This window comes from Dipodomys spectabilis, unplaced genomic scaffold (assembly GCF_019054845.1).
Source record: "Dipodomys spectabilis isolate Male_0828 unplaced genomic scaffold, ASM1905484v1 ptg000112l, whole genome shotgun sequence".
Taxonomy (NCBI): Eukaryota; Metazoa; Chordata; class Mammalia; order Rodentia; family Heteromyidae; genus Dipodomys; species Dipodomys spectabilis.
In genome coordinates, this window is record NW_024870789.1 from 2161486 (window position 1) to 2444648 (window position 283163).

The 283163-nt window shown below is 46.8% G+C and overlaps 6 protein-coding genes and 1 pseudogene across 10 annotated transcripts; 5 read left to right on the top strand and 2 right to left on the bottom strand.

The window, feature by feature from the left end:
* Positions 1 to 4381: 4381 nt before the first annotated feature.
* Positions 4382 to 47833, top strand: Tpst1 (tyrosylprotein sulfotransferase 1). The gene is made up of 6 exons (XM_042688070.1): positions 4382 to 4565; positions 21511 to 22456; positions 29448 to 29646; positions 42881 to 42931; positions 45994 to 46039; positions 47282 to 47833. The coding sequence occupies exons 2-5, from the start codon at positions 21612 to 21614 to the stop codon at positions 46009 to 46011; spliced, it is 1113 nt and encodes a 370-aa protein (XP_042544004.1). The 5' UTR covers positions 4382 to 4565; positions 21511 to 21611; the 3' UTR covers positions 46012 to 46039; positions 47282 to 47833.
* Positions 47834 to 54972: 7139 nt separating this feature from the next.
* On the top strand, positions 54973 to 63244 carry Kctd7 (potassium channel tetramerization domain containing 7). The gene is made up of 4 exons (XM_042688076.1): positions 54973 to 55257; positions 57692 to 57861; positions 60970 to 61148; positions 61555 to 63244. Exons 1-4 carry the CDS (start codon positions 55114 to 55116, stop codon positions 61929 to 61931), a joined length of 870 nt encoding a protein of 289 aa, XP_042544010.1. The 5' UTR covers positions 54973 to 55113; the 3' UTR covers positions 61932 to 63244.
* Positions 63245 to 70528: 7284 nt separating this feature from the next.
* On the top strand, positions 70529 to 110015 carry Rabgef1 (RAB guanine nucleotide exchange factor 1). Of its 5 annotated transcripts, none has more exons than XM_042688072.1 (9): positions 70529 to 70602; positions 94829 to 95014; positions 95613 to 95779; positions 100204 to 100373; positions 102527 to 102608; positions 103545 to 103677; positions 104770 to 104861; positions 107187 to 107443; positions 108734 to 110015. In XM_042688072.1, exons 2-9 carry the CDS (start codon positions 94836 to 94838, stop codon positions 109130 to 109132), a joined length of 1479 nt encoding a protein of 492 aa, XP_042544006.1. In that variant the 5' UTR covers positions 70529 to 70602; positions 94829 to 94835; the 3' UTR covers positions 109133 to 110015. The 5 variants fall into 5 exon arrangements, with proteins under 5 accessions (XP_042544006.1, XP_042544009.1, XP_042544007.1 ...); XM_042688075.1 differs by having other exon boundaries at positions 100207 to 100373; XM_042688073.1 differs by having other exon boundaries at positions 70540 to 70602; positions 94832 to 95014.
* Positions 110016 to 119044: 9029 nt separating this feature from the next.
* On the top strand, positions 119045 to 141007 carry Tmem248 (transmembrane protein 248). The gene is made up of 7 exons (XM_042688069.1): positions 119045 to 119291; positions 131033 to 131209; positions 133559 to 133844; positions 136831 to 136981; positions 138476 to 138659; positions 140207 to 140350; positions 140814 to 141007. The coding sequence occupies exons 2-7, from the start codon at positions 131051 to 131053 to the stop codon at positions 140832 to 140834; spliced, it is 945 nt and encodes a 314-aa protein (XP_042544003.1). The 5' UTR covers positions 119045 to 119291; positions 131033 to 131050; the 3' UTR covers positions 140835 to 141007.
* Positions 141008 to 147334: 6327 nt separating this feature from the next.
* Positions 147335 to 152554, bottom strand: Sbds (SBDS ribosome maturation factor). Its single transcript, XM_042688147.1, has 5 exons — positions 152321 to 152554; positions 151574 to 151703; positions 150793 to 150993; positions 148665 to 148829; positions 147335 to 148009 (listed from the first exon to the last, which is right to left on the bottom strand). The coding sequence occupies exons 1-5, from the start codon at positions 152446 to 152448 to the stop codon at positions 147881 to 147883; spliced, it is 753 nt and encodes a 250-aa protein (XP_042544081.1). The 5' UTR covers positions 152449 to 152554; the 3' UTR covers positions 147335 to 147880.
* Positions 152555 to 153636: 1082 nt separating this feature from the next.
* LOC122114884 (S-adenosyl-L-methionine-dependent tRNA 4-demethylwyosine synthase TYW1-like) lies at positions 153637 to 235338 on the top strand. Its single transcript, XM_042688146.1, has 16 exons — positions 153637 to 153772; positions 155229 to 155359; positions 156775 to 156912; positions 160259 to 160360; positions 163199 to 163393; positions 165567 to 165854; positions 169817 to 169939; positions 172407 to 172521; positions 177676 to 177728; positions 179506 to 179624; positions 180616 to 180725; positions 190868 to 191045; positions 196095 to 196230; positions 219948 to 220058; positions 228900 to 229067; positions 234833 to 235338. Exons 1-16 carry the CDS (start codon positions 153769 to 153771, stop codon positions 235052 to 235054), a joined length of 2193 nt encoding a protein of 730 aa, XP_042544080.1. The 5' UTR covers positions 153637 to 153768; the 3' UTR covers positions 235055 to 235338.
* Positions 208246 to 209000, bottom strand: LOC122114885 (annotated as a pseudogene).
* Positions 235339 to 283163: the final 47825 nt, after the last annotated feature.

The window sequence follows — 283163 nt, forward strand, 5'->3', positions numbered from 1 at the left end:
TCCCTCTCCTTGTCCATCCATTTTCTCCCTCCTTTTCCATCCATTTCCTCTCTCTCCTTGTCCATTTATTTCCTACCTGTCCTTGTTCATTCATTTCCTCCCTCTCCTTGTCCATTCATTCATTTCCTCCTTGTCCTTGTCCATCATTTCCTCCCTCTTCTTGTAATTGTGGGCAGCCTAGGCTTTTTGGAGGAAATTAGCGCTAAGCCCCTTGAGGAGACAAGCTGTCCGCCCCCTTAGGGGAGATTTCCCTGCTCCCTCCAACCCCTGTCTCTCTTTCCTTCCTTTCTTCCCTCCAGCCCTCCTTCCTTCCCTCCCTCCTTCCTTTCTTCTTTCTTTCTTTCTTTCTTTCTTCCTTCCTTCCTTCCTTCCTTCTTTCTTTCTTTCTTCCTTTCCTTTCCTTTCTTCCACCTTGAGCATAGTGGACAAACACTCTACCACTGAGCTGCATCCTTACTCCTTGATTTTTTGAGTCAGGGTCACACATAGAAGCTCAAATTGGCTTCAGACCTGTAATTCTAACCCTCCTGAGTGGTGGGATTACAGGAGTAATGCCTGGTGCAGGTGAAGCCTGGGCTGAACTTCAGGAAGAGGTAAGGTATGGAAAGGAAAATATATACACAAGAATGGTTAGAATGTATATTCAAGAGGACATTTATTAAATTACACGAATAGAAATGTCACGGAAGTTTCTATAGGTTTGAACAGTAAATTTTCTAAGACAAATTATGAGTACGCAGAATAGATCATGCCTATGGTCACACTACAGGAGGTGTAGCTGTCAGGATATCTGTCTGGGGCTGGCTCTGGCAAAAGTGTGAAACATCTGAAAAGTAAACAAAGCAAAAGTGTGTGAATCAAGTGATAGAGTGCTTCCCTAACAAGTGTGAAGCCTAGGACACAACATTTCTAAAGATACTAAAGAGGAGATGGTGAAAAATAAGTCTGCACTCAAGTCCTTCAGCTATCTTCTCAGTTTGCTGTGCATCCTTCCATACACTGTCTGAAGTTTACAAGCTTGTGAGTGCATTTACCTCTGTGCACTTTTTGATGATACAAATGATTATATTATATATGCTGTCATTGTTCTTTTCATTTGAGTATATTTTGGAGTCTTTCTTTCTTTCTTTTTTTTTTGGTCGGTTGTTGTTTTCAGGATAAAAACAAGAGTTTCACAGGTGAGGTCAAACATTGTGAAGACTTTTGTTTTTGGTCGGTCATGGGGCTTGAACTCTGGGTCTGGGCACTGTCCTTCAGCTCTTCAGCTCAAGACGAGCACTCTACTACTTGAGGCACAGCACCACTTCTGGTTTTCTGGTGGTTAATTGTAGATAAGACTCTGAGGGACTTTTCTGCCTGGGCTGGCTTTAAACCACAATCCTCAGATCTCAGCCTCCTCAGTAGCTAGGATTACAAGGCATGAGCCACCGGCGCCCTGCTGTTAAGTTTTATTGAATGCTGGTCTCTGTAGAAAAACACAGAAGCAGTTTATCTGTTACTTATGTAAAGGACATGTTTGAATAAGCTGCACTATGGTTAAAGAAACCTGAGAAACAACAGGAGACTTTATTACCCGAATATTAGTAATTATTCTATTTAATGTTTGGATAAAGTTTTTTTTCAGTCGTGGGGCTTGAACTCTGGGTTTGGGTGCTGTTCCTTCAGCTCTGCAGCTCAAGGCTAGCTCTCTACCACTTGAGCCACAGTGCCACTTCTTTTGCTTATGTAGTGTTGAGGAATTTTTCTGCTTATGTGGTGTTGAGGAATCAAACCCAGAGCCTCATTCACGCAAGGCAAGTACTGTACCACTGAGCCACCTTCCCAGCCCTGGAGTCTTCTTTTCTTACTGGTACATATACTATAATGGGGGAAGGTTGGAGAGCAAGAAGCATTTGGCTTGTTTCCAGGTGACTTTAATCTTTGCTTCAGATCAGGCTAGCCAGGGCCAGCTGCAGGTACTGTGTGCCACTTGGATCACCTGAAATTTTCTTGTTTAATGAGACATCTTGCCACATGACTGATTTCACTGCAGTGAGCATATCTTATGTCCTTATGGAAGTCCCACATGTGAAATTTGTTCTTACAATTTAACAAGTGTCAGTGGTCTCTCCAGCTCAATTCGTCCTTCTTGTGCTATTGGTAGATGAAGGAAATTCTGGGCAGCAGAATTCTCTCTGCTTGGTAGAAGGAGGTTGTTAGGGGCTGTGTGCTGGTCCTGGGATTGCGGATTGTCCCATTCAGGTCATGGTGAGCTCTTTCCTGAAGGAATCAGAAATGTGGCACTTGGAATGGGATGTGACTCTTGATTGTTAAATGACCCTGGGGATGGTCCTCCATTTATAATCACCTCCTAGTCTGCTCTCTCTTTGTTCTGCCCTTCTCTGCTTGCTGACCTCGCTGATTTTCTCGGCTGCTCATTTTCTTTGGATGATCTTGGTAATTTCAGTGGTCCACTTCTGTTGCCTCAATGCGGCTTGGGTTAAATAAGATCATTTTGTTCATTTGATTTACCTTTTCCAAAGGAAAATATTTTGGCTTCAAATGTCCTTAGGTCAAATTACTTAAAAGTTTATGCTAACTAAATTAAGTTAAGAAAGATGTTATCACCGGCGCTGGTGGCTCACGCCTGTAATCCTAGCTACTCAGGAGGCTGAGATCTGAGGATCGTGGTTCAAAGTCAGCCTGGGCAGGAGAGACCGTGAGACTCCTATCTCCAATAAACCACCAGAAAACCGGAAGTGGCGCTGTAGCTCAAGTGGTAGAGCGCTCGCCTTGAGCTCTGAAGAGCTGAGGGACAGCGCCCAGGCCCAGAGTTCTAGCTCCATGACCCACCAAAAAATAAATAAATAAAGTTTCTTATCTCTATCAATTTTTTAAATTACAGCTTTATGAAGACATAATTTACATACCAGCCAGGCACTGGTGGCTCATAACTAAAACTCCAGCTACTTGGGAGGCTGAAATCAGGTGGATTTTGGATTGAGGCCAGTTTGAGTAGAAAAGTTTCCAAGACCCCTCAATCCAGAGTTTGGTGCAGTGACACACATCTGTTTTCCTACTTATAACAGGAAGCATAAAATAGGAGGATTGAGGTCCAGGCACAGGTCTGGGCAGGAAGCAAGACCTTATCTCAAAGACAACCAGTGTATTGGGCCCTAGTAGCTCACATCTATAATTCTAATAATAAGGTTTAGGGGTCTTTTGGGTCCTTTTCTCTGCTCTTCAAAGATTAAAAATGCAGCCAGTCACTGATGGCTTACGCCTGTAATCCTCGCTACTCAGGAGGCTGAGATCTGAGGATCAAGGTTCAAAGCTAGTCCAGGCAGGAAAGTCCGTGAGACTTATGTCTAATTAACCACCAGAAAACTGAAAGTGGAGCTGTGGTTCATGTGGTAGAGTGCTTGCCTTGAGATAAAGAGCTCAGGGACAGCGCCCAGACCCTGAGTTCAAGCCTCAGGACTAGCACACAGGCACAAGCGCACACACATACAAAAGAAAGGAAAGAAGGAATATATCTGGTTGTTTTTATCTTTTGGCTTTTATGAATGCTATGAACATCTGTGTAGTTTGTGTGTGTGTGTGTGTGTGTGTGAGTGAAACTCTTTCGTTGGCACTTATTAGCCCCAAGACAGGTGGCAAGATGGCAGGGCAGGGAGTTTGGATGTAGCTGTCGCATCCTTGCCCCCATGCTTTCTCCAATCATACTAGCAGAGTTGAGGTAAGTGCTTGATAGGATTACAGCATTTCTTGGTCCTATGGAACTTGAGATTTCAGCCATCTCCTCTCTTGCTCTGCCCTTTTCTTCACGTCTTTCAGTCCAGGGTCAGTCCCTTACGTTGGGTCTCTGCTGTCACTGATTTACACTTAGGGAGGGAGGGGTTTTGATTAGCACAGGTGAATTGTTCGGGGGGGAGGGGTGTCACTGTGCTACTTGCACGCATACGACGCACGACTATGCCTTGGTGCGTGAGGCAGTGCGCCGGCAGAGGGAGGTCTCCTGGTCCCGACCCGGGTCCCGGAATGTCGGCCTTCCGGACGGTCCTCAGCGACTGCCCCCTCCGAGAGTCTTCGGTAGTCTTGGGACACGCACACTGTTGCCCCGGCAACAACCCGCCCCTGCAGGTGACGGTCGGGAGCCCCTCCGGGAGCGCGCGTACGCAGCTGCGGCGGGGGCGCGACGTCAGATCCCCGCCCTCTGCGCGCGCCTCAGCGGGCAGCCCCAAGCTCCTCCTCCCGCGTGTGGGAGCCAGCCGGAATCCACCAATCAGGGAGACAGACTCATCCCTCAGGCTCACCGTAACCAATGGCGTTACGTGTGAAGTCCCGCCCGACCGCGGAGGCGGGGCCTGGCGGCCGGCGCTGAAGCGACGACCGCGGGAGTCGCTGCTGAGGCGGCCGCGGTGCTGGTGGCGGCGGCGCATCTCCGCATCTCGGCGGGGTCGAGCCGGGCTAGGCGGCGAGGGCAGGCCCCGGAGCGGCTGCCATGGTCCTCTCCTAGGGCGGCGGGGAAGCGGCCGAGCCCAGGATGCGGGCGCGGCGGCCCGGCTGGCCCTCACTTATCCCAGGTAAGGGAGTAGCGGTGCTCGCCGCGGCTCCGTCCGGGCTGGGCCACCCCATCCTGGCGCTCGCCGTCCTCTGGGTCCCGGCTGGGCTGCCCCCTCCCGGCGCTCGCCGCCCCACGGGTCCGGGCTGGGCCGCCCCATCCCGGCGCTCGCCGTCCTTTGGGTCCCGGCTTGGCTGCTCCCTCCCGGCGCTCGCCGCCCCACGGGTCCGGTCTGGGCCGCTCCATCCCGGCTCTCGCCGCCCTATCCCGTCGCTCGCCGCCCCCCGGGTTCCGGCTGGGCTGCCCCATCTCGGCGCTCGCCGCCCTATCCCGTCGCTCGTCTTCCCCCCAGATCCCGGCTGGGCTGCCCCATCCACCGGTGCGTCCGGCCCTCAGCGCCTGCCGTCCCGCGTCCCCTAGCAGGCTATGGTCCCTTCATCCTGGGCGGGGAGCCCAGGGCTGTGGCCCGACGGGCCGGGTCCATCTCCCTCCCGCCCCCCTTATACTTTGAGGTGCTGGATCCAAGCCCGCCCCGCAGTCCTCGGGGATGAGACCCAGTCCCCGAAGCCCCACAGCCCTCGGGGATGAGACCCAGTCCTCACAGCCCGCAGCCCTCGGGGATGAGACCCAATCCTCGAAGCCCCACAGCCCTTCTGGGGGTGAGCCCCAGCCCCGCCGACACCTAGCTTCAGCCTCACCTTCCGTACTCGGCCCGGCTTGCGCACGCCCACGGGGGCCTGTGCTTGTTCTGTGTCCAGTTACATCTCCCTCATGTCCCCTGGGGTGTCGTCGCTGCCTTCCCACTTTTGCCTCCCCCTGGTTTTTCTCACTTTCGTCCGCCAAACTCGCAGGCAGACTTGTCCCATTCTGCCCAATTGCCACAGCCAGTCTGCCTGAATCACTTGCAGCGTCCAGCCCCAGGATCTGGTGCACAGTGGGCCTGGCAGGGGGTGGAGGGTGCTGATACAGGTAGCCTCCTCCTTTCTAGGTGTCTGTGGTATGGGGTAGAGCTGTAGTCGTGTATCTAAAGGCACTTTGGATCCTGCATGGGAGATGGAGGCGCTCAAAGCCTAATAGGGATTAAAATCACAATTAGGCATTTGTTGAGAAATTCAGTTCTGCTTTCGTTTTGTATCATGTTAATTGCTTTTGTAAAAAATTTTTAGGCTGCTAGTCAGAAAGCCAGCGTGATAAAATTACATCTCTCCCCACCCCCCCTTGCATCTTTGTTTTAGAAAAGAAAGAAATCTCCCACATCTCGAATCTACAGCAGCGTTGTGTGTAAGGAGTGTTGCACTGTTCGTCTAGTAGCTGTTTATTATCTAGGAGCCCCTACATGACTTAGGTTTGGATTTCTGGAATCTGCTGCTGGAAGGAAAGCACACATCTGCTTGTCCCTGAAAGTTCTGAGTTTTCTAGGAGTTAAAGAATTACCCACCTGTCCCTCCCTCTTCTGGCTCTCAGGTTTTTTTTTTTTAAGAGTAGAAAAAATTTGAATCTTAAAAGCATTAATGCATTGTTCTTTGTCTTGTACTTTCTTCCCACATTTGCTTTGCTGGTCTCAGGTCTGAATTGATCAGCTGTTTTTCTGCAGGACTCCTGGGGCAGACTTGAGAAAACGGAACTGAGCTGGATCCCAGCATTGCTTGCTTTACTTGGAGGTTCTTTGACCTACCCCCCAACTTCCTCTCTTGTACTAAAGCCTATGGTGTTATTTCTATTGCTCTAGCCTGACTCCTCCCTTCTCTTTACTGCCCATTTTACCTCCTGCTTCAGAAGAAATTAGTGGGTGTCAGCCCTGAACTCTTGACGAACTGTTATTTTTGTCTGGGCCTGTGCTTGTTTGATTTTTGACCACCTGTCTTTATCTCAATGAAAAGGGCTTCTCCTGGTGTTTTCAGAATGCATACATACTCAGGCTTCCACCATCCTACACAAAAACTATCCGTATGTTTCCTTCATGATTTTCTTCTCAGACTAACTTGCATTTCATTTTGCTCTCTCTCTAATTTCATAGTTTTAGATAGTACCTGTGTGTGTGGTTTCAAAGATGTAAACAGTCCCCATTTCCTTTTAGCTCCAGGTCCTCATTTTCATCTCTCCATTGGAGAACCCATTGGTACTCTACACTTGGGTATTCTGTTCCCTCCCTTCGGCCTACCCCTTGCCCTCAAGCACATATGCAAGCATTCCTCTTTAGGAATCTGGGATTATCTTTTTGGCTCCTCACTTTGTGTCTGCCATATATCCTATTTTGTCACAGATCTTTATTCTTGACCTCAGTGACAAAAGGTTGGCTCAGTCCTTGGTTATATTTTTCCCGAAGACTCAGCAGATGCTTGATAGGCCACCTTGCACTCCACCAATTCAGCCTTCACACTGCTGCTCAGATCATTCCATTTATAAAATGCAGTCTGATCATGCCACTTGTTTTCTTTAAAATTCCCATCAGCTTCCAAATGCTTAGCATAATGAACTAGACCCATGAGATCTTCTGCAGCAGGGACTTATCCTTATCTGAGCCCTTTATTAACCAGACTAGATTACTCGATATAGTGTAATCCAGGTGGTAGGAGGAAGGGCTCTAGCCGAAATGATTACAGAGGGCTAGGAGAACCAGCTGGAGAGGGTGGGGACGAATCCCTGACCATTGATTGTCACCTAGTACTTTTTCTGACTACCCTACATCTTCAGCTTGGGTAACATGACTTTTGTCTGGGTTCCCACATCACTTTGTGCATACTGCTATCACCCCTTTTTTTTTTTCCACCCATTTTTACACTGTTATATGGTCTGTTTTCTTATTTTTCTCCCTGACTAGTTGGTGGTGAGAAATCTAGTTTTCAAAGGGGTTTTGGCCCTTTACCCAAAGACTAGTGTGGGAGATAGTGTAACAAATCAGTGCAGTCTTAGTGCAGTCAAGGGGAAGGGAAGGGGCTGCGTCTTAGCTTATTGTGTGCCTGTTGAATAGAAACTGCCAGACACAGAGGCTCCGAAGAGCTGAATCTAGATGGAGAAAGGTAGAGGATTATGGTACTGGGAGTAGAGAGAATAATAAAGGTAACGTGGTAACTTGGTGCATTTGGGGAAAAATGTCATTTGGGAAGGCTGGGGAAAGGGCTTGATGAGACAGGAGGCTAAGAATGAGCCTTAGTGGTATAGTGATTGCCTTGCATGCATGAAGCCCTGAGTTTGAGTCCTCTACCATAAACAGAAAAAGCCATAAGTAGCGCTGTGGCTCAAATGGTACAGTGCTAGCCTTGAGCAAAAGAAGCTCAGGGACAGCGCCCAGGCCCCAAGTTCAAGCCCCAGGACTAGCATGAGGGGAGTAGGAGTGGAAAGAGAGAGAAAAAGAGGGGGGAGACTGGAAAGGCACACAGATCCAGCTGTGTGGCCTGCTTCATCATTTTAGCCTGGTGTAGTGAGGAACCTTTGAAAGATTTCAACCTCAGAAGAGCTTGACAAATCTAGCTTGTTTCTGTCTCAGGATTTGTATCTTGCTATCTGTCTTGACTTTGGCTTTAGCCATTTGTACTCACTCTCATTGCCAGCACATGCTTAGATGCCTTTGTATTTCTCCCATGGAATGTGCTCACCTATCTTAGCTACGTGTAAATAATATTTACTTATGACAGCGAATGAGCCAAGTGAAGGAGTTCCGAATTAAGTCAGGAGGCTGTGAAGTTGTTCTTGTGAAAAAGAAGGCGGGAACCTGTAAAGCCAGGCCAGCAGGGAAATGGATGGGGAAGGAGGAGAACACAGCCAACACCAGGACTTTGCAGGTATCCCATGGAGAGGGTAAGGGTGAAGCTGCATGAAGTCTCCTAGGTTTTAATGGGACTATGAGAGAAAGAGGCTTGCTGGTAGAAGAGGAAATAGAAGAGTAGGAGGGATTTACTGGGGCAATTTAGTGTTGGTTGAATTTGACATACCTGTGGGACATCCAGTTAGAGTTATCCCTTGGCTTTTGAGTGGTCAGTTCTGAGATTTAGAATAAATATGCTGGCTGAAGTTATATATAAGACTCATCCACATAGAGAAAGGGCAGACTGTGGTTGATGCAGGCTGAGTGTAGGAATATGCATAAGGGAATGAAGCACAAGAAGTTTAAATGATTCTTATTGTTTTGTAATGTTTGCTTTTGAGACATACTAATTTTCTGTACATAGCTGAAAAAAAATTATTTTGGTATTACTCCTGGATCTTGAACTCAGGGCCTTGTGCTTTTGCTTAGCATTTTTACTCAAGGCTGGTGCTCTACCACTTGAGTTACAGTTCTACTTCCATTTTTTTTTGGTGGTTAATTGGATATGAGTCTTACAGACTTTTCTGTCTGGCTGCTTTGAACTGCAATACCCAGAGTTCAGCCTCTTGAATAGCTACTATTACAGGCTTGAGTCACTGGTGCTCAGCTTACTATTAGTGTTACCAAATGCACTGTGTCTGGGCACTGTGGTAGAATGCCTGCCATAAGTGAAAAAGCCAAGTAAGTGCATGAGGCCCTGAGTTCAAGTCTTAGTACTTACCAAACAAAACAAAAAAAACCCCCAAAACCCACACAACCCCAAACCAAAATAAAACAAAAACTTTGTTAATATTTGTTGCCTTTTTTTGGTCAGTGGTGGGGCTTGAACTCTGGGCACTGTCCCTCAGCACTTCATCTCAAGGCTAGCACTCTACCACTTGAGCCACAGCACCGCTTCTAGTTTTCTGAGTGGTTTATTGGAGATAAGGGCCTCACAGACTTTCCTGCCTGGGCTAGCTTTGAACTGTGATCCTCAGATCTCAGCCTCCTGAGTAGTTTAGGATTACAGGCGTGAGCCACTGGCACCCGGCTCCGGCTAATATTTATTGTCTTTAGGATTCTTCTTTTCCCCCCAGTCTTGGGGGAAAAAAGTCTTTCTTTCTGCTATAGATTTTTTTTTCCTGGTTGTAGGGCCTGAACTCTGGGCCTGGGCACTGTCCCTCAACTCTTCTGTTCAAGGCTAGTGCTCTACCACTTGAGCCACAGCATTACTTCTGGCTTTTTCTGCTTATGTGGTGCTGAGGAATTCAACCCAGGGCCTCATGCATGTAAGGCAAACACTCTACCACTGAGTCACCTTCCTGCTATAAATTTTGTAATCATTTTAATTTTGATTCAAAAACAATATTCTGTTGGGAGAAATTGCAAAATATTTCATTATTTCCAGATTACTTTGTTTCTATTTACTTGTAGTTCCTTGATTTGGTTTTGGTGCTTGTTTCAGATGATTTTGTAGGTATTTTAAGGAAATTCAGGAAATTTGAAGTTACACTTGTTGCCAGAGTTCAAGCCCTACGACCGACCAATAAATAAATAAATAAGTAATGAGTTTGCCAGATGCTGGTGGCTCACACCTGTTGTAAACCTAGTTACTCAGGAGGCTGAGATCTGAGGATCATGGTTCAAAGCCAGCCTGGGCAAGAAAGCCCCTGAGACTCTTAGCTGCAGTTAACCACAAGATACTGAAGTGGTGCTGTGGCTCAAAGTGTTAGAGGGATAGCCTCGAGCAGAAGTGCTCAGGGAAAACACCTAAGTCAGACCAAAGATAATGCCACCAACAAAAAATAAAACCAGTGAGTTTGTAGACTCTAGAGGAGGAATAGATTAGCCAACATTGACCTTACTTATAGGTCTGAGAATGTTAGAACTTGGTAACTTAGATTTTAATTTCATCTTTACTTTTTGTTTTTTTGTATTGGTTTTGATGCTTGAACTCAGGGCTGGGCTGACACTGAGCTTCTTTTTGTTTAAGGCACTATATGCTCTACCACTTGAGCCACAGCTCCACTTCAGCTTTTGGGTAATTAATGGGAGATAAGAGTCTCACTCGGATTTTCCTGCTTAGGCTAGCTTCGAACTAGTATCCTCAGATCTCAGCCTCCTGAGTAGCGAGGATTACAGGCATGATCCATTGGTGCCCAGCTCATCTTTCTTTTTATTATGAAAAACTTCAAACATCCCCAAAGTGGTGATTGAGCCTGTAGCTCCAGTGGTTACCTCAGCTCTCACTTCATCTGTAATTCTCTCCACAGACATCCTCCAGCACTTTTAAAGTAATTCCCGGACATCATTTCAGTTAACTTGAACTTTATTTATTTATTTATTTTTGAGTCCGGTCGTGGGGCCTGAACTCTGGGCCTGGGCGCTGTCCCTCAGCTCTTCAACTCAAGGCTAGCACGCTACCACTTGAGCCATAGCACTACTTCCAGCTTTTTTTTTTTTCTGCTTATGTGGTGCTGAGGAATTGAACCCAGGGCCTCATGCATGTAAGTCAAGTGCTCTGCCACTCAGCCACCTTCTCAGCCCTTAACTTGAACTTTAAAAAGTGCTGTGCTTCCATTTAACTTTGCTCTCATCTCTGATTGTATCTTGGACATTAGGTCTGGTTCTTCCTAATTGACCAGCTCTTCCTTCCTGGCCATGGGGTTTATTGAAAGGTGCTGTTCCTGTTAGGAAGATAAACCCAGATGACACTTAAGAGTTTGTCAGCATTGTGTGGCAGATTCTTGCCATTTGTTCCTTGTTGTTAGAGGGTCTGCTGCCAGTCCTTGTATTGGTACTCTAATGATAGGTAGAAAACAGGATGGGTCATATAATAAAGAGTTCATTTGGGCCAGATTTTAAGTTTCTCTTGAATGGCTAAGATGAACACTTACTGGCAAGTTCAGACAGGATACATTGTTTTCTTTCTTCTTGTAAATAGAGAAACCTTTCACAGACTGGACTTCAGATGACCACAGAGGTTCACTGGCTGCTGCTATTGGCCACATTTTGTTGTTTTATCAGTGGGAATGAAAAGCTCACGCTTAACATGGGAAGGAGCTAATGATTAACAAGAAGAGCTTTAGAGGATTATTACTTTATGGGGATCAGTATTGAGGTTTGAATACAGGACCTAATGTTTGCTTAGCTTGCTTGTTCAGGTAATGCTCTATCACTTATGAATGCCTCTATTGGGATTGGGAATGTGGCTTAGTGGTAGAGTGTTTGCATGAAGCCCTGAGTTTGATTCCTCAGTCCCACATATACAGGTAAGGCCAGAAGTGGCCCTGTGGCTCAAGTGGTAGAGTGCTAGCCTTGAGCAAAAGAAGCTAAGAGACAGTGCCCAGGCTCTGAGGAATTCTAGCGCTAGGAGTGGGGAGGTGGGGGAAAAATACCTCTATCTCTGCTTTTTCACTGGTTATTTTAGAGATGGAGTTCCATGGATTTTTCTGCCTGGGCTGGCTTAAAACCACAGTTCTCTGGATCTGAGCCTCCTTAGTAGCTAGGATTGCAGACATGAGCCACCAGCACCCAGAAGTGGGTACATTCTTGTAATTTTATCTTTTACTGGGACATTCCTCTAGCAGATTGTCTCTGTGGCCCTGATGGTAACAACAAGGTGTGGCGATTGTGTTTGCAAGTATGTGGGTCTGTGCAGGTACAAGGAGTATTTGGTTGGCTTGCATACCACCAGTTAATTTTTTTTTTTTTTTTTTGTCAGTTGTGGGGCCTGAACTCTGGACCTGGGAGCTGTCCCTCAGTTCTTCAGCTCAAGGCAAGCACTCTACCCTTTGAGCCACAGGGCCACTTCCAGTTTTCTGGTGTTAATTGGACTTTCCTGCCTGGGCTGGCTTTAAACCACGATCCTCAGATCTCAGCCTCCTGAGTAGCTAGGATTATAGGCGTGAGCCACTGGCACCTGGATCAGAGCTAATTTTGATGAACAATATTACTTTATAAAATTTGCAAAGATTAGGGCATTAAGGATAGGGACAAAGGTTGGGATTCACTGGTAGAGTGCTTGCCTAACATGTTGTAAAGGCCTGTGTTCAATTCTCAGCACTACAGGGGAAAAATATTGAAAGATCTAAGTATAGAAGTATAATGTCAGCATGCTTCTCTGTAAGGCATCATTTCTGAGTCTCTTTTACTTGGCCTGCTGGGACAGTATGCTCCTATTAATAGCAATTTCTCTGATATGTTTAGTGTAATCCTTCAATGCCTTTTCTGTCTCCTGAAGATAAAAATGAGACTCGACAATCTACTGCAGTTTCTAGCTTAGCCTCGTTCTCTAAATGCCCCAGTTGAGAAAATATTGATACTGTTTATCTGAAAACACAAATGTGGTATTTAAGGTAGTAGAGGCGGGGCTGGGAAGTTGGCTCAGTGGTAGAATGCTTGCCTCACATGCATGAGGTCCTGGGTTTGATTCCTCAGCACCACATAAGCAGAAAAAGCTGGAAGTTGCACTATGGTGCAAGTGGTAGAGCTCTCACCTTGAGCTGAAGAGCTGAGGTACAGTGCTTAGGCCTAGAGTTCAAGCCTACAACTGACCCCCCCCAAAAAAAGGCTGTGTGTGTGTGTGTGTGTGTGTGTGTGTGTGTGTGTGTGTGTGTGTGTGTGTGTGTGTGTGTGTGTGTGTGTGTGGCCACTTCCGGTTTTCTGTGGTTAATTGGAGATAAGAGTCTTATGGACTTTCCTTTCTGGGCTGGCTTGGAACAATGATCCTCAGATCTGAGCCTCCTGAGTAGCTAGGACTACAGCCACTGGCGACAAAAGAAAAAAGCCGGAAGTGGCACTGTGGCTCAAGTGGTAGAGCGCTAGCCTTGAGCTGAAGAGCTGAGGGACAGCGCCCAGGCCCAGAGTTCAGGCCCCACAACCAGACCCAAAAAAAAAAAAAAAGAATTTGGGAAGAGTTAGTATCAAAGTATGAGTAAAGACTATAACTGCACAGTGTCTCTTCTCTAGAGGAAGGTTCTTCCCAGTTTGATTAGGAACCAGTATTACTAGTAGTCAGTGCTTTCTGGAGGCTCAGGGTATCCTGAGTTGGTATTCTGCTAAGCATGCTGTGATGAAGGGTGAGGTATAGAGCACAGAGACTCTTCTGGGCTCCAGGGACTTACCACTTTTTCTGAGTAAGTAAACTATAAAAGATAAAAGGAAAAGTGGCCTTTGACAAATAGACTTAGAAGTGGTGAATTAAAGAAGTGGTGAGGAGAAATGCTACTTGTGCTTGAGTACTCGGGCCACAGGTCTGTGAAATGAGAGCACTGACCATTGAACACTCAGGAGTGGTGACTGTTAAGCACTTACTCTCTAGGTCAAGAAACATCGAGAGAGAGAAAAGAATTGAGTATAGAGAAGCCAGAGTCCTTCTTTTTCTTTTTTGTTGGTCATGGGGCTTGAACTCTGGGCTTGGACACTATCCCTCAACTCTTCAGCTCAAGGTGAGTGTCACCTTGAGCCACAGTGCCACTTCTGGTTTTCTAGTGGTTTATTGGAGATAAGAGTCTCATGGACTTTCCTGCCCGGGCTGGCTTTGAACCCTGATCCTCAGATCTCAGCCTCCTGAGTAGCTAGGATTATGGGAGTGAGCCACCAGAGCCTGGCTCCCTCTTTTGCTTTTTGTGTCCCTTGCCACACCTGTGATTTTTACAGATCTTTTTGTTTGTTTTTGTCAGTTGTGAGGCTTGAACTCTGGGCCTGGACCCTGTCCCTCAGCTCTTTAGTTCAAGGCTAGCACTCTACCCCTTGAGCCACAGTGCTGGTTTTCTGAGTGGTTTATTGGAGATAAGAGTCATGGACTTTGCCAGGGCTGGCTTTTAACTACAATCCTCAGATGTCAGCTTCCTGAGTAGCTAGAATTACAGGTATGAGCCACTGGCTCCCGGCAAGAAGGAAAAATTTAACAGCTTTAGCATTGGGTGTAAATATCTTAAATCTTTTAAAGACTTCTTTTTTTGGTCAGTTCTGGGACTTGAACTCAGTATCTCACACTTACTTAACATGCTTACTACTGACACTTAGTACTGCTTTATCATACCTCCAGTCTAGGCCTTTTTCTAGTTAATTAGAGATGGAATCTCATGGACTTTTCTGCCTCAGTTAACTTTGATCTGTGATCCTCGAGATCTCAGTCTTCTGAAAGAGCAAGGGTTACAAGCATGTGGCACTGGCATTCAGCTAGAAACAGTTTTGAAAGACCACAAACAGACTGAGTTGCAGAATGACATGATCATTATGTTTTACAAGAAACCTCTGGACGCACAATTGAGAATAGACTGTAGGGTGCTGGAATATGTCAGGATTCCTATTAGTAATCCTGGTCATGTGACCAGCATCAGATTCTATTTTGGAGGTAGAGGCTATACACACACACACACATACACAAATTTTGGAGGTAGGATATGAATTAGAGATAAATCAAATATGTGTTAAGTACTTTACAATCTATATACTGTGCCTTTCTTGACCTAACAACTTTTCTTCTAAAAATTGAAAGTAATTGTGTGCAAAGATGAATCAAATACAAGAGCATTTGTATATTGTTTAGAATAATAAAAATTTAAAGGCCATCATAATAGAGGATTGCCAACTAAGTGTTGATAGATCCTTTCAGTGAAGTGCTCTATAGTCATTAAAATGATTTTCAAGTGTATTTATGGAAAAGGGAATGTATTAAAAAATTTATTTGCATCAGGCATGACTGCATGCCTATAATCCCAGTATTCAGGCGATGCAAACAAAAAGATCAAAAGTTCCAAGCTAGCCTGCACTATATAGCAAGACTGTGTCTCAAAAACCAAAGTAGGACTGGGAATGTGGCTCAGTGGTAGAGTGCTTGCCTAGCATGCATGAAGCCCTGGGTTCAATTCCTCAGTTATACATACACAGAAACAGCTGGAAGTGGTGTTGTGGCTCAAGTGGTAGAGTGCTAGCCTTGCACAAAAGAAGCTCAGGGACAGTGTCTAGGCCCTGAGTTCAAGCACCAGGACTGACAAAGAAAAGAAAAAAACAAACCAAAGTAGATTATATGTTCATATGTATGTGTATATGTATGTATGTATGTTTCCAGTTCAAGTCTTCTTGTCATTATATATACATTTTTTTCTTTTTTCTTTTGTGCCAATTGTGGGCTTGAACTCAGGGCCTGGGCACTGTTCCTGAGCTGTTTTTGTGCAAGGCTAGCACTTGTGCCACAGTACCACTTCTGGTCTTTTTTCTTTATGTTGCACTAAGGAATCAAACCCAGGGCTTCATGCATGCAAGGCATGCACTCTACCACTGAGCCACCTTCCCAGATCCCATATTTGGTTTTTGTTCATGGTTTCTGGCTCATAGCTCCCATATTCTTTGTCATTTCCTCAGTGCCCATACAAAAAAAGTATTTGGCCTTTTGGTTCCTAAAGCTGCCACAGAAGGGTTTCAGACTGATGGAACTATAATGATATATGCTAAAATGTTGTAATGTTGGGGTGCTATAGGCATCACAGCACAGTTTTTCTAGCTTACCAGTTCCCTTCATCTGCTCTATTATCTTCCCCAGATGGGAGTGGGACTTCTCACAGCTGTCTATAAGACCAACTCCAGCCTGAGAATGGATAAGACCAGCTATTTCAGGAGGTCTACCTCATGCCTGGCAGTGTAACACATTGCATGGGGAGGCTGAGAAGAATCTAAACGGGCCTTTCTGCATTTCAGACTCTTAATCTCACAGCAGCTATTCATGCTGTTTTGTTTTCTTTTTTGTTGGTCGTGGGGCTTGAACTCTGGGCCTGGGCACTGTCCCTTAGCTCTTCAGCTCAAGGCTGAGCACTCTACCACTTGAGATACCGTGCCACTTCTGGTTTTCTAATGGCTAATTGGAGATAAGAGTCTCAAGGACTTTCCTTGAACCACAATCCTCAGATCTCAGATTACAGGCGTGAGTTACTGTGCTCAGCTCATGCTGTTTTTGACTAATGGCACCTGGACACTGCTGTTCACACTTTAGTATCTGTGCAATGCAATCGCCATAAAAACCCAAAGGATAGACTTTAGAGTTCCTGATCATTGAACTCCTTATGTATCTGGAGAAAGCCTGAAAGCTCCCCTCCCTTCCTTTGTGCCTTGTTTGTGTGTCTCATATGTAGTCTTTGTAATCTCTTTTGGAATAGGCTAGTTTGCATGTCTCACTGAGCTCTGAGTCTTTATGTGAGAGCAAACTCAAAATTGGGTGAGGTGATGGGAACGTGTTTATCGTTGTTTATCGTTGGAAGCACAGGTGAGCAACCTATCGCTTGAGATTGGCATCTGGAGTGTGTTTGTGGGGCCTCAAGGATTCCATGTAGATAATGTCAGAACTGAATTGAATCAGGGACATGCCGTTGGTGGCTGCAGCAGATTTGATGGCTTCTTGATTATACTGTATTGTTGTGAAAGCACATTAGGAGCCGGTGCTGGTGGCTCAAGCCTGTAATCCTAGCTACTCAGGAGGCTGAGATCTGAGGATTGTGGTTCAAAGCCAGCCCAGGCAGCAAAGAACATTAGACTCTTATCTCCAATTAACCACCAGAAAACCCGAAGTGGCGCTGTAGCTCAAGGGGTGGAGTGCTGGCCTTGAGCTGAAGAGCTGAGGGACAGTATCCAGGCCCAGAGTTCAAGCTCCATGACTGACCAAAAAAAAAAAGTACATTAGGAGAAACTGAGTTTGGAGTAGGATTTGCTTCCAGTAACTTTTTTTTTTTCGGGTCCGGTCGTGGGGCCTGAACTCTGGGCTTGGACGCTGTCCCTCAGCTCTTCAATTCAAGGCTAGCGCTCTACCACTGAGCCACCTTCCCAGCCCTTCCAGTAACTTTGAATTTGGGGTACAATTGTGTTACACGAGTAGCCACCACAATCATAGGAATTCGAGAACTTTGAATTTGGGATATTACAGCAGATAGCTGATAGAGAACATCAGAAACTATTGATAGCTTTGTTGATAGTGTAGACATCAGTCTTAACTTTTTAAATAATTTTAATTAGCATACATTAGTTTATTAGTATACAGTTATGGGGAGGGAGCTTTTGTTGTACATTTCCACATCACTTTAACTTTTTTTTTTTTTGGTCTTGGGGCGTGAACTCTGGGCCTGGGTGCTGTCCCTCAGCTCTTCAGCTCAAGGCGAGTGCTCTGCCACTTGAGCTACAGTGCCACTTCCAGTTTTCTAGTGGTTTATTGGAGATAAGAGTCTCACGGATGGGCTGGGAAGGTGGCTCAGTGGTAGAGCACTTGCCTTGCATGCCTGAAGCCCTGGGTTCGATTCCTCAGCACCACATAAGCAAAAAGACTTTCCTGCCTGGGCTGGCTTTGAACCGTGAACCTCAGATCTCAGCCTCCTGAGTAGCTAGGATTACAGGCTTGAGCCACCAGAGCCTGGCTCACCTTAACTTTTGACTGGTGACTATTTTGTATCTCTGATTTCAGAGAGGTTTTTGCAAAAGGTAGGCACTCTGCCACTTAATCTACACCTTTTAAATTATTAAGGTAATTTTTGAAGTTGAATCAGTTTTCATCTATTGAATTTTGATAGGAATCAGAAGTTCTCAAGTTAATGTAATTTTACTGTGGATAATGCAAAACATTACTGGGTGCCCAGTGGCTCATGCCTGTAATTCTATCTGGAGGCTAAGATTTGAGGATTATGGTTTAAAGCAGCCCTGGCAGGAAAGTCCTTGAGACTCTTATCTCCAATAAAGGACCAGAAAACTGAAAGTGGCACTGTGACTCAAGTGGTTGAGTGCTCATCTTGAGCTTAAGAGCTCAGGGACAGCTCCCAGGCCCAGAGTTCAAGACCTATGACTGACAAAACAAAACATTGCCCAAACTGTGTGCATTGCAGAATGATTTCTTTCCTATATAATGAATGTGGTTATGCAACTCCATGAAACAAAGGAAGTATACTAGGCTTCATCCCTCTATAACTAACATGAAATTAGACTTCACTATAAATACTTCTCTTTGTTTCACTGAGTTTAGTTTGCTTTGTTCAGATTTAAATGGCTTTTTCCATTTCACTTAAGTGTTCATAAGAGAAAATGAGACCATTTTTCTGTAATAGTTTGTCTTCCAATCTCAGCAAAACTTATTACTCACTTTATGTCTTCTGCCACCACTGAAACTGTCATGACTAAATAATGTTCAATCAGAACATTATTAATCAGAGATTTAAGATCACAGCTTCCTGGCCTTGGTCTTCTCTCTACATGATTTTCATGAGAACCTTCTATGTTTTCCCTCAAATTTCTCCATTGAAATTTTTTTGAAAATTACAGTAAGATACTATCTTATACATAGTTCTGTGACATTCGTTGCTGTTGGTGGTTTTGGGGCTTGAACTCAGGGCCTGCATGCTGTCCCTGAGCTTTTTGTTGTTGTTGTTGGTCATGGGGCCTGAACTCTGGGCCTGGGCACTGTTCCTCAGCTCTTCAGCTCAAAGCTAGTGCTCTACCACTTGAGCCACAGCACCACTTCCAGCCTTTTCTGCTTATGTGGTTGAGGATTCGATCCTAGGGCCTCATGCTTGCAAGGCATGCACTCTATTACTGAGTCACCTTCCCAGCCCCTCCCTGAGCTTTTTTTTTTTTTTTTAAATTTTTTATTGTAAAGATACTATACAGAGGGTTACAGTTACATGAGTAATGTAAGTTACATGAGTAATGTACACTTCTTATTGAGCATTGTTACCCCCTCCATTGTTTTCCTCCTACCATCCCTTCCCTCCCTACCTTCCCCAGGTTCTTTTTTTTTTTTTTAAATTGTGATTAAGTGATTACATAATTTCACAAATTTCACAGTATTGTGGAATAATGATGCTCATTTAAAGTCACAAGTTCATTCTAACTTTCCTGGAGCAAATTGTCTATCACAGTCTATAACATATAACGATGTACACATATACACCATACATGTGATCAGCAGCATGGGGATATTTAGTAGTGGTTTGACCAGATGAGTGGGAGTTCTTTGTTTCTTAAGTCCTGTTAGTTTTGTCATATCACCTAACATTTTGGATTTAGCATCCACTTATCAGGGAGACCATGTACCGTTTGTCTCTTTGCTCTTGGCTTACCTCGCTCAACATGATTCCTTCTAGTTCCATCCATTTCCCTGCAAATGCCATTATTTTGTCATTTCTAATGGCTGAATAATATTCCATTGTGTATAGACACCACAATTTTTGGATCCATTCATCTGTGGTGGGGCATCTGGGTTGTTTCCATATCCTAGCTATTGTGAACAGTGCTGCAATAAATATGGAGGTGCACGTGTCCTTGTATATTGGTTCCTGTTGTTCAGGGTAGATGCCTAGAAGTGGTATGACTGGGTTGTAAGGGAGGTCAATCTTTAGCTTTCTAAGGACCCTCCAGACTGCTTTGCAAAGTGGTTGTATAAGTGTACATTCCCACCAGCAGTGTAATAGGGTTCCTCTTTTTCCACATCCCCTCCAGCATTTGTCGTTGGCTAATTTGTGGATGTAGGACATTCTGACTGGGGTAAGGTGGTATCTCAGGGTTGTCTTTATTTGCATTTCTTGAAGGGATTGTTTCATTGATTGTTAGCAGGTTGAAACCCATAGGGTATAGGACAGTAGTAGATATCACAGTGATGAGTAACTTCTGCCAGTCAGCAGGCTGGAAGCTTAGGCGGGTTTCCTTGTCATAGTCTTAAAGAGAATTCCTTCTTTTTCAGGAAACCTTAATTTTTCTTTTGAAGTTTTGACCTGTTCTTTGAGACCCTTCTATATTAGGGAGAGTAACTGCTTCACTACAAATCTGTTGATTTAAATATTAATCACACCTAAACAATGCTTTCACAGCAGTATTTAGAGTGGCCCCATAGCTTAGCAAGTTATGCTTATCTTCTGAGGGTTCAGATGAATGTGGTTAGTATCAGTGTAGCCTGTCTGCTTCCTAATGTGTACCCCTGCTCCCAGACAAGTTTCTGTTGTATCCCATACACATGCCTATGTCTATAGCTTGGACTTCACTGTGTGTCCAGGTCTTCTGTTTTCAAGGTCCAAGTCATAGACACATATGCACGAGCACTTGGATTTCAGCCCCTCAGAATTGTATTCTGTCTCTTAGTTATGCTGCATCTTGTCATGACACTGTGTCCTGCTCAGAAGTTCCTATGGCTTAGATTAAACACGCCTTCCTTCCATTTTCTCTGAGGATTTTACAACTCCATTTCATTATGTCCTTTGTCCCTTCTGAGGCCCTGAGCATATTTATTGTCATTGTATATCTGTCCAGAAGACTTTGTTTTCTTTCTTCCTTTCTTTTCTTTTTCTTTTTCCTTTTCATCGGTCGTGGGGCCTGAACTCTGGGCCTGGGTGCTGTCTCTCAACTCTTCAGCTCTAGGCTAGCACTCTACCACTTGAGCCACAGCACCACTTCCAGCTTTTTCTGCTTATGTGGTGCTGAAGACTCAAACCCAGGGCTTCATGCATGCAAAGGCAAGCGCTCTACCACTGAGCCACCTTCCCAGCCCAGACTTTGTTTTCTGAGAGCAGCAGTCACTGTAATGCTGTCCTTTTTGTTTTGTTTTGTTTTTATTTTTACTTTTTTGGTAGTACTGAGGTTTTAAACTCCAGGCTTCACATTTACTAGACAGGTGCTTTATAGCTTGAACCATGCTTCCAACATTTTCTGCTCTAATTATTTTTGAGATAGGGTCATACTTCATGCCCAGGCTGGTCTAGCTGGATCTTCCTCCTATTTATTCTTCTGTAGCTGGGATGACAGGTATGTGTCACTGTACCTACCCTTTTATTGGTTGAGATCTTTCTTCTCCATGCATTGATCAGTTTTGAAGTACCTCCAGTAATAGTGCACACACAGGAGAATTAAACTGTCTATATAGTTAAAAAAAATTTGTTTGTGGGCCTGATATGGTAGTGCACTCCTTTAATCCCATCCTGGGGAGGTTAAGGCAGGATTATGACAAGTTCAAGACTAGCGTTGGTTACAGAGCAAGAACCTGTACTAAAACCGCAAAAAAAAAAAAAAAAAAATGTTTTTCTGATTATATATGACATACTGTGTTCTAGGACTATCAGGGATTCAGCTTCTTCTGTCTAGGTAAAATACAAATGTGTTAACTGAAGGCTAATTTACAAACAATCATGTAATCAAATGGCTTTCTTTTTCCTACTAGATGTTGACCATCTTTCTGAAGTAGAAGCTCCATGGCCTGAACATCTCTTGAAAATTACTTTGAGCAAAATATCTGTTTGTTAACAAGATAACCACATCAAGATGGTTGGAAAACTGAAGCAGAACTTACTACTGGCATGTCTGGTAATTAGTTCTGTGACAGTGTTCTACTTGGGCCAGCATGCCATGGAATGCCATCATCGCATAGAAGAACGTAGCCAGCCAGTCAAATTGGAGAGTGCAAAGACTTCTATGCAAACTGGCCTGGACATCAAAGCCAACAAAACCTTTGCCTATCACAAGGATATGCCTTTAATATTTATTGGAGGTGTGCCTCGGAGTGGAACCACACTCATGAGGGCCATGTTAGATGCACACCCTGACATTCGCTGTGGAGAGGAAACCAGGGTCATTCCTCGAATCCTGGCCCTGAAGCAGATGTGGTCACGGTCCAGCAAAGAGAAGATCCGCTTGGATGAGGCTGGTGTCACCGATGATGTGTTGGATTCTGCCATGCAAGCCTTTTTATTAGAAATCATTGTTAAGCATGGAGAGCCAGCCCCTTATTTATGTAATAAAGATCCCTTTGCCCTGAAATCCCTAACTTACCTTGCTAGGTTATTCCCCAATGCCAAGTTTCTCTTGATGGTCCGAGATGGTCGGGCATCAGTACACTCAATGATTTCTCGGAAAGTGACCATAGCTGGATTTGACCTGAACAGCTACAGGGACTGTTTGACCAAGTGGAACCGTGCCATAGAGACCATGTATAACCAGTGTGTGGAGGTCGGTTACCAGAAATGCATGATGGTTCACTACGAACAACTTGTCCTACATCCTGAGCGGTGGATGAGAACGCTCTTAAAGTTCCTCCACATCCCATGGAACCACTCAGTGTTGCACCATGAAGAGATGATTGGGAAAGCCGGGGGAGTGTCTCTGTCAAAGTGAGTTAAGGCTACACTTTTACTTATACCTTGTATTCACCTACTATCATGTATATGTGTGCATGCATATGGATTTTCTGGCCCACATAACTTCATTGGTGTGGGGTTTTTGTTAGTTCTCTACCAGTTTATTATATCCTTACCAGTTGAGCCACACCTCTACTTTTGATATTTTGCTGGTTAATTGGAGATGAGTCTCTGAATTTTGCTGGCTTTGTACCTTGATCGAATAGCTAGAATAATGGATGTGAACCACTGGGGTGCAGGCTTAGACTGGCATTTTAACTATTACTCTCCATCAGAGCGAGAACTGACACATGAGATGCACTTATCCATTGTAAGAGGACTCTAGGCACTTCTAGGCACCTCCCACCAGGCCCTACCCTTCCAACACTGATAGATTGGGAAACAAATTTCAGCATGAAAACCACATCCTAACCATAACAGCCTCCTTTACTAAACATACAGTGGGAAACAAGCATAAGAAGACAGACATTCTTGAGCAAAGGGGAGGTATTACTGCCTCATGCATTTTTTTTTTTTTTTTTTTTGCCAATCTTGGGGCTTGAACTCAGGGCCTACATGCTATCTCCGAGCTTCTTTGTGCTCAAGGCTAGCACTCTACCACTTGAGCCACAGCTCCACTTCTGGCTTTTTCTGTGTAGTTTATTGGAGGTAAGAGTGTCATGGACATTTCTGCCTTCAAACTGTGATCCTCAGATCTTAGCCTCCTGAGTAGCTAGGATTACAGCCCTAAGCCACTGGTGCCTGGCTTCCCACGCAATTCTTTTTTTTTTTTTTTGTCAGTCGTGGGGCTTGAACTCTGGGCCTGGGCGCTGTCCCTCAGCTCTTCAGCTCAAGGCAAGCGCTCTACCACTTGAGCTACAGCGCCACTTCTGGTTTTCTGGTGGTTTATTGGAGATAGGAGTCTCACGGTCTCTCCTGCCCGGGCTGGCTTTGAACCGCGATCCTCAGATCTCAGCCTCCTGAGTAGCTAGGATTACAGGCGTGAGCCACCAGCGCCGGCCCCCCACGCAATTCTTAAGCCAGCCAAGAGATAGAAGCAACTTGATGAGGGTTCAAGGCCTTGGGATTACACTGTGGTCTCAACCCTTCTAGCTCTGTTCTGCTTGAGTCATTCTTTTTTCATGAAAAGCATTTGCAGCTGTGTGTTTTTATCAGCCTGCTTCCTGCCAATAGAAATTTTGGAATCCAGTTGTCTCTTTTCATTTGGTACTATTTCTTTTTCAGTCCAACCTGACAGTATGGTTACCCATGTGATCTTTTCAGAGTTGCTCCCATTATGTAATAATAGTCACACCTGCAAATCTCAGATAAAGCCCTTTTTACTTGGTTGAGGGACAGTGTCTTAAGCTCCCTCTAGAGGCTCTTTTTAATTAAGAGGCTGTGGGAGGCAGACCTTTACCTTAAAGGACCCTTGTATGACTGGATTACCACAGAACTTGAATTTTGTCAAATTGTCATGATTTTTAAAAAATGATTTGTTACTAATGTAACACATTAATTAATTTCCTAATGTTGATTTACTTCTGAAGTTTTAGGGAAAAAAATTGATCATAATTTACTAATGGGTTTTGGATTTGATATACTTTTTCTTTTTTCATTGCCATACTATGGCTTGAACCAGGCCCTGGGTTTGTTTTTTTTTTTTTTAATTGTGAAAATACTGTACAGAGGGGTTACAATTACTTGGACAAGATAAAGAGTACATTTTTTATCAAGCATTGTAGCCTCCTCCTTTGTTTCCCCTTCCCATCCTCCCCCCTCTCCCCCCTCTACCCCCCCACCCCCCCCCAGGGCCTGGGTTTTATCCCTTAGCTTTTTCCTCTTAGAGAAAGCCATAGCTCCACTTCTGGCTTTTTATTGGTTAAGTGGAGATAAAAGTCTCTTGGATTTGTCTGCCTAGGCTGGTTTTGAACCACAATTTTCAAGTTTCAGACTTGTGGTAGCTAGGATTACAGGTATGAGCCACAAGTGCACAGCTGATAGGGGTTTTGGGGGTAGGCAGAGGCGAAGAAGTCCTAGAACTTGTACTCAGAGCTTGGGTGCTATCTCTGAGCTTCTTTTGCTTAAGGCTAATGCTCTAGGACTTGAGCCACAGCTCTACTTGCAGCTTTTTTGGTAGTTTAATAGAGATAGGAGACTCAAAGACTTTTTTGCCCAGGCTGGCTTCAAACTGATTCTCAAATCTCAGCCTCTTGAGTAGCTAGGATTACAGGTGTACCTAGGATTACAGGTGTGTGTGAGCCATTAGCTCTAGGCTTGCTATACTTGATTTAGGATTCGACTGTTTCACTTATCTGTAATCATTTTTTCCTACAATGATCAGTTTCTTTTTTATGTATTGTACACACACTCCTACACATTACTCAGAGTTTTTTACTCCTATTTGGTGGATTTTTTTTATTGTTTCTCCTCCTCACTTTTGGATCACATTTTCCTAGTTCTCTGGGTTGGAGTATTATTTTCTTTTTGGTCAGTCATGGGGCTTGAACTCTGGGCCCTGGCACTGTCCCTTAGCTCTTCAGCTGAAGGCTAGCACTCTATCACTTGAGCCTCTTCCGGTTTCTGGTGGTTTACTGGAGATAAGAGTTTCGTGGGGGACTGGGAAGGTGGCTCAGTACTAGAGTGCTTGCCTTGCATGCATGAGGCCCTGGGTTCAATTCCTCAGCACCACATAAGCAGAAAAAGCCGGAAATGGCGCTGTGGCTCAAGTGGTAGAGTGCTAGCCTTGAGCTGAATTGCTGAGAGACAGTGCCCAGGCCCAGAGTTCAGGCCCGACAACAGACCAAAAAAAAACGTTTCATGGACTTTCCTGCCCAGGCTGGCTTTGAACCGCGATCTTCAGATCTCAGCCTCCTGAGTAGCTAGGGTTACAGACGTGAGCCACCAGCGCCCGGCCAGTTGGAACATTTTTATGAAGAAATACATCCCTGCCTCTTGTATTTCATTTCTCAGGATTGCCATTAATATAGGAAAGGCATGATAATTCTTGACTCTGTCTTCATTTGCCACCTGTCAACATAATTGATTGCTTCCTTACTCCTTTCCTAAGAGATGAACTCAAGAAGTTTGTATCCATTACAATTAGCTTTTATTCTTTTTCCTCAGATTGGAGATGAACTCCAGGCCTCATGCCTGCCAGAAAGATCATACCACTAGGCGTAGGATCAGCAGGATCTTAATTTTCTTCTTTTACAGAATTATAGCAGCATGTTACCACACCCAGCAGTAATATTATTGAGTTCAGATTTTCCCATTCTATCTACTAGAAACTTCTGCAGAACTTTTGCTGTGACCCTAGTAGTGTCTACTCAAATTCTTGTTATCTGGTGTGACAAGGTATTAATAGCTTGGATCAGCAGTTATTTCTTTAAGATGCATGAGTTTCTTTTAGCAGGAGGTAGAATTTTAAGACCTCTTCTAGCTCATATGTGTTCAATAGTTATGAGCCTTTCTCATAGCTATTGGACATAGCTATATGTGGATATATATGTGTGTGTGTATGTGAGCTTGTGTCTGTATGCGATTCTTCAGTTTATACTGATACATTCAATTCAATTTTTGCAAAATTTATCTTTTTTTTTTTTTTTTTTTGCCAGTCATGGTGCCTGAAATCTGGGCCTGGGCATTGTCCCTCAGCTCTTCAGCTCAAGGCTAGTGCTCTACCACTTGAGCCACAGAGCCACTTCCAGTTTTCTAGTGGTTTATTGGAGATGAGATAGTCTCACAGAGTTTCCTGCCTGGGCTGGCTTTGAACCACAATCCTCAGATCTCAGCCTCCTGAGTAGCTAGGCTTACAGGCGCCTGGCTTCCAAGTCTATTTTTAATTGAAAAACATGTGGGCTGCCTAATTAAGGTTGAATGGCTTCTTGTCCTGCTCACTCAGGGCTGGGAGATGATGAAATCCCAGTTTAATAAGTCCTTGGCCATCATTGGTCCTTGGAGAGTGTTTTCCTCAAAACTGTGAACTTCAGCCAAGAATTTGTTAATTCTACCTTTTGTGTTTCTTTCCCTCTGCTATCCTTATAATCATATGCCCAGAATGTTAATATTATTTGGGGAATTCATTGAAATTATTTCTTAAACATCTACCCTAAGATCTTTTTAATTTAAATTTACTCCATTTTTATTATAAAGGTGCTGAACATTGTGTTGCACATTTTCAGTATGCAATACAGTGCTGTTAATTCCAGTCCTCAAAGATCTCCAAATTAATCATCCTGGGTAAGGTCAAGCTTATGCCCTTTGACCTGTCCCTCCCGATTTCCTCCCTAAACTCCTGGAAATCACAGTCTGCATCTTGTTTCTGTGTGTGTGGCTTCTTCTGGGTAACTCACAAACTAGAGCTGTGGAGTATTTTCCTGTAGATTGTGGCTTTATTTATTTAAAAGTGCCTACCAGGATCAGGCCATGTTCAAGTTTCATCTCTGTGGTCAATGACTTCCTAAAAGTGATGTCTAAAAGCCCTATGGGTCGTCCCCCCCCCCCCCCCCCCAGATCCAGTACAACTAATGCCACAGTTTTATTACCCATTGATACTTAGGTTTTTACAAGTATTTAATAAGTTGTAGACATCTTAAAACACATGCTGTGGATTGCAGAGCCTAAACACTTGCTGTCTAGTCTTTTGCAGAAACAGTTGGCACTCTCTCCAGCAGTTTCTTTAGAAAGTGCCCATGGGAACAATCTTCCTTGAGTTGTAATTTTGACTTTAAAAAAAAAAAAAAAAAAACAGCTGATCTGTATCCTTTATCCTTGAAAGGTGTTTTGCTAGATATAAAATTATTTTCGAGCCGGGTGCTGGTGGCTCACGCCTGTAATCCTAGCTACTCAGGAGGCTGAGATCTGAGGATCGCAGTTCTAAGCCAGCCTGGGCAGGAAAGTCCGTGAGACTCTTATCTCCAATAAACCATTAGAAAACTGGAAATGGCGCTGTGGCTCAAGTGGTAGAGCACTCGCCTTGAGCTGAAGAGCTGAGGAACAGCGCCCAAGCCCAGAGTTCAAGCCCCACGACCTAAAAAAAAAAAAAAAGAATTATTTTCTATATGGTTACTTTTGGTTGTTGTTGATTGTGGGGCTTGACTCAGGGCCTAGACACTGCCCCTGAGCCTCTTTGTGCTCAAGGCTAGCACCCTAACACTTGAGCCACAGCACTACTTCCTGTTTCTGAGTGGTTTATTGGAGATGAGAGTCTCATGGACTTTTCTGCCCCAGCTGGCTTTGAACAGGAATCCTCAGATCTCAGTCTCCTGAGTAGCTAGGATTACAGATGTGAGCCATGGGCATCCAGCTTGCTTACTTTTCTATGTGATAAATAGATCTTTGTGTGTTTGCTGGTCCAGAGGCTTGAACTCAAGGTCTGGGCACTGAGCTTTTGTGCATAAGGCTAGTGCCCAACCACTTGAACCACAGCTCCACTTACGGTTTTTTGGTAGTTAATTGGGGCTAAGAGTCTCATGGACTTTCCTGCCCAAGCTGGCTTTGAATCATGGTCCTTATGGCTCAGCCTCCTATGTAGGTAGGATCACAGGTAGGAGCCACCAACACCAAGCTGGATTGTGAATGTTTCCTTTCTCTCATTCCTTTATTGCAGGTCCATTGTAGCCCTGATGCCTTAATCCAGATGATTTGATTTCCTGTAGTTGGTTCTGTGTATACTTCAGATTTGTGGTTTGGCACATAGCCTGGCTAATACTGAACCTGAAGTGTCTTGGGTGGTTCATTCAGGACTCTGGCACTGACGTTGTTTCTTGAGGTGAAGTGCTATCTCTGTGAGTGCTGCAGAGGAAAGGAACTGGGCCCTTATGACTGAGGAGAGCTTGCAAATGCACAGGTGCCTGCCTTGCTGCATGTAGGCTGTGGGTTTGAAATGCTCCAGTCTGTCTGGCACTTTGTTTTGAGGTTCCTGGGAGCTAGTGGGCGCCAGAATGGTAACTATGGCTAGTTCATATTCATTCCTTAGTGTACATAAAATGATTTGTTGAATAATTTCTGCCTACATTTTTTTTTTACCCGTCCTGGGCCTTGAACTCAGGGTCTGGGCACTATCTCTGAGCTTTTTTTTTGCTCAAGGTTATCACTCTAACACTTGAGCCACGGTTTCACTTCTAGCTTTTTCTGTCTATGTGGTAATGAGGAATCAAACCAGGGCTTCATGCATGCTAGGCAAGCACTCTGCCACTAAGCCACATTCCCAGCCCTGTTGCATAATTTCTGGAAAGACTGGAGGATGTGGGGAGATTTAGTGTGCTTCATTTGCAGGTCATTGTGGAGAGAATAAGAATATGTTATCTGAAACAGGCCTATTTCCCTCTAATAACTATTCTTTTGAAGAAGGGTTGAAAACTGTCCGTAAAGGATCAGATCAGACTTTTTGGCTTTGCAGGCCATATTATTTCTGCAGAGATTGTTGTCGTAGAGCAAAAGCAGTCTCAGTCTGCACAGAAACAAACATCATGACTGTTGTAGTAACACTTTATTTACAATTGATATGGTGGCACCCAACAGTAATCCCTGCACTTGGAAGACCAAGACAGAAGGATCATGAGTAAATTGTGGTTTATAGGTGGCTTGTTTCCCCCCAGTATGTAATTATGAAGATTTCAAACATACACCAGAATTGAAAAACTCTTCCTCAACAGCTCAGTCCTACAATTAACATGATGTTACATTTGCTTTCTCACATACCTTTCTTTCTGTCCCTCCCTCTACTCATCCATCATCCATCAGATCATATTCTTTTTTTTTGGGGGGTGGGGTCAGGTCCTGGGCTTGGTTTTGTCCCTGAGTTTTTGTACTCAAGGCTTGTGCTCTATGTGGAACTATAGCTCCACTTTGGCTTTTATTTTGGAGGGGGGCAGTTAACAATCTGACAATTATATTTTTTAAAGTTATCAAAAAGAATTTTTAATGGTTTTAATGCTCTTTAAAAAAATTAGTAACAATTTCTTGGCATTGTTCTTCTCAGAGTGGAGCGGTCCACAGACCAGGTCATCAAGCCCGTCAACGTGGGAGCGCTTTCCAAGTGGGTGGGGAAGATCCCCGGGGATGTGCTACAAGACATGGCAGTGATCGCCCCCATGCTCGCCAAGCTCGGCTATGACCCGTATGCCAACCCACCCAACTATGGGAAGCCCGACCCCAAGATCCTAGAGAACACCAGACGGGTGAGTGAGGTTCCCAGAGTACCTGCTTAGCTCAGCCTTAGTCTATCTCCTCTTCTAGGACCAGAAGATTATTTAAAATTAGAATAGCTATGCTTGTAGAATGCTCTCTTTTTCAAAGTCTGCGTTGGAAGAATAACTCAGCTCCTGCTAAGAGTTATGGGGTCGCACTGATAGGAACTTGGTGCCCACAGCTGCACCTGTACAAAAACACTAGAGTTGTTAGTGACCTTCTCGTTTCCTCTTTCTTTAAAACTAATGACTGCTTTGGTTAGATGTATCATGTCTTGATCTCTGAAGGCTAGACATTAACTACCTGAGAAGAATGAACAGTTACAATACTGCCCGTCATGGGGGAGAGTTGCTAGTACAGTGAAATTACAGATTTGTTTCTAGTGCATTAAGCTGACAACTTTATAAAATACTACTTCAGAAAGTGCTATAAGCTGAGTGCTGGTGGCTTATGCCTGTAATACTAGCCACTCAGGAGGCTGAGATCTGAGGATCATGCTTCAAAGCCAGCCTTGACAGAAAAATCTTTGAGACTCTTATCTCCAGTTAATCACCAGAAAACCATAAGTAGCACTGTGGATGTAGGTAGTAGAGCACTACCCTTGAGCAAAAGAGCCCAGGACAGTACCACAGCCAACCAAAAAAAAAATGCTGCAAGCTCAAAGAACTAATACAATAAATACCTTATCATCTAGGTTTCCTTCAAGTCAGACTTTTTTTTTCCAGTCCTGGGGCTCGAACTCAGGGCCTGGGCACTAGCCCTTAGCTTCTTTTTGCTCAAGGCTAGTTTTCTACCACTCGAGCCACAATACCACTTCCAGCTTTTTCTGTGTATGTGATGCTGAGGAATTGAATGCTCGGCAAGCACTTTACCATGAAGCCACATTCCTAGACCTTCAAGTCATATCTTATACAGTCAAGTCTTTGTTTTGTTTTTGTTTATTTTTTTTTTTGGGGGGGGGGGTCTGGTCGTGGGGCCTGAACTCTGGGCCTGGGCGCTGTCCCTCAGCACTTCAGCTCAAGGCTAGCGCTCTACCACTTGAGCCACAGTGCCACTTCCGGCTTTTTTTTTTTTTTTGCTTATGTGGTGCTGAGGAATCGAACCCAGGGCCTCATACATGCAAGGCAAGCACTCTTCCACTGAGCCTCCTCCCAGCCCCACTTTTTTTTTTTTTTAAAGCAGGGTCTTCTTGCTTTATAACCTGAGCTGGCCTCATACTTTCGATCCTCTTGCCTCTCTCCCAAGTGCAGGATTACAGGCATGTGCACCATACTTAGTTTATTTTTATTGTGGTAAGACAATGTAAATTGTTTGTAATGTAATGTAATTGGCCATTTTAACATTTTTTAATTTGTTAATTGTTATTATAAAGGTGATGTACAGAGGGGTACCATAACCTAAGTCAGGTAAAGAGTACATTTCTTATACGTTCAATCTCACCCCTTCCCTTGCCAGTTTTAACAGTTTTTAAGTGTATAGTTTAGTAGAGTTAAGTACACAGTGTTTTGTACTTTTACTCCCATTTATCATTGGATTCTCTTCATGATCCCAAACAGAGACACTAGACCCATTAAACCATCATCCCCTGCCCCGGCAGCTATCGTTCTTTCTGCTTTCTGTTAATAGGGGTTTGTTTTGGTCCTAGAGCTTGAGCTCCTCCTGGACACTGCCCTTCAGCTTTTTTTTTTGTAGGTCGTGGGGCTTGAACTCAGGGCCTGAGCACTCCCTGAGCTCTTCTGCTCAAGGCTAGTACTCTGCCACTTTGAGCCATAGTACCACTTCTGGTTTTCTGGTGGCCAATTAGAGATAAGAGTTTCATGAACTTTCCTGCCCAGGCTTACTTTGAATCATGATCCTCAGATCTCAGCCTCCTGAATAGCTAGGATTCCAGGCATGCAGCTTGCCCCTTAATTTTTCACTCCATGTTGGTGCTCTACCATTGAGCCTCAGTTCCACTTCTGGCTTCTTAAAGGTTAATTGTAGATAAGGGTCTTTCCTGCCCCATAACCCTCAGATCTCAACCTTCTGAGTAGCTAGGATTATAGGTATGAGCTACCAGTGCTCAACTTTTTTTTTTCTTCCTGAAATTATAGTTCAGACAGGACAGGGAGTTATTTGATTTCCAAGAATAAAATAGTGTCTCAGCTTTCTCTGGTTCTCCCTTATTTGAGTAGCTGTCCCTCATTCCCACAACCTTATAGTATATAATCTCTTTATCTTTTTTTTTTAATGCTTTCAATTGACAAAAACGTTTATTTCATGATACTTATTCACACTGCTGTTTCTAGAGTGGATAAGTGTACAGAATAAGTGAATGAAGCTCATCACTGTGGGTGCTTCTGATTGTACATTACATACACACAGTTTTGTACCTAACTGATCAAAGGATCTGAGAAATTTTATTTTATATGTATTGGGTCATAGGACTTGAACTTGCAGTCTGGGCACTGTCTCTGAGCTTTTTTTTCACATTAAGGGAAAAACAAACTAGAAAAAAAAAATTGAGCCATACTTCCACTTTGGTTTTCTGGTAGTTATTTGGAGATAAGTCTCATGGACTTTCCTCCCTCAGGCTAGCTTTGAACTATGATTCTCAGATCTCAGCCTCCTGAGCAGCTAGAATTACAGGCATAAACCACCTGCCTGGTTAGGATCTGAGTTATTTTTAAGGTTTCAGATAACTGTTGATAAATTAAAAAAATACTTTTGAACCCTCAGCATAATGGATGTGATGTACTTTAGATTTCTGCTAACTTTAAAAGGTTCCCTTCCATGTAGATTCTTTGGGAATCACGTTCTCTCTTTTTCAGTTCATCATTAGTGCCACTATAAGAAGAGCTGTCTAGTGTAAACCATCATAGATGAAAGCAAATGTTTTATTTTTAAATCATCTATATTTTTATGCTTTTCATATAGTCATGTTTGTTACAAAAATATGAGTTCAAGCCAGTTATTGGTGGCTTATGCCTATAACTGTAGCTACTCAGGAGGCTAAGATCTGAGGATCATGGTTTGAAGCCAGCTTGGGCAGAAAAGTCTCCCTGAGACTTTTATCTCCAATTAACTACTCTGAAGTGGGGCTGTGGCTCAAGTAGTAGAGTGCTAGTGTTGAGCACAAAGAGGCTCAAGGACAGTACCCAGGCCCTGAGTTCAAACTCCACAATTGACCAAAAAAAAAACAAAAAACCAAAAATATGTGTGTGTATGTGTGTGTGTGTGTGTACACACACACACACACACACATACACACACATAAGTTCATCATTGAAAGTTGTTGAGATTGTTTTTGTAAGGGGACAGGGAGAGTGATAAGAAATGAGAGTGATAGACATTGTATGTATGTGTGGAAATGGAACAATGAAATCCCTCTGCATAACCAACATAAGCTAATATATAAGTTCACTATGAAACACTTCCAGCCTTTTGGTAGATTATGAGAGATAAGTCTCATGGACTTCTCTCCCCTGGCTGGCTTCAAAATATTATCCTCAGATCTCAGCCTCCTGAGAAGCTGGAATTACAGGTATGAGCCACCAGCACCTGGCTTTTTAACATTTTTTTTAAGATCACATCTTGAGAATGTCTAAAGCAGATTGCTTCATAGACTGTAGCTTCTAGAAAAGGTGAGTAGCTTTCAGAATAGCCACTGGCTATTCTTGGTCACTAAGCTTTAAAAGGATTACAAAAGGGATTTTTGGGAGTTATGTTCCAGCATCTCTAAATTAAAGTTATAATTTTTTGGGGGGGCGGGGGTCGGGTCGTGGGGCCTGAACTCTGGGCCTGGGTGCTGTCCCTCAGCTCTTCAGCTCAAGGCTAGCACTCTACCACTTGAGCCACAGCGCCACTTCCGGCTTTTTTCTTTTTGCTTATGTGGTGCTGAGGAATCGAACCCAGGGCCTCAGGCATGCAAGGCAAGCGCTCTACCATTGAGCCACCTTCCCAGCCCAATTTTTTAAATGTTAGTACAGGACTTTAAGTCAGGGCCTTATGATGGTGCTCTACCATTTGAATCATGAATCACATCTCTAGTCTGATATCTTGCTGGTTAATTGGAGATGGACTCTCACAGGCTTTTCTGCCCAAACTGAATTTGAACCATGAAAACCAAATGTAAGCTACTAGCATCTGGCTAAGGCTAAACTTTTTTTTTGTACATGTGTGCTGGTCTTGGGGCTTGAACTCAGGGCCTGAGCACTGTCCCTGTATGCTCAAGGTTAGTGTTCTACCACTTGAATGACAAATTCATTTCTGGCTTTTTTGTGTGTATGTGATTCATGAATTCTTCTGCCCTGGCTGGCTTCCAACTGCAATCCACAGATCTCAGCCTTCTGAGTAGCTAGGAGTACAGCTGTGAGGTTATAGTTCTTTTTTTTTTTTTTGGTTGGTCATATGGCTTGAACTCTGGGCCTGGGCGCTGTCCCTCAGCTCTTCAGCTCAAGGCTAGCACTCTACCACTTTAGCCACAGCACCACTTTGTTTTCTGAGTGATTTATTGGAGATAAGAGTCTCACAGGGCTGGGAATGTGGCTCAGTGGTAGAGCGCTTGCCTTGCATGCATGAGGCCCTGGGTTCAATTCCTCAGCACCACATAAGCAAAAAGAAAAAGGCCAGAAGTGGTGCTGTGGCTCAAGTGGTAGAGTGTTAGCCTTAAGGTGAAGAGCTGAGGGACAGCGCCCAGGCCCAAAGTTCAGGCCCCATGACCGGAACCAAAAAAAAAAAAAAAGTCTCACAGACTTTCCTGCCCAGCTGCCAAGCTGGCTTTGAACCGTGATCCTCAGATCTCAGCTCCTGAGTAGCTAGCATTACAGGCGTGAGCCACCACCGCCCAGCTAAAATCAACATATTCTTTTATTTTTTTTTGTCAGTCATGGGGCTTGAACTCTGGGCTTGGGCGCTATCCCTCAGCTCTTCAGCTCTAGGCGAGCACTCTATCACTTAAGCCACAGTGCCACTTCCAGTTTTCTGGAGTTTTATTGGAGATAAGAGTCCCACGGACTTTACTGCTCTTGGCTTTGCACCTCGATATTCAGATCTCAGCTTCCTGAGTAGCTAGGATTACAGGCATGAGCCACCAGCGCCCAGCATGTAATATAAATACTTCTATAACTAGCTGTGTCTTGATGATGATAATGGTGATAGGTCATAGGTAGATAGTGGATGATTAATAAATAGTTATTTTATGACACCTTCTAGACAATAATGTCTGGATTGTATTCTCTGAGAGAAAAAAGGATCCAGATCTCAAGAACTAAAGATAAGGGCTGGGAATGTGATTTAGTGGTAGAGTGCTTGCCTGGCATGGATGAAGCCTTGGATTTGATTCCTCAGTACCAGAATAACAGAAAAGGCCAAAGTGGTAGAGTGCTAGCCTTTAGCAAAAGAAGCTTAGGGACAGTGCCCAGGGTCTGAGTTCAAGTCCCAGGCTGGCAAAGAGAGACAGACAGAGAGAAAGAAAGAGAGAGAGAGAGAGAGAACTGAGGGTAGGGTGAGGCATGGTAACACATGCCTGAACCCCAGCTATTTGGGGAGCTGAGGTTGGAAAGATCAGTTTAAGACCAGCCTGGACAAAGTAAGACCTCATCTCAACAAATAAGCTAGGTCTGGTGGTTCACTTCTGAAATCACAGCTATGTGGAAGGCATAGGTAGGAAGATTGTGGCTGGAGGCCTGCTCTAGACAAAAATAACTGAAGCAAAAAATAACTGAGGACATGACTCAAATGGATGAGCTCAAGGCTCTGAGTTCAAATCCCAGAATTTTTTTTTGTTTTTTGTTTTGTTGGTTTGTTTTTTTGTCAGTCGTGGGGCTTGAATGCTGTCCCTGCACTCTTCATCTCACGGAGAGCGCTCTACTGCTTAAGCCACAGCGCCACTTCCAGTTTCCGAGTGGTTTATAGGAGATAAGAGTCTCACGGACTTTCCTGCCTGGGCTGGCTTTGAATTGTGATCCTCAGATCTCAGCCTCCTGAGTAGCTAGGATTATAGGCATGAACCACCAGTGCCTGGCTGTGAAGTACTTTTAAAACTAAAAGCCACCTGTTAATGCTATCTCCAGATAATACCATTCTTAGTGTTTTAATGCACTCTTCTTCTCTGCCTTTAGTTAAACAAAAGTAAGGCTGCATAAGTTACCATTCCACCTTTATACACACAATTTTGTATCCAACCTTTAAGCAGTTTCCTGTTGTGGACATGCTTTTTAAACAGGTTTTTTTTTTGTTTTGTTTTTTTGGTCCGGTCGTGGGGGCTGAACTCTGGGCCTGGGCGCTGTCCCTCAGCTCTTCAGCTCAAGGCTAGCGCTCTACCACTTGAGCCACAGCACCACTTCTGGCTTTTTCTGCTTATGTGGTGCTGAGGAATCGAACCCAGGGCCTCAGGCATGCAAGGCAAGCTCTCTACCACTGAGCCACCTTCCTAGCTCTTTAAACAGGTTTTTAAACATTATTTATAGTTGTGTAATATGTCATCATAGGAGTCATTTTAAATCCTCCCTGAAACACAATAGTGAATGAACCGAAGATACTACCCCTACAGGCTATTATGTAATTTTCTACTGTTTTTCTCGTTACAATTTCTCTGACAAACTGCATTTTACACATCTATATTAAATTTTCATTGAGGTTACACTAACCTAAGAGTGGCTAAATCAAGGCAAAATAGCTGAGATTATTTTTTATTTTTGTTGGCCATGGGGCTTGAACTCTAGGCTTGGGTGCTGTCTCTGTGCTCTTCAGCTGTAGCTCTACCGCTTTAGCCACAGTGCCACTTCCATAGCTGAGATTTTTTAAAACTTTATATTATTTTATTGTTATTAAGGAGTTGTACAGAGGAGTTACAATTTCATAACTCAGGTAATGAATATAGTTCTTCTTGGATGGTGTCAGGCCTTCCTTAGCTTTCTCCCAGTAGCTAAGATTTTTTTAAAGGTACTTGATATATGTTGTTAATTTGAAAAGGAGAAAAGAGTTTAAACTTCTAGCATAATGGAAGTATTTCTTTATAATTTTAATTGATTTTATTGATTAATATAATAGAATATTTTCAGGGTTGGAGGTATGGGTCAATTGGTACAGCACTAGTCACTGAGCAAAAGTATCAGTTATTGAGTTCAAGTTCCAGTCTCAGACCAAAAAATATTTTCTACCTATTAGTTACATGTGCATATATATTCATTTATGAGGTGCCTCTTATATTTCTAAAGTGGTTCATATTAGCCAGGCACAGGTGGCTCATGCCTGGAATCCTTACTACTCAGGAGGCCAAGATCTGAAGATTGCAGTTCAAAGCCAGCCTGGGTAAGAAAGTTTGTGAGACTGTTATCTACAATTACCTTATCTTCAAAAAGCTGGAAATGGCGGTGTGCCTCCAGTAGTAGAGTGCTTAGCCTTGAACAAAAAGCCTCAGTGTCAGCACTCACAAGCCCCATGACAAAACCAAACCAAAAAGTTTCATAGGTATTAAGGTTTTATGAGGCACAGTTTGTTGAGGAACAGACTTCTGTCTAGCACCCTGCTTCCACAGTCCTTGTGATCTCTGGAATTGGTAATTCGTGGCTTTCTTCTTTGCCCAATACTGAAAGGGTTTTTGTAGAAACCAAGATACATGTATAAGTAATGTTTTGGGGTTTCCCAGAACAGTAGAAGTTATAGTTTTCTTACATGCAAGTTGGCTTGGCTGGATTGTTCTTGGCTTGCCTTAGTGCTAGGTTGGGAAGAATGCTGTGGTTGAATCCATGTGACTGAAGAATTTGTTTCATACACATTTGTGGCTTTTGAAAGGGTTTCAGAGTACACACTGGGAAGAAATACTTCTCTTTTTGTCTCTATCTCTAAAGTGACCATTTTGAGGAAGACAAGATAAAATGTGAACCACAAATCTGTTTTCTGAGCCCTTGTAGTAATACAGAAAAGCTGGTAGTGTTCCTAGATCTCTTTCACTGTGGGTCTGTTTAACTCCAAACTTTTACATCTTGCAAGCTGTCACCTGTAATCTCTTAGGTGCTAATATACCCAGCATGGTAAAGCTACAAGGAGGTTTTTTTTTTGTTTTCTTTTTTATCAGAGCAGGGCGCAGTGTGGCTGGGGAAGCTGTTCCCTTATTTGTAAGGTAGAAATAGGGGGAAAAAAATCAGATTTTTGACTGGGACTACTGCATTTGAGTTTCTTGGCCTAAAAATGCTATTTTTTAATACAATTCTGGGCAGTGATGTCTGAGTCAGCAGATTTGAGGGACTTGTTGCCCAATTCTAATTAGAACACCATGTGCTTCACATGGAAGTGGAATTCTAACATGCTCCATACCCTTCTCCACCATAGACTCGAATCCCCAGAGCTTGGGGTTTTATTGCAGGCTCCTCCCTCCTCCTGGAGACCTTAACCTATTCCCACTTAGGAATGTTGTTGATGAATGGTCTCATGAAACTTGTGGCTCTACTTCAGACTCAGACAGGTATGCAGAGCAGGATTCACAGTCTCAGTAGATCACGGACAGGACCCACTGATGAAGGCTGATCCCGTTCCTCCACTCATTGGGCTTCTATTGCAGCCTGTTTGCTGATAAAATGGCTGTGATTTCCCAGTGGTCTCGTTCCTGAGTCCCCGTTCATTATTTCCAACTCCTTCTGTGTTTCTCCACGTGGCGCTACAAGTAACCTTAAATTCAATTTCCAAAACAAAATTCCTTATCCAAGCTTGTTCCAAGAGGCAAATGCTAAAATTGTTCAATGAACTGAGCAGGAATCTAGAATGGGGTGGGAATGAGGTTGTGGTTACATGTGCTTGTAGGCAGGATCTGTGAACAAGAGAAGAGTCAGAGCACAAAAGCCAAGCCCAGAAACACTTCAAAGACCGGTTTGGTAAAAGTGGTCTTTTACCACTGTCCATGCCCAGAGTTCAAGCTCCACAACTGACAAAAAAAAAAAAAAAGTGAAGTGTGAGGACTGGGGCTGTAGCTCGGCAGTGGAGCTCTAGCATGTTTGAGCTCCTGGGTTCCATCTCTGTCGCCTCAAAAATATAAATCCACAGGGCTGGGAATGTGGCTCAGTAGTGGAGTGCTTGTCTAGCATGCATGAAGCCCTGGGTTTGATTCCTCAGTATCACATAAGCAGAAAAAGCCAGAGTGGCACTGTGGCTCCTGTGGTACAGTGCTAGGCTTGAGCAAAAGAAGCTGAGGGACAGTGCCCAGGCCCTAAGTTCAAACCCCAGGACTGGATATATATATCCACAAACCTGAAAGAGAAAGCTGAAGCCAGGTGCTGGTGGCTCACACCTTAATCCTAGATACTCCAGAGGCTAAGATCTGAGGATCTCAGTTCAAAGCCAGCTCAGGCAGGAAAGTCTGTGAGACTCTTATCTCCAATAAACCATTAGAAAACCGGAAGTAGCACTGTGGCTCAAGTGGTAGAGAGCTCACCTTGAGCTGAAGAGCTCAGGGAAAGTGCCCAAGCCCAGAGTTCAAGCCCCACACCGACCAAAAAAATAAGTAAATAAATAAATAAAAATAAATTATTGGGGCTGGAAGTGGTAGAGTGCTTGCCTTGCATGCATGAGGCCCTGGGTTCAATTCCTCAGCACTACATAAGCAGAAAAAGCCGGAAGTGGCACTGTGGCTCAGGTGGTAGAGTACTAGTCTTGAGCTGAACTGCTGAGAGACAGTGCCCAGGCCCAGAGTTCAGGCCTCACAAACAACCAAAAAATTTTTTTTTGTTTGAGTTACTGAGGAATCAAACCTGGGCCTCATGCATGGTTGGCATGTACTCTACCACACTAAGCCACATTCCCTGCCAGAGGAGTTCCCAGATTGGCATTTACTTTTCAATATTTGGAGTCTTTAGAGACTAGTTACCTTCCTTTTTTTTTTTTTTTTTTTTTTGGTCGGTTTTGGGCTTGAACTCAGAATCTGGGTTGTGTCCCTGAGCTTCTTATGCTCAAGGCTAGCACTCTACCACTTGAAGCCACAGGGTGACTTCTGGCTTTTTCTGTTTATGTGGTACTGAGGAATCAAACCCAGGGCTTCATGTGTGCTGTGCAAGCACTCTACCAGCCTACGATGAGTCTAAAGGAAGGGCTGGGAAGGTGGCTCAGTGGTAGAGTGCTTGCCTTGCATGCATGAGGCCCTGGGTTTGATTCCTCAGCACCACATAAGCAGAAAAGACCAGAAGTGGAGCTGTGGCTCAAAGTGGTAGAGCGCTAGCCTTGAGCTGAAGAGCTGAGGGACAGTGCCCAGGCCCAGAGTTCAGGCCCCACGACTGGCCAAAAAAAAAAAAAAAGCTGTGTATATATGACCATATAAGCTGATACTAAATGAAATGAACCCCAAGATAGGGACACAAGAGATTTTATCTTTTTTTGCTGTTCTTTTTAATGTACTATGTGATTTTATTTTTGTTTCTTTGTATGTTCTTCCCTCATGGTATAACCCCTGTTGTCACTGTATTTGATTCTAGTGTCCTACATCTTGTATATACATTTTTCTAAGTTGGGGAGGGAAAGGGAAATAACAAAATGCTGAAATAAGCATACAGGATGACCCATTGAACAATGAGATGTACAAGACACTATGTTGAAAATGAACTTTACAACTTTGAGGGAGGGAGGACTTGGGGAGGTAGGGAGGAAAGGGATGGTAGGGGAAAAACAAAGGAGGGGGTAATAATGTTCGATAGGAAATGGACTTATCTTGTTAATGTAACTGTAACCCCTCTGTACAGTATCTTTAAATAAAAAATATATATTAATTTTTTTTAAAAAAAGACTTTCCTGCCTGGGTTGGCTTTGAACCATAATCCTCAGATCTCAGCCTCCTGAGTTGCTAGGATTACAGGCATGAGCCACCAGCACCCGGCTAGCCATGTTTTGATAGTATTCATTCTTTCTGAAGTGAGGTGATCACTCACAGTGGATTTGATTAGCTTTTACTGATGTTGAACCTTTTTTTCATGTCCGTTTTGAGCATTTGCATGTCTTGAGTGATGTTTATTTAGATCTAATGCCCAGGCAACTTTTTTTCTCAGGAAAGTAAAGTTCTGCTGCTACTTTCTTATATTTACACTGCTTTCTGAAGCAGGAAGAACTTTGTAGTTTATACTTGCTCTACAGTCCCAACTTAATTCACCTTCTGCCCAACTGTACCCAATAGTCTTTCCACTGGAACATTTCTTTTTATTAAGAACATTTTTGGCATAGAATATCATGCTTCTGAGCTGATTAATCTGTTTTTCTTCTTCATACAAGAAGTATGGACATTTGGCACATTGTTTCTGCATTGTACAAGACTGTTGAACTTTCCAAGAACCCTGTCTAAGATTTTCACAGCTGCCAAAATATTTAAAGTCAAATGAGACTATGTAAACATGCATGTTATCAGCTGTTCTGCAACATTTGTGTTGTAGAGATAATGAGTCTCTACTAAACCACAAAAGCCCAGAAGGATTAAAGGATGTGATAATGTGGGATTCCTTTCTCTATTACCATTTCTGGCAGAGGTTGTGTTCTCTCTGGTTAAGTGTGAGACTATCATAACTCCTCAAGGGGCAATGCTCATGACCTTATTAAAAGTAAGGAATTGTATTACTAAATAAACAAGAGCAGACCAAGTGTGGACTAATGATGAAAGTCTGTCAGGAATTAGGAGTTATAATGAATTGAATTCTATTCAGAATTATGATTAGCCCAATTCTGTACACATGACTGTAATTGAGAGGAAGGAATCAAGAATCATATTGGACCTTTTAGTGTTTTTGCAGAAAGAAGGGGAAGGATTTGAGTTTACAGTGCATTTTGAACTCCTGACCTTTGGTTGAACCTTTAGAGTTAAAAAATATGTGCCAGGTGCTGATGGCTCATGCCTGTAATCCTAGCTACTCAGGAGGCTGAGATCTGAGGATTGAGGTTCAAAGGCAGCCTGGACAGGAAAGTCCCATTAACTACCAGAAAACCAGAAGTGGCACTGTGGCTCAAGTGGTAGAGTGCAAGCCTTGAGCTGAAGAGCTCAGGGACAGCACCCAGGCCCAGAGTTCAAGACCCATAACCACCACCACCAACAATAAAAGTACAGGTCTGGGGCTGTAGCTTAGTGGTAGAGTACTTCCTTAACCTGCATACCACCCTGGGTTTAGTGTCTGGCACCACACAAACATGCACAAATTTCAATACATATGTAAGCTGGGTGCCGGTAGCTCATGTCTGTAATCCTAGCTATTCAAGAGGCTGAGATCTGAGGATTGCAGTTCAAAGCCAGCCCAGGCAGGAAAGTCTGTGAGACTCTTATGTCCAATTAACCACCAGAAAACCAGAAGTGGTGCTGTGGCTCAAGTGGTAGAGCACTTGCCTTGAGCTGAAGAGCTGAGGGACATCACCCAGGCCCAGAGTACAAGCCCCCACGACGGACCAAATCAAACAAAAAAAATTGTATCTTGAAAATAACCAACCAGGCCCTAGTGGCTCACACCTGTCATCCTAGCTATTCAGGAGGCTGAGATCTGAAGATAATTGGTTCAAAGCCAGTCAGGGCAAGAAGTCTGTGAAACTCCAATAACTACTCAGTAAATGCTGAAAGGTAGAGCTAGTTCCCTAGGCACAACTTGGATCCAAAATATATCTGTTTGGGGCAGCTTAGTCTTTTCCTGCAGTTCTTTTGAAGTCCTAGCTCCCAACTTGCTCCATTAGAAGACTCTGCCCATATTTTAGGTATTTGTTACATCATTCTGTTCAGGACAGAACTCCAATTAACCACCAAAAATCCAGAAGTGGAAATGTGGCTCAAGTGGTAGAGCACCAGCCTTGAGTGAAAAAGCTAAGGGAGAGTTCCCAGGTCCAGTATTATGTGTGCCTATGCACATGCACGCACACATGCACGCGCGCAAACACACACACACACAGAAGACAAGAATCAGCTAATATTCAAATCATCTTGGGAATCAGACATAAGCAGAGGAAATGAAGTTCAGTTATATCAAGGGTTCTAATGTTAGAGAATTCAAAATGTAACCAGGAGCTTGTTCCCAAACAGCATGGGTTCTGTAAGATTGTGTGAGAGATGCTGTCCCAGGTTGGCTTTCTCTCAGGAGAATGTCTGGGTTAGCCTGGCCCAGAGGCTCACTCAGCTGCAGGGCACAGGCACAGACTTCCCTCCATCCATCCAGACTCCAAATACCCAGCCCCACACTGTCCTGAACTGCTGACCATGTACCTACTTCCTTCCTCTCATACTTGCTTTGCTTTTTCCAGGTCTACAAAGGAGAGTTTCAGCTACCTGATTTTCTTAAGGAAAAACCCCAGGTACTATATATGAAATCTGCTGCTTCCTCTTGTTTTGTAAGAGATGGGCTTCCAGAAAGGCAACTTTTTTTTTTTAAAGAGATAGGACATTCAAAAGATAAAACAGAGGGTTGGGAATGTGGCTTAGGGTAGAGTGCTTGCTTAGCATGCATGAAGCCCTGGGTTCGATTCCTCAGTACCACAATAACAGCCAGAAGTGTCGCTGTGATTCAAGTGGTAGAGTGCTAGCCTTGATCAAAAGAAGCTCAGGAATAGTGCCCAGGCCCTGAGTTCAGCCCCAGGACTGACAAAAAAATGATGACAATAGGTGTTGTGGGGCAGAGGTTGGCATGTGGTATCACTGCCATGATAATTTAACAGTCCTCATCTCAGAGAGCTCAGTGTCTTCCCAAGTTAGGCAGGTGGCCTGCTGTTAACTGAGTGCCCATTGCTATGCGTCACTCATGAACCACACAGGAGTTCATATGGGTCAGTGTGCCTTGGTGTCTCCTCCCAGCCTCCTGATAATCTACTTTGTAATAAAGTATGGGCACCCTCTGTGCTCTTCTACATTCTTTTTACTTTTATTTTTTGGTTGTAGGGCTTGAACTTGGGGTTTGAACACTGTCCCTGCACTCCTTTTGCTCAAGGCTAGTGCTCTACTACTTGAGCCCCAGTGCCATTTCCAATCTCATGGGCAGAAAAGCCCAATTAGCCACCAAACAGCTGGAAAACACACACACACCCATACTAATGCAGAGGTATATCTGAAAGTCACCTGTTGCACCAATATCAATGAGCTGCCTTCTCTAGGAGAAGCTGTGGCTCATCCAGAGATGAAGGTTCTTCCAAGCTGACCATTGTGTAATGACTACCATCAGTAGCTGATAAATATTACTCAGAGAATTTATAAGGCATATTCTTACTTGCATAGACTTAGGAGTCATTCATCAGTTTCACTCATTAAAAATGTTTTCAGCCAGATGCCGGTGGCTCATGCCTGTAATCCTAGCTACTCAGGAGGCTGAGATCTAAGGATCGCAGTTCAAAGCCAGCCTGGGCAGGAAAAGTCTGTGAGACTATCTCTAATTAACCACCAGAAAAACTGGAAGTGGCACTGTGGCTCAAGTGGTAGAGTACTAGCCTTGAGCTGAAGAGCTGAGTTCATGCTCTGGGACTGGAAAAAAAAAATTTGCAGATGAGAAATCAGAATAGATCTTCAGGATTAAGAATAGAAGGGCAGCTGGGCGCCAGTGGCTCATGCCTGTAATCCTAGCTATTCAGGAGGCTGAGATCTGAGGATCATGGTTGAAAGCCAGCCCGGGCAAGAAAGTCCATGAGACTCTTACCTCCAGTAAACTTCTAGAAAACCAGAAGTGGCGCTGTAGCTCAAGTGGTAGAGCGCTATCCTTGAGCTGAAGAGCTGAGGGACAGCGCCTAGGCCAGAGTTCAAGCCTCAGGACTGCCAAAAAAAAAAAGAATAGCAGGGCACAGGTCCCCTGTCTGTTACTCACACAGGCTTGGAAGCCAGAGCCAGAGAATAAACCCAGATAGTGTACTAAGGAACACCAAACCCTAAGGCTGGTATGCATAGGTCTGAAGGAGTCAAAGATGGAATTTGAGACTAAAACAAAAAGGTTCAGGGCTTATCAGAGATTCCAGTGATTTCCAGGAGGAATGTAGACTGTGAAAGACAAGACAGTGATGTTCCCACAGGTGAGGAGTGCCTTCATAACCTAACAAGGAAAAGTTTCCACAGTAGAATTGAGACTATTTTCCTGTTAAAAATCATAAAAAGAGCCAGCTGCCAGTAGCTCATGCCTGTAATCATATCTACTCAGGAGGTTGAGATCTGAGGATTATTGTTGGAAGCCAGCCAGGGCAGAAAAGTCCATGAGACTCTAATTTCCAGTTAACTACCAAAAAGCCAGAAGTGGACCTGTGGCTTCAGTAGTAGAGTATTAGCCTTGTGCACAAAAGCTCAGGGACAATGCCCAGGCCCTGAGTATAGGCCCAAGGACTGGCACAAAAAAATTTTTTTTAAGTCATAAGTAACTAGAAAGGGGCTGGGAAGGTGGCTTATGGTAGAGTGCTTGCCTAGCATGCATGAAGTTTGATTCCTCGGTTGATTCCTCAGTACCACATAAACAGAAAAAGCCAGAAGTGGTGCTATGGCTCAAGTGGTAGAGTGCTAGCCTTGAACAAAAAAAGAAGCTCAGGGACAGTGCCCAGCCCTGAATTCAGGCCCTAAGACTGGCAAAAAATAAATAAAGACTAGAAAAGTGAACCTTATATTGGAGAAAACATTTGAACAAAGGATCTAGCTGTAGAATATAGAGTTTCAACAAATCAATAAGAAAAGGATGACCTGAAATTAGAAGTCTTGGCAGGCTGTTTGCAACCCTTACTGTGTTTAGCTTTTAGCATCTCCACTGCTCCTCCATGCACACATACATAGATTTAGAAAAGGTTCTGTAAAGGAAGGTGGTGGAACTTAGAACTGTAAACACCTAGACTGTCATAGACTTGTGGTTAGCCAGTGCCAGACCTGCACATACAGCTTTATTATAATAGGCGCAGATCAGGACTGGCCAAAGAAGGGTCACCAAGGCCTGGGGAGAGGGGTCTCTGGGCACAGAGCCACTGTGCCCCTCTCCCTATGGAATCACCCTTCCAGACATCTGTGGGTTCATTGGCTGGGAAGTACCCCTGAGCCTCAGTACCCAGATTTCTCCTGGAGGCTTATCCATGTAGCCTGGTGGTCAGGCTGAGTCAAAGCCCCAACTGTGATCTTCCAGGTGACCTGTCCTCATTCCAAGTCACCTCAACTGTTTGCGTACTCAGTATGACCCAGGGGCTCCTGCATGACCAGAACCATTATCAGGAAATGTCAGAGGGTTTAGTGTCCCTCCTTGGAACCAAGGGAGAAACCTGCTGTCCTTCATTTTTATGACAGTTTCAGGCTGCGGTCCCTTGCAAGTCTGAGTCGAGCCTGCCAGCTGGCCTGATGTGTCAGTGGGAACTGTCAGTTCTCATGCTGACAGCTTCAAGGACTTTACAATATCTTTTGTTTCCTCCAACAGACAGAGCAAGTGGAGTAGCTTGGCCAAGGCCTCTTTCACTCCTGAGGTAAGGCTTGGCAGATGCCAGGATATCAGCTCATTTGTGGGGGCAAAGCTGCCTGCTGAACCCACAGTTATGGTCTGAGTGAGATGTTGTGGATGCCTTTCATTGTTTGGGGCTTGAAAAGCTTTCCTAAAAATCTCGTAGTTTAAGCCAGGCGCTAGTGGCTCATGCCTGTAATCCTAGCTACTCAGGAGGCTGAGATCTGAGGATCATGGTTCAAATCCAGCCTGGGCAGGAAAGTCTGTGAGACTCTTATCTCCAATAAACCACCAGAAAACCCAAAGTGGTGCTGTGGCTCAAAGTGGTATAACACTAGCCTTGAGCTGAAGAGCTGAGGGACAGCACCCAGGCCCAGAGTTCAAGCCCCATGACCCACCCAACCCACCCTACCTCCCTCCCCCCCAAAAAAAAGAAAGAAAATCTCCTAGTTTTTCTCATAGTTTTGTTTGCTGAGTTTTATGTAATAACCATGCACAAGGTGCACACTCCATGCCAGGCATAAATACAAAGCAATATGTTGTGATGTATAAAATGTACAATAAGACACCTTAATTGATTCAGTTCTCAGAGCACTTGGCACACAGGTCTTAATATTCCCATCGTACTGGATGAGAAAACTGAAGCTGAGTAGCTCGAGTGAGATTTTTACACTTTGCTGTCTTCATGGGGTCTAAACATAAGCAGCAACACACTGCTGTGTCATGTCAAAGTCATGATATCACTAATAGAATTAATAGTACTGTGGGCCTTGGGGCCGAAGAGAATGTGGAGTGTTCAGCTGCCCTCTGCTGAGTGCATGCATGTGTGCGTGATGGCTGTCATTAGGCCTTGGGAAATTTGCTTTTAACATAGGGAGGTGTGGCCCTACTGCACCAGCATGCACGGTGATCAGCTTCCTTGGGCACTCTGTATGTCCACTGCTCCCAGCTGCCCGCTGCTCCACACGGTGCTAGGTCTTCCTCTGGGCCAAGCTGGGGGGAACCTGGGGACGTGTGACCCTGTCTGTCCTTCCAGGAGACTCAGCACCCTCCTTTTAGTGCCACGAGTTTGACACTCCACACTGCAGCTGCCGCAGGTATAGCCTGAAGCACCCAGTGCATCCCAGACTACTCTCAGCTCAGTGGCTCCCAGGGCTCCCAGCCTCCTCCTGCCTGGCTGCCTGGCACCTGCCTGAGGAGGTGGCTGAGGTGCAGGCTGAGCGGGCCATGACTCATGTGGTAACCACGTTCTGTCTGTTTGTCCTAGGAGACCCCTGCTGCCTGTGAGTGGAAGGGACTTTGCAGCGCCAGCCGTCCTCTCAGGAGCACCCCGTGGGTGCGCATGCCTGCGTGCCTGCCTGCGTGCGAGTGTGCTAGCAGCCTGGTTCTCATACCTGGCCCCTGGTGACCTGATTCATGCTCCCAGTGATCTCACAGTCCTGTGCTGGGAGCATCATCACGGCGGTCCTTCCTCCTCCTCCTCCTCCTTTTCCTCCTGCTCCTGCTCTTGCTCCTCCTCTTCGTCCTCCTCCTCGTCTTCCTCTTCCTCCTCCGGCCCCGGACCTGCCTCTGGAGCTCAAACGTGGCGCTCCGCGGGCAGAGCCAGCCACCTCACTCGGAATAGGTTGTCTGTGCGTGTCCCAGTGTTTTGTAGAACACGTGTGCCTGTTTTAAGTGTACCGATGTGGATACTATTAAGTACCTTAATTATTTAAATAATTCATTGTATTGTTTCTGAGAAGGTGGGAAATGACAGTATACATTTACAACTCAATGACTTTTGTATTTTATTTTTCAAAATAAAAGCTTTAAATGTGAAGCACTCCAGTAGCTCATGTTTGCTCAGGTTGTGGTTTCAGGGCCACACAAGACCCACGACACTGCGCTCCTGCCCATGGCTCCTGCAGACCCCCGCATCTTTCTGCAGTGTGTCTGTGAGAACCTGCTGCCTCCAGGCTCCAGGGTGCCTATGCCCAGCTCTTTGCAGGCCACCTGCACACCGACCTCTCCCCACGATGTCTTTCCACCTTTCCTTGCCTGGTAGCTGCCCTCTTGTTCTCTGGCCTTGTAGTTCTTCCAGAGTCCTCTTCCTGGCCTCCTGCCCTGCCTCTACATACCATACCCTAGCTCTGACTCTTGTTGTTGACTCCTACCTGCAGGACAGGCGCTGTGTCCTTTGCTGTCTTTGTTCTTCTGGCTTCCAGCAAAGTGGCTCTTGGTAAGTGATGAATGCTTCCAGCAGCCTCCCAGCCTTCCTTCAGTTCAACCCCCTCTGATGGGGGCTTCTGCCCTCCACCCCCCAGTAGTGCTAGAGATGTAAGCCAGAGCCAAACATCCTGTGCCCTGCAGCTGCATCAGCACTAGGCTCTGCTCTGTCTCTCCTTCGCTCCAGAACTTTCTGCAGCTGCCTAATGCTGAGTCGGTGTGAACATCTAAGCAGTTCTATTACCCCGTCCCCTCGCTGCTCCTGCCGCAGACCCCTTGCTCTTGGCTCCTTTCATTCTTCTGCTTCTCAGATATCCTCACCCAGATTTCTACCCCACCCCGGCCCTGGGAGGTTCAGCCTCAGTAAGGGCTTAGCCACTTAAACCCTATTTCCTCATGAGGCCTTGGTCATCTACTGTGGTCTCAAATGCAGGACAGTCTTCCACAGAGCACTTGACAGGCATCATTTCTTATGTAAGTTCTGAGCCCCCAGCTTTGGGGGACAAAGGTCATAGACCTCTCCAGAGCCTATCAGAATGGGAGGGGTGGGCACCATTAGGTATAACCTGCCCACATCCCTTAAGGAGTTCAGGATTCTTGGTGGTGGTGGTACTAGGATTTGAACTCCGGCCCTAGAGTTTGTCCTACCACTTGAGCCACTCCCCCAAGCCCTTTTTGCTTTAGTTATTTTCTGAAAGGGTCTCCTATATATTTTTTTTTCTCCCAAGGACACAATCGTCTTACCTACTCCCTCCTGCATAGCCACGATTATAGGCAGACATCACCATGCCAAGCTTGTTTTTGAGATAAGGGTCTCATTGCCAAGTCTGGCCTTGAATCTCTGTCCTTCTGATCTCCATGTCCTGAGTAGCTAGGATTACAAATTGAGCCTTCCATTGTCAGCCCCCAACAGAAATGCATGATTCTTATTTCTTATACCTGCCCACCATTGTTCTTGGGAGAGGGCAGAGTAGAAAAAGACCAGGAGGTGTGGCCCAGGATGACCAGTTCAGGGGTCTTCCCTTTACTGAGGGCCTGAGGAATCCAATCTGGGACATACTACCTTCACAAGGTCTTTTTTTTTCTGGTATAAGCACCTTTTTCTTGAGGTTTATGAGGAGTGACATTTCTTCTCCAAATGGTATATGACTTTTAGTATTGTATAAAGATGAAGTATATTCAGTTGAATCAAGGGCAAGTTCTGTTGGCCAAATTCAAGAAGTGCCAACTGAGTAAAGCTGAGTGCTATGGTGCACACCTGTAATCCCATTGCCCAAGAAGCAGGAGAATCATGAGTTCCAAGCCAGCCTGGACCATATAAGGAGACCCTGTCTTTTAAGGTACCAAGGACTGGGGTATAGCTCAGTGGTACAGTACTTGCCTGGCATTTATAAGGCTATGAGTTCAAACCCAAGCTTTGGGAGGGGCAGGGACGAGCTGACTGGTGTAAGGGAGAAGGTAGACATGTGGTGTGAAGCTGGGGGGCAGGGACAGGCTGGCTCCAGTGTGTCTGTGCTGTAACTACTACCTTCCTTGCAACCGCCACCTTTACACAAGTGTGGAAGTCACCATGATGGTGGAGTAACAATTTTGTTAAGTACCACCTTTGAATGTCGTAATTGGTGGGTAAAATAGTGTGTGCAAAAAAAGTAGGTACACCAGCTGCTCTTTGCTAGACTTTGTGAACTCAGTGTCAAACAAGAACAATAGACATTAAACTCCTATTTCAAGCACTGCCTAGGAACACACACACACAGCTTTACTGACTCAAAGCTGGCTGGTTGATGATGAAGAAGGCTGGGCAAGACTCCTTCCACTTCTTCATTCTTGTCCTGGGGTTTGAACTCAGGGTTTTGTACTTGCTTGACTTGCTTGCTCAACTTACATTCTACCGCTTGACCACACCTTCAGATTGGCTTTGTGCTGGAGGTGTGGTTATTTTGGAGCTGGAGTCTTTTTGTTGTTGGTGGTTGTGAGGCTTGAACGCAGGATCTGGGTGCTCTCCTTGAACAGCTCCATTTCCAGTTTTCTGGGAGTTAATCAGAGATAAGAATTTCATGGGGACTTTTCTGCTCAGGCTGAATTTGAACCGCGATCCTTAGATCTCATCCTCCTAAGTAGCTAGGATTATAGGCATGGGCCACTAGTGCCCAGCTGAGGTGGAGTTTTATGCCAATCTAGAATAGAGATTTTCAGATTTCAGCCTCTTGAGTAGTTTAGGATTAGACATGAACCACCAGCACCCAGCAATCTTTTTTTTTTTTTTTTTTTTTTTAAATATTTTTGTGCCAGGCCTAGGACTTGAGTTCTAGAATTCGTTGTTGTTTCTGGCTTCTTTGCTCAAAGCTAGTGCTTTATCACTTGAGCCACAGCTCCACTTGACTTTTTATGGTTAATTACTAAGAGTCTCAGACTTTCTTATCTGGGCTGGCTTTGAACTATTGGTTTAGATCTCAGCTTCCTGAGTAGCTAGGAATATGTGTGAGCCCATCTGTTTAAATGTACAATTTCTTCCTTTGCATAAAGCTATGGACATAGCCAGGTATCATAGTATATGCCCATAATCCTAGAAGCAGATTCAGGAGGATTGTGAGTTCCAGGCCAGCCCAGGCTACACAGTGAGACCCTGTTTCAAAACAAAGCTAGGCGCTGGTGGCTCATGCCTGTAATCCTAGCTACTCAGGAGGCCGAGATCTGAGGATTACCAAAACCAGCCTGGGCAGGAAAAGTCTGTGAGAATCTTATCTCCAATAAACTGCCAGAAAACCAGAAGTGGTGCTGTGGCTCAAGTGGTAGAGTGCTTGCCTTGAGCTGAAGAGCTCAGGGACGTGCCCAGGCCCCATGACTGACAAAAGAAAACAAAACTGGAAACAAATCTGAATTTCTAGGAGGTATCTGGGCATTTGTCAGGCCAAGTTAGTGCTTTCAGGATTGAATTGCTTCCCTGCATGTTCAGTAGTGTTCAGCAGAGGCGTAGTGTCTAACATGGCGTATCTAGCGCTATCTTACTCTGCACTGGACATGAGAGATCCTTTCTGTTCCCTTGGGGCTTGAGTCCTAACAAAAAAGCTCAGTATTTTGACTGTTGGAAATGTGTGGGTGGGCATTTAATCTTGCTAAAACAATAAGTAACTTTTATTCTTTCAAGAGTTTGCTGGTTGTTACAGAAGATCCAGAATTCAGTGATTTTTTACAGTGAAACCACTTTTGTGTTGGTTATGGGCTGCAGAAATGGCAGCCAGCCTTGCTCTGAGATGGAAGCCATCACATGCCCCCTGTTGGCCAAACAGATAATTCCTATGAGTGTGTCAAAGCTTTCTCTACATTTGCAATGTATTTATAAGGACAAAAAAAAAAGGAAGCAGCTCATTGAGAAGAGAGGATTTAATGACATGGGGCACACCCACATCATTTAGTACCACCTGCTAATGAAGTGCAATGTGGGAAATTATTTAACACAGAAAAGGCTTGTTTAATAATAGATATAACTTTGAGTTGTTTAGTATGAACCCCCCCCTTTTTTGGGGGGGTCGTGGGACTTGAACTCTGGGCCTGAGTGCTGTTCCCTCAGCTCTTCAGCTCTAGGCTAGCACTCTATCACTTGAGCAACAGCACCACTTCCAGTTTTTTTGTGATTCATTGGAGATAAGAATCTCATGGACTTTCCTGCCTAGGCTGGCTTTAAACCGAGATCCTCACATCTCAGCCTCCTGAGTAGTTAGGATTACAGGCATGAACCACTGGTGCTCAGCTGAACCCATGTTTTGAGGAGTAGATGAAGTTGCCCAGGCTAGCCTCAAACTTGTATAAATGCTTGACAACCTCTAATAACCTTATAGATTATTTTAACTCTGTACTGCTCTCGGTCTAGTGTTACCCTGTATCTTAAGGTACCTAAAAAATAAAAAAGGGCTAACAAGGCTCAAGTGGTAGAGTACTTGCCTAGTGAACACAAGGCCTGGAGTTGAATCCCTAGTCCTAGAAGGATTGAAGGAAGGACATGGAGGAGGGAAGAAGAAAGGTAAAGAGTCCGTGGGGCCCACGTCATTTTGAGTGTGACACTGAGCTCACAGCAGCAGTTTGTCATGCACAACATGGTAGAATAATTAAAATTTATCAATAGTGATGTGCCATCCACTTGGAGGCAACAGCTCAAATCAGGCTGTGTTGTCTAGAGATGGTTATATCGGAGGATGAAGGAGGAAAGCTGTGGGTGTCAGTCAGGCCAGTGATCTCAGAAGATGGAGGCAGACTTCATGGGGAGCTGCCACCGGTCTAGCTCTTGATTAGTGGGTGGTTATATAGGGTCTATTTTTCTGGTCCTGGGGCTTGAACTCAGGGCCTGGGCAGTGTCCCTGAGCTGCTTTTGCTCAAGGCTAGTGTGCTACCATTTGAACCAAAGTGCCACTTCCAGCTTTTTCTGAGTAGTTTATTGGAGCTAAGAGTCTCATGGACTTTTCTACCCTGCTGGCTTTGAACTGTAATCCTTAGATCTCAGCTTCCTGAGTAGCTAGGATTACAGGTGTGAGCCACTGGGGCCCAGCTATGGAGTCTGCTTTCCAATGACTCTTCACACTGCACGTGGTTTTCCTTTTTCTGTACTGTATATCCCTACCGGACAGAAACCCTGCCCATAATGATGCACACAGTATTTGGGAGGGAGAGGCATGAGATGCATGTGCTGGTTGTGTTAGGAACATTGTGTTTCATTTGTTATCTATAATTTTTTAAAAATATTTAAATCAAGATTAAAACCCAAAGAGGGTTATATGGAAAACATGCTTTCTCCCTCCACCCCCTTCTTTCTTTTTTGGAGACAGTCTTATGATATAGCTCATCCTGGCCTCCAAATGGTGATTCTCTTGCCTCTTAAATGCTGGGATTATAGTGTGCCACCATGCTTGGCTCCCTCCTTCCTTCCTTCCTTTCCTTCCTTCCTTCCTTCCTTCCCTCCCTCCCTTCCTTTCTGTCGTGGGGCTCGAACTCTGGGCCTGGGCACTTTCCCTCAGCTCTTCAGCTCAAGCTAGCACTCTACCACTTGAGCCACAGCCCCACTTCTGGCTTTTTCTGCTTATGTGGTGCTGAGGAATTGAACCCAGGGGCTCATGCATGCAAGGCAAGCACTCTACCACTGAGCCAACCTGCCAGCCCCTCCCCCTTTCATTTTATTGTTCATTTAAGTATAAAATATTTATTCAACAAAATTAGAGATCAGGATCTGAATCAGCACTTTTAAGGTTTTTTTTCACACTCAAAAGTTTTTGTGTGTGTGTGTGTGTATTTTCCCTAAAAAGGAAAAGAAGGGGCTGGGAAGGTGGCTCAGTGGTAGAGCGCTTGCCTTGCATGCATGAGGCCCTGGGTTCGATTCCTCAGCACCACATAAGCAAAAAGAAAAAAGCCAGAAGTGGTGCTGTGGCTCAAGTGGTAGAACGCTAGACTTGAGCTGAAGAGCTGAGGGACAGCGCCCAGGCCCAGAGTTCAGGCCCCATGACCGGACCCCCCCCCCCAAAAAAAAAAAAAAAAAGGAAAAGAAAATGTCTAGTGGAACACCACATCTGTCATCCCGGCTACTCAGGAGGCTGAATCTGAGGATCTAGGTTCATAACCAGCCCAGGCAGGAGAGTCCTTGAGACTCTTGTCTCCAGTTAACTGCGGAACAAGCCGAAGTAGAGCTGTGGCTCAAGTGTTAGGGCACTAGCCTGGCACAGAAAAGCTCAGGGCCCTGAAAACGCGATGGACACGGGCCGTCTCATCCCACCCTGGGACTCCTGGATGCTGTGGGGGCTCGCAGGGGTGAGGCCCACCTGCTGAGGGGAGAACAAGGCGCTGGTCCCCGCCACCCCTCGTCCAGTTAAAGATCCGAACCCGCTTTCGCCTCCAGGCCTAACAGATAACAGATGCTCTAGTGCGCGGCCTCGCCCTGGAGTCCCGGGGATCCCCAGTGAGGACCGGAGGTGCGGGCGCGTGCACACGGTCCCCAGTGAGGTCAGGAGATGAGGGGAACGCCCGGGCCCGCCCTCGCGAGGGCCACCATTCGGGGCCCTCGCACCCGCAGCGCCAGGATTACGGGGGCGGGCGGGGGTGACCCGCGGTGTCCCGGGCTGCGGGGCCTCTGAGGGACTGCGACGGCCCAGCCTAGGTCTCGCTTGGGCTCCGGTCAGCGCGGCGGCGATCAACTGGGGGACGGATGTGGAAACGTCTCGGGTCGGCACCCGCCCCGGGGCTCGCTGCGTCCGCGCACGGGAACGGCCGGCCGGTCTCCTCCTGGGCCGCGGGTCTCTGTTCCCTGAACGAGGAGAGCAAAGGGGAACGCGGCCAGCTCCACCCGCGGCCGCAGTGACTTCGGCTCCTTCAGGAACCCCGCACCACGGCCCGGAGGGACGCGCTCTTTCCCGCGGCGCCCACCCCGCACCGCGGCCCCACGAGACTTCTTCCTCCCCAGGCGCCCACCCCGCACCACGGCCCCACGGGACGGGACGCGGCCCACCCCGCAGCGCGCCCCCGCCCACCCACCCACCCACCCGCAGGAGCGGGATGGATGGAGAGCGCGCGCCCGCTGGCCAGACAGCCAATCAGAACGGGGCAGGCCAGCGGGCGACCTCCCATTGGCTTCCCGGGCGCAGGCGGAGCGCGCAGCGGCGCTAACTGGGCGAGCCGCCTGCCAATCTGGGCGGGGCTGAGGCGAGCCCTGCCAGTGGCCGCAGGCGGCCGGGTCAGGCCCGCGGCCCGCAGTCGGCGCGGAGGTCCGCACTGAGCAGCCGCCGCCCTCTTCTGCGCGCGTGCTCAGGCTCCCGGCGTCCCCCGCCGCGTCATGCCTGGCGCCGCTCGGCTCTAGAGCCCGGGGCCACCATCCTCGCCTGCCTGAAGCCGCGCCCACCGCCCAGAGCCAGAGGGATGGTGGTAGTCACGGGGCGGGAGCCAGACAGCCGTGCGCCCGACGGCGCCATGTCCAGCTCCGACGCCGAGGACGACTTTCTGGAGCCGGCCACACCGACGGCCACGCAGGCCGGGCCCGCGCTGCCCCTGCTGCCCCAGGAGGTACCGGCCGGTCGGGTGGGGCGGGAGCAGGTGCGGGGAGCCGACCTGGTGGACGAGCCCGGGCTGTGCGCCCCGCCCCGTGGGACCCTGTGGCATCCTGCCCGCTCACCGGGCTGCTGGCTCCAGCCCGGTCCCCCCACGCTTCCCGCCCGTGTGGTCCGAGGCCGTGGGAGGGGTCCTCGGACCTCAAGAGGACAATAACTGCTGGCAGAGTCCAAGAGCTGGGGCTCCATCTGGGCTGCGCCAAGGGGGTCCACGCCCACCCTGACCCGGTGCCCCAAGTCCTCCCCAAGCCCTCAAGGAGGTGTGCGGAGGGGTCCACGCCCACCTAGGGGCTCAGGGCCTGGGGTCCCAGGTGCGAGGAGGCATCCACGCCCACCTGGGACCCTGAGCTCCCTTGCCCACATGCTGAGAGGTGCATCCTTCCCTGTGACACTGCGACCCTAACTCCTGAATGACCCTCAGGCGGGAAAGAGGCGCCCCAAGTCTGGGAGGCCAGAAAAGAGGTAGACACTGACCCAGGAGACCCAAGGCAATGGTGAGTCAGGAGGGTGTGAGGCATGGAGATGGACAGAGCCCCAGGGGGCTGGGCCAGGCGAGGCTCCCGGCAGGGATGGGGCTATGTTGGGAACCCAGAACTCCCCACTTCCTGGGAAAGTTGTGAAAATAAGCAAAATTCTGGACATGCCTTTGGGGAAAGAAGCCAATAGAGACACAGTGATGCTATTTTTTGTGCTGTCATTGGGGACCAGTGTGGTTTGAGGGAAAATACCCAGAGCCTCAGGCTGAAGGCCGGCCCTCAGTGCCAGCTGCCCCGCGGGCCAGTCAGATTGCTGCCTATGAGCTCCTAGACTGCTTGCCATTTCTTATTTTCTTCCTGGATTCTCTAATAGAGCAGACCCAAGGTTGTATGGAATATCTCTGGAAAAGGTTCTTAAGAGGCTCAGAGTGTATGTAGCTCTTGAGTCCTTGGCAGTGCTGGAATTGGTTAAGGGTCCTGGTATAGAAGTAGGGACAAGAGAGGCAGGACTGAAAAGTCTGTTTGTTCCCTTCCTTCCTCATGCAAGCCAGATCTGGGGTAGGTTCTGGTTAAGCATTCTGTAAGCCAGGTTTGGAATAGGCACTGTTAAGCATTCTGTAAGCCTGGCATGGGGTAGGTTCTGTTTAATATGTTTGGCTCCTACAAAGGACTGCTGTACAAAGGATGTGGAAGCTGGGAAAGGAGCTGCAGATAATAGAAGAGTTAGACTAGAGCCAGAGAGAGGCAGTGACCTTGAAGAGAATGCACCGGGTTAAAGTTTTAGTTGACTTGAAGGAAGTTTGTGGGAAAGTTACAACTAGCCACATTTCTTTCAGTTATAAACCATAGAAACCACAAGCAATAGAAGACATTAAAAGGAAGAAGAAGGGAAGGCAAAAAACCAGCTGAGCTTTCAAGGAGGTGCCTTGAGCTTCCCAGGACAAATCTTTTTTGCTGGTACTAGGCCTTGAACTCAGAGCTCTTGGCTGGAGCTCGGCCACTTCCAGCTTTTTGCTGGTTACTTGGGGGAAAGTTTCTTACAGATTTGTCTGTGGTATCTGGCTCTGAACCTCAATTCTCAGATCTCAGTCTCCTGAGTTGCTACTATTACAGAAATGAGCCACCAGTGCCTGGCTTCCAGGGAAAATCTTTTCTTTTTCTTGACTACATCCAGTTTTGGCGTCTCCAACCTTATCTGAGTTGGAGATGAATCACTGCAGACTAAGCAGGAGAGAAACGGTGTGAATTTAGAGAATACAGAATATAGGGGATGAGGATTGACTGCCTGGATGCAGTCAGCCAACATCTGCTGAGTTCACAGGCCCCTGACTGGCAGAAAGTCTTTCCCTGCCCATGGGAAGTATGGCACCCAGCAGAAAGAGTTGACAGAAGACAGTAATTACTCATATGGGGATTGGTGTGTAGTAGAGGCACTCTGGAGGAGCTGGGATGTGACTCTGGGCAGTGAACCTTCCAAGAGGACCTGGGGAGAGGCCTTTGGAGTGAGTGGATGTGGCTGTCTACTGTGGATTCTGCAGGGCCTGGGTATGAACTGGGAAAAGACACTCACCTGCCCAGAGCCTTTGTGCAGTGACCACCTGCCTCACTGGGTGGTGATTTTGCTTGCTGGATAGAGGGATGGGGACATTTGGGGCATAGGAGACAGGAGAGGCAGGACTGTAGATGCTGAATTCAGGATGCCAGAGGAGGTGGTGACTGCTGCGAGGATGAGACGGATGGAGGGCCTGAGCTCACAGTGGTCTGGAGAGCGGGCAGGACTGGCAATGCGCATGTGTAGGGAAAAGGAGAGGAGAGGGGTTCAGACGGATGCTAGGGCTTGGGGTAACTGTGTAGGGTGGCACTGCTCAAGCCGGGGGATGGAGCAGGCTGAGACCTGTTGTGCTTCCGTTCCAGTTTCCTGAGGTCGTTCCCCTGAACATTGGAGGGGCCCACTTCACCACGCGCCTGTCCACGCTGCGGCGCTATGAGGACACCATGTTGGCGGCCATGTTCAGTGGGCGGCACTACATCCCCACAGATTCAGAGGGTCGCTACTTCATTGACCGTGACGGCACACACTTTGGGTATGTATCCTTCACTCGGCAGCCATGCAGGCGAGTGGCTGCCCTTGAGCCTGGAGCTCTAGCATCGTCCCTAGTACCAGAGGAGGTTATGTATTGACGGTATTTAACCAGTGCACTTATAACCTGCTTTGCTGAAGGAAACAAGGACAGTTGGGGAACTCCAGGGCACACGCCACCAAGCCCAACGGGATGCGCTGGGCCTTCTGAGGTCTCAGATTCAGCAGCGCATGGAGAGAACTTGCAGGCAGGGAAGGGCCACTCCTGGAGGGGAGCCCCCCCCCACCAGGTACAAAGCAGGCCTCCAGCTTCTTGCTAGGCATGAAGCTTCTTCAAGCCAGGCATTGTGGCACACACCTTTAATCTCAGTAAATCAGGAGATGGGACAGGAGGATTTCAAGTTCAAGGCCAGTCCTGGGTTACATAGTTAGACCCTGTCTCAAGGGAAAAAACAAAAAACAAACAAAAAAGATGAAGGAGGGCTGGGAAGGTGGCTCAGTGGTAGAGCGCTTGCCTTGCATGCATGAGGCCCTGGGTTCTATTCCTCAGCACCACATAAGCAGAAAAAGCCAGAAGTGGCGCTGTGGCTCAAGTGGTAGAGCGCTAGCCTTGAGCTGAAGAGCTGAGGGACAGCGCCCAGGCCCAGAGTTCAGGCTCCACAACCGGGCCCCCCCTCCCAAAAAAAAAAAAAAAGATGAAGGAAAGGCTAACAAAGGGTTGCCTTAATTTTGCCAAATAAATTTGTCATCACTGTAATTTTAACACTAAAACATGTAAAAAAAAAACACAATCTAGAAAAAGGCTGTATCCATGAACACTGTAACTAAGTCTCAGGTTCCTGAGAAATGGTTACAGCCCCCTGTGTGCTGTCTATGAGACTTGAGGGCTGCAGCGGGACCCTAGTCAGGTCACCCTTCCGAGAGGCTGGAATTCTCTGAATTTCAGTTTAACTCTGGAGACGACTTAAGAATCGACATGGTCGGACTGGGAAGGTAGCTCAGTGGTAGAGTGCTTGCCTTGCATGCATGAGGCCCTGGGTTCGATTCCTCAGCACCACATAAGCAGAAAAAGCCAGAAGTGGCACTGTGACTCAAGTGGTAGAGCGCTAGCCTTGAGCTGAAGAGCTGAGGGACAGCGCCCAGGCCCAGAGTTCAGGCCCCACGACTGGCAAAAAAAAAAAAAAGAATTGACATAGTCCTTGAGCTTGAACCGCAGGTACAGGGAGGCAGAGCTCCCACTGGCGTGTCTCAGTTGCCCCTGCGAGGAGGGTGGTCTTTGTCCTTAGGAAGGAGCCTCTGGCCAGTGAACTGACTTTGCAGCTGTAATAATCCTTCATGACCATCCCAGGGGACCACGTGGAGGCAAGCAGGCACAGGAGAAAGATTATTATAAGGTTTATTATTAGAGGGGCCATATCTCCTGGGAGAGGGAACACATGGTGTCTGCCCCTATCCAAGTGGCAAGAAGGTCTGGGGGAGGTAGTGAGGTAGGTGTGTGTGCAGGTAGGTCTGGGCAGAGGGAGGGAGTGGCCAGCTGTATGGTGGGAACTTTAGGGCAGGGAGGAACTCAGGTCTGGGTAGAGCTGAGGACTAGAGGTGGGGAGAATACTAACAGCAGCATGTGGGGTTTTTGGAGGTGAGGGCATCTGCTGCCTCTGGGAGTGAGAAAGCAAGTGTCACATTGTTGTGGAACTATAAAAAGTTCTTGTTTCCAGGCTGCTTGGGAGGAAGAGGCTGACCCCCATTGGCAGCACCCATAGTGCTCTTCCTGGTCCTTGCACTGTCTTGCAGAGCTCATGGGTGCTTGCTGAAGAGGCCCCAGAGGACACACAGAATGGGTGACTTGGATTCATTCCGGACTAGTGGTGCCTGTGTCTGGGGGCGGAGCTGCAGAACTACAGAGCAGAGGGCTGGACAGGGCGTAGCAGAAAGCAGGCTACCGTGTACTCATGCCTGGCCTGCAGTTCACCCGTGCAAGTTCTTAAATAAAATAGGTGCACCAATCCCTTCCCAGTGTCCACCGTGCAGGCAATGCCAGCGGTACGGGCTTCCCACCTGGGCAGGCTGCATGGTGGGCTGAAGGTTCTGCTGAGGCCTGGCCTGTGTGGCTGTGGGCTGGGTCAGCAGGTCATACTAATGGCAAGGATGGGACGTGTACAATTCCGTGCTGCTGGTGGGGCAGAAAGTACCACAGCTCATCTTGTGAACCCTCTACCACCTGTGACCAGCAAGCACAGCTGAAGAGCCAGACGGGAGTGGCCAGGGCAGCTCTCCTCAGAATAGCCCTGAACCGGACACAGCCCAGATGCCCACCGTCAAGGGCAGCTAAGCCACAGCAGAGGCAAACACTGTCATGTCCAGCGGGGGCAACCCAGAGATCCTTCACTGAGAGGAGGAAGTCGGGTACAGAGAGGACATTCTGTGATCCCACTTGTAGGAAAAGGAGGAGCTGCAGTGGCTGCCCATCAGTAGGGATGGGGAGACACGGGAGGCAAGACACCCAGAGCCCAATCCATGTGGTGCTGTGTGCATATATTCCTGCTGTAAAATAACCAACCTATACACTTAGGAGTACTAACCTGCATCCCAGTGCCGGTAGCTCACTCCTGTCATATTAGCTACTCAGAAACTGAGATCTGAGAATCATGGTTCGAAGCTAGCCTGGGCAGAAAAGTCTGTAAGACTCTTATCTCCAATAAACTACCAGAAAAGCCAGAAGTGGTGCTGTGGCTCCAGTGATAGAGCGCTAACCTTAAGCAAAAGAAGCTCAGGGACAGTGCCCAGGCCTTGAGTTCAAGCCCCAGGACTGGCCAAAAAAAAAAAAAAAAAAGTACGCATTGGGGCTGGAGATGCTGGAGGTGTGCTCTGAGGTGGCATGCTTGCCTGCAGCTGGTGCACCAGAGATCTTCTAAGCACTGCTGAGCCTGTTGGCTGGTCTGATTCCCTCACAGGGAGGTAGTTCATTGTTCTTGTGCTGTCCTGCAGTGGGAGGGACATGGGGACCAAGGGGATGTGTCCTCTTGGTGCTGGTGGGGATGCTGGTACTGTGCTGAGTCCTCTTAGTGCTGGCTGCAGGACTGTCCAATCCTCATGTCTCTTTCCTCTTGCTCAGAGATGTGCTGAACTTCCTGCGCTCGGGGGATCTGCCTCCACGGGAGCGCGTGCGGGCAGTGCACAAGGAGGCCCAGTTTTATGCCATTGGGCCACTCCTGGAGCAGCTGGAGGACATGCAGCCGCTGAAGGGCGAGAAGGTGCGCCAGGCCTTTCTGGGGCTCATGCCCTACTACAAAGGTGAGGGTTGTGGCTGGGGCCTGGCCTCCCAAGGTGGCTCCAAGCATTCTGGGGGACAGTGCCTGCAGGCTGCTTTCAAACGGCCAGCCTGGTCCTGGGGTGTGGAATGTGGGATGGGGTGGGCCTAGTCCTGAGGTTGTGGAGCCAAGGGCCTCATCCTGGGTATGGGGTGGGGAGGCCTTGTTCTGGGGAGTGGGGTGTGGAGTCTCCTGGGGTGTGTGGGGTCTTTGTCTTGGGGTGGAGGGTGGGAGGGGCTTCACTCTGGGGGGTCGGGGGAGCTGGGCCTTGTCCTGTGGCTGTGGGGTGGGAGGCCAGGCCCCTGCTAGAGCCCCTGCTCGTGCAATTGGACTCTCCCTCCTGCCCGTGCCGCCCCTGCCCGATGATGGGTGCTGTGCTCACCCCACAGAGCACCTGGAGCGGATTGTGGAGATCGCCCGGCTGCGTGCCGTGCAGCGCAAGGCCCGCTTTGCCAAGCTCAAGGTCTGTGTCTTCAAGGAGGAGATGCCGGTCACCCCGTACGAATGCCCACTCCTCAGCTCCCTGCGCTTTGAGCGTGGCGACAGCGACCGGCAGCTACTGGAGCACCACTGTGAGGTGGACGTGTCCTTTGGGCCCTGGGAGGCTGTGGCTGATGTCTACGACCTGCTGCACTGCCTGGTCACCGACCTGTCGGCACAGGGTCTCACGGTGCACCACCAGTGCATCGGTGTGTGTGACAAGCATCTGGTCAACCACTACTACTGCAAGCGCCCCATCTACGAGTTCAAGATCACCTGGTGGTGAGTAGCTGGGGCCTGCACCCTCCTGGGTGATGACACGGCCGGAGGCTCTGCTCCAAGGGACAGATGCAGCTGCGGTCGGCCCTCGGCCCTCGGTGTGTGCTGAGGCTCAGCAGCCCTCATGGGCACAGGGGACCAGTGAGTGTTTGTTACCTGCTCCACCTTTCAAGAATGTCTTCCCATGTTAGAGCCTCGTTGCTGACAGTGCCCTGTTTAGGCATCCCTTTGTGCTTTGTGGAGCACAAGGTGTTTGCCCTGCTGAAGAAGAGCACATTTTCCTCCCAGTGTACTCCTCCTCCCAAAGAGCAGTCCCTCAGTTGTCTAAGGATGCAGAAAGGCCCTCTCCCCAGCCCGGGTCCCTCACCACTCTCTGGAGACTCAACCTGGGTTGCAGAGCCCCGTACCAGTCTGGCCTTAGAAAACTACCATGTTTACAGCCCTGCCTCAGGGCCTGGGCTCCTGCCTTCCACCAGCCACCCCACCTTCTCCCAGCTGCTATGATCCCTGAAGATGAGCGACAAGACACCTGGGGCTCCTGCCACCTGAAGTGTGACACTGAGCGATCCCTGCTCTGCAAGGAGTGTTCCCATTTGGGGAAGGAGAGGCAGGGCTGGTGGGAGCCCCGGCTGCAGAAAGAAAGTGGCAGAGCCCCTGCCTGTGAGTCCCAGGCTGCAGTGGGGATGACTGTGGCGGCCATGTGCTCCTGCTGGCCACATTCTGGACTGCTCAGCCTGTGGAGGGGAGTGGCATGCTTCAGCACAGTGCAACACCCCAGCTGTTGAAGAGAGATTTTCTATCTGTAAAACAGGTGACTTGGTCTAAGGGACAGTCAGGCAATGTGGAGGAAGGAAGGGTGGAAGACAGCACCTCTTGAAGAAGAGAATGTTCCCCCAGGGCTGGAGATGGGCCTGGACATTTGTTATGTGAGGGGCTGTAACTCTGCGCCCCTGTTTCACTCTTATGTAGGAGAACATGGGTGGGGATGGTCTCAGCGAAGGCCTGCCCTCCGTGTTCTCTCCTCTCAGTGTGGTTCTCATAAACAAATGCTGCTCTCTCTTCTGGGGCCCATGACTCTACTTGGCATGTAACACCGTGACTTTCTTTTTCTTTCTTTTTTTTTTATAATGGTGCTGGGGATTGAACCCAGGGTCCCATACATGCAGACAAGTGTTATGCCAACTGAGCCAAGCTCCTTCCCCTTTGCTTTAGTTGTTCATAAGGTAGAATCTCATTAATGTCACCCAGATTGGCCTTGAACTATTGATCCTTCTGCCTCTGCCTCCTGAGTAGCTCTGATTTCAGGGGTATGCCACCACACCCAGCCCTATCCCATGACTCTTGGCTTGTTCTTTTCTTTTCTTTTTCTTTTTGTCAGTCATGGGGCTTGAACTCTGGGCCTGGGTGCTGTCCTTCAGCTCTTCAGCTCAAGGCTAGTGCTCTACCACTTGAGCCACAGTGCCACTTCTGGTTTTCTGAGTTTTATTAAAGAGTCTCACGGACTTTCCTGCTTGGGCTGGCTTTGAACTGTGATCCTAAGATCTCAGCCTCCTGAGTAGCGAGGCGTGAGTTTCACTTGCTGTGGTTGACGCTACTTGCAGCTTAATGTATGTACGGACAGCAGGTGACTAGGTGTTTCTATAATCTAGCCTTGGCCTTCTTGCCACTCTTGTCACCAAACCATTCAGCACCTGGCAAGTCAGAGCTCACCCAGGAAACACAGGGAGAAACTGGAGTCCTGCTTGGAGTTACAAAGATGCTAGGTTGGCTGCTATTCCTGTGTCTCTTTCTCTTACTGAAGATGCTCCTGCTTTGCTGGTCCTCTGAGTTGCCCTCATGATTTGTGAGGAGAGGAGGCCCTGGGTCACTAGGGCAGGCAGAGGGGACACTGGCAGCTGGCTTAGAGTGCTTTCTTTCCCTCACCTCCTTTTTCCTTGTCTCTTCTTCCTTTTTTTCTCCCCTCTCCCCTTCCTTTTTCATCCCTTCTATTCTTTTTTTTTTCTTTATGTTTTACTCAAGTTTAAGGGTGGATCAGACCTTGTACTGAATTCTCTTGTAGAAAGTCTGTACATTTCTAAGGCTGAACATAGTAGCCCATATCTACAATCCCAACTACTAGGAAGGTAGAAATAGGAGGATTGTTGTTTGAGGCAGTCCAGGCAAAGTGTTAGGGCCTATCTAAAAGAGAAAGCCAGGTGTAGTGGCTCACATCTATAATCGTAGTCACATGAGCAGAGTAAGTAGACAGATTGTGCTTACAGGCCAGCCATGGCAAAAAACGCAAGACCCTGTCTGGAAAATAAAGCAAAAGGGGTGTGGTGTGGTTAAGTTGGTAGAGTGCTTTTCTGGCAAGCACGAGGCCCAGAGTTCAATATTGTATACTACCCCAATAAATAAATACATAAATATATTCATGGGTTTTCTTTTTTAAAAAGCTTTTAACCCAGCAACTTTCCTCCTTCTTCATGGCAATGGGAACTTCACTTTGTACTGAATATGTGTGTGTTTGGTGAAGTCCTGATTCCTGGGTGGAGTGGGTCCCAGTGGTAAAGTACTTGTAGGAGGCCCTGGGCTCTGTCTGCAGTACTACATGCATCATGTGATATTCACCACCAGCCTCTTAGTCTTCAACCCTCTCCACTATCTAAAACTTGCACAAAGGGCTGGGAATGTGGCTTAGTGGTAGAGTGCTTGCTTAGTATGCATGAAGTCCTGGGTTCAATTCCTCAGTACCACATAAACAGAAAAAGCCAGAGGTAGTGTTATGACTCAAGTGGTAGAGTGCTAGCCTTGAGCAAAAGAATCCCAGGGGCAGTGCCCAGGCCCTAAGTTCAAGCCCCATGCACATGGTCGTAAGTTTGTGGCCTGTTGGCCCTTCTGTGGCAAAAACTCCAGGAAGCGGCTAAAATGTGCTATCCGATGTGGATGTGGTGGTCCTCTACAGGACCATCTTTTTCTTTGGTCAGTGTGGATCCTGAATTCTGAGCCTAGGTGTTGTCCCTGAGCTCTTCAGCTTTAGGCGAGCATTCTACCACTTGAGCCACTGCACCACTTCCAGTTTTCTGGTGGTTTATTGGAGATCAGAGTCTCACAGACTTTCCTGCCCCGGCTGGCTCTGAACTACGATCTTCGGATCTCAGCCTTTGGAGTAGCTAGGATTACAGATGTGAACCGACATCGCCTGGCTACAGAATCATCTTTGTGGAGGTCCCCTGTGGAGGTCATCTCTGTGGAGGTCCCTCTGTCTGGGCTCTGCCCAGCAGTGAGTGGCCAGGCTTATGTGTTGGAGAGGGATGGATGGCAGTGGTGGAGAGGGTGTATGTTCAAAGAATTGAGGGCACAGGGCTGTAAATATGTCATCTGAACAGGCACTGTAGACTCTGGAAAGGCAAGGGGCTGTGGCTGCCCTGCTGTATCTTCTTGGGACCGAGCTTGCTGCTGCAGGGACATGGACCCTAATCCAACTCAGTGCAAAACCCAGCAGTAACGGAAAAGATGGAGACACAATCCTGCCCAGTGGCCGTTTCACCCACCTCTGTCCACAGGGCCTGGAGCAGCCAGCCATGGAAAGCTGGCTGTGCTCTGGAACTTTCTATCCCTTCCCTGGGCTCATGCGTGGTGGGGTCTTTCTCTTCTGAGCCACTACTGGAAGACCAGGAAACCATGTTTGCAAAGCGTGCTGATTGGGTGACACTAGGAGGAAGAGCCTGGGCCAGGCGCCCCGTGCTGGCAGGAGGCCCCCGCGGGGAAGAGGACCCGCGGTGCAGCACGGTCAGCTGTTGCCTAGTGTGCAGCGTCTCAGCCTGATGCCCCTCCGCATCAGGGGGCTGGTCTGGATGGGAGGCCCGTGCGCTCTGAAAGAAGTCCCTGGCACGCGGTGGGCGCAGAGGTGGCGCCCGAAGCCTCCGGTGGCTTCCAAGACAAAGGCTGGGGCCGCCCCTTCCTAAGACCTGTGCTGCGTCTGCCGTCAAGTGCAGCCCGCGCTGGAGGCTGTGTGCCTGGACCTCCGGGGGCCCCTGGCCTCGCCCCTTCTCCCACACAGCTGAGAGCCTTCCTTGTTAGAGAAGCCGGGCCACGGGGCGCGGGGCTGCGGCGCAGTTACCGATGCGAGTGTGAGGGTGCAGCCCAGGGCTGTGTGGGAAGGCGGGAGCTGAGGCCGACTGCTGTGCCCACCACCTCAAAGGAGAGTACCGGCCTGCCTCCCGCCGCTCTCCAGCGCCCCTGCTGACCAAGCGGAGTGTCCGCTGGCAAGGACAACAAAGTCTATTTCGGAGTAAGTGACTGGCGATTTGGGGCCGATACCTGGTGAGTGCGCATGTGCACGCACACCCACACATAGACTAATTCCATGTTTACACTTTCTAGCCCCTTAGCTTAGACTATATATCCTAGCACCTGTAAGACATTGCCACCTACATGTCTGCTGGCCATCTCAAACACTGTGGTATTCCAGGCACTTCCTTCCATAGCTCTGTTGTATGTAGCAGGTACCCCAGCCAATCTAGTAACTTCCTGTATTGCTAAGAGGGTACTCATCCCTCTTAAGTTTCCATTTCAGTGGAGTCATTATGTCCTCTGGCAGAAGTGGAACAATACCATTAAGCTAGTAGAGCATAGTGTCATGGCCCAAGCAACCAAACCATCCCTTTCATTCTGCACCCATGAGTCTGGGCCTTAGTAGAAACAGCACCATGTATGTAAGCTGCCATCTACAGGGGATCAAGGGTAGGCCTCGGTCGCTTCTGAGCTGGCTGCTGTGTACATTCGGAGAAAACTGCAGGAACAACAAACAACATGGCAGCTTTGATTACAGATGTGGCCTGCTCTGTGCCAGGAGACAGGAGGAGTAGCCCCACTTTCTTTTTTTTTTTTTTGGGTCCAGTCGTGGGGCCTGAACTCTGGGCCTGGGCGCTGTCTCTCAGCTCTTCAGCTCAAGGCTAGCGCTCTACCACTTGAGCCACAGCGCCACTTCCGGCGTTTTTTCTTTTTGCTTATGTGGTGCTGGGGAATCGAACCCAGGGCCTCATGCATGGAAGGCAAGCACTCTACCACTGAGCCACCTTCCCAGCTCAGTAGGCCCACTTTGTAAACAAAGAAGTTGGCAGGAGAAATCCTGGAAACCACGTGCACTGGAAGTGTGAATGAAAGGGCTTTCTGCCTGGTGTGAGACAGGAGACTCCAGCCCCCTGCCTAGGACCTAAAGTGGCCGCTGACCTGGCTGCCACAGAGAAAGGAATGGACAGCAGGCATCATTGGGCCTGTCTCTGGGATGTGACTGATTCTCCTCTCCCCAGGCATATGGGTGTGGTTTTGGTGGCCAGTTCAGACTCTCTTCCCTCCAGCCTAATGTTCTTTCCTGATCTGTGTCCTTACCTAACCTGAATCATTCCCACCTTTCACTTCTGCATCCCAGCCAAGTTTTTTTTTTTATTAGTATAAATTATACAAAGGGGGGGTTTTGATATTTCTGTGCACATAATGAGCTTTGATCCAGTTCACCCCCAATATAGGACTTTTTAATCTGGTTTGTTGGGATCTGATACAGAAACTGTCCAACCATAACTGCCTGTAACTTTTTTTTTGGGTCCAGTCGTGGGGCCTGAACTCTGGGCCTGGGCACTGTCCCTCAGCTCTTCAGCTTAAGGCTAGCGCTCTACCACTTGAGCCACAGCGCCACTTCCGGCTTTTTTCTTTTTGCTTATGTGGTGCTGAGGAATCGAACCCAGGGCCTCAGGCATGCAAGGCAAGCGCTCTACCACTGAGCCACCTTCCCAGCCCAACTGCCTGTAACTTTTTTTTGTTTGAGACAATCTTGTTATAATAGTCCCAGCTGGCCTTGAAATCCCAGGCTTGTCTTGAACTCATGACTTCTTCTGCCTCAACTTCCAAGTGCTGGGATTGTAACATGTGTCACCATGTCAGGCAACAGCTTATTTTCTGCAGTCTCTTAACAGGAAACCATGCGACAGCGAGCCTTTTGAGTTAACAGCCTTTCTGAAGAGTGACTGGGTAACCACTTCAACACCGCACCAATGTGATCACGCTTTCCTCTGTGGGGGAAGTCTACAAAGGAAAATCTCTTTGAAGCTAACACTATTTGCAAAGTTTACTCCTGAAAAACACAGTATAGATTACATTTTCCTAATATCTAGTGGATCATAGGAAAAAGGTCTGGCTCATGGATTCTCCATTTACTCCTAAATTACCTTCTCTAATGGGATTTTCTCTTACCTTTCTTCCCTATTCCCTAGCCCACTAGTGTTCAGCCAAAGAAAAGGAACAGGGAGAAAGGAAAGGAAGCCAATGGACAGGGAAGAGGGATGGAGACAAGGCATGTGGAGATTCAGACATGAAAAACACAAGAGGGACAGCAGCTGACAGTCCAGTCACTACAGTACTGAGGTGGCCAGTGTCTTACATGAATTACAGATGAATTAGGAACATGTTTCTGCTTTTGAGTGGATCAAAAAAGTATTTGGGGAGGGCGTCGGGAGCTCATGCCTGTAATCCTAGCTACTCAGGAGGCTGAGATGTTGAGTATTGTGGTTCAAAGCCAGACTGGGTGGGAAAATCCATCAGACTCTTATCTCCAATAAACCACCAGAAAACTGATAGTGTTGTTGTGACTCAAGTAGTAGAGCGCTTGCCTTGAGCTGAAGAGCTCAGGGACAGTGTCTAGGCCCAGAGGTCTCAAGCCCCAGGAGTGGAGGGGGGAAAAAAGTACAACAGAATATGTGCATCTGTCTTCATTGTATTCCTTACCTGGTGTGTGTAAAATCTGAGGATGCCTAGCCTATCTCACCCCCTTTAAGGCTGTAGACACAGAAAAGAACAACTAAGACACTGGGTGGTCAGCTCTTACATTGTCTTGTTTCAGATGACCCCCAAAAGCCTGAATGTCTCCATTCATTGTCCTAAACCTGCAGTCACCTTCAATTAGAAACAGAAAGAAAGATCACCCCAGGATGTGAGCACTTGCCACAGGATGGATGGATCATCATGGGAATGGATGATCCCCTCAAGCAATACGGTCTTCCCCAAACCGCTTTCCCCGACCAGTATTAGTCAATCTCCTTTCTCTGCTCTTCATCACTGTTCATCTTTTTTTTTTTGTCAGTCATGGGGCTTGAACTCTGGGCCTGAGCGCTGTCCCTCAAATCTTCAGCTCAAGGTAGTGCTCTACCACTTGAGTTACAGTGCCACTTCCGGTTTTCTGGTGGTTTAATGGAGATAAGAGTTTCACAGACTTTCCTCATGCTGGCTTTGAACCTCGATCCTCAGATCTCAGCCTCCTGAATAGCTAGGATTACCGACGCCCAGCACTACTCATCTCTTTAACTGCATCTTGCTGGGCTGGACCTGTCTTGTTGTAACTCCTAGAGTTGGGCCTCTGGCCGACACCTCTTGTTACATGGAGTCAGACCGCACAGTGTTTGCATGTTGACTAGTTTCTTTCCATGTTGACTTTGGGCTGGGCCCCTCACTTGCTTTGTTACTGACAGGGTTTCCCTGTTTAGCCTTGAGCTTTCAATCCTCCTACCTCAGCCTCTGTGAGCCCTCACACCTTTCCTTCTTGATGTTTTATTTGTCGGTTTTGGGGCCTGAATTCTGGGCCTGGGCACAGTCCCTCAGCTCTTCAACTCAAGGCTGCCCCTCTACCACTTGAGCCATAGAGCCCCATCTGGCTTTTTCTGCTTATGTGGTACTGAGGAATCGAACCCAGGGCCTCATGCATGCAAGGCAAGCACTCTACCACTGAGCCACCTTCCCAGCTCCCTTTTTGATGTCTTATAGTTGCCCTTCCCAACTCACTCTGGTCCACATGCCTACAAAACTCTTGCCCAGTTATTCACCAGGCAGCCTAACGGGCTCCATCATGTGTGTGTGTACGCACCTGTCTTGGGGTTCGAGCCCAGAGCTTGAGTGCTGGTCCTGAACTGCTTTTGCAGTAAGGCTACCTCTCTAGCATTTGAGCCACATCTCCACTTCCGGTTTTCTGGTGGTTAATCGGACAAGAATCCCACGGACTTTCCAGTCCTGGTTGGCTTCGAACCGCGATCCTCACTTCCAGCCTCCTGAGTAGTTCGGATTACAGGGCGTAAGGCCTCCGGCGCAGGGCTGAGTGGTCTCTTATCTTTCTTTATTCTACAATCTTTATTATGCCAGAGACGGCCTCATTCTCTAATTTATCCAGCCCCACTCGCGCGTGCGCTTTCGGGGGTCTCAACACCATTAAGTTCCTCTGCCTCCAGCGCGGGGCCTCCTGAGGCCGGGCAAGGCCGGGCCGAGCCTCCCCGCGGCTAACTGCGCCGCGCACGCCCCGTGAGCCCCGCGGAGGGTCGCGTCGAGCTCCCGCGCGCCGGAACCGGAAGCGGGGAAGACCGGGAAGCGCGTGTTACCGGCGCGTCGCCCGGCATCCTCGAGGGAGGTCCTCGTTCCCGGCCCCGCGGGCGTCTGGGCTTCCTTCACTCCACCTCACCCCACCTCGGCGTCCGTCCTCAAGCTGTCCAGTGCCGGAAGTGACGCAATGCGTGCGCGACGCGATGCGTGACGTATCTGCGCGCGCCGGGGGTGGGGCGGAGGCGGGGCGCGAGGGGGGGGCGGGGACTGGAGACACCACAGCTACTCGAGCGACGCCGTGAGAGCGGCGGTCCGGACCCCGGTGAAGCGGCGGCCAGGTTCGGGGCGAGAGGGGCCGGGGGCCGGGGGCCGGGGGCCGAGGGCAGGCTCTTACCCCGGGAGCGGGGCAGGAACGTCTCGGGTGCGGAGTGCTGGGTGTGGGTCCGCCCGTTCCCCCGAACGGCCCGGTACGCGGCGGCGCCTCCTGCCGCCCGGGCGGCCGTTGTCCGAGCGTCTCCTCTGGGCCGGCGTCTTTCCGGGGCCGGGGTCTCCCCGGGGCCCGCGTCTCCCTGGGACCTTCGTCTCATCGGGGCCGCGGTCTCCTCGGGACCCTTGTTTCCTCGGGGCCTTGGTACTTGTAGACGAGTTGTGCTGGGTCCGTACGTCCCGGCGGGCGCGCAAGTTTCCCGGCGCCGTCGAGTCGCTCCGCCGAGGCCCGCGGAGGCCGAGGGCGCTGTTGGCGGCGGGAGGCGGCCGGGCGGGCCCCGGGCCCCTGCGGAGGCGGGCGACTCGGGGCCGTCGTGGCTGAGTCGGCAGAAGTCCGCTGGCGAGCTGAGCCGTCTGGAGGACACTCGGCAGTGCCCCTCGCAGAAGTGCGGCAGAGACGGAGTCGTGGTTCTCTGGGGGTGGCTCAGAGCTGGTCACCGGTGTCACCAGTGGCCGTGGTTTGAAAATGTGCCCGTGGATGTATATTGGTCGGCCCGTATTGCCTTTGACACGGGACATGAAGTTTTACCAGGGCAAGTTCAAATGGGGAGTAGATTTTGGTTTTTCCCCATTTTTTTTTTTGTAGTAAACCCTGTAAATCCAAATTGCCTTTTAAAAAAAAGCCCTAAGGGGCGACATTGATCAAGATGCATTGACTTGTTGAATTGAAGCCTCGTTGTACAACTGCTTAAAATAATACATTTTTTTAAAGTCCTGATTAAGATTGATAGGCTAAGAACATTTGCTGGAGGTGTGGGAAGATTTGGTTATACCAGCAGTGAATTTGTTGAGAAGTGGCATTAAGCCAGGCACCGGTGGCTCACACCTGTAATCCTTAGCTACTCAGGAAGTTGAGATCAGATAGCTGAATATCGCGGTTCGAAGCCAGCCAGGGTAAGAAAGTCTGTGAGACTCTTACATGTAATTACATACACACACGCACGCGCGCGCTCGGGCTACCAAAAGTAGTGCTGTAGCTCCATTGGTAGGTAGGGTGCTAACCTTGAGCAAAATGAGCTCAGGGAAAGTGCCCGGAGAAGCAAGTGCTGCACTACTAGAGCGCCTGCAGCTGCCATTCGGGTGGTTTTGTGTAAGTGTGTAGATGCTTGTGTAATCTAGCACCGGTGACACATGCTATTAAATGGCTTCTTAGTCCATTTATAAAGTTTTCAGGATAAGAACAAGAGTTTCACAGGTGAGGTCAAACACTATGAAGTCTTATTGAATGCTGGCCTCTGTAGAAAAACACAGAAGCAGTTTATCTGTTATTTATGTAAAGGTCGTGCTTTGAATAAGCTGCACTATTGTTAAATAAACCTGAGAAACAACAGGAGACTTTATATTATTTAGTAATTATTGTATTTAATGTTTGGATAAAGTTCTTTTTTGTTTTTTGTTGGTTGTGGGGTTCGAACTCTGGGCCTGGGTGCTGTCCCTCAGCTCTTCAGCTCAAGGTTAGCCTTCTACCACTTGAGCCACAGCACCAATTCCAGTTTTCTGGTGGCTTATTGGAGATCAAAGCCTTACAGACTTTCCTGCCCCGGCTGACTTTGAACCACGATCCTCAAATCTCAACTTCCTGAGTACCTAGGATTACAGGTGCGAGCCACCAGCACCTGGCTTGGATAAAGTTCTAAAATGCTGCAAATTAGTGAGACTTAAGTTAGCGAGAATTTAAAAAAATGTGAAGTGTTAAGCCTATAGTTCAGTGGTAGAGAACTTGGCTAGCATGCATTTAAAAAAAAAAATAAAAAAAACTGTACCCAATTGTGGGCTTTAACTTAAGGACTGAGCACTGTCCCAGAGCTTTTTCACTTGACTAGCAATACCACTTGAGCCACAGCTCTGCTTCCAACTATTTTTGTAGTTAATTGGAGGACATAAAGAGTCTTGAGGGCTTTCCTGCCCAGTCTGGCTTTGAACTGAGATCCTCAGACCTCAGTCTCCTGAGTAGCTAGGATTATAGGCATGAGCCACCTGCACCTGTCTGAAATTCCTGTTTTTGATGATATTTTTGCTGTTGATACAGTGAAATTTTTTTTTTTTTTTTGTCGGCCGTGGGGCTTGAACTCTGGGCCTAGGCGCTGTCCCTCAGCTCTTCAGCTCAAGGCGAGCACTCTACCACTAGAGCTACAGCGCCACTTCCGGTTTTCTGGTGGTTTATTGGAGATAGGAGTCTCATGGTCTCTCCTGCCCGGGCTGGCTTTGAACCACGATCCTCAGATCTCAGCCTCCTGAGTAGCTAGGATTACAGGCGTGAGCCACCAGCGCCCGGCGATACAGTGAAATTTTTGTGTAGTAGAACTTTTTTGCTTGTCACTAAGAAGAGTAATAGCTGATCATGATCAACTAATTCAGTACAATTAAAAGTCAGAAGCTATCAGGAGGCTGAGATTTGAGGATCGCGGTTCAAAGCCAGTCGAGGAAGAAAAGTCCATGAGACTCTTAAATTAACCACCAGAAAACTCAAGTAGTAGAGTGCTAGCCTTGAGCTGAAGGGCCGAGGGACAGTACCCAGGCCCAGAGTTCAAGCCCCATGACCGGCTTCCTGCCCACCCCCACCAAAAAAAAAAAAAAGGTTAGCAGTTGTTTCCACAGTAATAACTATGTGTTCAAGAAAAGCTAAAGCCAGTCGCTGGTGGCTCATGCCTGTAATCCTGGCTACTCAGGAAGCTGAGATCTGAGGATTGAAGTTCAAAGCCTTGAGAAAAAGAGCTCAGGGACAGGGGCTAGGAAGGTGGCTCAGTGATAGAGCGCTTGCCTTACATGAATGAGGCCCTGGGTTGGATTCCTCAGCACCACATAAGCAGAAAAAAAATCCGGAAGTGGCGCTGTGGCTCAAGTGGTAGAGCACTAGCCTTGAGCTGAAGAGCTGAGGGACAGCGCCCAGGCCCAGAGTTCAGGCCCACGACCGGACCCTCCCCCCCCAAAAAAAAACAAAAACAAAAACAAACCAGCCTGGGCAGAAAAGCTCTCAAGACTCTTATCTCCAGTTAACTGCTAAGAAAGCCAGAGTGGAGCTGTGGGTCAAGTGGAGAGCCTTGAGCAAAAGAGCTCAGGGACTTAGGTAAGCCCTGAGTTTAAGCCCCAAGACTGGCACTAAATAAAAAAATATATAAACAAATGGCATACTGAAGGAATCGTAAATTTACACACAAAAATTTACTTCTGACTTTTCAGGCCCAATTCTGAATCAGTCTTTCTGTCAATTTTTGGCAGGTTTAGGAGGATCTGGGGTTTGAACTCAACACCTTACACTTGAGCTATACCACTGGCCTTATCCTTGAATCTTAAGCATTTTATTTTCCTAGAATTACATACAGCAAGAAGATTGCTGAACCTTTAAGCAGGAAGGTAGCAAGAGTTTTTGAGGTTCTGACTTCTACCCTGTCTAAGTTAACAAATGGTATTGGTGTCTTCTGTGCCAGCCAGGTACCGGACTGCTCAGGAGCTGCTCAGAAATCTTGTGAACGACTTCTGTTCCTCTGTCTTCTTCTTCTTTTTTTTTTTAAACAATCCACTTTCTAACTAACCCAATTCCCACTCAAAATGAATACTCAAAATTGCGTTTATGGTAATTCGATCTGTATTTAAAAGGGCTTTGGGAGAATTTTTACATAGAGGAGATACACACACACATACACACACACAAAATAATTCCCCCATCCCTTTTGTGCTCAAGGCTAGCGCCCTACTACTTGAGCCACAGTGACACTTCCAGCTTTTTCTGAGTTTATTGGAGATAAGAGTCTCGTGGACTTTTCTGCCCCAGCTGGCTTCAAACTGCTATCCTCATATCTCAGTCTCCTGAGTAGCTGGTATTACAGGCATGAGGCAGCACATGAGGATAGATAATTTTGAATGTTTTATTTGTGTAGTCCCTCCCTAATAAATAATTGTTAGAAACATGTAATTTTAGGCATATCTGCTAAGGAAGTGTTTTCCTTTATGTGGCATTTGGAGTACATTAAAAATGCTTTTAGAAATTGAACTCATGAGATGTTTAATAATGGATGAATGTTTAATAATGTCTTCTTGTTATGCTGTAATTTTTAAAAATGAGGCATGCCACTTGTAGCACATCTTGTTCCAGAAAGTTTTCCTAATGACTTGCAGGAATGTATGCAACATACTGTTGCTAACCTGCAGAGATGAGCAGATGAGTTCAGAACTGAGGGAAGATTGAGATGGAAGCACCTCTTCTACACAAAATACCAGACTGAAGTATTTGCCGTTTGTTAAGGGGCCTGGCTTTTCAGCAGCAGTTCAGAGAGTTAATCGTTTACATGGTTCAGTAACCATAAGAGAAAAAACAATCTCATTTTCCCTTGGATTCTCAAAGATTCCATGTAGGAGAGGTTCCTCAGCTACACCCTTCGGTAAAGATAATGGATGTTGTGTTATGATCAGTGTTTTAGTGGGATTCCTGGCCTTACTGTGTAGGCTGGTGATACAACATCAGCATTTAACTCAGTAAAGTGAGTTCTTTGCTGCACAATAATATAATCTGAGCTTCTAGGTCTTAAAAATGAGTAAGGATCTGCTATAGATTATCTGGATGAATAGGTGGATTACACTCTTTGAAGCTACCTTCAGGAAACATTTTGTTCCTCTGTAGAGCCTCTGCAATGAATTTGTCAGGAGTGGGCTTAGCTTGTACTTTCTGACAAGTTCTTCCAGTACCTCTAAACACAGAGCCCTATGTTTTAACTGGCATACTTTATCCTGGGGGCATTTGAAGGAAAATCAGCTTCCCTCCATAAATAGGCGCAGGAGTACCACACTTTCGGCCTAAAGCTAGATTCCAGAAGTAGGTCTTGGTATTTAGTTCCAACATAGAGGGCATTAGTTTGAAAATTCCAGGCATACAACCAACCTTCCTTCCTTCCTTCCTTCCTTCCTTCCTTCCTTCCTTCCTTCCTTCCTTCCTTCCTTCCTTCCTTCCTTCCTTCCCTTTTGTGTGTGTGTGCGCCCATGTGTGCGTTTGTGTGCATGTGCATGTGCCAGTACTAGGACTGAGCTAAGGACCTGAGCACCATCCCTGAGCTTTTTCACTCAAGGCTAGGGCTCTACCACTTGAGCCACAGCTCTATTTCTGGCCTTTTGGTGGTTATTTAAAAAGACAAGAGTCTCATGGACTTTTCTGTCCCTGCTAGCTTTGAACCATGATCCTCAGCTTTCAGCCCCCTGTGTAGGTAGGATTACAGCATGAGCCACCAATGTCTAGCAGGAAATTTACTTTTAAGATGAGAATGGGGGGCTGGGAATGTGGCTTAGTGCTAGAGTGCTTGCCTAGCATGGATGAATCCCGGGTATGATTCCTCAGTAACAGGAAAAGCTAGAAGTAGTGCTGTGGATTAAGTGGCAGAATGCTAGCCTTGAGCAAAAGAACCTCATGGACAGTGCCCAGGCCCTGAGTTCAAGCCCCAGGACTGGCAAAAAGAGAGGGGAGAGAGAGAGAGAGGGAGAGAGGCAGGGAGAGGGAGAGAGAGAGAGAAGGAGGAGAGAACGGGTCCATTTATCTTACAACTGTCCAGTACTAGTTTTTAGTTCTGGTTTCTGGCCAAACTGATGAGCTGTCCTTTCAAGTAAGAATAGTTCATATTTACCTACCACTAATACAGGCTAGGCCTAGAGTTAATAGAGTCCATTATTATTCACCTGACTTAATAAACAATGGGTGGAGCAGTTCTTTCCTAAATATAGTTATGTAATAATATCTGGTTTCTTAATTACATTTCCATAGAGCTTTTGGCATTGTTTTTAAATGCATTCCTGAAAAATGAGTGGAACTTGTGACTAAAGTTTGGAACAGGCTATTATAAGGGGAAAGTAAATAAAAATTATAAAAACCAACTTGTAGCAAATGAAATAGATTGATTTATATACAGCACAGTCTTTGTACACTTCTTTCTCTCCCTCTCTCCTCTCCCCCTTACTCCTCTCCTCTTCTCTCCCCTCCCCTCCCCCTTAACAAGTCCTAGGGCTTGAGCTCAGAGCCTGGGCTCTGTCCCTGAGCCTCTTTGTGCACAAGGCAAATACTCTACCATTTGAACCAGAGCACCACTTACCGCTTTTTCTGTTTATGTGATCCTGAAGAATTGAACCCAGGGATTCATGCATGCTAGGCAAGCCCTTTACTGCAAAGTCACATTCCCAGCCCTGAATAACTTCTTAAAGAAAGAGGTATGGAAAAATTTAGCACAGGGACTAGGGATGTTGCTCAGTGGTAAAGAATGTGCTTTGCATGTGCCAAGCCCTATGCTCTATGCCTAGCACCACACTAATAAGAAAGAAAAGCTGGGTACCAATGGCTTATACCTGTAGTCCTAGTTATTCAGCAGGCTGAGATTGAAGAATTGCTGTAAGTGGAGCTGTGGCTCAAGTGGTAGAGCACTAGCCTTGAGCAAAAAAGCTTGGAGAAGGCACCCAGGCTTAGTTTAAGCCCCATACCCAGCACAAAGAAAAAAAAATAATCAAAGTCAAGTTTTTAGATAATATACTTGGCTCCCGCTATAACACTTCGGATTTTTTTTTTTTTTTTTTGTGCCAGTCCTTGGGCTTGAAATCAGGGCCTGGACACTACACTGTCTTTGAGCTTCTGTGTTCAAGTCTCTACGACTTGAGCCATGTCTGGCATTTTGGTAGTTAATTGGAGATAAGAGTGGCACTGACTTGCCTGGGCTGGCTTTGAACCATGATCCTCAGATCTCAGCCTCCTGGGTGGCTGGGATTACAGGCAAGAGACACTGTTGCCTGGCCTGGACTGTTTTTTGTTTGTTTTTAGTCAGTCGAGGGACTTGAACTCTGGGCTTGGGCACTATCCCTGCACTCTTCAGCTCAAGGCGAGTGCTCTACTGCTTGAGCCACAGCACCACTTCCAGTTTTCTAGTGGTTAATTGGAGATAAGAGTTTCACAGACTTTTCTGCCCCGGCTGGCTTTGAATTGCGATCCTCAGATCTCAGCCTCCTAAGTAGCTTGGATTACAGGCGTGATCCACCAGTGCCCAGCTGTTTGTTTGTCTTTTGCTGGTCCTGGAGCTTGAACTCAGAGCTGGTGCTCCATCCCTGAGCCTCTCTGTTCTCAAGGCTGGCACTCTACTACTTGAGCCATAGCACCACTTCCAGACTTTTCTGTTTATGGGATGCTGAGGAATTGAACCCAGGGCATCGTGCATGCTAGGCAAACACTCAACCACTAAGCCACATTCCTAGTCCATAAATTCAGAGTTTTGAAGTGAAGATTCTCAGATTCTAACCAAAAGCTACCTAATCAGATGGGATTTCAGGCCTAACCAGTCTAGGTCCAAACACAGCCAATAAATGGTGGCTGTGTGTTTTATGTCAGTGGAATGTAGTACCTTAATTGTCCAGTAAGGCTTCACCTTTCTTGGGGTGGAGGTGCTTCTGGGGACTGAATCTAGGGCATCATACTTACTGGGTGGTGCCCTGCTACTGATCTATACCACTGGGCAAGTCTGTACACTTATTTCTTCTGTTGGGTTAATGATGATTAAAGTATTCAAAATCTCCAATAACGTCTTTTTTTTTTTGGTCTGGTGGTGGGGCCTGAGCTCTGGGCCTGGGCGCTGTCCCTCAGCTCTTCAGCTCAAGGCTAGCGCTCTACCAGTTGAGCCACAGCGCCACTTCTGGCTTTTTTCTTTTTGCTTATGTGGTGCTGAGGAATCGAACCCAGGGCCTCATGCACGCAAGGCAAGCACTGTACCACTGAGCCACCTTCCCAGCCTCTCCAATAACTTCTTATATATCCAATTATACTCATTTTTAAGTACAGTTGCTAGTGCAGCCAAGTAGAACATTTTACTTATGTATTTTATGTTTTAGAAAACTGTTCTCAAAATCCTCATAGTATCAAGCTGTGCATGGTGGTTCATACCTGTAATCCTAGCACTGATGAGGTAAGGCAGCAAGATTGTGAATTATAGGCAAGAAGGGGTTACACAGTAAATTCAAGGACAGCCTAGATTACACTGTAAGACCCTGTCTCAAATAACCAAGGAAGAGGGCTGGGTATGGTGGCACATGTCTGTAATCCAAGCTATTTAAAATGGAGCTCTAGAAAGTAGTGGTTCAAGGTCAGCCTGGGCATGGCAGTGCTTGTGATCCCAGTGAGCTGGGTATATAGGTAGGTAAATGATGTATCAATAACAGCCAGGGATAGAGATGTGGTTCAGTGGTAGGGCATTTACCTAATGTGAGGAAAGTCTTATATTCTATCCTAGTTCTGCAACAATAGCTGTACCAGCAAAAATAAAACATAACATATTCAGTCAATTGTCACTTCTTAACAAATCTTAACTCAAGGTTTGTTTACTCTTTTGTATTGCTCATAAGTCTCTTGTGTCTGTGTACGTCAATCTACTAAGGGAAGACTACAGCAAAGTTAAAACTAACAAACACCTGGGGGAAAAAAGACAAAACAACCAACCTTTATAGGTAGAGACTGCTTTATGGATTGATATTTGCAGTTTGCTCTGTGTGTGTGTGGACTTGAACCCTGGGTCTGGGACTGACCCTTAGCTCTTCAGCTCAAGGCTAGCACTCTACCTACCACTTGAGCCACAGGGCTCAGAAAACTTCCAGTTTTCTGGTGGTTAATTGGAGATAAGAGTCTCACAGACTTTCCTTCTTAGGTTGGCTTTGAACCACGATCCTCATATCTCAGCCTCCTGAGTAGCTAGGATTACAGGCATGAGCCACTAGCACCCAGCAGTTTGCTGTTATTTTAGGTAGAGTTTAAGAGAAATAACCTTTTTTGTTGGGTGGTTGTGGGCTTGAACTCTGTGGCCAGGCTGTCCCTCAACTCTTCAGTACAATTCTACCATTTTAGCCACAGCACCACTTCCGGTTTTTTGGTGGTTAATTGGAGATAAGAGTCTCATGGACTTTCCTGCTCAGATTGGCTTTGAACTGTGATCCTTAGATCTCAGTCTCCTGAGTAGCTAGGACTTGCCCAGTGAGAAATAACTTTTTTTTTTTTTTTTTGTCGGTCATGGGGCTTGAACTCTGGGCCTGAGTGCTGTCCCTTAGCTCTTCAGCCCAAGGCAAGCGCTCTACCACTTGAGCTACAGCACCACTTCTGGTTTTCTAGTGGTTTATTGGAGATAGGAGTCTCACGGTCTTTCCTGCCCCGGCTGGCTTTGAACCATGATCCTCAGATCTCAGCCTCCTGAGTAGCTAGGATTACAGGCGTGAGCCACCAGCGCCCGGCTGAGAAATAACTTTTTGCTGGGTACTTACGGTATAAACTAGAAGGGAAGGTAGAGAATGCTGGAAAGTAGCCTGGAGCAAACAGGTTATTTAACACGTGATGCTGAGCTGTTAGCCTGGGCAGTGACATGCTAGATGAGAGTCATAATTTGCTCAGCTACAGGGGGTGTGATTCAGTACAATGGAAGATTGTCTGAACTCATTTCTTAAGAATGCTGCTCTGCAACATTAAATCCTACCTCATGTTGGGTGTTGGTGGTGATCATTTGGAATTATTTGGGATACTTGGTTTTGTTACATTTAACAACAGGCACATTGATTCTTTGTGTGATGTTAAAAATTGGTAAAACTTGGATACAAATTTGAAACAATAAATCTGATTAAAGTTGTGGTGCCTGGGCTGAGAAGGTGGTTCAGTGGTAGCTTGCCTTGCATTCATGAGGCCCTGGGTTCGATTCCTCAGTACCACATAAACAGAAAAAACTGGAAGTGTCGCTGTGGCTCAAGTGGTAAGAACGCTAGCCTTGAGCTAAAGAGCTGAGGGACAGCGCCCAGGCCCCAAGTTCAGGCCCCACGACCTACCAAAAAAAAAAAAAAGTTGTGGTGTCTTCACTGTGTGCCTATGTGTGTCTGTGTGTTTGTGTCTGTCCTGGGACTTGAATTCAGGGCCTTACACTCAGCTTTTTTCCTAAGACTCTACTACTCATTTCCTCTCTAAGCTTTTTGCTAGTTAATTGGAAGTAAGTTTCATGGACTTTTCTACTCTGACTAGCTTTCAACCATCAACCTCAGCTCAGCTTCCTGAGTAGCTCGTATTACAGGGGTGAGCCACCTGCCCCTGGCTGATGCCAGAATATGCATAGTTAACTTCTGCCAATAAATACTAATAAAAATGGTTCATCTTCTTAGGGAAATACATAATAAAACAAGAAACAAGGGCTGTAGATGTAACTCAGGAGTAGTGTGCTAGCTTCCTATGCTAGTGGCCCTGGGTTCAGTCCCCACACCACCACAAAACAAAGAAAAGAAAGAAGCCAGTATGCTAGCAGCCCCTTACTCATCAGACTGGCATGGGAAGGATTACAGGAGTCCAGAAGTTTGAGGCCAGCCTGGGCAAGATAAGATAGCAAGACTCTATTTTAAAATTAATAATAATAATAAAAATAGGGGGCTGGGAATGTGGCTTAGTGGTAGATTGTTTGCCTAGCATGCATGAAGCCCTGGGTTCAATTCCTCAATACCATATAAACAGAAAAAGCCAGAAGTGGTACTGTGACTCAAGTGGTAGAGAGCTAGCCTTGAGCAAAAGAAGCTAAGGGACAGCACGTAGGCCCTGAGTTTAAGCCCCAGAACTGGCAAACAACAACAACAATGGAAGCCCAGTGCTGGTAGCTCACACCTGTAATTCTAGCTACTCAAGAGGCTGAGATCTGAGGATCATGGTTCAAAGCCAGCCCGGGCAGGAAAGTCCATGAGACTCTTATCTCCAGTTAACTACCAGAAAACTGGAAGTGGCCCTGTGGCTCAAGAGATAGAGCGCTAGCCTTGAGCTGAAGTGCTGATGGACAGTGCCCAGGCCGCAGAGTTCAAGCCTCATGACTGACCAAAAAAAAAAAAAATCATCTACTCTTTGACATCCCATTTCTGAACCATTCACTGTGTGTGTGCGCGCATGCATGTGCATGTGCCAGTCCTGGGGGTTGAACTCAGGGCCTGAGCATCGTCTCTGAGCTTTTTTGTTCAAGGTTAGTGCTCTTCCACTTGATCTGCAGCTTCATTCTGGTTTATTTTTTTTATTTGTTTGTTTGGTGGGTAAGAGGAAATGAGAGTCTCCTGGACTTTCTTGCCTGAGCTGGCTTTGTACCATGGTCCTCAGTTCTCAGACTTCTGAGTAGCTAGGATTACAGGCATGAGACACCAGTTTTCGCTTTTTTATTGTTTTGTTGGTCATAGGGCTTGAACTCAGAGCTTGGGTTCTTGAGCTCTTTGCTCAAGGTAAGTGCTCTGCCTCTTTGGGCCATAGCACCACTTTCTGTTTTCTGGTGGTTAATTGGAAATGAATCTCCCAGATTCTCCTGCCCTGGCTGCCTTTGAAATGTGCTCCTCAGATCTCAGCCTACTGAGTAGCTAGGATTACAGGCGTGAGCCACTAGTGCCTGGCTTCGTTGACAGTTTTGAATAGACTATGTCCTTGTCCTACAGAGCTGTCATATATTTAGTCTTTTTTTATTAGTACTATTTCTAAAGTATAATAAAATGTCTCATAGTTAGCTCTAAATATTTTTTCCATTCTCTTTTTGCCTTTCTATTTTGGTTACAGGTAAGGCCTTTTTTAAACTAGATGGGCTTTTTTTTATTTACATACTCAAGTTTCATTTCCTTCTTCATTTTCCTGAATCTTGTAAGCTTTAGGTAATTCTTACCTCCGTGGAAGTCTCATCTCTGTGGGACTTTTTTAACTATAATTTTAGTTCTTTAAGTTTTTAAAAACATTTAACTCTTCAAGATGCCTATAAAACTAATCTTGTATGGTAAGTTGCTAATTATTCTAAAATTGACTTTAGAAAACTTTGGCTTTTTGTTTGTTTTTGTTGATCAGGGCTTGAACTCCAGGCCTGGGTGCTGTCCCTAAACTCTTTTGCTCAAGTCTAACACTCTACACTTTAAGCCTACTTCCGGTTTTGAGTAGCTAATTGGAAATGAGAATCTCTCGGGGACTTTTCTGCCCAGGCTGGCTTCGAACCTTAATCCTCAGATCTCAGCCTCTTGAGTAGCTAGGATTACAGGAGTGAGCCACTGTCACCCATCTCTTAACTTCTTTATTTTATTTTTTTTATTGTGAAAATACTGTACAGTGGGGTTACAATTACATGAGCAAGGTAATGAGCACATTTCTTATCAAGCATTGTTGCCTCCTCCTTTGTTTTCCCTTCCCATTTCTCCCCCCCTTAACTTCTTTTATATTAAATTACCTTATGTGCTTCAGTTTGTTTGCAGAATACATTTCAGAAAAATTAAGTTAATTTAGAGAAAAAAATCTTGCCCAGTGCTGCTGGCTCATATCTGTAATCCTAGCTACTAAGGAGGTTGAGATCTGAGGATTGCCATTCACAGCCAGACTGGGCCGGAAAAGCCATAAGTGGCGCTGTGCCTCCAGTGGTAGAGCAGTATCCTTGAGCAAAAGAAGCTCAGAGACTGGGTGCAGGCCATGAATTCAAGCCTAGTACAAGCAACAGCAACAGAATTCTTGCTTATTCTTCCTGATGACACATGCAATCATTTTGCTAGTTTTAAAAAGTCTTTTGTAAAAAAAAAAAAAAAAAAAAAAAAAAAAAAAGTCTTTTGTATTTTATTATGTATTTTATTTATGTATTTATGTATTTTATTTGTAGTAAACCTTTTGGAACGCTTGCCGTTTTGATAATACATAATGCTGATTTAATATTGTGTCTTGGTATGTTTTTACATTATTTATATCCTTATATATCTTTATATCTCAAGTGTTTTTTGTTTTTTGACAGTACTGGAGTTTGAGCTCAGGTCCTCACAGTTGCTAGGCAGGTACTCCACCCCTTGAGCCATACCCCCGACCCGTTTTACTTTAGTTACTCTTCAGATAGACTCTTGGTTGCCCTGACTTGACTCAGACTTCAGTCCTCCTCTTCAAGCTTCCTGCATAGCTGTGATAACAGGCGTTCATACCATACCAGCTCTTGTTTCTGTTGGGATGGCACTTGCTATTTTTTTTTTTTTGCCTGCCCTGACCTCAATCTGTAATCCTCCCAGTCTCTGCCCCTTCCCAGTCTAATCCCTGTAACTGGGCTTCCAGAGGTGAGCCACAGGGCTGGTGCCTGCCTCTCAATATTTTTATGTAGGTCACATAATTTTCTCACTAAAACATTTTCTTGATTTTTTTTTTAATATCTTGGACAGGATCTCTTTTTATAGTTTCTAACTTGTTGCTTGTCTAAGGGTTCCATAGATTTTTACAGCCATATATTTTGCTTATAGACATGACTTCAGTAGCTTTTAGATTAATTCCTTAGTGTTAATAGTGTAGATGTATTGTTTATTTATTTTGCTGGTGCTGGGGTTTAAACTCAGGGCCTGGGTGCTGTCCCTGACCTTTTTTTTTTTTTTTTTTGTCCAAGTTTAGCACTCTACCACTTGAGCTCCTATTTAGCTTCCTCCCTTTTTTTTGGGGGGGGGGGGGCGGGGGGATCCAGTCATGAGGCCTGAACTCTGGGCCTGGGCGCTGTCCCTCAGCTCTTCAGCTCAAGGCTAGCGCTCTACCACTTGAGCCACAGCACCACTTCTGGCTTTTTTCTTTTTGCTTATGTGGTGCTGAGGAATCGAACCCAGGGCCTCATGCATGTAAGGCAAGCACTGTACCACTGAGCCACCTTCCCAGCCCCCCCTGCTTTTTTTTTTTTTTTTTCCATTGACCTTCTTGCCTGGGCTGGCTTTGAATTGATCCTTTGATATCAGCCCTCCTAAATAGCAGGGACTTACAGGTGAGAGCCACTAACATTGGCTGATTGAAACTCGAATGTTCAAGGCTTTTGCTCATTTAAAAATTCTGTAGGTATGAAACTAAGGGGTTACTTAGAGGAGAGAAGAGAAAGATGGAAGGGAAAAAGAAGATAAATAATTTTGCCATACAGGTATAGGTGGCTGGGCACTGGTGGCACACACCTGTAATCCTAGCTACTCAGGAGACTGAGATCTGAGGATCACATTCCAAAGCCAGCCAGGGCAGGAAAGTCTGTCAAATTCTTACCTCCAGTTAACCACCAGAAAACCAGAAGTAGCACTGTGGTTCAATGTGGTTGAGTGCTAGCCTTGAGCCAGAGAGCTCAAGGACAGCACCCAGGCTGTGAGTTCATGCTCCATGATGGACCAACCCCCCCAAACAACAACAACAACACAAAACAACCAAAAGCTGGCCACTGGTGGCTCATGCCTGTAATCCTAGCTACTCAGGAAGCTGAGATAGGAGGATCATAGTTAGAAGCCAGCCCAGGCAGGAAAAACGCTAGAAGAAGTGTGTGCCTTAAGTGGTAGAACACTAGCCTTGAGCACAAAGACACTCAGGGACAGTACCCAGGCAGAGTTCAAGCACCAGGGGGCAAAAACAACAACAAAAACAAGTTTAATGAAAACATAAGGAAAGTCAAGGCAAGCTATTGGTCAACAGGGGAAAGAGAAATAGACTGTCCAAGTGGGTAGGGTGAAAGAGATTAGATTAACCAGGGGAATGGAAAGTTTATACTGTTGAAGTAGATTATTTGCAACTATGAAAATGGAACAATGAATCCTGCTGCAATTTCTTTTGGAAGGGGGAAGTAGACCAGGGATGAGGTTGAATACATTGTAACAGTGTGGTAATAAGGCCAGGACATTCCTCCCCTATAACTAAGGTAAGCTAATGAATAGTTTGGTAGATTTTGATTGGCTGTTTATCACATTCTATGGTTGAGCCCAGGTGAGATGTGCTTTCTTGATTTTTCTCTCCCCAATTTCTCTTGTGCTTTTTGTTCCTTGGGGGTTTATCTTTTATTTCATCTATTGAGACAACTTGAACTTCAGTTACTCCTCTTGATCATGTATTTCCACAACTATCTGCACAATTGGGGCCAAGAAGTGGAAAGACGACAAGTGTAGTTCTCTTCTCTAGTGGTGGGTTTCTGTGGGCTCTCTGTCAAATCATTGCTGTAGTCACCACATGGTTGGCTGATGGTGAGAAAGTGTGGTAGTTGATAGAAAGGTGTCATGTACTCTGAATGTTTAGACCCTGAGCCGTTAGTGGAGCTGTCCTTGTGCCCTAGTCCTCATTTCTGGATTGACCCAGTTATACTGGAGCAGGAAAGTAATCTCTCCACAAGCTCAGTGATATTTTCTGCTCATCCTGGGGCTTGAACTCTGGCCTAGGCATTGCCCCTGAGCTTCCTTTGCTAAAGGCTAGCTAATGCTCTACCACTTGAGTCACAGCACCATTTCCAGTGATACTTTATTTAAAAACATTTTTTAGGTTTTTTTCCTATTTGGTTGTTGTTATAAAGGTGATGTACAGAGGGGTTACAATTACATAAATATGATAAAGAGTACCTTTCTTTTTGGACAATATCACGTCTTTTCTCTCTGGTTTTTTCCTTCCATTCCACCCACAAGTTGTATAGCTCATTTTCTCAGTGATACTTTAAATCTCAGTCTTCCTTCCCTACTCCTTTTTTGCTTTTGAACGTCCTTAAAAATAGTGCTCAGGGGCTGGGAAGATGGCTTAGTGGTAGAGCACTTGCCTTGCATGCCTGAGGCCCTGGGTTCGATTCCTCAGCACCACATAAGCAAAAAGAAAAAAGCCGGAAGTGGTGCTGTGGCTCAAGTGGTAGAGCGCTAGCCTTGAGCTGAAGAGCTGAGGGACAGCGCCCAGGCCCAGAGTTCAGGTCCCACGACTGGACCAAAAAAAAAAAATAGTGCTCAAAGCGTATCTTTCAGATGTAACTGGACAGTCTATGAAGCCTTTCTCTGTATCTGCTGATACCTGTGCGTACCCTCTCACCTTGTTTTTGTTTTATGCATAACTTCCTTCTTGGGGGTTACTCTGTGTCTATATACCTTAATACTCCGGCAAAGATTATTTGTGCCAACACAGCTGGAATTGTCCTCCGGGTAAAACTTCTGCTTGGACCAGCAGGACTATGTGAATATGGGGAGGAAGGCCACCTCGGGAATGTGAGGGGGAGGGCCTGAAGTCGGAGTACATCCTGTGTCTCCCACACATGCACCCACCAGCAGAGGGGAATCGCTTCTGAGGAGGGCGATTCATTGTCTTCCTTACTTTGTCATGCTAGAAGACAGACGATTATTAGTCAGCTTTCCATCACTTTGACAAAGATGGCATATAAAGTGGAAGGTTTATTTAAGCTTTCAATTATGAAGCTGTCAGTTGATGGTCAGGTGACCTGTGGTGAGACTACACATCATGGCTGGAATGTGTGGTGGAGAAAGAGCAGGGGACAAGCTGGGTGGCAGTGGCCCACACCTGCAATCCTAGTTACTCTGGAGGCTGTGATCTGACGATCACGATTGAAGCCAGCAGGGGCAGAAAAGTCCCCGTGAGACTGACTGATCTCCAGGTAACTACTCTACTCAAAAACTGCAAGTGGCGCTATGGCTTAAAGTGGTAGAGCAATACCTTTAGTAAAAGTCCCACCAGGGACTACCGCCACCACCACCACCAACAATAACAGAGCCAGCGCAGGCTCTCCATGACCTCGCTCTGACTGGCCACCCCACCTCCTCCCAGTTAGTGCCACAGGCATAGGCCTGTGAGGAATTGTCAGGGTCCAAACTACAGAATTTCTCAAGTCTTGAGTTTTACAATGGAGATCTTACCATGCCATTCCCATTCCATTTCAGGGGCTTTAGTACGTACTCTATGGGCTGTAGTTTTAAAGTCATCGTCATATGACTTGTTACACCTAACATCTTCCATTTACGTCTAACTTCTTCCATATCCCTTATGTTCCATTTACTTTCCTGGCTTGCAGCTTTTGTGACTGGAGAAATGTCCTCTCTTTTACATAGTCTTTTTTTTTGTACATTTTTTATTGTAAAAATACTGTACAGAGGAGTTACAGTTACATGAGCAAGGTAATGAGTAATTTCCTATGGAGCGTTGTTGCTTCCTCCTTTGTTTTTCCCCTACCATCCCTTCCCTCCCACCTCTACAACTTACCCGCCCCTCCAAAGTTGTAAAGTTCATTTTCCACATAGTATCTTGTGCATCTCATTGTTACAACCTGTATCCCTATTTAAGCATTTTGTTTTCTCCCTTTCCCTCTTCAAATTAGAGAAGTGTATATACAAGATGCAGGGCACTGACATCAAATACAGTGAAAACAGGGGTTATACCATGAGGGAGGAACATACAAAGAAACCAAAAAATCACATGGTACATTATAAATATGTTAGAAACAATAGCAAGAAAGAAAAAAAGTGTGTCCCTATCTTGGGGTTCATTTCGCTTAACCTCATCTTATATGATCATATATACCTTTTGACCTTTTCTGCTTGTCCTTCAGATGTATTAGTTATTGCAAATAAGGGAAACCATGGGACCTATGTTTCTTTGGGCTGGCTTACTTTATATAATTTTTTCCAAGTCTTTCCATTTCCTAACAAATGAGGCAATGTCATTCTTTCTGATGGAGGCATAGAATTCCTGTGTGTGTGTGTGTGTGTGTGTGTGTGTGTGTGTGTGTGTGTGTGAGAGAGAGAGAGAGAGAGAGAGAGAGAGAGAGAGAGAGAGAGAGAGAGACCACATTTTCTTGATCCATTCATCTACTGAGGGGCATCTGGGTTGGTTCCATATCTTAGCTATTGTAAATAATGCTGCGATAAACATAGTTATGCGCCTTGTGGGATTGCTGGGTCATAGGGGAGCTCTATGTGGAATCTTTTTTTTTTTGTCGGTCGTGGGGCTTGAACTCTGGGCCTGGGCGCTGTCCCTCAGCTCTTCAGCTCAAGGCGAGCGCTCTACCACTTGAGCTATAGCGCCACTTCCGGTTTTCTGGTGGTTTATTGGAGATAGGAGTCTCACGGTCTTTCCTGCCCGGGCTGGCTTTGAACCGCGATCCTCAGATCTCAGCCTCCTGAGTAGCTAGGATTACAGGCGTGAGCCACCAGCGCCCGGCATGTGGAATCTTTTGAGGTACCTCCATACTGCTTTCCAAAGTGATTGAACAAGTTTACACTCCCACCAACAATGCAGTAGGGTTCCCTTCTGGCCACATCCCCTCTGGCGTCTATTATTAGAGTTCTTGATTATAGCTGTCCTAACTGGAGTGAGGTGGAATCTCATTGTTGTTTTGATTTGCATTTTCTTTTATGGCTAGAGAGGTTGAGCATGTCTTCATGTGTCTATTGGCCATTCTTATTTCCTCTTCAGAGAAGTTTCTCTTTAAGTCTTTAGCCCACTTATTTATTGGGCAGTTGTTTCTTTGAGGATTTGTTGTTGGGGGATTTAATTTTTTTAGATATTATATAATCTTTTTTAAGACCCTTGAAAGTTCAATTCCAGGCCCCTTAAGATCTGGTGTCTGTCCCCTGCCTCCCTCCCACCCCCCATTCTCTCCAAGTCACAGTAACCACAACTCCACACATGCCTAGTACTTTCTGTGTTTCAGTACTCTTCCGTCTGCTGTGCTTCTGGTTTTAAGCTTCATAAGCTTCTGTCCACTCCATCACCAGTGGCACTTCATAAAAAGTTGTAAGTTGCATGAGTGGTAAAGTCCTCTTGATGTGGGGCTTAATTTTGTAGTTTCTTAAATGCATGTGAGAGTGCCACCTTTTTCTGTGTTGTTCTGCAGTTTACTTTTTGTGAAGAAGAATGAGGACTATTTGAATAGAAATTGTTGGGTAGCAAATTACATACATTTTAAATGATGTAGAAGAAAAGAAAACTGACTTTGGAGCTTGTTAAGGTGTTATTTCAGACATTAGCTCTTTATCTTTAGATAAGTGTCTCACTCCTTTAAGCTTTTGTTTCTTCAGCTGTGAAGTAGGGACAGTAATTCCTTAGCTTTGACCAGAGTAGACCTCATAGTTTGCATAGTAGTTTCTCCTTTTTCTTTTTCTTTTTTTGGTCGGTTGTAGGGCCTGAACTCTGGGTCTGGACACTGTCCCTCAGCTCTTCAGCTCAAGGCTAGTGCTCTACTACTTGAGCCACAGCACCACTTCTGGCTTTTTTATGTGGTGCTGAGGAATCAAACCCGGGGCCTCATGTATGCGAGGCAAGCACACTACCATTGAGCCACCTTCCCAGCCCAGTTTCTCCTTTTTCTAAATCAGTTTTTTCTCTTCTGTATGTCAACAGAACCTCTGCCTCTGTTTTCATGTAGGGTCAGTAGAGGTGGGGAACAGAGCCTCTCTCTGTTCTCTAGTTCTTCAGTGATTCTTGTTTACTCAGTCTAACTTCAGCATCTATTTTATGGTAGCAGCAAGAAAAAAATAGGCTTTGATAAAAATGAATCTCTACAACATTGCTAAGATCCAGTTGACTATCAAAGGTAATGGAGACCTTGTTATATTCAACCTATCAATCAGATTAGGAAAGAGCTTTGCAGAAAACCCAAATTATTTTCCTAATGGTCTAATAAGGAAACCCGAAGTTTTTTGTTTTAATTATCAACTCAAGATGCACTTTCCCCCCCTTTTGATTGAAACAGCTTTCTAGCTTCTAGAAGCCCTGAAACTTGTGTCAAATCTTCGAGACCCATTCACATGAAGGCTGAGTACAAAACCTCTCTGTCTTCAGTGCCAATCCAAAACACACCTTGGGCTCCCTTGTACATTTTGGGGGAAGGCAGAGCCACTCCTCAGGATGCTTCTATAAACAGCACACACGGAAACAGTCTCTTCTAACAGTGGAATGTATCTTTTTTTTTATTTGATTTTTTCATTGTTATTATAAAGGTGATGTACAAAGGGCTTATAGATACATAAGTCAGGTAAAATGTAGTTCCCTCCCATCTCTACCCATAATTTGTATAGCTCATTTTCTACATAGAGTCTACTGAGTACCACTGCTGCATTTGTTCACCCTTTGTCCCTCCATTTCTGTGTGGAATGTATCTTTGAAAAAGCAAAGAAGTGTGGGGGAAATTTTCTAGGTTGAGCTATGCACATGGATGATTTCCTTGGGAAAAGATATAGTGATTGAAATTTGTACTTCACGATGTGAGTTTGCAAGTGATGTATATAAGCATTGTAGTGTTCTTAGCTGAGTTTCAGTGGCTCATGTTTATAATCCTACCTACCCAAGACATTAAGATCTGAGGACTGTAGATTGAAGCTAGCCCAGGCAGAAGGATCCATGAGACTCTTACCTATGATTAACCACCAAAAGAAAAAAAGGCAGAAGTGGAGCTGTGGCTCAAGTGATACTGCACCACCCTTGAACAAAAAAGCTAAGGGATAATACTGAAGTCTTGAGTTTAAGCCCCAGTATAGGCACAGAAAAAAATATATATGTATAATTTTGGAATTTTTGTTTTGTTTTGTTTTTTTGGTGGTTGTGGGGCTTGAACTCTGGGCCTGGGCACTTGTCCCTCAGCTCTTCAGCTCAAGGTGAGCGCTCTACCACTTGAGCTACAGCGCCACTTTTCTAGTGGTTTATTGGAGATAGGAGTCTCATGGTCTCTCCTGCCTGGGCTGGCTTTGAACCGCGATCCTCAGATCTCAGCCTCCTGAGTAGCTAGGATTACAGGCGTGAGCCACCGACGCCCGGCTGGAATTTTATTAATCTTACCTGGGGTTCATTATTTTCCGCTTGCCTGTTTTTTGTTTTTTTTCCTAGCACCTACATACTTTTGGAAATTGCTCTAAATTTCACTTTTCTCAGCTGATAAAATGAGGATGGCATCTGCTTTGGCTTTTGAATGATTAGATGAAATACCCATCCCAATTTGGAGCACCCAATTTGGTGGGTGGTGACAAATAATAGTTTTTGTTAGTCTCTGAGTTACTGAGGGCCTTGAATGCCATATTAATGATCAAACTATTCTGATACCTTAATTACACTCACTTCTGTGGTAAATGTACTATGTGAAGATGAAGTGTTCACTTTCATGAAACTGAAATGAAGTTGTCTTTTTGAGCCAAAAACATTTTGTACTGGAATATTTAAGAAAGGAAATTGTCCCTCTGGTAGCAACCATGAGGATCCATTCCTTTATTTTTTTATTTTTGTCCGTAATGGGGCTTGAACTCATGGCCTGGTGCTATCCCTGAGTTCTTTTTTTTTTTTTTTTTTTTTGGTGTCAGGTCATGGGGCCTGAACTCTGGGCCTGGGCGCTGTCCCTCAGCTCTTCAGCTCAAGGCTAGCACTCTACCAGTTGAGCCACAGCGCAACTTCCAGCTTTTTTCTTTTTGCTTATGTGGTGCTGAGGAATCGAACCCAGGGCTTCATGCATGCAAGGCAAGTGCTCTACCACTGAGCCACCTTCCCAGCCCGTCCCTGAGTTCTTATGATCAAGGCTAATGCATTACACTTAACCCACAGCTCTACTTCCCCTACCCCCACTTTGGTAGTTAATCAGATAAGAGTCTTACAGACTTTCCTTCCTAGGCTGGCTTAGAACCATGATCCTCAGATCTCAGCCTCTTGAGTAGTTAGGATTACAGGAGTGAGTCACCAGTGCCCAGCCAAATGTAATATATATATATATATATATATATATATATATATATATATATATATATATTTTAAGTAAGGATAAATGGGCCAGGCGCTAGGATTAGCTACTCAGGGGACAAAGCTGAGGACAGAAAGTTGGTGAGTCTCTCATCTCCAGTTAACCAGCAAAAAACCAGAAGTGGAGTTGTCACTCAAGTGGTAGAGCACCAATCTTGAGCAAAAAAACTGAGAGCATAAGACTCTTGAGTTGAAGGTCCAGAATCAGCATATATATGCACACAAAATTTTATTCATTTATTAAACCGTGTTGTTAATGTACATTTGCCATCTTGGCTGTTTTTTGGTATATGGAAAGTAGTCTTAGCCGCTGCAATGCCATCCTGCTTTCTATTGCTAAGAGTTTGCTTTAGACCTCATGTAAGAGGAATCCTGCAGTGAGTGTCTTTTTGTGAGTGGCTTATTTTATTCAGTAGCGTGTCCTCAAGGTTCACCTTATAACATGAGTTTGGATTTGCCAAGGTTCTGCAGGCTTACCAGGTAATATGCTGCCTCACTGCATTTCTTCTTTCCTGAGGCCAGTAAGTGCCATAGAGAGAGAGAAACAGGTTGCTGAGTTACATAATCATTCTGTTTAAAACTTTTTTGGCATTACTGGAATTTGAACTGGGAGGTCTCTGACTTGTGAGGCAGGCACTCTACCTCCAACCCATGTCCCAGCCCCTGTATTTTTCAGATTGTGTCTCACTTTTTTCCCAGAGACTGGTGTCAGACTGAGATCCTCTTTTGAATGTCTCCTGTATAGCTGGATTATAGCTATATGTCACCACTCCCAGTGTATTTGTGGAGATGAGTCCCCCAAACTTTTTGCTCAGGTTGGCCTTGAACTGCTCTCAAGTATCTAGGATTACAAGTTTAAGCCATTGTGCCTAGCTAGCTAGCTAGCTAGCTTGCCTGCCTGCCTGCCTGCCTCCCTTCCTTCCTTCCTTCCTTCCTTCCTTCCTTCCTTCCTTCCTCTCTCTTTCTCTTTCTCTCTCTCTCTCTCTCTTTTTTTTTTTTTGGTCGGTTGTGGGGCTTGAACTCTGGGCTTGGACACTGCCCCTGCACTCTTCAGCTCAAGGCAAGTGCTCTACCACTTGAACCACAGTGCCACTTCCGGGTTTCTAGTGGTTTATTGGAGATGAGCGTCTCATGGACTTTCCTGCCCGGATTGGCTTTAAACTGTGATCCTCAGATCTCAGCCTCTTGAGTAGCTAGGATTACAGGCGTGAGCCACTGGCACCAGACTCTCTCTCTCTCTCTCTCTCTCTCTCCCCCTTCTCTCTCTCTCTCTCTCTTTCTTTCTCTCTCTCTCTTTCTTTCTTTCTTTGAATTCTGGGTCTAGGTACTGTCGAGTCTCACTGAGTTTCCTGCCCAGGCTGGCTTTGAACTTCTATCTTCAAATCTCAGCCTCCTGAGTACCTAGGATTACAAGCGTGAGCCACCAGTGCCTTTTTTAAGAGATGAGATATTGCTATGTTGCACAGGCCACTTTGAACTCTTGCATATAAGTGATCCTCCTGTATGCCAAGTAGCAGGGACTGTGAGCACACACCCCAAACTCAGATCTTATTTACATAGAACTTTTTTTATATGCCAGTAGTGAGGCTTGAACTCAGGGTCTTGCGTTCTTGCCTGTTTCCTCCACCCCCTGTTCTTCTAGCACTTGAGCTATACTTCCACTCTAATTTTTTTGAGGACTAGTCATGCTATGTTTATGATGGCTGTAGCACTTTACATCCTACAGACTACATGAGGTCCTAGTTTCCCACCTTCTGGCCAGCACTGACTGTTTTAGAGGGTGGCCATGCTAACAGGTGTCTTACTGGGGTTTTGATTTTGCAGTTTCCTGATGCTTAGTGATAGTATGCCTCAATGTCTGTCAGCCATTTCTGGGTCTTTGGAGAATTGTCTACTTTGGTCCTATCAAATCAGTTTAGCCCATTTTAAAATTAGTCATTTGGTTTTGGCTTTTGTTGTTGTATGAGTTCTGTGTGTATTCTGGATCTTAACCTCTGATCATTTATATGGCTTGCAATATTTCTCTTATCTAGGAAGTTGCTTCTTCTGTTGATTGTTTCCTTTGCTGTACAAAAGTTTTAATGTAGCCCATTTGCCCATTTTAGCTTTTATTACCTTGCTTTTGTATCACATCCAAGAAATTACTGTTGAGTCCAACATCTGGATGCTTTCCTCTATTTTTTTTTTTCCCCTTTACCGGTCCTGAGGCTTGAACTTGCCCTGGGCGCTGTCCCTCAGCTCTTTAGTTCAAGATGAGCACACTACCACTTGAGCCATAGCGTCACTTCGGGTTTTCTGGTGGTTAATTGGAGACTTTCCTGCCCAGGCTGACTTAGAACTGTGATCCTAAGATCTCAGTTTCCTGAGCAGCTAGGATTACAGGTGTGAGCCACCAGTGCCCGGCACTTCTGGCTTTTTCTGTTGATATAGTACTGAGGAATGGAACTCGGGGCTTCATGCATGCTAGGCAAGCACTCTACCACTAAGCCACATTCCAAGTACCTACATTTGTTTTTTATATATTATATTTTTTGGTTACTATTATGATAGTGAATTCATTTTCAATGCCTTTTTTTGTGTTTCTTGGTTAGCAGGAAGATGAGCCTCAAGTCTGAACGCCGAGGAATACATGTGGATCAGTCAGAGCTCCTCTGCAAGAAAGGATGTGGCTACTACGGCAACCCTGCCTGGCAGGGCTTCTGCTCCAAGTGTTGGAGGGAGGAGTACCACAAAGCCAGGCAGAAGCAGATTCAGGAGGACTGGGAACTGGCAGAACGGTAGGAATAGCCCACTGAGTGTTAACAGTGATATAGCAGGCACACAGTGAGATAGCTGGCCTGTCATTGCCACATACTTGCTCCATCTGCTTTGAACCACCAGTTTAGTCAGCATGATAGTAAAAGAAATGAGTTCGCCTTTCTTCTCAGTCACCATTTAATGAGTTGCTTCCAGCAAATTTTTCATTATGTGTTTGGTTTTCTTTCTGATTCTTTTATGGTTGAGTTATGTTAGTCTTTGTTCCCTTATTAGGCAATAGGCTCTGAAGTAGAACTGTTTCATTACATGGTAATTATGTATCTCTTTCTCCAGTCCCACTTTGAGTTTTTTAAGGAAAAGGACTAGGCTTTGTTTCAGGTAACCCTAATATAGTGACTTATGACTATGATGGAGAAGGCTCTGTTTGAAGTCTGTGAAAGCATGCACAACAGTTTTCTGTTCTAGCTGACTTATCAGAGACTTCAGACCTACTTAACATATTTAGTGTCTTTTTATAAAATTTTTGGGTCTTCCTCAGTTAATTGAGTGGTAATCTTTAGGTTCAAGGAAAGCTTGGAGAATGTCCAGGTTATTCATAATCTTCTCTTGAAATTTTAGACTTCAGCGGGAAGAGGAAGAGGCCTTTGCCAGCAGTCAGAGCAGCCAAGGAGCCCAGTCTCTCACATTTTCCAAATTTGAAGAAAAGAAAACCAATGAAAAGACCCGCAAGGTTACAACAGTGAAGAAATTCTTCAGTGCTTCTTCCAGGGTTGGATCCAAGAAAGGTCCTTTTTTTTTTTTTTTTTTCCTTCCTTCCTTCCTTCCTTCCTTCCTTCCTTCCTTCCTTCCTTCCTTCCTTCCGTCCTTCCGTCCTTCCATGGCTTGAATTCTGGGTCTGGGTACTGTCCCTGAGCACTTCAGCTCAAGGCTAGCGCTTGAGCCACAGCACCACTTCTGGTTTTCTGGTGGTTAAATAGAGATGAGAGTCACATGAACTTTCCTGCCCAGGCTGGCTTTGAACCATGATCTTCAGATCTCAGCCTCCTGAGTAGGATTACAGGCATGAGCCACCAGTGTCCAGTAGAAAGGTCATTTTCTACTACCTTTTTTTCTTTTTTTTTGGTCGGTCGTGGGGCTTGAACTCTGGGCTTGAGCGCTGTCCCTGCGCTCTTCAGCTCAAGACGCGCGCTCTACCACTTGAGCCACAGCGCCACTTCTGGTTTTCTAGTGGTTTATTGGAGATAAGAGTCTCATGGACTTTCCTTCCCAGACTGGCTTTGAACTTCAATCCTCAGATCTCAGCCTCCTGAGTAGCTAGGATTATAGGCGTGAGCCACTGGCGCCTGGCTTTTCTACTACTTTTTTAAGGAGGAGGAAGAGGAATGGGTACGGGGGAAGAGTGTTTGCATGATATACAAAATACATCTACAGAGTCTGGGCTCAGCTTTCTGGTTTCTGTAAACTACTAGCCTAGATTGGAAACAGAACGTTTTGTGGTCAGACAATATATGAAAGTAATACTCTTCATATGAAACCAATGTTGGAGGACATTGTGTTTCAAAAAACCTTGTTTCTCCAACTTTACAACTTTGGTGGGGGGGATGGGGGGGGTTGGGGGAGGATATGAAGGGATGGGAAGGGGAAACAAAGCCGGAGGCTTACAATGCTTGATAAGAAATGTGCTCACGGGCTGGGAAGGTGGCTCAGTGGTAGAGTGCTTGCCTTGCATGCATGAGGCCCTGGGTTCGATTCCCCAGCACCACATAAGCAAAAAGATAAAAAGCTGGAAGTGGCGCTATGGCTCAAGTGGTAGAGTGCTAGCCTTGAGCTGAAGAGCTGAGGGACAGCGCCCAGGCCCAGAGTTCAAGCCCCATGGCCGACCAAAAAAAAAAATCTATTCCTATAGGAAGTGTACTCATTACCTTGCTCATGTAACTGTAACCCTCTGTATAGTATCTCTACAATAAAAAATTAAAAAAAAATCTATTCCTGCTGTCACTGATGGCTCTACCTATTCAGGAGGCTGGGAGCTAAGAATCAAGGCTCAAAGCCAGCCTGGGCAGGAAAATTCATGAAACTCTTCTCTCTGATTAATCACCCAAAAAGTCCAAAGCGGAGCTGTGGCTCAAGTGGTAGATCACTACCCTTGAGTGCAAAAGGTTAGGGACAGCGCTCAGACCCTGAGTTCAAGCCCCAGGACTGGTTTTTGTATACTCTCTCTCTCTCTCTCCCTCCCTCTCTCCCTCTCTCCTCTCTCTCCCCTATCCAAATGACTGCTTTATATAAGGATCTTTGTTTTCATTTGTTGAATACCTCCACTTCATAAGCTTATCAAAAGTGGCTGCTTGTAGGCTTGAAAGTCTAAGAGACAGATTTTTTTTTTCCTTCTGAGTTTCTGAGGTAGTGTTTATCTTACGGCAATACAGAGAGAACATGATCTTAGTGAGGAAAAAATGTTCCAAGAAAGTGCTCCTGTGTTTGTTTTGCATCAAACTGTTGGTGGGCTAGATAACACACCTAAACATTTCAAAAATAAAAAGTCTCTCAAGGTTTACTTTCTGTTCTTTATCCTTAATTCGGAAGCACCACCACCCTTCTGCCTTATTTATACAATAATTTCTTAGTACCTTTCTGTGCTTTTGGTCTTGTTGACAACTGTATGTATTCATTCTCAGCATCTCTCTGTTCCTCCCTAAAACATGGCCTCACTGAATAGCCCAGCCTAGCCTGGAACTTTGTATCCAAGGCTATACTTGGAGCTCAGTTTCCTGCCTCAGCCTTCTAATGCTGGGACTACAGAAATACAGCACCATGCCCAGCTCACAAACATATGGTCTTTTTGTTGTTGTTGTTGCTCAGTTGTGGGACTTGAACTCTGAGCCTGGGCACTGTCCCTGAGCGGTTCAGCTCAAAGCAAGCGCTCTACCACTTGAGCCACAGCACTACTTCCACAAAAATATGGTCTTATCCCAGTTTCTACTAATTATATAAAAGATACCATTCTGCAAAACACATACTCTGCTTTTTTGAGTGCATTTGGCAGTTCTTTCCATATTAGTATACACATCAACTTTTTATTGTAAAGTGATGTAATGTTCCATTTTATGGGTTAAATTATGGTTTATTTTGTCTCTGAGTGGTGCCCAGTAGTTTTGGTATTTTACTCTCAGAGGCACCGCCAAAATGAGCAGCTGTAATGTGAACGTGTTTGTGTTGTGCACGTGTAGTTATGTCCCCAGAGCATTGCTGAGGAGCAGAAGAAGCACTCAATTTCAGCAAACTGCCCTCTTTGGCAGTGACCTCATTTTACATCCGCTGCAGGGAGTGACAGTGCTTCTTCCTGTCGTTTCAGGATGAGATGAGATTTTTCAGGGGATCTTAACAGGAAAGATACATTGTCATTCATATGTGCAGATTAAAGCTACCCTGTGATACGATACCATTTACAAATTAAGTTCCCCCTGTGTTCCCTTTCTGTGCACTGTCTTGTCTTCACCTGTTTTCGTACTAAACTATTGGATTTTGTCCTCAGGGAAGTAGCGCTTTGTGACATTGCTTGCAAACTTTTTCCCCCCCAGTTTGGTGTCTAACTTTTTATTTTGATACAAGCTCTCAATAGGCAGCCCCAGATTCCTAACACTCCTGCTTTCTCTCCCCTACCCACAGGAGGCTTGTGTTATCTCACCTAAAAAGAATATTGCTTTTATTCTCTTAAAACTTTATTGCAACCTTATCACTCATGTGTTTCTGGTATAAAAGCAGGAGTTCAGTTCTAAAGTTCAAAAAACAAGATGATAAATTATTCTGGGAATGCATGTAATAGGCTGAATTTAGTCTTTCAAAGCTTCTTTTGCTTACTAGGGTAATCCTATGGCACTCAGGAGTCTGAGGCAGGAGGACTGTGAATTCAAAGTCAGCCTGGGCAGCAAGACTATCTAAAAAAGACTGTCTAAAATACAGGAGAGCTGGGCACTAGTGGCTCATGCCTGTAATCCTAGCTACTCAGGAGGCTGAGATCTGAAGATCACAGTTCAAAGCCAGCCTGGGCAGGAAAGTCCATGAGACTCTTTTTTTTTTTTTTGGTCTGGTCGTGGGGCCTGAACTCTGGGCCTGAGCACTATCCCTCAGCTTCAGCTCAAGGCTAGCGTTCTACCACTTGAGCCACAGCACCATTTCCGGCTTTTTTTTCTTTCTTTTTTTTTTGCTTATGTGGTGCTGAGGAATCGAACTCAGGGCTTCAGGCATGCAAGGCAAGTGCTCTACCACTGAGCCACCTTCCCAGCCCAGTCTGTGAGACTCTTATCTCCAATAAACTAGTAGAAAACTGAAAGTGGTTCTGTAGCTCAAGCGGTAGAGCGCTCACCTTGAGCTGAAGAGTGCAGGGACAGTGCCCAAGCCCAGAGTTCAAGTCCCATGACCAACAAAAAACAAAACAAAAAAAAGGGGGGGGAGAGATATTTTCTTGTTAGTTATCTTTCCTTTTTGTGAATAAAAAGCAATTGTGGAGTGCTTCAATTGCTCATGGCATTGAATTAGAAAACATAGTTCAGAGACCCAGTGATAGTTTATACCTCCTCAAAGTACTTAACTGTTTTCTAATTACACTCTCATCTCTGTTCAGAAAGGTCTCACTTTCCTTTCATAGTGGAAACAGTTCTGTTCCCAGTGGTTAGATAAGTGTATTGTTTGCCCATCTGTTCCTTATGTGACTTGGGTACATTTTTTCACTGTGAGCAGTTGACTTACAGACTGAATGTTGGTTAATAATAGTTTCTCAAGTAACACTTTGCTGTTGCCATTTTGGCATCTAAAATGGGGTTTGGAAAAGTTGCCTATTTTATGAATTGCCTGAAACCTTGTGATTCTAATTGTTATTGTTGACCAGTTTTATAAACTCAGACAATCTTTGAGAATGCTATTCAAGACAGTGGTGTCACTTCCGTATTAATGACTTAGTATGAAGAGCATGAGATATTTTCATTAAGAAGATATTAACAGGGCAAAATTTATTTGAGTATGATCTTTTAGATGATGTTTTTGTATTTCTATTTGTAAAACACATATTGCTTACTTTAGAAAACTTGAGGAAACATTTAAGCATAAAATGAGTTTAACTTTGACTAAATAAAATAGAAACTATCTTAAGAGGTTTAAAGTGATTCCATGCATAGATCTTCTGTATAATAAAAGTTACTTTAATTTTTTCCAGCAGAAATCCAGGAAGCGAAAGCTCCCAGTCCTTCCATAAATCGGCAAACCAGCATTGAAACTGATAGAGTCTCTAAGGAGTTCATAGAATTTCTGAAGACCTTCCACAAGACAGGACAAGAAATCTACAAACAGACCAAGCTGTTTTTGGAAGGAATGTATTGTAAAAGGGTAGGTTGACAGCAGTCTCTTAGGGACATGGGGCTCAGGTTTGAGAGGGGGGTCGCAGAGATCCATCATAGAACCGTGTCAGTTTGTACCTGAGAAGATCAAGACCCAGAGCTGCTATGCTGTTTACCTAGGAAAAGTGCTGAGCCAAGTTACAACTTGACTCCTAGGCTAGTTCTTTTCCGCTTGAGCTCAGTGGTGTGTGGAAATTCTGACTTTGAAAAAGCAGCTGGACCTATGTGCTTTAGAAACAGGACCTCCTGGCATGTTACCTTGTGAGTACACGAGCTGCCACTATAGCCTGAATTCCCTGTTAGACCAGTAATAATAGTTTTAGTTTATTTTTATTTTTAATGGTGTTTATTTTGGATTTGGATATTGAGTTTTCTGTTTCCTTTTCAGTTAAAGATAGATTGAATTTAGATGTTAAGAGACCTTAGGGGCTGGGAAGGTAGTTCAGTGGTAGAGCGCTTGCCTTGCATGCCTGAGGCCCTGGGTTCGATTCCTCAACACCACATAGGCAGAAAAGGCTGGAAGTGGAGCTGTGGCTCAAGCGGTAGAGTGCTAGCCTTGAGCTGAAGAGCTGAGGGACAGCGTCTAGGCCCAGAATTCAGGCCCCACGACTAACAACAACAACAAAAAGAGACCTTAACAGCTATACAGTTTCAGTCCCTTTATTTATACATGAGGAAATTGAGAACTAGCTTAGACAGTGGTCTATCCGAGTTACTATAGCTGGGTTTTTCCACTGAAACAGTGGCTTCCATGCTGGCATCTAACCCAGAATCTTTCTTTTTGTTGGTCGTGGGGCTTGAACTCTGGGCCTGGGCACTGTCCCTCAACTCTTCAGCTCAAGGTGTGTGCTTTACCACTTGAGCCACAGTGCCACTTCTGGTTTTCTGGTGGTTAATTAGAGATAAGTGTCTCATGGACTTTCCTGCCTGGGCTGGCTTTGAATCTCAATTCTTAGGTCTCAGCCTCCTGAGTAGCTAGGATTACAGGCGTGAGCCATTGGCTCCCAGTTCAGCATAAATATTCTTAGGATGTGGAGTTCAGGGTGGCACTATAGATACTTGAGTCATTTTCCCCGTAACAATGCCCAGCTTCCACTCAAGACGTGCACCTTTCAACACATTGCAGATTTTTGCTTTATCACCTAAGCACCTTGATTTTACCGTGCTTTTAGGAGGCTCCCCCCACTCCCCTCAAATAAAGTACAGGGAAGTACTCAGCAGGCCACATGATTTAAATACAATTGATGATAACACAGGTCTGACAGTGCTTCTCCACTGTGTAGTATACAGATTGCAATTATTTTATTTTTATTTTTTTGGTCGGTTGCGGGTCTTGAACTCTGGGCTTGGGAGCTGTCCCTGTGCTCTTCAGCTCAAGGCCAGCACTCTACCACTTGAGCCACAGCGCCAACTTCAGGTTTTCTAGTAGTTTATTGGAGATAAGAGTCTCATAGACTTTCTTCCCCGGCTGTCTTTGAAACACGATCCTCCTCAGATCTCAGCCTCCTGCGTAGCTAGGATTACAGGCGTGAGCCACCGGTGCCTGGCTTTATTTTAAATTTTGACTTGATCAAAACCATGGGTTATAAATCTGAAAGTAAGGTAGGCTTACGTGCCATAATTTATAAGTATTGCGAAGTATTTTTAAGCCAGATACCAGTGGTTCACACCTGTAAGCCTAGCTCTAATGAAGCAGAAATCTTAAGGATCACAGTTTGAAGTCTAGACAGGGAAGTCGCTGATACTTTTACCTCTAATTAACCACCAAAAAGACACAATGGCGCTATGGCTCAAGTGGTAGAGGGCTGGCCTTGAGCAAGAAAGCTCAAGGTCAGTGCTCAGGAACTGAGGTGAAGCCTCAGGATCAGAGAGGGTGTGTGTGTGTGTGTGTGTGTGTGTGTGTGTGTGTGTGTGTGTGTGTGTGTGTGTGTGTGTGTGTGTGTGTGTGTGTGTGTGTGTGTGTGTGTGTGTGTGTGTGTGTGTGTGTGCCTCAGGATCAGAGGTGTGTGTGTGTGTGTGTGTGTGTGTTGAAGCCTCAGGATCAGAGGTGTGTGTGTGTGCACACTTGCATACTCCTTAAATTGAGAACTGTGGTCATGAATTTTCTTCAGCTACCAAGTAGCCTCTGTTCTATGGTTTCAGGAATTGAGCATTGAGGAGCAGTCAGAGTGTACGCAGGACTTTTACCAGACTGTGGCTGAACGGATGCAGACTCGTGGAAAAGGTAACCCTGCCATCCAGCCCTAGGGCTTCATGTAGTTGTGCAGCTCCTCTTTATCTCAGGCCATCCAAGAGCCAGTCCACTGACATCCCCATAGCTGGCCTCATACAGTGTCTGGAATGATACCACTTAAGTTCCCATGACAACCAGAGCAGTAAGATGGTTGTTGAGAATTGGTAAGGGGTCAAGATGAAACAGATTAAAACCTTTACATCTATTGAGAAGCTTGGCTGAATGGGTCCCCGTCTTGGGTCATCTTTATGATCATGGAACCCTAAGGGAATGTGGAAGGAGAACAGTGAGAATTCCGATGGAGTGCTCCTCTAGAGGTGTGCTTCCATTGGTGTCTTCTGCATGCTCCTAGCACATGTGCATCTGAGTAGTTGGCCTTTGTGTGCTTGCCTCAGAGACAGAAGAGGGCATCTGCCAACCTCATCAGTTTTGGGACCCCGGAGTGGCAGGACACTCACCTGTAGGTCACCACAGGGCAGAGTAAGATACAAGTGGGATTCTATAAAAGGCAGGCTTACAGTGGAGGCAGGTTTTCTTTTTGTTGCTTTGTTTTTTGTTTTTTTGTTTTGTCGGTTGTGGAGCTTGGGCCTAGGCACTGTCCCTGAGCTCTTCAGCTCAACCTGAGGGCTCTACCACTTGAACCACAGTGCCATTTCTGGTTTTCTGGTGGTTAATTGGAGATCAAAGTCTCACGGATGTTCCTTCCCAGGCTGGCTTTGAACCACAGTCCTCAGTTCTCAGCTTCCTGAGTAGCTGGGATTACAGGCATGAGCTACCGGTACCCTGTTTTGTTTTGTTTTTTTAAAACGGTATTTTTAAACATTTCTTGACTGGGTGTGTTTAATTCTAGTGATGAATATTCACAAAGTACTATGGAAACATCCTCTTTAAAGTCATTGAGGTTTTGTGTCCATTCGTGTATTTCAGTGCCTCCAGAAAGAGTTGAGAAGATAATGGACCAGATTGAGAAGTACATCATGACACGCCTATACAAACATGTGTTCTGCCCAGAGACCACTGATGACGAGAAGAAAGACCTTGCCATTCAAAAGAGGATTAGGTCCTTGTTCTGCTTTATCTCTGTTCTTCCCACTAATGGGGGATACACTGTAGGAAAATAAGGCCCTTGAATCTCAACTTTAAATGACAAGGCCTGCTAACTACCTGCCAGCTTAGCACATGAGCTCTGGTGTCCAGAAGAAAGGCTTGCTCTGGCCTTGCTTGTTTGCCCACTCCAGGCAGCTTGTTGGTGTTTGAGATCCAAACTTTTCAAGGACCAGAAGGACATGTTCCCTATTTTCTTGGGCTGTATTGTCAGGCAGGAAGCATCCGTGCGTGCGCATCTGTGTGCGGGCAGTAGGTGTCGCCTCCTCATCCCCACCAGCAGAGCAAGCTAGCTAGGGCTCCACAGTTCCTAGGCTAAGCATGACAATTGTGCTGAGGGAGAGGACATCCTCACTACTTCTGGCTCACTCCTGTCAGATCTGCCCGTACTGTCTCCTCAAAACTTCCCCGTTGTCCCTAGCATCCCACTATGACCCACACAGTTCAGCTATAGTTTCCTTTCCTACACATTGTGCCTATTGCATGGGAATCCCAAGTGAGGCCCACACAGGGCGGGCACTCAGTAGTTCTGTGCTTGGAGATGGCACACCAGAAGCAAAATGTTGGGGCTGAGCCCACGCTCGGGGCCAGTAGTAACTACAGGTATTGCAATGAGGGATGGGTTAAGAGCTTTGACGTGAAGGTTAGGTCAGCAGCAAAGCTGGATGGAAGAGAGGTGTGATCAGGAAGGTGCCATACTTGAGGCAGAGGAAAGATTGGTTCATTGGTCACTTGCGTGGGCTACACTGGGCCCTGGTTTAAGAGTAGACAGTAAAAGAACATTAACATGCCGGACTGTGAGGCCAGGGAACATATGGAGGGTTCCTCTGCCTTGATAAATCCCCTTCCACCAGGGGCAGGCACTGCCTTTTCCTGCCAGGGTGAGTGCAGAGCAGCCTCGTCCAGGGGCCCAGCTCCTGTGTGCTAGGGTGAAGCGCGGGAGCCTGGGACTCCAGAACTCATCAGTGACGCCTCATGCTCCCTAACTGAAGGAAACCACGGGATTCTAGACCGTAGCACCTTCTTGACTGTTGCTGTCTCTCTGTAGGGCCCTGCACTGGGTTACCCCTCAGATGCTCTGTGTCCCTGTTAATGAAGAAATTCCAGAAGTGTCTGATATGGTGGTGAAGGCAATTACAGGTCAGTCAAATTGAGACCCTTTGTGTTGGGATGTTTCCTCTTTACTATTTTGTTATGATACTAGTCTTTACTTCATTAGTGAGCAAAAAGGCATTAAACTATTTCTAAAATAAGCCAGGCATCTGTGGGCTTACTCTGGAGGCTAAGATCTGAGAATCATGGTTCAAAGCCAGCTGAGGCAGTAAAGTCCAGGAGAATCTTATCTCCAATTAACCAGCAAAAGCTGGGTGTGGAGTTGTGGCTTAAGTGGTAGTATACCAGTGTAGAGTGAAAAAGCTCAAGGGACATTGCCCAGGCTTGGAGTTTAAGCCCTAGTACTGGGCACCAAAAAAACCCCAAACAACAACAAAAACAAAACAGCTACTAAAGATACATTAGAGTGACTGATGCTGGTAGTTCATGCCTGTAATCCTAGCTACTCAGGAGGTTGAGATCTGAGAATCATGGTTCAAAGCCAGCCTCTGCAAGAAAGTATGTCTCCCCTTTCCCTCTTCAGTATTTATATCTTTTTTTTTTTTTTTTTTAATATCTCTTTGTTGGTTGTGGGCTTGAACTGGGGGCCTGGGCGCTGTTCTTGAGCTTCTTTTGCTCAAGGCTAGTAGTCTACCACTTGAGCCACAGTGCTACTTCCAGCTTTTTCTATGTGGTACTGAGTAATTGAACCTAGGGCTTCATGCATGCTAGGCAAGCACTCTACCACTAATCCACCTTCCCAGCCCCTGTCCCTGAGCTCTTTTGCTCAAAGCTAGTGCTCTGCCACTTTGAGCCACAGCTGTACTTCCCCCCATGTGCTCTACCTCTTAAGCTGAAATTAAAGCTAGAGTAAAGAAGCAGTAAAAAGACTTGGGAGTCGGCCAGGTGCTGGCGGCTTATGTCCATATTCCTAGCTACTCAAGAGGCTGAGATCTGAGGATCGCAGTTCAAAGCCAGTGAACTCTGTGAAACTCTTTATCTCCAATAAACCACCAGAAAACTGGAAGTGGCACTGTGGCTCAAAGTGGTAGAGTGCTAGCCTTGAGCTGAAAAGCTGAGGGATATGCCCCAGGCCCAGAGTTCAAGCCCACAACTGACAAAAAATAAAAAAGACTAGGAAGTCTGGTGCCCAGTGGCACATGCCTGGAATCCTAGCTACTCAGGAGGCTAAGATCTGAGGTTCATGGTTTGAAACCATCCTGGGCAGATAAGTCCCTGTGAGATTCTTATCTCCAGTTAACCACTCAAAAACTGGCTCAAGTGATTAGAGTGCTTGTCTTGAGCACAAAGAGTCTCAATGGACAGCACCCATGCCCTGAGTTCAAGCCCCACAACTGGAGAGAGAGAGAGAGAGAGAGAGAGAGAGAGAGGTGGGGGAAGGAGGGAGGACAGTGACTTGGAAAGCAGCTTCTTTCTCCTGGAGCTTAGATGGTTTTCCTCTGTGGTTAGAAGATGAGTTTTAGGTCAGGCTTGTTTCAGATCTCCACCTTGCCTATTGGTGTCTGTGTAAGCTGACAAATCATTTAACCTCTCTGGAACTCACTCCCCTTAGCTTCAAAGTAGATAATAGGGTCCATTAAGTATACTCTGTACAGTATCCTGGGTGGCTCCTGACTCAGGCTTACATGAGGTTTTGGGTTTTGTTTTTTACAGTACTGGGGACAAAACGTCCTATGTAAACTTGTCCTTTGGTTTGGTGTCTTAAGTTCATATATTAAGTGCTGGACAGTGGGCTAATGAAGTTTCCTCCATAAACTGCCCTCATAATTATTCTGCTAGGCATGATGGCTCACACTTGTAATCCCAGCTACACAGGAGGATCACACAGTTCAAGGCCATCCCTGGCAAAATCTTAGCAAGACCTTATCTTAACCAATTATGAAGGATGTGGTGGAGACCACCTGTAGTCTCAGCTGTGTGGGAGGCATTGGAAGTTGGTCCTGGGCAAAAAGCAATATCCTAGAAAAACAACTAAAGCAAAAAGGGTTGGGAATGTGGCTTGTTGTAGAACACCTGCCTAGCAAGTGTGAGTCTCTCTGTTCAAACACACGTACTGAAAAAAAAATTTTTTAAATAGGAATACTGGTGGTTCACACCTATAATCCTAGCTGAGATCACAATTCAAAGCCTGCCTGGGCATACAAATCTTTGAGACTCTATCTCAAGTGGTAGCAAATGTAAATTCTTGAGTTCAAGCCCCAGTACTAGCACACACACCACACACACACACACACACACACACACACACACACAGGAAAGGAAAGGAAAGGAAAAGAAAGGAAAAAAGTAAATTATTCTGTTGCTGCATGTATGACTTCTCTCATGGCTAGCACTGGCTCTTGCATTCTGTAGATATCATTGAAATGGACTCGAAGCGGGTACCTCGAGATAAGCTGGCCTGTATCACCAGGTGTAGCAAGCACATATTCAACGCCATCAAGATCACTAAGAATGAGCCGGCATCGGCCGATGACTTCCTGCCCACCCTCATCTACATCGTACTGAAGGGTAACCCGCCGCGCCTGCAGTCCAACATCCAGTACATCACGAGATTCTGCAACCCCAGCCGCCTGATGACTGGCGAGGACGGCTACTATTTCACCAACCTGGTGAGCATGGGCCGAGGATTGGGACAGGCCTGTGACAAGTGAGAGCTCCAGGCTGGGGCAGCTGTGGCCAGGCTAGGCCGACACCCTTCCTCCAGTACAGGGGCCGTGTCACCCCACTGTGGGCTTCCTCACTGCAGATGCCTCACCTTGAGCTTTGATGGGCCTTAAAGACATAGTTCACTCTGCTTTTATTGAGCCCTGCGCTCTTACTTTGCTGTGGCCTGTTGTCTACAGTGTTCAAAGTTCCACTTCCTCTGTGTCACCTTCCCCGTGAATTGTTCTTTGGTGTTCTCTCTGCACTGTCTCGCCTGGTCACAGGTCTGTGACACCATCCTTGAAGGAAGGAGTTTCATTCAAAACTTCACCACTTCACCAGTGTTCCTGTCACATGTTTTCTGTGCACACCTGCCTGCCCTTGTAGAAAAGCTGAGTCAGCAAAGGGAAGTGTACGTGGACATCCATTTAACAGGGCGCTTCCTAGCACTCTGTGCTCATGGGCTGCACGTCACTTCCACCTACATACAGCCCCTGTTACTTGTGCTGGGTTGCACCAGGGTTCTGTGCCCATCAGAGTGCTGAAGGGAGTCACTTTATGGGGTCTAGCGAGGTATACCTCATGTATGGCCCTGGAGCTCCTCAAAATATAAACAAACCTGGCCATGACTTGCTGTTTTGCTTTTTTCCAATCCTGGGGCTTGAACTCTGAGCCTGGGTACTGTCTTTAAGCTTTATTGTTCTCTAACCCTTGAGACCCAGCTCTTCTGACTTTTTGATAGCTAATTGGAAGGAGATAAGAATCTCACAGATGGGGCTGGGAAGGTGGCTCAGTGGTAGAGCGCTTGCCTTGCATGCCTGAGGCGCTGAGTTCGATTCCTCAGCACCATATAAGCAAAAAGAAAAAAAGCCAGAAGTGGTGCTGTGGCTCAAGTGGTAGAGCGCTAGCCTTGAGCTGAGGGACAGTGCCCAGGCCCAGAGTTCAGGCCCCACGACTGGACCCCAAAAAAAAAAAGAATCTCACAGATTTTTCTGCTGGAGCTGGCTTCAAACCATGAGCCTCAGATCTCAGCCTCCTGAGTAGCTAGAATTATAAGCATGAAGCACCAACCCTGGGTTGACTTGGCAGTTGGGTGACGTTGAAGTGTTTATGTGCAACTTTTTCTAATTTGACCATAATTCCTTTTCTTCTCTTGGCAGTGCTGTGCTGTAGCAGATTTGGTGGTTTGTGACGTTGAAGTGTTTATGTGTAACCTTTTCTGATTTGACTGCAATCTCTTTCTCTTCTTTTGGCAGTGTTGTGCTGTGGCTTTCATTGAGAAGTTAGACGCCCGGTCACTGAATCTAAGTCAGGAGGACTTTGACCGATACATGTGTGGCCAGAGTTCACCCCGGAAACAGGAGGCCGAGAGCTGGTCTTCTGACTCTTGCTGGGGTGTGGAGCAGATGTACAAGAACTTGGACCTCCTGTCTCAGTTGAATGAGCGTCAGGAAAGGCTCATGAGTGAGGCCAAGAAGCTGGAAAAAGACTTAATAGATTGGACGGATGGGATTGCAAAAGAGGTACAAGACATTGTGGAGAAATACCCACTTGAAATTAAGCCTCCGAGTCAGCCCTTAGCAGCCATTGACTCTGAAAACGTGGAGAATGACAAACTACCTCCACCCTTGCAACCTCAAGTGTATGCAGGGTGAGGGGCTTCGTGGATGGTACTTCTGGACCTGAGTGTTGGGGTCTCTGCACAGGTTACCAGGTGGATCCAGAATAGAGCTTTCTCACTTAGGTGTCAGGGCATTTTCAAGGTACAGTTGTGGGGATCATTTGTTTTTCTTTCTGCAGGGGAGGTATAGTAAATAATAAATCGCTATTTATTTGAGTCACTGAAATGCACTCCTTTTTAGGCTTCTATGAGGGTTTTGTCAATGTGCTGCTGTGATAGCCTTGACTGGGCTTTGGCTCTGGGTGGAACACTGCTGTTAAAGGCAAGGAGAAATCATTGCTCTACTGAGGATATGTGAAAGGCACTTGATGTTACCACCCTCCCACAGTTTGAAATAATTTTCTAATTGTAAAGACAGAAGATATATTAATAAGTAAATATGTAAAATTATAAATATGCTTAAAAAAAGAAAATTACTCATTGGTGTCATGCATACGTTCTCTGTGTTAATTATTTGTTCAGTTTGATGTATACTAAGTATTTGCCTTCAGCATTAATTCATGTCATTGGTCCATGGAAATGAATCAAAAAGTATTTAGACATATTCCCTCCTAAAATATGGACTTTGTCTTTAATCTTAACTTTGAGATAGTGTGTAGTCAGAGGTTAAAAATTCAGAATAATAATTTTAGGTCACATGGAGTTACTGTTCATCTCAGCCAAGGGAGGATTTGAATCATGCTTCTGACATCTTTTCCCCTCTTCATTCACTATTCTCTTTTGGTAATTTTGGGTTTTCAAAGCAGAGTCTTGCTATGTAGCCCTGTCTGACCTTGGACTTGTGGTCCTCCTGCCTCAGCCTCCCAAGTTCTGGGGTTGCAGCAGGCATGTGGCATCCAGCCTGGCTCATTTTTTCTTTTTGCTGGTCGTGGGGCCTGAACTCTGAGCCTGGGTGCCATCCCTCAGCTCTTCAGCTCAAGGTTAGCGCTCTACCACTTGAGCCACAGCGCCACTTCCAGCTTTTTCTGCTTATGTGGTGCTGAGGAATTGAACCCAGGGCCTCATGCATGCAAGGCAAGCACTCTACCACTGAGCTACCTTCCTCGCCCTGGCTCATTCCTTGTGGAGTTGTTTGATGTAAGGGCAGACCCGTGGCCAGGGAGCGTGGGGTGTAGGGTGCCTTGCAGTCTCTGTACTATTCTTGTGACTTCATAGCCAGCCAGTCAAGTGACAGGTGTGTACCCCTCTCTCAGAATTGTCCAGCCTCAGTACCTAATGCCATTGTGGCCTGAGGATTTGTGTTGTGGGGGGAATGTACTGTGCATTATGGGTTGTTTACCTCCCCCCCATGGTTGTAAACACCCCCTGGAGCAGTCCTGCCTCAGTTAAGAACCACCTTGTAAACAAGTTAGTTTTCCTCCAAGTGGTTAATGCCAGCTAACCAAAGACCACTGCATTAAATGCAGACTCTAATGCTAAGTATTGCAGTCTGGATGCTACCTGCAGTGTGGAAACTTTTTCTCTTTGCATTACTGGGGCTTGAACTCATACTTGTGCGTGCTAGGCAGGCATTTACCATTGGAGCCATACTCCAGCCCTTTTTGCTTTAGATACTCTTTGAGTCTCATGCTAGTTTCTGGGAGCTTGTCTGGACTGCCAGTCTCCTACATATGTCTCCTATAAGCTGGAATTACAGACATGAGCCACTATGCCCAGCTTGTCTATTTAGATAAGGAGCACAGTAACTTTTCGCCTATACTGATCTCAAGCCTCAGTCCTAATTTCTGAGTAGCTAGGACTTCCCTGTTGCCAGTGGAACTTTTCATACCCTGGTTCCAGTCTGACCTCTACAGCTTGTCAGTAGTGTCCCTGTGAAATTTCTCTGATGCACCATTTTGAACAGTGTGGGTTGCAAGCAGCTAAGCAAGGGTCTATTGGTTTCCCAATGCCTACCCAAGAGTAAACCATAAACTCAGAAACCAGGGCAAGTATATAAAGTTTTGTCCTTTAGTTAATGTATATTACCAAATCTGTCAGTTTGCCACACCTGCCGTCACCCAGCACTTTGACATGAAGTGGTGGAGTCCACCTATCCCCACACTCTGGGGGAAGCTACCCTGAGATGTCAGTGGGAATCCTCTTAGATAAGCTCAGCAACTTTCCTCCTCTCATTTTCCCTGTACTTCCTAGGTGCTAATTCATTCTTCTACAGGCTTAATTCTCTAGAAAACATAGTTCTTTTTGTTGTCCATTATGTTAACTCGGATATGCGTATCAGCCTACAAGAGCGTTTTGTGTGGATCTCCAGGTTGTTGAATGGAGGTTTTGTGGATGTCTTGGTCAAGTTCTTGAGATAATGGCTCTTGTCTTGTGTAGGGGGCTTGCTGTACATGAGCATCCAGATGATGATCACATTTGTTTTTCTCAAGAAAATGTGCTATTTCATGCACAAAATGTGACTTGGGTAAACCTTTCAGAAATAAGTGCGTATCAATAAAGCTTTGTGAGCCCTCCTTCTTACAGATTGGCGTAGAGCTCTTTATTAGAATATATATGATTGTTAATATTTTCATGTCACATTTTTTTTTTTTGGGGTCCGGTCATAGGGCTTGAACTCTGGGCCTGGGCACTGTCCCTCAGCTCTTCAGCTCAAGACTAGCGCTCTACCACTTGAGCCACAGCGCCACTTCTGGCTTTTTTCTTTTTGCTTATGTGGTACTGAGGAATCGAACCCAGGGCCTCATGCATGCAAGGCAAGCGCTCTACCACTGAGCCACCTTCCCAGCCCGAGTTTTTGTTTTTATTTCATTTGAGACAGAATGTCACTGCATAACCTAGTCTAGTGTAGAACTGCCTCCCAAAGGCTGGGATTACAGGTATGGCACTTTGGGCCAGCTTTAGAGGCCCCCCCCCCCCTTTTTGTTTTTTTTGGTCTGGTCGTGGGACCTGAACTCTGGGCCTGGGCGCTGTCCCTCAGCTCTTCAGCTCAAGGCTTCCACTCTACCACTTGAGCCACAGCGCCACTTCCGGCTTTTTTTTTTCTTTTTGTTTATGTGGTGCTGAGGAATCGAACCCAGGGCCTCAGGCATACAAGGTGAGCGCTCTACCACTGAGCCACCTTCCCAGCCCCTAGAGGTTCCCCTTTTTAAGCTGTAACCATCTTCATTGTCTGTAAAAATCACTGAGAATAGAACAAGGGAATTTGCTGTTACCACAATTAACATTGTGGAAATTCTATATAAGCTACTACTTAGTCTTCAGATACAGAAAAAATGGGTAGGGGCCAAGCTCATTGTGATAGAGCCCTGGGAGCTATCCAACAAGGAGACTTCCTTGATAAAAGAGCACCAATATTCGCCAGGTGTCGGTGGCCTGTAATCCTAGCTACTCAGGAGACTGAGATCTGAGGATCACGGTTCAAAGTCAGCTGGGCAGTGAGACTCTTATCTTCAATAAACCAATAGAAAACTGGAAGTGACGCTGTGGCTCAAGCGAAAGAGCACTCACCTTGAGCTCAAGAGCACAGGAACAGCACTCAAGCCCAGAGTTCAAGCCCCAAGCCCCATGACGACAACCACCACCACCAAAAAAAAAAATGTACCAATATTTCCCCATTCTGGGCTTTTACCCATCTGTAAATATCATAAGGAAAGACATCAGCTTTTTTTTTTTTTTTTTGGTCAGTCGTGGAGCCTGAACTCTGGGCCTGGGTGCTGTCTTTCAGCTCTTCAGCTAAAGGCTAGTGCTTTACCACTTGAGCCACAGTGCCACTTCTGGCTTTTTTTCTGCTTATGTGGTACTGAGGAATCAAACCCAGGGCAAGGCAAGCACTCTACCACTGATCCACCTTCCCAGCCCCATCATCTTTTTTAAAAAAACATTTTTTATTATTGTAAGTAGTTGTACAAAGAAGTTCCCATTCTACAAAACAGTATATGAATACAAGATGTCTGACAACATTGTCACCCATTGCTCCTAACCCATCACTTCTCTTACTTTTTAAATTGAGATTAGGTGATTATATAAATTTCACATATTTCAGAGTATTGTGTAATAGTGATAGTTAAAGTCACAAACACATTTTAACCTTCACAAGGCAAATTGTCTTTATTATGGTCCATAAAGTTTGTGAATTCTATGAGCTTTGACAATACAGTTATTTCTTCCACATCAGGTGATGTTTACATTTCTTACTTTTTGCTTAGTGTAAACGGTTCCCTTTTTGCCTCTCATTCCTCCCTTCCCATTGCAAAAGACACCAACTTTAAAAGAGCATGTTAGCTGGGTGCCTGTGGCTCACGCCTATAGTCCTAGCTACTCAGGAGGCTGAGACTGAAGGATCACAGTTTGAAGCCAGTGCAGGCAGCAAAGGGCATGAGAGTTATCTCCAGTTGACCGCCAAAAAACCAGAAGTGGTACTGTGGCTCAAAGTGGTAACTAACTTAGAGCAAAAAAGCTCAGGCACAGTTCTTGGGCCCTGAGTTCAAGCCCCACCACAGACCTCCCCCCCCCAAAAAAAAAGGATCTGGTGAAACCCAGGAATGCTTGAGGGAAAGAAATTTTGTGTCACAACAACCCAAATCTAGTAATCCAACTAGACTGGATAGCTAAGACTAGATGTCAAAACTGTCCTACAGCAAGAACGACAGAATGGACCAGGAGTCTAGAACAAAGGGAAACACCATGCTCAACAGTTTGTTGTTTTAATGGGCTCACCGCCCTGGTCAGGGTTTCCCAGACAACCCCCCTTGGGTTGCCAAGACAGAATGCCACCTGTAGAGGCAGCGCAAGCTTCAGGGCGGCTGGAGGCCTGACCTCTCTAAACCACAGGGCTGTGTATTGTTTCCCATACAGGCCTCCATTCCTTCCAGATGGTTCACTGCTTACTCCCTTAATAAACAGTCCATGAAGTGGAAAGAAATATAGCTTCTTGGATTTGGGATGACAGCCACAGGCACGGTAAGCATTCTTAAATAAGGAAACCCTTAGGCACTGCTATTGGGGGCGGGGATCAAGCTGAAAGTGTGTTGGCACTACTGGGGTGGGGTAGGGAGCAGGGATTCTGGTCATGTCTCCAGACAGACCTATGAGTGGAGGTGACTACTGTTTAAGTATGCCAGAGTGTTGTCACTTGGTAAATGGTAGAACATCATTCTGAAATCCTTGTGTCTAGATGAACCACTCAGTATGGACTGGACTTTGCTGTCATTTGCTGAAAGTACTTTCCTTTAAAGCCATGTTAATCCTACATCCTAAACCAGCAAAGCTGGGCAGGGTTGTACCTGCTATAATTCTAGTCCTGACAAGGCTGAGGCAGGAATCAGTTGTTTTGGGCTACATAATGAGACCTTGTTTCAAAAAATAGAAAGCCCAGTATCGGTGGCTGGTTCTGGCCATCCTTGCTACTTGGGAGGCAGAGGTTAGGAAGACCAGGCCAGGCTGTGCAGAAAAATCCATGAGATTCCACTTCAGTGGAGGGAAGCCAGATGCTATGGTTTGTATCGGTGGTCCCAGTGAGGACAGAAAGCCTAAAGTAGGCAGATTGAGTAGGAAGTTAGACCCTATCCTAATAACAATGAGCAAAAACAAGGCTGGAGGTGTGGCTCAATGGTAGAGTGCCAATCCAGAAGCTTGAAGCCCTGGTTTCAAACCCCAGTATCAATAATACACACTCACTTACACTTGCATACACTTTGAGGTCAGAAAAACACACACATTGGAGAGTGGGGAGATAAGCAAACACACAGGTCCTGGTGATCATTTATGATGTGGCAGAGGAAGAGTTGCTAGCCCAGAACTCGGGTGACCTAGGAAGTGATAGGCACTAAGCACCTATTTAACTACTGAACGCAAAAATTACAACTGGCAGTGGTTCGGCCCTCTGTCCCAGGTGCTGAGCTGAGCAAGCAGTTTGCATGTGTTATTCCTCTGATATTTGGAACAAACCCTGTATAGTGAGAATGACAGCAGGTAGCTATTACCAGTGCTTCATCCACACTTGGCATTAGGCAAAGAACAACATATTTAATGCTTGCAAGAACCCTTTAACTCCTTAAAATCTCATCAATCTGGGAAGAGAGTAATAAAAGTGTAGACAATAGGATTTTAGGGTTTTATATTAGGTTGTTTATTGGAGAAGAGGAAGAGGGACAGCACTTTTTTTTGGGGGGGGGGTAAGTTGTGGGGCTTAAACTCTAGGTCTGGGTGCTGTCCCTGAGCTCTTCCAGCTCAAGGAGAGTGCTCTACCACTTGAGCCATAGTGTCACTTTTGATTTTCTGGTGGTTCATTGGAGATAAGAGTCTCACATCCTTTCCTGCCCAGGCTGGCTTTGAACCACGATCCTCAGATCTCAGCCTCCTTAGTAGCTAAGATTACAGGTGTGAACCACCAGCACCCGGCAAAGGTGTAGCCCAGGCTGGTTGGAACTCATCATACTCCTGCTTCATCCACATACTGGTGTGTGCTACCACAGCCAATGAGAGCACTCTTTAAGTGTAACCTTAGGTCCTCTACTACTGGAGATTAGGATTATACTATTTATTTTATTTTTTGAGGGGGGTCTGGTCGTGGGGCCTGAACTGTGGGCCTGGGCGTTGTCCCTCAGCTCTTCAGCTCAAGGCTAGCGCTCTACCACTTGAGCCACAGCACCACTTCCGGCTTTTTTCTTTTTGCTTATGTGGTGCTGAGGAATTGAACCCAGGGCCTCATGCATGCAAGGCAAGCGCTTTACCACTGAGCCACTTTCCCAGCCCTATACCATTTATTTTTATGACATTTAAAAAATATGCAGAGCTTTCTTTGAATTTGACCACTTCCATGTTAAGTTCAGTTATTTTGTGTGTGTGTGTGTGTGTGTGTGTGTGTGTGTGTGTGTTTGCCAGTCTTGGGGCTTGAACTCAGGGCCTGGCCACTGTCCCTGAGCCTCTCTGTACTCAAGGCTAATACTTTACCACTTGAGCCACAGCACCACCTCTGGCTCTTTCTGTGTATGTGGTACTGAGGAATCAAACCCAGTGCTTCATGCATGCTAGGCAAGCACTCTACCACTAAGCCACATTCCTAGCCCATGTGTGTGTGTGTGTGTGTGTGTGTGTGTTTTATGTCACTACTGGGGCTTGAACTTGGGGGTCTTGTACTCTCACTTGCCCCCCCCCCCTTTTGTCGGTCATGGGGCTTGATCTGTGGGCCTGGGCATTGTCCCAAAGCTCTTCAGTTCAAGTCAAGTGCTCTACCACTTGAGCCACAGCGCTACTTCCAGTTTTCTGGTGGTTCATTGGAGGTAAGAGTCTCATGGACTTTGCTGCCGGGGCTGTCTTTGAACCGTGTCCCTCAGATCTCAGCCTCCTGAGTAGCTGGGATTGCAGGCTCCCACCTTCACTTGGCCTTTTCTGCTCAAGACTGGCACTCTACCACTTGGGCCATACCTCTAGTATGGTTTTTTACTGGCTAATTCAAAAATAAAAGTTTTGGATTTGTCTGCCTGGACTGGCTTTGAACCACTGAAAGTAGCTGCAATTACTGGTATGAGCCACCCATTAGGTTTAGATTATTGATGTTTTTGACAGGAATGCAGATGTCAGGACAACATGTCAGCAGACTTGGTGATCACTTATTATTGAAAATGTTTTGTGCTGGTATTGAACCCAGGGTCTCACATGTGCTAAATAAATACTTGCTCTACCACTAAGTAAGCTATCTCCCTCCAGTCTGCCATAGCAGGTTTTTGTTTTTTTTTTGTCGGTTATGGGGCTTGTACTCTGGGCTTCTGGGCTATCCCTGTGCTCTTCAGCTCAAGGAGAACACTCTACCATTTGAGCTTACAGCACCACATCCGGTTTTTCTAGTGGTTAATTATAGATAAGAGTCTCACGGAAGCGCCACTTCCGGCTTTTTTTTTTTCTGCTTATGTGGTGCTGAGGAATCGAACCCAGGGCCTCAAGCATGCCAGGCAAGTGCTCTACCACTGAGCCACCTTCCCAGTCCCCCGGGCTGGCTTTGAAACATGATCCTCAGATCTCAGCCTTCTGAGTAGCTAGGATTATAGCGTGAGCCACTGGCACCTGACTAGCAATCATTTTTTTTTTTTTTTTGCCAGTTGTGGGGCCTGAACTCTGGGCCTGGGCGCTGTCCCTCAGCTCTTCAGCTCAAGGCTAGCACTCTACCACTTGAGCTATAGCGCCATTTCCAGCTTTTTCTGCTTATGTGGTGCTGAGGAATTGAACCCAGGGCCTCATGCATGCACGGCAAGCACTCTACCACTGAGCCACTTTCCCAGCCCATAGCAATCATTTTTAAATGCATAAATCTGTCCAAATAGTGGAAGACAGCTAAGAATTATGAATTTTGTCTGTTAGCTTCCCATTGCTGTTGCAAAATTATTGAGAAAAACAACTTAAAGGAGATTTGCTGCAGATCAGGTTGTCACAGTAAAGAATGTAACAGAACAACCCATCCAATACATTTTATCTTCAATAAGGGAATAAAATGTCAATAGGATGTGTCTTTGATATTACATATCTTCTATGCAAAGAGCATGCTGTGAGGCTGCTCCTCTGCCGCATTCTCTGGAACATTGAGATCAAGCCCCAGGACTGGCAAATAAAAAAAGCAAAATAAAATACATATTTTGTGTATTTGGGCTCTTGTTCAAGTACTTGGACACCGTCCCTGAGATGCTTTGCTCAAGGCTAGCTCTTTACCACTTTAGCCACATTTTTTTTGGGGGGGGGGTCGGTTTTGGGGCTTGAACTCTGGCCTTGGGCGCTGTCCCTGGGCTCTTCAGCTCAAGGGAAGAGCTTTACCGCTGGAACCACAGCGCCACTTCCGATTTTCTAGTGGTTTATTGGAGATAAGAGTTTCACGGACTTTCCTGCCCAGGCTGGCTTTGAATTGCGATCCTCAGATCTCAGCCTCCTTGAGTAGCTAGGATGACAGGCGTGAGCCACCGGCGCCCGGCTTGAACCACATTTTAATTACCACCTTTTTTAGTAGTTAATTGGAGATGAGTCTCACAAACTTTTTTGCTTGGTCTGGCTTTGAGCCGTGATCTTCAGATCTCAGCCTCCTGAGTACCTAGAATTACAGGCATGAGCCTCTCACAGCCGGGAAGAGTAATATTTTCTCGAGATGATCTGCTTATCTTTAAGTGTACTTTGATAATATCAAATTATTTTACTAAATGACTGTAGGAATTGCAACTCTTTTTTTGGTACTGGTTCTGGGGGCTTGAATTCAGGGCCAGTGTTCCTACTAAGCCTTTTGCTCAAGGCTGGAGTTCTTACCACTAGAAACACATCTCCAAGTTTTGGCTTTTTTCTCCCTTTAGTAGAGATAAGAGCCGCTCCCATTCGTGTATTTTGGGCTGGCTTCGAACCTGGATCGAGACTCAGTCTCCTATTGAATAGCTGGGATTGTACGTGTGCACCACTTCACCCACTTGATACTTTAGTTTTAGTTTTAGTTTTTTTTTTTTTTTGCAGTGGTGGAGGTCAAATTCCGGGTCTCACACTGGTAGGCAAAGTGCGAAACTATGCTAGTATCAGCCGTGGCCAACACACAGCACGGGAATCAGACACCCACGGGCACGCGCATACTGCAGTCGCCATCCACGAGTGCGTGGTACAGGCGCGCGCATGCGCGCGCACATATCCTGTTTCCTGAGTCCACGTCAGTAGAAATGGCCACACGTGCCCCATACACACCCTTGCACTCCAAGCGTAACGACACACGCACACCCATGCAGACTCCGCGCGCACAATCCCACACCCCGGCACAGAGCCCCCGGACGCGGGGAAGCCACCTCGCACGCCGCCGCACACCTGGACGGGGTCTAGCGCGCAGGGCTCCGCTGCTGGCGTCTGCAGAATTCTGTCCCGGCCGCGCCGCCGTCGACGTCAGGGGTCAGAGGTCACGGCGACGACGGCGCTGGCGTGTGTGTGTTTTTTTTTTTTACCCGGAAGCCACGGCCGCCGGAGTCCGCGCGGAGCCTACGCTGCTGCGGTGGAGCCGGGCGCCCTCAGCCCGGGCCGTCGGGTCCCCCTGCGGGGCGGGACGCTGAGCTCGGAGTGGCGGGGAGCATGGTGCCGAGCGGCCCCTGGCCCGTCGCGCGCCGCCGCCAGTGAGCCCCGCGTCGCCGCGGGCGGCCGCCCAGCAGCGGCCCGGGCCGGGCCAGGCGACACCGCCCGCGAGGCGGGTGAGCGGGGCGGGCTGGCCGGGGCGGGTGTGTGCGGGCCGGGCGGGCGCGGGGCCGGACCTCAGAGCGCCCACCCGGAGCGCGGCTCCCCCCTGGCCCGCCCGGCCGCGTCAGCGCGGGCCGCCGTGCGCGCGGAGCCCGGGCCTGCGGAGCTGGGCTGCGTCCTGGAGCGTTCTGTTGTTGCTTGCCGCCTTTGGCCCCAGTGTAGTGTGTGAAACGCCCGTCCGCGCGCGGGTTCGACAGGCGCTTCCCGCGGAGACAGGCACCGGGGAGGGACCCGCGGTGCCCATGGAGGGCGGGTGTGAACCCCCTGAACCGTGTTGTATAATAGAGCAAATTTGGGAGTGGTTTTGAGATCTTATATGCGAGGCCGGAGACGGAAGATCCTGAGTTCCAGGCCAGATTGGGCTACTGAGAAAAAAGATGGCATGTAAATGGGAAAAAAAGGCACGTAGATGCAGCAGCTTTCTAGCCCTCCTCCCCCCCCCCCCCCCCCCATCCTGAGGCTTAAACTCAGGGCCTGGGCGCTCTTCCCAGGCTTTTCCCCTCTAGGCTAGCGCTCTACCATTTGAGTCACTTTCTTGCTTTTTGGTGCGTAATTGGAGGTAAGAGTCTCATGGACTTTCCTTGGCTTTGTATTTAGATCATCATATCTCAGCCTCCTGAGTAGCTAGGATTACCGGTGGGAGCCACGGGCACCCTGCTGTGACTTTTCTTAATATCTTTCATACCCCAAATACTTTCATTTTTTTTTCTGCTTTAAGATGGTCAGAAAGATGGTCAGCTAGTAAAACAAAAAACAAAAGCAAAAGAACTACTGAAGAATAGAAATTATTGTCATCTTGGACCTATGGCAGATTTATTTATTTAAAAAAAGTGGGGCTTGATTGTGGTTGTTATTGGAGTCAGTAAAAGGCACCTTACATCTTGGCACATGAAGTTGGTCATTGTGTTTTTCAGCTTGGTATTGGGCTTGAAACCTTCGTGTCAGCCATAGCACTGAGTGAAGAAGAGCATGGCTTTGAGAGATGAGTTAACTCAGAATATACTTAGCCTATGCTTGCAGCATGACTGTTCTGACTCCTGAGCCTCTGACACAACTTCCTCCTGGAGAGCAGTGGTAGTGGTGTCCACCTAGAAGGACCAGGGAGCTTAAAAGGTGGGGTGCCCATGAAGCAGGAGGGGTAGTGCCTTGGACATGGCATTATTGTTGGTAGCCTTTAGCAACAGATTTTCTCACCCCCTGATCCTCAGTAATCGGATTCTGCCTCTTTATCACTCCACTGGAAGGGGTTTGCTTACATTATTGTAGATGTGCAGATGGTGCTAGGATGGATTCTAAGTCTCACTCATGTTAGGCAAGCATTCTACCACAGTGTATGTCTTGTTGCAAAATTGTAAGGATGCACTTCAGTCTTTGTCCCATTTGATGATGATTCCTCTGCCTTCAGACCTGTTGTATTTATTAGGGAGCAGCTCCCTAGTTCACTTATTATATGATCTTAGGCCAATAAACCAACTCTCCATATCCCTTAATTTCCCATTCCGTAATTTAATCTCATCCATAAAACGCAGATGTGGTAAGGGTTATGTATATTATTTGCAAAACTCAGCACAGTGCCTCCTTCACAGAAAATAGTGCCTAGGTTCTGAGTTCAAGCCCCATGACTGGCTCAAGCAAACTAACAAGAAAGTGATGGGATCGGCCTTATGGCCAGGCCTCTTGGAGCTGCGTGGAGATGGCCTCATGGCTGAGAGAAGTGGTGTGAGCAGGCTACATTTGGAGTTTCTGTGGCTGAGAACAGACTGGAGTTGGAGTCTTCTGAAGGGGGTACTGTAGTACTTGGTCTGTGTGGTTGCAGGAGCGCAGAGTCCATGGCTGTCCAAAGCCCCGATTGTTGACTGAAGGCCTCACAGGGCCATGTAGGTGTGAGATCTGAAGGGGAGGAGGTTGCAGGGCAGCTGAAGCCCTAACTGAGTGAGTCTATTGGATCAGAGACCCCAGCTGGAGCTGGGAGTGCGGGGGGAGGGGAACCACCCAGGAGGAGGGCCGAGGTGAGGCCCTGAGGACCAGAGGAGGGCTGGCTAAGGCTGAGCATGGTCTGTCAGCTGGAACCCTGCTCCCTGTCTGAAGGCCTGCTGTGTCCTAACCCCTCTGTGACCTTGTCCCCTACCTTTGTGACCTCATCTGTGACCTCCCCCTCCCCCTGTGACCTCATCCCCCACCTCTGTGACCTTGTCCTCTCCCTCTGTGACCTCATTCTCCCCCTCTGTGACCTCGTCCTCCTCCTCCTCCCCTTCTGTGACCTCCATCCCTTCTGACCTACCCCTCCCCCACTGTGACCTCCCCCTCCCCCCTTTGTGTCTGTGTCCTCCCCCCTGCATTCCCCACCTCGGTGGTGACACTTCCCCCCTCTGTGACAGGCTGTCTGGCTGCACAGGCCTGTTGACCCCAGCAGGTGCTCTACCTCAGCTCTTCTGGGGCAGCTGCCATTGGGTCTCTGTTTTTTTTTTTTTTTTTTTGCGAGGCTCAGGCTCAACACTGCAGTGGGCTGTGGCAGCTCAGACATGGCAGGGATAGAAGTCTGGCCTTGCTCTGCTTTGAGCCACACCCCAGCCCTGCCTTCTCTCCCATTTCTCCTGTCAGGTCAAGGCCCGAGTGTTTCTCTTGGGTATCTGCAGCTCTCATTTCCCATTCTCCCACTCCCTGTCATCCGGTTGTGTGTCCACTATGAGGAGTTCCCTGTTAGCCTGAGATAGAGTCTAGCAGAAGATGAATGGTGTTTTTTGATTTTGTGTAAAGGAAAGCTTGTTTCTGGGCACAGGTGGTAGCTTAGTGTACCTTAAGTGAGAATACCTTAGGTAAAGTGTGACACTACTGAGGAAGTACTGCTGGGAATCTAGAATCCCTCTCCAGTCCAAAGAGTCCGGGTTAAACTAGAATACACCTACTTGAAAACTTCAGCAAGTAGCCATGTGAGAAACTTTGAAGTACTTTGGGGGAGAGAGAGACAGAGAGAGAGAGACAGGGATAGATAGGTCTCACAGGCCTTGTCCCACAGGCTTAAATATGTTCATTTACTTCCTGGCTAATAAAATTTTAATCCCATTGTAAAATTCTGTGTGTGGGTTTCCTCTTTTCCACACTGCATGCTTCCTGCCTGTGTTTTCTGGGTATTGAGGAGTGAACTCCACTCAGCCCAAGCCAGTCCTGAAACATGGAATTCAGCCTCTGCCTACCTCTACCCTGTTCCTGCCTCTCTCCTCAGGACTTTGTAAAGCACCCGCTGTAGGACTTTTCTTGTTCTCTGATATGGCTCGGCGCACAGCTCAGCAGCGTGGGTGGGTCCTTCTTCTCTAGGTCACCTCTCTCCACTGCTATGGCCTCTCATCCTCTGCCTGTCTGGAGAACACTGTGTCCCTCCCTCTTTACCCCTCCCCCCCCCCCCCCCCCAGTTGCCTGGAGGAGCCTGGGTCAGTGTCTCCTGCTTGCACTTGAGCTGCTTATGAGCCTGCAGTCCTGGTGGCATCAAGTTAAGGGAACCTTAGTAGCACCAGAACAGGTAGGAGTGTGCTTCTGTTTGCTGCTGTGTTTATTTGAGATGGATTTGTGGAAGCGTTCTTGAGCTCAGGCATATATAGTAAGTCCTTCAAGTACCATCTAGGAATGCCCCAGGTTCTATCCCAGCACTGCAGAACTAACAAGTAGATAAAAATATTCTTTAAAATTCCGTGTTTTGAGAGCTGGAAAGGTGGCTCAATGATAGAGTGCTTGCTTGCATGCATGAGACCCTGGGCTTGATTTCTCAGCACCATATAAGCAGAAAAAGCCAGAAGTGGCACTGTGGCTCAAGTGGTAGAGTGATAACCTTAAGCTGAAGAGCTGAGGGACAGCATCCAGGCCCAGAGTTCAGGCCCCACAACCAACACCCCTCCCCCCCAACCAAAGAAAAAATATTTCGTGGTTTTTTTGTCATCATGAAGTTGTGTTTTTATTACTAAATTAGCAGAATCAGTTCATTACATTGATGGATTTTATTGTTGAAAATGGTTAGAAATGGGGTTGGAGGACGCCCAAGGACAGGGTGCTTATTTCACATAGGTGACCCTGGGCTGGTCCCTTCACTATGATTAAAAAGAGGAAGAGGGGCTGGGAAGGTGGCTCAGTGGTAGAGTGCTTGCCTTGCATGCATGAGGCCCTGGGTTCGATTCCTCAGCACCACATAAGCAGAAAAAAGCTGGAAGTGGCGCTGTGGCTCAAGTGGTAGAGCACTAGCCTTGAGCTGAAGAGCTGAGGGACAGTGCCCAGGCCCAGAGTTCAGGCCCCACGACTGGCAAAAAAAATTAAAAAAATAAAAATAAAAAGAGGAAGATCTATCTGGATGGGTACTGGTGTCTCATGCCTGTAATCCTAGCTTACTCCGGGCACTGAGATCTTTGGATCGAGGTTTGAAGACAGTTCAGACAGAAGATTCTGTGACACTCTTATCTCTAATTAGCTTGAGCTAATGGCTCAAGTGGTAGATCACCAGCCTTGAGTACAAAAGCTCAGGAACAGTACCCACCCAGGCCTTGAGTTCAAGCCCCAGAACCTGCACAAAAAAAAAAAAGAAAAAGAAAAAACCCAGGCACCAGTGGCTCAAGCCTGTAACCCTATTCAGGAGGCTGAGATCTGAGATCACGGTTCAAAGCCAGCACGGGAAGGAAAATCTGAAAGTCTGTGAGATTCTTCTCTCCAATTAATCACCAGAAAACCAGAAGTGGTGCTGTGGCTCAAGTGGTAGAGCTGAAGAGCATAGGGACAGTGCCCAGGCCCAGAGTTAAAGCCCCACTACTGACCCAAAAAAAAAAAAAAAAGGTTTGTGTGACTGCAGCCATAGGCAGGTGCTCTGAGAAGACACCATGTGTTTTGTAGGAGGGCCTTGAGCTCTACAAATGTTTTACTGTCATGGGAGGGTGGGGCCCTGAAAACATTCCCCTGAGAACAAGCAGGCATAGGATCTGGGTTTCAGATGCTGTGGGGTTTTTTTTGGGGGGGGGGGAGGGGTCTGGTCGTGGGCCTGAACTCTGGGCCTGGGCGCTGTCCCTCAGCTCTTCAGCTCAAGGCTAGCGCTCTACCACTTGAGCCACAGCGCCACTTCTGGCTTTTTTCTTTTTTTTGCTTACGTGGTGCTGAGGAATCGAACCCAGGGCCTCAAGCACGAAAGGCAAGCGCTCTTATCACTGAGCCACCTTCCCAGCCCCAGAAGCTGTGTTTTTGATGGCTGCCTTGTTTTCATGCTGAGGAGATGCTGTGCAAGTCACCTTTTCTAATGCTCCTGAATGAATACCTTTGTAGCCAGTTCTTTGTTTTCAGCATGGGCATTTACTCAGGACACCTCTGTTCTTTTTTTCTTCCCCCTTAGATTCATGTTCAGTGTTTATCCATGGATAGGTACACATGTCTGTGTATATAGGTCTAACTTAGGTCTAACTTTCACACAAGAGTGAAAACACAATATTTTGCTTTCTGAGCTGGTTCAGTCTGAGGTCCTTCAATTGTGTCCATTTTCCTACAAGTTTCTGTTTGGCTGTTGTGAACAGTGATGTGATGAACAAAGTTGTGCAGGTAAGTGTCTCTCTGGTATTGGCTTGCCCTGCTTGGGGCACATGCCCAGGAGTGGAATGTCGGGTAATAGGAAGGCCCACATTGACTCTTGAGGAAGCTCCACACTGACTTCCATGGTGGTTGCACTAGTGCACATTCCCACCAAAAGTGTGTAGTTCCCTTTTCCCTGGCATCTTTTCCAACATTTGTACTTTTTGACTGGGATGAGATGGAATCTTAGTGTTGTTTTTCTTTATTTTTTTTTTTGGCATTTGCATTTCCTAATGGCTAAGAATGTTGAACATTCCTTCATGTATCTATCAGTCATTTGTATTCTTTTGAGAGCTGTCTGCTCAATTTGCTTGTCCATTTATTAGTTGAATTATTCTGTTTAATTTTTTGAGTTCTCTTTATATTCTGGATATTAATCTCTTTATATTCTGGACTTAAAAATATATTTTAGGGCTGGGAAGGTGGCTCAGTGGTAGAGCGCTTGCCTTGCATGCATGAGGCTCTGGGTTCGATTCCTCAGCACCACATAAGCAAAAAGAAAAAAGCTGGAAGTGGTACTGTGGCTCAAATGGTAGAGCGCTAGCCTTGAGCTGAAGAGCTGAGGGACAGCTCCCAGGACCAGAGTTCAGGCCCCACCACTGGACCCCCCCCAAATATATATATATATATATATATATATATATATTTTTTTTTTTTTTGGCTCCCTTTTCCTCCCTCTGTGTATTAAGCCTGTCATATATATATATATGTATATATATATATATATACATATACATATACATATACATATATCTATTTAAGTAGTTGTATAAAGGAGTTACCATCCAACAAATCACTGTATGAGTGCAATTCATCTTGATTGATGGTAGTATTCCTTTTATCATCCTTAATTTACTTTTTTTTTGCCAGTCCTGGGGCTTGAACTCAAGGTCTGAGCACTGTCCCTGAGCTTCTCTTGCTCAAGGCTAGCACTCTACCACTTGAACCACAGCACCACTTCAGCTTTTTCTGTTTATGTGGTGCTGAGAAATTGAACCCAGGACTTCATGCATGCTAGGCCAGCACTCTACCACTTAGTCACATTCCCAGCTCCTCTTAATTTTCTTAATTTTGTAGGATATGCATTAAATATTATGACTATATTCTCACTCTCTTCCTCTCTATTCATCTGTCCCCTTTTGAGTGTCAGTTTCCTGCTCTTCATTTTGTTGCACTGCTAGTTTTTCTAAGCAATTACACTATTCGAATTCTCCCCTGAAGATGCATTTGTGTGAACTTGTATATAATCTTCTTGTGTTTACTTGTATATTTACAAATTAGTTCTAGATTCTGCATATTAGGGAAAACATGCATCCTTTGTCTATCTGGGCCTGATTTGCTTCATTTAACATAATTTTTTCCAGGTCTTTCCATTTCCTTGGAAATGATATAATATCATTTCTCCTAATGGATGAGTAGAATTCCATTGCGTATGTATACAGCATCTTCTTGATCCATATGCCCATTGAGGGGCATCTAGGCTGATTCCATATCTTGACTGTGGTGAATTCTGCAGTAAGGAATATGGTTGTGCTGTTGGCTTTGCTGTATCCTGACTTACAATGTTTTGGAAATATGCCTAAGAGTAGAATTGCTGGATCATAGGGTAATACTTTGTTTTGTTTTTTGAGATGTCTCCAAACTACTTTTCAGAGTGGTTGAACATTCCCACTAGCAGTGTATGTTCCTCTTTGGAAAGAGTTGGGCGGTTAGGTAGTGCCTGGCAATGCTGCTGGCAGCTACAGCATCTGTCCCACAGATTTACACACAAGTTTCTAATGGGATTATGCATGATAGCTAGAGTGGTAAGTGTAAACTCTTGTGTGCAGTGGGTGTGTCTGGCAGTAAGGAGGAGGCAAGAGGCGGGGGAGTTGGATGGAAGGGTGAGGTGCAGTGAGGCCCAACCTTAAAGGAATCATGCTGAGTGAAGTATGTGACTGTGTTCATTTGAAATGCCTCATGACCAACAAAAAAAAAAAAAAGAGCTACACATGTTAAAAGCTTAGAACCCAGAGCATCAAAATTTTTTTTTTTCTTTTTGTTGGTTGTGGGGCTTGAACTCAGGGCCTGGGCACTGTCCCTGAGCTTCTTTTACTCAAGGCTAGTGCTCTGCCACTTGAGCCACAGTGCCACTTCTGTTTTTTTCCACTGGAGATGAGTTTCACAGACTTTCCTGTCTGGGATGGCTTTGAACCGACCTCCTCAGATCTCAGCCTCCTGGTCAGCTAGGATTATGGGCATGAGCCACCCAGTGCTGGACTCACCTCCAGTTTTGTAATGGTTATTTGAAGATAAGAATCTCAAGGAACTTTTCTGCCTGGGCTGGCTTTGAACTGCAGTCCTCAGATCTCAGCCTCCTGAGTAGCTAGGATTACAGGTGTGAGCCACCAGTGCCCAGTAAAAGAACTTTATTTTGTCTGAGACCGGAACTAACACTTGGCTTTTACTCACTGGCTGGCACTTTACCACCTGAGCCGTACCTCCCAACTCCACAAAAGAACTTCTATACCTTAGTAAGAAACGACTAACACCAGGAGTTGAAAGGTTAGAGGATTCAAGCCATTCATTTTTGAGTGATCCTACATGGCTGATATAAAACAGAAAAGATGCTCAGTTTCAGCGAGGTACAATGTGGAGTATAAAGATAATTTCCTATCTCTCTGGGCGTGCCTTTGGACATTGAGTGTAGCACAGGTGTTGGGAAGTAGAGCAGGCATTTCCCTGTGGAGTGTGTGCAGGGTGAAGGGTTGGGCCCCACGCAGAGCAGGCTGAGGTGGCCCTGTGTGACCCCAGTGTTTGGGAGCCACTTCCATCCCTCTTGCAGTGCCTCTGTGGGTGATGCTGTGGAAGACCTTGCTGGCTCCCAGTGTCACCTCCCGGAGAACCACTGTGCCCGGGCAGCAAGTGCAGCCCGTGACTGGCCAGGGAAGAGATGAGTGTCAGAGAGGTGAATGTATATTTGCAGATACAGCATCAGTAATAGTGTCTGCATTCACATGTAGTAAGTCAGAAAATGTGCATGGATAATGTATCCTCCTTTTTTTTTTTTTTTTTTTTGTCGGTCGTGGGGCTTGAACTCTGGGCCTGGGCGCTGTCCCTCAGCTCTTCAGCTCAAGGCTAGCGCTCTACCACTTGAGCCACAGCGCCACTTCCGGTTTTCTGGTGGTTTATTGGAGATAGGAGTCTCACGGTCTCTCCTGCCCGGGCTGGCTTTGAACCGCGATTCTCAGATCTCAGCCTCCTGAGTAGCTAGGATTACAGGCGTGAGCCACCAGCGCCCGGCTTTTCCTCCTTTTTTTAAAATAGGTTTGAACTCAAGTCTTCTGGTTGCTAGGCAAACACTCCGCCACTTTAACTGCACCCCCATGATTGTTTTGCTTCGTTTATTTTCTCAGATCAGGGCTTGTGTTTTGCATGGGCCGGGCCTCTCCCTTTGCCTCTTGAGTTGCTGAGTTAGCAGGGTGTTCACATGCCCAGCTTGTTCACCTGACTTTTCCAGGGCTGACCTCAAACTGCAGTCCTTATGATCTCTACCTCTGAGTAGCTGGAATTAGAAGCCTGCACCACTGAGGCAGGTGAAGCTTGACTATTTAAGGACTGGGCTTGCCTGTGAGGAAGAGAAGTACTGTTCACACCTCAGAGGGGCGAGCACAGCTTGTAGCTGCAGGTTTTCTTGGGAGTTGTTTTACCTGTAGAATTTAGAAGCTAGTCCAGACATTTTAAAAATTGCTTTCTGTTAATGTTGTTTTAGTGTGCTCATCTTTATGTGTTCTCGGTGTGCAAGGGCAAAATATTCTCCCCTGTGGAGTCACAAATGAGAGGTGACACAATATGCAAGCAGTCACATGGGTAAACTTCATTTGTAGGATGTTGCTGGGCATTGGACCTAGGCCTAGTGCCTGCTAAGTATGCACTGCCACCCAGTTCAGCCCCAGACACTGACAGCCTAGAAGGGACACAGCTGGCACTGTGTCCATGTAGCTGTCTCATCTTCTGACACCAGTGCAGAAGAGCACACATGACAAGAAAAAGAAGAAAACAGCCAGAAGAACAAGCGTATAGAGTTTGGGGAAAGCATCTAGGGTGGAGGAGCAAACTTTCAGATTAGGTTCAAAACCTGTAGGAAGAATTTGAGAGTAACACAGTGCTAGTTACAGTTGGAATGTGGAAAATGCGGTTGAAATTAAGGAAAGAACACCTAAGTACAGGGATGGGCATTCTAGGCCCATGGGTGAGAAGCAGCACCAAACCCCAGGTGGACGTGTGGTTTGTTCAGTCCCACAAGACTTCCCTCAGGAAGTTAACAGGTGGATCCTAAGAGGCAGCCAAGGACCTGTGCTGCAAGCCCAGTGCAGAAGAGGGGAGGTGGATAGCACAGTTGGGAAGGTAGGCAGACTTCTGGGTTGTGATCCGGGGGCCATGAGAGGAGCTGTTATTGGCTTTATCTTAGGCATGGCAGGGTGCTTGGGGGATCTTAGCAGGGAGCAATAAATCCATTCCTAGCTTGTAAGATATTGGGCACGGGTCCTGGGGCGTGAGAGGAGTGAGTGAACTTAGCAACCTGGCTGCTTCTCAGCAGTAGGGCCTGTCAGCCCCTGTTGGTCAGATCATTCATCTACTTACAGATTGTGTTGGGTGGTGCTGGGATTTGAATTTGGGACTTTGCATGTGCCAGGCAAGTATTCTACCCCTAGTGCCATGCTCAGTCCTTTTGGTTTCAGTTATGTTGGGAATAGTGTCTTGTGCTTTTGCCTCAGACCTCAGTCCTCTTTCCTATTCCTTCCACATAGCTGCACACCACCACATCCAATTGTTTGTTGAGATGAGGTATCACTAGGTATTTTGCCCAGGTGGAACATGAATCATAACCTTCCTAACCCTGCCTCCCCAGTGATGGGATTTACAGTGTACACCATCTTCCTGGCTGAGTCATTTTCTTAGAGTGATATAGGAGCAGTAGTTTTTATTTTAGATTATTTAGAAGATTCACTGTCTGTCTCTCAAGTTAACCCACTTAGAGGCAGTGTCAGTGAACAAAGACTTCACTTCTGGTCTTTTGTATGTGATAGGATCACACTAAGTAGCCAGCGCAGTCCTGGGTCTTGCTGTGTATCCCAGATTGGCCTCCAGCTTGTGATTCCTCATGCCTCTGCCTCCTGAGTGATGGAATCATGGGCATGCATCCCCATGCTTACTTTCCTTCTAGTCTTTTGTTATTATTAAGGTGGTGTGCGGAGGGGTTACCATTTCCTAAGTCAGGTAAAGAGTATACTTTTTTTTGACATCTACTCCTTCCTTTGCTTCCTTCAGTTTTCCCTTCCCATCCCTGCCCACATGTTATATAGATCATTTTCCACATAGTTCATGTTGAAAAGCATGATTACATTTGCTTTTCAATTTAGTTTTTGAATGCATTGATAATATTGTATTTGACCTCCGGGCCTCACTCTTATAAATCAAGGGGCTCTGCCATTGAGCTACACCTCCAATTCTTTTTTTGCCTTTGTCCCTTTTTTTTTTGTTGGTTGTGGGTCTTGAACCCTGGGCCTGGGTGCTGTCCTTGAGCTCTTCAGCTCAAAGCAAGCACTCTACCACAGCAAAACTTTCGGTTTTCTGGTGGTTAATAGGATTCTGATGGTTAATAGGAGATGAGTCTCAGGGACGTTACTGCCTGGGCTGGCTTTGAACCTCGATCCTCAGATCTCAGCCTCCTGAGTAGCTAGATTATAGACATGAGCCACCGGCGCCCAGTGCCTTTTTCCTTTTTGAGATATGTTCTTATTCACCTGCTGGCCTGGACTGTGGTCCTCCTACTGTGCTTCCCCTGCAGCTTGGATGACAAGTGTGCCCCACTGTGCCCAGCCATCGAGTGCAATGGAGTCTCAAACTTCATGCCCAGGTTGGCCTTGAACTTCTGTTCCTCCCATCTTTGCCTAGGATTATAGGTGTGAGATGCCATGCTCAGCTTTCAATGAATTTATTGATCAGGCATTTTTTCAGATTCAGCGACTGTCTCCTTGAATCTCTAATATAATCAAGGGGAATGGAAGGGAATCACCGCTTTTTTGGCATTAGTCAGGAACCTTCAATTGATTTCTTTCAGGGAGTGCTGCTGAGAATAATGTTGAGTATCAACCCCCTGGAGAACCTGAAGCTGTATATCAGCAGCCGGCCCCCACTGGTGGTCTTCATGATCAGTGTGAGCGCCATGGCCATCGCCTTCCTGACCCTGGGCTACTTCTTCAAGATCAAGGAGATCAAGTCACCAGGCATGGCAGAGGTACTGTGTCCCTCCCTTCTCAGGCTGACCATACCCACTGCACAGGGACACCTTTTGGCTGTGTACACAGCTGTTTACACAGAGCTCTGTCCCCCATCTCCCATGACACCTGTTCAGAACAAAACCCTCAATAATGATTTTGGGTGAAGTGATGGGTGGGTGCATTTGGAGAGCTTGCTGTAGTCTCCATCCAGAGGCTCATTGCTGTTTTCTTTCTTTCTTTCTTTTTTTTTTTTTTGGTCGGTTGTGGGGCTTGAACTCTGGGCCTGAGCACTGTCCCTCAGCTCTTCAGCTCAAAGCGAGTGCTCTACCACTTGAGCTACAGCGCCACTTTTGGTTTTCTGGTGGTTTATTGGAGATAAGAGTCTCACGGACTTTCCTGCCCCGGCTGGCTTTGGATCGTGATCCTCAGAACTCAGTCTCCTGCGTAGCTAGAATTATAGGCGTGAGCCACCAGTTCCCTGCTTGTCCTTCAGCTTTTTAACTCAAGGCTTGTGCTCTACCACAAGCTGAGCCACAGCTCTGCTTCTGGCTTTTTTTGGTGGTTAATTGCAGATAAGGGTTTCAAGGGCTTTCCTGCCTGTGCTGGCTTTGAACGGAGGTCCTCAGATGTCAGCCTCCTGAGCAGCTTGGATTATAGGCCTGAGCCACTGGCAGCCCTGGCTTTGCTCTGCCATTCCTCCAAGATCATGGGCTATCTCGGTGGCAGGGACAGTCTTTCCATGTGAATCTGATACAGTTAGGCTATAACTTATTTCTACCATGAAATCCTTTCAAAGGGTTTCTTATCAGAACCATATTGGCTGGCTTAATTCTACCTCTCTTCTGAACGTTGGGAAACCTCAAAATGTGTACACGCAGACTTTACCCATATAGGGCTGATTGACCATTCTAGGCATGTGCAAAACTGTACTACAGGCTGGTGTTGTTTTCTTGCAGCGCTGGAGTCACGTGGTACCTTTGACCACAGCAGTGATTGGAATGTCACCTGGACTGTCCCACAGTGCTCTCTGTGGCTTAGCACAGCCCCTGCTCTGCAGGGGAGCAGTACTGAGGCTTCAGAACCTGGCATAGGATTTCTAAGGGCTATAGGAGAGTCAGTGGTTCAGGACTCGATGTTCTTTTCTTACTGTTTCCACCCTGGAGTAGAGAGCCCAAGTTCCTCTGGGCCTCACTGTGTTCATGTCTGCACTATGGACTGCTCAGTTTCTGTCAGGGAAATTTAATCGCTGCAGCCACTCCACAGTCTTTAAATGTCACATACTTGGGGACTAATGTTCTAATGACAGATCAGTTGGCCCTTGGGGATTATTTAGGTGGCATTTTTAAGTGAGCAGCACTGTTAGTGGAGTTAGAAGTACCTCTTAGCTTGTCTTTGCATTCAACCATGTTTTCCATACTCTGTAATGGGCCAGCACAAGCTCTCCTTTGTTTTCCTGCTGCATTAATGTAGGCCCAGGGAGTCCTTAATTGTGTTAGTATTTATTTAATTAGGACAGAATTAGCCTTATGTGTTTTCTAAAACTAGCCTAAGATTTAAGTCATCCATTTAGGCTGTGCTAGAAGGTTGAGGATGTAGCTCAGCGGTGGTATACCTGCCTAGCATGTGCAGCACCCTAGGCCCTGCTCGGCACAACAAACAGGTGAATGTACGGATGAATGAAAACATCTGGTGCCCTCCCTTGTGGAATTGTTTCTGCAAACCTGTGACTAGGGAGACAAGGAGTGCTAGGAGTGTTCGCTCTTCTCACTGTAGGAAGACTCAGGGTGTATGACCAGCGGACTTGTATAAGTAGCCTCATCTTCAAAATGAATAATCGTAGCTGCTATGTGCATCGTGTTCATGATTTTCATATGTTACTCCTTTTGTTAACACTTCCATGTTTGATTCCCAGGTTAGGCAGGTTTTTCTCTAAAGTATAATATGCTGGATTCAAAATAACCATTATCCTGAAGTCTGCTGTCATGGCATGTTTAAAACCTCATGTCAAGGGAGAAAACGGGGAGAAAATGAGGGAGGGGGTAGCACTGTTCAAAAAAATATACTCAGTATCTGACTTACGTAACTGTAACCCCTGTACAGGTACATCACCTTTACAATGAAAACTTTTAAAGAAAGGGAATCAAAACAAAACACCCAATGTGGAGGATAGTTTCCAGAGAGATAAATGACTAGGAGTGTTACACTACTTGCAGTGCAGGGGGCCTTGTATTTGGTGTGACAGAATTGTGATTCAGAATTGTGATTTTCCACGTGAGCTGGTGGCACACCAGGCGGGGCCCACCCCCATGCGGAGAGGACCTTGGGATTGCTCATGTTTCTTTCTCTTTATTTTCCCTTCTCTGAAGGACTGGAATACTTTCCTGCTGAGGTTTAATGATTTGGACTTGTGCGTATCAGAAAATGAGACATTGAAGCATCTATCCAATGACACCACAACTCCAGAGAGCACAGTGACCAGTGGGCAGGCCCGAGTGTCCACCCAGGCTCCACAGGCCCTGGAAGACTCAGGCCCAGTCAACATCTCAGTGGCTATTACCCTAACCCTGGACCCGCTCCGACCCTTTGGAGGGTACTCGCGCAATGTCACCCACTTGTACTCCACCATCCTGGGCCATCAGATTGGACTTTCAGGTATGTGTGTGGGGCCACTTCCTTTCTGGGTCTGGTGCCAGCTGTGGGTAGACTGCACCCACCTCCCCGGCCCCCTGCCCTCCCCTCCCCCCGCCCTCCCAGCCCTCATGTGCTGCCTTGCTGTAGTGACAGGTGGGGCTGTCTTCAAGTCCTTTCCTCATCTGGTGCTCCTCTGCTCCACACAGCTCAGGGGAAGACTCCTGAGAACGGGAATGGAGGCACTGCTGCAGCCCCTGAGGCATTCACCTCCCTCACCTGGCCTGGGACGTCCTGGGTTGTAACCTAGCAAGGGGGTGGGGTGCTGGGAGGAGAAACTGAGACCTGAAGGGCCTCCTCAGCCTTAACACAGTTGACTATAGATGAATACAAATTTGAACTGCATGAGTCTAGTGATACTTGGAATTTAAAAAAACCTTTTTATTTGTGGTACTGAAAAAAATAGATGAGTCATATATAGCCTTGAAGTATCAAAAAAGTAATTTAAAAGGCATGTCATGACTGCATCAAAGGTATGTAGATAGTGGTTGTTAAAAAGTCACTCACTGCTGTAAGACCGGCATATCTACAGTAAGATTCTAAAATGCAGGGCTAGGCACGGTGGACATGCCTGTCTGGAATCCCAGCAACTCAGGAGACAGAGATTGAGAGGGTTTCGGTTGGAGGCCAGCCCAGGCAGACTATGAGATCCTATTCCACACCCAGTGGAATGCCTGCCCTGCAAGGGCGAGACAAGTTTAGGGGGTGCATAGCACACAAGCAGTGCTTGACCTGCTGTCAAAGGAAATGTAAGCAGAGGTAGAGGTGTAGGACCCGAGCCAAGTTACAAATGCTGGTGATGTTCTTCATACCATTTCCTGCTGCCACGGGTGGGATGGAGGCCAGTGTGCGTACTGGAGGACCTGCCTGAAGAGCCATGTGCGGGAGGGGCTGGGTGCAGTAGTGCCCCTGTGTCACCCCTGTGATTGGGAGGAGGTTGGAGTGGAGTCCAGCCTGGGCAGTACAGTAAGACATTTGTCCCAAAAAACCCTAAAGCTGGAATGGAAATGGAAATACATAATGTGACACTGAGTGTTGCTGTCTGGCAGATTGTGCATCGCAGTAAAAAGCGATCACACAGTTCTCATGACACACACAACACACAACACACCATATCATGTAACACAGTACAACACCTAAGAGCAAGCAGCACATGTGTAAATACATAAACATGTTGGCCACATATACCATGCATGTAGCACATATAGCAAATATGTAGCACAAACATGTAATGTCTAACAACATAAATATAATACATATTGTATCTGCATATAACAGGCACAGAATTCACATGTAGTATAATATGCTTATAATATACATAGCATATACACACAGCAAGCAATACGTGTAATATCCACAAACAACACATACATGTAATGACATAAACACATAGCATATATGCCACATATCAACCGTGTGACACACAGCACATACAACATATGCAGCAACATAACAACATACAATAGACGACATATGAAACATACATGCAACACATGTAGCACACACATCACACACTAGCATGCAGAGTAACTGTGGACTGGTCCCTGCCAGGCCTCCAGTCAGCTGTGAGCAAGCTGTAAAGAAATTTCTGAGGGAGTCAGAAGTTGTACTTGGATTTTCCACTGGGGGTTGACATTCATGTGGCTCCACTGTAATTGCTTTTACAGACTTACTGCTTACACTCTGGTTCGTTCTGTTGGAGTTTTCAGCATGTTCTACAAATGTTCTGCCATGTATCTACCCTTGTTCTAAGTGCTGGACAGGGGTGTGCATGCTAGGCTGCAACTTTCCTGCCCCCATGGCCAGCTTAGTGCTGCTCGCCTCCAGGAGAGCTAGAAAAACCTGAGATCAGGTCTCATCCCCCTGGGTTTGGAGATGTAGAAGAGACATAAATAGCATGAGTTAACATCTGTTGGACACTTAAAATAGTCCCTGCACAAAGGAACCGCTACATAAATGCTTGTTAAGTAATCACCAGTAGACCAGCTAGCACCACACTGGCAGTGTTGAGCCGTGGTGGACCACAGTGATCAGGAGAGACCTGGGAAAGCCATGGAAGGCTTCCTGTGGCTTGGCCTGGCCTGGATTGTTTGAAATCCTTAAGGGAGTTATGGGGGCCTGCCCATCTCCTTTGGGAGGAGAGCCACACCCATGGTGATAAGGACATGGGAGGTTTCTGGGCTTCCACATGGTGTGGACCTTCACCCTGTTTTCTCCCTCTCTCTCCCTCTCCCTCTTCCTCTTAATCTCTCTCTCTCCTTCTCTACCTCCCCTTCACCCTCCTCCTCCTCTTTCCTCTCTCCATTTTCCTCTCTCTCCATTTTCCTCTCTTTTCCCTTCTATTTCCCATTCTCCTCTCCTTCCTCTCTCCTTTTTCCTTTTTTGAGTTGGTCCTGGGGCTTGAACCAAAGGCCTGAGTGCTGTCCTTGAGCTTTTTTGCTCATGGCTAGTGCTCTACCACTTGAGCCCCAGCTCCACTTCCAGACTTTTTGGTAGTTAATTGGAGATGAGTCTCATGGACTTTCCTGTCTGGGCTGGCTTTGAACTGTGATCCTCAGAGCTCAGTCTCCTGAGTAGTTGGGGTTACAGGCGTTAGCACAGTCTCCTGGCATAAGTAGACCTTTCTCTTCCAACCATGGCCTCAGAGCACACTGGTCTAGTTGAGGTGTCATTGTCTGCGAGCCCCATGGCCTGTCCTGAGTGTGTAAGATGGTGTGGCCCTCCCTTTGTACAGTCAGAGTGGAGCTGTATGTATAGAAGCAGATTGGAAGTGGGAAGAGGACTGGACAGTGTGGTGACCATGCTGTTGTCACCTAGCCAGGCCTTCCTTCCACCTCAGATTTTGCCTGCTCTTCCCCTCTGTGACTGCTCAGAGGCAGGGTGGATGCCAGGGACAATGGTGGATCCTTCTGCTTGCTTCCTCACTGAGCACTGTTTTTCTCTCTCACAGGCAGGGAGGCCCATGAGGAGATAAATATAACCTTTACCCTGCCTGCAGCCTGGAGCTCCGATGACTGTGCCCTTCATGGCCATTGTGAGCAAGTGGTGTTCACAGCCTGCATGACGCTCACGGCCTCCCCCAGCGTCTTCCCAGTCACCGTGTAAGTGGTCAGGCACACGACGGTTGTGTGCGGGGATGGGACAGCCATGCTTGTGTCAGGAGTCCTAGGTGGCATTTCCTACCAGAGTAGAAAGAAAATGTCATGCAGAGAAAAATGGAATGCCAATCCTCCAGCCAGAGTGGTCCTTAGCAGCCTAAAGTAAATGTTTTGTGCATTTCCACTATTTGCAGTGTTAGGTTTTAAATCTAGAATACATATTAAGCCTTACTTATTTTTGCTTGTACTGAGGCTAGAATTCAGGGCTTTGTGCTCTCACTTGGCTTCTTTTGATCGAGGTTGGTGCTTTACCTCTTGAGCCACATCTCTACTTCTGGTTGTTTTGGTGGTTAATTGGAGATAAGAGCCTTACAGACTTTTCTTCCAGGGCTGACTTGGAACCACTATCCTTAGATCTCAGTCCCCTGGGATTACAACTATGAGCCATTGGTACTCCACATATTGGGTTTTATTTCTCAGTCCTGCTTCACGTTTTGTGTTGCTCTCTTACTTCCTTTTTTTTTTTTCTTTTCTTTACTATTTATTTGCTTATTTATTTTTTTCTTGCCAGTCCTGGGGGCTGGGACTCAGGGCCTGAGCACTGTCCCTGAGCTTCTTTTGTTCAAGGCTAGCACTCTACCACTTGAGCCACAGTGCCACTTCCAGCGTTTTCTTTGTATGTGGTACTGAGGAATTGCCTAGTGTGCATGAAGCATGCACTACCACTAAGACACATTCCATGCCCTGCTTACTTATTTTGAGACAGATCCTCACTAGGTTGGCCTTGATCTTCTGATCCTACTACAGCCTCCAGAATAGCAGTGTCTGTGAGTGCATGCACAACATCCGCTCCCAGCTAAGGATTTATTTTCCTTTTTCTTTTCTCTCTGTATAAGAAAGTGTTTCTAAAAAATACGTGAGATACATAGTAACAGCCTACTTAAAGGAATTCTATGGTGAATCTTTGTAAGGTAAGAATTACCTTAGGATTTATCTTATTTATGTTTTTGCCAGTCTCAACCATGTCACCTAGTCTTCAACCCAGCTGGAATTCTAGTTAGCCAAGTCGAAACTAATTCAAGGAGGTAATGTGGCCTTTACCCAAAGTTCAAATTAAACTTGATTTGCTATGTAAGGCCTGGTGTAGGAGTTTGTACACAAATTGATGATTTAGGCAGCTGAAGGAAATAGTTGAAGAAGAGGAGCAGGCCTTGTTTGCCCTCATACAAGAGGATTGTGGTGGACTCTGAAGGAAGTGTCCATACTTAGTAAGGATCCAGGAGGTTGCACACCCCGACCTTTGTTACATGATTGTTAAGCAACAGCAGTCATCTCTCTGACTAAACACATACTCATTCCAAAGGATCATGTTACTAGAAACATTTTCTTTCTCTCTGTGGCTTGCTCTGTGCAGTTTTTGGCCAGATGCAAGGCTGGAGAGCTCAGGTCAGTGTCTTGGTCACAGAACACATCTCCCCCCCTCTCTTCCCTCTGCAGCCAGCCCCCTCATTGTGTTCCTGACACGTACAGCAACGCCACCCTCTGGTATAAGATCTTCACTACTGCCAGAGATGCCAACACAAAGTATGCGCAAGACTACAACCCTTTTTGGTGTTACAAGGGAGCCATTGGGAAAGTCTACCATGCTTTAAATCCCAAGCTCACAGTGATCATTCCAGATGTAAGTTTGTCTGTGTGTCTGTGTGTGTCTGTTTGCCAGACAGAGATTTCTGGAACTTTGGTTCCTGTTCTTTTGGGTCCGGTCATGGGGCCTGAACTCTGGGCCTGGGTGCTGTCCCTCAGCTCTTCAGCTCAAGGCTAGCGCTCTACCACTTGAGCCACAGCGCCTCTTCCGGCTTTTTTCTTTTTGCTTATGTGGTGCTGAGGAATCGAACCCAGGGCCTCTGGCATGCAAGGCATGCGCTCTACCACTGAGCCACATTCCCAGCCCCTCTGGAACTTTGGGTGGAGGCCATGTTACATCCATCCTTCAGTTAGCTAACTAGATTTCCAGTTGGATTGGAGACTAGGTGAAATGGTTGAGACTGGCAAAAACATGTCACTATTTTGGTTAAGAGAAATCTTGTTCTTAATTTTCTGTTTCACTCAGAAGTCATCATTTATTGAGCAACTGCTGTATTCTTAAGCCATCAGGGCTCAAGAGCTATTTGTGTGGCTTACCGATGTGTCCCTCCTTCATTGTTCATGGAAGGCTATGTGTTCAGGGTCACATGAGCAATAAGGAATGCTATTGGGGTTCAAAGGTAGAATTCGGGGTTGGAGGGTCTGAAAGAAGAGCAGGAGGGATCTGGCTGGACACCAAGTAAGATTTAACTCAGCCAAGGAAAGGGGGAGGCAGTACTGTCTGCTGGACAGGGATTCACTTACTCAGCTTTCTGCTCAGCCTGCAGTCCTTGCATGGTATTGGTAGGCCCTTTCTCTCCTTGCTGCACATGGAGAGAACTTCTCTTCCTTGGGCCTGGCTCTTTGCCATTCCTGTGGCTCAGTTTTGGAAGTTGGTAGGTGGGGGGATTTGTAGGTGTGAGAGTGGTGGAGTCAGGGTGGATGGAGGGCAGAAGGCAGGTCCAGAAAGCTTTTTTCCCTTGGTGGGCCAGCCTCTTACTGGGCCAGATAGCCCTTGCCTCTGCTGGGCAAAGGCCTTGCCTTAGGAAAACTGCTCTGTTGCCTGATGCTGCTGCTTGGTGTGTATAAATGGCAAGAAGCCGAGTGAGGGCTGGTGTGAGGACTGGCCGTGGGAGGAGGGAAGGAAAAGAGGTGTGTTTGGGGTCCCTCTGCCATTGCAGGGCCAGGGACTGATGGCCTGTAAACCCAAGCAGACAACGCAGGCTTTCAGCAGGGATGTACAGAAGGGGGAAAATACAGACGGAAGCAGAAGAGTTGTGTACAAGCCTTTCTGGAATTGGGTAGCATGAAGTTAGGAATGCAGAGGCAAGAAGAGTGTGTGTCCAGGGAAGAGGCTTCCCTGGAGTGGTACCTGGGGTATGGGCTCAGGCAGCAACCAGGGCAGAGGAAGGGGTGGCGGTCCCGAGTGGCCATAGCTTCCAAGCATGGTATCTGTTCTTAATGGGAGCGGTGAAAGGGATCCCTTCAATTCTAGATAAGGAGTGAAAAGTTGATAGAAATTTGCAGTCCTGTCTTCAGAAATAGTGGTGAAACTATTCAGTAACTCAGTGCCTATGTTTCTGGATTTTTCTCTTGTTTATTTAGGATGACCGCTCGTTAATAAATTTGCATCTCATGCACACCAGTTACTTCCTCTTCGTGATGGTGATCACGATGTTCTGCTATGCTGTTATAAAAGGCCGACCCAGCAAACTGCGTCAGAGCAATCCTGAGTTCTGTCCTGAGAAGGTGAGCAGGGGTCGGAGTGTGGCCCGGTGTCTTGCTCCAAAACCCCCAGATAATGCTTACCAAGCTCATGTGAGTAGCATCTTTCCTCTGAAGAAATGACTCCAGACTTGCATTCCTCAGTTATGGTGTTGGGTTTTAACCAGGTCCCATGTACTCTTGGCTACTACCTGCTCCTAACTGTGGCAGTTCTGAGTCCCCCTTATCTGGGTGGGCCACCTGTGGGCCACTTCCATGACCTGAGAAGACAGGTACGATTGCTAAGGGGGTCCCCAATAGTTAGCTCTCAGTGCAGCTCACCTGCTGCTTTCCAAAGATGTATAGGTTTGCGTTTGCTTCCTGCCTTAGGGGTTTAGTTACTCCCCACTGGTCCCAGTCTCTGCAGTTGCTGGGCTCCTGGGGTGTCCACAGGGCTGGCAGGCCTTGGACTCCCTGTCTGATGCATTGCTGTCTTGCTCTCTCCTAGGTGGCTTTGGCTGAAGCCTAACCCCATAGCCTCGTTTTCTGAGAAAGACTGAACCATAATCATTGCCTGCTGAACCCAGCTGGGGCCTGGCCACTCTGAAAACAAGACCTTGCAGTGTTGGTTATTCCAGCCAAAGACATTTCAAGTGCCTGTAACTGACTTGTACATATTTATAAAATCTATTTGGAAATCGGTCCAATGATGCACGTGCTTTGCACTGGGAGCCTGAGCCTCTGGCCTCACCTGGGCCTGTGCACGTGGTGTTCCCATCTAGTATAGAGAGGGGTTGCTCTACACATGGTGTTCCCATCTAGAGTGGAGAGGGGTGGTAGATCGCTGTGCACATGGTGTTCGAATCCAGTGTGGAGAGGGGTGGCAGGTCGCTGTGCACATGGTGTTCGAATCTAGTCTGGAGAGGGGTCGCTGTGCACGTGGCGTTTGAGTCTAGTGTGGAGAGGGGTCGCTGTGAACGTGGTGTTCCCATCTAGTGTGGAGAGGAGTCGCTGTGCACATGATGTTTCATCTAGTATGGAGAGGGGGCGCTGTGCACATGGCGTTCCCATCTAGTGTGGAGAGGGGTGGTGGATTGCTGTGCACATGGTGTTCCATGTAGTGTGGAGAAGGGTGGTGGGTCACTGTGCGTGTGATGTTCCCATCTAGGGTGGAGAGGGGTCGCTGTGCACATGACATTCCCAACTAGTGTGGAGAGGGATCGCTGTGCACATGGCATTCCCATCTAGTGTGGAGAGGGGTTGCTGTGCACATGGCATTCCCATGTAGTATGGAGATGGGTGGTGGGTCACTGCATGTGTTGGTGTTCCCACTAGTGTAGAGAGGGGTCGCTGTGCACGTGGCATTCCCACCTAGTGTGGAGAGGGGTCGCTGAGCACATGGCGTTCCCATCTAGTGTGGACTGAAGTCTCTGGTGGCTGTAGCTTTGGGGCCTCGTTGCTGGTGGGTGGAGGAGGCTTAGGTTCCTGTTTCTATCCAGTATGCACAGTGTGGGGAACAGTCTGTACCTACAGTCTGACCCTACATTTCAGAGCACCACTCCATTCTGTGGATGTTACCTGTCTGGCTCATTAATTGTAGTAAGAACAATAACATGTTCTTGTTTGTTTTGCTTGCAAGGATTCATATCTTCAGTTTTTTTTTTAAAGAAAAAAAATAAAATGGTCACCTTTGAATACTCCTTAGGACAGGTATGTGCTTTTAACCTGAGTAGAACGTTAAATATGTCACCTACACCGTGAAGGTCTTAAGTTTCATTTTCCACACGGACTGTGACCTTTGGTCTTGGTTTAACTGGCACAGAATGCTGTGTGGTACCATCCCTCATCACAAGCAGCCCCCACAGGTAGGAGCTTACAGATCGACTCAGTGGCTGTTTTCCTTTTGAGAAGTAGAGAAAGGTTTGGCAGAATAATCATGAAAGTGTGTTTTTCTTTGAGGAGGAGATGAATTTTATTTTTAAATGTGCGCCTGTGAGGCACGCCTGTGGTGGCTGGGGTGCCTGTGGCGTGAGCAGGGGCCGCTCTGTCTGCTTGTGCCAAGGGAAGCTGAGGCTTTCTGTTGCAGGCTCACCCTTGCCTCCACTCTTTCCTTCATTGTAGGAAAGTCATGCATTGTCTTCTCCAGTCATTTGTCTTTTGTATTCTTGTTTTCCTCAACAAATCTTTGCCTTAATAACTCATGATTTCGGAGTCCCCTAGCAGGACAGTGGGGGACTGTTGGCATCTCTCTACTTCATTCTGTGATCTGGGTATTAGTTCTCAAGTCTGAAATTTATTGTCCCAGAACATTTTATCCCATGCATTTTTTAAACTGAAAACAGTTATGTCCTTTTGTTCTTAAAGTAATAACTATAGTTACTTGATATGTTAATTTTCCTTTTTGTCCTTTCAGGGACAGTAATCATGGCTGTTCAGGGTGGGTTTTTGTTGTAGTTGCTTGGTATGAGTTGCATACCTATTGCATGGTTAACTTGTTTAGTTTTCTCTTTAGAGACTTGGAGACTCTCATGAGACATAATTGGGGAAGAGCTGTTTGTCTTGGCTTTTTGAAAGGTCAATATCATCAGCACCATCAGATTTTAGACTTAAGTTGTTACTGAATTAGGCTGGGCATTATGGCTCATGCCTATAGTCCCAGCCACTCACAAGGCAGAGCATAGGATGACTGTGGTTTGAGATCAGCCTGAGCAAAAGGTTGGCGAGACACATAATAGTGCATGTGTGTGACTCCAGCTATATGAGAGGCATAGGTAGGACCACAGTCCATGGCTGGCCTGAGCAAAGGTATGAGACCCTACCCGAAAAAGTATCTAAAGCCAGAAAGGGCTGGGAGCTGGCTCCAGCAGTAGATCAGATGCCGACAAATACAAAGCCTTGAGTTCAAAACCCAAGGATGGCAGAAAAAGAAAACCCAGTAAAGTGGAGTTCTAAGAATAGAATAATACACAAGAAGAGACACAAATGAACAAATCCCATTTTGCTAGTTTTCCCTATGCAGTTCATTGCTGTTCCTTAGTCCTGTGAGAACTGGACTAAGGTGGGGCCAGACACTGGTGGGCATGAGGAGAGGAAGTGCCAAAAAATGCCTGGACAATATCTCTTGTCCTGACGTCTCACATACTTGAAAGCCCATCGCTTGTATTGCAGATGACTCTCAGAGGTCTTCAAGTGAACAGGTGTTTGCAGGAAAGCTGGGCCTCTTGGGGTTGGGGCAGGGACCTTGGGCCTCAGGGGGACTGGGTCTGGTTCTAGTGGGCAGGACCCTCATTTTGTGCTGTTTTGCTGGTGGACCTTAGTGGTAGAAGAGTTCAAGAGGGCTGTTTGACTAGAGATCCAGTAGAAGGTCAGTTAAAATGGTTGTTTCAGATCATATTGATCTCTTTCCTTTTTCCTTTGTCCTTCCTTCCTTAACTTGAGTCAGTTTTGATTTTGAGTTTCCCTATCTGGTGTCTGTGGTTCCTGTGGTCTCCAGCCCTCCGGCAGGCACTGTGGGGCTGCGAGAGCTGGTGGGTCCATTTACCTCTCTTGCTGCATGATCTGCGATGGCAGTCACCTTTGGTTCATTGTTTGTGTTTGAAGTTTGTGCGTATGTGCTTTACAGAATAAAATACCTGAGTTTGCTTGCCATGTCTCCTTGCCATGGAGTCCGGGGAGGTGTTTTCTGAGGGGAGATGAATTGGCAGCTGAGGGTCTTTTGTACAGGGCTGCGTCACTGGATCCTAGGATGAGGAATGGGCAGTCATTCTGGTGAAGGGGTCACCAAGTGCTCCCTGACTGGCCAGACCCCACCTGAACACTAGTCAGGCAGAGGGCCTGCTGACCATGTTTACACCCCTGGCTTCCTCCCTTAGCATCACCTCCACCCCACAGGAGGGAAAAAACAAGAGTGGTGGGGGCATGCAGTAGGTAGATACTTGATTATATACTCCTAATGGACACTGAGCCTGTTAACTGCAACCTCCTCCTAGCCTGTCTGCCCTAGCCTGCTTGGCCCTGCCATCTGCAGAGCCGCCTACCCTGGACTGCTCACCATGGACTTCCCCTGTGAGAACCACTGCATGGGACAGCTTAGCATCTAGATTGATGGAGGTGGGATTTTTGTGGGTAAGTTTCCTATTCCTCCCTCAATTTAACTGGGAAATACAATATATATTTAAAATGTGCAAAAAATAATTGTGCAAAATAGTTAAGTTCCATGCTCAAACAATGGACTAAGCGATGTTGCTGACGACTCATACTGTTAGTGTTCATATTCTGGGAGAACACCCCCTCCCTGCCCAGGGTTTTTGCTCTGGAAGTGGGCTCTGGCATTTTGATGAAAGTCTCACCATTGCCTATCCTTGTCCCCATAGAACTGCGGCTTGCCCTGACCAGCCCCAGCTGTGATTACCATCTGGTTTGCATGACTGGTCCACTTCCATATTATGTTTCGGTCTATTGAGGTTTTGCCTTCAGGAAGCAGGAGGTGATAGCCATGCCCTCATGTCTCTGGACCTCAAGCCTAGATCCCACCCCGAGATTCCTGCTTGTCCCCCACTACAATAGCCTCCTCCCATCCATTCCTAGAGGCTAGGCCCAGACCAGGGCCATCCTGTGTGCCTTTTCCCCATCCCATTTCCTCTGATGACTCTGTGTCTCCCTGGAAAATTCCTAAATGAGACCCCCAGAGAAGGAATTTGCCCTCTAGCTCCCCAAGACCTAGTTACGTCAGAACTCAAAGAACCCACCTTGTTTTCTGATTGTAGCAATGTAAACCACACCAAGAGGAGACTCTTGGATGTAATAGCAGAGAGAAATCTGGTCCATATCACATTCTTTGCCTTCTGTAGCTTTTCCTTCATTCTTTCTCATGTCCATCTTCTAATTTTTATCAGTTCACTTTCAACTTACCTACAAATAACTGAGTATAATCCACAGCCCAAACTTACATTCCAGCAGGACTGATACCACCACGAGATTAGCAGATGAGCAAGATGGCCACCTTAACAGATTTGAACTCACAGAAAAATAGTTTAAAAAAACCAACCCTCTGTGCCAAACTAGGTTCATCATGTATCTTCAAACGGAAGGTCAGTAGCTGGGTGTGGTGGTGTACCTGATCTCAGCGACATGGGAGGCCGAGGCCCAGAAAGTATGGGTTCCAACCCAGTTGGGGCAAAAAGGCTTGTGAGATTCCCCTCCCCTCCCGCAAAATTAAAAAAAACAAAACACCAAACTGTGTAGTGGCACACATCTGTCATTCCAGCCAGGGCAGGAAGCATGAATAAGATCACAATTTAGGCTGGCCTTTGCACAAAGCAAGATCCCTTTTCAAAAATAAAGAGCAAAAAGGACTGAGGATGTGGATCAAGCAGTAGAGTATCTGCCTAATAAGTCCAAAGACTTGAGTTCAAACCCCAGTAGTGTCACCAAAATAAAAATGAGCTGGGTACCAGTGGTTCATGCCTATAGTCCTAGCTACTCAAGAGGTTGAGATCTGAGGATCATGGTTCAAAGCCAGACTGGGCAGGAATGTATCTCCAGTTTTAATCACCAAGAAAGCTGGAAATAAGCTGTGGCTTAAGAGGTAGAGTTCTAACCTCAAGTGGATAAAGCTTAGGGATAGGGCCTGGGCCCTAAATTCAAACCCCAGGACTAGCACCAAAAAAAAAAAAAAAAAAAGACTCCACTTTGAAATTTACTTACTGGATTTTCCAGGTGCAGTATTGGTTCCTGCTACCTTTTCCCTTTTTGTTGTCCAAATCCCAATCCAAAATTAGAGGTTCCCAATATCCAAAGAAATAGCCCTATCCAATTAGTTTTAAGATACTTTTCCTGGTACTGGAGACTGAGCTTGGGGCCTCATGCTTTAGTGCAAAGTCTACATTTTGAGTAAATTATGTTTGAATTGCAGTAAGTTCTCCAATATAATAGACAAAGTTCTTTTTTTTTTTTTTTTTTGCTGGTCCTTGAACTCAGGCCTGGGTTTTGTCCCTAAGATTCTTTTGCTCAAGCCTAGTGCTCTACCACTTTGAGCCATAGTGCCACTTCCTTGGGGATAAGTCTCAAGAACTTTCCTGCTCAGGCTGGATCCTCAGATATCAACCTCCTGAGTAGCCAGGATTATAGGTGTAAGCCAAGGGTGCCTGGCCATTCTTTTCTTGCCACATTGAAGTATATTAATCTACCGTTTCTACCACTGTAACAAGCTACTCCACATGTGACAGCCTAAAATCAGTCTTAGGACCCTGTCATCTTGATGTCAGGGCTATTTTGGCTGGGTTCTTTTCCTCTCTGGAGGCTCTTAGTATAATCCACTTCTGCCCCCATTCAGGTTGTTGGCAGAATTTAGTTCCTTTTATGCCCCATTTCTGCTGGCTGTCAGCCGAGGGCCCTCAAGGATGCCTGCATTCCTTGGCTGTGTCTTTACCATCAGAAATGGTGGCTTGAGTATCATCTTTAGATCCTCACTGGCAAACTGTGGTGTAGAGAGTCTGCTTAGCATACTGGGTTCAATCTACGAGTGAAACCAAAACAAAGTAATCATCAGTTCAGAACATGAATTCACTTTCAGTGTTCATTTTCATGTTCTTTAAACTCTGCTACAGAAATTTTGGCTTTATAATTTCAGTTGAAGCTATTTACATATAAACAGGACATTTCTAAGTACTGCATTTGAGTGCATTTACGTTTTTTCAATCAGGAGCTATTTAAAATTCAGCTAGTAAAAACCTCTCTCCACAAAAGTGTACACTTGGATGCTTATTTTCGGGGCATTTGTAGTTATATTCTAGAATGCATCACTTGAGGACAGTCAGGATTTAAAATACTTGCACCATATCCATTTAGGTGGGTAAATACTAAAATATTAGGTTATGTCCAAAGCAATATTAAGTTTATCAGGCAGCCATATTCCAAGTGCTAACTTAATCCCCACAGCAGCCTGTCCCCCCTTCCTCCACCACCCCTACCCACCAGTGACTGAGACAAGAAAGCAGCTAGGAAGCAGTCTAGAAACACAAGCCAAAGTTTGGAAAAAATAACAGTAGTTTTATTGATTGCATATAATTTTAGCTGTATTAATATATATTATAAACTTTTAACAATTAGAAGTAATGACTTGGGTCTTGCACTGTCACCCAGCTTCACAGAGCTGTGGCAGGCATTTGCGCAGTGCCCAGGTCCACAGATGTGGCTTTGCAGCCAGTGTTGCTCTGACGCAGCACCACCTTGCAACTTACATTCTAGAACCATCCTGAGGGTACCTTTATGTCCCCATCATCTTACTCATACAGCGCACAGTCTCAAATGACTGTTGCTTTGGAAATCAATGAGGACATGAGATGGCCACAAGATGCTACTCTGGACTTCATATTTTTGAATCTTCATTTTTGCCTAAAATCCCAATGTACAAGTGAAATGAAAGCATACCATGGCATCGTACTTATGAAAAGGTTAACAAGACAGAAATGTCAGTTTGAGCAGGCCTTGGGCAGCTCATGAAAATCCAGTGGTGGCATTGGGTACGAAAGCACTGTGTTATGTCCAGCCCAGAGCTGACCAGACTGTGGTGCGTCACTCCAACTTCTCATCTCCTTCTTCCACGTCCTTCAAGCTCAGCACCTCCAAGGAGCCTTTGCCCTTTGTCTCCTTTTTGATCAGCTCGTCGATCTCACGGAAGCAGCCTGGGTCAATCAGACATACCTGGAAGGGTATTGAAGAAAGATGCATAGGAGACACTTGGCCCTGACTGGTGACAGGAACAATGCCAGCCCCTTGATGCATACTGACCTGTTTCAAGGCCCCTCCCAGTGAACTGGCACTGGTTAATGCGCTTCCTTCAAGTGAGCTATGATGAATGAGGTGGCCAGCACTGTTTTGTTACTAGTAATCTAACTAGATGTCCAGGGCTGCAATATAGCCCTCCTCCCACCAACCTACTTACTCTCCACAACCGCTTTCAAAGTTATGGCAGTACTAGGGATTGAACTCAGGGCTTTATCCTTGCTAGGCTAGGCAGGCCTTCTTTTCACTGGAGCCATGTTTGTCCTACCTGACCCCCCCCCCCCCCCCCCGCCCCGCCCGGCTTGCTTCCTTTATATTTTTCTATTTTCGATAGGGTCTCATATTTTTGTTCAGGGCCAGCTGGGGGAAGGTGATCACTGGGCAGGCCTCTGAAGGGGTAATGCCTATCTGTTTCCTGCCCTCCATGAAGTGAGGGATCACGTTCCCTCCACTTAATAATGCCATGATTTTTTTTTTTTTTTGCCAAACACAGGGAGCTAAGCAACCATGGCTTAAACCCGGAGCCAAAAAGAATCTCGGTCCCATTGTGGTAGGTAGTGTGATTTAGTCTTACAATTTCCAGCTGCTGGCTGTAGTCCTCACTCTCCACAACCTGCATCAGTGGCTTCAGCTTCTCTTTCAGCTTCTTTCCTTCATTCACTGGCAGGATGAACCGAAGTCTCATGTGAGCACGCTCTATCTTCATCTTCTCCTTCAACTGCCTTATCACTTCCAGTGCCTGGCAAGACAGAGAGAATGTCTGTCGGTGTGCATGCTGGACTGTGTCACATGATACTCAAACACCCAGAAGTTTCCCCCATCAGGTACACTAAACAGTGGTTTCTTGGCCACAACACAAAGAATGAAACAGCCATGCAGCTGACCAGACATAATAAATACTGATGGAATGAAAAAGTCTGCTCCAGGACACCTTCAAGGGCTGGGGTAGGCTGAGAAATGGAGTGCCTCCCTAACATGCCTAGGTCCTAGGGTCCATCCATCTCAGCACTGCAAACAAACAAGCACTATAAAATGAAAGAAAGCAGAAACAAAATCATCAACCCTCAGGATAAGCAGCAGTACTGGCAAGCATGTATTTGTAAGGGAGTAGCTTCCATAGTCCACAAAGAACTCCTATGACCTGACAATATAAAGACAAAAGAGTAGAGGAGGGACCTGGACAGCACTATTGCCTAGAACAGAAGCAAAGCACCCAATAAGCACATGAAAACATGATGGGTCATGTCAGCACAGAAATGGAAACCATGAGGGGCTGGGAAGGTGGCTCAGTGGTAGAGTGCTTGCCTTGCATGCCTAAGGCCCTGGGTTCGATTCCTCAGCACCACATAAGCAGGAAAAAAAAAAGCCGGAAGTGGTTGCTGTGGCTCAAGTGGTAGAGCGCTAGCCTTGAGCTGAAGAGCTGAGGGACAGAGCCCAGGCCCAGAGTTTAGGCCCCACAACCCCCCCCCCCCCCAAAAAAAAAAATGGAAACCATGAGACACCACACAAAGGTAGATGACTCCCACATTGCTTAGAGTGTGGGGACATTAGACTCCTGGTTGGGAAGCCCTAGAAAGTGAAGTGAGAGGGGCTGGGAAGGTGGCTCAGTGGTAGAATGCTTTCCTTGCATGCATGAGGCCCTGGGTTCAATTCCTTAGCACCACATAAGCAAAAAGAAGCCGGAAGTGGCACTGGGTCAAGCGGTAGAGAGCTAGCCTTGAGCTGAAGAGCTGAGGGACAGCGCCCAGGCCCAGAGTTCAGGCCCCACAACCGGGCCCCCAAAAAAAGAAAAAAAAAAGTGAAGTGAGAAATTAAAACCCATCCCAACACTTACAGTGAATCTCATGGCAGTATATTCCTAACAACTGACAAGTGAAAACCACCCAATGTCATCTGATGAAAGAATCATAGTATTTTCCTATGATGGGGCCACTACATAATGCAGTGGTGACTCAGATTACTGTACAGGCCACAAACCTTCTACTTTTACTACTGAAATGTTCTCATTGGACTCATCCAGAGACAGAACACAGAAGAGTGCTTGCCAGGGACTTGTGCAAGGTGTGTGTGTGTTCATGTGCATGTATGTGCAATGTGTGTGTGCAAACAGGTAACAACTGTGAGGGGTGGAGGTTTCAAAGGTCAGTGGCTCTACAACCGAGTTTTACACTGTAAAAAGATGGCTTTGTTTTGTTTCATGTTTGAGCAGAGTAGCTGTGTAGCCCAGCCTGGCCCTGCCTCTCCAACACTGTCATTACAGGCACCTGCATCCAATTTGACAGCGTATAAACTACATTTAGGAAAATTTAAAGAGTTAAAAGATTTGATGCAGGGGCTAGGAATATGGCTTAGTGGTAGAGTGCTTGCCTAGCATGCATAAAGCCCTGGGTTTGATTCTTCAGTACCACATAAATGGAAAAAGCTGCAGGTAGTGCTGTGGCTTAAGTGGTAGAGTGCTAGCCTTGAGCAAAAGAAGCTCAGGGACAGCACCCAAGCCCTGGGTTCAAGCCTCAGAACGGGGGTGAGGGGTGGGCATGGGTTTGATGTCGATGGGAAGAGGAGAGTCCTATGTGTGTTTTTGTTTAAAAAACAACCCCAATCCCTGGTGCCCCCTCCCCAAACTTATTACTTGCTTTCATGCAGACCCATTAATTTAATGGTTTCCACAGACATAAGTTTTGATTATGTTAAGAATCACTCACCTGTTGTTTTGTACTTTTGTTGGGTTTGACTGAATAGTGGATATCTTTCATGGCTCTCTCGATAAGGATGACAGTGTATGGCCTCTTTGTTTCTGGGTTCACGCACTTGTCTGCCACAATGGTTGCAATGTCCCTAAACATCTGCTCCAGCTGCGTGTGCCTTTCTTTATCTGACACTTGAACCTCTCCTTTAGTTAAAATCTACAAAACACCCACCCGAGATTAAAGAAAATTATCTATTTGTTAGGTAATTACAGAAATGAGTAAGCTGGCACCAGTGGCTCACACCTATAATCAGCTACTCAGAAAGCTGGTATCTGAGAATCATCTTTTCAGGCCAAATGAAACCAAGAGACTCATCTCCAGTTGACCAGCAAAAAGCATTTAGTGGAGGTATGGCTCAAGTGGAAGAATGCCAGCCTTGAGTGAAAAAGTGGAGTGAAAGGTTGAGGCTCTGAGTTCAAGCTGCAGTACCAACACACAGATGCGCTGGCGCGCAAGTGCGTGCACACACGCACACACACACACACGCGAGCATACACATACCCAACCAACAAAAAGACAAGTTCAAGCTGCAGTACCAACACACATACACACCCAACCAACCAAAAGACAACAGAAAAACTGGCAGGGGGAGAAGGTAAATATGTAACTGGGCAAATTGAAGAATTTTAAATTTTAATTTCTGGAGGTTTTGGTCCATCTCTATTATTATTTCCAGGTACCAGCATGGTAAGGGTCTGTGTGCACTAAGAATAAGAAACTAAGTAGCAGAACCTACTTGTTTACAGATTTCAGTTTGGTCATCCGTTCCAAAAGCACTGATGAGGTCTTCCTTCTTTGCAACCTGACCTTTAGAAACGTTGACAAACACTGAGTGGGTCTGCAGGACTTCGTCGAGATCTTTTTCCCTTAGGGGGGCAGGAGAGAGCCCGTGAGCATAACACCTTGGAAATAGGCTTCACGTTTAGGTACAAGCGGGCACTGGCACGGAAGGAAGGCCAGCGGCGGCGAGAACTCCTCCTCCGTGAGGCGGGGCCCGCGGGGAAGTTTTCAGACTCCTCACTTACTCACCGGGGAGGGACTGACAGGAAAAACGGGCTGGGCGGGGCCCGGGCAGTGAGGTCCAGACCGACGCTATTAGGGGTCGGGCTATCCAAGTCTTTACCAGTACTTCAGGAAATGGCCACGGTTAATGGGGTTTCTGGGCTGTCGTTTTTAGGACACCAACAAAACAACTCAAAACGGGCGACCCCAGCCTAACGAGAAGGCAGCGCGGGCCTGGGCCCAGCCTCCTTTTGCCTCCAGTAGGAGCGCGACGTCCATTTCCCCTGTCAGGCCTCCTCCCTTCGTCCCCCTCGCCCGGCCCCCTTCCCGCTTCCTCCGTCCCCCCTCGACCCGCTCCCCCCCCCCCGCCTCCCTCCCGGCCCCCTTCCCCGCCTCTGCCCCGGCCCTCCGCCCCCCCCGCCTCCCTCCCGGCCCCCTTCCCCGCCTCTGCCCCGGCCCTCGGCCCGGCCCGCTCACTCACACGCCGCTCCGCCAGCCGACCACCTTGTTCTTGTAGCAGGCGATTTCGAAGCGCTTCCCGCCCCGTTTCACGCGCACCACTGCCACGTTGGTTAGGCGGATCTGGTTGGTGGGGGTGAAGATGGACATGGTGGCAGCGCGGAGGACGGAGCGGACTGGCGCCGCCCGGGCCGCCCGACCTAACGACCCGGCTCGCGCATCGGCAACGCCCGGCCCGCCCGGCCCGCCTTCTGCGCAGGCGTCCGTGGCACGATTTCCGCGCGACGCATCTTCCTGCGCTCCGGAAGGAGGCGCCCTTCCTCACGTAACTTCCGTTCTCCGGGAGCTGGGCGTGCGCTGGCTGACGATTCCGGAACGCAGAGCCCAGCGGCCACGCCCACTCTGACCTTCACTGAGGAAAATGAACACATTAGCTCTTCCGATATCAGTCCTGGGGAAGCGGAGGCGGGAGGATGGCAAGTTCGAGGCCAGCTTGGGCTTCATAGCGACACTGCTCCAACAATTCAACAATGAGAAGCATCTTGGCTTTAATAATTAGCAACGCGTCCATCTGGGTTTCATCCTCCTGTCCGCGTACGTGCTGGTCCTGGGCTTGATCTCAGGCCCTGGACACGGTTCCCGAGCTTCTTTTGCACAGGCTCGCACTGCACTCCTTGAGCCGCAGCTCCACTGCCAGCGTTTTTGGGTAGTTTATTGGAAATAAAAGTCTAATGGACTTTACTGACTGGGCTGGATTTGAACCTCAATCCTCAGATCTCCTCTTGCTGAGTAGCTAGGATTACAGGTGTAACCTCCCGCGCTCGGCTTGTGAACACGCTTTTGCTTTTCTAGACAACTGAAAATTTTTTCCCCAGGCCACTCACTTCTCGCCAGTTCCTTCCGGACCCGCCTCTTCCCACTCGCCCCATGCACGCGGAGCCGGAAGTACCGTCTAGGTCGCTAGGTGCGGTGGGTGGTACTTCCCTCTGGCACGCCCCTTTTCCCTCTAAACCAATTCAGGCAGGATCTGGAGCGCTTAGGCTCTCGCGCTCGCAGCTCTGGGTGGCGCTTCCTTCTGTGCCCGACTCCCCGTTAGCAGGATCCGGCTTCCTGTCCTCCCGAGCTAGCGCTCTCTTGGTTTCCGCCTCCTTCCCCCTTTAAACCAATCACCAGGTCGGAGGGAACTCTGGCTTCCTTTCGTCCAATGCTGGAGTTTGCTCGGTGCCCGCCCTCTGTCCACTCTAAGCCAATCAGCGGGAAGGGAGAACTCGGCTTCCTGTCTGCGGGCGGCGGGCGTTCGCTCCGTACCCGCCCCCTGCTCCTCCGGCCAATCCGGAGGCTCCGCGGGTGGCATGGCTTCCCGGCTCTGTGAGCTCCCGTACGGCTAGAGAGGGCTGTCTCCCCGTGCCCGCGCGTGCGGAGGTCCGAGAGTCCGTTCCTCCGGCTCTTAGGGCTCGGGCTCTGAGGAGGATGGGTGAGGAGTCAGCGGCGGGGCTGGGCGGAGGGCGCCGGCGCCCTTTCCGGGCTTCCGTAGCAAGCCGGCGCTTGTGCAGCCGCGCGGCCGGGGCCGTGCGAGGAGTGAGGCTGTTTGAGGACGTGGTTGGCCGTGTGAGGACTTGCGTGAGGACGTGGTGGGCTGTGTGAGGACGTGGTGGACCGTGTGTGCTGAGTGAGGACGTGGGTGACCTATGAGCACATATGAGGACATTGGTGCGGTGTGGGAAGGGAGGTGGACTGGACGTGGCGGGTGTGATAGGATGACAGTCTTAGCCCCAAGGAAAGGGAAGAGAGAGGGCCACGCTGCTTCTCACCCTAGCATGTGGAGACCTGAAAGCTCCACTTGGTGTTCATGGCTGAGCCATGCCTCTAGACTGACTTTTTGCTGCTTAACAGGACATGTAACAACGGGAACAACAAATGCTCCCCCTTTGTTTCTTCTTTTATACCAGAATAAATGCAGCGTTTCAGCTGGAGTTGCTGGGGATTAAACCCAGGGTTCATATGCTAAGCATGTACTCCACCACTGAGCTATACCCTGCTGCTTTGGTTTATGAAATTTCTCTCAGGTCCAACAGTTGAGGGCAGGTCCTTTCAATATCTTCCTTTCTAAAAATGGGCCCTCGGCTGTGTGTGGTGGCTTACTTCTGTAATCTTAGCAAACAGGAGGCTGAGCCAGGAGAATGGGTTTGAGATCAGCCTGGGCTACATGGCCAAATCCTGTCTCAAAAGCAATCACAAAAATCAAACAACAAAAACAAGCAACTAGAAAATATGAGCACAATATCAGTTATTTGAGAGCCCTTTAAAAGTAGCCTTGGGTCATTAGAACCATAATTGGGCAAAAGGAAATGCCCTACATTTACGTTTACTTGTTGGAACAAGCATAAGAAAGCAAAACATTTCCTTCCACATGGCATCTTCTCAGTTTATGCTCCTCTTCCAAATGCTTATGTCTAAATGGAAGTACAGTTTTGTGCCAGTACTGAGGTTGAACTATGGCTTGGGCATAGTCCTTGATTTTTTAATTTTTTTTTCAAGACTGGGGCTCTACTACCTGAGCCACAGCTCCACTTCTGACTTTTCTTGGTTAATTGGAAGTAAGAGTCTCGCTTTTTCTACCTGTTGTGACTTTTAACCGTGATCCTCAGATCTCAGCCTCCTGGCTAGGATTATAGGTGTTAGTGTAATCATTATGATACCTTTGATCATATCATATTGTAGTACATCATTTTTACATATATATATATAGTTTTATGGACTCCTTTGGGGCCCATCGTAACTTGGTGAAACGTTTCTTTTTCCTTCTACTTTCAAGTTCACTTAAAAAAAGTTTTCAGATGGATTGTGGAAAATGATTTCTAAATAAAAGTAAGAGTGGACATCTTTGTGTGTGTAGCCTTAATTGAAGTTTCACATGTGTATCATTTTAGATTCATCTGTGGATGTGTGGGACCTCACTTCTCCTTTGCTATCATTGTGGATAAACCGCTTTTACATTTACTTGGGCTTTGCTTTGGGCATTAGCCTTTGGATTTGTGTCCAGATTATCCTCAAGAAGCAGGTATATTGTGTACTTTTCTTTTTAAGTAGAGAATTTAGGTATCAGATTTTAATGAAGTTTAGAGTGAAGATTTTTCAGGGTTCTCAGAAAAATACAGAAACCTAAAAGGAAGCTTAAATCACGTTATGGTTGGTCTCTAGATTGAAAGATGCCTTTATTTATTTGTTTATTTATTATTTGGCCTTACTGGGATTTGGACTCTGGGTCTCTTGCTAGGCAAGTAGTATGTCTCTTGAGCCAAGCCTCCAGCCCTCTTAAGTTTTTATAAGCTATGTCAGAAAGATTTTTGTACTGAAAAAATGGGCTTAAAAATTATCTTTTAAGTAGTTGTAATTAACAAGGGAATTAATGAATTCAGTACATTTTGATCAAGTTTACTCTTTTCAACATTCTCACCCACCCTTCCCAATGCCAAAGTTGGCTTTTATGTGAAAAGCAAAACTCATTTGCTTCTAAAATAGGCAATCATCTTCTCTTTCCACAATTACTTTTTTGTCAGTTGTGGGGCTTAAACTCTGGGCCTGGGCTCTGTCCCTCACCTCTTCAGCTCAAGGCTAGCACTCTACGGCTTGAGCCACAGCGCCACATCTGGCTTTTTCTGCTTATGTGGTAATGAGGAATTGAACCCGGGCCCTCATGAATGCAAGGCAAGCACTCTACCACTGAGCCACCTTACCAGCCCTCTTTCCATTAATTAAAGGAGCAGAGAATAAGCTCCTATTGTTACTTTGCTAAAACACATCACTTATGAAAATATCCACACTTAATACTTCATGCCCTGGGACAACTGCAGATTGAAAATCATGTTCTTTGGGTTGGGGGTTGACCAAATTGCTCTACTGGACATGTGCAGACTTTTTTGTGTCATTGTTCTATAAAAACAGCAGTAGAGAAACTACATAGCATTTGCATTGCATTAGTATTTAGTAAGTCATCTGCAGGTGATTTAAAGTATATGGGAAGAAGTTCTCTGCAAAACCCTCATGGAGCTGAGTGTGGTAGGACATACCAGCTTGGACAACATAAGAACCTGTGATTTAAAAAAAAAGCATGTGATTATCCTTGCGGCTTTGGTATTGTCAAGGGTGATGGCATGTGTGGTGTGGTGGATGTGTGCTGTATAGTGTGTGTGGGGTGTGCTTTGTGGTTCATGTATGAGTCCTTAAACCAGTATCTCCTTGGATACCAGGGGAAGACTGTACACTTTGACCTTGGAGGGAGTGGTGATAGATCATGTAGTCTTTAAAAATGGGGATCCTGCCTTTAAATAATAGAATTAGACAGCAAGGTTAGCTGTTGAAGTGTCTAATCAGCAAGATTAAGAGAATGATACGCTAGGACAGAGTTTGCTGCTGTTCATCCTACTGGAGTTAGGAAAAGACTTGATGGATTCTTTGCAATTGTTTCTCTTCAAGGCCAAGAACTCACAGGAGAAATGTATTCCAAAAGGAACTCAGGATTTGATGATGAAAGGTTCGCTCTCTCTTCAAAAGAAGCAGGTCTTTGTGTCTGGAGTGAAGATTTTCTATGGCTCCCAGACTGGCACAGCAAAGGTGAGAACCTAAATGATGCTCAAGCGTTGGCTTTTGACATATTAAGGAAATTCCTGAAAGGAGTCATTTAGCAGTGAATGGACTTAGCCTTTGACTTCTTTGTTCCTGCTATCTGGTTCCCCCCCCCCCCCCCCCATACATTCTTTTCTGGTATGGTAGATGGGTTGATTGGAAGTATGGCTGGCTGTTCTTGTCATCAGCAGTTGTTGTCAGCAGCGGGTCCCAGGAGCTCTGTATTAGCATGGGTGTGGGACCGGGCTCCAAGGACAGCAGAGGGCAGCCGTGGTGGGGGTTGACAGACAAGGAAGTGTGTGATTGTGTCATTAGTGTTGAAGGTAGATGGTGTGCACTTGGGGTGTGTTGCTGAAAGCACCTCTCTGTAATTGTATCTAGATGTCACTGCCCCTTTGTTAGGAAGGACATGCTATTTAGTGCTTTCCAGGAAGAGAGTCCCAAGGAAGGCTAACACAAATTCGAGTTCTAAAACATGTAGTGCTGCTGTGTGGAGGGCTCTCCTGCCCTCTTGTGGACGTTGTGTAGAATAGTGCTCCTCATCAGTACTTTGTGCAGGCATCACTCTATCAGCGATGAAGGCCTCTCAGTTCCATCTTAAGCACCTGATGGGTAGAAACCTGAGGAATGATAGAAAGGTGCCTGAGAAGCCCAAACACAGACATATCACATTCCCCATGAAATAAAAATTACTATTTGTCATTCTGGGGATTTAATGCAGGGCCCTATGTGTGCTAGGCAAGTGCTTTTAACACTGAGTGCCTCCCTAGATGCTGTTCTTACATTTATTGAAAGATCAAACTAATACTTTCAGATACTAACAAATACTGGTACACAAAAGTTTCATTAGGAAAAGGGCTGTCGAGGCCTTTCTCTGACGGCTATTTTTTTTTTTTGGGTCCGATTATGGGGCCTGAACTCTGGGCCTGGGCGCTGTCCCTCAGCTCTTCAGCTCAAGGCTAGTGCTCTACCACTTGAGCCACAGCGCCACTTCTGGCTTTTTTTCTTTTTGCTTATGTGGTGCTGAGGAATCGAACCCAGGGCCTCTGGCATGCAAGGCAAGCGCTCTACCACTGAGCCACCTTCCCAGCCCCTGACGACTATTTCCTTATGTGAGCTACACAGAAAGCCTCTTTATTCCTCTAATGCTTCATTCCTTTAATGATTTTTTTTTTTGTTGTTGTTGTTGTTGTTGGTCATGGGGCTTGAACTCTGGGCCTGGGTGCTGTCCTTGAGCTCTTCAGCTCAAGGCTAGCTCTATCACTTGAGCCACAGCACCACTTCCAGTTTTCTGGTGTTTAATTGGAGATAAGAGTCTCACTGAGTTTCCTGCCCTGCCAGGGCTGGCTTTGAATCACGATCCTTAGCTCTCAGCCTCATGATTAGGAGGATTACAGGCAAGAGCCAATGGGGCCCAGCCTAACAATGTTTCTTCTCTGAGCTGTTTGTATGCCTATAGATTTTCCAGTAACAGGGAAGTAGTGTTGCATCCATGTGTGAGGAACCTTGAACAGCCTAACCCTGGAGTTCACCTTGCTGTCTGTGTTGTAGTGGGTGTGGATTAGGTTCCTGTCACGTCATCATCACTGTCTGAGTCATTGGTTCTGCTTTCACATCTGGTTGGTTTGTCCTTGGAGGGAAGACCAGTCCCGATCTCATCCTGCGTCTTGAGGACTGGAGGTATTGTTGCTGTTGAGAGGTGAATGCTTGTTTCTTTGTAGATGGCTTGGTTTTTGTTTCTGGAAGAGTGAGGATGTGTCCTTAATGTTGGAGATTGTGTGAGCAGACAACCAGATTGGATGTTTTTCTGTTTTGTGGACTATTGGGGTCCTGGTTGGAGAGTTTTGTGCATGAAGTCTACCACATTTCCACATGTATTTCCTTATTTTACTTATTCTGTTTTTCTTTCTGGGATTCAGAGTTGAATGTTGGACCTTTTGGTGGTCTTCTGTATCTCAGATCTCTCTTATACTTCTCTTAAGTTTTTATTTCCATCCTGGGGTTTTGGATTTCCATTTTAAACCATTTCTTGAATGTTTCATTTCAGTCACTATGTGTTGTTGTTGTTTGTTTTTCTGTTGGTTGTGGGGCTTGAACTCGGGGTCTAGGTGCTGTCCCTAAGCCTCTTCATGCTCAAGGCTAGCACTCTACCACATGAGCCATAGTGCTACTTCTGGTTTTCTGGTGATTAAGTGGAGGTAAGAATCTCACAGACTTTCCTGCCTGGGCTGGCTTTGAACTGCAATCCTCAGATCTCAGCCACCTAAGTAGCTAGGATTATAAGTGTGAGCCACTGGTGCCTAGCATTATGTTTTTAATTGCAATCCTTTTTAAAAATTCAGTTTCTGTTATATGTTGTACACTAAAGCAGATTATATTTTCCTTGAAGTTCCTTGTCAGCTCCTGAGTAACTTGTTTCCTTAGTGTTTCTACTTTGGTTTGCTCTTCCTTCTGCTGTTCTTTGTGATCTGTGGTTCATAAACCTTAGGCACGCTAGGGGTGACTGGTTAACCATGTTTTCTGTCATTCTTGTAAAGTCTCACTGCTCTGGAAGGTGGTGTGGGCACACCATGTTACCTGTTGGCTCTAATCATCTCTAACTAAAACTACCAATGTTTTACTCACTTGTAAGACTGTCATTGCCCTGTCTCTGATTTCTTTATCCTGTTAATCTTGAACCATCCATTGAGCTCCCAGCCCAGTTCTGTCAGTCACGAACTACCCTCAGGGATGCTCTAGGCCTCACCTCCATCCTCACCTTGCTCAGTTTAGATTTATTACTCTTTTCACTTCCCACTGGTGCTTTCTTTCTTTTTTTTTGGTTGGTTGTAGGGCTTGAACTGGGCCTGAGTGATGTCCCTTGGTTCTTCAGCTCAAGGCGAGCACTCTGCCACTTGAGCCACAGTGCCACTTCTGGTTTTCTGAGTGGCTTATTGGAGATAAGAGTCTTACAGACTTTCTTGCCTGGGCTGGCTTTGAACCATGATCCTCAGATCTCAGCCTCCTGAGTAGCTAGGATTATAGGTGCCCAGTTGCTTTTTTTTTTTTTTTTTTAACTGCATGTTTGATGCAGCAGGCAAAGTGGCTAGCGCGTAGCCCTCATCCTCTGAATGCCCTTGCAGAGTGAGAATAAGAGGACCGTAGACAGCGAGCTCTATCTTGGGCCTGAGGGAATGGCCACAGTGAGAATACTGATGAAACTGCCCGATTGCTCACTACCGCAGAGTTCCTCATGAGGAACACCACATGTCTTTCCTGGTGGGGTGAGTGAGGGCCATGTGTTACTTATGGCCTTCCTGAAGACTTCATTTGATTTTTTTTTTTTTCTTACTAGGGATTTGCTGCAAGTCTTTCCAAAGCCGTTACTGCCCTAGACCTGCCGGTAACAGTTGTTAATCTAAAGGATTATGATCCAGATGATCGCCTGGCAGGGGAGGTAAATGTCCTGTTGTGATTCTTCTTCAGTCAAAACTTAGAGCAGGGGCTGGGAAGGTGACTCAGTGGTAGAGTGATTGCCTAGCATGCCTGAAGCCCTGCATTGATTCTTCAATAGCATATAAACAGAAAAAGCCAGAAATGGCTCTGTGGCTCAAGTGGTACTGCACAAGCCTTGAATAAAAGAAGCTCAGGGACAATGCCTAGGCCCTGAGTTCAAGTCCCAGGGCTGGCCAAAACAAAGCAAACTTGCAAAACTTAGAGCAGGGGTGGCAGTGGCCCAGGCGTACATCCCAGTACTCAGGAGCTGAGGTAGGAGGATCTCGAGTTTGAGGCCACCCTGGACTATTTATCGAGACCCTGTTTCAGAAAAACAAACCAAATGATCACCTCAGTTTAATTGACCTCCTGATTCTGGGGAAGGCAACAATGTTGTGGCTTACTGGAAGTAAATGAGAGTAGCCTCCTTTGCTGTTACTCCCTGGATGGAGGCAGGGTAGAAAGCTTCAGGGTCTGCAGTTCCCATATCCTTGTGATGAAGGTAGAGCTGTTAGCATGGTAGTGGGTGTTTGTGGGACCATGGTCTGCTAGCCCCGTGGTGGAGCAGAGAGCATGGGTTCAGAGTTACAGAACTCTGTCAGTACGTGGCCCTGTTGTGGAGTGCTATTTAGAATCTCTGAGTATCGTCCATCTCCACTGGGATCCCTCTCTCCCCTCTAGTCATGACCACTCAGGAAGATTTGCTTTGTAGCCGTGGTTCCAAACCCGCAGTGTCATGATCTGTTGTGACTATGTGGGAAGTGGAGAGTCTGAGATGGTTCCAGTTTTGGGGAGCCAAACCCAGGGGCTGTGCTTCTTCCAATAAGGGCTCCATTTAGTTATAATGTCCTTAGGGTTTTTTGTTTTTGTTTTTTAGTTGTGGGGCCTGAACTCTGGGCCTGGGTGCTGTCCCTATGTTCTTCAGCTCAAGGCTAGCTCTCTACCACTTGAGCCACAGCGCCACTTCCACCTTTTTCTGCTTATGTGGTGCTGAGGAATCGAACCCAGAGTCTCATGCATGCAAGGCAAGCACTCTACCACTGAGCCAACTTCCCAGCCCATGCACTTACGTTTGAAGAAGCAAAGGGCCAGGTAATATATACCTTTAGTTTTCTGGACCTTGATCTACCACTGTGGCATAAAACAGCATAGACAATGTTGTAAACAAATGAGTGTGCTATATCCCATTAAAACTTTATTTAAAAACCAAGCAGTACAGGGCTGGGAAGTTGGCTCAGTGGTAGAGTGCTTGCCTTGCATGGAGTGCTTGCCCTGGGTTTGATTCCTCAGCACCACATAAGCAGAAAAAAAGCCAGAAGTAGGCTGTGGCTCAAGTTGTAGGGCACTAGTCTTGAGCTGAAGAGCTGAGGGACAGCACCCAGGCCCAGAGTTCAGCCCCCACAAAAATGGCAAAAAAAAGAAAAACAAAACAAAAAAAACAAGCAGCAGCTGGGCACCAATGGCTCACGCCTGTAATCTTAGCTACTCAGGAGGCTGAGATCTTAGGATCGTGGTTCAAAGCCAGCCCAGGCAGGAAAGGCCATGAGATTCTTTATCTTCAATAACCACTCAGAAAACCAGAAGTGGTACTCAAGTGGTAGAGTGCTTGCCTTGAGCTGAAGAGCTGAGGGACAGCGCCCAGGCCCAGAGTTCAAGCCCCACAACTGACAAAAAACAAACAAACAAAAAAACAAGCAGTAAAGCTGGGAGTACTGATACTAGTTCCAGCTACTTAGAGACAGACCCAGAGGATTGCTTAAGCCCAAGTGTTCAAGGCCAGTCTTGCAGCCATAGCAAGATCCTGTCTCAAAGACAAAAACAAAAAGTATAGTGGCAGACAGATTTGGCCCCTTAGTGGCTAAATGCCTAGCTGTCACTGCCCATTTCTTTGTCAAAGAAACAAACTGAAGTACAGACGACTGAATTGTCATGAGTCATTAGCAAAGGTTGCAGGCAAGACTATAGTGTGCTACCAGTGTGATTTACCTCCTGACCTGGAACTGGGGATCCATTCCGTACCAGGCTAGCAGAACTCTCACAGTCCTGCTTCCCGACAGAGGACCATGCTAAGTGTTGGGAATCAACCCAGGGTCTGGGTAACGCTTGTCCCTGGCTTTACAACTGAGCTGTGCCCTTAGGCCCTTACAGTTGAAAGTTATTGCTTTACTTTTTCCAGTATTTTATTTTCCCCCTTGTGGTTCTGGTGATAGAACCTGGGGTCTTCTGCATGCTGGACAACTGCTCTACCTCTGAGCCCTGCCCCAGCCCTCAGATAACTTTTATAGGAAACTAGAAGTGATAGGGATTTATAAAGTTTTTTTTTTGTTGTTGTTTGTTTTTGTTTTGGTGAGTTTTGAGGCTTGAACTCAGGGTTTGGGTGCTATCCCTGAGCTTTTCCGCTCAAGGCTAGCATTCTACCACATTGAGCCACAGCGCCACATCTGGTTTTGGTGGTTAACTGGAGATAAGAATCTCAGGGACTTTACTGCCTAGGCTGGCTTTGAACTGTGATCCTCAAATCTCAGCCTCCTGGGTAGATAGGATTACAGGCATGAACCACTGGTGCCCATTCAGATTTATAGTTTGAAAAACAGGTTGGAGTGGCTGGCATGGTTACCAGGGACAGGCTGGCAGTAGTGAGGGCTAGTTTTATTCTCACTCAAGAAAGCACGTGCTGAGGAAAGTGCCCTTTGACTTAGGAAGATCATATGCCAGTGTTCAGGTAGGGCTTTTCTGTCCTAATACTTGTGTGTGGGTGCTGTGGGGTCACGTGTCATTCAGCATCCTCTGTGTTACCTAGGCCACCAGTAAGGGTGTGTGTGTCTTTCTACTTGCCACGTACACGGATGGCCGGCCCACCGAGAGCGCACAGTGGTTCTGCAAATGGCTCCAGGAAGCAGCCCATGATTTTCGATATGGCAAAACTTACCTGGAGGGGATGAGATATGCTGTGTTTGGCTTGGGAAACTCTGCCTATCTGAGCCACTTCAACAAGGTATGCAAAATTACAGGTGAATTCTCCTTTAATAAACAAGCCTGGAGCAACAAAGCTCAGGGACAGCATCCAGGCCCTGAGTCCAAGCCTCAGGACTGGCACAGGAAAAAAACAACCAAGCAAAACCCAAAAAACGATCTCACTTCCATATATGTATGTGAGATAATTTATAAACTTTGCTATTTAATAAGTTTCTTGTGTTACTCCTTTTCTTTTTTTTTCCTGAGGATGGAACCAGGGCCTTGAGTGGGCCAGGTACCTGTTCAACTCTGAGCGCCCTCCCAGCCCTTCGTTTATTCTTCAGGGCCTCATGTGGGCCAGGTACTTGCTCGCCTCTGAACACTCTCCCAGCCCTTCAGGTTTTCTTTCTGAGTGCTGATTGTGGTCATGCTTTCATGCTTGATGCCCAGTGGATGCGCATACGCCTTTGTTCCTGGTGCCTCTGTTCATTGTGTTTTACTGTCTGCTGTCCTAGTGGTGGACTTGCAGCAGTCAAGTCCTGCCTCCTGTCTCCTGGGAGGACTCTGTATCATTGGGCATTTGGTTTTTCTCACACTGCTCTGGTTTTGAATACCTTTCACTGCCCAAGGAAACTCCTAAATTGTTAAACTAGTTTCTTGAAATCACTTAATTAAAGAGAAATAGAGGATAATAGTGCATATGACCAGGTAGCTAATAATTCCAGCTGTGGAGACAACTTTTATATAATAAAACATTTATTATGTAATAAAAGGTTAATTTCTTTTTGGATGGTCCTAGAATTTGAATTCAGGGTCTTGCTGGGATGACAAGCACTTTTTGCTACTCTTAGTAATGATTGAGATGGAGTCTCACAGATTTTCTTTGTTTAGCCTGGGCTGGTCTCCAGCTGCAGTCCTTTAATCTCTGCCTCTCAAGTAGCTAGGATTACAGTTCTATTTCACTGTGCCCAGTAACATAAATAAGATTTTTCTTTGCTTTCTTGAATCCTTTGGTTCTTTTTTTTTTTTTTTGTATCCCTTTTTTTTTTTTTGTCAGTTGTGGGGCTTGAACTCTGGGCCTGGGCGCTGTCCCTGAGCTCTTCAGCTCAAGGCAAGCGCTCTACCACTTGAGCCACAGCACCGCTTCCAGTTTTTTAGTGGTTTATTGGACTCATGGACTTTCCTGCCTGGGCTGGCTTTGAATGGTGATCCTCAGATCTCAGCCTCCTGAGTAGCTAGGATTACAGGCATGAGCCACCGACGCCTAGCTTTTTGTGTCCTTTTCCCTTATTTTATAAAATAAAATTAGCTGGGCAAGGGACACATGCCTACAATCCCATTACTCAGCTGTAAGTTCTAGGCCTGGCTGGGCTGCATAGCAAGACACTGTAAAGGAAAAATTTCTAACATGCAGCCCTGTGAAGGCCAGGCTCCACTCCCTTTTGGTGAAGTCCTTCCCTCTCTCTCAGCACTTGCCCTGAGTCAGGTTCCTATAGCAATGGGCTCCTGTAGCCCTTTTGTTTTAGGTGTCTTTGTCCTGGGTCTTGTTTTGTTTTGTTTTTTTTGGGTCCGGTCGTGGGGTCTGAATTCTGGGCCTGGGCGCTATCCCTCAGCTCTTCAGCTCAAGGCTAGCGCTCTACCACTTGAGCCACAGCGCCACTTCCGGCTTTTTTTTTTTCTTTTTGCTTATGTGGTGCTGGGGAATCGAACCCAGGGCCTCAGGCATGCAAGGCAAGCGCTCTACCACTGAGCTACCTTCCCAGCCCCTGAGGGCCTGGGCAATCTCTGAGTTTTATTTGCTCAAGTCTAGTTCTCTACCACTTGAACCAAAGCGCTGCTTCTGGCTTTTCAGTGATTAATTGGAGATAAGAGGTTCATCATCTTTCCTACCTGGGCTGGCTTTGAACTTTGATCCTCAGGTCTCAGCCTGCTGAATAGCTAGAGTTATAGATGTGAGCCACAGGTACCCAGCCTCTTCAGCCCTTTTTGCTTTTGGTTATGTTTCAGATAGAATCTGTGTCTTGCCCAGGGCTGGCCTTAGACCATGATCCTTCTACCTTCACTTCTTGTTTAACTGAGGTGACAGGTGTACGCCACCACGCGTAGCTCAGTTGAGGTGGAGTCTTACTTTTTGCCATGTCTGGCTTTAAACTATGCTCCTAGCCATCTCTAGCTCCTGAGTAGCTGGGCTGAGCTCTCTCATTGTCTCGCAGGTTGGCAGAAGTGTTGACAAGTGGCTGTGGATGCTGGGTGCGCAGCGTGTGCTGGCTCGGGGAGAGGGCGACTGTGATGTGGTGAAGAGCAAACACGGTAGCATCGAAGCTGACTTCAGAGCTTGGAAGGCCAAGTTCACCTCCCGGCTGCAGGCTCTTCGTAAAGGAGAGAAAAAGCCCTGCAGTGGGAACTGCAAGAGAGGCAAGTGCAAGTCCAAGCAGCAAGGCCCCGAGCAAACGGAGCTGGAGTCTCACCCTCATGAGGGACTGCATCACAGAGACACTGAGGTTTGTCCCCTGTGTGTTCAGTTCTCACAGGTGCCTTCAGGATTTAAAGAGATACGACTTTACTGCATTACTGAGAAACTCACCCTTCTGTCCTTCTTTCTCTCTTCCTTCCTCAAGCTGAGGGCTGTAAGTCATCTCAATTATCTTTTCCCTCCCTCCATCCTGAACATGTCTCTGCATTGTAGTTGGGGCACTGCTGCCACACTGATCTCCATGCTAGAGAGTCTTGTTAACCAAAGAGGGTTTGAACACCTTGCCTTCCATGTTCCTTTTGTTCTTTGGCTCAGGCCAGCATCCTGTCATTCCCAGAGCATTGCAGTGAGTTGTGTGCTCTTATTCCTGTTAGAATGTCTTCTCTGTTGCCAGTAGAGCCAGTTTCTGAGGTAGTGAGCTGTACATTGGCCCTTGGTGCCCATAAGCTTGTGGTTATGGGAGCTACACCGAAACACTGCCTTTCATCAAATTTCTGCTGGAACTTTTCTGCCAACTATGTTGCTGTTTCCTGCCTTTGGCTCAGGGAGACCCCAGCAGACCCCCAGTGATATAAACACAACTGATAATAATGTAAGCTTTTACAGCCAAATGAGTGGCAGAATGTGCACCTGGGAACTTAATCTTGTTTTGAAATTTCTTCTTTAAGATTAATTTATTATTATATTTGGCAGTATTTGGTCAAAATTGTATGTCCTAAGTCCACATATAAGGCAGGTTTATTGCAGTGTTCTCTGCGTCCCCCTCCCCCTTTTTTTTGGGGGGGGGTCAGTTGTGGGCTTGAACTCTGGGCCTGGGCGCTGTCCCTCAACTCTTCAGCTCAAGGCAAGCACTCTACCACTTGAGCTACAGTGCCACTTCCGGTTTTCTGGTGGTTTATTAGAGATAAGAATCTCAGGGCCTTTACTGCCTGGGCTGGTTTTGAACCATGATGCTGAGATCTCAGCCTCCTGAATAGCTAGGATTACAGGTATGAGCCACCAGCACCTGGCTCTACTTACTTCTGAGTTACTGATAGCTGCTGCTTGCTGTCTGCCTCTTGCCTAAGCGACTGCCTGTATCCTCTTCTAGCAGCTTTCCATCTTGAATTCTTTTTTTTTTTTTTTTTTGTCGGTAATGGTGCCTGAACTCTGGGCCTGGGCGCTGTCCCTCAGCTCTTTAGCTCAAGGCTAGTGATCTATCACTTGAGCCACAGCACCACTTCCAGCTTTTTCTGCTTATGTGGTGCTGAGCAATTGAACCCAGGGCCTCATGCATGCAGGGCAAGCGCTCTACCACTGAGCCACCTTCCCACTCCCCCATCTTGAATTCTTGTTTGTAAATTTCCTCTGTACTTCTGTACCTGCTATTAGCACATTAGAGCCTACCTGGCCTGCAGGGTTAGTTTTGTTTGTTCTGAGCACATGGCTCTGTGGCCTTCCTGCTGCCCAGGATGTGACCACGCTGGTGGCTCCTTGTGTGTTCCTACTTCCTGGTATGTGTAGCCATGAGTCCTGAGGAGAGGGGAATGTGTTCCGTTCCTTCTAGTCCTGATGGATCCCATGACTTGTATTGCATGATGATTGCAGGGAGCTTTCAACCTTTCTGGGGTCATTGAGCCATGGTAGAAGCAGTGCTGTTTAGATTTATGTGAAGATAAAATGAAGTCCCTAGGAGGCCGCAAATGCCCCCATGTGGGACTGTCTGCCCCAAACTGAAGGCCTGAAGAATGACTGCAGAGGAGGGTCCAAGGTCAGCTCAGAAACTGACTCACTGGCCAAATCCAGACAGCTGTCTAGTTTAAAGTTTACTTATTTATTTATTCTTTTTTACTTTTTACTACCTTTACACCTACCTTGTACAAAGGAGGTGCCATTTAACAAAGCAGATTATGACTATAAGGCATTTTGATCAGTGTCACCCCTTCAACATTCTCACCCCCCTTTGACATACCCTTTCCTTTACTCAATTTTGTGGTATACAGTGAATTCTTGACTGCATTCTTCTCCCTTTCCCCACTTCATTGTCTACCCCTGTCCCCTTGCTCCTCCCCTGCTTTATGTATTTCTTTATTGGGGCCAGCACTGGGGCTTGAACTCAGGAATTTGAATTCTCATTTGGCTTTTTCACTCAAGGATGATACTCTATCACTTGAGCTGGAGCTCCACTTGGAGTTCTTTGCTTGTTAATTGAAGCTAAGAATCTCTTGGCTTTTTCTAGGCAGGTTGTCTTTGAACTGTGACCCTCAGATCTGGGCCTCTTGAGTAGCTAGGATTACAGTTGTGAGCCACTGGTGCCTGTGGCCTTATTTGTTTTTTATATGATCTTTAAGTAGTTGTCCAAAGGTGTCATTCTCCCCCCATCTGCCTATTTTAAAGAAAGGTTTAGGGAACACAACCCTGCTTGTTTATTTTTGTAGGGGTATAGCTAGCTGCTTTTGTGTTCAGAATGGCTGCACTGTGGACCAGAGGCAAGTCAAGAGATTCTCACCCTTCTGTAAGGGCCAAGTGCTAGTATAGTCAGGCAGGAGCTTGGGCGGTGTCACACCTGGTGTCTTGTCTAGGTCTAGGATGCTTGTTAACAGGAAAGGAGGGTGTGAGGGCATAGGGCACGTGGGCAGTACTGGTTTTATTACTGTTTTTTATCTGTTGGGAAAGTCTAATAGACCTGTGTGTTTAAACACTGTAGTTGGGAAACATGGAACTAGAAGAACTGACAAATTGATTGATTGTTGGATGTTTCAGGTGATCTGGGGTTTGACATGATGGGATGAGTTGCAGGAGGACATTATCTGTTGGGGTAGGACTGAGTTGAAGAACACCTGTCTCTGGAGATGTTTTCAGCTATGGGCTGCCTACAACAGGAGAGGTTCTGAGATGTGGGCTTGTGAGTGATGGCATCCTAGTGTACATATCACACACTTTGAGTGTGTATTTGCACACACTGAGATGGCCGCAGCAGCACTTGGTGACCCCGCCTCAGGTAGAGACGCTGTGTGGTTGTGTGTGTGGTCTATGGTTGTCTGAGGGGTCATGAGAGAAGCTTGTACCTGTGACCTGATGAAGGAAAGACCAGAGTCAGTCCAGCTTCTGTAGGTCAGGCTTGGGCTAGGTATGCAGTCCCTCTGGGAAAGGATGGGGGCTGGCCCAGCCCGGCCCAGCCCAGCCCAGCCAGCCCAGCCCAGTCCAGTCCAGCACAGCAGAGCAGAGCAGGAAGGTGGGCAATCTCTGGTTTCTCTTCTGTAAGTTGTCCTGGGTTACTGAGCATGGGTCTGATTTTTTTTTTTTTGGGGGGGGTCCGGTCGTGGGGCCTGAACTCTGGGCCTGGGCGCTGTCCCTCAGCTCTTCAGCTCAAGGCAAGCACTCTACCCCTTGAGCCAGAGCGCCACTTCCGGCTTTTTTCTTTTTGCTTATGTGGTGCTGAGGAATCGAACCCAGGGCCTCATGCATGCAAGGCAAGCGCTCTACCACTGAGCCACCTTCCCAGTCCGGGTCTGATGTTTTAACTCCTCTTCACTCCTTAACTCCTTTCTTTTGCTGTAGAGTCTCTGGAGGAAGGATAAGGGTTGGGTGTCCCTGCCACTCACTTGTTTTAACTCCTTCCCTCATCTCCTGGTGCTGAGCGTAGTGACATCCTAAGTGGGAGGCTAAGGAAGGGATTGTGGAGAATTGGGCACTGGGCCGCTTGGCCAGTATGTAATACATTTTTCACTTGAAATCTAGTGATGCAGTCAGTCCTGCATTTCTAGGGGTGGAGTTGGGTCTTGCACTTGCCAGGCACATGCTCCCTCACTGAGCTCTACTTGCCTACTGCCTCATCTCCTTTGCCATTTCTGTGTGGAAGTCAGTGGCATTAGCTGTTGTCACTTTGTGCGGTCTTCTTAACAGTCTGGTTCAGGACCTAAGGTGGTGTGCTTTTTCAAGTAGGAATTTAAGCATAGTGAACGCTCAGCGTGGGAGGTGCTTTCTTACTGCGAAGCATTTACCTTCCAGGAGGAGGAGCCCTGCGAGAGCAGCAGTGAGGAGGAAGATGGCAGCAATGGCCACCAGAGCCTGAATTCTGTGGTTGATGTTGAAGATCTTGGCAAAATTATGGATCACATGAAGAAGGAAAAGGTACCAGCATTTTGGGGAATATTGAAATTGGCTCCTGCTGTTGGATAACCTTTAGTGTGTGTTGCACTGTCATTCTTCGGCACTCACAATTAGGTAGAGGTGAAGCTTCTATTTTCCTCAGGACACTTATGTAACCCCTCATGTCTGAGGAATGACCTTGAACATTCGCCTGCCTCATAGAACTGTCTGCAAATACTTCCTAACCTCAGGGAGCTGATAAGGAGAGCTCACAGAGTTGTTTGCATAGTCTGTTGGCAGGTTTTCTGCTGTTAAAACTAGCCCTGGTCCAAGACCTTTTTTACTTTGTAAAAACAATATTTTCTTAGGTTATACTTTTACTGAATTGATAAACCTGGGCCAAAGGGAATATGGTTCTATGGTTCTTAATTGACAGTGTGAATAATTTTCACTGGTGAAACTGTCAATGTGGTGCACAAAGTAGCTAAGTTAGATACTTTTCTGAGACTTCCAGCAGGAAGCTCTATTTTGAGTTTTTACTGGCAGGCAAGGAAATTTGGGATGGTTTGTGGGGTTTTTCTTTGCTTTTTCATCTCATGGCCAATAGAGGGCACCAGAGAAAACACTAACGAAAAATTTGAACATTGATGCAAATTATTTTTTGAAATGAAATGATTCTGGACTTTATGGAGTTTGAGAATTTAAAACAACCACTTTATTATATTTCAGTGTTCTTATAACAGTCTCTCATGAAAATCACCAAATCAGAAAGAAAAGGGAAAAGTTAGGTATTTTTCCAACTTTAGTAATGTGAAAATAAGCAACTGTGAGCTCTCCTCATCAGCTCCCTGAGGTTAGGAAGTATCTGCAGACAGTTCCACGAGGCGGGTAGTAGTACTAGGATGACAGGCGTGAGCCACCGGCGCCCAGTTTATCCGTTCACTTTTACAGGCCCATCCGTCTCAGCTGTATGTCTGTCTGTGGGAGTCACTTTACCCCTCTGTGCTTTAGTTCTCTCATTTGTCAGGCGGGAGATCGGGCTCTCTGCTCTATAAAGTTGTTATGAACTTAAAAAAGCCATCTGTGTGGTATTTTCGTGGTACGTGCTGCTGCCATCCTTGTGGCGCTTGCGGGGCGGGTTTCCCTGCCTCCTCCCAGGGCCGCGCGCTGTCCTGAAAGCGCAGTATGTGTGTGGAATGGGGGCGTCCCGCGCCGGCCCGCAGGGCAGCATTGGAAGTGCGCACACGCGAGACGGTCTCAGCCCCGGGCGTCGGGTCCCTGCAGCCTCTGTGCACGGGGTGCGGTGGGCGCCCGGCGGGGGTCTTCGGTCGGGTAGGGGGCTAGGGACTGGGGTTCCAGCCGAGACCCGTGCAGGCCTCACGCAGGGCTCCCCGAGGGGCTGCGGAGCTGGAGAGCCTTGCCGACCGCCGGGCAGTCGCGGGTCCCGAGTTCCGGGTCCCTTGTGGGTGTGTTTCCTGTCTGCATTACCAAACCGGGCTGACTGCGCCCTGCCGCCTGCTTGGCACACACACCCCGCGGCGCCACTTTCCATTGCAGAAGCTTCCAATTTAAGCTGCAGTGGAATTGTAAGATTAGGAGGTTCTGCGGCATCCCGGTGAAGCGCCGCAAGGCCTCCACGCCGCCCTCCCACCTCTGCTCGCTGCTACGCGGGTACTCGGGGCGGGCAGACTGCCCACACCCCTTCAAGCTGCAGTTAGCGAGTTGAGGCTGCCCCGCCTGGTCACCCAGCTTTTTTGTATAATTTGCTTACGTTGCAAAAAGCACCAGGTCCTGGTGGAAATATGCCGAGTGAGTGTATCACAGTGGGCTTGTTCTCCAAAAGGAAATGGACTCTGTGGATATGATTAAATTGCAGAGGGGTTTTAGGTAGGTAGAATCTTAGCCAGCATTGTATATGAAGAAGTGGTTTTATTTTTTTAAGTGAGGAAATTGAAATCGATAGAAAATAGTAATTTCCTAGATAGCTGTCTGTGCTTAGATTGTTAAAGATGTTTGAGCTCCAGACAAGTGAATTGTTGATTTAAGTTTGTGTATTTCTGTATGCAGTTCTTTGCTTTTTGTTTATTTTTCTTGGTGCCAGTTCTGGGCTTGAACTCAGGTCATAGGCGCTGTCCCTGAGCTTTTTTGCTCAAGGCTAGCACTGTATCACTTGAGCCACAGCTCTACTTCTGGCTTTTTAGTAGTTAATTGGAGATTAGTGTCACAAACTTTCCTTCCCAGGCTGGCTTTAAAGTATAATCCTCAGATCTCAGCCTCCTGAGTAGCTACTAGGTTACAGGTGTGATCCACCAGTGCCTGCTTTTAGTTTTTAAGTAACACTTGTGGTATGCCTTAGATCACAGTATCAATGGAAAGTAACCTTTCTGGGGTCAGAGTTTGTGCCCTGGCTTGCAATAACTCTTCTTATTAGTGTTAGGAGTTCTTAGTTCCTGTACTGTTACTTTCCTTGTCCATTGCCAATTCTGCATTTACTTTGTATCTTATGCAGAGAGAAAAGGACCAGCAGGAAGAGAAGATGAGTCTGTTGAGAACAGGGAAGAATGAAGATGGAGATGGAAGAGCCATGATAACACCTGCTCTCCGAGATGCCCTTACAAAACAAGGTGAAATACTGTGTTATGCACTCAGCACACAGCAGGGTTGCTGAGGGGCCAGAGGGGAATTTCTCTGGTTAGTATGGCAGCTGCCTAGCAATGGCATGTGTAGCTGTCCAGGATCCTGTGTTATTTCTCTGCATTTCTTACATCCTGGACACCTGGACCACCTGGCCTCAATGCATGGTCTATTGGGATGCCACTGTCCTGGAGGCGAGGATTGCAGATGGAGGAGCTAACTATCACTGGCTTTTTTACCAGTCAGTGTAGGAAAGCGTATGCGATGCAAGACTGACTAAGCTAATTAGAATTATTTTGTGTGCAATGCCATGTCTGGATTTTTGGGGTCAGATCTTTTTATGGAGCCTGTAGTTCAGTGAGTTCACAGTAATATTGTGTAGTAAATGAGAAATGAGGTGATTACTGGCCTACTTCTTCCTGTTCCTCCATGCATGTTTTGTGAAGAGCCTTGTTTGGCAGTTTTCATAGTGCATAAGAGCATGAACTGTCAGCCCTTATTCTCTATGCGGATTAATATTTGTGTATTATTTGTCTTTTTGTTTTGGGTAGCTTGGGAACTGAACTCAGAGCTTTATACTTGCTAGGTCAGTGTCCTACTTAAGCTATACCTGGTTCTTTTGCTTTAGTATGTTTTCCAGGAAGGGTCTTGTCCTTTTGCTCATGCTGGCCTCAGACTGACTGATCTTTCTGCCTTATCTCCTGGGTAACTGGGATTACAGGCCTGCACCACCATGTATAGCTTGTGCTAACATGCCTGGCTTGTTTTAGTATTTTAGATAGGGTCTTGCTAACTTTTATCAGGACTGGTGTTGAAGGGCAGTCCTCCTGCCTCTCACTCTTTCTTTGTTTTGTCGGTCGTGGGGCTTGAACTCTGGGCCTGGGCGTTGTCCCTCAGCTCTTCAGCTCAAGGCGAGCACTCTACCACTTGAACTACAGCGCCACTTCCGGTTTTCTGGTGGTTTATTGGAGATAGGAGTCTCATGGTCTCTCCTACCCGGGCTGGCTTTGAACTGCGATCCTCAGATCTCAGCCTCCTGAGTAGCTAGGATTACAGGCGTGAGCCACCAGTGCCCAGCTCTCTCACTCTTTCTTACAGCTTGGATTACAGGCTATTACAGGTGTCACTGTGTCCTGTCTGCCTTTTTTTTTTTTTAATATAGTTAAGGCTGGCCTCAAACTTTTTTCGGTTGTGGGGGCCTCTGCACTGTTCCTCAGCTAGCTCTTCAGCTCAAGGCGAGTGCTCTATCACTTGAGCTACAGCGCCACTCCTATTTTTCTGGTGGTTTATTGAAGATAAGAGTTTCATGGAGGGCTGGGAAGGTGGCTCAATAGTAGAGTGCTTGCCTTGCATGCCTGAGGCCCTGGGTTCGATTCCTCAGCACCACATAAGCAAAAAGAAAAAAGCCGGAAGTGGTGCTGTGGCTCAAGTGGTAGAGCGCTAGCCTTGAGCTGAAGAGCTAAGGGACAGCGCCCAGGCCCAGAGTTCAGGCCCCACGACCGGACCCCCCCCAAAAAAATAAATAAAAAAAGAGTTTCATGGACTTTTCCTGCCTGGGCTGGCTTTGAACCATGATTCTCAGATCTCAGCCTCTTGAATAGCTCGGATTAGAGGTATGAACCACTAGCGCCTGGCCTGGCCTCAAACTTATGATCCTGTTACCTCCACCTTCTGATAGCTGGAAGCATTATACTTCTTTATTATATGTCATATCATCTATATGTAAGATTTGAGTGGACAAGTGAGAGCAGACAAGTGAGATATGAAACCCTGAAGATTGAACCTGTCCTTCTGCTCACCTTTCCTCTGATGGGAGTTTGGCAGTCCGTCATCCTTTCATTTTGTTCTTTTGAATATAACACTGCTCTTAGGATTTTCCCTTAACTACTGATTTTGGGCAGTTGAATTACACAGGTTGAGTGTTCTTTATTCAAACTGCTTTGCTTCCAGTTTTGGAGTTTTTTGGATTTTGTAATATTTGCCTAGACTTTACTTAGCTTGTATGAATTCCTCATTGAAAAATCCCAAATAATCCAAAATCTGAAACTTTGTGACTACCAAATGTTTTAAACTTCGGAGCATTTTGAATTTTGGATTTTTGGATTAGGGTTGCTCAACTTGTAATATATCTTACTGTACTGTACTTCTGTTTCTTTAACTTGGGTTTTGCTGAGGTTTTTTTTTTTTTGTTGTTTGTTTCTATAGATTTATAGTTTTCATTAAATTTAGATAAATTTTAGCCAATTTCTTCCAGTAATTTTTTTTTTTTAATGTCAGCACTGGAACTCAGGGCCTGGGTAGCATACTTGAGCTTTCCAGCTTATTGGTGGTTAATTGGAGATAAGAGTCTCATGGACTTTCCTGCCAGGGCTGGCTTTGAACTGTGATCCTCAGATCTCAGCCTCTGTAGTAGGATTACAGGCATGAGCCACCAGCACCTGACTTCTTCTAAAGATTTTCCTCTCCTGCCCCTCCCTTCGGAAGTGCAACAATATGAGTAATGGGCTGAGTTCGACCCACAGCTTACTGATTTCTTTTTAATTCTTTTTTTTTTCTTTGTCTTTTCATTTTAGATCATTTCTGTGGCTAGGTCTTCAGGCTTGATAGTTTTTTTCCTTTTTTCTTTTTGTTTTGATTGGTTGGAGGGCTTGAACTCTGGGTCTGGGTGCTGCCCCGAGCTCTTCAGCTCAAGGAGACCATTCTACCACTTGAGCCACAGTGCCACTTCTGGTTTTCTGGTGGTTAGTTTGAACCGTAATCCTCACATCTCAGCTTTCTGAGTAGTTTGGATTACAGACATGAGCCACTGGCGCCTGGCTAGTTTTTTCTTATGTGTCTTCATTTATCCTGTTAATCTTTTCCTGTGTGTTTTCTATTCTTTCATACTGTGGTTTTCCTCTCTTGAAGCTCAGGTTGGGTTTATAAGTCTTCTGTCTCTTGGCTGCTTCAGCCATGAGATAGCCTTCCATGTCATGCCCTCATGTGTGCATGTCTTTTCATTTCTGGGTCAGCTTTGCTGGTGGATTATTTTCCATATTCATGTTTTCCTACGTACTCATACTTGGATGCCAGACCTAATTTTACCTTACTAGTTGCTGGATAGCCTCATATAAATGCTGTTATACACATTGAGCTTTATTTTTCTGGGACCAATGTAGGTTAATTGGAAATAGTCGGAGCTTTGAGATGCATTTTTATGACCTGTTAGGTGAGATCAGTTTCAGGTCACTATTGGGTCCTGTGCATTCTACCCAAAGCCTGTGTGACTTGAGGTTTCAGTTGGTAAATAGGTACAATCCCCCGTTCTGTGAGAGCGGGACACACCACGGGTCCTTCCCATCCTCGGTAGCTGTTCTCTCACCCGTGCTATAACTGGTACTCATCCTCTGCAGGCTTTTGAGTCTCTCTGTGTGCCCATGCTCTCTGTAGCCACCTTTGTCTCTCCCAGCTCTCAGCTCTTTCTTCTCAGCTCTGCAAGTCCATTGGCTTTGCTTGGGCTGCCCCTTCCTGCTGCCCTGCCTGTCATCTCTGGGGACTGTCCTCTGTTGCTGATGTCTTGGCTCCTGAAGACACACACACACACATGCGCGCGCGTGAGTGCACGCATACATGTAGGCACACAAATGCACATGCACACACACACACATTTTTTGGTGTTTAGTGGAAGAGTAAATCCTGTTCTGTCCTGGCTGAAATTCGGTGCCAGGATTTTCACCATTGGTTACTGTTGGGTTTCCGTGACATTTGGTCAGCTCAGAGCTCTGATCTCTGTTTGTGATGTGCATTGATTTTTATAGCTCAGTACAAAATTTTTAGAGCTGTGCATGTCGCGAGAGAGATTGAGAGACGGAACATAACAGAATGTGCCTCATGCATATCATGAGGGACAGAGAAGGAACACATGTGCCATATTTTGTGTTGGCAGTTCAACAGAATAGTGAGGAAACCAAGAGGAGACCTAGAGTTTTCTCTGGAGATTGTTTCAGAGGGTTGTATCAGAGGGTATTTACTCAGGTGGACTCAGTTCTGTCTTCAAGTAAATAAGCAGTGATTTGTTGATTTGTGTGTGTGTGTATGTGTGTGTGTGCATGCATGCGCAGGCATGCGTGTGGGCATGCATGCACATGCTACTCCTGGTGCTTGACCTTTGGGCCTGGGCACTGCTTTTGTTTAAGGCTAGTGCTTTCCCACTTGAGCCACAGCTCTGCTTGCAGCTTATTTGGTAGTTTAGTGGAGGTAAGAGTCTCACTGACCTTTCTATCCAGGCTGTCTTCAAACTGTGATCCTTGGATGTCAGCTTCCTGAGTAGCTAGCATTTCAAATGTGAACCGCTGGTGCCCAGCTGATTTGTTGATTTGTATTTAAGAAGTTTTCATGAGCTTGGGAAAGAATAAAAGTGCTTCCATGGAGGCTTGTGGTACATGGACAGTGCTCCATAATCACACCTTGAATGCACATGTGCTCAGCACTGCGGCTGTTCTCTGAGGCCTTATGTTTTCTGGAATCACAGTGTTCTACTTGTTTGTTCTTCCAGCTGTTTAACAAGAAAGTGTGAGGCTTTGCTATGTTGTTCATGTATGTAGCTCAGAATTTTCAGGTGATCTGTTGTGATCAGGTGATTTGGAGAATTCATGTCAGGTTGCAGTTCCTAGAATTCAACTTCTCCTTTGAGTCAATATTTCTTTTAGTCTCCTGTTGCCATTTTGATTCTTCATTTCTTTTCCCCTAGAGATTTCTAAGGATAGTTTCCTGGTCATTAATTTGAAATTCATCACTACTTGCTCTGTGGTTTGGTATAGGGTCTGTTTTCATAAATCCATAGGTTCTTGAGGAGACTGTGCACTGTGGACTGTGGACCATGTGGTTGTTGGTCAGGGACTTTTCTGAGCTGTGTTTGCCTTCTGAGCTGTTAGGTCCCCATGTGACTTTGGGTTGGATTATGGTTCCTCTTGAGTCTTTGCTGTCTGATACATAAACAGGTTAAAGTTGTTTTCTCATCCTTGTAAATCAAACCTTTGGTTTTTCTGTCAACCCTATTGACTGCCAGATTTAAGCAAAGAAATGATTTTGTTGTATTTCCGTATCTTGTCCTGCTAGGATCCTCTGGATTGGTTCAATTCTGTGTTTTCTGCTTTTCCATTCAGGTTATCAGCTGATTGGGAGCCACTCTGGGGTGAAGCTGTGCAGATGGACAAAGGTATTTACCTATTTGTATTCAAATTTTATTTCTATTAAATACAGCTTTGTGTGTGTGTGTGTGTGTGTGTGTGTATGCCATTTCTAGGACTTGAACTCAGGCTGGGTACTGTCTCTGAGCTTTTTTGCTCAAGGCTGTTGTTCTACTACTTGAGCCACCTCCACTTCTGGTTTTCTAGTGGTTAATTGGAGATAAGAGTCTCATAGACTTTCCTGCCCGTGCTGGCTTTAAACCTAGATTCTCAGATCTTAGCCTCTTGAGTAGCTAGGATTATAGGTGTGAGCCACTGGCACGTGGCTATATGCAGCATTTATGTGGCTACTACATGTAGACAATACGTCTATTATTTAAAGATTGAATTTACATTTAATAAAATATATAGAGTTCTGGATAATTTTTTGTACATGAGTTCAGTCACTTGGGATGGATAGAGAACCCACATGTGCCACCCAGTGAAGGATTAAGTTACTTTCCTCCCCGCAGAGAATTTCCCTGTGCCTGTTCTAGTCAGTGCCTCTCCATGGGAGCTGTTGTTCTGATGGCTACTGATGTTATTTAGTTTTTCTTTCTTAAAATTTCAAGTGAATAGCGCCAGTTGTAGTCTTCTATGGGTGGGTTCCCCTCTCCCTTCCTCATCTGTGTTTTTCACTCTTTTTGCTTGCTCTAACTGCTGTTACTTCCATTCCTTTCAGTCACCTGGCCACAGTCTCAACTATTTTGTATGACCCGCTCCTCCCTCAGGAGGAGTTGCGTGGCCTCTGCCTATATAGTGCCCTTGTACCCCCCCCCCCCCCCACTCCTGCTGTCTCTATCTCTGTAGTACCTTCCTCATCCCTCCACCAACTGAGCTCACAGCCAGTCATCTTCACCCCTTCCAAGGCCTCTTCATAGGCTTACCTGCTTCTGCTTTTGCCAAAATGGAGCACATTTTTATAGAGTTTTCCATGAATCATTCTGATGATACTTTAAAAAGGTTAATATTGTCTAGCCCTGAGTTTGATCTAAGACATTTCTTCAAATCACCTTCTTCTTAGTCTTTTTTTCTGCTGGTCCTAGGGCTTAAACTCAGGGCCTGGCCACTGTTCTTGAGCTTCTTTGGCTCAAGGCTAGCACTCTACCACTTGAGCCACAGTGCTACTTCTGGCTTTTTGTGTTTATGTGCTACTGAGGAGTCAAACCCAGGGCTTCATGCATGCCCTCTACCACTAAGCCATATTCCCAGTCTACCTTCTTGCTATTCTTAACTGATGTAAGTGGTTTTATCACTCGTGTGATATGTGGTTTGATCTGCACATTAAATAATATTCCTTCAGGATTATCTGTGTCTTGTATATGTTCTGTGTGTCCTGAAGTTGTCTACTCATTGAGTGGATAGAGGATGACCTTACTCCAGGATGCGTTCCCTTCCCCCTTCTCTTCCTCAAAGCATATGAGCACTGCTCTCACTGTTCAGGAGCTTATCTTACCTCTCTCCTGACACTGTGTATTTTTGAAATATTATTTGATGTATTTCCATGGATTTGTATGTGGATGTATTAGTGTTCCTCCCTATAGCACTTTTGGAGATACTCATAGGTTTATTCCACTGGTTTTAGAAAACCCAAAGCAGTATGGAAATTCTATAATGCTAAGATATTGAGTTTGTGCGCCATGTAAACACCAGGGGTCTGTTTGGCCATGTGGCGATGGTGTCGACTCTATAGTGTCAACGCTTTTGCTGCTTTGATTTTGAACCCTGATGATCTTACTTGCATTGTGATTTGGTGTTTCCTGTCAGGCGATGCTTCGCGGGAGAGGTGGCTGTTATAAACACACGTTCTATGGCATCGAGAGTCACCGCTGCATGGAGCTCACCCCTAGCCTGGCCTGTGCAAACAAGTGTGTCTTCTGCTGGCGGTGAGTGGACTGGAAGGCCTGGTCATCGGTGTGGAGCCTCCTGCTTGGGCATGTACAGGTGTCAGGCTAATGGAAGTGCTCTGAATCCCCTGGCAGTTCCTAACTTTATGTTTTGACAGGCGGTTATAGTCATCAAGTTTTCAAAAATATTTTTGCAGTACTAACTTAGGTTAATGGACCTCTCCACTGTATTGTTGTTTTCTAGTTCACTCATGTACTACTATATATTTCTCTCTCTCTCTCTGTGATTTCAGGGATTTTAGCTTACTAATATTTGGTCTTAATATTAATAATAAGTCAATTATAATCTTATCTCTAAGCAGTTCTTTAGTCACAGTCCATAAATTTCAATTATTGTTCAGTTATAAATCTTTACCAGTTTCCATGTGACTCCATGTAACTTCTGGGTTACTGGTGTGGGCCCCACATCTGACATGAGTATAATACTTTTTGAGAAATGTTACTTTAGGGCCAGATGCTGCTAACTTGGTGGTTTAGGCAGGAGGATCACGAGGGCTACATGACATCAGCCAAGGCTATCTCAGAAGCCGAGTACCCGAGCTATAGTCATAGAGCTGACATGCGCAGACCCTGAGGATGGTCCCCAGTGCTGAAAATATTTTTAAAAATGTAGCTGGGTAACAGACATGAGCCATTCTGCCCAGTTTGAGCATCACTCATTCTCAGGTCCTCTCACCATGATTCCAATGTGAGTGTTCCAGCTTTCCTCACAAAGTGAGGAAAGTGTTGACATGCACGGTGGCAATGTACTGCTGCTTGTGTCTGAGTGCATACCTCGCTAACATTAAAACCAGGAAGCACTCAGCAGTCAGGAGTTGGGCAGAGTCGTCCAGTAACTCCCTCCTTGCTTGGTATCCTGACCTGTAGTAGGTTGGAAGATGCTGCTACCAACAGCTGAGCTCTGGTAGTTGGGAGTGAGTAGCTGAGACATCATTATAGGAGCCCTGAAAACTTTGCCTTTTGTTCTTAGGCATCACACCAACCCTGTGGGCACTGAATGGCGGTGGAAGATGGACCAGCCAGAGATGATCTTAAAGGAAGCCATCGAAAGCCATCAGCACATGATTAGGCAGTTTAAAGGTACTGTTGCCTCTCTCTACTGGGTTGCCTTGCTGTGGCCTGAGTCAGACTGCAGAGGGCTTGAGCGGGAGACAAGCTTCCTTGAAAGGCTGAGGGTATTTTACCTTTTCTATCCTATTTGATAGAAGAAGTTCAGTTGATAATTTGCAATGTGGTACCCTCAGGGTATGAGTTTCACAGAAGTATGTTTCACAGAATTAGCTTGACTCATTCACTTTGGAATTGATAACGAAATTCTGTTGGCCTTGAGGAGTCTAAAATATGATTGAGCTGGCTGGCTGGTTGGAAACTGGCAGGCTAGAGATTCAGGGAAGAGTGACAAGTTCAAGACCAAAGTCTACTGGCTGAATCTCTTCTTGCCATGCTGCCAGACCTTGTTCTATTTAGGCCTTCCCTGCCTGGACCCACCTACAGTGTACATGACAGTAGCCTTACTCAGAGTCTACCATCTCATCTGAAAAACACCTTCACAGAAACATCTGGAATAATGTATGACTAAATGTCTGGGCTCATGTCCGTGGCCCATCTGAGTTGATATGTAAAATTAACAGCTATTTTCAGATTAAAAAAATAGAATGGCCAGGCACCAGTGGCTCACACCTATAATCCTGGCTACTCAGGAGGCTGAAATCTGAGGATTGCAGTTGGAAGTTAGCCTAGGCAGAAAAGTCTGTGAGTCTCTTATCTACAATCAACTACCAAAAAAGCTGGAAGTAGAGCTGTTCCTCAAGAGGTAGAGTACTGGCCTTACTCAAAAGAAGCTCAGGACAGCACCCAGGCCCTGAGTTCAAGCCCCAGGACCTACACAAAACCAAACCAAACCAAAATAGCTACGGATAGTAATACCAAACACCAGGAATGCCAGGATTTTATCATTATAGTCAAACACCTTTGTTTTTGTTTTAGTCCTTAAAGAGACGTTAAATCCTTAAGTAATGGGGCAGTGACTAAGGCTGTATCTCCTGGCCATGTGTCCTGGAGTCTCCTTGAATGAACTGGGTCCTGGGTGGAGCAGGTGGTGGGGTACAGTCCTGGGTACAGACTTTAATTCCACGAGAGATTTCCTGGAGGAAAACCTCTGTCCTGAGATGTCCTTGAGGCCAAGTTCAGGTCTGAGGTTTGATAGTAAATTTTATGACAGGAACATTTCTGCAGATACACTTTAAATGGACATCCGTAATGAATAAGTCATGAAGTCGATGTTATACATGCTAATGGGATGTGATAGTTGAGTCCAGTGAGTGCAGGGATTCGCGGTCTGACAGGTGTGTCTGAGGGGCTTGCTGGTGTGAATGGGGTGGCTGGCTCCTAACCTTGGGCAAACTTAAGCGTTGGTATCTCTGATGGTTTCTCTTCCTGTTCAAGTGGCATAAAATACAAACGAGGAACTTTTAAAAATTTTTTCTTGAAACAGTTACCCTATGTAGGTCAGGCTGGCCTTGAATTTTTGATCCTTCTGCCTTAGTCTCCTGAGTGCTAAGATTATAGGTATGTGCCACTACACCTGACTAAAAGTGGAGTTTTTTTAAAAAAAAATTAAGTATATGTTTTTATTGTAAAGATACTGTACAAAGAGGTTACAGTTACAGGAGTAAGGTAATAAGTACATTTCCTATGGAGCATTGTTACCCACTCCTTTGTTTTTTCCCTACCATACCTTCCCTCCCCAACTCCCCACCCCCCCAAGTTGTGAAGTTCATTTTCAACATAGTATCTTGTACGTCTCATTGTTATAATGGGTCAACCTGTATCCATGTTTCAGCGTTTTGTTATTTCCCTTCCCCTCCTAAAAGGGGCAGTTTTTATTTCCTCTCTTTTTTGAAAAAAATTATTAAGAAGTTGTACAAAGAGTCACAATGCCATACATCAGGTTTTGAATACAGTGCATCTTAGTCAGTGTCACCCCCCATGGTTCTCTCTTGTCCCTTTCCTATCCCTGCCCTATGTAGTTCAAGTTTTACATAGTGTACGTTGATATCACCCTTCCTCCCTCCATTCATGTGTATGTGTAAATTTTTTGTTTTCTAAATGCATACTGCCTTCATGGGCTCTCACAAAGCCTTCTGAGGCGGAAGACTGGAGCTGCTCTATGGTGAGTTCTAAGTGTGTGAGGAGCCCTGCCACCAATTTTTTTTTTTTTTTTTTTAACCAGTCCTGAGGTTTGAACTCGGGGCCTGAGCACTGTCCCTGAGCTTCTTTTTTGCTCAGGGCTAGCTCTCTACCACTTGAGCCACAGCACCACATCTGGCCTTTTCTGCTGAGGAATTGAACCCAAAGCTTTACGCATGCTAGGCAAGCACCCTACCAACGTTCTCAGACCCCCAATTTTATTCCATAGGATATTCAAGTTACTCAGAATTCCCATGGGGGATTTTTTTTTTCATACCTTAGTTATTTGACCTGACAAAAATGTCACCATGTCAGCAAAATAGATTTATTCGTCAGTAGGTTTGACAGAAAGATTTTCCAGGTAGAACTGATTGGTATTTGTAAATTAATACTCTTCAGACTGGCTAAGCAGTTTTTCTTGGCTCCAGTAGGAAATCCAGAGTATAAGTGCAGGTGTGGTGGATGTAGCACGCTGAGTGCAGGGGTGGAGCCAGGCAAGTGCAGGGGTAGAGCGAGCAGTCCTCACCTCTATTTTCAAATGTATGGAGGTTCCTGGAGTTTCATCATTGAGTCTGCACAACTATTTTTTTTTTTTTTTCTTTTTTGCTTCATTCTGAGTCAGCATAAGCCACATTCCTTTTTAGAAATCTTAGTGCTGTTGTACTCAGCAAATCTTGTTGTGGAACTATAGTATTAGTAAAAAGACCCAATTGTTATCATTATGGTTAAGTTTTTATTTTTATTCTTTTTTGATACCTGGTCTGTCTTTGTAGCCTACAACTTGCTAGGTAGCCTACGCTGGCCTCAAACTCTCAATCCTCCTGGCTCAGCTTGACAAGTGTTGGGATTTATTATTATTATTATTATTATTATTATTACTGTTATTATCATCATTATTATTATTCCTACTTGAAACAGGGTCTTGCTATGTAGCCCAGGTGGCCAGTCTTCCTGCTTTAGCCTTCTGAGTACTGGGATTACAGGTGTGTACCACCATTCCCAGTACAAAAACCCTTACTAGTAGAGAAATACATAATTCTTCAAGAGTAAATACTTGCTAGTTGAACCAGTGGCCCTTCCAGCACTACCAGTATGATGACTGGTGGAGATCACAGGGCAGTTTGATTATTCCAGTGGTTATGATTTTTCTGCAGTAGAAATCTGTGCTGTTCTGCTCCTCAGGGGATGGGGTGGAATAAAGCAGGGCCTCCTGCTGGGTAAGGCTGGTGCAGATCCACAGCAGGAAAGTCATTGCACTGAGTGTCCTCACCTAGTGCAAGCCTGGTGTACATTCCACCCTTGAGCTCTAAAGACACTGGGGTAGTTCTGGGTCTGATTTAGCCCTGGGAGGATCTCTGGATGCCTCCTTGGAGCCTGGCCTGGAGACATGGTTTACCTCATGTGCCCACCTATATCAATATCTATAGCCTGGCAGGAGGCTGCCTCTTCCATACCTCCCACACCTGTGCTAGTTTTTCTGTTATAGTCCATTCGATTAGCCTGTGTCCCCTGTGGCTTAAAAGACAAATCAAGAAACCAAGAGGAAATGTGTGCTCTTGGCCTCCTTAGTTGAAATTTATAATGTATTTTCTTACAGAAAAACAAAATTGAATTGGATTAGGCAACAATGAAATAGATTTGTTAGGACTATCATTTATGTGTATTCCAGATTAATTGGGTGTTTGTATGACCATTAATTTCAGTTTTAATAGTAATGCCTCTGTGGGAATACAAATATCAGGCTTAAAAGGGCTAGAAATGGGATTGTATTATAAATTAGAAAATACAGACAATTTCCTTCTTGATTAGATGTACTGTATTCTGGGTACCTCCACTTTGACCTCTCTCTGAGTATATTGTTGTCCTTTTCTTGGGTTTGGGCCCTTTGTATTTTCTGGGGAGCTTTTCCCCCAGGAGGAGTACTGCTGTCTCCTGTGGGGTCGGTTCAATCATTGATGGCGACTCAGTCATTGATGGCTTTATTTTTGAGGATGGGACTGCTGATGGCTATTATGGCCTATTGTCTCTGAGTTTCCAGCATTAGCCAAATGGCCAGCCATGAGCAGACTTTGAGGATGTCCTGATTTCTCTCCAGTGCTTCCTTTTGTCTTGCTGTTCTCAATTCTGAAGGCAATTATTGTCTTTTCATTACTTTGCTGACTCATTAAAGTATCTTTTTTCTTATGACCTTTTATTACCCTTCCCTTTATACACATGCGAAATTAACTTCGTACTGATTGAAAGTGGGGCAGAACCTCAGTGAGGCTCTGTACCTCCTCCAGTGCCGCCTGCCCTTCCCAAGTCCTAGCCCTGCCTCGAGAAGCTCAGAGCCCATTCTGTCCTTGCCGGGCAAGCAAGCACACTGTCAGGAGGGCCCTTGGTCCTGAAGAGGCCCCCATGAAAAATGCATCACTTGTCACCGGCTGTCCTTCCTGTACTTGTCTCTAGCAGATGGATTTTCTAACGAGGTGTACTCAAGTACCTATCACAAAGAACTTGAGGCAGGGAGCACCTGCTTGGTTTTCTGATGCGGATTTATGAAAAACCTTGCAGATGTGGCCAGACCTGTGTGTGGCTTCAGCCAGGATGGGTCTTGGCAAGGGAACTAAATTATCATGAGAAGAGAGACGAGGTTGTGTTTCTGAGTAGTCCAGAATTTAACCATATGCTGAACAATATATCAGGCTATCAGGCTTGTGTGTCATTTGTCATTGCTGTGACATTGGCGTAGAATTTCTGGAACCCTGGGTTCTTGCCTTGGCATCTCACACAAACTGAAGTTGGTTCATCATTGATCTGATGAATGTAGTTGTGATTATTCAGGCTTAGGAAGCTGGTCAGGGTATGTGAAATGTCAGAAAAGTTGTACAATAGTATCACAGATAGAATAGCAGAGTGGAGTTGAAAAAGGGTCAGGGTTTGGGAAACAGGAACTCTGTGTGTGTGTGTGTGTAAGGGTCAGGGTTTGGGAAACAGGAACAGTGTGTGTGTGTGTGTGTGTGTGTGTGTGTGTGTGTGTGTAAGGGTCAGGGTTTGAGAAACAGGAACAGTGTGTGTGTGTGTGTGTGTGTGTATGTGTGTGTGTGTGTGTGTCGCGCGCGCACATCTGCTTACAAGCAGGTCTGTGGAAAGCCATATTGTAGATTTGCTCCTGGAAAGTGGATCCTGCCTTCTCCAGGACTTCTTTTATTCCCTTTGAAACTAGGTGCCAATACATTTTCTGATGCATTCCTTTGAGGTCAGTTTACTCTGCAGCAGCCCAGGCAGTGAACACAAAGCCAATGAGTGCTTTACAAAGCAGAAAAGCAGAACTTTGCATGTCCTTCCCAGCACCCAAGAGCTTGACAGAGTTAGGGAAACTTTAAATTCCAGAACCTGTTATTGTACAAGATTTATCTCCAGGGCTTTCCTTGTCCCTTTTGTGCACTTTCTGCTTGCTTGTGTTTTAATTGTCTAGTGGGCAGTGTGGCTGAGACATTTCTCATTGTAGCTTTGTGGAGAAAAATGGTACAAGATCTCTTTATTTGTTTATCATGTTTGTTTATTCTTTCATTCCTCCGTTGTTGCTCCTTGGTAGTGTTCTGACCCTCCTCCTCTGCTTAGAACTGGGTGTGTCCAGGGTCTCAGGCTTAGGTCTTCACTGTCTACATCTCCTGCCTTAGTGATCTTAGCCCCTGAGTGGAAGATCCATATGCCAAAGTGTGTATTTCCACTGAATCTTTCCTCCCAGAGTCTAATTTGAATATTGCATCCATATTCAGATATCTAGTAGACTTACCATACTTCTCATGTCTAAAATTGAGCACCCAGTTTGTATGCTGCCCCCTCTCATCCTTATTACCTCCAGGATTTGTTTATTTTTGTTATAACTAGTGAAAACTCTGTTGCTCAGGCCAAAAAACTTAGTAGAAGTCATTAGTGTCTCAAATTCTCTCATACGTTACAGCTGATCCAGTGGAAAGTCCTGCCAGTGCTACATTCAGAACAGGTCCAGCTAGTGGTTGCCTCATGCCACCTGAAGCTTGGAATGTCTGTCCCCAGCTGGAATGCATGGGTCAGGGCAAAGAAAGACCTGTAATGTGAGCTTTTGCCCCGTCTTACTTATCAGGCCAATCTGGGCTCGCTCTCTGTTCTGTTTTTTCCTATGGCCACATATGGCTAGCGGTTACTGGGCTGGAGCATAGGGAGAGGACATTCCACCATTGCAGCAAGTCCTGTTGCCATTGCCCTACAGAAGAACTTGCTGTTTATCATGTTTGTTTATTCTTTCACTCATTTGTTAGAATGTAATTTTTCCAACAACTCACATCTTTCTCTTTTTATTTTCCTAAAACAGTGCTTGGCACAAAGTAGGTGATTGTTGTATTCATTTCAATGAGAGCAATTACCATTTCATTTAAAGTAATTAGAATATTTGGATTTATTCTTCAATCCACAAAATTAAAATCTTATTTGTATTTTGTGAATGCATCTATGTGCTAGGCTTGGCACCATAATAAGTTTTTCATATAGCTTATTTAATTTAAGCGTACGTGTGTGTGTGTGTGTACGCGCGTGTGTGTGTGTGTGTGTGTGTGTGCGTGTGCGCGCACGCGTACGGACATGCATGAGTGCGTGCTAGTACTAGGACTCGAAATTAGGGTCTCACTTGGCTAATTTGCTCATAGCTGATGCTGTGCCCCTTAATCTACACCTTCAGTTCCAGTGTTTTGCTGGTTAATTGGAGATAAGAATCTTGTAGATTTGTCTGCTTGATGACTCAACCTTGATCCTCAGATCTCAGCTTCTTGAGTGGGAGGGCACCTAGCTTTCATCTAATTTTTGTAATAGCTGTGAGTCTGCATGTGCATGTGTATCTGTGTAAAGTCACCATTTTAAACATTAGCAAAAGAAGGTGAGAGGTCATCAAGAACTTATAACTGGTTCATGGTAGGGCAGAACGTGAACCTGGGGCATCTGGTCTCCAGTGGCCAACATGTAGCCAGTGCCTAGACATTCTGAGCTTGGGGTCAGTTTTGGAGTTAGGGTGAAATCCACCCTTCTACTCAGCTACTCATAGGGGATTTAAAGTTAATGATACTATTTACCAAAAAAAGGTGTTATGCATAGTGGTGAGTTGTCTTGGCAACACAGACTGAGTTTAAAAGGATCAATTTTCACTTAAGATCTTAAATTTCAGTAAATTAAAAAATTACCCATCCAAAAATCGTGATGTGACATGCAGTCTTAAAGTTGAAGTTCGTCATCAAAGATGTCACTGCTGCCATTGGAGTCCTGCCTGCGTATCGTTGGCATTCACCTGCTTTCTTCTGAGTGGATGGTACATGTGCCACATAGAATCACTTCCTGAAAACTGTCCAGATTGAGCAGTATTAGTTAACTTTGTTTCTCCAGGTTCTTTGTTCCTGTTGTTAGGGGGGAACAGTGGCATTACTCATTGATCATAATTGTGATTACTGGTTAGTTATCTTTAGTCAGCTGGAATAAAGGTGACACATGTCCTCAATGATCGTTTCTCCAGGTCCAGGCCCCTTCCAAAGGCCTTGTCTTTCAATCGTATCAAAAATTCTGTGAGGGCCAGTGTTGGTAGCTCACGTCTGTAATCCTAGCTACTCAGGAGGCTGAGATCTGAGGATTATGGTTCAAAACCAGCCCGGGCAGGAAAGTCCATGAGACTCTTATCTCCAATAAACCACTAGAAAACCGGAAGTGGCACTGTGGCTCAAGTGGTAGAGTGCTCGCCTTAAGCTGAAGAACATAGGAAGAGCACCTAGGCCCAAAGTTCAAGCCCCACGACTGACATAAATAAATATAAATAAAATTTTGTGAGGTAGATAACTATTCAGTCCTTTTTAAAGAAAATTCAGCGTACGGCCTGGCTCCTAAGTGAGTGGCAGTCTGAATGTTTCTCCCCAACCCCAGTGCATGGGGAGAGATGGAGGAGCTCTGGAGCACTGGAAATGATGCAGGCGGTCTGAGACGGCGGTGCTAGAAGTACCAGAAGTAAAGAAGGCATTCTGAGATGGTGAGGTTAGAAGTACTGAAAAAAAAAGGTGTTCTTAAAAGCACCGGAAGTGAAAGCTGAGATGGAGTTATAAGCACCAGAACGGAAGGAGACATTCTGAGACGGAGTTAAAAGCACCAGAAGTGAAGAAGCCACTCTGAGGCCGAGTGGCTTTCATGGCTGGTGACTGCATGCCCTCATCCAGTAGACCTCAGTGCTGTTGTTCACACCGCACTGTCACCAGGCCAGGACACCTAGGCAGTACCAGTGCTGCTGCATCCCCTCCCAACCTCCTGGGTACCTTCATTTTGTTGGTTTGGGAAACAGCCTGGACATTCTGTTATTTATTGGCATACATGAGTTGTACAGAGGCTTTCATTGTACATTTTCACACATGTGTACAATGTATCCCAGTCCCCCTTCTCAAACAGGCTTCATTGTTCTGTTTTCATACATACAAATAGATGACTGTATTCATTATCCTTCACCCTCCTCCACCCAAACCTGTTTTCTTGTCATTATTTTATTTATTTATTTATTTATTTATGTATTTTTGGGTCCGGTCGTGGGGCCTGAACTCTGGGCCTGGGCGCTGTCCCTCAGCTCTTCAGCTCAAGGCTAGCACTCTACCACCTGAGCCACAGTGCCACTTCCAGTTTTTTCTTTTTTGCTTATGTGGTACTGACTAATCAAACCCAGGGCCTCGAGCATGTAAGGCAAGCGCTCTACCACTGAGCCACCTTCCCAGCCCGAGTGTAGTAATTTCATCGAAGAGTTTCACTGTTACATCAGAAGTGCATAAATTATATTTTGCTCAGAATAACCCTTTCAATTGCTTTGTATTCTATACTAGGACTTTTAAATGTCCTTTAGGTAATTCTCATGTAATAGGGATCGAGAACCAGAGGTGTGAGCCACCAGTTCCTGGACTTACCTGCCTGCTGGCTTCCTTCCTGGGACCTGAACCCTTCTACAGGGTGACTCGGGTGTCAGAGCTGCAGCTTTCATTTGGTGGATTGGGAGCCCTCTGGTTATGCAGGGGTTCTCATGGCAGTTGTATGCTGGAATCACCTGAGCATCTTTCATGTTGCCCTGGCTGGCACAATTCTCTCTCTCTCTCTCTCTCTTCTTTATTGTGATTAACTGATTACATAATTTCACAAATTTCACAGTATTATGGGATAGTGATGCTTAGTTAAAGTCACAAATGCATTCTAACTTTCATGGGGCAAGTTGTCTATTGTGGTCTATGAAGTTTATGAGTTCTATGAGCTTTGACAGTACAGTTATTTCTTCCATATCAGGTGATATGTACATTCCTTTCCTTTTGCATAGGGCCAGCTGTTCCCTCTTTCCCACTTGCTCCCTCCCTCCCATCGCTGCCTTTGAGTTGTTTAGTTTGTTTTGATCAATGTCCAGTGCAGCTGATGGGTCCCACTGTTGTATGTTTTCCCCTGATTCCCGCTAGTTCTGTGTCCTCCTCCTGGTTTCCTCTAGTGTGCACATATATACCATATATGTGATCAACAGCATAGGGTTTGGCATGACTCTTGAGGAAGGGTTCTTTGACGGTGTTCTTCCTGGTTGTAGGTATACAGCTCCCAGATGATTCCAGGATAAAGCCAAAGGCAGAACTCCTACTCTCTTCTTTCTTCTTTGTCCTCCACTCTTATTCTCCTGAACCTGGAAATGAGCACATTAGTTTCCCAAGTCAAGAGACTTGAGAAATGTATGGGGCGATTTGTCAATAAGGGGCTTTTCCTGATGCAGGCATGTTAAGTCCTTTTCTTAGACATAGCTGAGTACATACCTAAGCCCATGGTGAGGAGACATGTTACCTGACAACACTAGTTCTGCCTGTACCTGGTGCATTTCATTGGGGAGAATCTCAGAATGAGTTGCTGATGATGGCTTTTTTTTCCATATAATAAGGCCATGCCTTCTCAACCTTCTTTTTATTCTTTGTCAAAGAATCACTAAGAATCTTATTGGTGACAGTCTGTGTGTTCTCTCTCTCCCTTGTCCTCAGGAGTGCCGGGTGTCCAGGCAGAGCGCTTCCAGGAAGGGCTGGAGGTGAGGCACTGTGCACTGTCCCTGGTAGGGGAGCCCATCATGTACCCTGAAATCAATGCATTCCTGGAGCTGCTCCACCAGTGTAAAATCTCTAGCTTCCTTGTCACGAATGCACAGTTCCCCAAGGAAATCAGGTGGGTCATCCAGCTGTCATATAGGGTCTGTTTAAGTGGTGTGCTTGCATGGACCCTGAAATGATTTACTTACTTAGTACATACAGTACCTTTGCTGCATTTTGAGAGGTAGATGTGGGCCTACTCCCTACCTCACTGTATTAGAAAGGAGAACATTGGTAAGAAGAATAGAAATGAAAACAAATTGCTAGGGGAAGTCAAAGGTGAATGCTAAGAGTGGGTAGTGCTGAATACCAGGGGGATTGCAAGTTCGAGACCAGCCTGGGCTACAGGGTGAGCTTCCAGAGGAGAGATGTATGAAACCACAGGGAAGCCTTCACCCTGTCTGATCTTTTTTTTTTTTTGTCGGTCGTGGGGCTTGAACTCTGGGCCTGGGCGCTGTCCCTCAGCTCTTCAGCTCAAGGCGAGCGCTCTACCACTTGAGCTACAGCGCCACTTCCGGTTTTCTGGTGGTTTATTGGAGATAGGAGTCTCAAGGTCTCTCCTGCCCGGGCTGGCTTTGAACTGTGATCCTCAGATCTCAGCCTCCTGAGTAGCTAGGATTACAGGCATGAGCCACCAGCGCCCGGCTTACCCTGTCTGATCTTATGGTGTGGCTGACGTCAGTACTTTGGGAGAGGAAGGAACGTTTTAATAAGAAATGTGGAGTTAGGGTTTTTGTGACAGTTGTCCTATTAATATAGTTGGTGTGGCCCAGCAAGGGTAAGAAGGAGACTGGCAGTTGGAATTCAAGTTGGAAAGGAAGACCTTGCTCTCGTGTGCACATACTATGCTGCCCGTGGTGCAGAATGGGAGAGAAGTGGCAGAACTTGGGGAGGAAGTTGTATCTATTCAGGCATGGAAGGTTGGAACCAGGTAGTGAGGCTGAGGCTCTTTAAAAGCTGCTGTGGAGGCTGAGGTTGTATGTGAGACGCACAGTATCAGGTGATGTTGACATGGAGAAGACAGAGCACAGTTTTTCAAATCTAGAATCCCCCATGGACATCGAGGGCCAACTGTACGGTTGAAAAAAAACCCTAAAAATAAGCATAGTGAGACCTTCCCTCTCAACTGGTCTGTGTCCTAAAACTCCCAAGTTTGTGTCTGGACCTTAAAGAGAAACAAAATCCTCAGGATGTCTTTGCTTTTCAACAAATGTTCTCATGACTTGAGGCCTCTCTGAGGTTAGGGCTCCCTCCTTCTCCCCACTGGGGCCAGAGGGAAAAAGGCTTGTACAGATCAGCCCCTGTGCTTTCTGCTGTGCTGGTCTCAGACCAAGGCTGGATGAGCTCCACGTAGGCTTGTGGAGGTTGGGTGTTGGCCTCATGTTGGAGCACCAGTGCTGTCAGCAGGTCAGCTCCTTCAGTTCACCTGAAGGGCAGCTCTCACCACCACTGTCTTACCAGCTTAGTAAACTTGGTCATGGGCTCTGAGCAGCTTCCTGAGTTTTACATGAAGGAAAAGTGTGTTTGCTATAATTCTGCCCGTAGTCTTTTGAGGAGAATCTTGGCCTTTCCCATTGGTTCTCCCTTGACATACTGGCAAGGGTTACCCTGGGCCTGGTGGCCTTTTCTGGTACGTGGCTTTTGCTAAGCGGCTTCATGCCTTTCAGGCCAAGCCAGTATTTGGTCCACAGAGGCTTTGAGTAGTGTGGCATGAAGTATGTACACTTGTGAAAAGAATCTAGTCAGAAGACTTAGATTTGGGCTTCCTTTTGGGCTTGCAGTCACAATCTGCATTTCTTGAATCGCCTTGTTCTGGGTTTCCCTTCTTAGGACACTGCGCTAGGCAGTGGCTGGGGCTTTATTGATGTTGTGCGTGTGGGTTAGGAGAAGGGCTGTGGAGCCCGGGGGAGGCCTGGATTTCATCACTGGTGATGGCTGTTGTCTGTGACCATTGCATAAGCAACTCGGCTTCTTCAGAACCTTGGTTGTTCGTCTCCATGACAGGCAGAGGCAGCAGTTGTCACACTGTCATACTGAAAGGATTGGTGACCTGCCGAGGGTGGAGCAGGCTGAAGGTGTGCCAGCGTGCCGTGTGTATATATATACCGGTGTCCTCTCTGTGCCCCCCACCCCGTGTCCCCCTCCACTCCAGGCCCCCATTCCCCCCTTATTATCCTCTTCCCCCCCACATCCCCTTCCACCTCTGCCCCTATCCCCCTCTACCCTGGTCCCCCATCTCCCCCTTCTCCTCCCCTTCCCTCGCCCCCTCCACCCCCATGTCTCCGTCAGCTGCTAGTCCTAAGTTATTTGGTCTGATGTGACAGCCCTTTATTGAGTTTTAATAACATCGGACGTTTGGGCTGTTCTGGTTATTTTTTTGTCTTAAGAACTGAATCAGACTACTTGGATTTCTTGCAAGCATAAATCTCTCTACTTTATTTTCCCTTTTGTAGATGTGTTAGTTATCATTCTGCCTTTCAAGCTACTTTTTTGGGGGGGGTGGTAGGGGAAGACACGATACACTGAGGCTTAATCTCTACAGAAAGAGCAAAAGGAAGAGGCATTTCTTTATTTTTTGCTGACAGTTTTTATTTTAGACTGGATGGCCTAGTAGCAGTAGGCTAAGACTTTTCCATCTACTGAAAGAGGGGAACAAAACCTCATTGTGCAGAGTAGCAAAAGCATGGTGTCTATACCCTTCAAAGTTAAGGTTAGATAAACCATGGTTGCGACCCCTCCCGACCACCCTCCTAACCTAAGGAGGGATTTCTATGTACATTTTGAGGATACCGTTCTACATGATCATTCTTTGGCAGTTCTGGGCCTTGCACTTGCTAGGCTAGCATGATATTGCTGAGCCAGGCCTCTAGTCTAGCTGCTCATTCTTAGCTCAAATTTGAAATCAGCAGACAGGTTATCACAGTAACACGGAATCATTGGACATTTTTACTGGGCACTGGGTTTTTCATTTCCCAGATACTGTCCTTTTCACTTATTCTCAGCAGGGACATAGGAATTATCATGGTGCCATTGATGACAGGGCATTTTGCTCTTTGAAAACAGAAATGCATCTCTGTTCAGAAATGATGCATCTCTGTTTAGACGGATGGGTATGCTACTGGGGCCTCGGTGCCTGTCCTGTGTGAGCAGAGGCCAGTTCTAGGCAAAAGTAAGAGCCCTGAGCATTAGAAGATCTCTGCAAGTCCCTTAGTGGCTGCTGAGCCCCTTAGAGACCAGCTCAACTCCCCTAAGATCCTTTCTTCTTCCTCTTCTCTTTTCCTGCTTCTCTCAGACCCTAACATGGCTCTTTTTCTGTGTCCAACATTTACAGAGTAAGTGTGACTTTTGGAATTTATTCCTCTCCTTTGAGCATTAGCTTTATACCAAAATGTAGGTTTCAGGTGATGGTGGCCCACAGTGACCATCCAGACAATCTGTATTAGGTGATTACTGTCTGTCATGAAAGAGGTGCTGACCAAAAAAAGGGTGATGAGAGGCAGGTGCTTCTGTCCCAGATGCCTTATGTGCATTCTGTGTGGCTCATGCACTGGGCTCAGCCGTCCTGAACCATTTCCTCTTAAGATTCCCTTGTATCAGTACTGCAGAGGGGGCAGCACTGAGCTCGGCCTCTATGGACCACTTTCTGTTAAGTTCCCCCAATCCACTACTGTGGAGGGGTGGCACTGGGCTCTGCTGCCATGGACCACTTCCTGGTAAGGCCCCCTTATCCAGTACTGTGGAGGGGGTGGCACTGGGCTCTGCTGCCATGGACCACTTCCTGTTAAGGTCCCCTTATCCGGTAGTGCAGAGGGGGCAGAGAAGTGGGAGCTGTCAGATTTCTCTGCCCTTTTCTGACTTTGGTCAGAGCTTAATGAATGGGTACAGGTTATTGGGGATGGCATTTAAGCATTTAACTTAACAACTTTAGTAACTACTGGTGACATCTGGGGGTTTTCTGTTTGTCAAGGAGCTAGATTATGGCAGATGTTTGTTTGGCCTCTGTTCCCCTAATATTTCCATCCATCAGTTAACAGTATCCACTAAAGATGGTGAAGTACTGCCTGTCTGAGGATAAAACCCTGGCCTGCCCCATTTTAAATGGCATGTAGTGTGAGTCTGTGTTTATATTCATGGAAGTGTCAGTCTAGGGATGAATGTAGGGCAGATTGTGAAGTAGTTACAGGAACTAATGTGAAAATTTGGTTAGAGGCTTTTTCTTAGTATTCTTGCTTGGCTTTCTCCTGGGTTTTGAACTCAAGCTCTATACCTTACACTTTCACTCAGCTTTTTTGCTTAATGTTGGTGCTCTACCACTTGAATCATGCCTCTAATCTAGTCTTTTTGCTATCTAATTGAAGATGAAGTGTTGCAAACTTTTCTGCCTGGGCTAGTCTCAAACCATGATCCTTAGATGTTAGCCTCCTTTGTAGCTAGGGTTCTAGGCACGAGCCCTGGCTTTAGAGGGGTCTTTTTTTTTTTTTTTTGCCAGTCCTGGGGGTTGAACTCAGGGGACACTGTCCCTGAGCTCCTTTTGCTCAAGGCTAGCACTTTATACAACTTGAGCCACAATGCCGCTTCTGGCTTTTTCTGTTTATGTGGTACTGAGGAATTAAACCCAGGGCTTCATACATACTAGCTAAGCACTCTACCACTAATCCACGTTTCTATCCCTAGAGGGGTCTTTTTTGTTCTCTTCTAGTTAGTTGTAGACTCACTGAACAGAGTATAACTAGGATACCTACTTGAAAAGCAGAGGCTTTGGAAATGAACCAGCTAGATTCAAATATAACATGTAGAAAATGTGATAGGTAGAAATGAAGCTATAAAATGAGTCCGTGATTTTGGAGTTAGACTTCATTTTGTTTATTTACCATTGGAAACATCCCTTACATTGGAACAGGGATTAGTTTTAACTAATGAACATGTGTAGTTTATTAGAGATGACATTCAGTCATTGAAAAAGCAGACAAGGATGTTGCGTGTTGTCACATTGTTGTATGGGGAAGCAGAGGCCTGTAGAATGAACATAACATCTGGTCACCACTGTTTGTTACAGACTGCAGATTTTCTCTCACACAGAGCCTGATCTAGGCATAATTTCTCTTTCTCTTTTTTAATTACCAAGAAACCTGAAGCCAGTCACGCAGCTCTATGTCAGCGTGGATGCTAGCACCAAAGACAGCCTGAGGAAAATTGACCGCCCACTCTTCAAGGATTTCTGGCAGAGGTTCCTTGACAGCTTGAAAGCCTTAGCTGCCAAGGTAAGAATTACGACGTGGCAAAGAGAAGGAAACCAAGGAGGAAAAAAAACAACAGACAAGTATTTTTTTTCCTGCTCTTTTCTCTTTAAAATAGAGTGAACAAAATCTTCATTTTAAGGAGTCATTTTAAGGAGTGTGCTGCTCATGTCTGCGATCCAGCCCTGGGGAGGCTGAGGCAGAGGGTCCCCAGGCCACCGCCAGCCTGGGTGACCAAGTGAGGCTCTCAGTAAACAAAATACAGTTCAGACAATCTGCAGAGATTCTCTTAGCTTCGCAGCACTGCGTCTGATATGTAGATTCCGCTCTCTATGCATACTCCCAAGGTAACTAGCAAACCTAGATGACCAGCCATGGGTAGTTTAGGTTTAAATGTCAAGTTAATTATCCTGAACTTCTAGAGCCAAGTCTCTACCCCATGAGTAATGCTGCTCAGAGTGTCCCTTCCTTTTCCTTGGTCCTGAAGTAATCTCCTATCACATGAACCATCCTCCCTCCCTGCCCCTGCCCTTTTTACATTTTTAGTTGTTTTTCAGATAGGGTTTCATGTGTTTTGCTACCTTGGATTTTGATCTTCCTCATGTGTAGCTGGGATTACAGGCATGGGCCACCAGGCCCCCCTTGGCTCTCCTCTTTGATGAATACCACATCTTAGTAGTGGGAATGGTGGGTCCTGCAGCACAGTTCCCTGTTCTCTTTGCCCTGGCTTTTCTCTGCATTTGCCCTGTGCTGCTGTTTGGGCAGTTTCTCTAGACTGTCCTCCTTTCTGGACCCTTGTGAGCAGTCCCTACCACACTGCATGGTGGGAAGGATCAGCACAAGAGCTTAAAAAATCACACTTCCCTGTTGTTGGTGTCTTTTGTGTTAACCCTCAGGTGACGCTGTCTGGGCACCAGTGTGGAGGCGGTGCCCAGCACCTGGCTCCTGGTCCCCAGCACTCCTTTATCACTATCACCCTCACTGCCTGGCCAGGGACATTTCCAGACTCACCGTTCTCAACTTGTGCACTCAGTCTCCAAGGCTTGTTTTCTCCTGGTCCTCAGCACTCAGAACAGCATGTTTCAGCTGCATCAATTAGTGTTTTTCTTTAATTTTTTTGTTTTGTTTTGTTTTCTTGCCAGTCCTGGGGCTTGAACTCAGGACCTGGGCGCTGTCCTTAGCTTCCTTTGCTTAGGGCTAGGACTCTACCGCTTGAGCCACAGTGTTACTTCTGCTTCTTCTGTTTATGTGGTACTGAGGGATCAAACCCAGGGCTTCAAGCATGTTAGGCAAGTACTCTACCACTAAGTCACATTCCCAGCCCTTAAAAAAATTTTTTTTGAGTAGTCATACAAAGGGGTTATTTTTCGACATGTCAGTTTACAGGTACAAAACATCTTGATTAACATTCCTCCTTTCATCAATTAGTGTTTTCTTTAGCTGAGACCCAGTGGCTGGTAATGCATGGTGCCCATCTTCCTGATGGTTCAGTGCTGCCTAGCCTTTTCTTCCTTGCTCTATGCCTGAGAACATAAATCCTGCCTCTTTTGATTACTGATGTGGATGCTTTTTAAGAAAGGCAAAGGCACCACTTAGGTTTCTCAGCTGTGATGAATTCGTACGGTGGCCTTGTCTCCCAGCTCCCCACTTATGGCTGAGGCAGGAGACAGTATGGGAACCAGCAACAATAGATGAGCAAAAGTAGCAGTGTGGCCTGTCAGACTCCCCTGAGACTGGCTGTCCACACTGGGCTCGCCCTGTGACAGATGGCAGCTGTTAGAGACCGGCTCTATAGCTTGCTTTATTTCTTTGGTCAAGATTTTCCAGAGTTACTATTTGGATGTCTAGTCTGATTACACCTATTCTGGGTGGTCATGTACTAACTGCTGACTTTCTAACCCAGGAGCATTGTGACTCCTTGTAAGAGCAAGCTTTCATGTCTATACATCAGGGCAGTTGTTTCCTCAGCTTCCCCCCTCCCCCCTGCCAGTCCTGGGGCTTTAACTCAGGGTCTGGGCCCTGCCCTTGAGCTGCTTTTGCTCAGGGTTAGCACTTTACCACTTGAGCCACATTGCCACTTCTGCCTTTTTCTGTTTATATGGTACTGGGAATTGAACCCAGGACTTCATGCATGCTAGGCAAGCACTCTGTCATGAAGCCACATTCCCAGCCCTCCTAATCATTTTATAGCAACTTGAGTTGATGTTTCTCATTCTTGTATTGTTCATATTGTCATTTAAGAAAAAAGTTTGTGGTGGAGTCTGCTCTTAGAGGATTTTCTTCAATCAAGCCGTTACTTGCTTCTGAGTATGTGCTATTATTACAGGTCATAGTAGGTTCTATCAAGAAAGGATTGCTCTACCTCTGTTTAAGGCTAGACAGTCCACATGCTGTTGTAGCTGTTTATTAGCTGTTGTCAATCACATTGTTACCAAGTGTGATGTCATTTGAGTTTTTACCTTAGAGTATCTTGTTGAGTGTTTGGGCCTTGTGATATACTCAAGGAAGGAAAGGCATTTGATTTGAAGAAAGAGAATTTCACACACTTTATAAGGAAATTTGATTTATCCCAAGATTTCCTGTCTTTATGAGACATTTCTGTCCAGGGGAGAAGGATTTTGTGTTTTCACTCTTGGCAAGCAGAATGTTTACATTTCCAGATTTTTATCCTTTGTCAAAATATTCCCTTAATATGAGAAGAAAAGTATGATAGTACCTGAGTATGTGGGGCTAAACCACCATTCTGTCAAGGTAACAGCGAAACCCTTTCCTCTACCACACCTGCTTGTCAGACACTGCCTCAGAGTCTTCTGCACTGGTGATTATGCCCTGGTCAAGCGTAGCCTCTTTTTGAGGCAGTGTATTTAAAGAGATAAAGTAAGCGTAGTCACCTGCCTCAGAAATGGGCAGCAGCCCTCTTCTCGCAGACATTTGGGTGAGTGGTTGACTACATGGATGAGATTACTCCCTGCCCAGTATTGAACTAAACCAGAGTGGTGTGCCACCCCAAGCGTGTTAAATGGTCTGGCCTTCTCACGTCAGATTATAAAGCTATTGAGTAGTGATTATGGCAGTTTGGGTAAAGTAAGGAACCTGGAGGTGGTGACTGTAGTATTCGATGCTCTTCTGTTCATTTCTCTGGGGTGAAGGGTGTATTTTTGCACACACTTGTTGTTATCTTCACTGTGTTTATAGCATCATGTCACAAGTTTTTTTCTATACCGGTATATCTATATCTATATATAGATAGAGCTCTATCTATAGATAGCTATCTATCTGTAGACAGATATAGATAGATACATCTGTAGATAGATAATAGATACAGATCTTTTTGCCAATACTGGGGCTTGAACTGAAGGCCTAGATGCTAGATTTTTGCTGTCATTTTATCACTTAAGCTACAGCTTTTTTGCTGGTTAATTGGATATAAGAGTTTCATAGACTCTCCTGCCTGGGCTGGCATAAGTTTGAGTTTGGGGTTTGTATAAGGTTGTGATCTTCATACCTGTGTAGCTCTGTCTGTTTTGCTGCAACACTGGGGTCCTGTAAGGTTTCTTTTGTCTTGGTGTGTGTGTGGGGTTGGGGTGGGAGAACAGAACATAAATGGGACATTCATAGACACCAGTTATGAAGGTAATGTGGTGAGCCAGCAAACCCCTGTCACGTGGTAATTCAGAAGCATCCCAGAATTCATATTAGATGAAACTACAGTGAATTGGTGAAAGAATCCCGCTCAGAGACACTCACAATTGACACAAAGGTGAATCACCTCATTTGGGATTCTTATTAGTGGCATCTGACTGAGTTTTCAAGTAGTGAGGGTATTAATTGAGTCAGAAGTATCTTTCTTCCTCACGGAAGTCTGATATATGTGAGAGAAGAGCTCAGCATTTGACTTTAATTCTGCTGTTTGGCCGGTCACTGGAAGCTCACGCCTGTAATCCTAGCTACTCAGGAGGCTGAGATCTGAAGATTGTGGTTCAAAGCCAGCCCAGGCAGGAAAGTCTGTGAGATGCTTATCTCCAGTAAACCACTAGAAAACAGGAAGCAGTGCTGTGGCTCAGGCGGTAGAGCACTCGCCTTGAGCTGAATTGCACAGGGACAGCACTCAAGCCCAAAGTTCAAGCCCCACAACTGACAAAAAAAAACCAAAAAACAAAAAAACTGCTGTTTGTTTTATAGGTCACAGTTACAGGAACTCCAGCCATCACATTGGCATTCCAACCTATGTTTTGAGTTGGCACTATAAGGAAGGGTTAAGAATGGAGTAAATCCTTTTTTATTATTGTTGTTGTTGTTCATGGGGACTGAACTCTGGGCTTGTGCGCTGTCCCTCAGCTCTTCAGCTCAAGGCTAGCACCTACCACTTGAACCACAGTACCACTTCCGGCTTTTTTCTGCTTATGTGGTGCTGAGGAATCAAACCCAGGGCCTCCTGCATGCGAGGCAAGCGCTCTACCACTGAGCCAACTTCCCAGCCCTGGAGTAAGTCCTTTTATGATGATTTGTATAAGTCTTTCTTTTACATCTAGTTCCTTTACCACACTGGGCCAGAGGGAGGCTGGGTGTGCCTTTTAGCCAATATATCGTTATGCAGGGCTCCTGCTGATCAGTGGTCAGGGAGAAGGGGGACTGGCAGATGGCTAGCCATTTACCAGCAGTGGATTTACCATTGATTCCAAAAGTTAGGTAAGAGCTGGATATGCCTGAGAAATTGGGAGGAAGGGAATAGTAAAGATGAAAGGAGGACTTAGTTAATTTAGCTAAGGAGAGGAACTTACATTTGATCTGCAGAAGGTTACTGATGCTTGTTACCAGAGCGTCTTGATGGTTTGGTGGAGACTGAAGGCAGGTGGCAGGTATTGGTCAGGACAGACAAGAAGTAGCATGTTGGTGAGGGGCAGGAGGCTGTAGGAAGTGAATGGGGGCTGTTAGTTATTGAAGGGTGGGAGATTTGAACAGGGGCCGGTAAATGAGGAGGCAGAGGTAGAGATAGATGGCCTTTGTACATCTCAGTATACATGTGTTTCTGTTTCTCGAAGCATGGTTTCACTAGTGCCAAGGGATCCCTGGGAATGTATATGTGTGTTCATTGTGCACACCCAGCAGTGTGTTTCAGTTGTGCTGGTTCTGGCCTCAGTATAGAACTGGTGTCACTTAACTAGGCTTATTGAAAGGGAGAGTTACTTTTATTTGTCTCATTGCACACATCTTCATTTCTACTTTCACCTGGAGGAAAACGTGGGAAGGGGACACTCCAAGAGGCCTGGGAGGCTTGAACAGCCATTTTCAAAAAGTTACCATCACTTTCAATGTATTTTTAATGAAGTATACTGTGAACTTTCAAGTGTAGCATCCTTCCTGATTTGAGGTTTGGCTTTTTGCAGTTTCAATTATCATGGTCAGCTGCTGCTGAAAGTACTAAATGGAACATTTCAGAAATAAGCAGTTCCTAAGTATCATACTGTGAGCCATTCTGATTTGCCCTCGTCTTTCGTAAGACCAATATATCCAAAGTACCTGACAGTTCATCAGATGACAGTCCTGTCAGTCATCAGACTGACGGGACAGTGTTCATGCTGTATGCCTTACTTCTGTCAGACACATAGCCACCTTCAGTCACCAGATTGGCTGTTCTGGATCACATGGCTTGTGTTGAAGTAATTCTTACTTAATTCCTCAAGCTCACTTTGGACATGACAAAGAGAAGCCATAAAGTGCTCCCTTTAAGGGAAAAAGGTGGAAGGCATGTTGTAGTTGTCCTTCTTGAGTAAGGAAAGAAAGGAACCCCGCGTGCTGAGGGTGCTGTGATGTTGTAATAACACATCTCCCACATGTGAAATTGGGAGAAGGGATGGATGTTATTTTGTCTGAGTGTTGTCCCTCCACCACAGTGGAAACCAATGCTTGGCCTTCAGCTGAGCAGGCACTGAGTGTGCATGCAGGGACATCTGTGAACGTGGGGTGCATGCAATGTCTTGGGGTGAGGATGTGTCCACAGGGATACCATACCCATGGCTATGGAGCTGTGTCATCTGGGGTTGCAGGCGTCCCTGGGGTCGTGGAATGGGTCTCCAAAGACAAGGGGCTGCTGCATCTTAGAGGCAAGTTCATGACTTTAAGGGAAGCCTTCAGCTCCATCTCTGGGGAGAACAAGGGCAGTTTCCTTTCAGTGAGTAGATCTCATCTGTTTAATTCCTTCCACATACAATCATTCACGGCCTTATGCTTGAGGCTTATTTTAAGCATTTTAGCCTAGCTAACATCATTTGGCTAGGAATATAGAACCCTTTTAGGAGAATCATTGCATTTGATTTATGAAGAGTTTAAGGGGAAAGGAAAATTTAAAAAGAATGATCAGAAGCTAATTTCTTTTCTTGTTGAAACCAGAAATAAGGAAGCACTTCCTCAAATTGACACCGGAAAACCTCTCTAGTGCTTTTGGGAATTAAAGGCACGAGAAATGATTTGGGCTTGTTTGATATCTGGCAGTGTGCATACAACTTGCTCTTGTGATGTAGGCCCAGGAGAAGCAAGCACAAGTGGCCTTTGTAGGAAGAAAAAGACAACTCTGCCTTTGCCTGTGACACGCTGGAAATTCTATAGATCTCATTGGCAGAACAGTTACGTATCTGTGTCGGTTTAGTCTTTCTGGTGAGATGTTTTTCTAGCTTTGGGTTTGTGTTATATAAAATGTCAGTGTGTGAAGCTCAAGTGGACATGTCAGTCATTTCTCCTCACCACACAACCCCCAACGAGGTGGGGAGACCCTAACCTCAAGAAGCCTTTTACTGTGTTTTTCACTCATTTTGGCTATTAACTGTGTTGGCTTTCAGAGCTAACTATTGAAAGATTTATTTTCCACAAAAATTTTTTTTCTTCCTTTCTGCCTGAGGCTCACAATAGAACATTGCTGTCTTTTGATCTGCTGCACTAGGCAAGTGTCTAAAGTGTCTCCTGGATGTGGAGGCACCCGGGAAGCTGGGCTGTGACTTTGATGTGTCCAGGCCCACTGCAGGGAATGCTTTTGCCTTGCCCAGGGCAAAGGCAGTGCCTGCCCAGGGACGGTGGGAATGATGAAGGATTTGGTTGTGCAAGTGGTACTTGGTCTAAAAGATACAGATTTTCCCTGCTTTTCATTCTTCCTATAGTTGCTTTTTTTGCTTTTATTAAACAATGTACTTTCAATCTGCTTTGTTCACCTGCAAACAATTTTACCTTATTCTTTAAATAGGGGTGTCCCATTTCCATGGATTTGCTACTTGCTGTACCTCCCTGGTTGATTGTTAGCTTACTATGTGCAGCTGAGGATACTCTTTCTTTCAGTGAACTTGTCTTAGAGGACAGACCTAGGTGTGTGGAAGTGCCAGGATGGCACCTTCTGTGCACATGGCTTCTCCGGCACACACTGGCTTCCCCATTTTCCGTTGTTACATGTTCCATTTGATAATATTTAGAAGCCACTAGGGACACCTTAAATCCATGTTGGAACACATCTCTTAGGATTTCCTGACTGCAGGACACCACGTTGCTCTTGGTGACTTGCTTCCATAACTTCTCATGGCAGGACAGGTTTGGAGACTGCCACAGCTTTGAGGACACTGGTCACGCATGTCATAGCATCTCCTTCAATTAGGACTATCTGATGCCTTTCTCATGGTGAGATTGTGGCAAGGTGTCTGGCAAGGTATCTGTGGGGAGGAGACTCTGAGGCTCACTTGCACTGTGCTGTGAACTTCTGTGGTCTTGATACAGCTTGCCTTGTACCCCCGTTACTCAGTGTGGAAATCAGTCTCTGCCCTGATGACTCTTCCACACCATCCATCTGCTCTTCCTCCTCCCCAGTCACTGGCAAACCCCCATCTTTTTTCTGTCTCTGTAGTTTTCCAGAAAGTCATGGTAACTGGCGTCATGTGGCAGGTAGACTCTTCCCTATTGGAAGGCTCCTCAGTTTTGTAGCTTGATGGCTCTTTCCATTCTATTAAGTAGAGTGTTCCCTGAGTCCAACAGTCTCTGGCCTCAGGCATGTCACCACAGTGTTAACCAGTCCCCTCCTCAGGTACCTCACCACAGTGGTAACCAATGTGACTATTTGCTTTTCACCTGTTACCTGGGATAGCCCAGGGACAGGCTTGGGCCAGGGGTCCTGTGTGCATGTAGTGCTGTGCCTTATCCCACACCAGTATTCTACACCTTGGCCTCTGGCAGTCTTTAACTTTTACTTACACTTGTATAGTAGGGCAGTGTAGAATGAGGAGACAGCAATGCTGAGAGCCCTTAGGGTTCTTTCTCCAGGTCCTCCTCTCTTTCTCCTTCCCCACCCCGATTTCCCTCCCTCTCCCTCTCCCTCCCTACTTCTTTCTCTGTCTCCCTTTTCCTTCTCTCCTCCCTCCCAACCTTCTTCTTTCCCTCCTTCCTTCTACCCTCTCCCCGGCCCCCAAGCTGTCTGGCTGCTTCCTTTGCAGTCATTGTTCTTGTCTGCTAGCTGCCAGTGCTCTCAGCCACACTGTCTAGGGCTCGGGTTGCTGCTGTGGGAATAGGTCCTCAGTCTTAGTGATTCCCATCATTGTTGTCCTGGTCAAGGTCTGCAGGCTGTATCCTGCTGTAATGGTGGTCTAGGTCCATGATTCTTGTGTCCCATGCGCCAGTGCCCGTGCAGGGTCTTCTCAGGTATGTTGAACCCAAGGCAGATCTTTTCTATGCCCTTTGCTTGGCCTTTGAGCAGGAGAATTTTCTTTGTGGGATCTGTTAGACAGAGGCAGGAGAGTTAAGCCAATCCAGTCCCATCTGCAGTCAGTAGCCACCTTTTCCTGTGCGAATATGTTTGTCACTCATACTATGTCACATGGATAATTTTGTTTCTAGCATTTTAAAACAAGTATTATAAAAATAACTGTCATTAGTGTTCTACTCTAGAACAGTTATTTACAGTGGGAATAAGGTAGAAAAAAATCAAGCTCCCTACTCCTTTACCTCTCTCCTTTCTGAGAATTACATTTGTTCTGACTGCTGTGTTCTAGTATATTCCTTGAAAATGTAGGGTTCATCCACACCATTCTGAAATGTCATCTTTAGTGTTATTGAATGGCTGAATCATTAAACATGTAGCCTTTCCTTGGGAGCAATATTCAGTACTATAAGTAAAGCTGGAAGGGGATGTCCTTATTCACTGGTATCTGTCTACAATTTTGTCATTTCCATTGGCCTGAAGTTTTAGAAAATAGAATGGGCAGGTTTATACTTCTCAGATTCCTTAATCATGTTGCCAAGTTCCTTTCCAAACGTTTGCACAGGCATGAGGATGCCTGTCATGCTGAGCCCCAGGCAGCATAGAGCACTGCTATTTTAGACTCTGCCAACTTGATCAGCCAACATGGCACCTCATTACTGCTTCAATTTACATTTCTTTGATTACTAGTAAGCCAGTACCATATTTTAGTATACAGTTTTATCTTGTTTTGACACGGCTCCGACTAGTTTGTCTTGAATTGCAAAGATAAATTAAATTGCCAAAGATAAATCTTTGACATTAAGGGCTGCAGTCTGGGTGGGAGAGAATAGCCTTACCCAGAATGTGAAGCAGCAGAATTCAAACTCTTAGCCTCATACTTGTAAACCTTTCATGATAGATACGTGAGATAGCCAAGAGAAGCAAGATGACATTGGCTGCAGTACCTCCCAGCCCCCTTGCTTCTCCTTTCATGTGACAGGATTTCTTGTATTACTTTCCCTTGAGTACTTTTGGCACTTTCAGTGTTTATTGTCTATAAGCTTTTTGTTGTTGTTGTTGTTGATCATGGGGCTTGAACTCCAGGCCTGGGTGCTGTCCCTAAGCTCTTCAGCTCAAGGCAAGTGCTACCACTTGAGCCACAGCACCACTTTCGGTTTTCTGGTGGTTAATTGGAGAGAAGAGTCTCATGGCCTTTCCTGCCCGGGCTGGCTTTGAACAGTGATCCTCAGATCTTAGCCTCCTGAATAGCTAGGATTACAGGCGTTAGCCACTGGCACCCAGCTTATTTTCCATAAGCTTTCTTATTGGAGTGTATCACACACATGAGATCTCAACAGTTATCAGGGTGAATCATTGTGTCACCAGGAAACCAGCAAACTTCCCAAGACACAGAACCTTGACCACACCCTCTGAGTCTACGCCACCCCTCTCCCCCGCATCTCCCTCTTACTCTGACCATGGCCCTGCATGTGTTTGAGTTTATGGGAATGGGATGATGACAGTTGACCAATGAGGACCCATGTAATTTTCTTCTGTATGTGTGAGCTCCACCCATTTGCATGCAGTGAAGGGTCATTGCTCCACATCTGTATGGGCCCCCCGTTGTTCTGCTCTTCTGTTCTTCTCTTTTGCATTTGCAAAATTCAAAACAGTAGTGATCAAATGCAGTTTTGACATTGAAGTCTAAAGGGAACATGTGCTGAGCTGACCTTGGGGGTGGAGCACTTTGCTCAAGTGGACTTCATGTCTGTACCCTGTTGTCAGATCAGATCCATCATAATCTTTGTGGTGGAACTGCACAAGAACAGACAGAGGGGCTGCATGTAGCCCATGGTTCATCCTTCCTAATCTCGAATCCCTGTGTTGACACAGATTTGTGAACAATATGTTTTCATTTGTTCAGAATGCCTTCATAGAAAAAATGATGTTTTACTTTGTATATCACCTTTATAAAATGATGTTTTATAAAAATGATGTTTTATAGTTTTCTCTAAAGAGGACATGTATGATTTTTGTTAGGGGCATTATAGATGTATAATAATGTTGGGGACCATTGGGAAAAGATATTTACATTTTTTCCAGTTTTAATTTTAACAGACATGTAGAAATAAAATAGATTTGTGAACATTTACCATAAATTTAGCAACTGTTCTAAAATGACTAATACTTATATAAAATGACTAATAATTGTATATATGTATATATATATATATATTTCTTGTAGAGTACAAAGACAGGTTTCTTGTTTTTTCTTAAGATTCAGAGTTGGAGTTTTTGTTTTGGTCATGGGGCCTGAATTATGGGCCTGGGCATTGTCTCTCAGCTCTTTAGGTCAAGGCTAGCACTCTACCACTGAGCCACCTTCCCAGCCCTGGAGGTTGTTTTTAGTATTTACTTAGTATTTAGTATTTAGCATTAACTTAATATTTAGTATTTCGTATGAACTTTGCTAGTCATTAAGTCCCTTTTGTTTCCTAGCTTACAGAAACTGTTTTTTTGTTTAAACAATGAATGGCTGTTGAATTTTCAATTAAGTGCTTATTGCTTATTCTACATCTACTGAGATAGCATGATTTTTTTCCTTATTTGTGAATTAAAGTGATTTTTAAGCACTACAATGTATTTCTAAAATAAACCAATTGGTTATTATGTATCTATTTTGTGTATCATGGGTTGTAATTGTAAAGATACTTCCATCTCTTTATTTTATTTTTTTTAACTTATTTTTTTGTCGGTTGTGGGGCTTGAACTCTGGGCCTGGGCCCTGCCCCTCAGCTCTTCAGCTCAAGGCTAGCGCTCTGCTCTACCACTTGAGCCATAGTGCCACTTCTGGTTTTCTGAATGGTTTATTGGAGATAAGATCACAGCCTTTCCTGCATGGAGTGGCTTTGAACTATCCTCAGATCTCAGCCTCCTGAGTAGCTAGGATTACAGGCATGAGCCACCAGTGCCTGGCTCAAGAGTAACTTTTAACTTTCACCTTATATGTAGGAAAGATGTTTTTTTAAACAGATATCAACTGTGTTTAGATTGGAGTTATGACTTTGGTTCTATTCTCACCCTTCATTTGGAACATGGGCAGCATTACAGTTTCAGATGATTAAATACACTTGGTGATAAAATATTGACAATAAGCAGGACCTGAATTCTGGGAGTGGTTTTCCAGTTCAGAGGGTAGGAAGAGAGGACAGGTCCAAGATCATCTCCAAAGGAGAACCACATTACTGAGTGAGCTACCAAAGGATTTTGGCTTCAGCTCCTTAAGGGAAAGGAGTGCCGTAAGGGAAAGGAGTGCCGGTCCAGGTCAACCATTCATGATCTTCACCACAGCAAATCACAACCTCCAATTTTTGAAAGTAGTTGTAGGTAGAAGAGGGCACTTAACTCCAGACTGACTTAATTGATTTGAAAGATTACTGAAGTGTCCTCCCTTTCCGAGGTGGCAAAAATCTTCAGAGTGACTGTTGGAGCAAGGAGCCTTTCATGTGCTCCCAGTTGTTATATAGTACATAGAGGCTGGTAAGTGTTAGTCCTGTCAGTCCACCTCATGCTACCCCTCGAAGGCCACCTGTACATTTGTACAACATGCCTGTCAAAGTTCCAGCTGCTACTGTGTTCAGGTCATCTTCTGCTCCTCGTGATTTCTCAATAATAACATCAAATGCACTATAGAGCAAAACCAGAGAACCTAAAGTATTAGCCCAAAGTGCTCCTTGCCTAGTCACCATATTCAAAATCTGTACGTTTCTTGGTTTGGACCAGGCCATGTTCTGAGTTTCCTTCAATCCTAGACGAAGACCATTCACTGCTCCAAATGCAGCCCCTGTCATGCAACATCCTCCAATAGTAAAGAAGACTAGTTCGAATCTGCCCCGGGTTTTATTGGCTTCAATAGGTAAAATAAACTCATCGGTGTCCTGCACCAGATATCGTGGATCCACATTTAAATAAGGAGATAGAGGGTTCATACCAGTTAACGGCACGCCGGCCAAATCTGCGTGCGAGTAGCCGGCCCGGCCAGCCCTCCGGTGGGCTTGTTGCCACTTCCCCCGCCACCCTCCATGGTATTGCCGCCTCACTCCCCAGTCGTGGCCTTGGCTGTTGCTACTCGGTGACCGCGGGAAAACCCGCATTCCCTCCATCTCTGTTTATGAGCAATGCTAAACTATAGTTTTCTTTTTCTGAGTGACTTTGTCAGTATTCAGTCCCAGTATTATGTTGACTTCATAAAGGCTGGGGAATGGGGCCTCATTTTCCTTTTCAGAGGATTTTGACGTCACAACAAAAGCCCATTACCAATGATGGGCCATTCAGAGTTTTATTGGCTTATTAAGTTTCATTTTCCCTGGACTTCATTCAATGTTTCACAGTGGTGTGGGGAACCAGCTTGTAATGCTCTCTTCTCTGTGCTGCTTCTCATCCATGGCTATACTGTTAATTCTTATCAATTTCTCCAGTTATTTCTCAATGTTCTCAAAATTTTTTTACAAAAAGCTTTTTGGGATTGTTGCTTATCTTTATGTTCTGACTATTTCCACTTCATTTCTGCCTTTTTGTTTTCTTTTTTCTCCTTTATTTATACTACTCTTTACTTTCTAACTCTTTAGGTACAGGTTATATAACTTATAGATAATATCTCTTTGTTTCCTTTTTTTTGTCAGTTGTGGGGCTTGAACTCAGGGCCTGGATGTTGTCCCTGAGCCTCTTTGTGCTCAAGGTTAGCAATCTACCAATTGAGCCACAGTGTTACTTCCAGATTTTTTTAAAATAATTTTTTCATTGAGATTAAGTTATTACATAAATTTCACAGTATTGTGGGATACTTAAAGTGCTACTTAAAGTCACATATACATTTTAACCTTCACAAAGCAAATTGTCATTAGCATGGCTATAAAGCTTGTGAATTTTATAAGCTTTGACAATACAACTATTTCTTCCACATTGGGTGATACATACATTTCTTTCCTTTTATAAGCTGTTCCCTTTTTCCCTCTCATTCCCTCCTTCCAATTGCTGCCCTTGAGTTGTTTAATTCATTTTCATCAATATCCAGTATAGCTGATATGCCCCTGTGTTGTAGTTTTTCTCCGTTTCCCTCTGATTCTGTGCTCTCCTTCTAGCTTCCCTCAGATGTACACACACACACAGATATACACACACATATACTCCATATATGAGGGCAAGAACATGGAGTCATTTAGAAATTATATGACAAATTAAGTACATGTACTTTGTTTCTTGAGTCCTGTTTACTTTGTCATATCTCCTTTTTGTCAGTTGTGGGATTTAACATGTTGGATTTAACATTCACATATCAGGGAGACCATGTGCTGTTTGTCTCTCCGATCTTGACTGACTTCACTCAAAATGATTTACTCTGATTCCATCCATTTCCCTGCCATTATTTTGTCCTTTCTAATGGTGGCATAATATCCCATTGTATATAAGTACCGCAATTTTTGGATCCATTCATCTGTAGTGGGCATCTGGGTTGTTTCCATATCTTAGCTATTGTGAACAGTGCAGCAGTGAACGTGGAGGTGTTTGTGTCCTTGTATCCTGGTTCCTGTTTCTCAGGGTAGATGCCTAAGAATGGTATGGCTGGGTTATAGGGGAGGTCTATATTTAGCTTTCTGAGGCACCTCCAGACTGCATTCCAAAGTGGTTGTATTAGTGTATATTCCCACCAACAATGTAATAGGGTCCCTCTTTCTCTGTATCCCTGTCAGCATTTGTCATTGGCTGAATTTCGGATGTGGGCCATTCTGACTCTGGGGTAAGGTGGTATCTCAGGTTTTTGTTTTTGTTTTCAAATTCTTTATTGTGATTAAGTGATTACATAGTTTCCCAAATTTCACAGTATTGTGGGATAGTGATGTTTAGTTAAAGTCACAAACACATTCTAACTTTCATGGGGCAAATGTCTATAACATTTATGAGTTCTATGAGCTTTGCAATGCAGTTATTTCTTCCACATTGGGTGATATGTACATTTCTTTTGTTTTGCATAGTGTCAGCTGTTCCCTCTTTCCCACTCGTTCCCTCCCTCCCATCGCTACCATTGAGTTGCTTAGTTCATTTTGATCAATGTCCAGTGCAGCTGATGAGTCCCGCTGTTGTATGTTTTTCCCTGATTCCCTCTAGTTCTGTGTCCTCCTCCTGGTTTCCCTCCGGTGGGCACATTCAGGGTTGTTTTTACTTGTATTTCCTTTATAGCCAAGGATGATGAACATTACTCATGTGTTTCTTTGCTATTTTTTTTTATCTCTTCTGAGAAGTCTTTCTTTAGATCCCTTGCCCATTTAATGATTGGTTTGTTAGATTTGGGAGGGATTCGTTTCCTGAATTCCCTGTATATAATGGATATTAGGCCTTTGTCTGATAGGTTGCTGGTAAATATTTTTTCCCAATTGGTTGGTTGTCTTTCTAGTTGGGCAGCTATGTTTTTAGCTGTTCAGAAACTTTTTATTTTAAGGTAGTCCCATTTGTCGAGTCTCTCTCCAATTTGTGACCCTGGAACTCTCTGTTCAGGAAGTTCCTGCCTGTGCCTATAAGTTCAAGTGTCTCTTACTCTGTCCTGCAGTAGTTTCAGAGTTTCAAGTTTGATGTTAAGGTCTTTAATCCATTTTGAGTTGATGTTAGTACATGGTGACAGGTTGGGGTCCACTTTTAGTTTTCTGCATGTAGCTGTCCAGTTTTCCCAGCACCACTAGTTGAAGAGGCTATGTTTCTTCCACTGTATGTCTTTGGCTCCTTTGTCAAATATCAGCTGGTTGTAGGTATGTGATTTTATTTCTGGATCTTCTAATCTGTTCCATTGGTCTTCAGGTCTGTTTTTGTGCCAATACCAAGCTGCCTTTGTTATTATGGCTCTGTAGTAGAGCTTGAAATCTGGTATCATGATCCCTCCTGGGTTGTTTCTTTTGCCTAGAGTTTCTTTGGCTATTCTAGGTCTTTTGTTGTTCCATATGAATTTTTGGATTGTTTTCTCTATTTCAGTAAAGAACATCATTGGGATTTTGACGAGGATTGCATTGAACTTGTATATCAATTTTGGCAGTATAGCCATTTTCACAATATTGATTCTGCCTATCCAAGAACATGGAAGGTCCTTCCATTTTATGGTATCTTCTTTTATTTCCTTCTTTAGATTTTTGTAGTTTTCACTAAATAGGTCCTTTACCTCTTTGGTTAGGTTAATTCCTAGGTATATTTTTTTGAGGTTATTGTGCATGGGGTTGTTTGCCTGATTTCCCTTTCTGTTTTACATTGTTGGTGTACAGAAAGGCAACTGATTTTTGTGGGTTAATTTTATATCCTGCTACTTTGCCGAAGTGGTTTATAAGCTTTAGGAGTTTGGGAGAGGAGTTTTTGGGGTTCCTAAGGCATAAAATCATGTCATCTGCGAATAGGGTAGTTTAATTTTTTCCTTCGCTATGTGAGTCCCTTTAATGTCCTTTTCTTGCCTTATTGTTCTGGCTAAGGATTCTAAAACTATATTGAAGAGAGTGGAGAGAGTGGGCATCCTTGCCTTGTTCCTGATTTTAGGAGAATTGGTTATAGTTTTGTCTCGTTTAGTATAATGTTGGCTATTGGTCTGTCATATATGGCTTTTATTGTTTTAAGGAATGTTCCTTCTATTCCTATTTTCTCCAGAGCTTTTAACATGAATGGATGTTGTATTTTATCAAAAGCCTTTTCCAAGTGTATGGAGATAATCATGTGGTTCTTGTCCTTGAATCTGTTGATATAATGGATTACATTTGTTGACTTACGTATGTTAAACCATCTCTGCATCTCTGGGATGAAACCTACTTGATCATAATGTGTGATTTTTTTTTTATGTGTTTCTGGATTCTGTTGACTAAAATTTTATTGAGGAGCTTTGCATCTGTGTTCATCAAAGAGATTGGTCTGTACTCTTTTTTGTTGTTGTTGGATCTTTGCCTTGTTTGGGGATGAGTGTGATGTTGGCTTTGTAGAATGAGTTTGGGATTTCTCCCTCTGCTTCTATTCATGGAAGAGCTTGAGGAGAATAGGTATTAGTTCCTCTCTAAAGGTCTTACAGAATTCTGTAGTGAATCTGGGTTTTCCTTAGAAGACTTCTGATTGCTCCCTCTATCTCATTGTAAGTTATTGGCTTGTTTAATTAATTTACTTCTTCTTGGTTCAGTTTGAGCAATTTATATTTCTCTAAAAACTCATCTATTTCTGCTACGTTTTCCTTCCTTAGTGAGTACAGATTCTGGAAATAGTTCTTTATGATTGTTTGGATGTTTTGGATGTTTGTTGTAATTTTTCCTCTGGCATCCTGATCTTATTGATTTGTGTCTCTCTCTTCTTTTTTTAGTTAATCTTGCCAGAGGTCCGTCAATTTTATTAATATGCTTTTTAAAAAACCAGCTTCTTGTTTTACTAATTTTATTTATAGTTTTCTTAATTTCTACCTTGTTAATTTCAGATCTTATTTTATAGGTTATCTCATTCCATCTAGTAACTTTGGGTTCTTTTTTTTTTTTTTTTGCTATTCTAGCAGTTTTAGTTGCATCATGAGAATATTTACTTGGTCTGTCTATTTTCTTGATGTGTACACCGAAAGCAACAAATTTGTCCCTGAGGACTGCTTTTGTCATGTCCCAGAGATTTCGTTCTGATGTATATTCATTTTCATTGAATTGTAGGAACTTTTTAATTTCTTCTTTAATTTTTTCTGTGACCCAGGTGTTGCTCAGAAGTGTGCTGTTCAATTTCTATGTATTTGAGTAATTTCTATGGTATGCTTTGTTACTGAGAACTAGCTTGATCCCACTGTGGTCAGATAGAATACAAGGGATTATGTCGATCCTGTTTTATTTGCTTAAATTCTTTTTTTTTTTTGGGGTCCGGTCGTGGGGCCTGAACTCTGTCCCTCAGCTCTTCAGCTCAAGGCTAGCGCTCTACCACTTGAGCCACAGCGCCACTTCCGGGTTTTTTTTTTCTTTTTTGCTTATGTGGTGCTGAGGAATCGAACCCAGGGCCTCTGGCATGCAAGGCAAGCGCTCTACCACTGAGCCACCTTCCCAGCCCTGCTTAAATTCTTTGTATGAACTATGATATGATATATTTTTGACAGAGTTCCATGGGCTGCTAAGAAGAATGTGTACTGGGTTGTTTTTAGGTGGAAAACTCTGTAGATGTCAATTGAGTTCAGTTGAGATATCATTTAATTTGGAGGCTTCTTTGCCAATCTTGTGGTTTGTAGACCTGTCCTTGATGAGAGTGGCGTATTAAAGTCTCATAGTTTTATTGTATTTGGATCTATGTTTTCCTTTAAGTCTGAGAGTATTTGTTTAGCATATTTGGTTGCTCCAATGTTTAGAGAGTATAAATTGATAATGGCGATAGCCTCTTCTTGGATTGTTCCTGTATTTATATGTAGTGTCCTTCTTAGTCTTTTTGTATTGATTTTAATGAAAAGTTTATTTTGTCAGATATCAGGATGGCAACTCCTGCCTTCTTGCTGGGAGCATTTGCATGGTAGATCTTCCTCCATACCTTTACTTGGAGTTTGTTTTTATCTTTTGCTGTGAGATGGGTCTCTCTCTCTGGACCTGGGCGCTGTCCCTCAGCTCAAGGCAAGTCACAGCTCAAGCTGTTTTCTGAGTGATTTACTGGAGATAAGAGTCTCACATCCTTTCCTGCCCAGGCTGGCTTTGAATTGTGATCCTCAGATCTCAGCCTCCTGAGTAGGTAGGATTGCAGGAGTGAGCCACCATGCCTGACAAGAGATGGGTCTCTTGAAGACAACAGGTGGATGGATCTTGTTTTCTGATCCAGTCTGCAGTTCTTTTTCTTTGGCGAATTGGTGAATTGAATCCATTAATATGTATGGTTATCATAGAGAGGTGCATTGTGTTTCTTGTCATTTTCCTGCTTTCCTAAGTTTTTCTTCTTTTCTTTCCTCCTGTGCTTACTAAGTTTGTCTTCTAATGATATCTGTCTGATATGGATCCCTGCTCTTGATTGTTTTCTTCAGATTGTATTCCCCCTCTTAATAATCTTTGTAGTGTTAGCTTATTGTTTATTAATTCATTTAGTTTTTCTTTACTATTAAACATTTTAGTTTCTCCATCGAATGTGAATGCTAGCTTCGCTGGATATACCAGTTTGGGTTGGCAGTTACTGGTTCTCAGGACTCGGATGGTACTTTCCCAGGCTTTCCTTGCATTCATTGTCTGTGTGGAGAGATCTGCAGTGATTCTGATTTTTTTTTTCCATTGTAGTATAGCTCCTTCTTTGCTTTTGCTGCGTGCAAGATAGTGTCTTTATTATTCAGAGCTAGCCTTTTTACTATGATGTGCCTAGAAGTGTTTCTCCTGGAATCCTGTTTGCTAGGTATTCTGTATGCTTCTGTTATGTAGGTGAGATTTTTCTCTTTTAAGATTGGGGAAATTTTTGGTGATAATTTTATTGAATAAGTGTTGTACCCTTCTATTCTGGTATTCCTCACCTTTGTCCATCCTTATTATATGAAGGTTAAATTTCTTAGCATTGTCTGCTTTTTCTTGGACTTCCCTTTGGCATATTTTGAGTGTTTTTTCCTTATCTGTGACATTTTTCCCAGTTGCTGCTTTTTTTTGGGTTGGTTGTGAGGCTTGAACTTTGGGCCTGTGCACTGTCCCTCTTCAGCTCAAGACTAATGCTCTAACACTTGAGCCACAGGCCACTTCTGTTTTTTTTTTTTTCTGCTTATGTGGTGCTGAGAATCAAACCCAGGGCCTCATGCATCTAAGGCAAGCACTCTACCACTGAGCCACTTCCCAGCCCACAGTTTCTGCATTTTGTCTTCAGTACCTGATATTCTATTTTCCATTTCATTCACTCTGTTAACTTCCATTGTAGTTTGCGTAGAGGAAATGGAACTATTTATGATTTCTACGTCATTTCTCAAAGTATTAATTTTGTTTTTTAGCGATGTGTGTACTGCATCTATTCTTCAGTGCATTTCTTTTTGAAATCCTGAATCGCTTTTAATAATTGTTACTTAGTTCTTTAAATTTCTGATCCATTTCTTCAAGTCTGAGTCTTTGCCTCTACCAACTCTTGGATGTAGAGTTTGTCTTCCATTTCTTTTTTGCTTTCACTAGAGTTCTTCCCTGCATGACTGCTGGCCTTTGGGAATGGCTTGCTTTATTGGCTGTTGATGAACTTTATAATTTTTCACTGTGTTTTTTGCATGAGGATTCAGAGATTATTAGAGTCAAATCCCAAACTCTGTTTTGGGCAGTAGGTGTCTGTCTTCACTTAGTTCTGGGTTGGTTCCTGGGTCAGTAGCACACGCCTGGAGCACACAGGTGGGGCTTCTTCCACCGCCAGCTGTTGTAGCCCATGAATGCTGTTCCCAACTTCAGCCAGGGACCGGCAGCATAGCTCCACCTGGACTCCTGTCCAGTTACCTCCAGATTTTTGACTGGTTAATTGGGGTCTTTTCTGCCTGGGTCAGCTTTCAAACTGCTATCCTCAGATTTCAGCCTCCTAAGTAACTAGGATTACAGGTGTGGGCTTTCTGGCACCTATCTTATTTCCATTTTTAATTGAGATATAATTTATGTAGCATAAAATAGCCTTGTAAATAAATAGATAATTCATTGGCTTTAGTTTATTTATAAAACTGTGCAATATGAGAATTTTCTAATTTCAAAGCATTTTAGTTTCTTAGACTTAGGATACTAATTAAGAAATATTACACCCAGCATGGTGGCACATGCTTATAATCCCAGCACTTGGGAGGCTGAGGAAAAAAAATATTAAGTTCAAGACCAGTCAAACTATATAGACAATTTGCTTAAAAAATAAATAACATAGCACACCTGTCATCCTAGCTACCTGGGAACTAGGATTAAGGTCCAGGCTGGCCTGGGAATAAAAGCAAGAAGAATAATTATTTGAGAAATAACTGAAACAAAATGGGCTAGGAACATGACTCAAACACAGAGTCCTGAGTTCAAACCCCAGCACCACCATGTAGAAAGGTTTCATACTATTCATGGCTGGCCGTGTGTGTGTGTGTGTGTGTGTGTGTGTGTGTGTGTGTGTGTGTGTGTGTGTGTGTGTGTGTCTGTTTGTGTGCATGCGTGCATGCATTTACGTATGCTGGTGTGCCAGTTTTGGGGCTTGAACTCAGGGTCTGGGTGCTATTTCTGGCTAGTTTTGGAGCCAGTAGTCCTATCAGTGACTCCTGGGAACATGGCCTCTGTTCCACCTGTCAGTCCTTTGTCCTGGGCGGTGGTCTGCCCTGTGGCCTCTCCCATGGATCTCAGGAGAGAATTCCAATGTAGTTATTTATTTTTACCATTGTGTAGTGCTTTGTTAGATGGTGTACACTATCAGTCAGATTCCTTTAGATGAAATTTGGGTTATTCCTAGTCTTATGCTTTTAAAATAGTAGTGTGAACAGTTTTTTGTACCTGTGTTTTTTCTTTATTTTTTTATTTTTTGTGTTACTGGTATGTGAACTCAGGGCCTCTTGCAAGCACTGCCAGTTGAAGCTTGTTCTCAGCACTTCATTAGTTTTTCAGATAAGTCAGTCTGGGGCTGGCTTTGGGCCAAGATCCTCCTGTCTCCACCTCTGGGTTTGCTGGGATTATAGACATGTCTCTCTCACTGCAGCTTGGGATGAGGTTCCTTCACGATTTCTTTTCTTTTGTATCAGATTTTCTTCACCGTGATGTGGAGCAGTTTATGCTTTCATTGTCTTGTTAGATCTGTGCTCCAGTTCCCAGTTGTGGTTTAAATCGCTAGTTACTTAATTCCTTTGTACAAGAGTTTCTCTAGGACTTCCTGTTCTTCAGTTTGGATACCTTATAGTTTTGTCTTTGTGCTTAATTGACTTACTGTCCCTCATCAACAGTTTAAACAGTATTGCAAGTCCAAGTATAGTTACAGTGAGTCTGATAATTCTACTCCTGTGATTGTAGACAGAGGTGTGGATTGTGCTTGTGGGTTAGTTTGTTCGGTCAATATTCAATTTGTTTTTTGTAAATTGAAGAGGCAGGAGAGATGCTACTGGTTCTTCTTGTCTCAGGCCTCCATCCTCCCACTTACCTCATTTCTCAATCTAGGTTTGCTTAGCTGCTTGGTATTGTTCATGGTGCTGTTGCTGGAAGCAGCCAGAAGCTGTGCTGGCTGTAACAGCCAGGAGCTGTCCTTGGTGCTGATGGCAGTAGCCAGCCAGTTTAGTGTAGTGACTCATTCCCCACCCTCACCCCCACTGTCCATGGTACTGGTCATTCAGTCAAATGCTGTCCATGGTTTGCTGTGTGTCAGTCCCAGAATCCTTGGTTTAGCTAACTTTTATTTCATGACAGTGCTATGAGAGTGCAGACAGTATTTCTCTCCTGATCTTACAGACATGCAGACACATGCCTCAACTCACCCAGATAGTTCACCCCTTAGTGATCTGTCTGCTTCTTGCTCCCTTAAAGAAGAACAGACACATGCCATTTCTACTGGACACTTCTTAACACAGAACAACAGTGTTCTGGGGACATGGATAGACAAATGGACAGTAGACTTCTTAGAAAGAATTCACAGTGACTTCAGTGTATTTGAGTACTGCAGCATATCCCTGTGGGAATGAAGCTTAGCTTCCTAACACCATATCCAGAACCAGCTGTGGTGGAGTTTAGATACAAACATGGAGGGCAAAATGATAAAGTGTCTAGAAGAGAAAACAACATCATCTGCACCTTCCTGATACGTGGAGTCTTTAAGAAGACACAAGAAAGAAGCACTGGCCGTGAAAGAGAAGAGGGTGAGTGGATGTGCTCACACGGGACCTGGTGTCAACCATGAAGGAAGTGGGAAAGGCTCACTGTGATTTTCTAAACTCTACCACAGCTGGTTCTGGATATGGTGTTGGGAAGCTAAGCTTTGTTCCCATGGGGATATGCTACTGTTTCTTCTCCCTTATTTGATACAGAAGAAAGCACAGGCCTGGGTCCTTTCCTTCCCAGACTCTCACCTCACTTTGTCTTGGTTGGTTGGAGCCCTGTTCCCTGGCATGGCATGGTTGGTGGGGATCACCTGAGGGCTTGCCTCACACCACCACGAACATACCTTTGGCTGTGTTCTGTGGGTGTTCTTTTCTTTTATCTTTTCTTTTCTTATTTTTTTTTTTTTTAATCACTGGGTTTGAACTCAGAGCTTGAGTGCTGTCGGTGAGCTTTTGTGAGCTCACAGCTCTACTACTTTTGAGCCCAGGCTGGCTTCAAGATACAATCCTCAGATCTCAGCCTCCTGAGTATTCAGAATTATAGGCGGGAGCCACCAGTACCTGACCTGTGGATCTTAAGCAAGCTGCAGGTCCCGCCTCTGCAAGCCTGGAATTTCAGCCATGTGGTTCTGAGAATTTTGCGGCGTCTGGTGTGCTTGCTGCTAGAAGGGAGCTGAAGAATCAGGCTTTGATGATTGTTGTCTAACTGCCTTTCTTTTGCTTCTGAGGTAAACAAATGGTGACATGGACAGTCCATAAATGTGCCTTTTCTGCCAACAATATATGCAGTACATTAACAGTTTGGTCATCTGGAAACCTAAGGGTTTTAAATTAATTCTCACAGCTGGAGACTGTTCTATCAGTTTGCTGTTTCTTACTAAATCAGAAATGATTTTTTTTTTCTTTTTGCTTATGTGGTACTGAGGAGTCGAACCCAGGGCCTCATGCATGCAAGGCAAGCACTCTACCACTAAGCCATATTCCCAGCCTGTCTTACTAAATCAAGTTCAGTGCAAATGTGTCATGAATTATGTAGTTCAGTACCACCTAGGGTTAGACATTGTGAGGGAGGAAAATAGCCCATTCCCAAGTCTACTGCCCCTATCAGGGCATGTGGGGCTCTCCCGGAACATCACCTCAGGCTGTGCCAGCTCTCGCCTGACCACCTTCCCTGGGGACTGAGAGTTTGAGAATCTCACAAATAAATTGACGACTTCCACTCAGTCTAAAACAAAGCTGGCTTTTCCTTTCTTGTAGGAGCAACGCACTGTCTACAGACTGACGCTGGTCAAGTCTTGGAACGTGGATGAGCTCCAGGCTTATGCCAGGCTTGTGTCCCTGGGGAACCCAGACTTCATCGAGGTGAAGGTAGGTCCCAGGCCCTTCGCCCTCATGCTGTGCTGGCGGAGGCGCACTCAGCAAGTGCTCTCAAGCTCTCTGTAAGGGCTGAGGCCCTTGGCTTCCTCACCCCTCCAGCAGTATTCACTGGGAGCCTGCTGCACCCAGTATGCTGCTGGGAGAACTGCCATAGAGAAGACTAAACTTGTCTGTGAGAGCTTGCATTTAGTGAGGCCAAGATGACACAGAATGAGTCATTCTACATAGGGACAGTAAGCTGGGAAGTAAGTGTTTTGGTGAGGATTCATCTGGCTTTTAATAAACATTTACCATGGAAGATGTGAAATATCATTTCAGAAGTAGACGGGCATCTGCTGATCCCGGGCACCCATCACCCACCTTAACACTAGCACCTCTGATAGTCACTGCACCTGTACCCAGCCCATTTTCTCTGATAGTCACTGCACCTGTACCCAGCCCATTTTCTCTGCTCTCATCCCAGACTCCCAACATTGTCTCATTCTCTCAGATCTGAGATCCGTGCCAGGCTTGCACTTAAACATTTTAAATTATTGGAACACTAAGGCTTCAGATTTTAAGGATAATTTCTTCTTAAATTAAACGATTTATTTTTGCTGGAGATTGAGCCTCAGGGCTTTGTGCATGCTAAGCAAGTGCTTTATATTGTCAGCCCCAGACTTTATTTTCCTCCCTTCTCCTTTTTCCTATCTTCCTATCCTTTGCTTCCTTTTTTTTTTTTTTTTTTTTTTTTTTTGGTGCTGGTGCTAGGACTTGAGCTCAGGGCCTCTTGTTCTTGTTTTGTTTTTCCACTCAAGGTTTACACCTCCAGTTCTGGCTTTTTGCTGCTTAACTGGAAATCAGAGTCTCACAGATTTATCTGTCTGGGCGGTCTCTGTAACTTGATGCTCAGATCTCAGCCTCCTCACTAGCAAGGATTACAGGCTAAGACCATAGGAGCTTCCAATTCCCATGTCTTAAGTTTCTTCCTCAGCACTCTCTTATGCCTTTTCTCTCTTACATTTGTATATTAAATATATACACACATATATATATATGTATGTATATTTAAAATATATACACATATACACATAGAAAATGAATTTCCCCCAGCATATCCTGTGGACTTGTACTTAGATCAAGAGGCCAATTTCTATACTATTGGTGGGGAATTCAACTAATGCAGCTATCATGGCAATTTGTATGGAACTTCCTTGTAAAACTATAAACTTCCACATAGTCCTGTTATACAATGTGGTGTTTATATGCAAAGGAATATTATTCAGACATAAAGGAGAACAGTATGTCATTTGAAAAGAAATGGATGGAACTGAAGATCATTGTGTTAAGCAAAGTCAGCCAGATCCAGAAAGACAGATGACACTTTTTTTAAAAATTGAGATTAGATAATTACATAAATTTCACATATTCACAGTATTATAGATTACTTTCTTTTTCAAATACAGAATCTAGACTAAGAAGAGACATGAAATTAGAAGGGAACTATTTGGGAAGAGGACAAGGAATAGTTGGGCGGGGGATTGGGGATGGGGGGAAGGTGGGGAGGAGGCCAAAGAGGGTCACAGGGTGGTGGGGATGGGGGTTAACATTATCCAAGTGCTTGATGTGCATCTACAAAAATGCCTAGTGAAGCCTACTGTGTTGTACAGTTAGGACACAAAACACGTGAAAGGAGCAGTGAACATATAGTATAGTAAAACCCACTATGTTATACAGCTAATACACTCTAACAGAAGACTGATCACACTCAGACAGTGTGTGTGTCCAGAAAACATCACCCTGGTGATCCTGCCTGGTGTCCATTCACTGCTTATTCCAGGTGTATTTTGGCAGTGTTCTTAGGGATGGATCCCTCTAGGTGGATTTCTGGGTGAAGAGTGAATTTGTATGCTGTTTTGCTAGTGTTTATGGCTTCCTGTTTCAGGAAGGCTCTTCTGAGAGGATGGCTTTTTTAGGAAGCCTGATGCCTGGTACTAGAAGCAAGACAGTAGGCAAAGCTTAGTAGGGTGGTGGCATTGTGGCAGGAAGCAGGCTAGCACAGGCAGCACCCTTAGGGTTGCTGCACGCAGGGTGGATCAAGAGCTCTGGGACAGAGTGATGAAGCACTTTGAGGAAAGGTGGGGAATTGGACTTGAACTTAAATTTAAGCTTTATAAATACGAGGTGCACTAGGGTATTACTCCTTGAGAATAGAAGCTAGGCACTGATACAGCCTAGTTAATGATTTTTAAAGATCGCTCACTCCTGGGCCACGAGTGGACTTTGGAGGGTAGTGACAGAAGTTTGTAGACCAGTTTTGAAGTTATTGCTCAGTCCTAGCAAAATCTGTGATGATTGAGGAGCTCACTTGTAATGCAGCTGGAGAGCAGTGGGTGCCTTTAACATAGTTCTTGGTAGTAGAGCCTATAAAATTTACAACTACATGCACTGAGTGAGAAAATAGAGATCATGAATAGTACCTGAGGGCACATTGATGCACTCCTGTCATCCTAGCTACCTGAGTGGTAGAAGTGGGAGGATTGCCATTTGAGTCTAGCCCAGGCAAAAAGTTACCAAGGCATTGGTAGTGGATCACTGTGAGGCCAGCCCCAGGCAACAGCACAAAGCCCTGTAGAGGGACAAACTAAAGCAAAAGCGTTGGAGGCGTGGCTCAAGTGGTAGAGTAATGTTAGACCCTGAGTTCAATTTCCTGAACTGACCAAAGAACAAGAAAGAATACCACTGGGTTTTGGCTTGGACAGTGGCATGAAGCTGAGGCAGTTTACCAAGGTAGAGAAAGCCAGGAGGCAAGTTACGGGACAGCACTGTGAATTTCCTGTTAGCTCTGTTAAAACAGACATCTTTTAAGTACCATGGATAGGTTCGCACAGGCCATGGAGTCATGATTTAGTATTCATCAGCATGAAATGATAGTTAAGCCTGTGGAGGCTTAGGCAAATGACTTTTTTTGTTTTTGTTTTTGTTGTTGTTGTTGTTTGTTTTGTTTTGTTTTTTGTCATCAGTTATGGGGCTTGAATTCAGGGCGTGGGCGCTGTCCCTGAGCTTTGCTGCTCGGGGCTAGTGCTCTACCATTTTGAACCACACCACCACGTCTCGTTTCACGGAGTTTCCTATCAGAGCTGGCTTTAAACTCAACCTCCTGAGTAGGTAGAATTACAGGCAGGAGCCATCAGTGCCTGGCCCACAAATGACTTTTTTTGTTGTTATTGTTTCTTGTTTGTTTATTGAGACAAAGTCTCACTGTGAAAATGAAGCCTTTTCATTGGATTTGAACTTGTAGTTCTCCTGCCTTGGCCTCTTGAGTAGTGAGGGTTACAGGTGTGCACCACCACACTCAGCTAAGAGGCACATGACTTCTGTTGAAAACTAAGTGCCCACAAAATAAGAGAAAGTGGCAGGAAAATTTCCTGTCTCTGAAAGCTGACCCTACTTTCAAAGCATGTGTTTTTAAAGTGAATGTTCTGTGTGCATGAGGGGACGATGCAGATGTTCACAGCTGTTTGTAAATTCGGCTTTCTCTATTACTCTACTCTGGAGGGGCAAAGGGTGCAAATGAGATGTTGCTCCCTGACTGTATATTTTATTCATGTTTTCTTTTGAAATTGTTCTTAATTTCAAAAAGTGACTCTTGGCCAGAGCTTTAATGATGCAAAGATACAAATTGTATCTGAAAATATATGTCCTGGCTTAATACTGTGCCAGCATTAGCAATCAGTGGTGCTTTAATTTACGATTTAGCTATTAAAGTATGCTGCCTCAAATTATGGTGCAGTAAAACCTCTATTATTATAAAGCAGCTTGGCTGATGACTTGGTCACTTTATATCTCCCTCTTTCCTTCCCTTTCTTCTCTCCCACCCCTCCTCATTTCCTTTCCCATCTCAGTTAATAAAAGATGGACAACCGGGCGCTGGTGGCTCACGCCTGTAATCCTAGCTACTCAGGAGGCTGAGATCTGAGGATCGTGGTTCAAAGCCAGCCTGGGCAGGAGAGACCGTGAGACTCCTATCTCCAATAAACCACCAGAAAACTGGAAGTGGCGCTGTAGCTCAAGTGGTAGAGTGCTCGCCTTGAGCTGAAGAGCTGAGGGACAGTGCCCAGGCCCAGAGTTCAAGCCTCACGGCCGACAAAAAAAATAAAAATAAAAGATGGACATAGTGGAGGATATCTGTCATTTCAGCTCTGCAGGAAGAACTGGAGGGTCAAGATCCAGGCCAGCTTAGGCATAAACAAGAGACCCTGTCTAAAAACTATGAAAGCAAAGGACTGAAGGACTGACCACATGGTCATGTACCCACCGAGCAGGCCTAGGGCCCAAGTTCACAGGCCAGGGTCATCAAAAGTAATAAATACAGGAAGTGGTACTGTGTCAAGTGGTAGAGTGCTAGCCTTGAGCTAAAGAGCTGAGGGACAGCGCTGAGGCTCAGAGTTCAAGCCCCATGACTGACAAAAGAAAAAAAAAAAAAAGAAAGAAATGTAATTCTAGGACTTGAAAATTAGAAAACATACATGGTATTATACCAAATTGTGTGCAGATTAGCAAACACACAGGGTACGTTGTGGCTGTAACACCCTTGGGTCAGGAGGGAGATAGGCAGTACCTGGCAGGCAGAGGCAGGTTTGTGAGTTCAAGGCTAGCCTGCACTATATAATGAGACCTGGTTTCTGAAGAAGAAGAGTTAGAAAAGAAACGAGAGAAGGGTGGGTAGAGCGTGCACATGCTGGACTGGTATGGTGGCTAGCCACAGCCCTTGCGTCTTCTCTCCCAGACAGGCGTGATCCTCATGCTGGCATGGGCCTGGTAAGCACATGTAGGGACCACGCTCAAGTGTGCTGTGGAGAAGACTCTGTGTGTGTGTGTGTGTGTGTGTGTGTGTGTGTGTGTGTGTGTGTGTGTGTGTGTGTGTGTGTGTGTGTGTGTGTGTGTGTGTGTGTGTGTGTGTGTGTGTGTGTGTGTGTGTGTGTGTGTGTGTAGGGCCCATGCTCGAGTGCGCAGAGCATGGCATATGTGGCCCACATGGACCAGGCTGCCCAGGGCCCAGGTGTGGTCAGTCTAAAACGAAAGGACACATCTTCTCCAGGGGTAGGGGATCCTGCAGTATCCCTGGTACCTGATCTGGTAACAATTAGGTACATTTCATTAGGCACCTTTATTTAAAGTACATCAGTAGAAGCTATTCTTTTATTATGCTGATTTCCTCTGTTCTTTCATTGCTAGTCTTGTGAAGTATTTGTCTTTTCATTGTAAATTAACATGCATTTTAGCTCAATTAGATGTAAACAGGTCTTTATTTGTTGGTCTGAGACTCTGAACTGTCATTATTTGCTTGCTTATTTATGAAACAAATGCCTGCTTCATTGCAAACTCTAGCAGCAAATCCATTTGTGCCAGAAGTCCTGCTTGGTGTGCTCCGCCTAGCATTGCACCACGGGAGCTGCAAGAGCTTGAAATAATAATAACATAGAAAGTATGGCTGAGCTGGGCACAGTGGCACAGTGGCTCAATATGCAGAGATCAGATCACAAATCAAGGCCAGCCAAGCAAAAAGTTCACATAATCTCCCCATTGTCCCAATGTCAGCCAATGTAAAGTGGGGTGAGGTGGTATGTGCCTGGCATCTCAGCTGCCTTAGCACTGCTGGGTGCTGTCCCTGAGCTTTGCTGCTCAGGGCTAGTACTCTACCGCTCTGAGCCATAGCACCACTTCCAGTCTCACGGACTTTCCTTCCAGGGCTGTCTTTGAACTATGGTCCTCAATGTCAGCCTTCACAGAGGCAGGGGAGGCGCCTGATTGTGTTAACAGTGGAGCCATAACCCTGAAAGAGAGGGAGAATCCTGAAGAGTTCTGGAACTGGCTGTGTAGAACACGTCACCTGATCCTTGCTCATGTAGTTTAGCTTGGTAGGGGCACAGAGAGCACCCAGGCGCAGTCCTGCTTGCCAGGAGCTGAGCTCCGGCCCACCCTCATACCCACTTTCTGATAACTTCCACATAGGGGATGAAGAGACTCAGGTCAGTGGGGAACCAGCCCCAGTACAGGGCTTAGAGTGGTTCAGTTCTGAAGACATTTGTGCATGCGCACAGGGTAAGAGCTCCCAAGTGGCCTCCAGTCCCTTGTGAGACAGTTATGAAGGAAGGTGAAGGCCTCGTGGCCAGGCCGTGAGGCCGGGCTGAACTGAGGGGAGCTGTGGACACTTTTAGGGTAAAGACATGTTTGAGTATGTTATCAAAGCCAGTATTTCTTTAGTCATTAAACTTGGGGCAAAAAAAGTTGCAGCAGTCTTTTGGCATCCATTCAGTTAAAGTGGAATATCAAAGTCAAAGTGCCCAGATACTGCTCTTCCCCTAGATGGAGACCCCAGATGAAACTTCCCTCTGGCTCCCAGCTCCCGGAGTAGCACTTGACCACATGGAGATGCCCCTTCTCAGCCAGTGATTCCACACCGTGGTTTTGCCTATCAGTGCATTTCCCTATCAGTGGGTTTCTTCAGGTTGCTGGGGGAAGACGTGGCGGCTGGTAGTGAGTAGATGGTGGCTGAGGAGGGGCAGGCAGCATCCAGTTCTGTTGGGAGGCAGTCCATGTTTCTAGATAATTCAGTCTGTTGTGCTTTCTCAGGAATGGCTGAGCAGAGGGATCTGCGGACAGCAAGGTGTGGGGTCATGGGGTGACCTCCACTCCTGTCATGGAGGCCCAGCTCTGCTTGTCCCAGAGGTTCCAGTCCTGTTGCCCACATTCCTGGCTGACTCAAGGAGCGCTCCTGTGGGGCCCTGAGGAGCAGCAGAGGTGAAGGCGGTGGCCTGTGGCATTCCCTCATTCCTTTGCCAGACCTGGTTTCCTTTCAAGTTCACCATTTCTCATTGCCAGATAATAAAATAGCAAAATGTTTTCAGAAGCTGTTGTCATGAATATAAGAGCCTATCCGAAATCTCCATGCTTTAGCAAACTTTTTAAATAGTAAGTCCCAGCTGGGGCCCTACGACCAACCAAAAATAAATAGATAACTAAATAAATAAATAGTAAGTCCCTCTGAATTAGCTACTACCCATACGATTTTACTACCACTATTCATAAGCAATTTAAAATTGAAATTAAGTGTATTCCATGACCTTATCAATAAATCATTTCCTGTTTTTTTGTTTTGTTTTGTTTTTTGTCGTGGGGCTTGAACTCTGGGCCTGGGCACTGTCCCTCAGCTCTTCAGCTCAAGGCTAGCACTGCACCACATGAACCACAGTGCCACTTCCTGCTTTTTCTATGTATATGGTGCTGAGGAATCAAACTCAGGGCCTCATGTATGCGAGGCAAGCGCTCTACCACTGAGCCACCTTCCCAGCCCCATTTCCTGTTTTTTATGCATTTGGGTAAATTTCAGCAGTTTTTCAGTAATACTTTCTTTCTTCTTTTTTTTTTTTTGTCAGTTGTGGGTCTTGAACCCAGGGCCTGGCCATTGTCTCTGAGCTTTTTTGCTCAAGGCTAGTGCTCTACCACTTGAGCCACAGTTCCACTTGCAGTTTTTTGGGGGGCAGTCTATTGGAGATAAGAGTCTTAGAATTTCCTACCTGGCCTGGCTTCAAGCCACGATCCTCAGACCTTAGCCTCCTGAGTAGCTAGGATTACAGGTGTGAGCCACTGGTGCCTGGCTATTTTAGTTATTTAATAGAGTCTTATTTGTATGCCCCATCTGGCTTATGCATACTTTCTAGGCAGCTGTAATACCATCTTACATTGGTTGACATTGGGGCAGGGGGGAGATCTTGTGAACTTTTTGCCTGGCTGGCCTTGGTCTGTGATTCTCCTGATCTCTGTGTATTGAGCCACTGTGCCCAGCTCAACCATACTTTCTCTGTTGTTGTTATTATTATTATACTCTTTCCAGACTCATAACTGGTTTCCTGAGTTCTGTGAGTCTGTACACAGACTGAAAAGATTTTCTTGTGGGGCCTAATTCATTTGGGTTGTGGGTCATTTGTATTCAGCCTTGGGTACCAGTCATCTTCCTGAGCAGCCATTTGGGGCAGGGCATTCTACACAGCTCCTCCGAGTCTCCAACCAAATCCCAGCTGGGCCATCTGCAGGGCACGTCCCTGCAGACTCACTGGAGAGTGAGCTGCTTTTTAAAATTCCATTCTGCCTCTTCTTGTCTCTGTGCTGTCTCTGCGCGCATGTCTGTGTGAGGAAGTGTGTGCAGCATTGCACCTCAGTGGCTGCCCGCTTGGGAGCCACAGCCTCATGGTAGTCCTTGGGAGGCAGAGACTGGAGCCACCAGGAGAAAAGGGCTGGGGCACAAGGCGAATGGTGGCCAGGTTGAGGCCTTGAGTTGAGTCTCTAGGATGGCAGGGGAGGGGGGAAGGGACAGAGTTTGATTTGGGGAAATGTGAAAAGCTCACGGTTCAGATATCACCTATTTTCAGAATCATTGTCACTACATGATTGACCAGGTGGGGCACTGAGTTATGAAACTTGGGTTATGTATGTCTGGTTTTTCAAGTAGAGTTCAAGACTTAGAAGCCAATTTATATCTTCCAGAAATTCCGTGGGTGCTTTCTAAGACCAGGAGGGAACAGTGGGTCTTCAGAGTCCATCTCCTGAATGGTAGGAAGTACAGCTGACTAAACACAGTTCTCCACAGTGCCCGGTCACTGCAGAGCATGGCCAAGTGACAAGAATCCTGGCCGGTCCTGTGTGTGTTCATCTCCAAGTAGCATAGCTTCCTGCTGCATCGGGCAGGTGCCATCGCCTTCAATGGCTCTAGAAGCCCTTCTGGCTCTGGAAGTTGGACTCTGCCACTCTAGTGACATTTGTAACCACCTGCCTGCTGTGATGTTCTAACAGGGTGTCACCTACTGTGGAGAGAGCTCGGCCAGCAGCCTTACCATGGCCAATGTGCCCTGGCACGAGGAAGTGGTGCGCTTTGTTCAGGAGCTGGTGGAGCTGATCCCCGACTACGAACTCGCCTGTGAGCACGAGCACTCCAACTGCCTGCTGATAGCACACAGGAAGGTGAGGCCACCATCCTCCTGCTCCCCTTCCCTCCTCTCTCCTCCCCTCCCTGTCTCTCCTTCCTCTCCTCTCCTCCCCTCCCAGTCCCTCCCTGCTCCCCTTGACACCTCCTCCTTGCACAAGCATTCCAGCTGCCTTCTGGTCACACATTGGAAGGTGAGGCTGCTGTCCTCCCATACCCCTCTACTCCCTTCCCCTCCCCTCCCAGCTCCTCCTTGCTCCCCTCCTCCCTGCCTGAGCACCCCAGCTGCCTCCTGATTGCACACTGGAAGGTAAGAGTGCTTTCCTTCTGCTCTCCTCCCCTTCCTACCTTACCCCACCTCCCCTCACCACGTGCTATATTCCCAAGAGAAACAAGGCCCTCAATTCTCTCTCTTGGGTCCCCTCTCTGTTCCTGAGCATTTTCACTCAAGGCTAGTGCTCTGCCACTTTGAGCCACAGCACCACTTCTGGAATTGCTCTTTTCTTTAGCCCCATCTAGACATCCCAAAGTGCCTTCTAGTTGTAATTTTTAGAAAGGTGCATGCTTAGAAAAGAAAACCTTGTAGTAACCTCTAGTCCTTCCTGGAATGACAGGAGGAACAAAAATAGTCAGCCCCCATCGGAGCCTCTAGCTGTCAGGAGACATTCTGAAGTGTTCATCAAATAGCCGAGTTTTGTCATCTGGAAGATTCAGTTTGAGATTCCAGTTCCTGACACTATTTCTGCTCTTCTTCTGTAGCTTGTTTATTAGGCAAGCTGAGAACTCTTCTGGCATGTGTGTGGTTTTTTTTTTTTTTTTTTGGGTCTGGCTGTGGGGCCCGAACTCTGGGCCTGGGCACTGTCCCTCAGCTCTTCAGCTCAAGGCTAGCGCTCTACCACTTGAGCCACAGCGCCACTTTCGGTTTTTTTCTTTTTGCTTATGTGGTGCTGAGGAATCGAACCTAGGGCCTCGGGCATACAAGGCAAGCGCTCTACCACTGAGCCACCTTCCCAGCCCACTCTGGTGTGTTTTTAAGTAAAAAATTCCTAACAAAAGAAAATCAGTTTCTTGTTAGCTTGGTCACTAAGAAGTAAAATTCACGTTTGAACATTTGTGGTGATGATTGTGTCCTGTTTACAAACACATAGTGCCACCTCTGGGGTATACTCACTGCTGTAGACTAGTGAGGTCAGGCCTTGAGCTTACTGTGGTTAGATGGTATATGTGTTGGTATGCTATTAGAACTTGGGTGTGAAGTGTGAGGTCAGGTCTCGCGCTGACCACAGTTAGACTACATGTTTGCATGTGGTCACTGTTGGGAGAGAGTGAGTTCTGGTCTCTCAGAGGTCCAGAGGACAGGAAAGGATCGGAGACTGAATGTTAAGGTGAGCACACATGACCTTGCCAAGGTCACTGCTCTCAAGGAAGGATAGAGGAGAGCGGAGGCAGGGCTTTCTTGTTTCCTGTGATGCTCACGGATCCCCGTGTGTGCCTACAGGGCTGTGCTCAACACTAAGGACTCAAGCAGACTCTGCAGAGAGAAAGACCACATCTAAAGAGGGCACGTGTCTAGATGTTTTATCCTAGCTGTCAAGGGCAGGGTACAGAGAGGCGGGGTATGCTGGGCAAGGTGGCTGTTGCAGATGCTTCACTGAGGAAGGACTTGCTCCCTGACTGGACCAGCAGCCAGTACAGACCCAGGACCAGGAGCTGCAGAAATGCGGGCCCTGGGGAGCTCGTACAGCGGCAGGGAGTGGGGGGAGGGGGGCAGACACAGGACCCTGCTGGGAAGGTGGGAATGGGGGGGGGGCAAGCAAGGTTACAGACAGCTACTGTAGAGTTTAAAGGAAGCAGTTTGTGATATAGCAGGGAAACCACATTGCAGAAACAAAGGAATCATGGGCCCTAGAACCCAGGCTGAGGGGGTGGGGGGAAGGGCTCTGAATACCCACCCCCAACCCACCCCACACTCCCAGCCCCAGGGCTGGGCTTCTAGGAAGGGTGGGAAGGCCGGACAGCCAGGTGAGTAAATCCCCTGCAGGTGTGGCCAGCTTACTTCTGAAGTCCAGGGCTCACCCTCCGAAGACCTGAGTTCCAGGACACACTGTGCTCCTTGGTTTTGTCTGGTCGGATAGTATTACCCTGCTTCCTACTCTACCATCTTTCCAGACTGTGTCTGGAGGTGGCATTAGGGGAATTCTCAAGTTAGCGTTGCCATCAGCCCCTAGCACAGCACCTGCTGCACCCTGCCGCTGGGACATGTTTAAATTCAGCGAGAACACACCACTTGTCCACCTGCTGGGTGTAGTTTCCTGTCTCCTAAGGCGAGTACAAAGGTTAGTGAAGCTGGAGTCCTCTCTCACTCCTCAGCGGGAGACAATCCAGGTAGAAAATGCCTATGTCCTGATCTAGTTTCTGTAAGTGTATGTCTTTTTAAATGACCATTTCAGGAAGTCAAAGTAATCTGTTGTCTTTGATAGAATTTATCAGCCTCTTCTAATAGTGCAGAACACCCCTTGCCATTGTTCTGTGTACTGCGTCTTTCCCAGGTGCCCTCCTCACCGCGCTTCCACTCCACAGATCTCAACCTGGGTGTCTGGCCAGCCTGCCAGCTCCGTCCATCCAGGCTGGGCCCCACCCTGCTGCAGTGTGTGTTGGGGGCGGGGGGGGGGGGGTCACCTGTGACCTTTTGAGCTTATTTGTGGTTGTGCGCACATTTACTTCTTGTGTGGCTGGCTTTGAGGAGCCCTTGGAGCAGGAAGACCTCATGTCTCAGGGCACTTAGCTGTGAGTTTCATTTTGTGGTCTGGGTTTAATTTCAACATGGTTTGTGTGTCAGTCAAACAGATTTTGCCCTTTCAGCCTTTGCCTTTTGCAGGAGACAGTTGACTTTTCCTGAGCTACCTATTCCATTTTCCTTCAGTATCTTCATTCTCACATCTTGCATGGCTTGTGTCAATTCAGTTTTTGTCTTGACCCCCAAGACAAAAACAGATGGTACCTGTTACTGTGTGTCCCCAAATTCCTAGATCACTGTTCTAACCCCTAAGTCAGATGTACTTAGAGATGGGACTTGTCAGGAGACATTACAGCTAAAGGAGGCCCTAAGGGTGGGCTCTGGCCCAACAGGACAATGTCCTGATAAGAAGATACCGGAGGAGCTGACTAGCACAGGCAAGCAGACACCATGCAGACATGGCAGGCAGGCTTGGCCAACTTGCACATCAGGAGGGCCCTCGCTATATCCCAGTGGGCCACATCCTGTCTTCAAGAAGCCAAGAGAAGCGCTGTTCTGTGGTTGGCCGTTCTGGTGGTAGAACTGTGCCCTGCCACCGGGGCTGACTGTGCGTGCATTCTACATCACAGCCACTTGGGGGCTCAGTGCTGACCTGTCCAGTTTTAATGACCATGGTAATCTCCATACATCTTGTTTTTTCACCCTGATCCAGGGCAGAGCTTCAGCATCAGCGTGAGGTCCTCCAGTGTCTGTGGGGTTAAGAAATTCAGTTTTCTGGGTTTCACTCAGCTGGGCTTTATAAACGGTATCCATTCAGTACTATTGCATGTGTGCATGCTAGAATGAACAGTGAAATATGTTGTTCACTACAAGCCTTGGTTACCTCGAAAACATTAGTCACTTGCTCCTCACCCTTTGTCCCCCTTGGGCTGGCCATGGCTGGCATGATTGTAGCTTAAGGGAGTTGGTGAGCAGGGCCTGGGCACGGAGGATCAGACTTCCCATACCTGGAGATTGAACCCCAAAAGAGAGAGGCCAGTGATAGGAGGAACCAGGGGAAGCAGGGCCAAGACGACTCCTGGGGGCCGAGTCTGGGGGCAGCTGCCAAACACTGCCTTTCCCTGCACTCCCAGATCCTTGCCAGACCCCAAGATGGGGCCATGCCCATTGCTGCCCCTCCATGATGAGAGAAGGAAGCAGTAACAGATGCCATCCCTGCCCTCAGCCACCTGCGTAGCCACAGGGAAATACCTGCCTCTGAAACAAAAGCAGTATGTCCAAGTTGTATGAGCTCTTAAATGTCCACCCCACTCAAAGAGTGGAACAGCGTGAACCCCAGGACCTTCTCCTGTGCTGCTCTACTAAGAACAGTTCTGTGTGAAGTGCCGGTACTGGCTGGGCGTTACCACATCAGGAGACTGGCGCCTGGGAGTGCTTCAGGAAGCAGTCCATTCTGCTCTGTGAGGAAAGCCAGCAGCAGCAAGTTTCCACTTGTCCTGGGTGTCAGTGGAGAGTTTCCATCCTGTGGAGGATGGAAGGTTAGAGAGTGAGGAATGGCTGCCCCATGTGGTCTAGGCAATTGAGCAATGGCGAAGTGGGGTGGGGGCTCACAGGAGGACAGCACCAAATCCTGACCATGAGCAGAGGTGGCGCAGGATCAGCACAGAGCTGCTGTGGCCCAGCTTTGTCTAAAGGGATTCACCCCAGAGCAAGGATAGAGACCCTGGGAGGAAGGAGGTTGTGGTTGAAAGACAGGGACCACCCCCGAAGCCACATGCAGACCTCCTGTTCCATGTGGTGGCATCTCTGGCTCCAGGCAGCCTGTAAAGGCCACAGAAGCTGAAGTGCTTGCTATGAGGCTGTGACCCAGAGAGATCACCTGGCTGTGCAGGCGCTGGTGGTGGATGGGCTGCCAGGTACGGTTCTGAGTGGCCGGGGAGCTGATCACCCTGGAGCAGGTCTAAGCCTGCACCATAGTAGTTTCCTCCACAGGGGTCAGAACATGTAGCTGTGGGTCTTTTTTTCAAAAATTACTTTATTGTTACTATAGAGGCGATGTACAGAGGATTACGATTACATGAGTCAGGTAATGAGTACATTTCCTTTTGTACAGTGTCTTCTGTTCCTCCCTCCTAATCCCTCCATCCTGTCTCTACCCACGAGTTGTAGAGTTCACTTCCACCAGTGTCCATTGAGCTCCACTGCTGCAGATTTTTCACCCTTTTTCCCTCGAGTTCTGTACCCTCCCCCCCAACCCTCCTGACACACTTGAATACACCATACCTAAGGAAAAGAAGACAGAATCATCAAAAAATTAAAAAAAAGAAGATCTCTTGGTTCCGTATCTTGGAGTTCATTTCAATGTACATATTATGTTATGTAAATATGAAGAGACACATAGGCATTGCACCTTTGCAGTTTCCTCTGCTGTCAGGCTTGGGAGAGAAGATGAAGGCTTTTGGGAAGCAATTCATTTAAGAGAACACAAATTAGATTATTCCCATTTTTCAAATTGAAATTCTTAACAGGCTTTCTCCTAATGAGGTACTGTGTACAAACCAGACTGTGGAGCTAGTTTGAGTCATCTAGTTGCACTTCGTATTGGAAGCCATCGATAAACATTTACTAATAACTCAAGCAAGCTAATAAAAAGCCTTTTGCTAGTGGCCCTAATGCAGCCCTTGGGACACAGAATGGGCTATGAGCATTGGATGTCCTGTGGCCCACTGCTCCAGGCCCCCCGCCTGCCCCGGGATGGCTCTCATCCAAGAGGAGTCCCTCTGCAGGGCACCCCACCCCCACCTGCCCCAGGTGGCCTATCTAGGAAGAGGCCCACTGTGGGGCGCCCCTGCGTACCGCCCCTACCCACCATGGGGCATAGTCCAGGGAAAGAAGCTTTCTTTACTGCACTGTGTCTTGGCTTCACAGGAAGCTTATTTTGAACATGGATTTCTGTTTATATGATATGATAGAAAAAAAAAATCAGTCTCCTCTGCAGTTTTTCTGTATTTATTTGATGTTTTTCCCTGTGGGTAGCTTTGCTTCTGACCGAGCACTTTCTTCCAGTTTAAGATTGATGGGGAATGGTGGACGTGGATTGATTACGGACGCTTCCAGGAGCTCATCCAGCGGTATGAAGGCAGTGGTGGCTCAGAGACCTTTGGTGCAAAGGACTACATGGCCCGGACTCCCTTCTGGGCACTGTTTGGTGCCCAGGAGCGAGGCTTTGATCCCAGGGACACACGGCATCAGAGGAAGAGCAGATCGAAGGACGTTTCTGGATGCTGAGCTTATCTGACTTGAGGATGCCAAAGGACACCAGCCAGACGTCCCGGGTGGTTCCTGGGCTCCATCCCACAGCCTTTCCAAGGACACCTGTCACACTGCTTCTGCCCTGCAGAGACAGCAGCCAGCCTGTCACACCTTTCTACCAGAGCTCAGCTCTTCCTCATTCTTATATCTGAGAAGAATATCATCTGGAATTTAACAGTTTTTTAATTATATTTTGGTATGACTTCCTAAAGTGCTATTCATAAGAGTGCTACACAGAAATAAATAATTGTGCTCCTCTCTTTCTGGGCTACTGGCTTGTTTTGCTTTTGTTTTAAAATTAAAAGTATTTTTTTGTAGCCCAGGTTGGTCTCAGACGTAAGATCCTCCTGCCTCAGCCCCCCTGCGCTAGTACTACAGGCGTTCATTGCTACATCTGGCTCTCAGAGCTATTGGCTACTTTGGAGTAGCCGCTTAGCCTTAAACTGAACTGCCCTGATTAAAACATCTGCTCTACTCCTTTCTTGGATTTTAAGATAATACCTGCTGAAAATAAGTTCTGCATTGATCACTTCAAATTTTGCTTATTGCCAACTTCTTGTGAAATTTCCATGGCACTGGAAGGATGCTAGGTTTCAACCCTGTTCCCAGATTGCCATAGCAGGTGATGCAGTGGCTGGACCAGAGCGAGGTAACAGTGCCCAGTGGTCAGCCTCTCCCATGGGAGGAGTCCTCGTCCCCATTCCCAGCAGGCCTGCATCTTCCACTCCCAGCCTTCACTGCTGTGCTTGTCTGTTCTTTACATATTCTCTTATGGAAAACACCGAATATTTTTCCAGGTTGCCAGAAGTATTTTATGATTCTTTCATCCGAAATGAAATTAATAAAGTAATCTTTTATAAGGACTTGGAACACAAATGCTCTTTAACTTGCTCAGGTGTATAGCCACTGGCGTTGGCACAGGTCGTCTGGTAAGTCAAGCCTGCTGCCATTTCCTTCTTCTTCTTCCTCCTCCTCCCCCATTTCTCACATACAATTTTCCTCTTTCTCTAAGTAGAAGTAAAATTGTAGCTAACTTCATCTTCCTAACTCACCTAATTGTATTTTTTGCTCCGTGTGGAATTCTTTCCCTCACTGTGGTAGTCACAAGCCTCATTAATAAGCCGTGTAAGAAGGAAGGATTTCTTGGGCTCGTGGTTTCAATCCATGGTGACTTGGCCTGAGACAAGGGTGACCATCATGGTGGACAGACAGTGTGTAGGGACAGAGTGGCCCCCTCACGGCCGCTGGGAGGCAGAGCAGGGAAGGAAGTAGAGAGCCCAGGAAGAAGCTGGAGCCAGCGAGGCAGCAGAAAGATGGGCAGGGCAGGAGAGAAGGAAACTGTAGCAGGGGCAAGCTATACCCCTCACAGGTGGGTATATCCCAGTGACCCACTTCCTCCAGTCAGGCCTACTGCCTACTGAACCTCCCACCCCAGCATGGCATCAGGTTGTGAAGCTGTGGATGGAGGAGCCCACTGGTGTAGTCAGAGCCTCTTGGTCATTTCCCCTAAGCTCATAAACTACAAGACTGGGAAATCAGGAAGAAACTGGGATACCAGAGTGACAAACTCAGCACCAGCCCGGGTCCGCAGCTGGGTTCTGACTCTGAGAGGAGTCAGCATACACCTATACCACGCTAAGGGCCCAGCGGTGGTGCTTTGCGGGTCCCTCTGCTATCTGTACCTCATTCTCCCCAGGCTGCAGGTGAGTGTTCCCTAAACTCCCTTCATTACAGTGGTTATTCATTACAATGACTCTCAGGACCAAGAGAACAGTTCACCTGCCCTAGATTTTGAAGACAGAAAGTAGTCAGCTGAAGAAATGGGCAGGGAGCACTCTAGAAGGGCCCCCTGTGCAGGAGTGTCCCTCCCTGCCTGGATGTGTTGGGGGTGGGCTCAGTCAGCCCTCAGCCCTGAAAAGGAGGAAGCTTTCTGACCACATTCACTTCACGTGCATAAGTGAGTGCTGTCCTTTCAAGCCAGAAAATGCTGATTTGTGGCTTGATAGTAAAATAATAACAGGCCATTATTCTCAATTCACAGTCACAATGGACCAGGCTTAGGGAGCATACCATGGAATCTACATGGGGGGGTGGAAAATCAGTAAGTTTGCCAAATAGTTTAAGTAGGAGAAAGTGGGAGCTTATGGTGTTGTACTAAGGCAATTTATTTTACACAATAACCTTCTAATTTCCAATGGAATATTCTTTTGTGAAGCTTAAGTAAATTGACTCTAACATCCAAATGAAAAATTAGCCAAATAGGTGGGAATAGCTAAAAAATTTTAGAGAAAATAACAAAGGAAAGTTGTTTTAAAAGATACTGAAACATGATTACTGAATAATTAAATGAGAGAAGACCTGTTTCCAGAATGACTCAGAAAATATGAGCAAAGCAACTATTAGAATTCTGGAAAACAACCAAAGCTGCACAGCAAACTGAAAATCATCTGAAAAGAAAAAAAAATATGAAATCTTGATGCAATTAGCAGTTGATTTCTCCATCAGGAAGCGCAGCAGCCAGAAGATGGGAAAGCAGTAGACATCAATAACCAAACATTCCAGTCCTTTTATCAACTCTTCTTGGAAAACAAGAATATAGGTTAACAAAATGTAAGTGAATTCAATACTCTCAGTGGAACTGCCTTGGAAAAATCCTAAAGACAGTCCTCTGGATTAAAGGAAAGGTTGCTGGTGGTTATGTTGAACATGCCAGACAGAAAGCTGGGAAGAGTCAGTGTATGGAAGTAGTGTCAGAGGCCTGTTCATTCTTGTAAATGCTCTGTGGAAAAGAAATGTAGCTACTGGGCACAGCTGGACAGCCTGAAATCCCAGCAGCTTCACAAGTTCAAGGCTAGCCTGGGCCATAAGATCCTGTTTCAACAAACCTATGATCAAACAAAAATAAACAAACAAAAAAAAAAAAACAAAGCAGTAATCCATTCTTTGTCCTTAAGAAGCTAGACAAATGAGCAAACTAAACCCAAAGCCAAGGGTTGGGAGTGTGCCTTAAGGGTAGAGCGCCAGTGTGGCCAGTGTAAGGCCCTGAGTTCAAACTCTGGTATCAGCCAGAAATAAGTAAGAACATTTTATAAGAGCAAAAAATAAAACAGAGAAGCCTAAATAACATTCAGAGGGCCTTTGCTGTGTGGTTCTGTTTTGTTTGAGATAGAGCCTTACTGTGTGGCTTGGATGGGACTGGAACTCTGTTGGCTCAGCAAGTGTCTCTCAGAAGAATGGTGAAATTTATGTTACCCCTTATTGATTGGAAGTTTAGCCCATCAGCAAGTGGTTATTGAATGCTTGCTTTCCAGCCCTGGAGTTTTAACTCAGGTCTTGTGATGCTAGGTGTTTGTACACAGGTAAAGAACCCAAGCAACAAAGGAGCAAATAATCCAGCCAACAAATGGACAGTGGCATTGGTTGGACACACTTGAGGAAGTACAAATGGCCAAACATATGGGAAAATGGTCAACATTGTTGGCCTCCAGGGAAATGCAAGTCAAAGTGACATTGATACTGTCTCACCTCTGTTCACATGGGAATAATTGAGAAAGACCAGAAAACCACTGGGGTTGGGGGTAGGGGGGTGGTCTCCATTCTTATCACTCCATCCCATGCACTACTTGGCTTTTTGAGCTTTTTTCATTCCACACAAAGATCTCCCAGCAAATGACATGATTTTTTTTTATGACTGAGTAATATTCAATGGTGTATATGTAACTGTATTTTCTTTATTCATTAGTGTTGGGCATCCTTGCTGGTTCTACTGTTTGGCCATTGTAAACAAAGCTGTAATAAACCTAATCTTTTTTTCAGGGCTAGGATTGAACCTGGAGCCTTAGGCCTGCCAGGCAAGTGTTCACTACCCAGCCACCCCTCAGCCCACTCTTAGTGTCTGATGGTGACCCCATCCCTCATTGCCCTGTCCCCGGTTCTTAGTGAGTTCTCACCTCAGCCAGCTGTGCATGTTAGAGTGGGGGGGGGGGGGAGGGCGGGGGTGAGGGGCCTCGCCCGTCGCTCCTCACAACCATAGAGCCGAGGAGCATCTCCTGTATTCTCTGTACACAGTAAACACTGTGAAGAACTGAGTGTTGGCACAACCTATAAGTAAAAACATTTAAAAAAAGCAAAAAACAAAAACCCAAGAAGCACAACCTTGAGGAAGAAGCTGGACCACAGCTGTTTTCCTGAAGGATGGCGGAGTTTGTGTGTGAGCTTCACAGCCCACCGGGAGCTGGTTCTTGGGGTGCTATTTCATCATGAGGCAGAGGGCGAGGGTTTACAGCTCCCCAAACTGGACAGTGATTGGGCAGCCATCAGCATTGTAACCTTCAGGACATCCAGGCCTTGGTTGTAGCCACACGAGGAGTCCACAGGGACACTAGGGTTCACCCACTCAGAACAGGGGTGTGCGGGGGCAGGAAGCTTACCTTGTAGTCCCTGCTCCCCTCCCACCTACCCCACCTTTATTTTTCTCCTCTCCAATCACCTTCATGCTCCCTTTGGGTGGCTGATGTGTTTCTGGAGTTCTTCAGGAAAACTGCATTTCAGCCTTGTCTGACCGTCTAGGGCAAGGGCATTGCCCATGCTGGCCGGCGCTCACCCCAGCGGAAGCCAGTGGCAGGTGTGCAGACCAGGTGCCACAGGGCATGGAGGGGCAGGGGAGGGTGATGGGGCCGGATGGGCAGACTGGGGGGCGAAGGGGAGGGAGAGGACGGGACTGCTGCTATGTTAGTGCTTGTCAGTAAATTAGGAGAGCAGCATGTGGAAAACTCCAAAGGGAGCGAAAGTTACGGACAAACTGCAAATGTGGGTGCCAGCACTCTACCACTTGAGCCACAGCTTCACTTCCAACTTTTTGCTGCTTACTTGGAGATAAGATTCTCACGGACTCTTCTGCCTAGGCTGGCTTTGAACAGTGATCCTCAGACCTCAACCTCCTAGGTAGCTAGGATAATTAGAGTGAGCTACCAGCCCGTGGCGTCTGTATCTTCTTACCCCAAATCCCAATTTCTCTGTCTCTGGAGATTTCCCTGGAGATGGGCAGAGAGCAGAAACAAGATGGTGGCAGCAGGCTCAAGACCAACGATTCATTGGAATATTTTTAATGAATCAATTAGTGCTGGTAACAAATACAAAAAATTACTAATTCCTTGTTAGGATAAATAAAGTGATAGATATAGTTCTTTTGAGTGCACATCAACTTTCTTATTTGTTACTAATATAAATCATTTTTTGTGAACTATCTAAGACAGATTGGTTCAGTAAAGCAAATATGAAATAGAACTAGCTACACATTTTTTAACAAGAAATATTTTTAAAGGTGTTTGAAGGTATGTATGTGCATATCACCTCTTAAAACTGAAATGTACTAGGCTGTCTGCATCAGGCATGTCTTCACTTTTAAGAACTAAGATGCCACATAGTTAAATAATTAGACAAATAGTATAAACTGCAAAAGATGGAACGGTGGATGGGGAAATCTGAGAGGCCGTATCAGGAAGCAGAAACTTGGATGGCTAGGAAGTCATTTCTTTTAGAAGAAAATCACCTTGCTCTTTGCCTACAGATGATTGAGCATTTGCAGTACTTCTTGTTCCTTCTTAGACTGAAATTTCCCTGTAGTATTATTTCCTGTCAGAAACCAAATTTTCTTTAGCACACCTTACAACACAGCTCATAATTTATCCAAAAAGTCCTTTTTGCTTTCATTTTTTGAGAGATGCTCTCACTGGATGTTGATCTCTGAGGTGACAGTTGTTTATTTATAATTTCCACACTGTAGCGGTGTCATTCCCCACTGTATTTGGACTTTACCAGGTAAGATACCAGCTGCTACTGCTAACGCCACCTGAGTGGAGATTTCCTATCCACCTTTGGCTTTTTTTTTTTTTTTTTTGGTCGGTTGTGGGGCTTGAACTCTGGGTCTGAGTGCTGTCCCTGAGCTCTTCAGCTCAAGGTAAGCACTCGACCACTTGAGCCACAGCACCAGTCCTGGTTTTCTGGTGGTTAACTGGAGATAAGAATCTCATGGAAGCCGGGCGCCAGTGGCTCACGCCTGTAATCCTAGCTACTCAGGAGGCTGAGATCTGAGAATCACGGTTCAAAGCCAGCCCGGGCAGGAAAGACCGTGAGACTCCTATCTCCAATAAACCACCAGAAAACCGGAAGTGGTGCTGTAGCTCAAGTGGTAGAGCGCTTGTCTTGAGCTGAAGAGCTGAGGGACAGCACCCAGGCCCAGAGTTCAAGCCCCATGACCAAAAAAAAAAAAAAGAATCTCATGGAGTTTCTTGCCTGTGCTGGCTTTGAACCACAGTCCTCAGATCTCAGCCTCCTGAGTAGCTAGGATTACAGCTGTGAGGCACTTATACCTGACCCACCTTTGACTTTTATCTGTGATGTGTCTAGGTGTAGATTCTGCTTGCTTTGTTTGTTTTAATATTGGTTCTTTGGATTATGATTTGGGTGTTCATAATCAAGTTTGGAGAAATTTTCTTTGAATTACTTCTAAAATTCCCAGTTGTCATTTCTTCTGGGATACTGAGCACACATTAGGATATGTAATATTATGGGACTATTTGGAATTATTTGATACTTGAGTCATTCATCTTTAATAAATACCTTTAAATTTTAGTTTTATTTAGAGAATTTGTCTATCCACAAGTGAATAATCTCTTTTTTTCCTCCCTTCTCCAATCTCTAGTTAATCTCTAGTGATGATTTTTAGGTTTCATATATTATATTATTCAGTAATGAAGTTTTCCATGGGCAGTTTTGTCTTCTGAGACTTCGTGTCTCTTTGTCCATTGTGCCCATTTTCTTCCTGTAGAACTGTAACATGGTTATCATTATGTTAAAGTCCTTCCCACCTAATTCTAGCACTTGGGCTTTCAGAGTATAGTCCTTCCTTATTGCTTGGTTTTTGCCTTAAGTAGTTTCTTATTTTTTCACATGTCTGAGAGTTTATTGCCATTGTTATATAATTACATTTTGTACTTTCTTTCCTCTCCCCTTACCAGGTCCTCCCCTCTCCTTCCTTCTCTTCTTTTCCCTTCACTTTTCTCTATGTAGTCCAGGCTGGTCTTGAACTCATGAGCTTTGCGCCTCAATCTCTTAGGTGCTGGGATCATAAGCAGACACCATCACATCTGGCTGCTCCAACTCCCTGTAGCTGTTTTTACATTGTATCCCTTCCTGTTGGTGTGATGTATGTATCCTGGATCGTGTACAGGGGCAGGATCTCCTCCATGTGGGAAGCTGTGTGGAAGGAGAGCCCAGCACCCTACTGAAAGATCTCTAATCAAAGAATTGGAGGGAAAGAATCACCACGCCAGGCATGGTGGCATACACCTGTAGTCTCAGCACTCAGGAGGAGGAAGCAGGAGAATGGTGAGTTTGACACTAGCCTGGGCTACCTAGCCAGATGCTGTCTCAAAAACAAAAAAGGAAGAAAGAAAGGAAAAGAAAGAATCAGTGCTAATCTTTGTATTAATTCAGCACAGGGCTTTGCTCTCTGAATAATGAATAAAGCTGGGCGAGTTTCTCAGAGCAGACGCCCTGGCCCATGGTTCTGGTTCTCGTCTTCCTGGCTTCGGTCAGCAGAGGGCAGTGCAGAGCATCTGAGCACGGGGTCTCGGGGTTGCAGGGCTCTGTTACTCCAGGGATGAGGACTTCTAAGTCTTGCACTTGTAAGTGGTCATAGAACTGCACCACACATCACAGCCGCAGGGTTCTGGAACCAAGTGTTTAGTGGACATCTGGGTAGACGCACACACACGATTCATTCACCTGCTGGGAATCAGCAAGGTCACTTATGCAAGAGAGTGAGAGAAAAGTGGACTTAGTCTTCCTTCTGCTTTCTATTAATTGTCAGAATGCGACAATTTCTCAGATGCCCTTTTACATCTAAGAAAGATGCGGTAAGAATTGTGAGAGGGATTAATCTGCCATGTAGATGAACCTCAGAAGTGTGTGCTAAGTGAAAGATACCGGTCACAATGCACCGGCTGTCATATGTGAATGATAATATGCTCTTCACTGGAGGTCTCTATTCATGCACAGGCAAGGCCCCTCTCTGTTGGCAGGAGAAGACACGATTTCTATTTCTGTCTTCCTTTGGTCATGGGCACAGGCCTCCTCCTGTCTCTGCTTCCTGAGTTCTGGCTCTAACATTTTTCTCCCCAAACCCTTACATGTGCATGGCTCCTTCACCATCAGTTTTCTTATATAATTTTTTAAATTTTATTGTGAAAATACCGTACAGAGGAGTTACAATTACATGGACAAGATAATGAGTACATTTCTTATCAAGCATTGTTGCTTCCTCCTTTGTTTCCCCTTCCTATACCTTCCCATCTCCCCCCCCCCCACCAAAGTTGTAAAGTTCGTTTTTTGACATAACGTCTTGTACATCTCATTGTTGCAATGGGTCCACCTGTATCCCTATTTAAACGGTTTGTTTTTGCCCTTCCCTTCCACAAATTATACCAACATCAAATACAGTGAAGACAGGGGTTATACCGTGGGGGAGGGACATACAAAGCAACAAAGAAATCATCTTCTAAATATGTTAGAAACAATAGCAAGAAAGAAAAAAAAATTTGAGTCCTTATCTTGGGGTTCATTTTGCCTAATATCAACTTATCTGACTTTTCTGCTTGTCTCAGACACATACATTTTTGAGCAGCTTTGCCCACCCTCTGATACTCTCCATAATGAATTGTGTCAACAGCGTGACAGCGCTCCCTTGGTGGCTGAGGGGGGTAAGGGCCTGTGGGTTGTGGGGTTTCCTGTTGGCTAAGGGGGGTGGGCCTGTGGGTAGTGGGGCTCCCTGGTGGCTGACGGCTCGTGGATTGTGGGGTTCCCTGGTGGCCAAGAGGGTTAGGCCCATGGATTGCGGGTTTCCCTGGTGGCTGGGGGGGTGAGGGCTCGTGGATTGCGGGGTGAGGGGGTACAAGCTGAGTAACACCACACAGCTCAAAGCAGGAAGTTGCTCGGTTTCAAATGGTTACTTCTGATGCGTGAATTTTAGGTAAAAAGTGTTTTTAAAAGTTGTTAAAGCAGATGCTGGCGAGCTCCCTAGCACAGGCCTCGCCTCTGCCCAGGTGGGTGGGGTTGGGGGCCCCAGAAGCTCCTGGCCAGCAGCTCTGGCCAAAGGGAATTATTGGCTCCTCCTTCTTCCCTGCCCGGCCGGGCGGGGCCTGGCAGGGCTCAAGGCTCTGGGCAGCTTCTCCCGGGGCGGTTGGCACATGCGACCTTCAGTGGGCTCCAAGGCCAGGAGTGGGTTCCGGCTGTGTGGCCTCTGACAGCTCACCTTCTCCAGGCGCTGGCAGCACCCGGGACTTCAGCGGCTTCAGGGAATGGTGGAACCTGCCAGGAGCTCCGGTAAGCTCCGGCCTCAGAGCTCCATGCCCCATGGGTGCCAGCCCTGGTCCCTGGGTGGGAGATGTGCGTGGCTTAGGGTGCAGGATCCTGGGTTGTTGCCATGTGTAGGGGGGGTAGGGGTGCAGGGATGGGATGCAGGCCCTGCTCCTTGGCCCTCAGAGCTCCACACCAACCGCCTCCTTCAGGAAGCCTTCCTAAGCCTGGTGCCTCTCTCCATGTTCACAGTACCTGGCTTCTGCGTAACGCCTCTGCCCACCATGGGAGCGGCTGAGGCCCAGCTCACACTAGATGGCTGAACTAGACTGAGGGCCCCCCATGGCAGAGGAGCCCCCCCATGTCCCTCCTTTCCACATCACTATCCCTCCCAGTGTGGGGATGCCAGCTATTGACCCAGAAAACACACACACACACACACACACACACACACACACGCGCGCACACGCGCACACGCACGCACACACGCACCCCTAAGGAAAGCTCAGCCTGTCCCCATGTTCCCAAATCTCCAGCCTGGGACAGGCGCTGGCTGAAGCACTGTGATTTCTGCCCGACTTGCTGGGAGCAGGCGTCTCCGCAAGCGAGTCTGCCTGCCCACGCCTGTGGGTGCCCACTTCCTTATCCCCACTCCACACCTTCCCAGGCCTGAGCCATTCTCTTCATGGTACGCCCCAGCCCCTCGCCAGTCTCAGACCTCATTTGCTTTCCTGCTGCTCAGTTGGGGGGGGCAGGCATCTCCCAGGTGAGTGCTCCCCTCCCTCCTGGTCACCCACCTGTGCTCCTGTCGCAGCCACTGGGCCCCACTAGCTGCCAATGTCTTAAAAGGAGATGCAGAGTCTCAGGCAAAGGAGTCCCGGTCAGGCTGAGGCTGGGTCTTGTGCTTGGGGAACACTTTCTGGGTGTAATGACATCGGCACCCAGCCAGGAAGATCAAGGCTGCCCTCAGGCCCCCTCAGCTGGGAGCCAATGCACACAGGTGCCAACTGGACTCCCTGGACACCTTCCAAAGCCTCCCAGGGCACTGTGTGCTGCGAGGCTGGGGGCTGGAGGTCCAGGTCAGCGATGGTGGGTGGGTTAGTGACTCCAGGGCTGGACTTCACCAGAGCTGTTGGGAAGCGAAGGGAGGGGACCACCTCCCTTTCAAGGACTAGGCAAGGAAACCTGGTGCTTTTTTTTTTTTTTTTCCAGTATTGGGGCTTGAACTCGAGGTCTCTCCCTCTCATTTGGCTTTATTGCTCTTAGCAGTACTCTACTAGCAGTGCTCTACTACTTTGAACCATGCTTCTAGTTCCATTTTTGCTGGTTAATTGGAGATAGATTGCCCGAGACTTTTCTGCTAGGGCTGGCTTCACACTGCAATCCTCCAGTTCTCAGCTTCCTGAGTAGCTAGGATTCCAGATGTGAGCCGCCAGTGCCCAACTAAGAAGTCATGTTGATGTGGTCTCTAAAGAGGTATATGAGGAAGCACAACAAAAGCATTTTGCTTTTTTCTTAGTCCTGCTTGTAGAGGAGGAAGAATTTTGTCTTGTTCTCTATGCCAGACCCCCCATATCAGCCTTCCCCTGTGCCAGCCCCACTATACCAGCCTTCCCATGTGCCAGCCCCCAAAGGAAGGGGACTGGGCAGTCACAAGCTCAGGTAGGACCTGGGCTAGTGGACAGGGCCTGATCTCTGACATCAAAGTTCTCTGCGGTGCCTGTACTTGGTTCTTCCTGTTTCTGTGTAGTGTGGTGTCTGAGACCAGCCTGCCCCCTGAGTCGGGTGGGAGTCTGATCTGGGCTGCTCAGCAGGGTCCCCACCCTGCCTAGTGAACCTCTCTCCATCAGTGAGTGGGTCACAGGGTTGAGTCTCGAAGATTCATTTGAAGCCTGGCCCTGAGTATGGCAATATTGGAGGTGGTGGGATCTTCAAAAGGTGGTCTCAAGAGGGGTTGCCTGTGGAGGAAGTAGGGCTGGATCGTGGGACCCTTAGTTAGTGTGTTGTCTGGGCTGTCCTAGAGGAACAGAACAGGGGGACAGGAGGAAAGAAGCGCGTACACACACACACACACACACACACACGCACGCACACAGACAGACAGACAGATGATGGAGGAGTATTAGATGTGTGTGTGTGTCTGCATGTAGATTTGAGAGGGTCTTGTGCTAACTTTGTGTTTGAACAGTGATCTTCCTGTTTCTGCTCCCTGAGTAGCTAGGACCACAGGTGTGTGCCACCATGCCTGGCTCAGTGTGACCCTCAGGGCACCAGCCTGACATGCACATCCTAAACTCTTCAAGTTCCAGAGTATCAGTGGAATATGCTACCATCGCTTGGCACACTAATAAAAAACCGTTGTCTCAGATTCTGCTGGCATTTGCTTCACTTCAACCTGAGTACACTTTCTAATTTCCCCTTACTTTTTTTTGTTGTTTGGAATTCCCTAGATTTCGCATCGAACTGTGAATATTTTTTTCATCTTGATGCGTATAGACTTGGTATAACATGACAAATTTATGACACAGGGATGTGCCGATAGAGCATAAAGCTCGACTCTGTAATTTTCCTAGTCTGTAACTGTTCACATTTGTACTCTAGGATGTGTACTGTGTGCCAGAATGTTCCAAGGAAGGCTCAGTTGTGACTATTAGAAGACTCCAATTTGGGATCTTCCAAGGAAATTGGCAGAAACAACCCCGAGATCACTAATGAAGAAGAACTAGCACAGTCCCACAAGCTGGGGCTGGAGGGAAGAGGTGGAGTCCAGGGGCTGATGCTCAGGCCAGAGTCCACACTGTCAGCTATGTATCTACGTTGGTGCCACTGCTCAGGGTGTGGGCAAGCAACTGCTGGCGTCTCTATGAGGGAGAGGCGGTGCTGCCTGCGGGGCAGGACCAGAGGACCTGGGGGCGTGGGTTGGCTTCCACTCCCTTAGTTCTTCCTTGCCTTCCCAACTCCCTTCTAGGAAGAAGAGGTAACATGGAAGGTCTGAGGGCAGGGAGGATATGTGGCTCCCACTGGAAGGAGGCAGCAGATTCCAGGCTCCTGGAAGTGGGAGCCAGCTAGGGCTCGGGTGGCCATGGGCTTAGGGGTTTTGTCTAAGGCCCAGGATTGGTTCCAAGTGTCAGCCCTTCCTGCCCTAGGAGGCCTGAGCCAGGTGGCACAGGGTCCCATTCTCCAAGGAGAGGCCGGAATGAGGGCATGTGTCCCGCACCTTCACTGCTCTCGGGATGGGTGTCCTGAAGGGCAAGAAGGCTTGGTGAGGCTTGCTGTTGGGTAATGGAACACAGCCACATTCTCCGTGCTTGCGTTCTGTCCTGCCAAGAGCGTGATCGGCATGGTGCAGCAAATTAGAGGCCAGCCCAGGGCGGGGAGAAGGCCACACACATGCTCTTAGCATGTTAAAGGGGAGCTCAGAGGCGCTCACCCCGAAGCACGCACCCTGGACACTTCTGGGTGCTCAGCTCTGATGGGCTGTGTTCATTGCCTATGTTTGCCACAGATAGTGTATGGAAAACATGCACAGTACTACTGTGCGGCCTAAAGAAGTATCCAGAGCCTGGTGCCAGTGGCTCACACTCGTAATCCTAGCTATTCAGGAGGCTGAGATCTGAGAATCGCGATTCAAAGCCAGCTCATGCAGGAAAGTCCGTGAGACGCTAATCTCCAATTAATCACCAGAAAACCAGAAGTAGCAGTGTGGCTCAAGTGGTAGAGTGTTAGCCTTAAGCTGAAGAGCTGAAGGCCCAAGTGCAGGCCCAGAGTTCAAGCCCCACAACCGACAAAAAAAAAGAAAAAAGAAAAGAACTGTCTGGAAAAATCAGCTGCTTTGTGTGAGGTTCTAAGCATAGCAGCTGTGAGCCCAGGAGAAATCACTAGGACGAGGCCCCAGGGCGCCAGCAGGTGCCCTCAGAGAAGGGCAGAAAAGAAGCTGAGGGGCAGCGGGGTCTGTGCTGGTGAGGGCGTCCAATCCGAGCTATCACTCTGCCAAGGCGGCCAGAGGGCGGGGAGTCCCACACGGCTCGCTCTTTCCCTGCGTCTGTGCCTCCTTCCTCCCACCACACTCCGTGTGACCGTGTCTCTAGGTACTGGACCTCTCTGTACAGAACAGGTGCTGGGTGGGGCGTCTGGCTGCCTGTAGGCTTGGTGTCTTTGTGTCTGGGTGTTAGGAGGTGGGCACACATGGCAGATGTCTGTGCTCGCGTCAGGCACATGTATGTACCTGTGCACAGGGATGTGGGCACACACGTGTGCACGCCTGGCCAGGTGTGTGCACACATGTATACACACGTAGGCACATGTCTGTACACAGGAATGTGAGCACACGGGTGTGCATGCCTGAGCAGGTGTGTACACATATGTACACATAGGGTACATGTGTGTACCTAGAAATGTGAGCACACCGGTGTGCATGCCCGAGCAGGTATGTGCACACATGTATACATGTATGGGCACGTGTGTGTACACAGGAATGTGAGCACACAGGTATGCATGCCTGAGCAGGTGTGTGCACACGTGTATGCATGAGCAGGTGTGTGCACACATGTGCAGGCGTGTGCAGGCATGGACATGCCACTTGCAGGTGCTCTCAGGAGAGGAGCACACAGCAGAGTATGCTTCCATCCTCCACCCCCCAGGCAGGGCCCGTGCAGAACCCCCCCCACCTGTGCAGACTCCCATGCCCTGGCAGGTTGCCTTGGATGAGCGAACCCGGGGCTGTGGAGGAGAGGGCCCCTCGGGCGAGCCGGCCCCCCTTCCACCTCCCCGCGGCTGCTCAGGCTCTGCACCAGAGTGAGCGCTCGGCAGGAAGCATTCCCAGCAGCAGTGGCAGCAGCCCGAGCAGCAGCAGCACCCTTCAAATTGGGACTCTAGCCCTTTAAATCTGCTCAGTTACCAAAAGAGAAGAGCTCAGACCCTGTTAATTAAAGCTCGCCCTCGTCCCAGCTCTGTCCCAGGGAGCTGCGGTGCTCTGCTCTGCTCTGTCCGAGCTTGAGATTCTCCCAACTCCAGCCATGGATCCTGGAGACTTTCCCCTGAGCCCAGCAGGAGGTATGACCCTGACAGATGGCACTTGGCCTGATCGGCCTGAATCGGCCAGTCGGCCGGCCCCTCGACCCGTCCTCCTCTCCAGCCTCTCAGCTTGTGCTCAGTTGAGACAAAGCAAGTTTTCTGGGGTGTGGAGGAAGGGAGGGATGGGAGATCTGTTTGTCATGGTCCTGGCTTCCGCTGCCAAAGTGATTTGGAGGAGCGAGGAAGCGAGGAGCTTCCTTCAGCCCCAGCTCCTCCGACATCCTTCTCCCAGCCGGTCCTTCCCCTGGCTCTAAGGAAAAGGGTCCAGGGCAACCTGCCCCACGTCTCCAATCCATGACCCGCGCTGGGTCCAAGATGGCTGTGCAGCTGCAAACTCGTTCTACACAACTTTCTCCCCACCGCTGGTCCCTGAGGACCACGGTGCCCGGCCCTGGCCCCAGCCCTGGCCTCTGCTCCGTGGCCCTCTGAAAGCTGCCAGGTGAATGTGTTTGCTGTACAATTGCAGGAGATCCAAATCCTTCCCCTTTTACCTTTTGAGGAAACTCCCTACTAGCTGAGGATCAGATTCTGTTGCAGAGTTGATTTTATTCCAGAGTCTGCTCCGGCCTGGCAGACAGGGAGGAGATTTATCTTTTTTTTGTGCATTGCATCTTGCAAATTGTTCTTGGGCCCGGGAACATCTGTCTGCGCGTCCCTCGTTGATTTGTGTTTGCCCCTCAGTCTTCTGAGCTGCGATGCTTGACTCGAGACGCGCCCTGGGAAGGCTTCCTCTCGCTCAGCTGGCCAGGGCTTCCCAGATGTCCCTTACACGCAGGCTGGCAGAGGGAGCTGTTTCCGTTGTTCTGAGGGACAACTGAGGAATAGTCCCTGACTCTGGGACGCGGGTCCCTGCGGCTTGGGACGGGGCTGCCACAGCTCCTGGCTCTCGCTGAAAGAGGCCTTTAGGAGGCAAACACATTTCCTGGTTTCTCAGGGGTGGATGGGCATAGTCTTTAGGGTTGTGGGAGATGGGTGAGCGGCAGCCCGGCTCATGCAGGTAAGGACCCCAAAAATTGCTATCTGCAGAGTTCCATCCATCCCCAGCCCCCGGGGCCATTGCCTGTCTAGCTAGGCGCTGTCCTGTCCCTCAGCAAACGGCCAGCCCTGTCTGTGGGAAGCGCCGTGGATTCGGCCGGCCTGCCTCCCACGCACTGTAGGTACAATGCAATTTGTATTGCTGGAGTAACAGAACTGTTTCGTGACAGAGGCTCTGTTAGATGAGGCGACTCCGAGCCCACGAAGGAAGCTCTGGGTGGACGATCTCACCTCCGTGCCCACCGGTGGGTGGTGTGGTCCTTGGGAAATTCCAAAGAGTAACCCAGTAGAGATGTTTTCTGCACAAAGGAGATTGACCCAGAGCCGTGGCCTGGCGAGGTGGCAGGCAATGGCGGGGTCCGGTGGCCTCTCCAAGTCTGTGCCTCTGGCTGGTCTGATCAGCGTCTCCAGGGGCCCGGGCAGGACAGAGGTCACAGCTGTCACCGCGCTCCCTGGAGTCCCAGCCCACTCGGGCTCCACTCCGCCAGTAACAATGGGGGAACAAGAGAGCACTGGAGTTCAGCATTCCATTTCTCTCTAAGTTAATGGGGTGTGTTTGTTTTTAATCTGCTGACATCTGCTGGATTTCGGGGAGCTGTGTGAGTGTGCATGCGTGCATGCGCGTGTATCCCAGGGGAGTTACTTCAGCCCCAGCAAGTTGGTACAGTTTCATGGCCCACTGGTCTGTTGGTTGGTTCTTTTTGAGACAGTCTCACTATGTGGCCCAGGCTGGCCTGGAACTCTCTCTCCTCCTGCCTGAGTCTCCCAAGTGCTAGGATTCCAGCGTGCACGTTCACGGAGACATTGGCATGGTAGTAAAGCACATCTCCTGCACTAAGTCCCCATACCTGGGGCTGGGAGCTCCACACGGCAGCCCGGGGCCTCCCGACCACCTTGGCCTTCCCTCCTCACGGGCCGCTTTCTGAGAGCAGAGGCTCTGGAGAGGAAGCGCCGTGGACACATGGCGTCCTGGGGCACAGGATGTGCCATCCGTGTGTAGAGGCCTCATGCCTCTGGTTGGCATTGGCGGGTCCATGGGTGTTTACTGCAGACAGTGAGCCTGGAAGAGATGAGCACCCCAGCCCCATGCAGCACCCTCAAGACCCCCCACCTCCCCGGGAGGGCCAGGAGAGATGTGATGGGGAGGGGGGCAGGCCTGAGCGGAGGCATCACTAAGATGAATGGCAGCCACTCAGGACCGCCTGGCTCTCCCTCTCCCTTTGACTCCCAACTGTAACGGGGCCATTTTTCTCTGCCACAAGCTCCCACCATGCTGCATGCCACAGGCCCAAACCCCAGAGCCTTTTTCCTTTACTTGTTGTTTATCTCAGGGAGTTATAGTGAGGTATGCCTGACCCGACAGGACATGCTTTCTATGTTCTAGCTCCTTCCATCAACTTGGCCTAGACTCAGAATTATTTTCCATGTGATACTGGCTCAAGGGAAACACAGGTTTTCTAATGTTTTATTCTGGGACAGTGATTTTTTTTCTGGGTTTGTAGTTTAGAGATGCTGGGGAAATCAGCTACATGCATGGTGCAGGTATGTATAATAACAGAGAATAGAAACTGTGCACTAAGGATTGAAAAAGGCCCTGGGGCAGGATGGGGGACAGTCAGAAGGATGGAAGTGGCCCTGGGGCAGGACAGGGGACAGTCGGAGGGACGGAAGTGGCCCTTGGGTTTGGAAAAGAGGTCAGGCCACTGCTTCCAGAAGCCTCATTGTGGTCAGAAGGAGAGGAGGGCTGGCAGGTAGAACGGAGTGCCAAACCTAAGCAAGACTTGTTTTGGAGAAACAGGTAGGAAGAAATAGATACAAAGGACAAGGGAGAGAAAAGATAAATAGGGCCAGAAAAATTCTCAGAATACACTCTCTCTGTCTCTCTGTCTCTGTCCCTGTCTCTCTCTCTCTCTCTCTCTCTCTCTCACACACACACACACACACACACACAACACACTCAAGCTAACCCGATTTCTCTCTGGGGTAACTCCCTCTGGGGTAACTGCTCCCATTGTCCTTTATTCTAGGCCAGCCCTGGCAACCCTGCCCCCTATGGAGGGCTGCTGATCCCACAGATAGACCTGACCCTACAGACAGACAGACCTGACCCTACAGACAGACAGACCTGACCCTACAGACAGACATGATCCTACAGACAGACAGGGCCTGATCCTACAGACAGACAGACCTGATCCTAAGACAGACCTGACCCTACAGACAGACAGACATGATCCTACAGACAGACAGGGCCTGACCCTATAGACAGACAGACCTGACCCTACAGACAGACAGACCTGACCCTACAGACAGACATGATCCTACAGACAGACAGGGCCTGATCCTACAGACAGACAGACCTGATCCTACAGACAGACCTGACCCTACAGACAGACAGACATGATCCTACAGATAGACAGGGCCTGATCCTACAGACAGACAGACCTGACCCTACAGACAGACATGATCCTATAGACAGACAGGGCCTGACCCTACAGACAGGCATGATCCTATAGACAGACAGGGCCTGACCCTACAGACAGACAGACCTGACCCTACAGACAGGCAGGGCCTGACCCTACAGACAGACAGACCTGACCCTACAGACAGACAGACATGATCCTACAGACAGACATGATCCTACAGACAGATAGACATGATCCTACAGACAGACAGGGCCTGACCCTACAGACAGACCTGACCCTACAGACAGACCTGACCTACAGACACACAGGCCCTCAGTGGTGTGGGCTGTCTGCTCTCACTCAGCCAGCAGTCTCAGCGCAGAAGGAGGGAAAAGAGGTTTGAAATCCTGGCTCCACAGTGCCTTTGGCTGGATGAGGCGGGGTGGCTAGCTGCCAGTCCAGATGCTAGTGACAGCCACCATCCCGACACCCCAGGAAGGGGGGGTGCTCATGAAGGTAAGGGAGCAGGCTGAGCCCTAAGGATGCAGAGACACAGCCAAGGCCATGCTTTCTGCCGGCCCTCTCACCCCCCCTCCTCACCCGGCTTGCCTGGGTGTGACTCAAGGTTCTTCTTTGCCTGGGTTTATTCCATTATCTGGGTGCCCAGCGCATAAGTCAAGCGAATTCCTGTGTCCCTGGCAGGTTATTACGCGCTGAATTAGTGTGGTGAAATAAAAACCCTAATAAAGCTGTAGCATACTCTTAAATTGTTAAAATTTATTGTAAAATGTGCAAGTTATTAACTGGTCTTCGCCTGTGTGCTTTGCTGATGCCGGAAGACGAAGGGGGGCCCTCCGAGAGACTTGGCTCCTGGAATCCTCCAGAGTCTAGAACTAGGCAGCAAATTCACACGTCGGTAGAGCTTGGCTGCGCTCCCTGGCCGAGCTGTCCTGGCACCGCCTGCACCCCCACAGGGCTCCTGGCTCTAAATCTTGTCCCCACAGGGAAGGAACCCATCTGTCCACCTCCCCAAGGCCTTGGGAAGGCTGAGGGGAGCCTGGAAAAATGAGGCTTTGTGTCACCCCCTCCCCCTGAAAAATTAGTCTCTGGGCCTTATTGCATCCCAGACTCTTGGTTCTCCTGTCAGTGCACTGGTCTGTTTCCCCAGCCCCAAGAAACAGGACTGTCCCCTCCCTCCCTTCTCCTTCCTCCCTCCCCTTCCTCCCTTCCTCCCTCCTTCCTTGCTCCCCTTTCTCTCTCTGATTGTATCCAGGTTTGAACTCAAGGCCCTGTTCCTGCCCAGCAGGTGCTCTACCACTGAAACCACAGCTCTGCCTCTTTTTGCTTTGGGTTATTTTCTTCTACATTTTTAAAGTTAGCATCCACTGGTAGAGGAGAGGGTTTTCCTTTGAGGCGTCCATCTATGTGAGCAGCCCCTCTCCCTCCATCTCTCCTCACTCCCTCATCTCCCCTCCCTTCTCCCAGACCAACCTCAACAGCCCTTTCTCTCTAGGCCAGTAAGGAACCAGGGTCCTGGGATGACGGTCACGAGTCGCCAGGCCCAGGCCCTACTGTGTATTTTTTCCTGAGGCCCCAGCCTGCTGTGCTGGCCCCTGATTCCTCCTCCCAAGCCCTGCCTCTGAGCCAGCGGCTGCTCCTCATTGATTTACTGGCCCTGGGTCTTTACTGCCCACCGAGACCAGCCACGCTGCAAGGCGGCCTGAGGCGTCAGATGTTTCTACCACAGCCGCAGGGGAGAAAGGGTATGAACAGTCACAAAGTAGTACTGGGCAGTTAGTCCTTCTCCCCATGGTACTGGATAGTCAGTCCTTTCCCCTGTAGTGCTGGGTAGTCAGCCCTTCTTCCTCTAGGGCTGGGTGGTCAGTCCTTGTCCCTGTGGTACTGTGTGGTCAGTCCTTGTCCCTGTGGTACTGTGTGGTCAGTCCTTCTCTCTGTGGTACTGTGTGGTCAGTCCTTGTCCCTGTGGTACTGGGTGGTCAGTCATTCTCTCTGTGGTACTGGGTGGTCAGTCCTTGTCCCTGTGGTACTGGGTGGTCAGTCCTTGTCCCTGTGGTACTGGGTGGCCAGTCCTTGTCCCTGTGGTACTGGGTGGTCAGTCCTTGTCCCTGTGGTACTGGGTAGTCAGTCCTTGTCCCTGTGGTACTGGGTGGTCAGTCATTCTCTCTGTGGTACTGGGTGGTCAGTCCTTGTCCCTGTGGTACTGGGTGGCCAGTCCTTGTCCCTGTGGTACTGGGTGGTCAGTCCTTGTCCCTGTGGTACTGGGTAGTCAGTCCTTGTCCCTGTGGTACTGGGTGGTCAGTCATTCTCTCTGTGGTACTGGGTGGTCAGTCCTTGTCCCTGTGGTACTGGGTGGCCAGTCCTTGTCCCTGTGGTACTGGGTGGTCAGTCCTTGTCCCTGTGGTACTGGGTAGTCAGTCCTTGTCCCTGTGGTACTGGGTGGTCAGTCATTCTCTCTGTGGTACTGGGTGGTCAGTCCTTGTCCCTGTGGTACTGGGTGGTCAGTCCTTGTCCCTGTGGTACTGGGTGGTCAGTCCTTGTCCCTGTGGTACTGGGTGGTCAGTCCTTCTCCCATGGCCCTGGGTAGTCAGTCCTTCCCGTGGTACAGCGCCCTCCCTGTGAACTATATGGATGTGAGGCAGAAAAGGGAAAACGTGGGGTGCTAGACAAACTCACAGGGGCTTCAGGGCATGAAGTCTTACTGCACTGTTCCACTTTCCTGCAACCCAGTGCTGCAGGGAGATGGCTGAGTGACAGCGTTTGCATCTCAGTGGTGCTGGCGTCCCTCTCCTGCTCCTCCCCCGGCGGCTGTGTGGTGAACACATAGATGATGCAAATGTGTCATGAAATGAGGTATGTCCAGGTTCGAGTGGGAAATCACTGCGATGGGGAAGTGGCCAGCGTTTAGGGGCCACACGTGGTGAAGTGGCCAGTGTTCGGGGACCATGGCATGCCACAGGAACCCAACATTTTCAGAGCCTTGTAGCCATTTGTCACATCATTCCAGAAAGGAGACAAGGCAGCTTGCAAATCACTAGACATAATTAAATGGGAAAAAAGTAAACAAAGCAAATAAGGAAAAGGGAAAACAGGGTCTGGGGAGCGAGGCTTAGTCAGGCACGGGGCTGGGACAGTGCTCGTGAGGTCAGGCCCTGCGCAGTGGTAGAAAGCAGCGCTTGGTGGCTTTGAGCCTGTTGCTCTCTGTGGCCCATGCTGAGAGGGAGCAGCTTCCTGCTGCAGACCCCGCTGCTGCCAGGCTGTGTCCCCCTCCTGGAGGCAGAGGAAGCAGCCCCCTTGGGTCCTCATGGAGAGGTCTTGGTACCCTGCACTAGTTCCCCAAATGACCTGTCAGCCCATGGGACTGCCTCTGTGCCATCCCTGGGCACAGGAACATGCCTGCTAGCTTCAGGGGAAATTGCTCTCAGATCACAGTCTTGGGTCAGCCTGGGGTTGCTGGGTGTCTTCATATCAGGAGGTGAGGCTACCGATCAGATGCTAACCTGGGGGCAGCCGGGACACATGGAGAGAAGGGGGCCGGGCCCCAATATCCCCTCCAAGGAGGGATTCCCGCCCCCCCCACACACACAATGCAAGTCTAGCAACCAGGTCCCTGCTCCTGAACCTTCCATGCCCAGAGCCCCCAGTAGCTCTGTCATTTGGGGACATAGCCTTTCCAACCCAAGCTTTTGGGGGACCATTAAAATCCATAATGGAACAGTTAGGGGACTAGAATCAGCCATTCTCCTATGGCCTGTTTTCCTTGATTAGAATGTGGACTACTTGTGGTGGGCTGTCTTCCTCCATATGGGCCATCCAGGCTTGTTCCAGTGTTTAAGATGCATGTGCCCTTGTTTGTGCGTGTGTGTGTGTGTGTGTGTGTGTGTGCGCGCGTGCACACGCATCTGTGACAGGATGGCAGAGAATGGGGGTGTACCCTTACCCTCAGCTCTGACTCTGTCATCTTCAGATCAGGGATCCTCATTAGACTACTTCAAGAAAGGGGACCCCATGAATACTAAAGCTTTTAAACCAAAACTCAGGAAAATGCCGGCCTTTGCTCCCCAGGCACTTCATTCAGTCACCAGGGGGAGCCACACAGTGACTGAGGTAACTCTTCCTGCCGGGACTCAAAGGGCAGTGGCCCTGGGCTGCAGGGTGGGTGCAGACCCATATGCTCGAGCAGGTGGCAGAGCTGGAGGTGGCACTGAAATCCTCTTACGCAAACTGAAGTGGTGGCCAGGACACTCTTCAGAACAGAAGGCTGAGTTGGGATGCAGCCAGACCTTGTCCAGAGGGTTGGCATCTCTTCTGATTGGTTGTTACTTGGCTAGTATCTCTTGTGATCGGTTGGTACCTGAATAATGTCTGTTGTGACTGGTTAGTGCATGAATGGTGCCCATTGTGATTGGCTGGTGCCTGATAGTGTCCATTGTGATTGGTCAGTGCCTACTAGTGCTCTTCATGATAGGTCTGTGCCTACTGGTGTCCATCGTGATTAGCTGGTGTCTGGCTAGTGTCCTTCGTGATTGGTCAGTGCCTACCAGTGTTCATTGTGATTGGTTGGTGTCCAATTAGTTTCCATCATGATTGGTCAAGGCCTCTGCCCAATAGGTTGTTGACTATTTTTAAAAAATACCCTGCTGGTAAGCAGATGGAAACTCCTCCTTGTGAAACCTGGAATCAGGGCAACAACTTGGCCAAACTTCGACAATGGCAAAAAGTTTCTATTCCAAGCTGCAGCTGAAGCAGATGCAGATGCATTATGCTTCCCACAATGCACTTCCGGGGTTCTTTGCATTTCCTATTTGCCATGCTAAGTAGGGGGATACGTCAAGGAGCAAACCTGATGCGGTGCCTGCTTCTATGGAGGGAGCTCCCATTCCCGTGGCCAGAACAGCCAACAAGCCCTTAGCAAGCCTTTCTCTCTGGACTCGGAGCTTGTTCTAACATCAGAAGCACCTTGAGGTGGGTGTCCATCACATACTAGTCCTGTCCCTAGGGATAAGCTTCCAGAACCTCAGTGGGTACCAGAAAGCACAGGCCGTGCCCAACTCTGTGTAAATGATGCCTGTCTACATCAAAGAGGAAGTTCCGTTGATAAATTAAGCCCAATAAAAGGCCAACAGTAAAAAAACGAATAATAAGGTCAAATTATTTTAAGAAAATACTCCGATAAAGGTTAATGCTGGGTATGTGAGTACCTGCTTGCAGTCCTGGCACTTGGGAGGCTGAGGCAGGGGTTTAAGATCAGCCTCAGCTGCCTGGGATGATGTTGTCACAGAAAAAGAAAACAGTTATTTAAAACTTATGAATTATTTATTTCTGGAACTTTCCATTGAATATTTTGGGACTGAGTGAAATTTCAGAGAGGTTGCGGATAAAGGTGACCTACTCTAACTGGTCTTTCCTGGTGGACAGATTGCATCTTTTCTGCTTCTTGTTCATGGAGTAAATTCCCGGCCGCACCCCAGACTTGGGAGGAGCGATGCACCTGGACACTGGATTCTGTTGGAGCATGTGTCGGTCCCTGTCTGGAGGTTAGCCTGGCTGGATGGTGGCTGAAATATCTGTTCAGTTCTGGGCTCGGCTGGGCAGTTTGGAGGTGGCCCATGTATGTGAACCACACATTTGGCCCTTTGGCCCTTCCGGGGGCATGTCTCTGAGTCTAGCTGCCACGTTGCTGTCTAAAATGTCACACGGCTAGGAACTCCTCCTCCTAGCTGACACTGGTACTGCCCTGTGGCTCTCGTAATCACAGCAGAAGTGCCAGCCCACGCAGGCCCTTCCTCCTCCTCTCAGGAACTCCCTGTATCCCCGGCTCCTGGCTGCACCGCAGGCCTCGGAAGCATTGGCTTTTATATGATGTCTGGAATTTGTGGCTGGAATTTGAAGAAGAGTTGGTCAAATATGAACTGCTGGGTTATTTTAAGAACGCTAAATAAATAAACAGATAAGATCCTTCCAGAAGGTGATAAGTGCTCAGATGAGGAAAGTAAAGCAGAGGTTCTGGACTGTGGGTGAGAAAGGACACTCCAAATGAGTGGCCGGTGGGCGTTTATCTGACCAGGGGACGCTGAGCCGAGACTTGTGACGGGGCTGGGCGGGGGGGAGCAGGTGTGAGGACTGCAGGTGCTCCCCGGAGACTCAGTGCTCCTCCCCCTGCTGCAATCTCAGTTCTGGAGCCCCACGATTGCCCGGGATGCAGTGCCAGGCCCCTGAACCCTGAGTACCAGGACCGGCGATTCCTCTCCCTTCTCATTGCCTGCCACTAAGAACAAGAAGCACTCAGAGAATAATCGTACATCCAGACGAATCCGCTGCAGTCTACCGGGTTGAACACAGCATAGTAAAATATAATGAACACATTCAAACACACAATGCTTGATTAAATAGTCACTCGGGAAACCTTTCTTCCTTCCTTCCTTCCTTCCTCCCTCCCTCCCTCCCTCCCTCCCTCCCTCCCTCCCTTCCTCCCTTCCTCCCTTCCTTGCTTCCTTCCTTCCTTCCTTCCTTCCTTCCTTCCTTCCTTCCTTCCTTCCTTCCTTCCTTCCTTCCTTCATTTCCCAGCAGTACTGGGGATTGAACTCAGGGCTGTGTGGTTGCTAGGCAGGTCCTCCACCATTTGAGCCACTCACTCCAGTCCTCTTTTCCTTTTAGTTTGTTTTTCAGACAGGGTCTTTTACCTGGTCTGGCCTGGTCTGGAATCCTTCACTATCACACACCCCACCCCCCAAGTTGTTGGGATTATAGGTGTATATACCTGCCTCACAGTGCTATTTTATTCATAGTAGCTTTCAGGGGCTTGACTTAACTTTAAACTTTTATATCCATAGTTCTTGGTTTCTACCGATACAGTGTGAGTCTCTTCTTTACAAGTGATTTGTGTGTGTGTGTGTGTGTGTTGTACTCGGGCTATGTCTCCCCTGACAGGCATGGGCAGAATATTATGTTTAAAAGTATTTTGAAGCTGGGTACCAGTGGCTCACGCCTGTAATCCTAGCTATTCTGGAAACTGAAATCTGAGGATGGCAGTTCAAAGCCAACCTGGGCAGGAAAGTCCGTGAGACACTTATCTCAAATTAACCACCAGCAAACTGGAAGTGGCGCTGTGGTTCAAGTGGTAGAGTGCTTGCCTGAGGAGCTGAAGAGCCGAGGGACAGCGCCCAGGCCCGGAGTTCAAGCCCCACAACTGACCAAAAACAAAAAAAAAAGTATTTTGAAAATAGTTATTTCCATTAGGCCATCAAATGGAGATATGGTTATGTTTTCACATTTTTTTCCTTTTTCTAGGAGTCACTTTTCTTTCTTTCTTTCTTTCTTTCTTTCCTTCTTTCTTTCTTTCTTTCTTTCTTTCTTTCTTTCTTTCTTTCTTTCTTTCCTCTCCCTCTCCCTCTCCCTCCCTCCCTCCCTCTCTCTCTCTCTCTCTCTCTCTCTCTCTCTCTCTCTCTCTCTCTCTCTCTCTCTCTCTCTCTTTCTTTCCTTATTTATTTTTTCTGGTCATGGGACCTGAACTCTGGGCCTGGGCGCTGTCCCTCAGCTCTTCAGCTCAAGGCTAGCCTCTACCACTTGAGCCACAGCACCACTTCTGGCTTTTTTATTCCTGCTTATGTGGTGCTGAGGAATCGAACCCAGGGCCTCATGCATGCAAGGCAAGCGCTCTACCACTGAGCCACCTTCCCAGCCCCTACTTTTTCTTTTTGATACAGCTTTTTAATTGTGCAAAGCTAATTTGTGTATTCGGACTATTACGAGTAACTTCTTTTAGAAGAACGTTGTTTCTACTAAGTTCCTCCTTGATCTTAAGTCCTGGCACCTTATTAAATTCTGGTGATTTATAGTAAGCTTTTTATAGATTTGGGGCAGTTCTCATACATGTAATCATATCATCTTTGAGGAGATTCTTTTATTTATCCGTTCATTTATTTAGGTTTCCCATCTTGCCTCTCTCTCATCGCTTAACTGATTGAGTTGAGGAATGCCATGCAGGGTTCATCGTAACCGAGAGCAGACACCTTTATCTCTCTCCTGATTTTAGTGAATATAGAGGCTGGTGTTTCCCTGAGCAGAGATAGGCATGCAACTCAAGTCTGCAGTCCCGACTGCTTGGGAGAAAGGTCAGGGGATCAAACAAAAGGGGTTGATGTTGGCCTTTAAGCTAATGTGTAAGCATATGTGTTTATACTGGGTATTGTAGTGCACGTCTGTAAGGCAATAATTAGGAGGCTGAGGCCAGACGATCTTGAGTTTGAGGTCAGCCTAAGTTACATAATGAGTCCCTGTTTGGGGGTAAGGGGGGTCAGGAAGGGAGAAAAGGAGGAAAGACAGAGACAGAGACAGACAAAGACAAAGACAGAGATTGATTATCATGACTTTTTGTTGTTGTTGTTGTTGGTCGTGGGGCCTGAACTCTGGGCCTGGGCGCTGTCCCTCAGCTCTTTAGCTCAAGGCTAGCGCTCTATCCTTTGAGCCACAGAGCCACTTCCAGCTTTTTCCTTATGTGATACTGAGGAATCGAACCCAGGGCCTCATGCATGCAAGGCAGCACTCTACCACTGAGCCACCTTCCCAGCCCCATGACTTTTTACCTTTGTTGCCATAGGTCATTTACAGCTCTTGGTTTCCATTTTGAGCTGGGCATGCCAGTTTGTTGAGAGGCTGTGAGCCAGGAATTGAGGGGCCTCTGGTCAGAGTCCAGGACTAGAAATAGGCCTGGCCTTGCCCGAGATGTGGTGATGGGGTAGGGTGCAATGCTGAGCCCGGCGTAGGGTGCTCAGGTCCCGGGGTGCAGTGCTGAGCCCAGGGTGTGGTGCTCAGGGCCCAGGGTGAAATGCTGGGGTTCAGGATGCAATGCTGACTCCTGGGGTGCAGTGCTCAGGGCTTGAGGTGTGGTGCTAGAGTCCAGGATGGGGTGCTCAGGGTCTGGGGTACAGTACAGTGCTGGGGTCCAGGGGGTAGTGCTGGAGCCTGGGGTACAGTGCTCAGGTCCAGGGTGCGGTGTTGGCGCCCGGGGTATGGTGTTGGAGCCTGGTCTGCTGGCTGCTGGGAGGGGACACTGCCTCCGCAGGTACTCCTCCTGCCCCCTCCGCCCCACGCTGCTGTCCCGTGGGCCTCCTTTTCTCAGATCAGGACTCGGGGGTCCTTGGTGACCCCGACCCTGCATCAGCACCTAGATTCTCTGTCACTCTGTACTGTGGGTCTCTGGAGATCCTTCCTTCCATGTTGACGTTCAAGACGGGGTCTCACTGGACAGCCCAGACTGACCTCAGCCTCCGGAGTGCTGGGATCACAGGTGTGTGCCGCCACACCCCGCCGCGTTGTCGTCATTTTAAAGATGAATATGGAGCCAAAGAAAACACACATTGGTGGGATTTGGGATGACACGCAGATGCGATGCGGTTTGGCGCTGGTCAATGTGTGGCCGGAGCTGTCGTCGTGCGGTGCTGGGACGAGGGTCGCCCCTGTGGTCTGGGTGGCTGGGGGGCTGAGCTGGCAATGATGCCATGCTGGGGGTTGGGGGCTCCTTGCTCCAAAGGGAGGCCTGGTGACACGGCTCAGACGGGGCTAGGCTCACACATTCCGTGTTGGCGTGAGTCCTCTCCGCAGGCGGCTGTTTCCAGCGCTGCCCTCTCCTGCATTTCTCCAGGTGTCAGTGGGCGCGATGCTGCTGGGAGCCGCTCCCTACGGCCCACGTCACTAATGCTCCCCAGAGCCCATGAGCACGAGTGGAAACGTACCTGGGGAAATTCAGGTTGGCTCCGAAGGCCCAGCGTTGGCTTGTGTCACCCCGTGAGAATAACTGAGCACCTGTGGCAACCACGCGCGCTCTCCTCGTGGGGATCCAGTGGCAACCTGCCCCGAGGAAACGCAGAAGGCACGGCGTGAATTGTTTAGGGCACTGATTGTAGCTGCCAGCACTGAGTTTCTGTCACTGTTTCCAGAGTCACGGAGCCCTCGCTGAGCACCCGGAGCTTGCTGCGGTCACTGCCCTGGACGCCCGATGCAGCTGCCCAATGAGCCTGGAGAGGGGACGCCTGAGGATGAGGAGAAGGGGGAGCGAGGAGCCCCTGAAGGGGGCGAGGAGCCGCCGAGGAGCCAGGTCCATGACTTCCCGCCCTGGCAAGTCTTCTCCCCCAGACCCCCAGGTAGGGGGTGGCCCGGTGGCAGGGCAGAGGAGGATCCGTGGGCAGTGCCCCGGGGTCTCCGTGGGTCCATCCCCAGCAGACACAGTGGTGTGGGCTGGTTTCTGGGGCTGACAGGTCTCCTGTGGTGGCCCTAGGCCTGTGTGCCTGGGCAGGCTGGCACACTGACCCTTGGGGAGAGGCACTGGGAGGAGACATCGCCGCTGGCATGCCTGGCCTGCAGGCTTGGTGGCCAGCACAGGCGGCCTCTGCCGCTCCTGGTCACAGCCCCGTTGTTACAGGGGAGAGAGTAAGACCAGCACTGAACACCGCGCTCTGGGTCAGGGGTGAACATGGCTCTGAGCCATATCTCCGACACCATAGCTTTTCTGCTGGTGGTGCTGGGGTTTGAACCCAGGTTCTTACGCATGCTAAGAAATCACTCTGACCTTGGAGCTTCAGCCCCAGCCCTTTGGCTTTGTATTTTGTTTTGGAGCCAGGGTCTCACAAACTTTGCCACACCTGACCTCAAGCTTGTTCTGGCCTCTTGAGTAGCTGAGCTTATAGGTTTGTGCTCCTCTACCTCTGAGCTCCAGGACCCCTCCTGGAGTGAATGTGAGGGTCTCCCTGGGCTTTGATTTTGCTGTTTTTCTTTTGCCCAGACACCTGAGCTCAAGTTCAGGATGCTATGAGACTCTATCCAGAACCTTCTCTGTGACCACTTGTTGTTTGGAAAGTTGGGGATGGGAAGTGAGAAGACCCCTGGCCTGCAGGATAAATCTTTTGAAGAACTTAGGAAAGGTCTAGAAGACAGCATCATAAAACCCAAGTGATGCTGGCAAAGGGCAGGCTTGGGGTGTGGCCCATGCGGCCTGTGTCCAAGCTCAAGGTGACATTCCTGTCTGGCTTTTCATAGCCTGGGGTGCACAGAGGCCCAGGTGTCCTCCCGGGGCAGGGGCCATGCTGAGTGAAGCAGGTGAGGAGTGGCACTGGCCCTGTGGCGCTGGTGGCAAAGAGATCATGTGGCGGCTCACACATGGGACAGGAGGGAACATGGCACAGCTAGCAGACAGGGAAGGCTTTGGCAGGATCAAAAAGATGTGCCCAAGGGGCTGGGAAGGTGGCTCAGTGGTAGAGCGCTTGCCTTGCATGCCTGAGGCCCTGGGTTCGATTCCTCAGCACCACATAAGCAAAAAGAAAAAAGCTGGAAGTGGTGCTGTGGCTCAAGTGGTAGGGCGCTAGCCTTGAGCTGAAGAGCTGAGGGACAGCGCCCAGGCCCAGAGTTCAGGCCCCACGACCGGACCCCCCCAAAAAGAAAAAAAGATGTGCCCAGCTGGGTGCTGGTGGCTCATGTCTGTAATCCTAGCTACTCAGGAGGCTGAGATCTGAGGATCACAGTCAAAGCCAGCCAGCAGGAAAGTCCGTGAGACTCTTATCTCCAATAAACCACTAGAAAACCAGAAGTGGCCCTGTGGCTCAAGCAGTAGAGCGCTCGCCTTGAGCTGAAGAGCCCAGGGACAGCGCCCAAGCCCAGAGTTCAAGCCCCATGATGGACAAAATAATAATAATAATAATAATAAAAATTTTAAATGATGTACCCACACTACAGATGTCTCTCTCCCTCCTGGGGGGCTTATCCCCGCCCTTCCCTGGGGTGATCATCAGCTCCCCTGCACCCCATCGCTGGCTCTCCAGGCCTCTCCTGTTCCCCGACACTCACCCACAGTGGAAGCACTTTCCTCAAAGACTTCTTTGTGCCATAGGCAGAAAAATACAGCCAAAAGCATAGAACTGAGTTGGGGTCACCAGAGAGAGACTTCTCAGGTCTAGTTCTCAGCACCAGGAGCAAGCCATGAAGTGCAGAGGGTGCACAGCATGCCGTGTTTCCCGCAGCGCAGGCCTCTCCTTCCAGCTCGCCGCTTCCTGACCTGCAGGTCAGGTTGGAAGGCGTGGCCTAGGACCAGCGTCCTCCCAGTGAAGCCCTTGCTGCCTGGTGGTGGCCTCAGAGGCCACACATGGCACTGGTAAGGCAGGGGACAGGGAAGGAGGCTCTTCCTCATGTCCTGTTCTCACTCCAGATCCTTTCCCAGGTCCCCGTTTTGATTGCCCATGACAGAAACCCTGTAGAGCCATCAGAAGTAAGATGGAATGCCTTGGGTTGACGTCAGTTGGGCACAGGGTGGTGGTGGTGGTGGCATCTGGAAATCCAAGCCTGGAGATGTAGCCTCAGAGCTGAGAGGGGGTGGAGCCTCAAAGCATGTAGGAAACCATGTAGCACGACCCGTATATGACCACTGCCAAGCAGCCAGCCCCAACTCGAGAACCAACATGTTCTCAGTTCCACACTCCTCTCCGAGTGTGTCCACCCTTGCTCAGATCAGCATTGTGCAAAGGGGGCAGGGTCAGCGTGCAAGGCGATGGTGGCTCCCATTCCACATACATGCAGGACCGGCGAGCAGAGGGGAGGGACAGGGAATAGAGGGGAGGGACAGTGAGCAGAGGGGAGGGATGGTGAGCAGAGGGGAGGGACAGGGAGCAGAGGGAGGGACAGGGAGCAGAGGGAGGGACAGGGAGCAGAGGGAGGGACAGGGAGCAGAGGGAGGGACAGGGAGCAGAGGGAGGGACGGGGAGCAGAGGGAGGGACGGGGAGCAGAGGGAGGGACGGGGAGCAGAGGGAGGGACGGGGAGCAGAGGGAGGGACGGGGAGCAGAGGGAGGGACAGGGAGCAGAGGGAGGGACAGGGAATAGAGGGAGGGACAGGGAGCAGAGGGAGGGACAGGGAATAGAGGGAGGGACAGGGAATAGAGGGAGGGACAGGGAGCAGAGGGAGGGACAGGGAGCAGAGGGGAGGGACAGGGAGCAGAGGGAGGGACAGGGAGCAGAGGGAGGGACAGGGAGCAGAGGGAGGGACAGGGAATAGAGGGAGGGACAGGGAATAGAGGGAGGGACAGGGAATAGAGGGAGGGACAGGGAATAGAGGGAGGGACAGGGAATAGAGGGAGGGACAGGGAATAGAGGGAGGGACAGGGAATAGAGGGAGGGACAGGGATCAGAGGGAGGGACAGGGAATAGAGGGAGGGACAGGGAGCCGAGGGAGGGACAGGGAATAGAGGGAGGGACAGGGAGCAGAGGGAGGGACAGGGAATAGAGGGAGGGACAGGGAATAGAGGGAGGGACAGGGAGCAGAGGGAGGGACAGGGAGCAGAGGGAGGGACAGGGAATAGAGGGAGGGACAGGGAGCAGAGGGAGGGACAGGGAATAGAGGGAGGGACAGGGAGCAGAGGGAGGGACAGGGAGCAGAGGGAGGGACAGGGAATAGAGGGAGGGACAGGGAATAGAGGGAGGGACAGGGAATAGAGGGAGGGACAGGGATCAGAGGGAGGGACAGGGAATAGAGGGAGGGACAGGGAGCAGAGGGAGGGACAGGGAATAGAGGGAGGGACAGGGAGCAGAGGGAGGGACAGGGAATAGAGGGAGGGACAGGGAGCAGAGGGAGGGACAGGGAGCAGAGGGAGGGACAGGGAATAGAGGGAGGGACGGGGAGCAGAGGGAGGGACAGGGAGCAGAGGGAGGGACAGGGAGCAGAGGGGGGGGACAGGGAATAGAGGGAGGGACAGGGAATAGAGGGAGGGACAGGGAATAGAGGGAGGGACAGGGAGCAGAGGGAGGGACAGGGAGCAGAGGGAGGGACAGGGAGCAGAGGGAGGGACAGGGAGCAGAGGGAGGGACAGGGAATAGAGGGGAGGGACAGGGAATAGAGGGAGGGACAGGGAGCAGAGGGAGGGACAGGGAATAGAGGGGAGGGACAGGGAATAGAGGGAGGGACAGGGAGCAGAGGGAGGGACAGGGAATAGAGGGGAGGGACAGGGAGCAGAGGGAGGGACAGGGAGCAGAGGGAGGGACAGGGAGCAGAGGGAGGGACAGGGAGCAGAGGGAGGGACAGGGAGCAGAGGGAGGGACAGGGAGCAGAGGGAGGGACACCTCTCAATCCAGGCCCTGGAGATGCTGGTTTTGGATTTCACTCTGGAAGTGAATTGTTGCATGCATTAAGCGCTGGTAAACCAATTCTATGATTAAGGAGCACACTTAAAGGTGGTCCTACAACAACCAGTAAACTATTCCAGGTGGAACCAAAGAAATGAGTATAGACAGAGTTGGCTAGGGAAGCTACAGTGGAGTGTGTGTGTGTGTGTGTGTGTGTGTGTGTGTGTGTGTGCAAGAGACAGAGACACAGAGAGAGTGTGCATAGACTGGGAAGGCACCACAGAAGAGCCACACCCGCTTCCCACCTGCAGCCTTCCTCTCAGCTGGGTCTCCTCCTGTGTGTCAGAACTGCAGAACCCTCCCCCAGCTGCCCATTTTCATCTCTGCAAAGATGTGTTTTCTCATGGTGCCTGGAGGAGGTGATCTCAGATCTTAGGTGGGACCTCCGCTGCACCCCATCTTCCTTCTCTAGGGACCTGGTGGAATGCCTCCCTGTCTGTGTGGATGGTGGGGTCCAGGGCTCCCTGGGTGGACTCTGCAGTGGATTCATGGTGCTCAGTAGGGATGGAGACTGCCAGGAGGAGTCCGCAGGGAACAGAGAGGTGCTCAGGGGATTTCGACTAACTCAGAAATAACCTACGAAGTGGTATGGCTCTGGCCAGGCCTGAAGGAAGCCTTCACCACATAGGAGAAATCATTGTGCTCTATTGATACATGGGCTAAAAATAACCGGTGTTCCAAACAAAGTGTTTTTTAGTATTTTGAAATGAAAATGTGTAGACAAAGCAAGGATTTAGATTGCATGAGTCATTAAATTGCTCACTCTGAAAGCAATGGAAATTCAAAGGGAGTTTTTCTCTCTCTACCTCTCCCTCCCACCCTGCTCTGAATAGCTTCTAAAGAGCCCCCTCTACATAAGCAGAACCCACAAATTCCCCATGCCACCTAATGACCTGCATAGTCAGAGGCCGACAGAACTCAACTTTCATTGCCTGGTTGCTAAGTTGGCCTCCCCTGCGAGACTGGACTCCTCACCCAGAGTCCTGCACTGTGCTGCCCCGTTGCTCCCCTCCACCATGCTCTCCTCTCTCCCTATCAGGAGTTCAGACTCTTCCACAGCACGTGGCAGCCACCTCTTCTCCCTCCCTCAATACTTGGCCCTACTGGGCCTCAGCCACACTGAACTCATCTCTGAGCATTGCCTCCAGGAACAGTATTGTAAGGGTGAGTATGTCCATTGTAGGGTGAGTGTGTTCTTTGTATGGGTGAGTGTGTCCATCATGGAGGTGAGTGTGTCTATCATAGGGTGAGTTCACCCATCACAGGGGTTAGTGTGTCCATTGCATATGAGTGCATCCATTGTACGTGAGTGTGTCCATCATAAGGGTGAGTGTGTCCATCGAAGGGGTGAGGGGTGAGTGTGTCTGTTGTAGGGGTGAGGGGTGAGTGCATTCGTGTTAGGGGTGAGTGTGTCCATTGCAGGGTGTGTCCATCGCGTGGGTGAGTTCATCCACTGCAGGGGTGAGTGCGTCTATCGTAGTGGTGAGCATGTTCATTATGTTGAGTGTGTCTGTTGTAGTAGTGAGGGGTGAGTGTGATGGTGTGAGTGCATCATAGGGTGAGGGTGTTCATAATAAGGGTGAGTGTGTCCTTCATAGGAGTGAGTGTGTCCATGGTAGGGGTGAGTTTGTCCATCATAGAGGTGAGTGCATCCATCGTAGGCGGGTGTGTCCATCTTAGGAGTGAGTGTGTCCATTGTAGGGTGAGTGCGTCTATTGTAGGGTGAACGTGTCCATCGTAGAGGTGAGTGTGACCCTCGCAGGGGTGGGTGTGTCCATTGTAGGGCTGAGCATGCCCGTCACAGGGGTGAGGGGTGAGTGTGTCCATTGTAGGGCTGGGTGCGTGAGTCCTTTGTAACGGTAAGTGCATCCATCCCAGGGATAAGTCCGTCCATCGCAGGGGTGAGTGCGTCCACTGCCGGGGTATGTCCTCATGGTACTGAAGCAGCCTGTAATACTGGTTCAGCTCCATCGGCTTTGCTGTGTGGTCTTGCATCAGGCCTTAACTCGTAACGGGAGTGTTGGGCCTGAACAGTAGTGTCCATTTTTTTTTTAAAGTTTTAGCTCAGAAAACTTTTCTAAAATAAGTTTTATGGGAATGGTAGTACCTAAAGTAGAAAAGAGAATCCACTTGGGTGGGTGCAAGCTGTGTGTGTTCGTGTGCATATGTGGGTGTTTACAAGGGTGCGAGTCCTGGTTGGAGCAATGAGGTGTTTCCCTTGAGAAGCAACTAGTCAACCTTCCTAGCATGGTTCCTTCAGGTTTATAGAAATCTGTGCTCTGGAGAGAACCATACTCGCCCTCTCACTACACATCACCTGTTCTCTCTCTAGTCAGCCCATATTTTAGCAGCATGTTATTTTTCTTATATTTGCTGTGGGTCCTGGTGGGACCCGAGCTGTCCTCAGATACTCAGGTGACCTCTCAAATGACAGCTCCAATCTGACCAGCCCCGGTCCTTTCATGCCAGAGGCCCGTGAGCTCCCACAGCTCTACCGTGGTTCATCCCCTCAGTTGCCCGTGTCAGCGCTGTCTAAAACCCTTACCGTAGCACAAGATGTTGTGTGTGTATGGGAAGAAGTATGGCTATGTTGGTACAATTGGTCTGTTTTATTAATAGTTATTGTTAAACTCTAATTGTGCCTAATTTATTAACTAAGCCTTGTTGTATAGGTGTGTTGTATTGGTCAGAGTTGTCTAGTGACACCGAATCAACAGTACATCCAAGAAGGGACTGAAAAGAGGAATGAGCACACACAGTCACACAGACTGAGATGTCCACTGTGCTTGTTTTTTCTGCATGCCTGTCACCCCATACCCTCATGCATGCCTGTCACCCCCACACCTTCGCGCATGCCTGTCAGTCGCCCCCCCCCCCCGCAGTCTTCCCTCCAGCCTGCAGATCATTACCACGCGCAGTCAGAAACCCACTCTGTGTCCTCCCCTCTTCTGCCTTCCTCCGTTCACCATCACAGCCATGCGTCTCACTCTCCAACTTGCTTTTCCTCCCATAGCATAAACATGCTGTGCTTATGTCACCCAAGTTGTTTTTTTTTAAAGCAGTATCATTTTCCTCACCTTTCATTTCTGCTTACCCTCACCTCTGTGTGCAATGGCACACACTCAGCAGGCATGAGCCACTGCACTGTGCACACGGGCACATGCATGCCAGGGGTGCACAGCTCAGGTAAGCCCAGGAGCCCGTCCATGAGCATGTGTGTGCACATGGACACACGCTCACACTTGGTACCTTTGCACATGGGCGCACGCATGACACATGCTCACTCACAACAGATGTGCACTCCGGAGCACACTATTCCTTCACTTCTAATACAACAGTGCAGGGTGGACAGCTCCCCAGAAGAGTATGTGAGCTAACACGCACCCTCATGTGATTGCTTATTTTTATTACAATGATCACATGGCTCTGAAATATTTTTCACTCAATAATTTTTTACCAACTTGCTTTTCCATTGTACTGTGATTTATGTAACCAATTCCCTGTTGCTGTCTGTTTAGGTCTCCCTCTCTCTCCTTCTCTCCCTCTCTCCCGCTCTGCAGCCACTGGGAGGCGGAGGGTGGAAGTGCCCATCTTTGCTTCAGGAATGGAGCTGTGTCTAGGGGGGGGGGTTGGACTTTGTGCTGGGACCCCGCTTTATTTTATTAGCATTGAGTTCTGTGTGGGCATGTCTAGGACTAGGCTCTCCCCTCATCTCTCTCCTCAGCCCCTTCCCCCGTAATTGTCTTTCCAGGCCCTTTCACGGAGACTTTAAAATCGTGGAGACTGATGAGATTCATCTAACACACTCTTGTGTGCTTGCCCGGGTTTCATTGAGCATGTTGACCCTACTGAGAGAGCCAGGGAGCCGAGCAGAGCTTTGGAAGTCATGTCTTGTTCTCAGCAAACAGTTCCTCGTCTGTGCTCAAGCCACTCTGCCCAGTGGCAGTGGCACTGGAGAGGGTGGTGGATCCCAGGCCTATTGGGCCCAGGGTCCTGTCCAAGGCCCAAGGCCATTCCCCAGCCACAACCCCAGGCCTGCAGCGTCTCCTGGGCAGAGGCCCAGAGTGTCTGGCAGCTATGTTTGTAATCAACCACACTTGCTCTCCGTCTTGGACGCTGGGCTGCGGCTGCTGCTTCCTACCCTTCTAGGCTTGGTGCCATCTCTGCAGCTGTACTTAGGGTTTGCCCTGGAGCTCTGTGCACCTCACTGGAGGCTGGGTGCAGATTTTTTAGTTCCCCAAACCCCACTGGGCAGCTGTACGCTGCCAGGCAGCATGTATCCTATCAGCACATGGTGGCCCTATGTAAGCCACGGATTTTACCCACGTATTTCAGATGACTGAGAGGGGATTTGTTTTTCAGTGTGTGAGGAAATCTTAGAGTCACAAGAAATATTTTAAAGGTTCTTTATATGCACGGATCTCTTGGGCAAGTCTGGCGAGGCCTGTGAATTATGTTTTTAAGTGCAGGAAATGGAATACTTGTGGTAACAACAAAGGAAATCAATTACATTTCTGTGCAGTATCACAGTACTAAACAAAACAAATGTGTGCTGTGTAATAACCCCGCGCTCCCTGGCTGATGCATTAAGTAATAAGACCAAGTTGTGGGTGCATGCAGCAACTTCATAAATCCAAGTGTGGCAGCCAGGACACAGGGTGATCGGGAAACAGGTGACAGCTGCCAGGCAGTGGTGCTCCGGGAGTGCTGGGATCGGGGATACGGAGACAGCCCTGTCCCTTCCTGTGCCTGATGTATTTCCCTCCTTCCCTCCTTCTCTCCCTTCCTTCATGACCATGGACTCATGCCTGTTGCTCTTGTTGATCTATAGTACAATACCAGTTTATTTGACTGCTGAGATGCTGCACCCTTGGCCACTGGTTGAGATACTGGACGCTGTTCTAGGCTTGTCTTGCATAGTTTGCACCCTGGTTTCTTTTATTAGAAGGACAGCCAGAATACTGCATCCTTACCACTGGGCCCCAGGAAACTGTTTTTGTTGTTGTTGTTGTTATTGTTGTTGTTGTTGGTTGTGGGGCTTGAACTTGGAGTCTGGGGGCTGTCCCTGAGCTTTTTTTGCTCAAGGCTAGTGTTCTACCACCTCTAGCCACAGCTCCGCTCCCAGGAGCCTGGGTTTCTTTGTTTGGAGAGCAATGTTAGAAATCAGACACTGGGCACCGTGTGCTGTGGCCATGGTGCGCCTCAGCCAGGCCTGGTGGAGATGTGCACACGTCTGCACACACTTCTGTGTGGCCATCACATCTGTATTGAGCTAACCATGGGCTCCACATTTATTGGTTTGTTTTGTAGGCTGTGGACTGAGCCTCTGGCCTCGGACATGGTAGACAAATGCTCTGTGGCTGAGCACCACTGCAGCCCCAAATGTGGGCTGGCATGGATGTTTCCAGGCCAGTCTACGCCCATGTGGGTCACCCTGGACTTGCTCCCCCTGCTGGTCTATGAGCTCCCACTCCGCACTGCACATGATGTGGGCGCACCCTCACCGGCCGCCCCTAAGCCTTCAAGCCTGGTGTCCATTTAGAGTGGTACCCAAGTCTTCAATGGACGCCAGTGGGGCAGGGCACCTGCACCTTCAGCTTATACTCGCATCGTTTCCAAAGCAACTTGGTGTGACACTTGACCGATCCAAAGTTTTGCATGCATTTGTAGAACTGAGTGGTTTGGCATGCTTTGCATTCTAACCTGGGGTAGAATCCAGTGGCTCCCCGGAACGATGTTTTACATGTAGGTGCATTCAGACGTGCTCTCAGTGCTGAGGCTCAATCGTCTGTGTCCACACAAAGTGACAGATGCCCGGCTTCCTCCCGGGAGCTGCCTCTCACCTCTGAGTGCCTTGAACCTGGCGTTTCCTCGGCTTGGTTGGTCTCTTTGACAGTGTAACTGGAGCAATGCAATTATCATCAGTATGAGACTAAGAAGTATCAGTGCACAAATATAGGTTTAACCTGGCAGAGTTCACTTCCACACATACTTTTTTGATTTATCTGTGGCTTTTTTGTGTCTCGTCTTTTGATACCCCATTTCTTTCATGAACTGAATTATATTCCACATTGGGATTCTCCACAGTGTCCTAATTACCCATTCATTTACTGAAAGATGTCTCAGCTGCCTTTGGTTCTGAGGATTATGGGTAAAGTCGTTTTCCTGTGGACGTACATTTTCAAATTGAGTAAAGCTTGAGCTCACGGAAGAAAATGGTTAGCATTGTTAGAAACTTCCAGACTGTTGACGTTTTAATTTCAATTCTCCACAGAGAATGATGTTCAGTAGCATTTTATTTTCTGTCTATACGTTTTCTTCAGTGAGTTTCCATCTCTCTCCCATCTGGTTGCTTGTCTTACTGTTGAGCTCTGAGCTTTATTTGTGTAGCTATAGTTTTGAATCAGGTATGGGTGCTCCCAATACTTCTCTCTCCACCTGTGATTTGTCTTAGCAGTATCTTTCACAGAACAGAACATTTTAGTAACATTCAATTTATCACGGTTTTTTTTTTTTTCCTTTTCTAGATCATTCTGTGGGTGTTGATACTTGTGACCAAACTGAAGGCCACTAAGAGTTTCTCCTGCATTCTTCCTGAGGTTTTGTGGCTCTGTGGTGCACATTGAGAATTGAGACTCATTTTGAATGATTTGTATGAGAATGTTAAGGTCTGTGACTGGGTTGTTTTTTGTTTTTTCCAATCTGGGTTTCAGATTGTCCCAGCTTCCCTGGTGGAAATCAACCAACATCATTCTCTCTCTCTGCTGGCTTCCTGGGGGCAGGTCCTGGAGAGGGGTGGTTGAGTGCACAGGTGTGTGCACAGGTGTGTGCACAGGCGTATGCACGGACGTGTGCACAGCCACACCCCGGCCTCAGAGAGAGTGTCCAGCTTCCAAATGATTTTATGAAAGGCAAAGTGATCTGCAATGTCCCCCGCTGCTCGGGAGGAGGGCCCTGCCCGCTTCCTCCACAGCCTGCCCCGGGGGTAACCACACACGTGGAGATCACTGGACAGCGCAGCTGCCTGTCTACAGTACCCTTGGTGCAGCACAGGCCTGGAGCAGGCTGGGAAACCCTCACCCTCCTCTCCCTACTGGCTGAGGGCAGAGTTTTAGATGGGACTTTTCTCTCCTTTCTTTTTTTTTTTTGGTTGGTCATGGGGCTTGAACTCTGGGCCTGGGCGCTGTCCCTATGCTCTTTAGCTCAAGACTAGCGCTCTACCACTTGAGCCACAGCACCACTTCCGGTTTTCTAGTGGTTTATTGGCGATAAGAGTCTCATGGACTTTCTTGCCCGGGGTGGCTTTGAACTGGGATCCTCAGATCTCAGCTTCCTGAGTAGCTAGGATTACAGGCGTGAGCCACCAGTGCCTGGCTTCTCTCCTTTCTTAAAAGGCCACCCTTGGTGGAGATGGGTGGGAGATGGGAAGGGATGGAAAGGGGAAACAAAGGAGGAGGCAACAAAGCTTGATAAGAAATGTACTCATTACCTTGCCCATGTAATTGTAACCTCTCTGTATGGTATTTTCACAATGAAAGAAAAAAAAAAGGCCACCCTTCTTCAGACCTTTCCAGAACAATCCCTGGGGAGGAGGGTGGCCTGTGGACACGTGGGCCAGCACATGGGGACAGTGTCCACAGTGTCACTTGCGTTGTCCCTCTCTTCAGGGATCACATCCCAACAGAAAAGAGACTTTGCTGAACCAGCCTGAGTGCCACCCCTGCTTGCTTGTGGCTACCTGCTTGCCCATAGCCACCAGCTCGCTGCTGGCTCTTTGGGAACCAAAGTGCATGTCTCATGTCTCTTGGTGTTCCTGCCTGGCTCTGTGTGTGGCATGACGCCGAAGGCCTGGGTGCTGCTAGCTCGGTCCCCCAGTGCAGAGTGGAATTAATTTCCTTGAGGCTGTAGACTCATAGAGACTTGTTTCTTCAAGGCCAATGACAGAGGAGAGGGAAGGCGGGAAGGAGGGAGGGGCAGGAGAGAGAAAAAAAGAAAGCTTACATTTCAAAGGGAGGTAGACAGGTAGCAAACCCCAAGCGTTATTTCTATTTCTTCTGAATCAGCCTGATGATTGTGGATACATCTCTGCTTTTAAAGTTTTTATTGTACAGATGCTGTACAGAGGGATAAGGTAATGAGTACATTTCTTGTCGAGCAGTATTACCCCCTCCTACATCTCTGATTTTATATTGTAGGTCTTTTTTTCCCTGCATTGATTTCATTTGTTGGTAAAAACATTGAATCTGGCAGGTGAATTCTAGAATCATTTCTTTGGATTCTAACATGACTCTCACTGGGGTTTTAATTGTCGCTGTCTTGAATTTTGAAATTAGGGATATTGGGTTTTAGCTTTTAAATAATCTAGTGACAGGCTTGCTTCTCTTTTCCATTTTCCTTTTAATTCACGTGCCCTCTTAACGTCTATCAGCAGACGTTTAAGCAAATTTTGAATGCTTTTTTGCTATTGTGAGTGAAAAAGTACTTTGGCTTTCGTTGTTTTGCGCCTTGTTCTTGTGTATGAGAAAGTTGTTGATTTTGGTGTACATTGCTTGTAACGTGTCACTTCAGCAAATCACCATAGTGTTCCTAATAGGTTTCCTATTGGTTTGGAGCTGGGTTATTTGTGGCAGAGGCCTTGGTTGTGGGGTGAGGGTCAGGCTGCTCTTTTTCTGCAGGGACCCAAGGCCAGGCTGCCCTTTGCCCAGCCCAGGCTACTTAGCCCGGCCGCCTGTGTGGCACTTCCAGCTTCCTTCCTGAATCCCTGCTCTTCCTCAGACACAAGCACTTCTTCCCTCGTGGCGCCCTGCCCTTCGCTATGACATCAGTTCTGGACAGTGAGGGGCTTGGTCTGCAGAAAACAGCTCCAAGCGGATAAGGCCCTGGGCCACTTGCCCTGGGCTGATGGCTGTGAATGTGGGTTTTCCAGGTTCCCCCAACCCCCACGGGTCAGTAATCCTCCAGAATCATGCATGAATTCAGAAAGCGCTGACCTGTGACCAAGGGCATCACTCAGGAGCCAGCAGAATTGCACCTCAGTGCACATCTCCAGCATGCTGCAGGGGCCCAGGGATCCTGGGGCTCCTCCAGGGTGCTGTGGGGGGAATGAGGGGGTCCAGGGACTCCTCCAGAGCCATGCGACCCCATGGACTTTGCATTTACACGTATGAGCCAGTTTCTAGATTTGCAGCTAGTTGCATTTGATTTGACATCTATTACAAGAATGAGTTTTATAGCAAATGAGAATACTCAGAATGCTCAGCATCCCATCTTAGGAAAGCACAGGCTTCTGACAAGCTCTGGATGCTGGACTTGGGGCGATCTGGGAGGTGAGAGGGCTCGTGGGTGAAGTAGGGTGCTGTGGGGGTGCTGTGGGGTCATGTGTGGTGGCGAGGGGACAACATGGGGTTGCTACCTAATCTTGCTAAGGATTTGTGTGTATTGTTGGTCTTTCATTTTTCTTTTCCCCTCCCTCCCTCCCTCCCTCCCTGCCTTCCAGGTGGGGCTTGTTTCACTGACCTCAAGTTTGCACCCCTTCTGCCTCAGTCTCTCTACTCTGGGATTACAGACATATACAACTGCACCAACAGAGAATTTTTTTATTATAAAATTAAACTTTTTTTTTTTTTATATACAAGAGGTCAGAAAGGAGTCTCTCCTCATGCTGGGATATGCCGGCGAGCTACAATGGAATAGACCGAGCAGAATTCCGGCCTCTGCTTCTCCATCCCATCCCGTCTCCCCCTCAGAGGTGACGGGAACACAGCTGCCAATTTGGTTTTCATTAAGCCCAACCTTTTCACATTTATATAACTATGTGTGAGGCTTTCTCTAGTGGTTGTTTTTTTAATTTTTGATAATTACAGACAGAGAAAAATAACAAAAGTAAAGCAAAACCACATTCATACACCTGCCACTTGCAATCTCTCTCTGTTTCTCTGTCTTCGTGAACCATTAGAAAATCAGGTGAGAAGAAACTGAAGAGCCGTGGAAGACTGACCCTGAAATAGTATTTGCCCCAGGCTTCCTGTGACCTGTGTGTTTCTCCCACATAATACAGATACCGCATTGTATTAGCATGTAACCACCCTGTCACCGTGCTAATGGTCATATCATACTTACCCCATGACGATCAGGGATTATAACATGGGCATAGTACATATAGGTCCAGATTAAATGTTCATTTTTAAAATTCAAGATCTGATCATGTGTCACTGGTTTTGTGTTAACCATCAGGCCTCTAATCCGGAAGGCTCATAGTGTCCTTTTATAAAGGAGGCCAGCTGTTCTGAGGATGTTTCTAAACCCGAGTTTGTGTGATGGCTGCTGGTGGCTGTGTTTTAGAGGGACTGCTGTGCAGGTGGTGGTATCTTCTCCATGAATCGTGCCAGGGGCAGGCGGTGCCCCCGTGTCCTGTTCCTGGGGCATGCTTGAGCGTTGACTGCTGTGCTGTAGTCTGCCAGTCTTCTCCATGTCTCCATATGCTAAAGACCTGCTGGGTGCTGTTGGGAGGCAGTGGGGCCTTTAAGGGGCGGAGCCTAGCAGGAGGGCTTTAGGTCATTGGACCTTGGCACCCTGATCTCTTCCTCTGTTTTTCCTGCCTGGCCACGAATTGAACAGGTCTCCTCTACCACCGTGTGCTAGGTGCAGTGTGCTGCTCTGGCACAGGCTGGCATGGGCAAAATCCTCTAAAAGTGTGACAAACTAAGCCTTTCTTTTTTGGCAGTGCTGAGGATGGAGCCACTGGGCCTCATGCACGCTAGGCAAGCATGTGCCCAGCCCCACCAGCGCCAACTTCCATCTCCTTTAAGTTCATTCTCCACAGTATTTGTTACAGCAATGCCGAGAAGCCGGGCACACCTGCTCCGCAGTTTCCACTAGTGTGAAGGTAGGCAGGCTTTTCTTGTAAAGACCAGATGGTCCTGATGTAGTTGTGGGCTGCCAAACATTTCAAAGTGCAGAAAACACCCTTAGCTGCAGAGCAGGTCTCTAAATCCACCGCTGGCCAGCTGGTCTGAGAGCCTGTGGCCGAGGCTCGCTCCTGCCTGTCCATGGCCGGCGGTGTTCCTGCAATTCCTTCTCCACACACTTTCTGGCATTTCTGTGCAAAAGCAAGCTCTCCCTCCTCCCTCCTCCTGCCCTCCTTTTAAAGACACTTTTGTAGTCAGTAGGGACTTGTGCACTTTCTGTTCCCACTTCGTTCGTGACTGGGAAGAGTGCTGGGTGTCTTCTTTAAGAATTTAATTATCTTTAAGTAGTTGCACAAAGGGGTTTCAATTCAACAAGTCAGTTTGTGAGTACAGTGTGTCTTCATCAGCCACCACTTTCCACGTTCTCCTCTATCTGCCCCAGCCCCACCCCTCCCCTCAGGTCACCTGGAATGTATGTGGTGACTGCATTGGCCCAAGCTTCCCCTCTGCACTCTCCTGCCCCCCTGCCTTGACCTCACCTTTCCTTGACCTCACCACACCCCTTGACTTTACCCCCTTGCTCTCACACCCCTCCCTCCCATCCTGTGACCACACACACACACACACACACACACACACACACACACACACACACACACACACACAGAATGTTCTCTGGCATCCATTTTAACTGTCAGTTAGTCGTTTAGAAAAGTTACACTATTGGAATTTCCCCTGGCATACCATACTTTAGTCAACTTGTTTGTGTATATGCACATATGACCCTATCTATTTCTTCATATTTGTTTACAATTTAGAGATAATAACTTCCATATAGTAGAGACAACAGGTGTCCTTTGCCTGACATCTCACTCAACAAAATTCCTTCCAGGTCCATCTGTTTCCCTGAAGAATGATATAATGTTATTCCCCCTGATGGATGAGTGAAAAAATATATATGTGATAGACATCATATGCACACACACACACACATGCATGCATGCATCTACATGTATGGCTATGTGGGTGGGTTCATAGAGATCCCTAATGGACTGCTTGCTGTCGGGGGCAGAGAGGAGATGGTGGACACAAGTGGAGGGTGGAGTTCTTGATCACAGGGGCATATTGTGAACACTTTTCTCTATTTGTGGTCTATCTATTTAGTTATTGTTTTTCCTAAGATGCCTTTTGAAGAGCACAAGATTTAAAATCTTATAATAAGGCCAAAATTTTTGGCTTTGGTTTGTGTGTTTAAATTTCCTTTCTTTCTTTCTTCCTTCCTTCCTTCCTTCCTTCCTTCCTTCCTTCCTTCCTTCCTTCCTTCCTTCCTTCCTTCCTTCCTTCCTTTCTTTCTTTCTTTCTTTCTTTCTTTCTTTCTTTCTGTCAGTCATGGGGCCTGAACTCTAGGCCTGGGCAGTGTCCCTCAGCTTTTCAGCTCAAGGCTAACGCTATACCACCTGAGCCACAATGCCACTTCCACCTTTTTCTGCTTATGTGAGGCTGGGGAATTGAATCCAGGGGCTCATGCATGCAAGGCAAGCATTCTACCACTGAGCCACCTTCCTAGCCCCTGTGCTTTTAAATTTCTTTTAAAGTAATTGTTGCTTATTCTGGGTTGCAGGAATCTCTCCTCTGTTATCTTTGAAAGTCTTATGGCCTTAACTTTTGCCTTTATGGTATGGCCTGAATAGAAACCGTGTCCCATGGACTTGTGTGTAGAAGCCCATATCCCCAGCTGATGGCATTACTTTGGAAGGTTCTAGAAACTTTAGGAAATGGGGTCTAGCTGGAGGTAGTAATTCACTGGAAGCAAGTCCATTGAATGTCTGATCTCTGGCCCCTTCCTGTGTCTTCCTCTCTACTTCCTGTCCTCCATGAGACAAGCAGCTCAGGGTTTCTGCGGCCATGCTGTTTCTCCCGGGGCTCCACGGCCTCTAGGGACCGAAACTTCTGAAACCCTGAGCCAAAATAAATTCATCTCCAGAGGTTGTTTGTGCCAGGGGTGGTGTCACAGCGACGCAGGGCTGACTCAGCGGGTGATTTGCTTTGTGTCCGGGCAAGGTAAATAGGAAAGTTCAATGGCTATCCATTTGTTCAGCAGATCTGATGAGGATCTGCCCTCCTCCTCATTGAATTAACTCAGCCAGGATGTGGTCCAGCACAAAAACCACCTCCACCATCCCCCTCCTCTGAGCCACAGCCTTTTCCTCTGCCAAACCTCACATTCTCTTGATTAGATTCTGAAGTCTTGAAATCAGGTAGTCCTTTCCAACTTTTTTCTTTAAAAAATTGTTTTGGCTAGTCTATGTCCTTGGCATTTATATATGAAATCTTAAACCAGCTTGTCAAAGTTTGCAAAGAAGTACAAAAAAAGCTTGCTGGGATTTTGATTGGAATGATGCTGAACCTATAGCTTGATTTGGGAAGAACTGTCTTAAAATTACCCAGAATCCTATGTAAATGCAGAGTTACATGGTTCCATTTCCTTTGCTCTTTCTTCTTCCAGAAGTGTTTGGTGCTTTTTAGTATACAGATTGTGCACTTCTTTGGTTAACCTGATCCCTAATTCATTCCTTCCTTCTTTTCTTCCTTCTCTCTCTCTCTCCTTCCTTCCTTCCTTTCTTCTTTCATCCTTCCTTCCTTCCATCCTTTCTTCTCTTCCCCTCTCCCCTTTTTCCTCTTCTTGCTTTTTGGATACCAGGATTTCTATTTAGGGCCCCATACTCTTGCTCAGCTTACTTGCTCAGATGACACTCTACCACTTGAGCCAAGCTTCTAGTTTGGCATTTGTGCTGGTTAATTCTAGATAGAGATTCATGGGCTTTTCTGTTGGGTTGACTTTGAACCTTGCTCCTCAGATTTCAACCTCCTGGGTAGCTAGGATTATAGGCAAAAGCCACTAGCAACTGGCACTAGTTTTAAAACTTCTCATTTTTCTATTTGCTTGTTGTTAGTATCAATCTTTTACTCTATGATCTTGCTAAAGATACGAGTCCAAATAGAAACCTTTGCTCCCTCCCTTCCTCCCTCTCTTCCTCCTTCTTTTTCCTTTCCCTTCCCTTCCCTCTGTACTTTCTCCCTCCTTCCCTCCTTCCCTTTCTTTCTTTCCTTCCTTCCTTCTTTCCTTCCTTCCTTCCTTCCTTCTTTCCTTCCTTCCTTCCTTCCTTCCTTCCTTCCTTCCTCCTTCCTTCCTTCTTTCCTTCCTTCCTCCCTTCCTCTCTCCCTTGCTTCTTTCTGACAAGGTCTTGCTGTATAGCCCAGGATGGTCTTGCACGGTTTAAGATTATCCATGTAGACAGTCATATATACTTTTGATAGTTTTCCCTCCTGCTTTCTTTTAGGGATTCTCTGTCTTTTCTTGTCATGTTGCACTGGCTGGAACCTGCAAGTATAAATAGAAGCTTCCCCCATGATTTGACAGAGAAACATTTAATCTTTCAGCTTCTAGAACCATTGATGGCTGACCCCTTATCCGGTGACGAAGGTTGGATTATGTAAGAATCTTTTTATGCTCCCATTAGCATAACTGTGGGTTTTCATTTATAAATAAGATTAATTATATTGATTTTTTTAGAATTTGTAACTTAAATCGAATTCCATGCGACTTTGAAAACACCTTGTAGAGATGAATTGTTCATTTAGTATATTGCTGAATTCCATTTGCTGATATATTTATTGCCAAAGTTTTTTTAAAAAAATCATTCTATTTATTTATTTATTTTTTGCATACCTGTATCTGATTTTGCTTACAGGGTGACCCTAGCCTTCTGGGATGAGTTGAGATGTGTGCTACCTTCTATTTTATGAAAGAGGGGTTGTGTTTTATTTTTAAGATGGGTATCAGTTATCCATTAAATATTTGTTAGAATTCAGCAGAGAAGCCATGTGGGCACAGAGGTATTTATGTTTTGGGGGGAACAGTCTATTAATTATGAATTAAATTTTGTTAGATACAGAGCTGTTCCGATTTGATACATCTTCTTGGGCCTGTTTTGTTATTTTTGCTATTTGTGACTTTTCAAGGACTTTTTCTACTTCGTCTTAATTACCAATTTTGGCATAAAGTCATTCATGATACTCCTTTGTCATCCTTTTGAATATATTTTAGGCCTTCCCTCTATGGCTTGCCTTGGCCACTTATGTTTTATATAAATATATATATATGCCTCATTGGAGATTTTCCATTGATCCCCCCCACACACACACTGGTTGTTTGTCTATTTCCTATTTTATTGGCAACTTCTACTTTTTATTTTCTTCCTTTTTTTCCAATTTAATTTGATTTTCTCTTTCTGGCTTCTTGAGTCAAGGGACTTGGAACATTGGTTTTATATTGCTTATGTTTTCTGAAATAGGTATTTTAAGCTATAATTTTCCCTTTAAGCCAGTTTTGGCTGGTCCCACAAATTTCAACATATGGACCTTCATTTTGCTTAGAGGATCTTTAACTATCCCTTGTATTAATTTATTCTTTGCCTCATGCATTCTGTAAAACTATTTATTTACTTATTTTTGTTTATCAAATGTTGGGGGAAAGATGGGCACCGGTGGCTCATGCCTGTAATCCTAGCTACTGAGGAGGCTAAGATCTGAGGATGGTGGTTTGAAGCCAGCCTGAGCTGGCTTCAAGGAAAGTCCTTGAGACTCTTATCTTCAATAGATGACTCAGAAAAAGTGGAAGTGGTGCTGTGGCTCAAGTGGTAAAGTGCTAGCTTTGAGCACAAAGAGGCTTAGGGACAGCACCCAGACCTTGAGTTCAAGCCCCAGGACACACACACACACACACACACACACACAATCTTGTGGGAATTTTCCAGGTATCTTCTTGTTATTTTTAATTTAATTCCATTACTGTCAAGGGATATTTTCTGTATGATCTTAATATGTTAAAATTTATGGCAAATCATGGTGTGACCTAAGATGTGGTCCCTCTTATTTTGCTTTGTGGTTTGAACTCAGGGCTTTGTGTTTGTGAGGAAGCCACTCGGCCATTTGCATCATGACTCTGGTCTGGCTCTCTGATGGTTGTTTTGGAGTTGGAGTTCCCTGGACTTTTCCTCCTCTGGGTTCCAGCCTCAGTCTCCCAGGTCCCAGCCGTCTGAGTAGTTTGGACTGGTCATGAGGCACAGGT

Bases quoted from the DNA above. Each gene is read 5' to 3' on its own strand.
- Tpst1 (XM_042688070.1), top strand. From the start codon at position 21,612: ATGGTTGGAAAACTGAAGCAGAACTTACTACTGGCATGTCTGGTAATT. The intron at 22,457-29,447 runs GTGAGTTAAGGC...TGTTCTTCTCAG, and splicing joins GGGGGAGTGTCTCTGTCAAA to AGTGGAGCGGTCCACAGACC. The intron at 29,647-42,880 runs GTGAGTGAGGTT...TGCTTTTTCCAG, and splicing joins TCCTAGAGAACACCAGACGG to GTCTACAAAGGAGAGTTTCA.
- Kctd7 (XM_042688076.1), top strand. From the start codon at position 55,114: ATGGTGGTAGTCACGGGGCGGGAGCCAGACAGCCGTGCGCCCGACGGC. The intron at 57,862-60,969 runs GTATGTATCCTT...CCTCTTGCTCAG, and splicing joins CGTGACGGCACACACTTTGG to AGATGTGCTGAACTTCCTGC. The intron at 61,149-61,554 runs GTGAGGGTTGTG...CTCACCCCACAG, and splicing joins GCTCATGCCCTACTACAAAG to AGCACCTGGAGCGGATTGTG.
- Rabgef1 (XM_042688072.1), top strand. From the start codon at position 94,836: ATGAGCCTCAAGTCTGAACGCCGAGGAATACATGTGGATCAGTCAGAG. The intron at 95,015-95,612 runs GTAGGAATAGCC...TTGAAATTTTAG, and splicing joins GACTGGGAACTGGCAGAACG to ACTTCAGCGGGAAGAGGAAG. The intron at 95,780-100,203 runs GTCCTTTTTTTT...AATTTTTTCCAG, and splicing joins CAGGGTTGGATCCAAGAAAG to CAGAAATCCAGGAAGCGAAA.
- Tmem248 (XM_042688069.1), top strand. From the start codon at position 131,051: ATGTTGAGTATCAACCCCCTGGAGAACCTGAAGCTGTATATCAGCAGC. The intron at 138,660-140,206 runs GTAAGTTTGTCT...TTGTTTATTTAG, and splicing joins TCACAGTGATCATTCCAGAT to GATGACCGCTCGTTAATAAA. The intron at 140,351-140,813 runs GTGAGCAGGGGT...GCTCTCTCCTAG, and splicing joins CTGAGTTCTGTCCTGAGAAG to GTGGCTTTGGCTGAAGCCTA.
- Sbds (XM_042688147.1), bottom strand. From the start codon at position 152,448: ATGTCCATCTTCACCCCCACCAACCAGATCCGCCTAACCAACGTGGCA. The intron at 151,704-152,320 runs GTGAGTGAGCGG...TGCCCCCCTAAG, and splicing joins GTCGGCTGGCGGAGCGGCGT to GGAAAAAGATCTCGACGAAG. The intron at 148,010-148,664 runs GTAAGACTAAAT...ATACCCTTCCAG, and splicing joins ACAGCCAGCAGCTGGAAATT to GTATGTCTGATTGACCCAGG.
- LOC122114884 (XM_042688146.1), top strand. The intron at 160,361-163,198 runs GTAAATGTCCTG...TGTGTTACCTAG, and splicing joins ATGATCGCCTGGCAGGGGAG to GCCACCAGTAAGGGTGTGTG. The intron at 220,059-228,899 runs GTAGGTCCCAGG...ATGTTCTAACAG, and splicing joins CAGACTTCATCGAGGTGAAG to GGTGTCACCTACTGTGGAGA.